Source organism: Alosa alosa, chromosome 19, assembly GCF_017589495.1.
Source record: "Alosa alosa isolate M-15738 ecotype Scorff River chromosome 19, AALO_Geno_1.1, whole genome shotgun sequence".
NCBI lineage: Eukaryota > Metazoa > Chordata > Actinopteri > Clupeiformes > Clupeidae > Alosa > Alosa alosa.
Window position 1 is genome coordinate 28,065,376 of NC_063207.1, and position 288,358 is coordinate 28,353,733.

The following is a 288,358-nucleotide window of genomic DNA, read 5'->3' on the forward strand; positions in this document are numbered from 1 at the left end:
CCTGCAAGAGCACAGGCTGGAGTTAATGGTTCTGAGGGTTGTATTTGCGGGTTCTCGGATACGTCTTACCTCTCGGCTTCGAGGTACTCGGGTCAGCCCTCTCCTGGAGTCTCCCTCCACAGTTGGTGAAAGGCTGGGCAGTCACAAGCCCAGTGGGACAGGAGCGGGTAGGGGAATCAGCCACACCCGCTGTCGTGAGGATGGTTCCCCTGGTGGTGGTCATCCTTGAGTTCAGTGGTGGGGTAGTCTCTGGTGTCTCCATGGACTGGGAGACCCGGGAGGACTTTCCTGGGGTCAGATACGATGAATCCACCAGATCCTTATGCACCAGGGTGACCGGCTGCGGAATCTAGCAGAGCCTCCACATCATGGTGATTCACCGTCACCCGGGCAGGTGGGGGGTGGATTCTTGAAGCCATCTGACTCCCCACGGCGAAGCAAAAAGGTGGGCGGGTGGTGAGCTGGAGGACTCAGCAGTGGGCATAGGCTCATCCGCTGGTTTCCCACACTGCCAGGAGATGTGTCCCATCTCCCCCACACGGTAACACTGGCGGGTTTCACTCTCGGTGTCCTCTTCCTGGTGCCGGCTGGTTTGGGCTCCCCTGGAGCCTGGACAGCTCCTGAAGTGGCTGGATTGGATCCCTTGGGGTTCTTTGGGCCGAGGCTCCTCCCGTCTGTGGCGGGAGCGCACTCTGGGGCTCCTTCCTGGAAGCCAGCATCTCTGCTGTGGCTTGGTACCTTTCCACGGCTTCCACGGTTAGGTCCGCTGTCGTCAAGGCCTGTTGACTAATGAGCCGTTTCGCCTCATAAGGCAGGGCCCGTAAGTATTTGTCCACCACCACAGCCTCCACTACTGCAGCTGTCGTACTCTTCTCCGGGTCCAGCCATTTCCTCGTGATCGGACAAGTTCATGCATCTGTGCGAGGGGCTGGTCTGGTTGGAAGGTCAGCTGTGGAACACGCTGGGCCATGCCAAACTTGGTGAGCCCACCTCTGCTGAGGATCTCTCCGCCTTCAGTGCCTGCGTGGTCGCCCTGTCAGAGGCCAGGTCCCGGACAGCATTCAGCGATTCCCCGACAGAAAGGGGGCTAACAGTCCAACCCACTGTACCAAAGGCGTGCAGGTACGCCTCAACGTCATCTGTGGCCCCATTTTGGTTATAAAATCACTTTCGCCCTTATTGGGCGGACATTCTGACCGGCCAACTGTCTCTGCAATTGCAGTTCCTCTGACTTCAGGAGGTTGGCTCTCTTTTGCTCCTCCAAGAGAACCCACGTTCGCTGCGTCTGGGCTTGCTGGCCAGCCACCAGGGCTTTCAAAATGGCCTCCATTTTGTTTGGCGGGAGGTCGGCCAATTTAGAAAAGTGGGATATCAAGTTCAGTGTCCTTCTCTGACATGCACTATTACATTATGAACTATGCCCGCATTCTCCACCATATGTGATATCATGAGAGGCTACACGGCTCTCGGCGGGACAGTTCAGCAGTGCAAGGACACAAATTTAGGGTATACTTGAAGGTTTTTAATCAAGTTCTGGGGAATTAACAAAAGGTAACTAAGGATAAGGTTGATTGTTCAACCGTCAAAATAAACAAGGTCTCTTCAAGCGAAAAGTCATAGTCGATTCCCTCAGGTAAATGTCTTTGTGAAAACTAGTCTTCAGCCTTACTTTGGAGCAGCACCACATTCGTGGCCAATCCGATTGGTAAGTATTCCAGTCTTCAGGTAAGTATTCCAGTCTTCAGGTAAGTATTCCAGTCTTCAGGTAGAAAGTGCCCTTGACCGTCTGTAGCTCCTCTGAGAGCACAACTTGAGCTTGTCTCTCAAATCCCCTCTACCACCAACTGTGTCTCTGGGCCTTAAAAAGCCCTTCAGCTCATCAGGCCCTGATGGGTCTCAGGTGTGTTGGGATATCGTGTGTTTGAGGGGTGGAGTTTCCAACTCCCCAGCAGATGGAGCCAAAGCTGTCCGTGACTGCAGCCATCTCAGGGGAACGTAGCGGCCCTCCAGAACGCAGCCTCTCGTGACATCACAATGTATATTTTCAAGTTCCTACTAGCTACTCTACATACCATTTTAGTCTTTTGAAAATGTCCAAACAACACAACCTTCCCTTGATTTATCCTTAATATCTCTGTGCCCATTACATGAAATACTCAAATATTTGCACATTAATACAATTACATAATATTAATACAGTATTCAAAGAATAATGATTGCCACTCTTTGCCCTTTTAATTATTTTTGGCCTTGTAGAAATTCAGTGAACATGCCATGCAAATGTCATGTCATGGTTCAGTCATACTGAGAACATGTTTGTCTGTGTGTAAGTATTCTGTGTATATGACTGTGGAAGTCTTACTCTTTTTCTTTGACTCTTCTCCTGCAGCTTTGGTGCAACACCGTGGAGTCAGAGGGTGAGGAGACGCCGGCCGATGGGCCAGTAAACATCTGCACACAACCCGAGGTAAGAGAGGAGGAACCACTCTAAGGTCACCTCAGGTCAAAACAGCACACATTTAATTATTTGTAACTAAGACTTTCACATCGCAAATATCAGTACACTAAATGTGTATCTTACTTTTTTGGAACATTGATTCTAAATTCTGGATAAGTTCCTCTATTTATGTTTTTGAGTTGTGTCTAATTAACATAGTAAAATGAATCTTCTTTATTGTTAGGATAATTGTTGTGCTCATGACATAGGAATGGCCACTAAAGTTACTCACCACTGGTCATTCTCCTTTGTAGTTCTTTGTGCTGAGCGGGGTGCTTGCCATGGTAACATGCGCCGTGTTTTTACGGCTAAGCTGCCTGTTAAAGTTAGTGGTGCTGCTGATGGTGATCGCTGTCTACACATACTTCATTGAAGTGACACTGCACGTCCTCTTCATCCGCCAACACCACAACGGCCAGCTCCAAAGGTACAGCTGTCTAAAGGCACACCGGGCACACTGACCTGTATTTTCCATTGGTATTGTAGGTCTCAGGTAGAATAAAGGCTATTCATTTATCTGTTCTCACTTTTCCCCAGGTCCCACTACCTCAGAAGACAGGGGATTTCAGTGTTGCTGATGACCATGTTTGTCATTGCTGTACTCTATAATAGTCGAAAGGTAGGTCCATAAATATATAACGGCCTACAGTATGTGCATTTGAGTTGTTGAATATGATGCCACAATAGTCTGATAATAGCGCAGTGTAATAATGTCAAACTGCAGCTTACATTAAAGGTGCTCTAAGCGATGCCACGCATTTTTAGGCTAAAACATTTTATATCACTTACTGCAAACATCACCTAACCAACCGTTAGCTGTCTGTGTCCTGAATACACTGTAAAAAAACGCGATCTCTGTGGACAGCCCAGGCTCCAAAAACGGCAACAAAAACAACCTGGGCAAACCTAGCCCATAAAAATTAACAAACTGTTCCAGCAAATCACAGACGAGATGCACGTTTAGGAGAGTAGGGGGAGGAAGTAGCGAGCTAGCTCTCTGTTTTGTTTGAAAGTCAACAGAAGTGACGTTACCCAGCATCGCTTAGAGCACCTTTAAATGATGCCTATGACTGCTTAGAAAAAGATCAATAGTGTAAACACTACACATTTTAAGGTACATTCAAAAATCTTTCAACATACTGCTCACTCAGCTGGAGACGACAGCACGGCTGGACTTCCTGTGGCGTCTGCAGGCTCGACAGGAAGTGCAGGACATGAAGGAGCAGCGGGAGCACAACGAGTGTCTGCTGTACAACATCCTGCCCACACACGTGGCACAGCACTTCCTGGCTAGGGAGCGCCACAATGAGGTAACCTTACCCCACTGAACAATCCAATGGAAGAAAAACAGATGAGCTATACCATTTGATACCAAAACTTGATGTCATGCTCACAAAGTGTATGTATGCTATATCAAAATATACCAATTATACCAATATACAGTCATGGCCAAAGTCCTTGTAACAGTCCCAGTTACATTGAAAAAAAAACCTTAAAACTTAATTTCTTCCTGAAATATGATCATTTAAAGGCAATTTTCTCATGTACAGCTGCATGTCTGGTAAAATGTGTTAGTATCCTTAAAGAAAAGATGATAGATAATTGGATTGTAGGGATGTTTCAAACTAACTGTTCCCCCCTAAATAGTGTAACTGATGTAGTTGATATTGTATTATTTAATTCAGCCTATTTAAATGGAGAAAAGTAGTCTGCAGTTTGGCATCACTGTGTGTACCACACTGGACATAGACCAGAGAAAGCAAAAAGAAAAGGTTACCTGAGGAGACCAGAAAGAAAATTATTAAATGCTTTGTTTTCATGCGGTAGCCTATTTGATAAGCGATGTCATGGGTAGGCTGACGTGATTAAGGAGGGCTTTCTGTTCCTGTTAGCCTATAGGTTTTAGCCTAAAGGTTTTACATACCACTCAGTTGGGATTAAGGCGCCTCCCGACGCCTTCAAAGACTAGTGCTAGCACGTTTGACTCCCAACAAACTCCCAACTGCCGTGAGTTGTGGGTTCAAGTTCAGGAAAGTGCAGGGCTGAGCCACGCGGTCAAAACAACGCAGCTACACTGACAGATGCACAAGTGTCAGAAAATGAACAGAAAATGTGTGTTGGCACTGAGAGCCTCTATACTTTGTGCAACACACTATTAGGTAAAGGGTACCATCGTTTTTGTCCATACCATGATCATTTGTTGAGTCAAAAGTAAAGTCTGGTTTGCATTAGACATGGGATAAAGACATAAATGCTAATTGCTTTTGTTAGTTTAAAATTAAATTATACACGAGACCAAGACCAGACTGGACACCTGTATATTTACAGGGACATGCTGTGGGCTTGTTAAATGTGATGATAAAGGAATCCCTTGCACTCTAGCCCCTCTGTCTGTGGAGATCGGCGCTCATAGAACAGGACAGTAAGAGCAACTAAATACAATGGGCCACTTCAGGCAGCTGAATCCAAAGAAGGCTCCATCCATCTTCTGCTCTTCTGCTCCTCAGGACCTGTACTCCCAGTCCTATGAGAGGGTCGGGGTGATGTTTGCCTCTATCCCAGGGTTCACCGACTACTACGAACAGAAGGAGCTCAACAACCAAGACATAGAGTGCCTGAGGCTCCTTAACGAAATCATAGCTGACTTTGATGAGGTGAGGCAAACAGCTACTGTGTACTCATTCTTCTCTCCTTGATGTCCTGACAAGCCCTTTTGGTACCACTGCAAATCACACACATTTTCATTGTTTATTGAGTTATTATTAGAGAGTGAAGGTTATTGTAAAATTGTTGAATGTCCACATACAGTACATCATAGAACATTTAGAATTAGGGGTAAATCATTTAATTTAATTCTTTTGAATTTTTCCACTTTCTGTCGTAGTTACTTGATGAGTCTTACTTTCAAGACATTGAAAAAATCAAGACTATTGGCAGCTGTTACATGGCTGCTTCTGGGTTGTCCCCCGATAGGCCGGTAAGTTTCCACCTTGGTGGTCATTTCGATACCACAGATGCATGAAGACCCAGTCAGGCAACGGGTGGAGTTTTACTTACAGTGATGCACACCAAGGAGAGACAGCATGACTTTGCATAAAGATCCACCAGCTGCTCTAACTAGACAAAGGAAATAAACAAGGAAATAAGTGTCTTTGCAGGCTGATGAGGGATGGCGTTGGTCATCCCATTTTACGTGGGACCTTAGGAACACAGATGATGACTTTTCACATCTCTGAAATTATACTGTAGATTGTATTTGTAGATTCTCTTATAGATTTCCCAAATCAAAAGTGCACTCCTTCTCCTCCACGCTCATGGGGAGTGTTGTCTTAATCCAGTGCCTGATGACTATGCTTCTTCCTCCTAGGCCAGTACAGATGAATGGGCACACCTAAGTGAACTAGTGCTTTTCGCTCTAGCCATGCAAGAGACGCTGAAAGAGATCAACAAAATCACCACCAACAACTTCCAGCTTCGAATTGGTGCGTATGCCAGCTGTGCTACTGACTAAGACATGTTATTGTTTACTTTTTTGGATTACAGTTCTGTGCAGGGTCTAGCTAACCAATGAGCCTCGCAGTTCTACATGAGACTAAGTAAATCAAGCTTATTAGATTTGATATTATCTGGTGGCCATGGTGACTTGAACTTATCCACCTCTGATTGAATTTATACCTTAGCAGAGGTACAGTTAATGCTACCAGACCAGTGCACTGGAAGTAGAGTAACAGTGTTAATTTGGGACAGTAATTTGATTTGAAGTTGAATCCAACAAAACAGTCTCAGAAACAAAACCAGAGAGGATTAACGTGGATGATGAATGTGACGTGAAGTGGTTTTAATATGAAAGAATCTATAACAAAACTGAAGCATATGCCATAGGAATACCATACTCATGGGAAGGAAACTGAATCACGTCATTCTGTTCCACAACAAAAGTTTACACTTGTTGCCTTCCAAGAATAGACCCCTAGATTTCCCTTTAAGGAAAAGCTAATTAAACAGCGTAGACTAGATTTCCCTTTAAGGAAAAGCTAATTAAACAGCGTAGACTAGATTTTCTAAATGGACCCTTTCAAGAGAGTTCCATTATCAGCATCATAGTTGGCCCCACAAGGCTTCCTTTTTAACATTCCATATGTTATCTTAATGCAGAGGAAGTAGATTGGGGCCCAAATAGAACGTTCAAGCATTGTTTTTGTTTTTATTGTTAAAAGGGCTATAGGCTTCCCTCGAGATGTGATTTGACATGATTTAAGACATGACTAACATTTAAGAAACTCGACAATACTGTCAAGAGTGGTTAATAAGATATAGTACACTTGCTCAATAATGTTATAAGCTCTTTCACTGTGTGGGATCTATTCATATAAGATCTGTAAGCAATTCTGAATGGGTACAGAAATGACCTTCAGTGTGAATGTGCATTGATTTTTAGGACACTCCTATTCCAATTAATCACTTTATACAGAGGTGATGGATGATTTAATTTCCCTGAGGTTAAAAAGCAAAATGTTTTGTACATTTGGAAAGGCTTAGATAGATGCAAGTACACAGGGAATGAGTATATGCTGTTACCATGTCTTAAACTTTTGAATCAGAGCTGCAAGACTATACTGGTCCTGATACCCAGTAGGCTGGAAACTGAAAGTGGAAACTGATAGGTTTAACAAGGCACATCAATTCAAGGAGATTAGATTTTTAATCAGGATGCAATGCATCAGCTTTTTGAACCCAAGTGACCTTGGTTCACCCATGTCCCACACAGTTCTATTTCATACTATTCCTGTTGTCTATATTTCCCAAACCCGTTGTTGCAAGTCTGTGACGCTTTGGATAAAAATGTCTGCTAATGACCAGTTACTGTACATGTAGGGATGGCACATGGCCCAGTTGTGGCAGGGGTTATTGGTGCCACCAAGCCCCAGTATGACATCTGGGGGATGACAGTGAACCTGGCCAGCCGGATGGACAGCACTGGGGTCAGTGGCCGCATCCAGGTCCCAGAGGGCACCAGCAAGCTCCTGGTGGACCGCGGCTTCAAACGTGAGTTCCGCGGTAACATCTACGTGAAGGGTGTGAGTGAGCGGCACGGCGCTGTCTGCACCTACTTCATCAGTAGCCGAGAGCAAAGGTTCGACTTCATCTTTAATGTTGACATGTACTCTCTCCACCCACCCCAATACAAATACATATATTATATACATATTATATATATATTTAATACATAACAATCTGAGACAATATGGTGGCGAAAAAGCATCCTAATAAAAATCCACTAATCATTATTATTATGATGATTATTAATGCTTGCTAATGTTACTTATAGTGTTGTTAATTTTGTTGGTTTTATAGTGATTTTTTTGTGCAAGTCACCTTGGCTAAAATTGTCTACTAAATAAATAATGTTGGCTTAAACTGTAGATCCAGCTATGCTGAGCGCCTGACCAACCGAGCAGGCCTGCATGGGCGCAACACACTGTCCGGAGTGGTGTTCACCCTGGTGCAGGCACGCAAGAAGGAGAAGCTGAGAGAGGCCAACGGAGGCTTCCATCTGCTGGACGTCTCCTAGTGTTTGATCTCTGGGGCCAAGGCAAGCCGGGCCCCTCATGCAAGAGCCACAGTTGACTGTTGACCAAAATACCTCCACAATGGATCCGCTGAGTGAGATTTCAGTGATCAGCTGACCACATGTCCTCAACTTTGACCTCACTGTAAACACAGAGCTCTGTAAAAACGTAATCAAGACTGATCATAAAAAAAAATTGTGAAGGGAAGTGTCAGTCAGTACTCAGTAATCTGCTATGATACCCAGGTAGCCTACCTTATTATGTACACACAAGTGTACAGATGAGGAATTTCATTTCCCAAAAACTTTATTTATAATCATAGGCTAGGTATAGGACTTTTTACTGTGACCAGCATACTGGCATGCCATATACTCTAGTGCCCTTCCTGGATTAGACTATTTATGCACTATTTTTATATCATGTTTTTGTAAGAATTCTTTCAACAGCGTACATTTTCCTCACATTTTTCTCAAAAATAATTATCATTAAAATGCTTATCAACAAAATCTTCTACCACTACCATGCATTGTTTTTGTATTATTGTGTTCAAATCAGAGATGGATTTGTTTTTCACTACTTTCTTCCTTTGATTTTAAAATCTTTATTTATAGGAACAACATCAAAGTACTTCATCTAGTACATGGGAAAGAGGTAGAGATCCATGGGGCTGAACAGACCCGCTTCTTCCTCACCCATTGGTGGTGGTGTCTCTGGCTACAGAATACTCAAGATGCTCTTTACCATCTTTCCCAATACACTTGACTTAATGATGAGACATACAAGGTCATGTGTTTTAATGAAATCTGGCACTGATCAAACTATGAATTCACGGTTGGTGGACTCTACTGTACCTTATCTGCAGGACTGAGACCATTCTAAATAAAACTTGGCTTCACTTCAGAGGATAAAGGTAGGCGAGTCATGTCAGGGTGTGAGATGAGTCAGCCAAGTGAAACACACAATGAAACCACACCAGGGACGTCGTTAGGCTTATTTTGATGGGGCTGAAGCCACCCGAAGATGATCAAAAGCCCCCCTAAAAAACATAGTAATAATATGCGTCCAAATTCACGTCCATTATTCTTTGTTGAATTGCTCATGGCAGGGCTGCCAACTTTTCAAAAAACCTTGAAGTGAGATTTGGTGGGGCCAACCAAAATTTTGCTGTGGAAATTTTTATTTGGCTCATACAGCATTATTACCATACAGTAAAAAAAAATGTACATCAGTGGTTCTCAGGTGTAGGGACCAGGGTCCCAGAGTTTAATTAACATTGGTATCAAAGGGATCTACTACTAGGACCTCGGCCTGAACCTGCGTTCATCTGATGCTGTGTCGTCCTAAGGGTGTTTTGTAAGAAATGTTTGTATATTTTAACTTTTAAATGCATCAATCAGGTGCACTTTCAAAATAAATTCAGAGGTCAGACTTGCTTATTTTTATGGAAATATTTGTGCTGTAGCCTAAACTATTTTGCACTTCAGAATTATAACCATGCACACACAGGTGGAATAGTTATGGTGATATTGCAATAAGTTCACAACCACAAAACATATGCTACATTTCACAGTTCAGAAATGTTCAAAAATGTGTGTACATTTCAGCACTCCATGAAATTATGCAGAAGTGGTCACCTGTGTTAGCTAGTTCATTTAAGATAAGATATTGGTCATTGTAATGGCCATCTAGCCTATAGCCTACATACTCTTCCTTTTTCAGGATGTACCCATTTCTGGGAACATATGATGTGAATGTTTGCATATGGCTTATGTCAGGCTTTATATCAATATTTGTGTTTCATTATTTGATTTTCTTTATATTTTTGCATTAATGTCACTAGGAAGCATGCCAATAGAAATATATTTATCTGTGTTAGTGGGATTGGCTGGAACCTGACAAGAACCATGATAGTGGGATAATCTATGGCTGAGCAATTTACAAAAATGTATGTACTGATAAATAGTTTACATTAGAATACATTATAATTTCGCCCTAATGAGACCATGTAGAAATTTGTTGCAATTTCAAAACCGGATTACTCAGGAACCACTTATTGCACAGAATATATCCCTGTATTCGGTACGGTTTGCTGTTTATTGTGATATTGGGTTTGCCATGTGTGTTGTGTGAAGGGTTAGTGAGATATTTAACCGAGAGTAATGGGTGTGCACTGTGTGCAAAATGCAAATATGATTAGTCTAAATTGCATGTCAGTTTCTCGCGAACCATTTATCACAGCAACTTGGCGCTAATATCATTGGAAAGCTTTGATGCCGCTCGTTCACATGATATGTATAGTTTAGTTTAGTTGAACCTCATCTGCCAGGTGTTTGACCTACCAGGTTGACACTTCAGCGTGAAAAATACTCAATAATACTAAAGCATACCTGAAGCCGGGGAAATACGCCTGGGATGGCTTCTGAAGTAGCATCGCAAATGAGAGAAAATTTAGAAAATTCCACAGGGGTGCTCTTGAACCCACTCACCGTCTCTGAAATCATAACTAGTCGATCAGTGGCTCAACAGGTAGATCTATAGATAGGCTAAACTCATTTTTCAGGCATCTGACTGACTGGGTTGACACTTCAGTGTGAGAAATCGGGGGTGTGGGGCGTATGAAACTAATCAAATGTGTGCGTCTCACGGTCAATGCGTGAGGAGTTGGCAGCTCTGTGACTCATGGATCCTTATCTCACATAAATCACACAGATAGGGTTGCCACCTGTCCAGGATTTTCCTGATTGTCCAGGATTTTCATCTGTCCAGGAAAATAAAAATAAAAATCCTGGCAACTGAATGTCCCGGATTTTTGTACATGATGTGCAAAATGTGTATTTCAGTTTAATTGAAGCGTGCCTACGTCCATAAACGTATGCACAGCCTTATTGGCTCTACAAAAATTACGTAGCATAACATGGGTGGTGGTGGTACGTAGTCTGTGGAGGTTAAGAAATGGCAATTAACTAAACAAATAACAGAGAAAATTGTTTATTCTACATAAGCAAAAAAGCAGAACCTAATTTTATTCCCCTATCAATTGCCCCCAGGTGTCCACAAGAAAAACTGAAAAATTTAACAAAATAAAAGGGCTATTAAATAAAAGCAATTAACTAAACAACTAACTAGAAATTGTCATTCCTAATTTTAGCTATACAAACTTAGAATGACTGTTTTAAAGGCACCATTGCTTACAAACAAAAAGGTCGATTGGATGGTCAAAATGTCCAGGATTTGTGTCAGACACAGGTGGCAACCCTACACACAGACAGGCTCGGACTGGTAATCTGTACAAATGCCCGGTCCACATGTGGGCCGGTGACCTCTGGGATTTTTATTTTTTTTTTTTTTTTTAAGTTATTTAGCCAGGGTTGCCAACTTTGGGATTTCGGCTGGAGTGAGACTCTGGAAAATACTAGTGGGTGTGTGCAAATTTTTGACGACCCTGAAGAATAGAATGTAGGATGGAAATGCTTTCAAAATGTACAATTCATTTATTGATTGCACAAAAGCCCCCAGAGCTACGTGTGTGTGTGTGTGTGTGTGTGTGTGTGTGTGTGTGTGTGTCAGCACAGGCAGAACACAGAACAGAGAAATTAGGCCTGTTGTACAATAAACCACTACTCACAAATTCGCACAGAAAAATCGCATTCACAAATTAGGCCTGTTGTATGCCACAGTGGCAGTTTTGGCCTGCTTCACAACATCTGCAGGAGGTTCATAAGTGAAGCACGGTTCAAGGCTGCTCATTTTCATTGTCATGATGATGACAGGGTGCCTTCAAGTGACAGTCTGTTTCTGGTGTCAGTCTTGTTTAGGCCAATCAATGAAAATGTTCGCTCAGCATCCGCATTTGAGTGTGGCATGCTAAACACAATCTGGGCCACCTTGGATAATTTGGGGAATTTAAGTGCCACTTGCCCGATTCTTCAGATTTCCAAGATCTATTTCCCATAGATGGTCCATCCTGTGGTACTCCCATCCGCATTTGTCCGGATGACCGCTTCCCCCCAGATGGATGCAGGTATATCCTTCTCCTCCGTCATTTGATACTCTAGGAACTCTTCACTCAGAAGGTCCTGCTCCCTTGGTTGGTTGTAGGGCAGGAGATGGTTGAATCTAAACAGAGATATATTGGTGTGAGAAAAGTATCTTTGTAGCAGATACAGAATGAACCAATATCACTCTACAGCCCAGATAGTTGCATACATACCTATGAACAAAGTAGAGCACGTCATCCAAGGTGCTATCCATTTTCTGTTTGAAGTCCACAAACCTTGAATGCTCCAGCACAGGGTCATGTAAAGGGAGCTTAGCTGTGGCCTACTTGACTGCTTTCACAAAAAAGCTCCTGGCTGCGAGATGGAAGTTTTTAGCCGAGTCCATGGAGACATCACCTGCTTCCACAAAACGTTGTCCTCGTTGTGAAGCCAACACCAAGCTGAGAATCTAAAACGTATGTATGGATAATTCAGTGCTTAGAGTAACAGAAGACCTGCATACAATGCAAACATTATATAAAACCTTTGTTTTTGTCACTCCTAATATTCACCTGGCAATTGGCTCTCCGAGGTCCACTGTGTCCACATTGACCCCTCTAAAAGCTCCTGGCTTCAGGAATTTGGACAGGAGTTTCTTGACAAAAGGCCTGATCTTGAATTCACAAATAGAAGTAAAAGTATGTTATCGTTAATACAGTCTCACACATTACCCTAAAAAACATACCCCCTTGTAAATGATCCCTATTTATACAATTACTTAAGACTCAAGGCTAAATTAACTCTAAATAGTAAAGTGAATACTAGCCTATAGTAGACAAATAACTTTATTTGTGAGTGCAACTACAAATAACAAAGTAAAAGCAACAATAAGTGGTATGTACTTGTTCATGAAGTAGATAGACACAAGGGTCTTGCCGCTGGAATAGCAGGTTGAAATGTGTGAATGTCATCAGTGTAGACTGGTAGAATAAGAGATGGATCTCCGTCATTGGGTCCTGGAAAGATTCACGCAGCCGGGCACACCTGGCTTGCTTCTCATCTGTGGAGTTAAAGAACAGGAACAGCAAAACAAATAAATAATCATTTTGAAACAGTCATCTTCCTATATCATATATCATTCATCAAATAGTCAAAATAATCTAAACTAGACTTATACTTACGGATGCTTTCAAAATAACGAGTGCATTATAGAGACGTAGAATCCGATTGACCACCATCTCCAAACTAAGCCATCTTGTGCTCACATGCAGCAGTGTCTCCATGTAGCTTGTATCACAAAACGTACAGAATTCTGTGATGAAAAATGTAGATTACAGCAAATAAGCAGTTCAATGATGTAAGAAAAATTATTAATTTATTATTAATAAAAAAAAAATGTATTAATATATCTGTATGTAAACTATATCTTGAGAAATTAAATGGGTGAATTACCATCCAATATGTTCTTACGCTTGGTGCTAGCCTTATACCAAAGCCCACATCTACTGCCAGGTCCTCAACATCGAACCCTGTGATCTGTAAAGGCTATAGGAACATTGTGGCTGACCAGGCTGCAACTTTGACCTCTGCCCTTCTAGCCTGTAAAAAAAAATGTTTACATCTGAAGTAGATTATGTGCAAATGCATAGCCAAAGCACACATATGAAGAGATTGGATTCAAATTTTCACCTGAGTGTCCAGATTCATCTCTTCAGCCCTCGAACAAACAAATCTATTTTGTTGGTACCATCAAGGATTTTTTGTTTTTTGATGCGACTCTCTGTTGATATGCCTCTGAACATCTAACCTGCCTTGATGCCTGCATTCTAACTCATGCCAGCAGACAAAAGTGAAACACAGTTGTGCCCTGTTTAATGAAAGGCCACTCTTTAGTCCAGGCGCTGTTAAATTTGGAATTGTAAGCAGCGGCCCCTGATTTTGCCTTTTTCTTCTGCCTGACTGTGGGCTCTGTGCTTGTATCTTTCTCCTCCTTCTCCTCCTCCACCTCCACCTCATCATCATCTTTCTCCACTCTTTCCTCTATCTAAAAGGTAGGCTGTGTTAAAAAAAAAAAAAAAAAAAAACCTGCGGCCTTATTGACAAGGTAGCCTAATCATAATGACATCTCCATTAAAATTATATGTAGGTCTAGACCTGTGCTAACATTGGTGAGAGTTGTTAGGCATCAGGTGGAGGGCACACTGTCCATCTTTTAATGAAAGGTAGCCTAGTTTAACATTTTCCTTTTTGCTAACAAACAACTGAACATAAATCATTACGTGACTAGGTTACCTGCTGAAGCTCTGATTGATTCTTCTCCTCTCCATGTCCATCATCCTTTTTTCTTTTGAAATATTTCAGCAAGCTCATATAACAAAACGTAATTTGCAATGAGCATTTTAGTTAGCAATTAAGCCTACCTAGCCCTCATAACGCACGCGAGACAACGTTTGTAACTAATTTAGTTTAACTCTGTACACAGTTAGACAAGGTTAAGTCTGTAGTGACAAAGCACACAATTGTATTCAACAGGTTATACGATTTCTTTGACTATTTTATCTGCTTACCTTGACTGATTCTCATCCAAACTTCCGAACGCGCATCAGTTGGCTTCAGTTCCGCCCGAACTCTCTGAACGTTTCACACGCAACTGTGACGTACCAGGTGCATAGTTTTCAGCGAGTCGACGATCAGATAATACTGCCGTTATCACGTTGTAGGCAGATTTTACAGCTGCTAATCATCAACAGAAATGAACGGGAGATTTTTTTTTATTTTGGCGTGACATTTCGTGCGTGTGCGTGACAGCGTGACATTGATAGTGAAAGCGTGAGTGTCACGCCAGGAGTGTGAGAGTTAGCAACCCTGATTTAGCCTATTTGCGGCCCGTCATGCAGACCTAGGCTTAGGCTTAGGCTACGGTGTCTGGCCATAACGCAGGGTCGTCTCTGATAACTGTAGCCTAGTGCAAAGTATTGTGTTAGGGCTACTCACGTACTGGTTTCGTTTGCACCCAAAGCTTCTGCTACTGAAATGGTGTCCGTAGCAGCACCAACAGCACCAGTGCGGACTTCGGCAGTGGTAGTGATCTTGTCCCTCACGACTGTTTCACTTAGATCAACATCATAATCATCACCATCATCAGTAGAAGAATATGTAGTACAAGTAGGCCTGAAGGCCCGTGAGCCAATACGCATGGTGTATGCTTAAACTTTAGCCTTGGAAAATAAAGGCTTTTTAGTATTTACAATCCTATCCAAAATAGCCTACTTTCTTTCTTTCGAAGAATTCTTCGACTGGAAGAATTTAGGCAATTTATTTCTAAATTCTTCCTCCTCGCTTTTTCTTTTTCTTTTATCACTTCCACTCTGGAAACGTTTCATGGCTGTCAATCGCTCAACTCCACTCCTCACCAAGACCTCGTTCATAGCTGCTGCTGCTATGGTGACAGAAAGCGGACCTGCAGTCATTTGATTTTATGATGAGTTTATGAGCAATCAAAATATTGTTTTCAATCTTTATTATGGATTAGAATATATTGTTTGGATGCGGTGATCATTTATTTAAAAAAAACGAAATAGGCTACGATACGGGGATGACGAGGCCCCCTGGTGGCCGAGGCCCCAGGCAATTGCCTGACCATGCCTAATGGCAGGTCCGCCCCTGGGATTTCCCCCCCTCTGGTCTTGATATCCTCCCCTCTGCTTAATTATTTTCATCGCCGGGGGGGACAACATGTATCCCCCTCTGCCCCTCATATTGATTAATGCTACTTCATATAAGTAAAGCGCTGCAACGTGAGAACAGTCTAGTAGGCTAGCCTACATAATAATCTGACATCAGAAACGCACCGTCATCGTCAGCACTCATGCTGCTGACACAGTGGCTGCGTAATAACTTAATTTGGCCTTGATCGTGCAGGACATTTCTGAATGTCGACTGTGTAATCCATCATAAATGGCTAATTTCAATGGAAAAGTTAGCTGGACAAATGAAAGAAAACGAGAATCATTCAGTGAAGCATATCGTCATATTTTAGAACCTTCAAAATGAGAAAACTGATGCAACTGAGATGGAGGACAACTCCACGTATAGAACGTACAGGAGATATTAGCTGAATGTCACAAAAAGTGTTACAGAAATTGCTTGGCATCGCTCTCTACCGAAACACATGTAGTTTGCGGAGGACGAACGAGAAAGCACTCGTTTGATAAATCAGCCAGTAGGCTATGCCTAGACAAATAACTTTCAGAAATAATCTGTACTGCAAAAACGAATGTTGGTGGGTATTTAAACTATCTAGCGGGTGTTTTAACAGCTGCAAGATATAGAAGCTTCATGGTCTTTATGTTCTGGTTCGTAAATTATTTTCATAAAACTTCAAGTTGCCCTATAACTTTACTCTCCAAACTTCACTGCACTGTAGCCAATTAACTGACAGTATGATAGTAGGCTATTTATTTTCTGCAGGCTACAATAAACAACACTGACAATAAACACTTTTTCAACTTTTGCAATATTACGCACTTGCCTACTGAACGCAAATCAGCAGGAGAGAGAATGCACGTAGCCTACAGTACGCAGCGTGTAGTGCAATGTGTGCTATTTGGTTACCAACTAACACTGTTAGCCAATTCACTAACTCAAGACTTCAGTGGCATCATATACAACATTTCTTTACATAACAAATACAGAAAGGATGGAGGCAGCAAAAGTAGAGGAGTCATTTCAGATGGGGCAAGAACAAGGTGAATTTGTATGCTTGTCAAAACGTAGTCCTACCCTGCATTAGAGGAGCTGATCATCATACCAAGCACACTCGCTGTTTAAAGTCATGCATCACGGTAAACTAAAACTAAGATAAAGGTAAATGCAAAATGAATTTGGCTATGAATCGTTCAGTTTGTTGCTACCCAGGCATGAGTTTGTTGTGTGATACTGTGTGTTTGTTATTTATGGGGGGGGATCAGGGGGGATTTTGGTATCGGTGGGCTTGTGTGTGTGTGTGGGGGAAGCCTGGCAGTTTTGTCGGTTCACTGCTGGCCTCGTGGCATAGAGGGTAAGAAAGTAGGCCTTTAATAGCAGCCAGTCTCTCTCATGTGCTCATAACTTCCGTTAGGTCACTTTAGGGCCTAGGCTATGCCTACTTGCTCATGATTTGCAGGTAGCAACTTTTAAATGAGGACATTATGGTAATAAAAAATATCTGAATAATTATGGCAGTAACAGTGGCGCAAAAAGTGGGTATGCGCTATATGCGGCTCATAGGGGCGCCAAAGCGATGGTAAAAAAAAAAAATAATAATAATATATTTGGTATTTTCTATATGTAGCTACTGCTGTCCGTTTCTAAATCATTTCAACATTTTCTCAATGTTCTATAACATTTTAGAGGACTAACAGGCTAGAGTAGGCGCCCTATCTCATAAGATTCCATCATAGAATTTTGACATAGAAGAGGGGTGGGGGCCCGTGAGCGCTAGGCGAGCAGATAGGCCTCACAGTAGTGAGTTGCCGTCTATGGAAAAAGATGGATACAGCAAAAAAAGCTGTTGACGACTAAAAAAAGAAAAAGAAAGAGGGAAAAGGATGGCATGTCAAGGGATGCAACAGCAGTTAAATAAGTGGTCGGTGAAAGGCAACAGGTAGGATTTAGATGACGTCTGTACTTGGAGGAAATATGAATGTTAACAGACTAACTAGCGTTTGTTAAGCAAAATGCCGATTGAAACATAGACTATTCCATTCAGATAGCTAGGTGGCTACCATGCTCATACTGCACTTTTAATGGCACACTCAGGGATGGATTACTGCACGGGCTTACCGGGCCCAGGCCCAGGGGCCCAAGGGGTCAGGGGGCCCTGAAGCCCAAGCCTTTGCATGGAATCATTGCCTCAATATCAACACATCAGAATGTAGGCTATGAATCTGATTGAATTAAAGTATTGGCATCCCCAAAATGCACCAGAATACAGGAAATCACATCATACAAATTTAACATTTTCTGGGGGAGGACCCCCAAACCCCCCTTCCCACATATGTGACAATTAGTGGGGGGCCCTTAATACAACTGGGTCCAGGGGCCCGAAAGTTCATAATCCGTCCATGGGCACACTGCAAACAGAAATGTCATGCTAGCAGCAACTCATTACAGGTTTCCATATCCTAACAATGAAGGCTCCTTGTAATAACTTAATATTGTGTTGTCAATGTGGTGCAAACAAACAAGATTTGATGCCTCAATATTATTTAAAGGAGGGTTGCTGCTTACTGTTAAGGCATTTCTGTCCCTCCCAAACTGCATTGAAATGTTTCAAAATGTTCAGGGGGAGAAACCACCTGAATCCACACCCCAGTCAGAAAACAATTGCAATGTCCTGATTGCCCCCCCCCCCCCAGAATTTTGGCTTGCATGACGCCCCTGCATCGCTCCATAAATAAATTGAATGCAATTTTATAGATTATCTGAAATGAAGTAATCCGACCTCCCTTAGAGCTTGTTGAGCTATTGTCTTTGGGTTGCACTCACTGTGCAGTAAATGCGCTATAGCCTACAAATAAAACCGACTTGACTATTTCCACAGTGATGAATGTGGTCCAAATCTTCATCGTGTTTTTTTTTTTCGATGGTTGTTTTTTTATAGACAGTTTATCCTAAATATATCCTATTTTTTCGATTTTTTTTCGAATTTGTTTAAATGTAACCAGTTGGTTGCAATATTTATCTGTCGGATTGCGCTCAATGGATTTGTAATGTCTAATTTTTCCATTTCATAACTTTAACCTTTTAGGCTATAGGTAGGCTTGTGATATGCCTTGTCACGTGCTAGACAGCCATCAGCTGAACACTGCTGTGAAATGATCATTCACTATCTGCAGAAACTGTCTGACATCAATCCATTCTCCGACAACAACGGCGCACAACTGCTACAAAAACGTGTTGAGTTCTGACAGGGAAAAACTTTATGCTATGGAACCATCTGGGGACGAACTTGTTTTCTTTGTAAATGGGAAAAAGGTTAGTAGTGGGGAAACCCTGAATATTCTCCAATTCGTTAGCTTATATGCAGAGAATGTAGAAGTCCGGCTTCAGAAAGTAAAATTCCTTTTATTGGTACCTGTTCGCACAGGTGGTTTCACTAGCTGATCTACCTACCTTAGGAGTTGTGCTAGAATCAGCTGCCTAAGTGAAGGGTTGAAACAAAAATATGAAAGGACTATTACTTTCTGAAGCCGAACTTTTACATCTCTGCTTGATATCCGTCTGCTGTCACCAGGCAAATTTCAGCTGTTATAACAAAATTGAACATAATCTTTGAACATCTATGTATCGTGTATTGCAGATTTTGGAGCGAAATGCAGAGCCAGAGATGACGCTTTTGACTTACCTCAGAAGAAAATGTATCCATGTAATAGTCTCTCCTTTGTGTGTGCACTTTGCTTGAATTTAAATACAATTTTGGTCATTTGATATGAAGGCTAACACAGCCCATAGGCTATAATGATCATAATGAAATATTCCAGAGATACCGGTGTTAATTTAAAGCACTTACATTTACAATTATTATTATTATTATTATTATTATTATTATTATTATTATTTAACAGATCCAAAGCCACTTACAAAATGAGGAATAACATTCAAGCTACATTCCAAAGGAGACCTTAGGTAACAGTAAATACTACATTAAATACCCAACATTTGGAAGGTAAATATTGATAAAATAAAAAAAAGGTATCATGCAGATACCATTAGGAATGCGAAAATTGAAGAAGGATTGCTTCAAATTCAATGCAAGCACTTTGACATTACTAGTATTGTTTTGATTTCCTACTAATTGGGTTTTGATAAGCCTCCTAACAGATGCATTCCTGCTGTTGTGTTTTTTCACAATGTTCTGTTTGTGCCATAATCAATACTTAACCTGAATATATGTTTAAAAAGCAATGAAACTCAGATGAAATGGTCTCATGTCAACTTAAAGATTGAAGAGCTTGAACTTTGTGACTTAAATCTAAACATGCATGTATTTCCATTCTCCCTTGTCGCTGCCTTATCTGCTCTTGCACTTTTTTGTCTCCTAATGGCCTTGAATTGCCTTATGTTATAAACAGCTGTATATATTCAGGTGCAGGACAGGTTTTTGCATTTGTTGATGCTGACTTTGATCCATTACTGGTGTGTACTGCTCCTTGACGGCTGTCTCTGTCAGTGGGTCTGACCGGTACCAAGCTGGGCTGTGCTGAGGGAGGCTGTGGGGCTTGCACTGTCATGGTCTCCAAGTTCCACCGGCATCAGGATCGCATTGTGTATCCTTTTCGGACAGCTTTTATTGCTCTCACACAATATGAAACATACACAGAGACACACACACACAAACACACACACACACAACACACACACACACACAGGCATTACTGCTTGCACAACTGACACATTTCCCACTGTCATCATGTTATGTATATGTGGCAAAACAAACACCCTTCATTCCAGGAATGAGGGTGTCATTGCTGGAATGAGAGACAGAGTTGACTGATTTTAAGGAGACAATCCCTGGCGTTCTGTGTCCTTAACTACCCCTCTTGTTAGGCACCATGCGGTGAATGCCTGCCTAGCCCCACTCTGCACTTTACACCACTGTGCGGTCACCACTGTGGAGGGCATCGGCAGCGTCGCAAGTAAACTCCATCCTGTTCAGGCAAGACTGCAAACATTTGCGTACATTCATGTCTAATTCAAGACATGATATTGTGAATCAGTGTCCCCTTTGGTACAGTACAACCTGTTGCAGCCAGCAATGTCCCTTGCAACACTGTGTCCACTTAGCTGTTGACCTGCTCAGTTTTCTCCACCCAGTATCTGACAGAATCATCTGAGGTGAAGTATGCAATAGTAAACATAAGCATACCCGTAATTTCCCAACTATTAACCAAGATTTATACATTGATTTTGCTAAACGTCTTCCGCTATGAGGTAAGTACCCTGGGATTGCATTTCTTTTCTCCATTCTTCTTTATGATTTAGCACGATCTGATTCTGATTCTGATTGGACTATCGTGCACTGTGGTTAATACACAGGTGCGATTAATACGTGTTTTTTATTTGTTTTTGATTTTTTTGCATAAAACACTGCCCTGCGCTTTATACACATTGCGGCTAATGCACAGGAAATTATTGTACCATTGTAGATCTCACAAATGTTGCTATTAGAATAAGATATATTTTATCAAACTGCTCAGTTTTCTCCATGTAGCATATGTCCCCTTTCTGTTGACCCTGATGGTCAATTTGATGACTGGCATAACACTGGCTTTGGTGTTGGGTGTTTTCTGCAGGAGAGGATCGCCAAAGCCCACGGTTCTCAGTGTGGCTTCTGTACCCCTGGCATCGTGATGTCCATGTACTCACTGCTCAGAAACAAGTCCCAGCCATCCATGCAGGATGTGGAGGAAGCTTTCCAAGGTGGGACATGACAGCATGTGTGCTGTATATCTAATGCATGGAGAACCTGACGGCAGTTGACAATGTGCTTCTGGTTTCGTTTGGATTGTGCCAGATATAGACTACACAAAAGTGTATTATTTTGATATTGTGTGTTTATTGATGAATATTGTTCATTGCCGGTAGACTGTATAAAGTGTTTACATATACCACATATACATATTTATATGTTGCCACAGGTAACCTTTGTCGATGCACTGGCTACAGACCGATTTTGGAAGGTTACAAGACATTTACAAAGGTATGGTTAAATATATCAGTGATCACCTTAGTGCTAATTCCTGAGCTTTACTGTCACAGGCTATAGGAAGTCAACTTTGAAATGATGAGATAAACCATGATAAAAATGTTCATATGGCTGGATAGATAGCCATCGGTTATCAGAAAAATTTGGTTTGGATGTTTAATATACTCTTTGTGGTAAAATAATGTAGATACGATGTGTCTGGATTTTTGTCCTATTTCTGTCCCGCATGGCTCCAGGAGGGGGGCTGCTGTGGGGGGAGAGGAAAGGAAAATGGCTGCTGTATGACTAATGGAAATCATTCTAATGGCGACTCAACCAATGGACACACCAACGTAAGTCAAGCCTGTTGACTTTGATGAATCATCTTTTTAAAAATTTGTGACAGATGCGAAATCATTGTAAATACACAGTGATGAAAAGTTATCCATTTGAAAAGTGAAGTCACTGAAGTTGACCATGTTTCGCTCTGCTAAGGTAGTTTCTCTCTGGTCTAGAGTATTCAGCGGATCGTTTGCGTTTATGTTATAATCAATGTGTCATGGCTGGCTTGCACTCCCAGAGCATACTAGGAATCTGATCACATGTTTGAACTGAGTCTTACTCGTGTTCTGAAGGTCAGGAGGACTACCACAGAAAAAAAGGAACACAGGGCAGGCAGGTCCAAAAGAATAATACTATTTCACAACCCTACAACTAGACATATTGATCGATCTATTCCCCATCAAACATCATTAACTAGGCAGCCATTGATAATTGTGTGTGTTCTATTGCAGGGGAATTCAACTATCTCTGTCCAACCACTTTATGATCCATCAGAGTTCAGGCCTCTGGATCCAACACAAGAAGTCATATTTCCACCAGAGCTGATGGTTAGTGGCACAACTGTTCTCAGGGCAGATTCTACACACACACACACACACACACACACACACACACACACACACACTCACACACACACACACACACACACTACTCTCTCTCTCTCTCTCTCTCTCTCTCTCTCTCTCTCTCTCTCTATCTCTGAGCCAGCTACAGAATATAGAAAACATACTATGCATATTCAGAGTTATTTGTTCATTTGCAGAACATAAGTAAGCAATCTCAGAAAGAGCTGAAATTCAAAGGAGAGAGGGTGCTGTGGATTCAGCCCAGTTCTCTCACAGAGCTCCTGGACCTCAAAGCTCGCTATCCAGAGGCCAAACTTGTGGTCGGGAACACAGAAGTAGGTGAGCATATTTCACCTGCCAAAGAACAGAGAAAGAAAAGAGACTCAAACGGATGGACGGAGCAGGGCAAGGTCCACACACACACTATACTGTATTTCAATAGCATTCATGCCTTGTGGTCAGGTATTGCTAAACCCACCATGGAAATTATTTACTGTTGTGAAAGAAGGAATCTGTTAACAAAGACTATGACCTCAGCGCTGGTTTTGCAATGCTATCTACTGTAGACGCTTACATTAGCATTTTGTCATGGATTCCTTTTTTCCTTATATGACCACTGTCCGTATTTGAATCTGTAGGCAACTCATTTTTCAAGATTTTCCACAGATTTCCAAGTCATAATAACTTCCATGTTATCATAGCTTGTTGAAATCAGTAGTAATTGAGGTAGTTTTTATTATGTGACACAGTTTTGTGTTTTAATGAATGTACTCGTTGATAGTAAACCCCCCTCATGAATGAATCCCACTATGTTGTAGGCATTGAGATGAAGTTTAAAAACCTGCTGTACCCAGTCATCCTTGCTCCTGCCTACATCCCAGAGCTCAACAGCATTGAACACACAAAGGATGGTAAGCATGTAGTGTTGTATTAGAGATGCCTGCTTTGGCTTCACAGAGTGTTGCATCATATCGGGAGTGAACACCACTTTTTTCATTCACAACCTCCCTGCCCTTCACACCCACTTTTGGTTGGTCTGGTTTCGCATTTTTGTTAAACTGTGTGAAATTATTGTTTTGGAGTAGCAATAGCCATAATCCCCTATTTGACCTCATGTTTGGGGATGTAGCCATGTTTTTGTTTGCCATGTCTGTGTTAGTACGCATGACTGCTGTGTACTGTTCGTTCAGATTTTCCTTCGTCTTTGCATTTCTGTGACACAGGGATCGTGTTCGGGGCCTCTTGCACACTGACAGTGCTGGGGGATGTTTTGCGCGCGGCAGTGTCCAAGCTGCCCGCGCACCAGACCGAGGTCTTCAAGGCCGTGCTGGAGCAGCTGCGCTGGTTCGCTGGTCAGCAGATCAGAAACGTTGCGGTACGTCACTGAAGCACTTCTCCAAACTAATTCAAACTAAATTCTTTATCACTTGATACATAGCACAACAGTTTAGTGTTATGTGGTCATATGTGCCCCGTCTCTCTCCAGGCCATTGGAGGAAACATTATGACAGCCAGCCCCATCTCTGACCTCAACCCTGTATTCATGGCTGCAGCGTGCAAGTTAACCTTCATGTCCAAAGGTGCGGTGAGCCGTGTTTTTGTGTTTTGTCTTAGCCCACACATGGCAGTGGGTGAGTAATCATTTATATGAACTGCACTGATAAGGTGGCGCACTGATATGCACAAGTGATAGGATAGGGCCAGAGAGTGGGCAGTCCTGCCTCATAAACTCTGCACTGCTCTCTGGGTCAGGAAATTAGCGGGACTGTGAACTGTAAATATTTCTAGACATTTATAGATATCTGACTAGATGTGTGCACACAGACTCTAAACTGTAGAAATGTCTAATGGTGGGGTGGAGGAGTGCTGAAGCATTGTGCCACATCCAATGTAATTGTTTGTTTTGAAGTCTGTCATGTGTTGCTGAATAAAGATAATGTTCTAGTGTTAACTATTCTAACTATATAGTCAACTATTCAAGAAAGTTAATTATTTACAACTTGGTGCATTATGACCTGCTTATGAACTGAACTCACTGTATGCCCAAACCTGCAAAACAACCCAGGTATACAACACTGATAATTTACAGTAATCCCTTTTACTGATATTGGGAGTGTGTTTATGTGAATGTGGTGATCTTTATGGCCAAGACAGACTGGCTCATTACATGCCAAAAGGCTTAGACATGTACAGTTAGTTAGTGACATGACCTCTCATAAACCAAAGAACTTCTTGTTGCAGGAGGAACACGTGTGGTTGAGATGGATGGTAGCTTCTTCCCAGGCTACAGGAAAACTGCCCTGAAGCCTGAAGAGATTCTGTTGTCAATTGAGATCCCATACACAAAAAAGGTTAAACATGCAAGCTCATGAAGAGGGCAAATACGCTTTTTTCCCACAAAGTTGGCATGTTTCAAACAAACCAATTCTCAAAACCAACTCAAAACTCAGAAACAAACCAACCTCAGCCTCACTACCAGGAGGAACGTGTCCAAACAATCTCTACCCCTACAAGTGTAATGCCAACTTGGTAGCACTTTACTTTAATCATGAATTAATTAATACATTTATTAATTCATGATAATTCATGCACCCTTACCGTAAAGTGTTACCTATAAGGCTGATCTCCCCTCAGTCCCTCAGATGTTTTACTTGATTTAATGTTTACTTGTGCATACAGTACATGGATTGTAGCATTACTAAATCAACCATGTAAGACATAGAATCAGCTGTGGGTGAAGGTTGCAATAATACACATAACATTGTGTATCTCACAAATGTTTCTGTTAGAATAAGACATTCTTTATCTCACTGTACAGTATGTGTAGTATGTGTACATAGTGACCTCAGATTGTAACTTATGTGTTTACTGTATGTGCTGCAGGGCCAGTACTTCTCTGCCTTCAAACAGTCTCCCCGTCGAGAGGATGACATCGCCATTGTCACCTGTGGGATGAATGTGGCATTTCAAGAGGGCTCCAACATCGTGAAAGATCTGCAGCTCAGCTATGGAGGAATGGCTCCTACCACTGTCCTTGCTAAAGCCACCAGCAACAAACTCATTGGAAGGTATGTCAACTTTACTTATGTCTGTTGACAGTGATGCTATACAAATGAACATATACATTTCTATGGGTCCTTTTGTTTTGATTTTTTTGGTGTTGTTAGCCATTCTGACTGCAGTTATGGTCTCTGGCTTATTTGATCATTACTATGGTCAGAACAGCAAGACCCAACTGTATTCATGACACAAATGTAGCCCTTATGAATGTGATCTGAGTCTGACCCCTGCTGTCCAGGCCTTGGAGTGAGGGGCTGCTGGAGGATGCCTGTATGTCCTTGGCTGAGGAAATGGCTCTGGCTCCGTCGGTCCCAGGAGGGATGGTGACCTACAGATGCACCCTGACCATCAGCCTCTTCTTCAAGTTCTACCTGACTGTCCAGCATAAATTGGCTCAGGATGTGAGTGCTCTGGTTTCAGGAGAGCTGAGAATGGCAATTTGCCCTTTTCCGCGTCATGCAGATGCATTCATAGGAGGGTCAAGGGAAAGTGGGAGTTTTGTGTAAAAAGATGGGAGGAGAAGCGTAACATGTGCCTAATTAGATATTCCCCTGTATGTACGAAAACTGCCCATGAAAGTGCCCATGAAAGTTTTGCGGTGAACATCTGGCCCTTATTGTATTGTCTGCCAGTCCGTCATTATTGGACCACTTCGTCAAACTTCTGTAGAAGAATTTTCATCAGAATTCTGAAGAACCATATAATATAATATATTACCTGATCTGTTATGTTATATCTGATATGTTATAGCATATATGTTATATGTTATATATCTGACACTGAAAATAACAGACCAAAAACAACTTTGGTTTGAAAGTAAAAGATCCTTTTTTAATATGTTAAAAATGTAGATCCTCATGTTGTGTTCATTTTTATACAGGGAGTGGTTGTGGAGGATGTGCGGCCAGATTACAGCAGTGCCACAGAGATCTTTCACCCAGAATCTCCCTCAAGTGTCCAACTCTACCAGGTAAAGCACTGGCTATGGAATATCTCGGTTTCATGGTTACAACAACAAGTGCATCTGTTTGGCCACCTGTTAAGCTTTTTTAGCACTAGTAATGTCTTAGTCCAGAAAAGAAGGTTGATAGCCAATGTTTAAACCTGGATGCACTTAATAATAACCAATGATTAAACCTAGATTCCACTTTAAAAAAATGATCCCCCATTTCTCACTGAACTTTTGAAAATGCCTTCTTCAGACAGTGCCTCCTGGACAGAGTGCCGACGATGTCATCGGACGGCCCATAATGCACCTCTCTGCCTTGAAGCAGGCCACTGGGGAGGCCATCTACTGTGATGACATCCCCTGCTATGAAAATGAGCTCCACCTTGCTCTGGTCACCAGCACTAAAGCATACGCACATATCAAGTGAGTTCAAGCATGTAGCCTAGTGTGTTTAAGCTGTCTCCGTTATGAGCTGAAACCCAAAGTGAAACCACAGTGTTATCAGGGCAGATGCTTATTATGTGTGTCAGATATCCACAACAAAACCCCACCCTTCCTCTCACTACCTAACAGTATGTTAAAAACTGAAAGCTATCAGAGGAATTGTCTGAGATAGAACAGAACAGAAATTCTGAATTGTGAAATTGTTGGTGGTGCAATGCCGGTGTTTGAAATACCATCAGCAAAACAAAGAAAACAAAAGCGGAAAATAGGAGTTGTGCATCCCATGACTTATTGAGAACCCTGTCTCTGTGTGGTCATCAGATCCATTGACACAGCAGAGGCCTTGGCCGTTCCTGGAGTAGTCACCTTTGTGTCCTTTGAGGATATTCGTGGCAGCAACATGACCGGGCCAGTGGTCTATGACGAGACCGTCCTAGCGAAGGACACGGTAACATCCCGGGCCGTTTCACACTACATTTTGCAAGCACCAGTGGTGGAAAGGGAGGGGGCATGTCGTGAAAATCACATGCTGTGAAAAAATCAATTTCTTTGTGTACACAAATGACTCAGTGATTTGAATGGCCAGCCGTTACACATGACACACATTCATATGAATGGCCCGCATTCATGAAACGTGACCAGAACTGTCATGAGCGAGACAAATGTGTGAGTTAAGCATTAGAGTACTTTCCTCCTAAACCTCAATGTTAACTGGTGATTTTACATATCTTCTATCTTGTATGGTCACAAAAACACTTATTGCCAATAATTAACTAATTGAATTAATACATTATATAAAAAGTCTCAGCTTCTTTTGTTGAGTGAGTGATGCTATTCTAAACACTGACACGTATGAAGACATGCTAGTATGCCATGTTCCTCACCTGACTTTGTTATTCCTGGCAAACAGTTAATCAAAGATTTAAACGGTCCTTTAGATACTTTATATTGCAATCAGTAGTGCAGTTATTCATCTTCTAAAATGTTCTATTTCCTTCATCAGTAAGATCTAAAGAAAGAAGATTCAAAAATTTACCTCGGGATGAATAAAGTATCTATCTATCTATCTATCTATCTATCTATCTATCTATCTATCTATCTATCTATCTATCTATCTATCTATATATATATATCAATCTTAACAATTGTGAATTTAGTGCAGTATTCTCTAAGTTATGGACTAACCTACTTATCGTAGAAGCAGAAGCGGGTTTTCTCTATAGGTTCACATAGTTGTATCTGCCAAGTCATTCTTACCAAATGTGACTATTGAGTAATAAAATGATGTGTTATAATGATGCTAGCATGGCTATCCCCCTTCTGTTTGTGTGTGTGTGTGTGTGTGTGTGTGTTTTAGGTCACATGTGTGGGTCACATAGTGGGAGCGGTGGTTGCTGACACACAAGCACACGCCCAGAGAGCAGCTAAAGCCGTGAAAATCTCCTATGAGGAGATGAAACCTGTTGTCACCATCCAGGTTGGTGCACACCCCCAACCCCCCCACCACCCCACCCCCCCTCCCACACACACACACACACATACAGTACACCACCATATGTATTGAGTGTCATTCTAATGATCCTTCTAATGTATGTTTGATGTTCTCTTCTGTAAGGCTCTGTTTGTTGCTGTGAAACTGCTAGTTTCCTACCATGCTGTGTCAGTGTTATGTAAACTGGTTTTCACTCGAAACATTTACTCAGATACTAAATTGATGGTATTCATCCAAATCAGGAGATGAGGTTAAATACATTTCCACATTTCAGATTTTCCACCCTCAGATTTTCATTTTTTCTACCCTCAAACAGGACGCCATTGAAAGCCAGTCATTCTACCAGCCAGTACGGACTATAAAAAAAGGAGATGTTTCTCAAGGATTCAAAGAGTCAGATCACATTCATCAAGGTACTGTGATATTTCACAAGGATTGCTCTGATAAAGTTGACTAAAACAGGTACAATTTTGTTATAATATAATATAATATAATATAATATAATATAATATAATATAATATCTATCTACCTATCTACAACTTACAGGAATTTCTTTCTGTCTGTTCTTCGCATATCTGTCAAACCGTTCGTCCGAAATACTTTAAACTTGCCAGGTGTCTTGCTACGGGCACAAGTAAGTGCAGTGCCAAGTTTGACGTTGTTTAGATACGAATATGAAAGATTGGGTAATGCTTTAGAATAACATGTGCTTATTAGGTATTAACAGTGCATAATAAGCAGTTAACAATTCATTACTAACAGTTAGTTAACTGTTGTTATCCTTTAATAACATTATCTAACGGTTAGCATGCAGCTTGTAAGTGTTGAAGCAGCGTTTTAAGTTACTTACAAGCATATTTGTTAACAGTTAACATGCAGCTTGTAAGTGTTAACAAGCAGCTTGTTAATGCTTGTTAATGGTGTTACACAAAGAGGTGGATAACTAATACGCTTATAAGACCTTTCTTACCTATTTGTAGTAAAATTTGCAGCCCCCCAATCTAAAGCGAGGACCATGTAACTTATAGTTCAACAAGCCCAACCTTCTATCTCTATATATCTACTAACTACATCTATCTATCTAGCTTGGGAGCTGTGAGAAATGCACCTTCAAAATTGCTGCAGTGTGCAGGAATTGAACCCAGGTCTTCTGTGTCTAAGAGTGAAGTGCTACTTACTGAGCTACAGACCTGTCTATACTGTAGATGAAATTGTTCATCTTGATTCTATATTCTGTTAATGTTCCATATCATACCAGTTATGCCTTTTACAAATATGTTTCTGATGGAAAAGTGGTGTTTAATTTCCATAATCTTTGTTCAGTGAACTCATAAAACCGTCAGTTTGTCAGCAGTATAAAGATATTAAGGTTTTGCACCTCCATTCTAATGTTACGTCACCGTTTGTTGACAACTAGAGTGGTTGGCAAGAATGGTAGGCAAGGCACTGCAGAGTGGGAGGCAAGCCTACAACAGTCGGGTTGCATAGGCTACACATAGTTACAAATAGCTTCAAAATTGAAATTTTAATATCAAATATTGACTGGGATGCCGACCACTTGTGTATGCCCTAATAGTTGGTTTTACAATAAGAAGCAAAAAGGCGACGAACGACCGTTTAGCCTACCTAAGTCTCAAGTCTCTTATTCTCAAGATGGCCTAATGGTGTAGCCTAATCCACTTTCAATGAAATTCAATAGCAATAAGCGAACGTACTTCAGAAGCACAGAACACGTTGCCCTTGACAGCGGTCATTATATACTTTAGAACGGTGATTATATAGATTTAACAGACCTTCGAACGTTGGGAAGGCCCATTCATGTGAATGGAACTTTCTGCAGCACTCTGAAGAGCTGTGTAATATTTAGAAGATATTTAACTGTCTACGTTTGTGGACACCATGCATCAAAGGGGTAAAATGGGATATAAGCCACCACTGACATTTAACTCATATATGTGTATTTTTTTATGTTACTGAATGCTAACAGAAAAAATCATAATTTAACAATGGCATTTGTATGTATAACTGTAGTAAGATGTATGTGGATGCCTTGTTACAGTGTAGTACATGTGAGAAAACATTCACTACTAATTAAGACACACAAAGTGAACAATGTTTGTGCTTAACTGCCTCCCAATATAAACTGTAGGCACTCGGATGAACATATACATTTACATTTATTCAATTAGCAGAGGCTTTTATCCAAAGTGACTCACTCATCTGTCAGTTATATTACGAGGACCAGTCTCCCCATAACAACTTGGGGTTAAATGCCTTGCTCAAGGGCAGGACGGTGGAAGCCGGCCATTGAACCCACACATTTTCAGGCTAGTACATCCTAGCCTAGTTCTTTAGCCACTGTGCTACCACCAGCCCATATTTACAGTTAAAACAATAATTAAACATTTCCAATCAACTGGTAATGTGACAAACTTGCTTCCTTCCCTTCAAGGTTGGAATTTTTCCTCATTGTTTGCATTGTGAGACCAAGATAAATCACCAAAAGATGATTTTGTTATACCTCTTTTTACTCAACTTTACCAGAATGCCAATAAATGTGAAAGGCACTCTCTCTGTGTGTGTGTGTGTGTGTGTGTGTGTGTGTGTGTGTGTGTGTGTGTGTGTGTGTGTGTGTGTGTGTGTGTGTGTGTGTGTGTGTGTGTGTGTGCAAACTAGTATGATAAGAACAACTGCCACAATTTCTTGGTGTTTGCAATCGTCCGTGTGCACATACCCAAGGGAGAATCGCTAAGGCCTAACGTATTGAATTGAACGTATTAACCTTGAATTTCCCCTTGAGCCTTGAATTTCCCCTTGAGGATCAATAAAGGATCTATCTATCTATTGCGTTTGGGCCACCACAGGGGAGATTCACATTGGAGGCCAAGAGCATTTCTACTTGGAGACCAACTGCACCCTGGCTGTTCCTCGGGGTGAGGACGGGGAGATGGAGCTTTTTGTGTCCACACAAGCCGCCACTAAAACACAGGTCAGCCATGACTGTCATAACATTAGAGCATTAGAGCATGTGTGTATGAAAACACATTTTCTCAAAAACTCATACCTCATGCGTCACATATTTACCTCATTTTGTCACTTTTATTCTGCATTATAATTATAGAGGAGAATACTGCTAATGTAGGTATTAGTTTAGAATATTTTAAATGGTGCTTTATTCCTTAGACCTTGGTTGCTAAGGCACTTGGGGTGCCAGCCAATCGGGTTGTGTGTCGTGTAAAGAGAATGGGCGGCGGCTTCGGTGGCAAGGAGAGTAGAAGTACAATCCTTTCAACAGTGGTGGCCATCGCAGCACAGAAGTACGCACTTTTGGATTGTGGTATAATGTCATGTCTGTATGTTTACAGATATTAACGTAAATTATGACATTGAATTGAGAAATTGAATTATATTGTTTTTTGATGTTTTCTACCTAGAGTCAAAAGACCTGTTCGCTGCATGTTGGACAGAGATGAGGATATGCTTGTTACTGGTGGTCGACACCCATTTTTTGGTCGCTACAAGGTTAGATGTTCTCGTTTTCATCATCAGTAGAATACTGCCTTTTATTTCATTTTACTTATATATACAGTGATACACACTGGCCTAGAAAATTAATCTGTTTTAGCAAGGATTCACTGTTAATCTAAATTTCCCAGACCATATCACTAATTTGAAATATCCATTTGCTTCCCAGGTTGGCTATATGAAGTCAGGAAAAGTCAGAGCTGTAGAGATGACATTTTACAGCAATGCTGGGAATTCCTTGGATCTCTCATTATCCGTACATATCACATCTTTTACTCAACACTCTTTCCTCCCTCCATCTAGGCCCTCTTATGCGGCTGCTTGCTGAGATAGTTTCAGATGTTAGCTAGTAGCTACCTTTATATTCATGCATAGCCTCCTGCATAGAAAGTCCTCCATGGAATTGCTTTCCATGATTTGTCTGTGCTGCATGCTTGTAAGTAGAAAAGATGAGATTGTCCTGTTCTGTGTAAGACCACTTCTGGGACAGTTTGGACTTTCTCCATGTTTTACCAAAGCTTGGCCACTTCCTTATAATACCTTATACCTACCTAGATTCTGATTTTGGGTGAATCTAGTCTAAGCCTTGCTGTCAAAGAAAAAAAAACTCTTTTTTATTGAAACAAGGAGGTAGTTTCTGAGGTATAAAAGTGCCCTTACTGTATGTGTCCTTATCCCTGTGTTTGTTTTAGATCATGGAACGGGCCCTGTTTCATATGGACAACTCTTACAACATCCCACACATGTGTGGCACAGGCTACATGTGTAAAACCAACCTGCCCTCCAACTCGGCCTTCAGAGGGTTTGGAGGACCCCAGGGCATGATGGTGGCAGAGAGCTGGATAAGTGACGTGGCACTAGCCTGTGGCTTGCCATCTGAAGAGGTGACTGCCAATGTTTATGAACATATTATGAATGCTCAACGGCCCATCTGAAAATGGTTTTGAAGAAGTCATCATAGCATCTCAAGAACAATATTGATATAGGATTATAACAAGAATTTATAACAGAGGTAAATTGGCATAGATGAAGTTCAGTGTTGACCATTTTTTTCTGCAGCGCTCCGAGTGCTGAAAGTTGAAATCTGTTCAATTTTAGAACAGCGTCAATGTTACTTATTTCTCGACGACAGTAACCTAGAAGCAATAAACACTTGACCGAAGCGCTCTGAAAATGCGGTTGAGGGCGCTATCATCGCAAAATACGTGATTAGTGGACACAGGCCCTAAAAAGACTTGTATTCTATTATTCTAATGAACTCTCCTTACAGTCATGGTTTGTGGGTAATAGTTTTTTATGTTACAGTTTGAAATTGTTGTTATTTTGTGAATCATAAACATAAAAAGCCTGCCTTGGAGAAACACAATAGGTAAATCTCCAGATCATAGTAAAAAAATATCACTCTGTGTTTTAGGTGTTAAACACTCTGTGTTTTAGGAGTGTTTTATGGTACTTTCAAACCAGCTTTACAACATCCTTATGTTTCCAAATCTAGCATGCAACAAGACTTGAATTATAAAGCTAATTTTATACATTTGACTAGCGTTGTGTAGTATGACAGTACAGAGATATTTTCCACACATCAGTTCTCATTGCAAACTCCAGATATATACTGTACCTTTCAAACAGGCATCAAGTAATTGTGTTAATTATTGTATTATAACAGGTGAGGAGGTTGAATCTCTATAAGCAGGGAGATCTGACTCCATTCAACCAGTGCTTGCAACAGTTCACCATTGACCGCTGTTGGGAAGAGTGTTTGGAAATATCAAACTATCACCAGCGGAAGGCAGATGTGGAAAAGTTTAATAAGTAAGTGGCGGAAGGCAGATGTGGAGAAGTTTAATAAGTAAGTGGCGGAAGGCAGATGTGGAGAAGTTTAATAAGTAAGTGGCGGAAGGCAGATGTGGAGAAGTTTAATAAGTAAGTGGCGGGGAACATTTAGTTACTCTGTGTGTTGGCACACACACGGGTCTGTTGGCCATGGTGATGATTGACAGAGAGACTGCACTTTATCTACATCAGCATTTTAACTACATTTTTAATTAAGAAACTGAATTAATTTTACTCATTTAGCTTCTGTTGCAGCCTTTCTATAAAAAATATTGCATCCAAAAGTTCCTGCCAGACCAGTTATACAAAGTGAATAATGTGTGTTACACCTCGTAAGACACAATGGACCTGGTCACTGCTTTTACACTGCTGAGCTCCCTCTTTCTGCTCGCAGGCAGCACCGCTGGACCAAAAGAGGTCTCTGCATCATCCCCACCAAGTTTGGCATCAGCTTCACTGCTGTCTTCCTCAACCAGGTCACTTAAAAAAACTTTTTAACACAAATGTTATGATGATTTATTGATTTTGATGTCAGGTTTTCTTGATCAGAGCCATGTGTGTGAGTTTGGTTTCCAGTCTGCATACTGCTAAAGACAAATAGTTTGTGATTTTGTGTTCTCATGTGTCCAACTGGTGCAATAACAGGCAGGAGCCTTGGTTCACATCTACACAGACGGATCAGTGCTGCTGACTCACGGAGGAACTGAGATGGGACAGGGTCTGCACACTAAGATGGTCCAGGTAACGACAGAAAACATACCTGCATTGTGAGACAGAATCCATACTAAAGTAGGTAAATACTAAAAGGTAGCTAAAGAAAGATTATGAGATGAAACTTTAACATTCCTGTTAGATGTGAGTACATTGAAGTTATGGCATTCAATGAGATACTGGGATTCCAATAAAAACATGTATTGCTATTGGACAACATATAATGTGAGATTCCAGATTATAAGAATATAACTACAGGATAGGGACTAGGATGGTCCAGGAAGATACAAGGATACAAGGATACAAGGATACAAGGAAGTTTATTGTCACATGCATATAGTTACTGGAAGTAAGAAATGCAGTGAAATTATGTCTGGTGTCAGCCTATTTGTGCAAAGTGGGGGGGGGTGGCACCAACAAGGAGCACCCAGGAAGAAAGCCTAGTGCAAACATGTTTGGAAATGACATAACAAGGGACACAGGATCATTTTGCAACTTTTGGTTTGCCTTGTCCTTTGCATGAACTCAGCACATGAGGTGACTCCTCAGCACTATAGGTCAAAGGAAATGGATCTCTCCCAGTGGCCCTGGTTGTTTCCTGCACTAATACTGGTGCATTTTTTGTGGCTGTTCAGGTTGCCAGCAGGACACTGGGAATCCCCAGCTCTAAGATCCACATCACAGAGACCAGTACGAGCACTGTGCCCAACACCAGCCCCACCGCAGCCTCCGCTTCATCTGACCTCAACGGCATGGCTGTTCACGTAAGGCATCCCATAATAATCACTTATTGTGAATATTGATATTTCAAGATAAGACGTCTACATATCATTGGTTTTAATAGTGACTCATTGTCTAGCTTTTGTGTAATATTATGATGCTCCCTCCTCTCTTCCAGAACGCATGCCAGACACTACTTCAGCGTATAGAGCCATACAAGGCCAAGAACCCCACAGGCACCTGGGAAGACTGGGTCAGTGACCCGTAATGAATATTTATCTCTGAGCCCGGATAGATGCACCTGCTTCAGCCAGGGGTTTACCTGCAATGGACTGGAGTCCCATCCAGTAGTCGATTATACTCATTTGCTTAGCATCACAAAAACTGGGCACAAGTACAGCACACTCTATTAGCCTCCATGGTGGATTAGCTAACATGGTAGATGTGGAGGTAGTCCTTATCTTGGCACCATGATATTACTGTTGCCATGTGCTGTATCTGGCATCGAATGGTCAGTAGTGTAATATTGGTGTAAAATGTGTTGGTAATTCTTGTTTTAATTACTATTAATTCATATGTATTAATTGATTGTGACTTACAGTATATAGCAGTTATAGGTGATGTTACAAGGAATCTTTTATGAGTTGTGTGCTATTATTGTATACTTTTCTACAGGTTAAATCTGCATACTTTGACAGGGTCAACCTGTCAGCAAACGGGTTTTACAAGTGAGTTATACATCTTGCATTGATTGTTCCACATGTGATCATCCCATTCTGCACATTCCAATGATGGTGTAATGTTGAATTCAGAACTTATGATGGAGTATTACTTTGCATTGCAGGACCCCTGACCTGGGCTATGACTTTGAGAGTAACTCAGGAAGACCCTTTAATTACTTCAGCTACGGTGTAGCCTGCTCAGAGGTGGAGATTGACTGTCTGACAGGAAGCCATAAGGTAACACACTGGTGCATGTCACCTTTGGTGACCGGAGACATGGCTGGGCATAAGGTGGTGGTCAGTTGTCTCGTTAACATGAACAGAATCCCTTATCAGTCCCTGATACAGTATATGAAGTGTTGTATCTCCCTGAAAATGTCCATGCTATTTACTGTAAGCATGGCGGAAAGTATAGGAGAAAACAAATATTCACAATATATTCACAATTCATGTGGGTTTAAATACCTAGCAAGGCTACTGTATCGTTTTACTGTTTTTGATTTCAGTCCTCTATCCCTTTGTCTCTTAGAATGTGCACACCTCTATAGTGATGGATGTTGGTAAAAGTCTCAACCCAGCCCTAGACATTGGACAGGTGCAGTTACAACATTATTATCCTTCAATAAACAAACTCTTGCTTCTTTACAATAACTTTACATGACTGATGATTAAAACCTGATGTTCATGTTCTCGTATCATCTTTCTCATATCCCATCTTTGAAATATCCTTATCTAATATATTAGCCTAATACGTATTTCATCAACACTTTGTCTGACTACACAAGTAAGCAGAGTTGAGCAGCAGTGGTTTACATGACTGATGTGGATGTTAACTGGCTTCTCCGCTGATCAGGTGGAGGGAGCGTTCATGCAGGGCGTGGGCCTGTTCACTCTGGAAGAGCTGCGCTACTCCCCCCAGGGCTACCTCTTCACCCGTGGCCCCGGCATGTACAAGATCCCTGCCTTCGGAGACATCCCCACCCAACTGAGCGTGTCTCTGCTGAGGGACGCCCCCAATGAGAGGGCCATCTTCTCCTCAAAGGTAGAGGGGTTGAAAAACTGAACTCGTATGGACCTCATTGATAGGATCATGGATGAAAGATAAATGTAATAGACATTTGATAATCATTAGGCAAAAATGAAAAACAAGGAAAGCCAGAATGTCAGGAAAGATCATTCAGGAATGCACACAATATCAGGGAGGATATATTGATGCCATAATAGTCAAGCATTAGTCAAGGAGAAAACCTTGCCATATTTGATCATTTAGCCCATTTTACTAAAAAAAAATAATTGTAGCAATACAATCTTTTGTATTTTCTAACACTCTCTGACTTTGATACTTTAATTTGGACAAATGAAAGCTGTTCTAGTTCTATAGTTCTTATATTTCGCCCTATTCCTGAACAGGCTGTGGGAGAGCCACCGCTCTTCCTGGCTGCTTCTGTGTTCTACGCCATCAAAGAGGCCGTTGCCGCGGCCCGGGCAGAGTCAGGGTTGTGTGGCCCATTCAGACTGGACAGCCCTGCCACCCCTGAGAGGATCCGCAATGCCTGTGAAGACCAATTCACAAAACTGGTACGTCTCTTACTGAGTAATAACTTTCACATGAATTATGTAATAGGTTACTAGAGTTTATTGTAAGAGCTAAGCTAATGGTTTGCTATAGCATTCATTGAAACATACTGTGCATTTTTTTATTGCTGTCTTTGATGAATGCTCTGATGATGTTTTGTATATGTCTATGGTGTGTTTCTGTTTCTGTTTCTGCTTCAGTGTCCTCATGCAAAGCCTGGTACCTTTACACCCTGGGCTGTCCAAGTTTAAACAACACGTGGTGGATTGAAGAGCTACAGCCGCTTCAAGATCTCGCACAGTGTGTGTGTGCTTGCGAGTGAGTGTGTGATGTCTGCCACAAACCAGGTGTGTGTGTGTGTGTGTGTGCTGGACACAGAGTTGAATTGGAAAAGAAGTGGATCATGCATGGTGCAGAAAGTCCCAGCCTTCTGCCATGTCCTTAGCACAAAAAAGACATACACCTTATATCCACCTTTGTACTTTGCTGTTTTGTTTGTCTTAACTAAATACAAGAGTTGCGTCAGTCCACCTGGATGTTATGTAATGTGCAATGATTCCATTGAGATAATACATTGAAACATTCAGAATGAAAATATTTTTATTCATTGTACATCAAAATGTCACATACTCCTACATGCAGTACTACATAGTTAAGTATTTACAGTAGTAGACAGCTTATTCACATTAGAACAGCGATTACTGAACAACACTGATTACTGAACTCTTTATTTAAAATAGATTTATTTGAGCACATATGGTAATATTTATTACACATATCAACCGGTTAACAATGCCAATTTTATCAGACATGAATTAATGAATTATTAAATAATCCTATTTGCAAAAATGATGTGTCTTTACAAATAAATATACAAAGTAAAATGTGACCTGTCATTAATATTCGTCTTGAAGTATTCTTCATGAAAGAATATACTTTTGGCAAACTCATTTTTTACAAATTGAATGTGTCCAAATCTTTTCGAATGAAACACTTTAAAAGGGATCTCTCCTCAGTAAGTCTTCATAACACATTTAAGCAGTGGTCTTTTTGGCTGTGTCTCCATTTCCTCTGCTACTCTCCGGGTTTGACAGTCGCTCTGCAGCTCCGGAACACGCTCTTGATGGTCTGGCGGTACGACTTCATCCTATAGGCGTAGAGGAGGGGGTTAAAGGCCGAGTTGGCATGGGAGAGGATGATGGCCATGAGCATGATGGGCACTGGCACAGTGCACCGTGGGCACAACAGGAGGAAGCAGTTGACCACGTGCATGGGCACCCAGCAGACCGTGAAGAGGAAGAGGAGCAGGAAGAGGGACGTGGCCTTCCTCACCTCACGGCGCACGCTGGCGGCTCGGCTCGCCGGGACTTCGCCAGCAGTCTGGAGCGTAGTGATGCGCCTCATCTGCCGCCGCACCGTGGCAAAGGAGCTCCACCAGGAGCACCAACACACAGCCAAAGAAGTTGAAGTACACCATATAGGTCAAGTCGATGAAGCAGTCGAAGAAGCAGTGGCTGGACTGAGGTGGGGTCTTGTGCCAGCCCATCAGAGGTATGGAGCCGGTCAGGAAAGCAAAGACCCAAGTGACCAGTATGATCAGTCTAGCATTACAGGGTCTCATAATCCTCTGGTAGTGGAGGGGTAGAAGAATGGCTATGTAGCGCTCCACTGCCACAGCCAGTAGGCTAAAGATGGATGTGTGGGTAAGCATGATGAGTACTGAGAGCATCAGGATGCAGAGATACAGGTTGTGGTAAGGCATGCCCAGGTTTGTTAGGATGGCACAGGGGATGGCCAGGGCTCCTACAAAGAAGTCAGCCACGGCAAGTGACACCAGGAAGTAATTGGTGACAGTTTGGAGCCTCTTGTTTAGCTTGACGGCAAGGCAGACCAGGAAATTCCCTGTTGTGGAGACAGTTGCAACGACCAGCTCTGCAGCAATGTAGGGTCCATCTAAGTAGAGCTTGGGAACTCTGGCTGAATAAATGTCCATACTGATGTTCTGGGTTTCATTCATTTTGAGTGCAATAATTCCCTGTAAATAAAGGGAGGTCAGTTTTTCAGTCACTTTCACTTCTTCACAGAAAGCCATTTGCTTTCTTCTTTGTTGCAGCTTTCATTAAGATTTATGTGATATCTGACATTTATATTTTATACATGAAGTTAAGTCAGTTTGCTATAATTACAAATACTACTGTAATAGTGCATTGTGCAACCCCAAACATGATTGTGATCAAATACCTGTTGTACAGTTTTTCACAGTCGCTTTGGTGCATTTCTTGAATCAAATTAATTTATTCCTAGAATCATTAATGTGTGCACAATATGTACATTTCTCAAAATAATTTGTACAAACTGCACCACAGTGGATTACCTACAAAAGCTTATAATTTGCTCAAAAGCCTTAGTTTATGACAATGTCAGTGCCATCAGAATGTACTATTTAATCTGCAATGTTTTGGTAAGGTTTTGATTACAAATAACTGCATGGATATGCAACATCATTTGCTGTTTCTTCAAAATAATGAGAAATTGATTTTTAATGTGCCCAAGTCAGATGATGTGCAGGATGAACATGAAGTTTTGAGAATTTCAGCTCTGAGAAATGCACCAAAGCGGCTGAGACAAACTCTGGTATAACACCACCTGGTGTTACAAAGGCAGTACTGCAGTAACATGCTTAACAGTAACAAAAAAATCTATAAATGTATGCTTTAATTCAATACAACAGTGATTGATGTTTCAAAATTGCATTAAAAAAATGTAGGTTTACACTAGTCACATTTTTAAAGAATCTTGCAATTCATGCAACTAAATGATTAACCTAAGATTGTGGCTTTCATGTCTGCTATCAGTTCATTATGCCCACTATTTATTAAAACAGACCCTGATGATAAACCATAGGCCACATAGTGCTACCTCCATGTCTGATCAATTAAAGATTATGAGTAGGTTTTATTCAAACAGGTTCCATGTTATGCAAGAAACATCTTCATTGTGCATTTGTGCACAGAAACATTATATTTGGTTAGGCTGAACAACTTGATTATTGTTTAAGCAACATCTTCACATTTGCATTAATAACATTACCAAAAACAGACATTAATTTTAAATTTAAGATTCAATGTTTTGAAAATGATTATCTTAAACTATTCTTCTGAACATTCTGTATGCGTTTCTACATACAGTTGTAAAATACATGTGATGTGAACAGCTCTCCTCTATAGCCTAGTGGTTTACATTGCAAAAATGCCTTATATAAATAAAGTTATCTTACCTTATCTTACATGTACATCACATATTTCTGTTGTATATGTTCTAAAAGAGGCAAACTATTCAAATGCAAATTACGTAAGTAAATATACAGTAAATAACCTACCAACAGATCCTGAAATCGTGACAGGCGATGCACAAAGCTGGAGGCACTGTGATAAAATACGGTTCTGTTCATTGAGAACAAGGTAAGGTAGTGACTATGTAAGCAAGCAAGTTTATAAAACGGTCTTAATCCCTGAAAATGGATAATGCATTGCAAATATGTGTTCAATATCAACAAAAACAATAAACGTTTTAAACCATGGGCGGTCTATAAGAAGGAGGGGATATTTCTTATGCGAAATGACGAAATTCACCTGAAAGGGGAGAGTGAAACAAATGTTTGCTTTTCTACTGAGATAGCATTGAGGAGCTGATCTTGATAACATTTGAACATATAACAATAGTCAAGGAGGATGTGTGTTTATTATTTATTGACACTAGAATACAGTGATGTGGAATTATCTAGAAAATTATTAACTTAAACATGTGAAATGTGATTTGATGTTACATCAGACATCATAAACAACATTATTTAGTGTAGAAAGACAGATCTGTCAGCCCTATCTCTCAAGAGTAGTTTATATTCAGTAGTAAACTCAACCCCCTCTACATTAATGGTGTCTGTGTAGAGAGGGTAAAAACCTTCAAGATTCCTGGCACCCACATCTCTGTGGACCTCTCCTGGTCAAGAACATTAGAGCAGTCACCAAGAAGGCCCAGCAGCGAACACTTCCTGAGGGGAAGAACACACTGGACAGCAAGCTGCTGGAGACCTACTATTGAGGGCCTGCATTGAGGGCCTGCTGACATGTAACAGACAGGAAAAGGCTGCACAGAGTGGTAAAGACTGCACAGAAACTGGCCGGCCGGCCCTTCCCCACCCTGACATCTAACTCTCGTTGCCTCAGAGCAGCAGAGCAAGAAACATCATCACAGACGTTGCACACCCATTCTCTGGAAGGCAGACTCAGACTCAGAAAAAGCTTCATCCCCAGGGCCATAACCATGTTGAACTCGAACAAGAACTAATCTTCTCCCCCAGTTTTTCAGACTGCTGCTGATAACATTAACGATTACACTGAGTATGTAATGGGCTACATATGCAAATGCATTGATTACATTAAGGGTGACTGTAAGAACTTTCCTTAACCAGAAGCCACAGCGACAGTAGGCCTACAGTACACACACAATACCCCCATACACACACAATATATCTTTGTAATTACTACTTTAATTTATTCTTTAAGGTTAAACTGGCTCTTGAGCACAAGAATTTCATTATAATTCCTTTTATGAGTAGCCTCAGTTTATGGGTAAATTACTTGAACTTCAACTGCCAGAGCAATATTTATTAGCATTCCATTCTGAGCACCTGTCTATTGTTTAACATTTGCATATTTATTCTGTTTTTACAACCATCTGTGGTGCAAAAATAAATGCATTAAGCACTTAGCCTCCACTCAGGTTACTGTGTGAATGTATGTCGGCTTCAAGCCTTGTTGTATGTCCTTTTTATGTTGCATATGCGCTTTAAAGCGCAGAGCTTTTAATTTCATTGGACTTGTCCAATGACAAATAAAATTCTGATTCTGATTCTGACATTGAATGGTGGTAATTCAGGTGTAGGCTTGTGTGTTTTTCTGTAAAATATTCATAAATTGAGGACACAGGGGATATAACTGCATCATAAAAGGCATGGCCTAAAAATAGTATAATTCTCTCTGCTTAGTAATTGTTGTACCCACCAACTTCTCACCCACATCTCTGTTCTGTTCATCTGTTACAGTAGCTCTGCACATCATGTGAATTCATGCAGAGACTTAAAGGAATTATCCAGAGTAAAATGCACTTTAGATCAATTTACGGATGATTGGAAGTACATACGTTGAGTTGACATCCAAATCATGTCATTCGGATGTGTTTTGAGAAAGTTCAATGTTACCATTTTTCGTTAGCCTGGAAGTGAAGCGGGCATGTCATTTCACCGCTACAAAACGCTATTTTTATACCTCTTCTACAGTTCCAAAAAACATTACACTTAGTGGTAGTGAGTAGAGGGTCCCTAAAGCCAAACCAAGTATCCGAGGGTCTTTGTGTGGTTGGTTAGAGAGTCCAGAATGAATTTCATCAAGCCAGTACCTTTCGGAAATGTTGCCATCTTTGCTGCCATCTTCATGTGGAGTAACTGCAGCTCTGGAAATTCACAATTTAAATTAGCCGTTTTTTTTTTTTTTTTTTTTTTTTAAAACATAGTCCAGTATTTTTTCGAAATTGAAATGAAGTTGTATGGACTGGACTTTTTTTAAAAGCGGCTGATTTAAATTGTGAATTTCCAGAGTGTGTTACTCCACACTCAGCAATCGACTCCTACGGACTTTCCCCTTAAGTTTCACGTGAGCACATGAAAGTTTTGTGTGCGCACGCAAAACCTTTTCACATGAAACTTTCGTAATGCGCCATGAAAATTTTCACGTGAGCACATGAAAGTTTCACATGCGCACATGAAAGTTTCACGTGAGCACATGAAACTAAACTTTAGATTTTGTTTTGCTCATGTCCCCTTAAGGGCTCGGTAGCCTGGGAAGGGTCACATTGGTAAATATTTTTAGACTGCACTATTGCGTTCCCTCGCAATAGTTTTGCAATCCTTCGCAATAGTTTTGCGTTCCCTCACAACAACTTTTGCGTTCCCTCGCAATACCTTTTTGTGTTCCTCAGGATCATTTTTTTTTGTTGCTTTGCAGTTTCAACTTGGGCTCCGTACATTTCAGTCCCCATTCAAGCAGCGCTGTCAGCGCGTTACTTGAATTCAGAATTTCTTTTAACCGAAATAGTAGTACGGAGCCCGGGAAGGGTCACAATGGTAAATATTTTGGTTTTGGGTTCTCTCGCAATACTTTTGCGTTCCCTTGCAACGACTTTTGCGTTCCCTCATAATACTTTTGCGTTCCTCAGGATCAGGCCCAGGTTAAAGTAAAACTTAAAGTCCAGGTTATCCATGATGGTGAATGCAATCCAAATCAACCGAAGGCTAATGTGAGAGGCTGGAAATACAGAGCCCTGTGTTTCAAGGGAGGTCAAAAGTCCGGAGTCCGGGAAGGGTCGCGTTGGTAAATATTTAGGACCGCACTATTGCGTTCCCTCGCAATAGTTTTATTCCCTTCACAATAGTTTTTGCTCCCTTGCAATAGTTTTTCGTTCCCACGCAACAGTTTTATGCCCTCACAATACTTTTGCGTTCCCTACTTAATACCTTTTCGTTCCTCGCAGTACTTTTCGTTCCTCGCAATACCTTTTGTGTTCCTCAGGATCATTTTTTTTGTTGCTTTGCAGTTTCAACTTGGGCTCCGTACATTTCAGTCCCCATTCAAGCAGCTGTCAAGCCGTTATTTGAATTCAGAATTTCTTTTTTAACGGAAATAGTAGTACGGAGACCGGGAAGGGTCACAATGGTAAATATTTTGGTTTTGGGTTCTCTTCATACTTTTCTTTTATCCCTTTGCAACGACTTTTGCGTTCCCTCATAATACTTTTGCGTTCCTCAGGATCAGGCCCAGGTTAAAGTAAAACTTAAAGTCCAGGTTATCCATGATGGTGAATGCAATCCAAATCAACCGAAGGCTAATGTGAGAGGCTGGAAATACAGAGCCCTGTGTTTCAAGGGAGGTCAAAAGTCCGGAGTTCGGGAAGGGTCACGTGGGTAAATATTTTTAGACCGCACTATTGCGTTCCCTCGCAATAGTTTTGCGTTCCCTCACAATAGTTTTGCGCTCCCTTGCAATAGTTTTGCGTTCCCCACGCAACAGTTTTGCGTTCCCTCACAATACTTTTGCGTTCCCTCGCAATACCTTTGCGTTCCCTCGCAGTACTTTCTGCGTTCCCTCGCAATACCTTTTTGTGTTCCTCAGGATATTTTTTTGTTGTTGCTTTGCAGTTTCAACTTGGGCTCCGTACATTTCAGTCCCCATTCACGCAGCGCTGTCAGCGCGTTACTTGAATTCAGAATTCATAACTGTAGAATACCTATTATATTAAGTTCATGGTCAGTGTCATATCAGAGTGCACAGTGAGTGAGTGGGATCTAGTGGGGAGAGAGCTGGGGAGAGGGTAGGCTAACTCAATGCACACACACACACACACACACACAGCAGACGGCAACATGGATTCACAAGAGAACGGGATCCGTGAGAGGAGAAATAGTTGCTGCAACTTGAACAGCCGTGAGGCTCCTTATGAACTGGCATAACTATTAGTTGCCAGCCTCACACAGTAACATTAAAGTGAGGATTTTGAAAGTATCATTTGTCCAATTCGACATGGGATGTGGTGCGGCTCGCTGAGGGAGCAGCTGTTGACTACTGACTGGGTGTTTCTCCAAATGTTAGCTCAGTTGTTGTTAAACATGGTGGAGCGACACAACGTTCCTCAAACTGCTGTCTGCAAAATGGCAAGCAATGTCGTTCAAAACACATTCACATGTTAATGACGTCAAGCACAATATTTCGGGGAGAGAACACAAAAAGTATAGCGAGGGAACTCAATATTTAGGGAGCAAAAAAGTATTTTGTGGGAATGAGGGACAAAGTCTAAAAATATTTACCAACGTGACCCTTCCGGGGCTCCGTATTTCCAGCCTCTCACATTAGCCTTCAGTTCATTTGGATTGCAGTCACCATCATGGATAACCTGGACTTTATTGAGTTTTACTTTAACCTGGGCCTGATCCTGAGGAACATAAAACAATATTTACGAGGGCATAAAAAGTATTACGAGGGAACGCAAAAACAATATTTACCAACGTGACCCTTCCTGGACTCCGTAATAATCTACGGAGCCCCCCTGGGGACAGGGTGGGCAATATTTTTAGACCGCACTTTTTGCGTTCCCCGCTCAATACTTTTTGCGTTCCCTCGCGATAGTTTTTGCATTCCCACGCAATACTTTTGCTTTCCCTCGCAATAGTTTGGAGTGGGCTATTGCAGGACTCTGTATTCCCAGTCTGGCGTAGGAGACACACAGGTCCGTTGGTTCGGACATCATGGATAACCTCAACTTGATTATGTTTTACTTTAACATGGGGTTCACATACATAAATATGGGTAACACTTTATAATAACTACACACAATTCATCATTTATTAAGCCTTTGTTACTTATTAGTTAATGGTTTGTTCATCATTAGTAATTTCTTGTTCATACATAATTTATCATCAGTAAAGCATTTGTTCACACAATTATAAATGGTTTGTTCATAGTAAATAAGCCTATCCAAAAAAATATGTTTGTAAGTACATGATTTATACTTAATAAGTAATTATAATAATTTATTATAAACCAGTTGCAAACTATTACAAAATGCTTTGTTCATCATTTGTAAAGCATTGTTCCTATGTTAATTATAATAAATAAAGTATTTGTACACACAGTTATAAATGGTTTGTTCATAGTAAATAAGCCTATATCTAAAATATGTTTATGAATTATTGTTAATACTTAATAAATTATGCAATATACACATGCACTAATGATTTGTTAGGGTGAGGATACATATTTTATAAACCACTTCCTAATACTATAATTCATGATTAACTCAGGGGTTACAAGTGGTTAGTTAATGATATTTTGTGAGCTTATCTAAAGTGAGGACTTTCTATGCCTTGCTACACATTTTCAAATGAGTTGTAAAGATTACATTCACATTCATTCATTTAGCAGACAAGTGACGTACACATGTCAATTAAATTGAAGGCCATTGACATAACAGTGAAAGCTGGGAATCAAACCTCCAACTTTTCAGGCTACTCACATGCTAGTCCAGCTCCTTATCCACTACACTACCTTGGCCCAAATAGAAACCCCTACAACTATGCAAGAGTTTCTGTTTTCTTGTACACACTGTTTTTAAACATCTGTAAACTATTTTTAAATGCTGTATTCTTCATTTGTAAAGCATTATTCCTACATTGATTCTCATCTGTAATTCATGTTTACACACAGTTAAAAATGGTTTGTTCATAGTAAACACGCATATCTATATTATATTTTTGAATTGACTGTTGTAATACTACTGGGCAGAGGTAGTGTAGTGGATAGGGAGCCAGGTTAACATGCTGTAACCCATACAGTTGGGGGTTCAAACCCCGGTGTCCACCAATGTGGCCTTGCCCTTAAATTTAATTGACATGTGTAAGTCGCTTTGGGTGAAAGTGTCGGCTAAATGAATAAATGCAAGTGTAAACTTTATAACTCATTTGTAAATGTGTTGCAAGGCATAAAACGTCCTCACTTTAGATGAGCTCACAAAATATCATTAACTAACCATTTATTATTAATTATAGTATTAGGAAGTGGTTTATAAAATATGTATCCTCACCCTAACTAATCATTAGTGCATGTATGTATCTAACAACTGTTAAATAATGGAAATATTACTTAATCAAAAACATATTATTGCATCATTTATTAAGTATTAACAATAATGTATAAACATATTTAAGATATAGGCTTATTTACTATGAACAAACTATTTATAACTGTGTGAACAAATGCTTTACTGATGATGAATAAGAAATTACTAATGAAGAACAAACCATTAACTAATAAGTAATAAAGGCTTAATAAATGATGAATTGTGTGTAGTTATTATAAAGTGTTACCAAAATATGCTGGAGGCTTTGGCGGTGAGACACAATGTGGTTATGTGCTTGAAGACTAACTTGAAGCGTATTTTAAAGAAAAAAACGTCTGTTTCGTTACAGCTAGAAGATGCCGTGTGCTTTATCCGGGACGAACTCCGAGGCTCTGGAGGCCTGCATGGCTACAAAGTTATGCACGCCAGATGCGTCGAAAAGGGCATGTCCATCCGAAAGGAGGATGTTCGGATGATATTGTCGACACTGGATCCAGAGAGTACAGAACTCAGGAGACGCCGGAGACTGTCTCGAAGGGCTTACTTTGCCAAGGGACCAAATTTTATTTGGCATGTAGACTCCTACGATAAGTTGAAGCCCTTTGGCATCTGTATCAACGGGGCTATTGATGGGTTTTCTAGACGAATGCTATGGTTGAATGCGTACAACACCAGTAGTGACCCTAAGGTTGTTGGTGGGTACTACTTAGAGATGGCCCAAGAGCTTGGGGGATGTCCACGCATTGTCAGGACTGACATGGGGACAGAAAACAGCTCCATCCGTGATATACAGTGCTACTTTCGCCGTAATGACACAGATGCTCATGGAGGTGAGCGAAGCTTCATATATGGGAAAAGCACAAGTAATCAAAGGATAGCTGGTGGGGCTTCCTTCGCAAACAGTGCGTGGACTTCTGGCTGGAACACTTTCACCGTTTAAAAGATGAGGGGGATTTTGTGGGCGATTTCCTGGACAAAAATCTAATGTTGTTTTGTTAAAAGTTTTCTACTTTCATTTCAGGCATAGCCTGCCAGACAGAACCTTGCTTAACCTCGCTCACCTCCATTACATGAGCATCCGTGTGAAGTGTAACTTTCTTCTAAGACTCAGGTCACAGGTAAGTATACTCAGGTAAGTATACTCAGGTAATTTAACTAATTCTTTAAGTAACAGGTACGTTGGTTGGTTGGTTGCAGGTACAGTAAACCAAGTAAAAGTGAATTCAGGTATGTGAGCACATTTTCAGGAAACAGGTAAGGTCACAGGTAGGTATACTCAGGTAGGTGAACTTATTTTTTCAAGTAACAGGTACAGTAAACCAGGTGGATTCAGGTAAGTGAACACATTTTCAGGTAACAGGTAAGTGATTATATTTCTTTTTTTTTTTTTTTTTAAGTAACAGGTACAGTAAACCAAGTGGATTTAGGTAAGTGAACACATTTTCAGGTAACAGGTAAGTGATTACATTTCTTTCTTTTTTTTTTTTAAATTTTAGGGCAGCGATCCACCTACACCCTTTACATTACAGGTCGAGAGTTGGCTTTGGTCTGGAGATACGTCCAGACCTTGTCATGTAACCAGGCTGCTGTTGGTCTGTGGGTCGCAGGTGGTTGGCAGGTGCAGGGTGTGGGGGCTGTGTGTTGTGCGTGTCTGCGTGTTGCATATCTGTATGCTGTGTGTCCCTTGTGTCTGGGGTGTCTCTGTCACCGAGGTGCCAGCGTTTTCGCCGCAGAGTCTGTCCGTCTCCTGTCTGTACGAGGTAGCTTCTGTGTGTGTGTGCATGTTTTGTTACCGTTGCGGGTCTCCATGATCCATACTTACCGGTAGTTCAGACAACTTGTCATATATGTATGTACATTACATTGTAATGGCTCGAGTAGCCTTCAGACAGTGGTCTGAGGAAGTTTGGAAAATATTCAGTTGCTTAAAATGCGTTTGATCTATTTTTCCACCTCTGCAGGATGAACTGGACTGCACATACCTGGAACAACCACCTGATTCGTCCTTCAAAGAATGTGCATGTTCCCCATGGTCGACCTGATGCTATGTACACTATTCCAGAGTTATATGGCACAGAGGACCATTTGTGCCCCGTGGAAGAGGAGGATCTGGCCAGGTGTGAGGAGTTTTGCACCCATTGCCGTGCCATTGCCTGTAACGATGATCTGTTCACCCTCTGTACCAGCATAATGGCAGAAAGAAACTTACAGGTTCCTGTGGATGCATACATGGCCATTGAGCTCTACCTTTCACTGAGATCAGAGCTCACCAGGTTCTTCAATCTTGATAGAGTGGCTTTTGGACATGACACATAGACTGCAACTACTCCCAAAAAGATGTGGTCCCATATGTGCAAACACTAACTTAACTACATTTCACAATACAACACAGTGTTCTGCATTGTTTATTTGCAGAGCTGCATGCACGTTGTCATGCAAATGTCATGCAAATGTCATCTAAAACTATTTTACATTTACATTATGTTTACATCTTTGTGTTTTTTTTTTCAAAACCATAATTTGGAACATTGTAGTGCTTGAAAAGGTGTGTTGATAAAGCAGTGCTCCCCTACAATACATACAAAATATTGCCTGGAATTAAAATGTATGTCTTGGCATAACATTTGTCATTTGTTTTTTCAACAACCTTTGTTGCAATGCACAATTTGATTTTACTATACAAATCCATGACAGCCCTCTACTGTACATCTATGAAGGAATACAGAATGAATGTGCATACTGCAGAAAAAGTGAAAAATGTTCCCAGTTTATTGAACTGATCAATGCACATGGAACAAAGTGCAAACAGCATTATAAAATCAGCCCTCCAGTAAAAATTAATACTTGCTAGGACACAACAGATCTCATTCAAGTAGTTAAAACTGTTGGAGTTAACTCATTAACATCTTAATGCATGAGCCTTAATGCAAGAGTCATCACGCAATGCAGAAACAGGAAATAATATTTTCTGAACAGTATGACATTCCTCAGTGGAAAAAAAACAAACCAACAAGCACACAAGTCCCTGTCATTAACAAACTGCATGGTAAGCTTACATCAGTCTCTAGAAAATGTAAAAAAATACAGGATATAACCTATGAACAAAACACAATTTATCAAATCATACCTAGATTTAATCCATTACCCAAACAGAGCTGGCAAGTATGTTATTAAAATCACAGCGCAGCTCTGGATAGTTGTGGTAACCTACAGGTAGTTTTAAAATGCAGCCACATGTGTGGGATTGTGGTCGTCTTTGAAATTCTGAGGTCTCAATCAACTCAACAGTGATTTTTCCCCAATCAAATTGGATCCAGTGCAGAAGCGGAGGAAAAGCTGAAGCGCCTTCACAGCTTTGGCAGTAGGTATTTTCTGACATAAAACACCATGCAGAACATCAGGTGGCATAGATGTTGCAAAGTGTTGCAAAATCGGACGCCAACTCTCTATGATAAACAATGGTGCCTGAAGGAGAGCCTTGTGTCCCAATTGTGACAGCAGTATGAGATTCTCTTCATTTGGCATTTGCAGGCAATCATGTGTCTCAAGAGCATCAAATAGACCATCCTTCTCCACAGAGTTGAAATCTTCCAAAGCCTTAAGAAGAACCTGTCTTTCGTTATCTGAGACATACTGTAAGAACGAGTCCTTCAAGCTGCTGGTGTTTGTACCATATAAAGCCATTTCAAGAAATGGAGGTGCCAGTTTAACTGGAAAGTAGCGTGCAAACCTCCAACCGACTACTAAAATTCTGGCAACTGCCTGCCATTCCTCAAACTGGTAATCATGCCTAATAAATGGGACTTTAACGTCCCCTCCCAAGGTGCACCTCTCATAAAAATCTGTCCAAAACTCTGTTAGGCAATCTCTTGAAACACCACTACCCTCTCCTTCCTCCAGTGCTCCATTTGGAAGGCGCATCTTGATGGAGACATCCATATTTAAAATATCTGGGTATTTGAAGGCTTGGATCAGATCACTGAGACAATGTCCTCTTCTAATAGTTAGTGTAATTGGTTCATCTGTTGTTTGCCCATCCAGTGTATCTGGAACATCTAGATAAATGGATAGTGATGTGGATAGAGGGAGAGAGAGAGAGATAAAGAGGGAACGCAAAAGTATTGCGAGGAGCATAAAAGTATGGGGGGAAGCATAAAAAGTATTGCGGTCTAAAAATATTGCCCACCCTGTCCCCAGGGGGGCTCCGTAATAATCACTGCTCACTGCCAACGAAAAAAAAAATGATCCTGAGGAACACAAAAAGGTATTGCGAGGGAACGCAAAAAGTATTGCGAGGGAACGCAAAAGTTGTTGCAAGGGAACGCAAAAGTATTGAGAGGGAACGCAAAACTATTGCGAAGGAATGCAAAACTATTGCGAGGGAACGCAATAGTGCAGTCTAAAAATATTTACCAATGTGACCCTTCCCGGGCTCCGTATGTTTCTAAGCCACTGGGAGCCACAAAATCCCTGTGACACACATAGGCCCTAGGTTAACATATGATTCTTAGCTTAGTAGTTTCGTCAGTTAAAAAATACAGAAATATACTGAAGATGGTGATAATAATAATATTAATAGTATTACTGGACTATTATCAATCTGAAACCGGCAATGTTTTCTATCAGGCCTAATCATTCAACATAGGTAGCCTAGCCCTATCTTAATTTAATTCTTTATTTCATCTTTTGATTTCTGTATTTTATGAAGCATTGATTACTTTCAAGAAAATTTCTTCCTGATATTAATCACATTTTAGCAACTCCCTAGGTAGGAATTGGCCTTTTGTGGAAAGAACCAACTTGGTAGTTTGCAGTGTGCACTCCTTTCGAATGGCCCTCTTCAGCCGTCTCCATCCCACAATGCACCCCGACCGGCAGCCTTTGAAAACGTAGCGCGGCTGATTCAAGATGGCGGAGATGGAACAGCTGCTGGACGAAAGTGAGTAACCAGCTAACGACGATACACTGGTGGATATTTTGTAGACGTACTATGTTTCAGCTTTAGACGACCGTGTACCAGCGTAATGGCCACTTGACAAGACGCTGTGTGCTTATTTACTCAACGTTACACAGTTTACAACCACTTAACGTTATTGTTGCAAAAATTGCTTTTCAGCTTAGGACCAGCTGCTGACTTTCGTCTACCAGTTGTTCTCACTTGCTCTGTTTTGACTTTTGCTTTTTGGTTAGTCAGCTAAATATTCGGATTTGTTTTATCCCGGTTTTGGCTTCTCGTGAACTATTTTAAGACCTATGTCAGTTGGCTTGTCTGTCTGTTAATTCGACTGTTTAATTTTAGCTACTGTGGCTAGCTGATGAGGGTCCTAGCTAAGATAGTTGGCTTGCTACTGGATACCTTCGTAGCTAGAGCTAGCTCCAAACTAGCCAACTAGCCTTTACCTGTATCTGACAGGCTGTCATTTCATAAATACTGCGTCTGGAGGCCTTGGTTAATGTTGTCGATTAATGATGGCTAGATTTCAAAGAAGCAGCTAGAGACATTGACATAGACTCCGACCCCCTGCGCTGCAGTTCGTATTGGCCGTAAATTATTATGTCGACACCAATTTCATAACAAATTAGGCCTTTTTCGTCTGAACATTTGTCACTAGCTAGGTGATGTTAGCTTGCTAATGTTAATAATTTAAACACAATTTATCTAAGAGGGTTTGCTTTAAATACAGTAAGTTAAAGAACACACTTGACATTCCATTTAACAGTTTACCTTTCTCCCGTCAGGTTCGTCAGCAAAAGCTCTTGTCAGTCTGAAAGGTAATGCCACCCACGGTGCAGCAACTGATGAGGCTAATAAACATTTAAATTTCCCACAAGAATTTGTATTAACCATAAAACAAATAATTTTAATGAGCCATAAAGCAATATTGGTCCTAACTCTATAATTGTTCGAAATCTTTCATCCATTCTTTTTGTGCACTATGTTTCTATCATCATGAAGTATTTGTTTCAAACCTTGATTTTCAGAAGGTTTATCAAACACTTGGAGTGAGAAACATGGCTCATCCAGATCTCCAAAGGGAAGAGCAGATTTTTCACCTGTGGAGAATGTAAGCCTGACCACTTTTCTGTAATTCTTATTGCGCCTTAGTCTTAGTAGTTAGTCTTATGGAGTAGCCTAATGATGCAGTAGTAATCTCTGCTTGGAGGCCATTTAGCCTTTGTCTTTCTGATATTAATTGCAGACCAGGGGCTCAAAGAGGAGCCGTGTTTTGTCTGAGGAGGATGAAGGGCCAGTCACCTCCAGATCGCCTAGGAGGAGTCATAGAGTGACAACTATGCCACAGGTTAGTCTATGTATTTATCTACACCAGTGAACATGATGTTATCGATTGTAATCATAAATGGACAACTTATTGCTAGAGACCTAGAAAAGATTGGGCTCTGCAAAAACAAAATTTATCCAGAATTTTGTTTCACCTTTGCTTTGTTTCATGTTATTGTATAGAATTGGGAATATAGTAAAGAAAGTCATTATGTTTGTGACATTTTTATTTATCTGCACAGATTGTGTTTATTTATAATAATGTATTGCTGTTTAGATAAATATCTCTAAATGACTAAAATGCCTCAACTAAGCCCTCCTAAGTCTGCAACTGTCCTCATGGGTTTATGGTCCCTGGAGATTAGGTTACATTACAAGTTATAGCAACATCATCACTCTCTACTTTTACCATCCTCCCTCCAGAAATTTGCTGATTTTGCAGTCCCAGACAAAAAGGCATCTCAGAAGATTGGACTGAGATTAAGGAATTTATTGAAATTGCCTAAAGCACACAAGTGGTGCATATATGAATGGTTTTATTCAAACATTGATGGGTATGTTACCCTGCACCTTTTTTGTTAATAGCTCTCTGCTATTTATGACATTTCTCTATGAACCACACACTGCCACTTAACTGCTTTTCCTACATTGTCTAGACCTTTATTTGAAGGAGACAATGACTTCTGCCTCTGCCTGAAAGAGTCATTCCCAGGGCTAAAAACAAGGAAGTTGACAAGAGTTGAATGGGCAACAATCAGAAGATTGATGGGGAAAACCTAGAAGGTGATGCAGCATATGTAACTCTGGTGTCTCTTGAGGTTTCAAATCAGCAGTGCATCACTGTATACTTCTAGTTTTATGCATTAACAATTATGTAAATAAGGATTTTTGAATAATAACTTAAAAAAAATACAGTGCAATCTCTGGTGTTTGTATCATTTTGACTTGTTGGTGCAGCCACAGCTTAATCCTGTTTGCTTCACCAGGCAACTGTTGGCCTCAGTCAGTGTTCATTGCACTGTTCATTGTAAATGTCATTTTTGATTGCAGTAGATTGACTGTAAACTGTGACTGTGTTGGGCAGGTGTTCATCTGGATTCTTTGCGGAGGAGCGGTCAGCCCTGGAGCAGAAGAGGCAGAAGATTCGACTTCTGCAGCAGCGCAAGCTCGCAGACTTGGCACAATGCAAAGACTTGCCCGAGGAGATCCCCTTGCCCTTGGTCATAGGAACCAAAGTCACAGGTAAGAATTAGTGGAAAGGTCTAGGTGGCAGGGGTTTACGTTGAGCATTTTTTAGCAAGCATTGGTGTTTTGTTTGGGTGGGTGGAGGACTAGAACTAATTCCAGCAGATGGCAGTGTTTATGTGTTTAGATATTTAAGGTCATCATCACTGCATGAGGACAATACAGATCCTGGCAGTTAGACACTTACAATTATTTTGTCTCAAATAGTATAAAATGTGTCCTACAGTTGATCACTGGGCCATGCTCAGGCTTACGCGTAAATAGCAGGAAGGCATGTCCATGTCATGTGTGAGTCATGTATTCTAGAGACCAAAAAATTCCCTTTGTCATAGTTTTTAGTGCTAGTTAGCAGAAATGACCAGCTAGCCTCGGTGATGAGTGTTGTATATCCTCCTAGACAATGTCGTTTCTTACCACACTTTTTGTGAAAATGTGGGAAACTTAAACACCCATCCCTTCTCCAGCTCGCCTGAGAGGTGTTCACGACGGCCTCTTCACGGGCCAAATCGACGCTGTGGACACTGGTGCAGCCACATACAGGGTCACGTTTGACAGAAAGGGTCTAGGGACACACACAGTTCCGGATTATGAAGTCCTTGTAAGTCTGTCGACCACTTGCTCGTACGTGACGTGATTTGCAGGCCTAGTGTCATTTTCATCATAGCTTGTTTGCATACTGTGTCGTAATATTATTTTAGATGAGAGAATTGAACTGTAACTGTTTAGGTCTAATCAGAAAACAACTGAGGTTATTCAGGTTTCAGCTTCAAACACAGCCATGGGGCAGCCGTGGCCTACTGGTTAGCGCTTCGGACTTGTAACCGGAGGGTTGCCAGTTCGAACCCCGACCAGTAGGCACGGCTGAAGTGCCCTTGAGCAAGGCACCTAACCCCTCACTGCTCCCCGAGCGCCGCTGTTGTAGCAGGCAGCTCACTGCGCCAGGATTAGTGTGTGCTTCACCTCACACTGTGCTCACTGTGTGCTGAGTGTGTTTCACTAATTCATGGATTGGGATAAATGCAGAGACCAAATTTCCCTCACGGGATCAAAATAAAAGAGTATATATACTTATACTTATACAATCAATAGTAACATGCTGCACAGTGACACTGCACTGTTTGTACTTTTCTTTTTAGATATCTGAACCATATTGTGCATGACTAGGCTTCCTAGGCCTATTTCTCCGTAGGCTACAGTAGGACATTTAATTAGTTGCTATCTGAAACCTTTTGTCTTGGTGTATACTATACTATATACTGTTATCCTCTGCTTCCAGAGCCATGATCCAGGTGAAACCATGCCACTTTCAGCCTTTGCTCAGAAGCAGCGTCCAGCCCGCCTCCACACCTTCCTGACGCCCACTCGAGAACCGTACCCCTCATCAGCCCCATCTGCACTAATGGTATCAGCCTTTCACGCCCAATAGAGGTTACACTAGACTTGTGTGTTAGGGTAACACATATGCTCAAATGTATATTCAAAAACAAATCTACATCTGTAAAAATGTCTTAAGTTAAATGCAGTGCTTCATCATGGTGCAGCTGTGTTGGTTTGTTTGTCACCAGGATGCAGAGCTAAAGTTCAGTAGGGTTACTGATAATACCCTTCTTTTTGCCCTTCTTCTACAAATGCTCATGCTTTTTTCTGCTGTTTGTTTATCTGCAGGATAATGATCCTTTGCTCGGTCAGTCTCCATGGAAGAGTACCCTGACCACATCAGAGGGAGATACACTTGGCGGCTTTCCAGTCAATTTTCTTGTACAAGTTGTGAGTCATCTCCAAAGATTACGTATTTCTAATTAATTAGGCCCTGATTTTGATTGTATTAAATTTTGTGCTGATTAATAATCAATTAACTTATGAACTTTGTTATTTCAGACACGGTTATCAAAGATCCTCATGGTTAAGAAGGAGCATATAAAACAGTTAAAAGAGATGAATGCAGAAGCTGAAAAACTGGTATGTGTGTGTTCTGAGAAGTAGATGTATTTGTGTATTGTATCTTTCTCAGTGTGTTGAGAAATGTTAACGCCATGATCTGTTTCTACAGAAATCATATGCAATGCCAATAGAATACGAGTTTCAAAGGAGATATGCTACCATTGTGTTGGACCTTGAGCAGCTTAACAAAGACCTCAATAAAGTGCTGCATGAAGTTCAGCAGTATTGCTATAAGGTGATGAGCCATCCTTTCAGACATATACACACAATGTAGGCTATGGATCATTTACCATTGGAAGCCTGTCCTCACATGCCACTTTATTAACCTGCCTGACTAGTTTTCATGTCAAACATGGTGTACTGTGTAACTGAACTTAAGTTAGTTAGGTTAGTAATATGAAGATCATGACTAACATTTAGATTGAGATTGTGTCTTTAGATCTTCATTTACTGGAAGAGACCTTTTTTACACCTTGTCAGGGATTTTGGACATTTGGGAGATGAACCTTTCAATTGTCTTAATTTAATTTTAGGAACTTCATATGACTCTTTGAATAGACTTAAAAGGAAAATTGAACACAAGGAACACTACTGTAAGACAAAATAACTCAATGGAAGAATTTGTATTTCTCGATTTTCAATGATGTTTAGCACTTTAGCTGTACTAGTGCATCTTTAACTGACAAATGGGGTCATGTTCCTGCTGTCATAACAACACTACATTGCAATACCAATGGTGTTCTGGGCACACATTGGCAATGCCCGAGATGTCACACTCCACACTAGAAGTTATTGTATGACTTTAAAGCCGTTACGTTGAGGTCAAAGAACTATTGCATTGCGTTAATCTCGGTAAGCTCCCCCACAGCTGGCTCCAGAGCAGGGCCTTCAGCCCGCGGAGGAGGCCATTGACGTGCGGCGGCGCTGCGAGGAAGAGGCTCAAAAGATGGTCAGGCAGGCCAACGCCCTCCCCAACGGTCAGCACTGCGTCCACAGCCCACGACTCACCCAACTCATCTCCAACCTCACCACACTGCTGCTGCAGATCAAGGCAAGGAGGCAGCACAGTATCCATGTCACAGAGAGCATTTGGAGATTGGGGATTAATGACATGAATGGGATTGTTTATTAATTGAATTTTAATTCATGCTTCAAATCTCCTTGTGGGATTAATTGATTTTGGATATTTAGTTAAGTTGTGTGTGTGTGTGTGTGTGTGTGTGTGTGTGGTTACGTGTCGTGGATATTTGAGTTCATCAGCCAAGTGCACCCCGTAACTTTCAGTGCTGTTTTGAAACACTGTTGATCGGCTGGGCCAGAGTTTTTCTTGTTCTGAATTTCACCTCAAAAGATGGCATACTTCTGATTAATTAGACCCTGTTTCGAATGTTTTAAATGTGTTGAATTTTGTGCTGGTCCAAATAAACACTTTATTTCAGACATTATCAAAGATCAACTGTTCTTGAAGGTTGATTTGATTAGATGCTTTGTCATTGAATTAGTCAGCTAGATTAAATGACATTATATTATAGCATGCAATAATTCTGGTGATATTGTGTGTTCATGCGAAATGAAATAATTACTTTCCATTTTTGTTTAGTGTTTGGCTGAGGGAGGTGATTTGAATTCCTTTGGGTTTAAATCATTGACCGATTCACTCAATGATATCAAAAAGTCAATTGATACTTCTAATGCCAGGTAAGAGCTTTCACTAATTGCATTCTATTACCATGTCATTTTCACCCAAACTTTTCATCCAGCTAACAGTAAAGTGATCATTCTTATTTTGCAAACTGGGTTTCTTGTAACTTCCCTTGTTTGTCTGACGATATAAAGTTGGCCAGTTAGCAACCTAATGATGCTACCATTGAATATAGCTTCTAGAGAAATGTGTCTTCAACATTGGGCAATCGAGGGTAAATTAAGTTGTTAGCATACACTGGGCAGTTAAGTAAACACAATTCCTTCAAATGATTGTGTTCAGAAACAAGCAGAACTCCACATGAATGTAAAACGAATGTATAAAGTCTAACTGTTAGCTAGTTCGCCCATTGACTTCCATTGTGTAAGGTTAGCATTCCCCCTCGTGTGGGGCGGTAACCTTTCCGAACGTCTTAACCGACTGTATGTATAGGCTACTATTATTATGCATGTTTGAAGTCTGACTGAATAAAATGAGTGCTGTAATTATTTACACGCTTTTAGCCTACAATCTCCCCAGATACTATTAAGTAAAGATACACACATCCCAAAACATTTTCATTGTTACGGGCTATCATAATTTCTGTGTCATTCTATTGTCTTTCTGAGTGCGTGCGTGTGCAGCCTACGTGTGTGTAACTGCCTGTATGCGCACAGAAATGTGATAGGTTTGCTTGTTGTACTGCGATTGACAACAATTTCAAACAATCATGACTGACTTAAGATCTCAAATTTGAGTGAATAAAACTTATTTTATTTTTTCTCCTCTCCGTGTCGACGACAATCGAATAGCGCAATGTAAAAGGCAGATGGCTTCTTTGCTACTGATGCATGTTGCAGAGAAACGCTCAAATGCATGTCAATCGAAAGCGGAGGAGCAGGTGGACACCCAGCCCTCCCTGCATGAAACGTCCCTCTTCATTCTGCTAACATTTACAGTAGCTATTCTGACCTCTTCCTCAATTTGTCCCTGCTGGGTAACGTCTCTCCTCCATAACGTCTTTCTCCACCTCCTCCGAATCCACCTGTACTTCTCCTTCCCTGTTTCACTACACTGCACATCAAACATAATGTCTGTCTATCTCCTCCGAATCCACCTGTACTTAGCCTTCCTCTGTGTTACTACAATGCACATCAAAGCTGTGTTCCACTCCTTTAGCCTGTGCACTCGATGTCGACGGCCCTGCACCCGCTGTAACAGTCGACCTTGGGGTGAACATTTCTGTGATTTTGACACATTTTGCTGCGTCCACTTGTAGTCTTTTTAGCCTTTTGTCTCGCAGCTTCTGTGCGCCCCCCTTGCGCTTTTGTGGTTTATTAGGCCTACTATCCATTTTCACAATTTCAGACGGAAACTCACTTCTCTCCGCGGTCAGACAGCTCAAATGGCAAAATTTGATAACCCTGGGAGGGCTGAGATGTCATTGGACTAGCCCGATGTCCGTCAAGAAAATTAACCAATGGGCCACGTTTCGTGTCTCAAATGGGCTACCGTCGCGGTGGATATTTGTTTAATTATTATTAAATAATAACAGCCCCGGCCCAAAATGTGCGTCGGCCCGCCCGGCATGCCCGATGGCCAGTCCATGCCTGGTTGAACAGCTTGCCCTAGGGCATTTGCTTAATCTTTTTGCATTAAATAATGGTCTTTGCTTCCATTGAGGATATATATATATATATATATATATATATATATATATAAATATATATATGGATGGATGGTGCTACAACCCATATTGCAGTGGTGTGTTGGACATCCACGGTTAAAACAAAAATATATATATATAAATGCAGAGTGACTGTGGGTAATCATGTTTTCAATATTGACCAACATAATCATGATTATGATTTTTGCCATGATCAAGCAGCCCTACCTTCCCTGCCTCAGTTTGTGACTGCATGCTTTTCTCCACTGCACAGCTGCTTCCAGAACAACGTGGAGATTCATGTGTCCCACATCCAGAGCGGCCTGAGTCAGCTGGGGAACCTCCACGCCTTCACCACCAACAACACCCACAGCGCTTAATTCCTCCAGCATTTAGTACATATCTAAAGATCACTCTGTACATATCCTCTGACATAATCTTAATATACCTCGGACAGCAAGAAGTGCAATTTCAAAACCTCCAGAGAACATTACTCTTGAAAGGCCAGAGAGTTGGAATGAGTGGAGTTTTATGCAAGAGATTTGTGAGATGGGTAACATTTTTGCATAGTGCACACACATAATCAGGGTTCACCTCCTAAACACATATGCACACACACGCACACGCACGCACACACTAGATTGCAAAGAAATGGACTGTTTCACCCTCTTCTCATACATCACTCGCTGTTCCCAGGACCAGCCCTGTTTCCATGCTGAGCTTTTCACATTGATCTGTTTTGATTGCTTCCCTTAAATGGAAGTAGAAACATTTTGATTGTCCATAGCTGCACTTCTGGCCTTCAACTCCCTTTTAAGGGTCTGTTTCACTTTGAACCTCATTCTCACTTGTATTTTTTAGCACATTTATGAAAGTTATTTGTTTCTTCTTCTACAGCTGCAAACTGTAATTGGGTCTGCTAATTTGTATCAGTAGATGACGTGGGGCTCTGAATTGACATTGCACAGTAATAGACTTGTTACACAAAATCTCTGCATACAAGGATGTAGAGAGCAGTGGTTTGTGTTTTGCTGAAGGGTTTTTGATGGTTTTTTTTTTTTTTTATTGCATGGGATGTTTGTTAAAAAGCAAAATGTCATAGCATTGCTATTCATCTTTCCAATTTTAATTTCTGTACATTTGTAGGTGAACACTCAAAATGAGTGATTTCACAGAAATGCATACCTGAAAAAAAATACTTTAACAATATTCTGTGCTATTTTTGTACTCCTGGTAGTGTGTTTATAAGTTCGAATAAGTATTTATAATCTCTGGAGTTCTGAGATGCCTGTAATGTTATGTGTAAATACTTCTAAATGATTTTTATCACAAGTCTTTGTACAGTTATTACCATAATTCTGGAAATGTATGTTAAAAGTAGATACTTTCCTCCAGTAGTTATTTTGCTTAAATTGCAATGATCTCCCAACATAAGATCTTATTTATAAGTATATTTTATTGCATTTATGGTGCGTCAATCTCTTAAACCAAAATGGTGCACATTTTCCCTATGCAAAACTGCCTTCGAAAATCTTGTTTCCCTTGATGTGTGAAATTAAAATGATTTCTCCCACTTTCATTGGTCTCCATGAACAAGCCAGGCCAACCTTTGTTCTCTTAGTTATTATCATCAAGGTTTCCTAGGCTCATTCAACTTCATGCAGTGCTGCGCAGATCTGGCTGTAGGAATACGTGAAGCCTACTGGATTTTTGCGTAACGCATCACGTTCAGCCAGATCTGCGCAGCGCCTGATGTGATAACGTAGTGACCGCGCCAGCACAAGTTTAAGTCAAGTGTCTAGTTACACCTGTTACCCTACTGGCCAGGTGCATACCTTGCTTAAGTCAATCGTATATACCGCCTTGTGAATGACACTTGTTATTACTATAGCCTAATCCTTGCTATTAGAACAGTGCTTTTCGTTGAAGCTAATGTGTTGACTTTTACGCACAAGGTTCTGTCATTAAACGTGTACGCGTAAAGAGTCGACAAATAAGAGCATTTCCGGGAGTGAGTACGGAAGGCAGTAGGCTACGTGGCCACCTTGTTTGACAGTTCGAAGTGGAGCTATGACTATGGAAGTGCCTAAAACAGAGGCTGACAGCGGTAGCCCCACTGCTCATCAGAATGGTTCTGACAACCCACAGACGACCTCGGAATTCGGTGCCCAGGTGGAACTTTCACAGTCCTTAGAAAGGACAGAGACTGATTTGCGCCCCGACGAAAATGTGGCACATTGGTATATAGACAACAACTGGGGTCTCTCGCTGGAGGAATTGTTTGATATGTCACTGATCTTTCTGAAAGGTAATAACCATGTATCATACACAGATTCATTTAGGCTATTGACAATATAGGCCTATAATAGCCAACAATGGATGAATGACTTAGCCAGTTGTCTCAGACGGCTGGAAATGTTTGTAAGTCTATACTTCTATCCCAACAGACATTTTGCTTCAACTTAAGTTGTGATTAGTGTTTGTGTAGGCTACAAACCTAAGACATGTCTTATTCTGCACATAATTTTGTTTTGACAATCAGTATTCTCAGGTAACAAATTGTGTTCAACACATTCATTACCTTATCTGAGTTTCAGTCAGTGTTTCACCAAATATGTCAACTCACCAGCATCATGTTCTCCAAGGTGATTCTAGTTGCTGACAGTACTTGTTTAACATTTAAAGAGAAAGATGGCAAAGCTTTCCAACCAACCTATGAGGAAAAACTGAAGCTGGTTGCCCTGCATAAACAGGCATGTCAAGGGCCATATGACCCTGATGCCTGTCCAGAAGTAGGTTTCTTCGATGTCTTAGGAAATGACAGAAGGTATGTCAACAGAAATGTACCAGTGTGAAGATATACAAGTGCAAATCTGGTCTTAAAATCACATGTTTATGTAGCTTAATACAAATACTTAATACAAATGTTCAATAATACAATACTATTTTCAACTATTTTATACACACATTTTCACAGTGATTAGGCCACATCTAAAAGCCAGGTTGCTTGTAATTCATCCCATTTTTCATATAATGTGCAATTTGATTCACTTCTGTTCATTGGTCTGACAGGAAAGTATGGGCAAGCCTTGGCAAAATGACAAAAGAAGATGCCATGGCAGAATTCATTAAGCTGCTGAACACCTGTTGTCCTTTATTCTCTCCTTATGTTACATCTCATAAGATAGAAAAAGAAGAACAGGAGAGAAAAAGGTAAGCCTCAGCTTCATTTCCAATCTTTTGCAGAGCCACAATTGTTTATTTTGGTTCCCACACATCTTAGTACTAATCTGGAACTGACTCTGTTTCAAGCGATCCCAGGCAGTCTCTCTATGGCCCAAATCAGTTTGTTTCTCCACATCTTGTTAGTGTGAAGACAGTAGGTCATGGAAACAGAAGGCAGCAGTCTCAGTCCAGGTGTAATGCATCTGGTTTTTCCCGTTTGGACTGAAATGCAAGTCTTAAAGAGTCATTAGGGAGTTGGATGAGAGGGCAGCAGATAACCCATTGATTTTTATTTGCCTTGATCACTTGGACTGCCCCAACTGGACCTGGTTTAAAGCTGAAGTGTGGTTATAATTAATGCTAAGCTCTTCCCTAATCTATTGTTCACAATCAGACAAACCATTGTATAGGATATGTTAGCATTACCTTTTGACCTTTCAAAAACCTCTTCCAAAGGCTAAGTGTAATGTCTTCTCTTTGCTGACTGCAGAAAGGAGGAGGAAGAGCGACTCAGGTTGGAGAGAGAGGAGATGGAGCGACGACGACAGGAAGAGGAACAGTGTCGCAGAGAGCAGCAGGAACAACAGCAGCGTGAGGAGGAGAAGAGGAGACGAGAGGAAGAGGAGCGACTACGGATGGAAGAGCAGAAGTAAGTGGGCTTGCTCAAGCTAAAAGTCCTGCCATCTAATATAACATTAGGTGGCAGCAAGGCATCAAGGCATGTCCAAATCAAATGTTTGTGTAAAATTCTGCCTTGTAAGATACCTTGATTTTGCTGAATTTTGAAGGCAGTGTACATAATGTGTACATGATGCCTTCAAGGGAAAATTCTTCAGAATGTCTCTGCTTCAACACTCACTAATTAAAGTCAGCTGTCCTGTGTCCTGCTATGTCCTGGCAACGGCGTTCTGTGTTGCTATCTTGCTAGGCCATCCAAAACAAAGTTCATAGCTGGCACATTAATTATTCCCCTTATTCAGGCAGTGGCCATTGTGAACCAAAATGAGGCTACAGGTACACAAACCATAGGAGGTGGCAAAAATGCATTAATTATATAGTCAGTGTACCCTGTAGTGTACAATGGCCGCCGCCTGAATAAGGCGAATGACAAGTGACTCGTTAGACAGTTGAAAGCAGCAAGGCAGTTGGCAGCTGCCTTCCATTTTGGACAAACCCTACAGTATGTCTGCTCTCTGGGTATTACAGTTGAAGTCATTGAGAGCTTAGTAAATTTACCTTCGGGCCAAGTTTTTGACCACAAACCTCAAACATATTGCTGCTGTCACATTTCTACAACAAAAACACTCACACTCAGTATTTAATTTACCCCCAGTTCCATGATATTGTATAAACAATGTGTGAAAATCATTAGAGTAAAATTAATCTTGCCATGACAGACAACAGATCATGGCAGCCCTGAATGCCCAGACATCAGTCCAGTTCCAGCAGTACGCTGCCCAGCAGTGCCCAGATGACCCAGAGCAGCAGCAATTCCTCATCCAACAGCTGCAAGAGCAACACTACCAGCAATACATACAGCAGGCATGGCAACTATCCCAGCAACAGGTACAGTGTTTCAAATTACTCAACAGCTGAACAAGAAGAATTGCTTAACTGTGGTTTGGAATGTATTCCAGACGCTCAAGTGGATTTAATGTCATAACTGAGTCTCTGTAGTTTGCCCCAGCTACAGTAACTAGACCTCCTGTAGAACTGAGCGTCATCGGTCTACAGCATATTAAAGACCCATGCCTTTTTATCCAGCAGACTACTTTGGAGACCCAACAGGTCGAGTCTCCAGATAACAGAGAGCAAAGTGAGGCCTGTGCGGCTCCTCACAGTGAGAGTGTGAATGATCATCTGGACACTAGCTCCCTTTCACAAGAAGAAAGAGACACTGCTACACCACCAGGTATGTTTGATTTATGCCTATTGCCTACAATGCACTCCATTGAGAACTTTGTAATAAGAGTGATGTCTTTAATAAACCTTCAGTACATGTTTAGGAAGCAACTCTTTGATGTGCTCAACACCACAGTACAGTGATATTGACCCAGCACAAAGATACTGACCCCCCAGCACAATGATACTGACCCTTGCAGCACAAAGATACTGACTCCCCAGCACAATGATACTGACCCTTGCAGCACAATGATACTGACCCCACAGCACAATGATACTGACCAAGTACAATGATACTGACCCCGCAGTACAATGATACTGACCCCGCAGCACAATGATACTGACCCAGTACAATGATACTGACCCTGCAGCACAATGATACTGACCTTTGCAGTACAGTGCTGCCGACATCTGCAAAAATGCATTATATCTTATGACTGAAAGGTCATAAGGTATGTATTGATTGATACAGTTCAGATACTCTTTTCCATTGAAGTTTTTAGAATCTCTTCAAAACGCTGACCTTGAGTCATTCTTTAGAGAGCTCTCAACAACATGCCTGTGCTGAACTTTTCCTTGTGTCCTTCATGTTTTAAGGGATCTCGGCCCCATCCATGTGGACAAGGCCACTTATCAAAGAGTTTAAGGAAAAGATGCACGATGATCCAGACTCTATAATCACAGTTGGTAGGGGTGAAGTGGTTACAATACGTGTTCCTACCAATGAAGATGGCAAGTATATGTTCTGGGAGTTTGCCACAGATCACTATGACATTGGTTTTGGGCTCTACTTTGAGTGGACAAATTTGGCTACTGGTTCCAGCAGTGTTAGCACCGGGATTGAACCTAGCGATGAGGACACAGGAAATGGTGAGCATGGACATCCACACATTCACTCATATGTTATGAAATCGTTGGGTATAGTATGTTTAATACAGTCATGGTAAATTACAACAATTAGAACCAGCCTACTGTGTCTCCAGTGTTTTATATAGGCACTGTGTTAGTCACAGTGTATTTACAATTTAAATGGATTTCCAGTGGGATAAGATAATAGGCAGCCTTATATGAGGCCTTGGCATTTTTCATGGAGCATACAGACGTTTTGTGACATTCAGATGTATATTACATCTTCCTCAGACTGTAGTCTTGTACACCTTTTTGAGTAAATATTTTCTTTTTTGAACTTCTGTGTGGTCCAGTTTTCACTTTAAAATTCAGTGATTTATAGTATTTGCTAGTATTTGCTAGATCAACTTTCTTCCTCTCACTATTTGTTTTTCAATTCAAAGGGGAGCCTCCAGAGACAGCAAAGGTCACTCAGACGCCTTTGACCGAGGAAGTCGTGCCCGTTAATCGGCGGGATAGCCACGAGGAAGTGTATGCTGGGAGCCACCAGTATCCAGGGCAGGGGACGTATCTGCTCAAGTTCGACAACTCCTACTCCCTCTGGAGGTCCAAGGTTGTCTACTACAGGGTCTACTACACCAGATAAGGCTGGGAGCTGACCTGTTGGAGCTCAACCATTGTTGCATTACAGCATTATTATTTTTTAAATATTAGAAGGCATTACAAAGATCTACGTCCATGTTTTTTACAAAATATTTTAACACGGTAACCTATTTCAGCTGTATCTGGTGCTGTGGACCTCATGTTGGTGGTTAGACTTAGAGATGACAGTTACAAAGATAGACTGTGCAATAGCATGTTTAGAATAGCTTCACAGCAGTTGTTCTCGTAATTTAAAATCACCTTTCAGCACAAACCTTCACTTTTACTGCTTCTCTTTAAAACAAGAGCCATTAGCTGGACTGATATATGGGGAGCACAGTGCATGGAGTTTGTTTTCCTAAACCTACTTCCCCACTAATGATTTTCAAACATTCTACTTGTATTATAGGCATAATTATAACTTCTTTTCTTTGGACTGATTTGGCTGCTAAGAAGTAAAGAAATGAATAGCCCTGAAGTACAATATATTTTCATAAGTGTGTAGAAGAAATATTTAATGTGTAACCAATTTAGTATCCACATCAGACACATGAAAACAAAACTAATTTAAAAAACTTAAATAAAAAATGTATGAAACAATTGCAATTCAATGTCTTCACTGAGAAATGAACACCAAAGAAAATGGAACTTGTTCTTAATGCACCAATCTAATGTGGTTAAAGAGAAGGTCCCATATGGGCCCTAATTTGAATGATGGGTGAAATGCAAAGTCTTAAATCTAACCAAAGTTAATTCAGTTAATTTAACTACACACATTTAAATGGCTAAATTAACACCATGCTGAAGACCCTTAACCACAAACACTGATGAATCAGTGCATTGCTCCCACATACCATATGATAGCTGTAGCATAGTTCATACAGGAAGACTTTGCTTTTTTGCACAATAACTTAACACTCATTGATAATCCTGACATTAAAGCTGCAGTTGGCAAGTCTGACAGATTGAGGGGACTTAGCCAAAATGTTGAATATTTACAACTCTCATGCCCCTCCCCCACTACCACCGAGCATCCTCTCATCGAGTTTGTGCTCGTCAGTGCTCACCAGACTGTGATTGACAGTCAGATCTCACACAGCCCTGCTCTGATTGGACCAGAAGAACCGGGAGCTGTGGATTTTGTAAAACAAATAACAGGATCTAGGTGGAGGTAGAAGTGCGTTTTTTTTTTCTAAAACCGGCTGATTTATGTTGTTCTGTCGGAGCATAGTGTCAGTTTCAGTGAATATGAATAAAAAAATCTTGCCAACTGCAGCTTTAACCACCACCTAAAAGCTTTGGTTGCACTCCAGGGCCTACAATAGCCCTGTAGGCCCTCAGTGAGGTTAATCACTGCCCTGTGACTGGCACAAACTTCTGAAGTTTTCTTTAGGTACCTAAACTTTACAATGGCCGCTAGGTGCTTAGGTACCTAAAATCCACCAGTTTTGTCCCCTCTTTTCCACTCATAGTTTTCACAATGCTGACATCATCATAGAACTCTCGGGTCTGCCCTAAAGCCTGTACATGGCTTAGCCTATACAACCCACTTATTGATCGTTTTTTAATTGTTTATACAGTACAACTGGAAAGTTTCCAGACCCTTTCAAGTTTTCCACATTTTGTTTTGCTTCAGACTCATCTTAAAATGGATTAAATTATTTTTTTTCCTCATCAGTCTACACATAATACCCCAACATTCCACAAAAAAGCAGGTGTTTGGAGTGTTTTGTAAATGTATAAAAAATATAAAAGAACATTTCATTCACATAAGTATTTCAGACCCTTTGTTATGATCAATGGTCCTTGAGATGGTTCTGCAATTTCATTGGAGTCCACCTGTGCCTGATCCACAAGCTATCAGAATCCTAAATGTCCCATGCCTATGAGCCATGAGGAATAATATGTGTGTGTCTGTGTGTTGTATAGCTGTATATGTGTGCAGTATGGATAGTTTGGCCATGTGTGGTACTGTACAGTCTCTCCTACAACTCCCTTTATTTATTAGGTGGCGAAAAATGCATTAATGATATAAGCTGCTTTCAGACACAACCTCCACTGGAGATGCTGTGATTCAGATATGGTTGTTTTTTATCATATGAACTCATAACTCATAAAGAGAGCCGGCTAAGTTCAGAATTCCAAATCATTTTCATCCAAAAATAGACCCTAGGTTGTTCATAGAATTGAGTTGTCCATCAATGCAAACATTGATCAGTCAGATTAATAAAGACACTCATTTTCATCCAAAAAATCCTACATGTCCCAACAAACAATCAGCAGATTAATTAGTAGCAGGAGAACTTTGCTTATTGACAGACTTAGCGCTGCCATTTTAAACTAGATGTACCGCAGAGTGGTACAAAATATGACCGCTGCCCAGTCCAGCACATGTTTTCCTCAAAAATAAGTCACGCTGAAAGGCATATATGATTCTAACTGTCTCACTGAATTGCATTTTGCACACTCAATTCTCACTGGTATCTGCTAGACAACAAGTACCAAAACATGATTAGTTCATAGATTTCACATGTAATATACATTTTATACAACCCCACCCCCAGGGGCGGAGCTAATGGTTCACTATAAGGGGTGCGACGATCTTTAGTGGGCCCCTATACTGTCGGTGTTTATCCCAAATTCATGTTTTTATTTAGTCCACTTCATATTGTGCTTATTAGAGGTTGAGGCATGTGGTTTATGTCCTGATGACCTAGCCTACCGTTTAGTCTGTGCATCGGGGCAGCTTAGGCCTGCGACGATGCGAACTGTAGTGATCAGGCGCGCCTGCAGGTGTAGGCCTACGGCCGTACGCACTGTACGTACCATCAGGTGCATACGTGAGAGAATTTTCCCTGTGTGTGTTGTGTTCACACAAAGTTAGCCCACCATAACTTCCCAACTGCTTCACAACTGTGCAGTATCCCATTAACTGCTCGACAATAGGCTATTTACAATTTTCTTTTAAATTTGTAAACACGTTGTCAAAATCAACTTTAATGTACACACCTTTTGTTTGGGCAGGAGAGGGAATAATAGCCTAACAAACGCACGCAGCAATTACAGCCGTTGTGGGCTAGGCTACTTGTTGCTTTCTTTTACTATGGTTGCCTGTTATCAACACACAATGTTAAGCTAATTCACTAACTCAAGATTTCAAGGCTATCATGGATATAAAACGTTTTTTGGAAACAATGAAAGGGTGGAGGTAGCAAAGGATGGAGGCAGCAAAACTAGAGGAGTTATTTCAGATGAAAAAGGTAGGCAAAATGCTTGTCAAAACGTTAGCATTACATCTGGATTATACTGAATAATGTTTACTGATGTTAAAGCACGAACGCTGTTTAAAGCCATACACAACGGTAAACTAGAACAAAACTAGGTAACTTTACGCTTTATAGGGCCGTATAAAGTTGTCCAAATGAATAGGTCGTTATTAGGCGTTGTTGTTGTATATTGCATATGGATTTTGTACTACAGTAGGCTACTTTTTAGGTGACCAATGCACTAAACGAAAACCGGAAACGGACAAATATTATTAAGCCTTTCAATGTTTTGTTGCGCGGAGGGGTAGATGGTGCGCTTTAGCATTCATTCCTGCTGGCCTGATGAGTGACTGCTGTTGTCGCGGCAAGTGCACAGTGTAGGCACAGACCTACATGCTATGTCGCTGATTTTCTGTAGGCTAATAAATGCAGCCTAGTAGCATAGGCTACTTCGGCAAACCCAGACCGGTTTGCGGTCGTGGGCCCGGAGCGACCGCCCCCTTGCCCCCTTGAATTGCTGCCCTCCCGCCTGTTTATGCCCACCCCCATCTTGCCTGTTCATAATTCTGAGAAATTCTTGAATTGTGTGCATGTGTGCGTGTACAGATCAAAACGAAAAGCGATGGTTCCATGCTATCCATGTGGGGTTACATGCCCACCAAGTTTCGTGTACCCCGGTCTTTCAGTGTCCCGGAAATCCTTGTTGGTGTACCGTCACTAAATGTACACATACATTATTTTATTGTAAGGCCCCCCATGAACGAAAGTCCACGAAACTTGGCATGCATTCGGAGGGTGTCATAATGATCCTACACTTTCAATTTCGTGCAGTTTTGACCATGTCAGCCAGAGATATTGTGAGGAAAACACCTAATGTTTTGCTTTTTAATTTTTAACTAGGTGGCGCTATACATGAAATAAGTGGTAATGGGATAGGTTGACATGCCCCCTTAAGACCAACATACAAAAAAAAAGGTGGACCTCCTAGGCCCTATGGTTCTCGAGATATTTACAGAAAACTGTCTCCGGCCACCTACAGGCCAGTTGGTGTATAGTAACATAAATTAATTTATTGTGTGGCCCCCCATGAACGGAATTCCACGAAACTTGGCGTGCATTCAGAGGGTGTCATAATGATCCTACACTTCCAATTTCGTGCAGTTTTGACTAGGTTAGGTCACAGATACTCCGCGATTACAACACCTCATTTTTACTTTTTGTGTTTAACTAGGTGGCTTATACATGAAATGAGTGGTTATGGAATGGGTTGGGACATGGCCCTTTGAGATCAACATACAAAAAAAAATGGTCCTCCTAAACCCTACGGTTCTCGAGATATTCACAGAAAACTGTGTCTGCCCTACCCTCTTTTCGGGGTAAAAGTCCAGCGGGGGGGCTACAGATCAAAACGAAAACAGGAGGTTCCATGCTATCCATGTGGGGTTACATGCCCACCAAGTTTCGTGTAGCCCGGTCTTACAGTGTCCCGGGAATCCTTGACGGAAATTTGGACATGTGAAAAAGAAAAAAAAAAACCTTTGCTGCGCGGCGGTCATAATAAGGTGGACCATGAAGATTTACTTTCCCTCCCCCAACATCTAAAAGCAACGGAGACAAATAAGGGGAGTTGGGAGAATGCCAGTGACTGTGATTCATGACTACAAATCAGTTTCCAAGAACATTTTGCAATTATTTCTTTATGCACTGGGCTCTTTCAGTTGAGAGTCCAGGATATACTGCTGCTTCCTCAAAGCACACTCTCACAGAGCATCATGGTGGCAGTGGCACAAACATGACAAAACAGGGCTTCTCTTTATGGAGTCTGTATGAAATCACATTGACTTGCTACAAGTCACTCATTGATCATTATTATTGAAAACATATGTGAAAAGAAATAGCCAAAATGGGACGAAATAAAACAAACAAATATTGATGCAATTCTTGTATCAGTTAATCATTTGGATGTTCATATTTTTACAAACGTTCATTATGGCATATATTGCAAGAAGCAAAGACGTTGTGGTTGTTCTTAGACCTATATGTGGTGAGATTAACCCCTGAGATTAAGTGTAAACACACTGAACATGCAAATGATAATACAAATAATGTGCAAATGCTGTGCTTCCATAAAGCAGCTGAAATTTCCAGAACAGTCATACAGAGGGTGGTTAACTTGTGCGTCATTTGGAATATAATAGTCTAAGAGGACTTTTATATTTTGTATTTTATCTTGCCTTCCCTTTCTCTCTCTCAGACAAACACATACTCAAATTATTTATCAAAAAAGTGAAGAAAGTGCTTCATTCAGGGATCTGTGATATCTGAAACTAACTGAACCAACAAAAGTAAGTTCCATCCTTTTAATTGTTCTTGAATGTCTTAATGAATTTACAAGCCTTAATACAGTTTACAGTATTTTTAATAAAACAATAATACAATATGCCCTTAAATAGTACAGATAAACATGAACATTAATGTTCAAATAAATGCTGTTTTTATTCATTTGCGATACTAACACAAAAGATCATGCCAATGAGAGACAGATTATGAAAGTATAGGCTACTGATACTTTTATTTCACACTTGTATGTGCCTTTAAGCCTGGAATTGCCCAAATGGAACCCGCCCACACAATTTGAGGAAATGATGGCTACACCAGACTATATATTTTTGTCTCTGCAGTAGGACATAAAAAGCAAAAGTGACATAGGCAATGGGTAAGTCTGCAACATGATATTCCACAAAAGTTCCCACTTCCTCCAGTGGAATGTTTTGCATATCAATGGCTATAAATGCCAAACAAAGTCTAAAGGTGGAACTGAGCCAAATATATTCTGTTGAAAATAGTTGTAGAAGAGTTATAATTAAAGGACAATTTTAGCTTTTTCACATAGCCTAGATCTCTGTTTCTTGAGGTCACCGAAAGTACTGTCGGTACAAAAAACCCCGAAACCAATCGGTTTTACCCCTAGCTCCAGTTGCTGCAGCCAGCAGCTAGAACTACCAGGAAGCGACGGTGCTGTACTGGGGTTATGTTCATGAGCCCCTATCTTCATGTGACCTTGAGAAACAGAGATGTGAAAAATCACTGGAATTCTCCTTTAAGGTGTTATGAATGCTCTACACAGTCCAAAAATTTAAACATGTCCTTTATTTATTTTTCTAGAAAATTCGTCAAGATATGAGATTTCATCAAGTTGTCCACTATGCAAATCATCTCTCTAGTAATTTACTGCGTCATTTTTGTGCTGGGTGTTATTGGCAATGGCCTTGTCATCTATGTGACAGGCTTCAAGATGAAGACCACAGTTAACTCTGTCTGGCTCCTGAATCTGGCGTTGGCTGATTTCTTTTTCACGCTGTTCCTCATTTTTAACATTGTCAGTCTTTCCCTCAATTATAGATGGCCCTTTGGAGCTCTCATGTGTAAGCTAAACGCTCTAGTCCAAATAATCACTATGTTTACAAGCATTTTTCTACTCACAGCCATGAGTTTGGAGCGTTGCTTGGCAACATGGGTTGTACACTGGACTCGAAAACAACTCTACACCAAAGTGGGCCAGGATCCTTTGCTTGTCCACATGGGTAATTTCACTGATGTGCAGCATTCCGTTTGTGGAGCCACGCACAGTTGTGAAAAACCAATGTGTACGAAATAAAGATCCACTGTCCATGAAGCACCTTGCCATGTTCCGATTTGTGATTGGCTTTCTGATCCCATTCCTTGTGATCACATGTTGCTATGTCGCCATTGCTGTGCGTGTCAGCAGGCTGAAGAGCACGAAGGTAAAGCCATTTAGTCTCATCCTGACAATCATCTTAGCATTCTTCATCTGCTGGCTACCTCTTCACATCAACGACTTGATCATGATTGAGCAAGAGTATGCCTTTCGTTATAATCATGAGCACTATAACCAATCTCTGCACCAGAGGGCCAGAATGATATCTCCAGTTGTGGTCAGCTTGGCCTTCTTCAACAGCTGTGTGAACCCCTTTCTGTACACATGCATGTGTGAGGACTTTCGGCACGAACTCAGGCTGAGGAACAACAATGTTAAATTCTCGGCCCCAGCCGTGGCGCAACTGGCTGGGGCACCTGCACGTACGCCGGCGACCTGGGTTCAATTTCCGCCCCGTGGTCCTTTCCAGATCCCACCCCGACTCTCTCTCCCACTCACTTCCTGTCATTCTCTACTATCCTGTCAATAGAAGGCTAAAAAACATTGTTAAATTCTCTGAAGTGAGACCAAATATGGACGAGGAAGAGGAATCATTGTGATTGCAAATGAGGCTTTCACTTTGCTGGGATAAGTATGCTAAGTTTCTAAGGCCACAGATTGGAGGCCGTTGAAGAAGGCCAAGCTGACCACAACTGGAGATATCATTCTGGCCCTCTGGTGCAGAGATTGGTTATAGTGCTCATGATTATAACGAAAGGCATACTCTTGCTCAATCATGATCAAGTCGTTGATGTGAAGAGGTAGCCAGCAGATGAAGAATGCTAAGATGATTGTCAGGATGAGACTAAATGGCTTTACCTTCGTGGTTTCAGCCTGCTTGACACGCACAGCAATGGCTTACATAGCAACATGTGATCACAAGGAATGGGATCAGAAAGCCAATCACAAATCGAACATGGCAAGGTGCTTCATGGACAGTGGATCTTTATTTCGTACACATTGGTTTTTCACAACTGTGCGTGGCTCCACAAACGGAATGCTGCACATCAGTGAAATTACCCATGTGGACAAGCAAAGGATCCTGGCCCACTTTGGTGTAGAGTTGTTTTCGAGTCCAGTGTACAACCCATGTTGCCAACAACGCCCAAACTCATGGCTGTGAGTAGAAAAAATGCTTGTAAACATAGTGATTATTTGACTAGAGCGTTTAGTTTACTACATGAGAGCTCCAAAGGGCCATCTATAATTGAGGGAAAGACTGACAATGTTAAAATGAGGAACAGCTTGAAAAGAAATCAGCCAACGCCAGATTCAGGAGCCAGACAGAGTTAACTGTGGTCTTCATCTTGAAGCCTGTCACATAGATGACAAGGCCATTGCCAATAACACCCAGCACAAAAATGACGCAGTAAATTACTAGAGAGATGATTTGCATAGTGGACAACTTGATGAAATCTCATATCTTGACGAATTTTCTAGAACCAATGGTGTATAGCCTTAGCATTTTGTTCTCTCAGATGTAATTTTTTTTTATTTTGCATGACATTTTGAAAATAAAGCTTGATAACAGATGCGTTTAGAACTGGTTTGGTTATTTAAAAACACAAGTTAGACTGTTCCATTGTTTTAATGCAACCACTTTGTTCTTATTTGCCATGTCTGAGTAGTGTAGTAAGAAATTTTGGCCTTAAAGGTGTTTCCATTTAAGTGCAGGCTATATTCAACCATTTGCTCTTTTGGTATGGTCTGTGTAAAGCTGAAGGGAAGAGTCGCTGCTGTAAGCAGAAAGTGAAGGAGAGATTTATGAGGTAACAACTGTGGAATTCTATGTTCAAGGTGTTTGCACAGCCATGCTGAGTGTGTAAGTGTGCAGTCCTGCTGTGTGTGTATGTGCCTTCATGCTGAGCGCGTGAGCGCAGCCTTGTTGTATGTGTGTGCGTATGCCATGCTGTCTGGATGTATGTGTGTGTGTCAATGCCGTGTAAGTGTGTAACATGGCTGAGTGTGTGTGTGTCCTCGAAGGAGGCTGGGTAGGCCTCTTCTCGACGGCTGGCGCCCTAAGACCTTATTTACTGTCTTGGGGTCAATCTTGACTGGATTCCATGGGCCTTGGTCGTTATGGGATACAGCCTTATAGATATGGTTGACTCTTTGGGTAACTATGTCGTAAACAAGTTTGCGTACCATTAATGGAGATGTCATGTCTTGTCTGACCTGTCAGCGAGGTATAAAAAGTGTTTCCCTGTTTGTAACATCAGACTGCGTCTGTTAGCAACACGACGTAGGTCTCCGGATTCGTGAATAAAGCTCTCTGAGATTTCTGACTTGACTCCTGGCTGACTGAGACTTCATTTCTGAAACAATCCCTAGACAATTTAAGTTCCTACAGTAGCACACATGCAAAAAGATTATATCAGAGTGGCCTCACAAGCCTCCATTTTAATGAATTTTCATTTTGTTTAATCAATTTACATTTTGTTCGAAGTAATTTCTCAACAAAACAACACAACTGCATTTTCATTGATATTACCTGAAATACACAATTAAATAACATGACTTATCAATGTTTTTAAAATGGAGATATAGCATTTTGGAACCAATCTCTTCACATACTTCTAATCACCTTTGGATTTTTAAAAGGCAAAACTGCATACGTTTGATCAGAACAGGCATATTGTGTTTGCAAGGTTTTGTATTTTGGTAGTCAACTCCGCAGCTTCAGACCAGAGGTCCCTCATTTGGACCTTTTTAACAGTTTAGTTGTTCTTTGGTTCATTTGTCCATTAATTATAACAATAATGCACAGTCCCTAAACACTCCTTGAAGCCTGTGTCTCTGACTGACCCGTGTAACATACTATGCATATGTTGTTGTGGAGGGTGTACATGTAGGAAATATACAATGTATTAACAGTGGCTGTAATGCAACATAGAGCTGTGTATGGAGTAACTGGGTGGTATTGGGGGGCGTTCTACAGCAGCCAGATCCAGAGCCGGACAGTAACGGAGTACATTTACTTGAGTACAGTACTTGAGTACAATTTTGAGGGTTCTGTATTTTTACTCAATGTTGTTATTTAGTATCATTTTGGGGGAATGCTCATGACTTTACTCAAGTACATTTGAGAGTCAAATATTGTACTCTTTACTCTGCTACATTTATATCTATAACCGTGGTACCGTTACTTCTAAAAAAAAAAAAAAAAAGAAAAAAGAAAAAAATCTCGGAAACCCTCAATTTGTTGTTTCCCTCTCAAATGTGATTGGATTGGGCAGGCACCACTGATTGCCAAAATTCTATTTTGTATTTTAAATACATGTATTAGAAATACTGCCCATCCCTGGTAACATGGTGAAAAGATGAAAATGACTTGATTTTACTTTCAATTCCTTTTACATTCTCCAAGGTATTAACATTAACATTTTTCCTAACGTTTCTATACATAAATGTAAGCACTGTGGCAGTAGTAATGCAATATTTAGAAAATATAGGCTACTCTTGTACTCTTGATACTCAAGTACTTCAATAAAAACAAGTACTTCAGTACTTTTACTTAAGTAGACATCTGACTGTTACTTGTACTTGAGTAAAATTTAGCAAAGGGTATCTGTACTTTTACTCAAGTAATGAAGCTGTGTACTCTGTCCGCCTCTGGCCAGATCTCACAGCATCGCATGCAAGTAACCATACCTAAGCTACCTTCCGGATCTAGTATAAGTGAATCATACCTAAGCTTCTTGATCTAGTAGGCAAGGATACAAGGATGTTTATCGTCACATGCATATAGTTACTGGAAGTAAGAAAGTGAAATTATGTCTAGTGTCAGCCCTATTTGTGCATTTATGGGGGTAAAATGTGCAGTAGAAGAGGGGTTTAGTAGATTAAGTGGCAAAGGGCTGCATAAGAAGGTGGGGGAGGATTGGGATTGGGGGCACCAACAAGGAGCACCCAAGAGCAACAGGGGGCAAGGAAAAACTCCCTTACTAAAGGAAGAAACCTTTGGGCAGATCCACAGCTCAAGGGGCTAACCCAACACCCAGGGTCTTGGTGTGTGTGTTGGGGGATGACAAGGAGATGGGATAGTGTGCTGTGTATGTGGGGGGAGAGGGCAGTGTGCAATATGTGTGTTGGAGAAGCTTCCTCATGAGACAATGTGCTGTGTATTGGGGGGGGGGGGGGGCTGCAAGTATGGTGAAGGGACTTACTATTGCAAGCAGATTACTGTATGTATGATGTATGTGAGTGATGACAGTGAAGATGTGTGTGTGGGTGGGAGGGGAGTGGAGTAGTGATGTGTAGTGTGTGTGTGGGTACAGTAGGTGGGGGCAGTGTGCTGTAAGTATGTAGAGGATGTGTGTTGGAGAAGATTGTGAAGACAATGTGCTGTGTATGTAGGGAGGGGGGGGGGCAGTGAGCAGCAAGTATGTAGAGGAGGCTTACTGTAGCAAGCAGTGTGCTGTATGTATGTGAGGTGATGACAGTGATGATGTAATTGTGTGTGTTTTTTGTGTGTGTGTTGGGGATGGGGGTGGGGGGTGCAGAAATATAAGTTAATCATACCTAAGCTACCTTCTGGATCTAGTATACAATAAGTTAATCATTAGGCTACCTTCTGGATCTAGTATACCATAGGTTAATCAAACCTAGGCTACCTTCAGGATCCACAACAAAATACTGAACGATAGCCTACTTAAAGGGACACCAGGCAACATTTTCGTGTTAATTACTCATCTTTGTCAGTTGGTATATGGTTAAATGACTCATTACAGGGCGAATGAAGACTCTCTCGCCCGCCCCTACTGCCTGTAGGAAGAATATCCCGCAAGAAGTATAGCAGCCAAGTGGTGATGTGGCAGAATCACCAGTAGGGGGAGGTGTTGCTATTGTGGTGATGGTAAAATGTGACCTAAAATGTGCCCAATGAAAATGGCAGGTCAATATATTGTACCGCTGCATACTCAATACTTTATCTTCTTAAATCTCATATATTAATTTCTGATTATATCTCATATAATTCCTCAATTAATGTAAATGTACTTGCAGACACAGATACATAATTGCATGACTAGAAACACACTTGCACTGTAGGCCTAATGCCAATTAAAGATTGCATCAGCGATTTCAGGCCCAAACATAAATGATCACATTCATCTAATCTTTCCGAATGATCCGCTAGCTGCCTGCCAGGCAGGCCATCAAAAAAACGCGTCTCTGTAGGTAGCCTCCGAGATCTGTACACAAAAACAATTGCTATCAACAAGGGTTGGCAACCACTCAAAGGCAAAATAAAGTGTTTCAACCAATAACCGACGAGATGCTCGTTTAGGAGAGTTTTAATTAGCTAGCTCTCTGTTTTGTTTGAACATGAACAGAAGTGACGTATCCCGCTATAGCTGATACAACTTTTAAAGTCATCTTGGAATGGATTATCTATTTTAGTAGGTAAAATGCAGCAAGTTTTATTTGAAAACAACAGACGTAACAGGGTATATTAAAGGTGACAGAAAAGCATGTAGCACACTGAATCAACAAATGCATTTTCGTTCAGGATGGATAAGAGTCCAGGCATGCTACTCATTTGGCTACTAAATATTGCAGCCTTTCATATGAAAACTTTCTATCAAACCTTATACATATGAAAAAAAGCATTTATGGAGAGTGAAAAGTAATTAAAATCGTAATTTTCTTAATTCCTGTCATATCGAAATAATTAGGAAAGTGGAGACTAGTTTCACACATTCAACTCATAACAGGAAGAAACAAGACTACCGCACAAATTCCAATAAACGGCCCAGGGTGAAATCCGCGGGATGTCCGAGGCAGATTTATTGAAACAGCCAAACCACAGGGCACAACCAGGGTGACAAAACGTGGGCATCCTGATGACTGGCAGCACGCCAGCAATGGGCAGGTCAATTCTCCCAATTATTTATTCCCTGCAAGCAGCTCTATTTATTTCATCTCATCTGCAGAGAGGTTTGCCTTGAGGTTGTATCCTTTCACTCCGCTACAGATGGTCTTGTTCCTGAGAAGGCTAACAGGGACCCCGGAGTTCCTTTTCTTTGGTTTGTCCCTGAGGACGCAGACTGGCGCAACGTGACCGACAACTGTAAGGAGAAATAGACCAGATGCTCCTCAGCAAAGGCGTGCTCCAGCACCACAAACACTGAGCGCTTCAGCTTCTGCAGAAACTCCTCACACATGAACATGTACAGAAAAGGGTTCATGCAGCTGTTCAGGAAGGCCAAGCTGGCTGCCACTGGAGAGATCTTTCGTGCCATGTAGTACACATCACCATTGAAAAGGTTTGGGTTAATGCTGTGAAGGTATAACTGATCTGTCATAATGAGGTCGACAATTTGAATGGGTAGCCAGCAGATGAAGAAGGCCAAGATGACTGCCAGGATGACGAGGAAAGGCCTCATCTTCTTCCTCCTGTTAGTTCGTCTGGCACGGACACCGATGGCCACGTAACAACATGTGATTATGAGGAACGGGATCAGAAATCCAACTACAAAACGGAACACTGCAAGCTGCTTGGTTGTCAGTTTGGCTTCAGACTTTGTACACCTGTTTTTTTCTACTCTGCGCGAGATTATGAAAGGAATGCTACATGCCAGGGCGAGGAGCCAGATAAACACACAAATGAGCCTGGCTTTGTTTGGAGTGCGTTTGTTGTGAGCCCAGACCACCACCCATATAGTCAAACAGCGGTCCAAACTGATGGCTGTCAGTAGAAAGACACTCGCAAACATATTGATAATTTGAATAAGACTGTTGAACTTGCACATGTATTCTCCAAAAGGCCATTCATGATTGAGGGAAAGACTGATGATGCTGAAAATGAGGAAAAGTGTGAAAAGGAAATCAGCCAACGCCAGATTCAAGAACCAGACGGAGTTAACAGAGGTCTTCATCCTGTACCCTGTCACATAGATGACAAGGCCATTGCCAATAACACCCAGCACAAAAATGACACAGTAAATTACTAGAGAAATTATTTGCAAAGGGGACAAAGAGTCCTCTTCTTTCGAAGTTGTGTTGTTTGACAGAGGGGAACTCGATGAAATCTCATGTCTTGATAAATTATCTAGAAAAATAAATATAGGACGTTTCAACTTTCGGAAACAGAGTAAAGCATTCATAACACCTTAATAATAACATCTGCAAATATGTACTAGTTACTTCAGTATGAGCAGATTATGTTTGTTTGTATGTGTGACTAGCTTGTGCAACACTTAATTCCAGTACAAGAAAAAGAGATAATCTCAAGCAATGGCATATAAAAGAAATACAATTACAGGTTATGAGAATGCTTTTTATCAACTATTGCTTTTGTTTATGTAAAGCACATTGAATGACCTCTGTATGAAATGCGCTAAATAAAAGTTGATTTGACTTGAAAAGGAAGCAGGAGCAAAATGTAGGGAAAACTTTTTTTTTTTAATATATGCTAATCTTACCCATGGCGTAATCAAGATTCTTGCTTTCAGCAGACGTTTCAGTAGAATGTCTAAAAAGTCTAAAGAGACACACAAGATCTCAATCTCTCATTGCACAAAATCAGATTGAATGTCACATTGTGAAGACAAGAACTATGACTACCCTTTCATCATTTACTTATGTCAAAGTTTTGATAAACAGATGGTTGTTTTCTCAGAAAACAATTTCAGGCCAGAAATTCAGCCAATTCAGTTGTTTAATGTTGGATATGTTTGTGTAAGGACACTGATACATGACAATAATAAGGCATGTTGTTTAAACTACTTAACTTTCTTCACTGAACACATACATAATACTTATTCTGTACAATACTAAATGTAGACATAGCACATTTTTCTGTTTCTTGTTAAGAAACTTTGTACAAGAGAAGAGACAGCACTTGCCTTTTGTGTCTTCTGAGTGACAAGAAGCCCAGTCATTTCTGTTCATGCAGCTGCAGCTGCCGGTGATGAATGAAAGTGTAGTTCTCCGACTAGCGAGTAATAGACCACCAGATGGAGATTGTTTCCTCAAAGAGATTGTCTCATGAGATACATTTCAGGGTGTAGCCTTTGAATGAACAACTGATAATTAAGTTACTGGGTCTTGGAGCTACAGTAGTCAGGAAAATTAATTTGCAGGGCAAAGTAAAGGACATTAGCTAAGCCAAAAAGATAATTAATCCAAACCCATCTCCATATACGTTGCAACCAACCCCATATACACCATTGATTGTTAGATCATTGTCGGCTATGTTACAACAATAAAAGTTATTTCCAAATAGCCTTGCAATTTTCTACATTTTTGGATAACACCCTAATAAATCAAGACGAGGCCAGACAAAGACTGAGGGGAGACTGGGGTTTAAGTAGGGAGTGAGGCTGATTGGGAACAGGTGCAGGTCATTAGTAGACTGGGGAGTGTGAACGAGTTAGGGGAGCTTCAGGAGAGTGAGCAGTGGGTGTGGCTGGAGGGGCTGGAGCAGCCTGGTGTGGCTGTGACATTACCCCCCCCTCCAGGAGCTGCTCCCCTGGACGAGGGGCGGCGCCGGGGTAGTCCCCGACTGCGAGGGGCAGGTCGACTGGGATGGGTCCGATGGAATTCAGCAAGCAATAAGGGGTCCAGAATATCACTACGGCTAACCCAGGAGCGGTCCTCAGGGCCATAACCCTCCCAGTCGACCAGGTATTCCAGTCGACCTTGGCGTCGTCGGGAGTCGAGGATGTCATGTATAGCATAGACTGGACCCTCGTCCAGGAGAAGGCGGAGGGGGCTCCACAGCAGTACCAGGCTCTGTAGAAAGGAGAGTGGGGGAGTGGGGTGATATATATATATATATATATATATATATATATATATATATATATATATATATTCACTCACCCATCACTCACCTATATATATATATATATATATATATATATATATATATATATATATATATATATATATATATTCACTCACCCATCACTCACCCCTATATATATATATATATATATATTTATTCACTGATCAGGGTATATATATATATATATATATATATATATATATATATATATATATATATTTATTCATACCCATCATATATATATATATATATATATATATATATATATTTATTCACTCACCCATCACTCACCCCTATATATATATATATATATACACACACTTTTGATCCCATGAGGGAAATTTGGTCTCTGCATTTAACCCAATCGGTGAATTAGTGAAACAAACGGCACACAGTGAACACAGTGAGGTGAAGCACACACTAATCCCGGCGCAGTGAGCTGCCTGCTACAACAGCGGCGCTCGGGGAGCAGTGAGGGGGTTAGGTGCCTTGCTCAAGGGCACTTCAGCCGCGGCCCACTGGTCGGGGCTCGAACCGGCAACCCTCCAGTTACAAGTCCAGAGTGCTAACCAGTGGGCCACGGCTGCCCTTGAGGAGTGATACATGGAAGGTGGGATGGATTTTGTAGTTTGAGGGGAGTAGGAGACGATATGTGACTGGGTTTATTTGATGTGTAATGGGAAAGGGACCGATGTATCGGGGACTTAGCTTTTTTGACAGGAGCCTCATCCGGATGTCTCGGGTGGAGAGCCACACCTTCTGGCCAATGGCAAACTCCAGGGCTGTGCATCGTCGAATGTTGGCCTGGTGGCTCTGGCGACGGATAGCTCGCTACAGCTGGTGGTAGGCGTCGTTCCAGACCCTCTCACTATCTCGGAACCAGGAGTCTACTGCAGGAACATCCGAGGGTTCTCCCGACCAGGGAAAGAGTGGCGGTTGGTGACCGAGCACACACTGGAAAGGGGTCAAGCCAGTGGAAGACTGGCGCAGGGAGTTCTGGGCATACTCAGCCCATGGCAGGAACTGGCTCCAGGTGTGTTGGTGACTCTGGCAGTAGGGCCGCAGGAATTGGCTGACCTCCTGAATCTTGCGCTCGGTCTGCCCATTTGTCTGGGGGTGGTACCCAGAAGACAGACTCACTGTCACACCCAGCAGTCGGAGGAAGGCTCGCCAGAACCAGGAGATGAATTGTGGTCCTCGATCCGAAACAATATCTTCTGGCAGGCCAAAGTTGCGGAACACGTGGGTGAATAGCGCTGCCGCCGTTTCCGCAGCTGATGGGAGTCCTTTCAGGGGAATCAACTTGCAGGCCTTGGAGAAGCGATCTATGATGACCAGTATGCATGTGTTGCCATGGGATGACGGGAGATCGTTAAAAAGTCCACTCCGAGGTGTGACCATGGCCGCTGGGGAATGGGCAGAGGTAGAAGTTTTCCTGCAGGTAGACGTCAAGGGGTCTTTGCCATGGCACAGTCAGCACACCCTGCAACGAACCTTCGAACATCCCTTGTCATACCAGGCCACCAGTAACATTCTTGGAGGAGTGAGCGGGTGCCACTTGTCCCAGGGTGTCCAGAGCCTGGTGTGGAATGTGGCGTGGTGAGTAGATTCATGCGGAGGGTCTTGGGCACATACGTGCGGCCACCCGGGATATTTGGAGGTGGAGGGTCTGTCTCTTGTGCAGCAGCTATTTGCTCCTCCAGAGTCCACTGAATGGGGCTCACCACCACACCAGCAGGCAAGATGGGTTCAGGTTGCTCACTGCATTCCTCGGGATTGAAGACACGGGAAAGGGCATCAGCTCGACAATTCCTAGAGCCCGGTCTGTACTTTATGGTAAAATGGAAACGAGTGAACAGGGCCCACCTAGCCTGTCGAGGGTTGAGTCTCTTTGCTTCCCGGAGGTACTGCAGGTTCTTGTGATCTGTGAGGACCATAAACGGATGTTTTGCCCCTTCCAACCAATGACGCCACTCCTCCAGGGCAAGCTTGATAGCCAGGAGCTCCCTGTTACCGATGTCATAGTTCTGTTCAGCTGGGCTCAGCTTCCTGGAGAAGTAGGCGCACGGATGGAGCCGGGGTGGATCACCATGGTATTGAGATAGAACAGCTCCCACTACTATGGTGGAGGCATCAACTTCAACCACGAAGTTCCGATCTGGGTCTGGATGGCGGAGGACAGGTGCTGTGGAGAATGCCTCTTGAAGTGTGTGGAAGGCTGTGGTGGCTTCGGAATTCCAGACTAGGCTCTTTGGTTTCTTGCAAAGGAGGGTAGTCAAGGGTGCAGCAAGACGACTGTAGTTGTTGATAAATCGTCTGTAAAAATTGGCAAAGCCAAGGAAGCATTGGAGTTCCTTTACAGTATTTGGGACTGACCAGGACAAGATGGCGTCTACCTTTTTGTCATCCATGCTCACACCATGGGGTCCAATGTTATAGCCCAGGAACTGAATGGAGGACTGGTGGAAGCTGCACTTCTCTGCCTTCAAGTACAAGTGGAACTGGCGCAGTTTATCTAGAACCAGAGACACGTGCTGGATATGGCTAGTTAGGTCAGTGGAATGAATTAGGACATCAATGTACACTATGATAAAGTGGAGGAGGTACTCACGGAGGATCTCATTCATGAAGCCCTGGAAGACGGAAGGGGCGTTCGAAAGCACATAGGGCATAACAAGGTATTCGTAGTGCCCTGTGGGTGTGACGAATGTGGTCTTCCACTCATCTCCTTGGCGTATGCAGACTAAGTTATAGGCGCTGCGCAGGTCTAACTTAGAGAAGATGGTGGCTCCTCGGAGCTGTTCCAGGGCTGAAGGAATGAGTGGAAGGGGATACCGGAACTTCACTGTGATCCGGTTGAGGGCACGGTAATCTATGCAGGGACGTAAACCCCCGTCTTTCTTGGCCACAAAGAAGAACGGTGAGGCTACTGGAGATGTTGATGGACGAATGTATCCTTGCTTCAGAGCTTCATTGAGGTACTCAGTCATTGCTTTCTGCTCGGGAAGGAAGAGTGGATAAATCTTACCATGAGGCAATGGTTGATCTGGGATGAGGTCTATGGCGCAGTCCCAAGGTCGATGGGGTGGAAGTTGGGAGGCTTGTTTCGAGCAGAACACATCGGAATAAGTAGCATAGATTGGAGGGATCGAGACTGGCTGATTCAAATCAGGGCTTTCAATGGAGGTTGCTTGCAGAGAAATCCTTGTCAGTCGCTGGCGGGAAAGTGGAAGTTAAGGGAAGCAGAATGATTGGCATGCGTCACCCCAGCGCAAAACTTCACTGGTGTGTCCCAGGAAATAAAGGGTGCATGTTTGACTAGCCAGGGACGTCCCAGGATAACATCTGCAGTGGAATTTTCAAGGACAAAAAGGGTGATAGTTTCCACATGGAGAATACCTACTCGCACCTCGAGCGGTGAGGTCTGAAAACGTATCAGTCCGTGGGTCAGGGGTTTGCCTACTATAGAGTGGAGTTCAGGAGACTGCTGTTGAGCAACGGACCCTCAGAATCTGGAGCTGTCGGCAGAGTTGGCCGGAGATGAAGTTCCCGGCCGCACCGGAGTCGATGAGGGCTGTGGCTGAATAGGTGGCCATGGAGACAGTAACCAGCACAGGAGTAGTCAAAGGCTTTAAATAAATAGGAGGCATTAGAACAGCACTCACCTGAGGCCGTGGAGGACGTGTAGGGCAGTGAGTGATGTGGCCCGAAGTATCACAATATAGGCAGAGGCCGAAGCTCATTCGATGACGACGCTCTGCAAGGGTGAGCCGTGTGGAGTCAATCTGCCTGGGCTCCTCTTGATCTCCCCTGGCGTCTTTATAAATTTGATGGGTACCTGCAGGGTGGTTGCGGAGCTCATGCACACAGTTCTCACGTCGGTGAGCCACTCTCGTGGCCAGCTGGATAAATTTCTCTAGGCCCAGGGCGTCATCATAGGTGGATAGTTGGAGACGGAGACATGGTTCCAGTCCCTGGCGGAAAGCTGTAATCAGGGCTGGCTCATTCCAGCCACTGGCAACAGCAAGAGTACGGAATCGCAGAGTGTATTCGCCAATAGGCATCTTGCATTGTCGTAAGGCGTATAGCTGTGCTTGCGTGGAGGTGTCGCCCTCCGGAAGACTGAAGACCTCTCTGAAGTGGGTCACAAAGGTTTTAACTGACTCGGTGAGTGGTCCTCCCTGGCTCCATATGCTCTCAGCCCATGTTAGAGCATGTCCAGCGAGCAGCGAAATTATGTAGGCTATACGAGAGCGCTCTGTGGGGAAGCGATGGGGTTGCATCTCCAGCGTGAGTGAACATTGCAGAAGGAATCCCCTACAGGCGTCTGGGTCACCCGAGTATGGAGCCGGACTCTACAGGAGGTGACCTACAGCAAAGAGTCCAAACAATACTCACAAAAGGCCCACAGGAATCAACAAGCTCTTGACAAAGTTTGCACGTAACACTCAGGAGAGCTTAGAGGTAGGAGTCTGCGTCTCTGGGGAAAACTTCTTCACGCCGAACAGGAATGAGGGGTTGCCAAAGACTGAGGGGAGACTGGGGTTTAAGTAGGGAGTGAGGCTGATTGGGAACAGGTGCAGGTCATTAGTAGACTGGGGAGTGTGAACGAGTTAGGGGAGCTTCAGGAGAGTGAGCAGTGGGTGTGGCTGGAGGGGAGCCTGGTGTGGCTGTGACAACCTGTTGAAATTTGGAGATGTGCGTGCACTCCACTCTTTAAGCAACCACTTTTTGTCATGACTCATTTCGTCACCACCACTTTTTGAAATCTCTCTCTTGAACTGCATATCAAAAGTGAAACAAATGAAAAAGTATATGTACTAGGCTACTCACATAGAATAGAATAGCAGTGCTAGATTAAGCATGTCCATCTGTTAATTGTGCTAAGAGAGGAGGTAGGGTACTCTTGGAAGAGTTGGGCCTTCAGGAGGTTTTTGAAATTAGAGAGGGATGCCCCTGCTCTGGTAGGAACTGGTAGCGCATTCCACCAAAAGGGAGCTACAGATGAGAAAAGTTTGGATTGGCCAAGGTGTGGAGCAGTATGTTGGTTTCTTTTGGAGTACTCCAGCTAGCATAACAATATTTCTCAAAATCGGAATAAGGGCTTATTCAGGGTTCTGAAATCGAGATATGATGTTTACATGTGCAAACACAAAACTAGAATACTTAAAATCCCCGATCATGCCCGTGATACTGATGTGCATGTAAACTCAATCTTTGTCAGGGACACCATCTTTCATTTATGATTATGGTTAGGGGTACTTAGTAGACACTTTCATCTAAAGTGCCTTACAACATAAAACAATACAATAGCATTACATTATCAACATTATATTACAATAGCATTAAAAAATAGCAGTAACAAAATAACAAACAATAAAATGATAATAAAAATGCTAATCATCATAGTAACAATAACCTTAAACATATTCAAAAATATGACACTTTAAAAAATAATTCATTAGACCTACAATATTATATAATTTAGGGCTCTAACTTCTACTTTGGCCCGTTTCTCTTCTGCCACCAGCTCCTTTCTCAACACACATGTATTGTAACATCATGAATTCAGCCACACAGGGCGTTATCTGATCCTACTGCAAGAGCAGGCAAGCTGTTGTGGATATCCTGTTTTTATTCTGAACTCAGTATGAGTTTTCTCTCTTCTACAGTATTTCATGCTTCTGGAGACACATGAGGAAAGAGGGGAAAAACTCAGTGGTAAGCACACCTTAAATTATTGTAAGCGAAGTATTGTCATTTTTCCTGAATACATTTTTCCATAACAGTATTGTAAAATTGCATTCAGATTTTTAAAAATACATGTTATACATAAGAGATGTCAGTTCATAATTTGCATACAGTAGATTTTATTATATTAGCCCACCCATTTACTTGTAACTAGATACTAGGGGACTGTAATTGTGGTTTATCTGTTTAAATAAATGTCTGTATATGCAGAAATATGTTTTAATTATAGAAATTCGATAATCAGATAATATCAGATGCTACCAGTGATATTACAATATCACTGTGTTTGTGATACAATATCTCTGTGTTTAAAATGTTGTGGGCCATTTTTGTCACTTCTTAGACATTTCTCTGGTACTCCTATTGTATGGTGTTGGATACATTGGATGACCTTAAGGCAACACTTCACTATGGGTAAGAATATCAGAGACATCACATCTAGAATGTGCAGACTGAATTCCTACCCTTCTGCCCCTCTGTGTTCTATGCATATAAGATGCTATTGGGCTGATAGATTTCTTTTTGTCCTTTTTCATTTTGTAGATAACTCCTCAAGTAATGGAACAACGTCAAACCAGAATCCAACATCTCTCAACTCCATTCAGATATTTTGTATGGTCACATTCAGTATAATTTTTGTGCTGGGTGTTATTGGCAATGGCCTTGTCATCTATGTGACAGGGTACAGGATGAAGACCTCTGTTAACTCCGTCTGGTTCTTGAATCTGGCGTTGGCTGATTTCCTTTTCACGCTTTTCCTCATTTTCAGCATCATCAGTCTTTCCCTCAATCATGAATGGCCTTTTGGAGAATACATGTGCAAGTTCAACAGTCTTATGCAAATTATCAATATGTTTGCGAGTGTCTTTCTACTGACAGCCATCAGTTTGGACCGCTGTTTGACTATATGGGTGGTGGTCTGGGCTCACAACAAACGCACTCCAAACAAAGCCAGGCTCATTTGTGTGTTTATCTGGCTCCTCGCCCTGGCATGTAGCATTCCTTTCATAATCTCGCGCAGAGTAGAAAATAACAGGTGTGCAAAGTCTGAAGCCAAACTGACAACCAAGCAGCTTGCAGTGTTCCGTTTTGTAGTTGGATTTCTGATCCCGTTCCTCATAATCACATGTTGTTACGTGGCCATCGGTGTCCGTGCCAGACGAACTAACAGGAGGAAGAAGATGAGGCCTTTCCTCGTCATCCTGGCAGTCATCTTGGCCTTCTTCATCTGCTGGCTACCCATTCAAATTGTCGACCTCATTATGACAGATCAGTTATACCTTCACAGCATTAACCCAAACCTTTTCAACGGTGATGTGTACTACATGGCACGAAAGATCTCTCCAGTGGCAGCCAGCTTGGCCTTCCTGAACAGCTGCATGAACCCTTTTCTGTACATGTTCATGTGTGAGGAGTTTCTGCAGAAGCTGAAGCGCTCAGTGTTTGTGGTGCTGGAGCACGCCTTTGCTGAGGAGCATCTGGTCTATTTCTCCTCACAGTTCTCGGTCACGTCGCGCCAGTCTGTGAGCTCTGGGACAAACCAAAGAAAAGGAACTCTGACCTCCCTGGTAGCCTTTGGGAGGACACCATCCGTAGGAGAATGAGCAGATGCTGTGGTGTAAATCCACTGCTGGGTAGAGAGAGTTGACTTCAAAAGCTTCATCCATGCTGTGTTTAGCACTCTCAAATTATATATTTTTTTCTTGCTTGTTTGATTTGGTTTGGTCTGCTTTGAAGCTATTCACTTTTGGAAATTATTTTTTAATATACTGTCATTTGGTGTTTATTGCATTTTGCTGTTTATGAGAAATAAAGTCTGAGAATAAAAAGTATTTTCTAGTAAACATTGCAGAAGTGTTCTGCCCTTCACAATAGGATCCAAAGCTTCATGACTATGACTTCTCTGTGTGTATATGCTGTGTAGTGGGTGCTGGTGAAATAATGTGTCTGTGTCCCATGTACAGTGTGTGCCTGTTAGACTTTTGTACTGATACATTTCCCATGTGGACAATAAAGATCGACCAGTATCTATTCTGGTGAAAATGTTTATGTAGACTCTTGAGTCTTTTTCTCACAAAGTGCCATAACATCTTTGTATGTTCATAGTGTCCAGATCAGAAATGTTTACCTATTGGACTGTATTTACTTGCCTCAGAAGGACTTGCATAATCTGATGTGCTGTTATTTCCTGATTTCATTTCACATTGTCTCAATTCTTTTCTCCTGTTCTCAATCAGCAGGTACACGCGACCCTCCACCCTCAGAAGAGTGTGTAGGCCTACATAAACAGGACATGATCACCTCTTCAAGGGGAAATGAAAAAGTTAGTTATCAGCAGAAATCTGATCATAATCTGCAAAAACCTTCTGCTTTGTCATTTCCACACAGCAACACAGTTGCACAATCTCACTTTGGCATCCACCCCTGAACATATTTTGAAATAATAGTTCACATAGTTTTCAATCACACATCACATTATTAAGTATGTTTTCTTACAGAACACGACAGCATTAGAATAGTCTGTTTTTGATACTCTAAGTATGAAAAGACAAATTAAGTACTGTATGATAAAGCGGACAACTACCTGTCACCAACTCTGAATAGTCAACCATTATTCTAGCCACCATTCTGACCTACATAGAATACAAGACCTACTTTTAATTCTACTAACAGCAATCCTTTCAATAATGTCCTAAATATCCAAAATGCAAGGAGAATGTAGAAATGCTGGTGACCAGATTCTGACATCTCACCCATCTCATGAGCAATTCTTTAAGATATTACAGTTGTTGTAGAATGGATGAACAGAGTAGTTTATCTTGTTCTCTGATAGATAGATAGATAGATAGATAGATAGATAGATAGATAGATAGCATACAGTAGCATACAGACATCACACACAACATGCACTTACAGCAGAAAAAGTAATATATATATATATATAAATATCCACTGCACAATAGAAACAATAGAAAACTAAATCAAATATCCACATAGTGTGCTTAAGGATGATCAAGTATGAGGCGCTTGCAGTAATAGGGCAGGGACTGAGCCTGTAGTTCCGTATGCATGGTAAGGTGCTCTATGAGAGTGAGTGTCATGGTGCTCGTGCAAATAAGCAAGTCCAACAGTGCAACAGTGCAAGAATAAAGTCTAGAGACCAGCATAAAATAAATATGGACATATAAGAGAATGATGTAGACAAGTAATATAAAAACTATATCAGTGCAAGAATAGGTTGAAGTAATAGGGTTACAGACATTGGTCAAGTATTAAAGGAACCGTATGTAAGAAAAATATTTCAATTAATCATAAAATGGCCCTGATATGTCACTAGACATTAAGAAATCATGTTCATTTCAAATACTTATATCACTGACAACAGTAGTCCTGCCAGGATATTGTCATTTAAAAAAAGTTGCAGCCCTCAACTGATGTTGATGTTGTGTTTTGTTATGTCATGTTGTGTTTTGGCCTGATGCGCCACCCTCCACCTATCTACTAATCACAAAGTCAGTAGTGTTTCGCCATCAGGGTTGGCAACCTCAAGTCAGGGGGGAGGGGGATGGGATACACCGCTCTTCCGTATTTTGAAAGTGATTGCAGTACCAGTTTTGGCCACAATCTTACATATGGTTCCTTTAAATAAAAAGTATTAAGTACAGCCACAATCCAGGCTGTGGGAGGGAGGGAGGAAATATGCATTATGTGCTAATATACTGTAGCATGTAAACAGTGTAACAGTAAAACAGTAGTGGACAGTACGTACACAATCATGGAGAAGGTGGAGAGGCAGACAGGCTATGCAGAGAAGTCTATCTCTCCTCTACCCTTAAAGGAGAATTCCGGTGTGATATTGACCTAAAGTGTATTGAAACATGATACCGAGTGTGAACGTATGTCTCATAGCCCATCTCGGCTTGTCCCCTGCACTCCAAAATCTGGCGCTAGTTAGCCGATGCTACCAACAGCTTTTTCAATAGTGGTGCTTTCGCATCGGCTAGCCATGCCAATAAATCACTGTTTTACACCCATTTACGAGGCTCAATGTATCTCCACACTTCATTGGTAGGCTTCTGAGGGGCCCTGACATTTAAAAACGAGACATTGAGAACTTTGAAAAGCACTGGTAGTTTACTTACAAGACGATTTATACAGACAGTATCTTCACGAAGTTTAGCGTTTACAGCCATCTTGAATTTAGTCACGATAAGTCGAGCAACGAGTAAGAACTAGAATGTAATGCCAAAGGAATTACAATAGTGGATGGAAAGCTGCTAAAGTTGGTGGGGAAATTCCTGAAAAAAAACCAACATTAAATCACTTAATCTTTGAGTTCATACAAACCCTCGTACCAAAAGACCTTGTGTGTCAAGGCGTTCTTGAGATATAACACTCAAGGTGTTTTTCACCTTGACATTTGACCTCCAACATCAATTCACTTCATCTTTGAATCCATACAAATACTCATACCAAATTTCAGGCATGTATGTCAAGGCATTCTTGAGATATCGCACTCAGAGTGTTCATTGACTTGACCATTGACCTTTGACCTCCAACATCAACTCACTTCATCTTTGAGTCATACAAACACTTGTACCAAATTTGAAGCACATCGTCAAACCGTTCTGGAGATATAATCATAAAAGCATGAGATATGGCTGTGACTTTTATTTTGACACACGGAAACACTTAAACAGGATGTGTAGTTTTAGGGAGCACCAGATTGTATGCATTAGAAGCTGAGACAGTTGATTTCACAGGTGACACCTGTGTCAGTGTTCTAATTAGCCCGGGAACTACTCTGGGAGCTTAAAGCCTGTGTTGCAGGTTAAACACCACTGTTGATTAATGGGTACATAAAGCACTCAATATATGTATATAATTTTAAAAATGTCTCCAAATGGTGTTAAATGCCAGTTTTTGTTGTTTTTAGCATTAGCTGGTTTTTTGCGCTAATTCGGTGATGACGCGTCACTTTGGGGACTACTTGATCTGCGCTTCATTCATTTCAATGCATTTCAATGGACATCAAAGGGTTACACTTTCAACATAAAGTTTGTATATTTACATTTCGTCACAGCATTTATATCACAGCTACCCTATGATCTACCAATGGTAATAATGGTGCCTGATATCAATTTAGTATTTTTTCTGAATTTCGGGAGGTCTCGTTTTGGAGGGTATATGTTTTACATTCATTCCTATGGGAAACGGTCGCGGTTACACGTTCAACATAAAGTTTGTATATTTACACTTCGAATTTCGTTACAGCATTTATATGACAACGACCCTATGGTCTAACAAAGATAACAATGTCTTCCGATTTTAGTTTAATGCAATTTTCTGAATTTGAGAGGCCTCGTTATGAGGCTATAATGCACCTATTCAGTTCAATGTATTATGCTTATGACATTACGACACTTTTTTTGTTACTGTCAGTGAACAGCACCGAATGAAAGTCAACATGTTCTTTATATCTAGTGATAGTGATCATGTCGTTAGTTCAGATAAGTAGGCTACCGGGCAAAGATCAGAATAGATCAGAATATGAAGCATCATGATAGCTAGCTGGGCTAACTTTTTAGTCCCACCTGTGAGCCACCCCAGTTACTTAGCTTCTAGCCACGATTAGGCTGGTCGTGTCTTCAGCATGAATATTTTCGATAACTACTGCTCGTGATTGATTGCCATTGACATCGTCAGGGTACGGCCTACCAAAGAGGGAGATAATATGGGCAAGTCGCAGTTTTGCAGGTGCTTGTGTGGGCTGTGCCCTCCCGATGGAAACTGTGGTGGAGAGCTGCAGTAACTAGGGAAGCGAGTGCATTTTGGCCGCTGGTCGAGGAGCTCCCCTGTGACCAGCATAATGACATGATCTATCTAGCTATCTATCTGTCTATATACATATCTAGGCTATCTATAGCCTATATATTTATCTATAATCTGCGCCATCTACTGCTGAACAATACCTTACTCGTCTCTCTTTACTCCCTCTCTCGTTATTCTCAAGGGTCTCAAGGTGGGCTTTGGTCTGTAGTCTCCCCAAGGTGACGAATGCAATGCATTGTGGGGAAAGGAGAATCACTTCAAATGCTGTGAAATATTACCTGCTTTTTCGTATTATATTCCGTTTTTGTGATACCCAACAACATCAAATACAATGGATAACAGTTTAAATGTTTATTATCAACAAGCAAATTGTGCAAATTCGTTGGAAAATGAACCCTGCAACACGGCCTTTAATAAGTGCAGCTGCCTTTAGGCCATTATGACATCACAGCCTATGAAGTCTAAGGGGGAAAATTGAGCTTTTTAACATTTTTAATCCCCTATTTCTCAAAAAAAGTATAAACTTTATAAAAAAATCTGAAATAATAACTCTCTTGCCCCACTCCAGACCTTCAGAACGGTTATTTCAACATGTCTGCAACGCTAAGCGGTTAGAGTCGCATTAATTCTTGAAAAGGTAAAAAGAAAAGGTTATAATAATAACTAGAAAAGCATTTCCTGAAGGAAATACAGTGCATGAAAATGCAAAAATATACAGAGTAAAAACAAACTATATTGGTTGCTAAGTAGATGAGGTTTAATATAGTTGGAATGACTGAACAGTTAAATAGGTGGATAGTTTAAATGGTTAAATTATTTAGGTAGACAGTTGACGATAACTGACAGTTGGAATGGCTCTAATGTTTGCTAGTAGTTATGCTAACTATGTTAACAAAGATAATAATATTAACAAAGTTACTATGCTAACTAGCATGCTAACACGCTAGTATGCAAACTATGCTAACCACGTTACTTAGCTAACTTAGCTAATCATTTTAAGCAGTTTTGCTTAAAATGCTAATTAGCATGCTAACATGCTAGCATGCTAACTATGCTAGCCATGTGACTTAGCTAACTTAGCTAATCATTTTAGCAGTTTTGCTAAAAATGCTAACTAACATGCTAGCATGCTAACTATGTTAACCATGTGACTTAGCTAACTTAGCTAACTAGCTACAGTGGGTAGGAGTCATAGTTGATGATAAGTAACAGTTACAATGGCTGAACAGTTAAAAGGTTCAGTAGTTTAAACGGTTAAATTGTTTAACAGTGAAATATTGTAGTGAGGACTTTTATTTTGAAACAGTATTTGGCAGAGGAAGCAGTTGAACAGGATGTGTAGTCTTAATAGGGCCAGTTTGTATGCTTAAAGCCTGAGACTGGCAGTTGGTCCAGGTGGCCCGAACACCTGCCATAGGATTCTAATTGCTTAACGGCTCTATTGTGATGTCATCAGCCCATGTTAAGTCTATGGGGAAATTTTGACTAGTTTTTAATTAATAGTTTAAAAAGTATAAAAGTTACACAGTTGAAAAATACAAAGCCCACATGTCCTAAGTAAGACCTAATTAACATAGTTTGAATGAAGTTTCTACTTAAACGGTTTAAGTTTTTGCATTAACTGCTTTTAGAAGAAGAATAATAATAACTAGAAAAGCATTTCCTGAAGGAAATACAGTGCATGAAAATGCAAAAATATGATGTAAAATATCATACAGAGTAAAAACAAACTATATTGGTTGCTAGGTAGATGAGGTTTAATATAGTTGGAATGACTGAACAGTTAAATAAGTGGATAGTTTAAATGGTTAAATTATTTAGGTAGATAGTTGACGATAACTGACACTTGGAATGGCTCTAATGTTTGCTAGCAGTTATGCTAACTATGTTAACAAAGATAATAATGTTAACCAAGTATGCTAACTAGCATGCTAACAATGTTAAAATGCTAAGTATGCTAACCATGTGACTTAGCTAACTTAGCTAATCATTTTTAGCAGTTTTGCTAAAAATGCTAACTAGCATGCTAACATGCTAGCATGCTAACTTTGCTAACCATGTGACTTAGCTAACTTAGCTAATCATTATAAGTAGTTTTGCTAAAAATGCTAACTAGCATGCTAACATGCTATCATGCTAACTTTACTAACCATGTGACTTAGCTAACTTAGCTAATAATTTTTAGCAGTTTTGCTAAAAATGCTAACTAGCATGCTAACATGCTAGCATGCTAACTATGCTAACCATGTTACTTAGCTAACTTAGCTAACTAGCTACAGTGGCAGGGAGTCATAGTTGATGACAAGTAACAGTTACAATGGCTGAACAGTTAAAAAGTTCAGTAGTTTAAAGCGTTAAATTGTTTAACAGTGAAATATTGTAGTGAGGACTTTTATTTTGAAACAGTTTTTGGCAGAGGAAGCAGTTGAACAGGATGTGTAGTCTTAATAGGGCCAGTTTGTATGCTTAAAGCCTGAGACTGGCAGTTGGTCCAGGTGGCCCGAACACCTGCCATAGGATTCTAATTGCCTAACGGCTCTATTGTGATGTCATCAGCCCATGTTAAGTCTATGGGGAAATTTTGACTAGTTTTTAATTAATAGTTTAAAAAGTATAAAAGTTACAAAGTTGAAAAATACAAAGCCCACATGTCCTAAGTAAGACCTACGTAACATAGTTTGAATGAAGTTTCTACGTTACACAGTTTAAGCTGCATTAACTGCGTTAGAAGAAGAAGAAGAAGAAGAAAAAGCCTTGGAATAACAGTACAGTGCATTTTCATGCACTGTAACTAGAAAAGCATTTCCTGAAGGAAATACAGTGCATGAAAATGCCAAAAATATGATGTCAAATATCATACAGAGTAAAAACAAACTATATTGGTTGCTAGGTAGATGAGGTTTAATATAGTTGGAATGACTCAACAGTTAAATAGGTGGATAGTTTATATAGGTAAATAATTTACTTGGTAGATAAGGTTTAATATAGTTGGAATGATTGAACGGTTAAATAAGTGGATAGTTTAAATGGTTAAATTATTTAGGTAGATAGTTGACTTATAACTGACACTTGGAATGGCTCTAATGTTTGCTAGCAGTTATGCTAACTATATTAACAAAGATAATAATGTTAACAAAGTTACTATGCTAACTAGCATGCTAACAATGTCAAAATGCAAAAGTATGCTAACCATGTGACTTAGTTAACTTAGCTAATTATTTTTAGCAGTTATGCTAACTAGCATGTTAACATGCTAATTATGCTAACTATGCTAACCATGTTACTTAGCTGACTTAGCTAATCATTTTAAGCAGTTTTGCTAAAAATGCTAACTAGCATGCTAACATGTTAGCATGCTAACTATGCTAACCATGTGACTTAGCTAATCGTTTTAAGCAGTTTTGTTAAAAATGCTAACTAGCATGCTAGCATGCTAACTATGCTAACCATGTGACTTAGCTAACTTAGCTAATCATTTTTAACAGTTTTCCTAAAAATTCTAACTAGCATGCTAACATGCTAGCATGCTAACTATGCTAACCATGTGACTTAGCTAACTTAGCTAATCATTTTAAGCAGTTTTGCTAAAAATGCTAATTAGCATGCTAACATGCTAGCATGCTAACTATGCTAACCATGTGACTTAGCTAACTTAGCTAACTAGCTACAGTGGGTAGGAGTCATAGTTGATGACAAGTAACAGTTACAATGGCTGAACAGTTAAAAAGTTCAGTAGTTTAAAGGGTTAAATTGTTTAACAGTGAAATATTGTAGTGAGGACTTTTATTTTGAAACAGTTTTTGGCAGAGGAAGCAGTTGAACAGGATGTGTAGTCTTAATAGGGCCAGTTTGTATGCTTAAAGCCTGAGACTGGCAGTTGGTCCAGGTGGCCCAAACACCTGCCATAGGATTCTAATTGCTTAACGGCTCTATTGTGATGTCATCAGCCCATGTTAAGTCTATGGGGAAATTTTGACTAGTTTTTAATTAATAGTTTAAAAAGTATAAAAGTTACAAAGTTGAAAAATACAAAGCCCACATGTCCTAAGTAAGACCCACGTAACATAGTTTGAATGAAGTTTCTACGCTAAACGGTTTAAGCTGCATTAACTGCGTTAGAAGAAGAAGAAGAAGAAGAAGAAAAAGCCTTGGAATAACAGTACAGTGCATTTTCATGCACTGTAATAAGAAAAAGCCTTGGAATAACAGTACAGTGCATTTTCATGCACTGTAATAAGAAGCAGCCAGGAGATTTCAAGATAGTGGATGGAATCCACTATAATGAACAGGTATGATAAGGGATCAGATTCCAAAAATAATTCAGTGGAAATGCATGGATTCCAGTTTCTTCCAGTAGCAGCAACTGGAATCCATGCATTTCCACTGAATTCTTTTTGGAATCTGATCCCTTATCATAGCTGATCAGTGTCAGAGAGACAGTTCTTTCAGTCTGACGAACTGTCAAATCAAATCAAATCAAATCAGTTTTATTTGTATAGCGCATTTAACATGCACAAAGTGCAACCCAAAGCGCTCCACATATAAGACATTGTCATTGACACATAGACTAACAAAGACAATAGCGGACGGAGCGGCGTAGTCGCCAGCATACCCTTGACACCAAGACATAGAACTACATTTAAGAAATAACAAACGCAAAAGATGCCGGAAGGAATGGCGTAATCGCCAGCGTACCCGTGACACCAAGACATACAAGACAGACAACAAACAAATGAATAAATAAAATAAATCAAAAATAAAAATAGAATTAGTCCAATTTCCAACCGGCTGAAAATGTCCAAGGGCAATGATGACTCGCGTGAAACTGCGCACAGCTGTGTCTCCACAACCGATGCAACGCCAACAAAGTTCTTTACACTCACTGGCAGTCTGGAGATAACGTGAACGTTAGGCCTTGTTAGTCTGGATATCACTGGAAGCATAGCTCTACCAGTCCGAAAGTCGTGGGCGATCTTGTAGATCAGCTACTCGGTGGACTTATAAAAGCGACAGTTTGTTGGTCCGTAATGCAGAGTTACTGGCCACTCGGTCAGGTAATCAGATAATAGAAGTCAGATAATAGAAGGTATGCAACATTAGTCTGTCAAATTCTGATAATAAGATGTTATTTTACAAGCCAATTTATAACCCTATAATTAGACTGGGGAATAAAACGGTCCATTATAGGAGATATCTAGTGCTCCCTTATGGTGTTTTGACATCCATATTAATTGCCAATGAATACACTCCAGCTTCTACCTGAATCTCTGACTCAAATTGGTAACATAACGTTATGCTGTGAGTTCCATGCAGCTATTCCGACATGCTGCTACTTAGACATTGGCGTCTAATTGTTGAAGTGGCGGCATTACTACTGCAACATTTTTTTTTCCATGACTTTTTTTTCAAACGTCCTGCTATTCCGACACGAAGTCATTAACAGGGCGTAGCCAGGATTTTTCAACGGAGTGGACTTTTGCAAAGTAGACCTAGGGTGGGCCTACTTCCCACCAGTATAGCCTAGGCCTACAGTAATCGTCCCAACTTTAAACAACACATGATTATCACAGCTCAGACGATTCATGGCAAAAAAAAAAAAAATAAAAGGCTACATTGATAAATAGCAGGGGAAACAACAGGATTGGATTCTATAATAGCCTACGCACAAGAACTTCAACCGAAAGGTTAGTCGCGTCTCAAGGAGTCCAAGAGTGCGCCTCACACACCAGCTCCGTTGAACAGTGTATTTTTCGTGTTTAAGAGCTAAAAAAGTTGATTAGAGAGTCATATTTGAAATGTCGGGTAGCCTAAATTATAGCCAGAGGAAGAGATTTTGGAGAGAGAGATAGGATTTAACCTACCGTAGGTAATGATTACTTGTGTCTGGTGGTAATTAGACTTGAGCATGGATACCTACGAATTGTTTTGAATAAAAAAAAGATAAGACAAAATTAAATGTGACCCTGCAAGGCAAAACCAGTCGTTTTGGTAAAATTTACAAAATTAAAAGTTATTGTACTCACACGAACGGCCATAAACCAAGCTTTCCAACAATATGTATATCGAGGGTATTGCAAATAGTATTGGGTATTGAATAGTCGCCGACCCTCATTAGATGTGGATATTTGGAGGTAAGGATAGCCTTCAAGAAACAAGGTTATCGCAGTTGCTGTGAGACATACGGCTCTTCTCCAGTCTCTCTCAAAATCAAAACACACCCAATTCACGCTTGGACTTTTCAATTATGTTTCTAAATGTTGGCACTGATGGACACTGAACTCTGGGGGTTATTTGAACGTTCGTTGTTGTCAGGGCACACAGACTCAGGAAACAAGGTTAGGATCAATCAAGTCGTTTTAATTTGTAAACATCAACCAAAGCAGGAAAATTTAAACAAGGTCTTGAAGTGAAGTTAACGCTCAGAAGATCATGACTTGACAAATAAGGCAGTCCAACATAAAGGCTCCAATCTTGCAAGAGTAAATCGTCCAACCGAAAGAGTCCAATAGAAAATCTCCAACATAAAAGTACTACAACCTGGGACGTAGCAGGAAATTCCGGAAACGAGGAGTTGGGTTTGGGAACAAGGAGCAGTCCGTGCGCTCTGGAGTAAGTGTCTACGTTGAAGAGGCCAGACGCAGAGAGCAGAGTGACAGGGGTTTATATAGGCAGTAGGAGATTGGCTACAGGTGCTGGGGAGTAGCAGACGGGAGATTGGCTGATTGGGTAATCAGTAGACAGGGGAATTAGATTGGGAGGTCGTTGGAGCAGAGTGACTAGGAGGAGAGACTGGTGGAGAACCTGGTGGTGTCGTGACAGTTGTGAAGTGGTTTAGCCTACACTGAAAAAAGTTTAACGTAAAATTTACAGCAACTTGCTGGCAGCAAATAACCAGCAAGTTGCTGTATTTCACTCTACAGTACACCTACTGTATATGAAATCACAGTACCTATGCCTGATACTGTAAATGCAAACTACAGTAGTACTACCAGTGCTGTAATGTATACAGTATTGAATTGTCTACCGTATTTTTAATCACAGTACTTATGGATCATACTGTAACTTAGTACAGTAGTAATACCAGTGCTGTAATATTATATACAGTAATTTTGGGAAATTCATATCCTGCTTTATCTACAGCCAGGATAAATTTGACTAGGCCTAGGTATGGTTTAGGCTACACAAACTTGCATAAATAACCATTGACAACTTGTTATCAGTTTGAAAAGCAAGTACATTTATTCACTTTTTTCCGTTTAGAAATTTTCGTGTGCTGCATCCTAACGTTAGACCAACGGTTGCAGTCAGCCTGATCCACCACCAGTAGCAGAGTGAAGCAGCACCTAGCAGAAATAGAAGAAAAAAAGATAAACAGTGTTAGATAACAATTTCAACTGAAACTGAAGGCTACTTACAAGTGAAACTTTAGAATAATCATTTATATATATACTGTGTGTTTTTTGAGTTTACTGTCAAAATGCCAGGCTGAAGATGGTGTTAGCATAACTCAGTTTCACAAGGTATATTTATTTAGCTGCTAACGTTAGCCAGCTGGGTGAGCTCATTGATGATGTTTGCTTGCAGCAACACATAGATATTAACGTTTTTCATGTGACGTATTCTAGGTTCTATAGCTTTGTTTACATCCAGCTGGTAGGCAAGGGACAAGTTGAACCCATTGAACATCGTTGTCTGCAGCTGCCTCTCAGTAGGCTACATCTCTGTATTTCAGCAATGTCAACATTTCAGGCATCAATGAAGGTGATGATGAAACGTTATCCCATTGTTCAATATTTGATAGCCTGTCACAGGAACGTTGTTTCGCTAAAATCGCCCTGAGTTGGTGCATTGATCTGTATCGGAGAACCTGCATGTAGCCTAATGGTAGCCTAACTTTTTTTCTCTGTTCAAAACTCGGTTTACACGAAGACGATAGCCTTTCTTAGAAGCTGTGAAATTTGACCAGAAAGGAACATGTCTTCCTTCTGAAAGCTGACACAAAATCAAACAATATTTGATCATTTAACTTCAACTGAACAGCGACAGGTTTTGGTAGGCAGTAGACTCAGCAGACTTTAAAACGGTAGCCTAGAAGCTACTGTTATAGCCAGCGTCAGTCAGCATCATAACATTAATGGCGTTAGTCATGAATCCTGTAACATATTATATCATATAACAGCGATGGCTTATTCCAAGACGATCTGCATGGATATATAACCACCCAGAAAAACTCAGAATGTGAGTGATAAAGTTCATTAATTGTGTGAAACTTTATTAGTTATCCATTGCAGCATCGCCTATATTAGGCTGTTATGCTAGCTCAGCCTTTAAATATGTTGTTATTTTGGTCATGTGGACTTGATTAAACGGGTAAAGATAATTCATAAACTGCTTATTTCTTACATGACTGAAGCAGTAGCCTAGGTTCAACAGTGGTGTTTGAGGTTGCTGTGTTAAGTTGTCGTGTGTGATCGCTAAACTATTAGGATCAAATCAGTTTATTTTGGCATACGGGAGTTAGCCTAAGTGACCTGTAACGTTAGTCTATAGCACAAAAGCCTATTCTGTTTTCATTTATTAGCATTTGTTGTGATTATATAATCAAATGACACACATGATAACTTGAAATAGAAGGACAGAAGATAGGTGATTGATGTCCACAAGCACGAATTTCACGAGACAAATTAGAACAAACTGTTCCGGTAAAAATAATCTTGCCATGTTTAAAATGCTGCACTTTTTCCCTTCATAGCCTGTCTGGCAATTCATTTTTGGATGACTGTAGATAGTTGTATTTTAGCCTACGTCTTCGTAGACAGTAGGCTACACCATTAGGCTATCTTGAGAATAAAAGACTTCACAGCTGCTAACGATCATCCTCCACAACCACGAGGATAGGTAGGCTAAACGGTCGTTCGTCGCCTTTTTGCTTCTTATTGTAAAACCAACTGTTAGGGCCTACACAAGTGGTCGGCATCGCGGTCAATATTTGATATTAAAATTTCAATTTTGAAGCTATTTGTAACTATGTGTAGCCTATGCAACCCGACTGTTGTAGGCTTGCCTACCACTCTCTGCAGTGCCTTGCCTACCATTCTTGCATAGACTGTAAAAAATATGGACAAAGCATCTTGCCTACCACTCTAGTTGTAAACAAACGGTCACATGACATTATGACGTAGGTGCAAAACCTTAATATGTACTGATTACAATGAGTTAACGTTACATAAGTTAGCTGGTAGCAGCTAAACCTCCACGTTAACCAGCAGCACATCATCTTCAGCCTAACATTGTGACAGTAACATACTAGGCCTAGCACTACTAGCGAATGTTTTATATAAATTATATGAATATAATAAACTGTAACTTACTGAGAACTAAGGTAGGCCTAATATAAATGAGACTGCCAAAACGTTAACGTAACATAAAACATTAACGTTAATGCCACCTTCACAGCAACAGCAACTATGATAGCTAGCCTAACGTTACTTACTTAGTTGATCCAACAAGCATGGATGAGTTTGTAAGTTAGACAGTACAACGTACATAGACTGTACACATGCCCGAATTTAATGTAGTACAATTTCACAATGAAACATTAACGTTACATAAATAAATGCTTGCTTACCATTAAGGTGGAGCTGCGAACTTGACAGAGTGCTGAACACCGTTGGTCTGACTGACTGAACTGTTGCTCAAAATGATCTCCCCCGCCCGGACAGTTCAAACGCCGTCGCTGGGTGCACGCTTCAATCACCACGTCAAAATTTCCCAGTAAACCATAAATCCATGACTTTTCAATATGATGATTTGGATGGAAAATCAACATAATATCAATGTCACCTTGCTATCTGGTAGCTTAACTTTGTATTTATGTGCAAAAAGAAAACAGAAAACGCCAACTGATTTTCCGCCATGTTTTTTCAAAATTTTCAAAAAGCTGACAAGTGAGGGAGGAGTCAGATTTATTACTGTGTTATGATTCGCAGCAAATTTTTATTACTGTAGTTTGACCATTTTTGACCATAATTCATAGCGAAACTACAACAACATACTGTATTCACAAATACAGTACACATTTTTCTCAAAAACAGCAGTGATGCTGTGAAAATCACAGAATCTTGTTACAGTGTACTGTAAAAGGAGCGTCGGATATCCTGCCTGTCTTTGCACAATTATAGGGTCATGATAATGCATGCGCTAGCCTACAGTCGAGAGAAAGAAGACTAAATAAATATGCAGACATGTTATGTGCAATTCAACAACTGCACGCATGACATAAAAGATATAGGCCTAGTAAATTCAGTTTATCCAACCTGCTGGCAAGCCAAAATGCGTTGCACGCTTTATTATTGTCCTCTAAAATGCAATATAAGCAACTTGAATATATCGCACATGCAGTTTGAACACCCTGATGGACACTGAACTCTGGGGGTTATTTGAACGTTCACTGAAGTGGTTTAGGCTACTGGAGCATAAGAATTCCGCCCGTCTTTGCGCAATTGGCCATTGATTGACGGCCGTTAATTAGGCTAATTCATTAATGGCCTGGACGCACAGAGTTTGTTTGATGCATGGAGTTTCCGACGGTTTTCCCCTGAGAGCTTAGAGAATAAAATGAGGAGAGCTACATGTGTTTTACATAATGTGTAACATTTATGCATGAACAGTTCAAAATCACCTAAGGTTTTGACTGAAATGTGTGCCGATATCAATTATTGGGAAAAACATTGTTTGGAGTGGATGGCGGGTGGATTGTTGATGTAGCTGCAGGTGCAGATGACATGACTACAGCTCATCCATGCATCTAGGATGTTGGAATTTGATAGGATACAGGAACTGCAGAGATAAATTGAAAATGAGGATTGGTAATGTCGGAATAGCGGTGTCACTCCCGATGTGAATCGCTACCGATGTGAGTCGCGGATGCGTCACTTTGCTACTTTGCGACTACCAGTACTGTAGCCTACACAGCAGTAATGTATTATTTAGCGTAAGGCATCACATTTTCACGCCATGATCTCTAATGTCAGTTCTAGATTAGAGGCTGAAGTAGCCTGCTAGCGAGAGACTTCTGTAATATCAATAAAAATTGACCTATAACGAAGTTTGTTCACTGCTGGCAAGTAAGTAAGCAATCAAGCACAACAAAGGCTGTCACTTGAATGGCGTTATTAACGCGTTAGCAATCAAACAATCTTAGATAGCTAAAACGTTTTTTGAAACAGAAAAGTTAACTATTTTATGGATTTCAGTCGGATCCCTTGGCGTTATGCCGTAAAACCTATCAATCTGAGCATGCGTGACTCACATCGGGTAGCGACTCACATCGGGGAGTGACAGCGGTACTAAAAAAAATCGGAGTAGGGGCATGTCTAAATAGAGGCATGTCGTAATAACCGTATGTTGTAATAGAGGGTTGTTGTAATAACGGGATGTCGTAATAAAGGGTGAACCCTGTGAGTGTCAAGCAACCCATTGCTATTTTGAAAGTTTCCTCTACTGTCATAATCATAGCACTTCAGCCTAGACACAAAGGGCTATATTTTAACGGTCTGAAATGGGAGTGATGTCTTTGCGCAAAACGCAAGTCACTTTGTGGGCGGATCTTGGGAGCTGATGCTATTTTACCGGCGGGATATTTGACTGTTGCGCCCGACGCAAATCTAAAATGGGGTGGTCTGAAGTAGCTACATTAATCATGAGTGTGGTTTGGGCGTAACGTGCAATAAACCAATCAGGGGGTCGTTTCTAGAAAGCGTCGTTTGCTAACTTGCTGCAACCTTTGTAGTTCGCTCCATCGTTCTTGGATTTGGCGTTTCTTGAAAGGGTAGTTCGAACTCTCAATCGCAAACAAGGACGCAAAGTTGAACTACTGCCCTAGGCAGTCGCGCACTTGTGTCGTTCCTTGGTAGTTCCTGTTGGTGTGGGAGCCTAACCAAAAATCACAACCGCCTCACAAAAATTACGAAGTGGATGTTTATCTCAGTGACTCAATGATTGATCTATCCTGTAGCTTTATTTTGATTAAGAGACTGACTCCCCTACTTGGCTCATTCTTGCTATTTATGTTAATTCGAGTATTGCCTTGCTTTTTGATAAGCTAGTAGGCCTATTATAATCTTCACAGACTCTTAAAATCAGCACAGTGATAAATGGTTTAGTGGCTAAAGCAGGTGACTTGTTACCCCAGCGTTGTAGGTTCGATTTTCTTATGATGTGAGATTTGCTTCTCGCTACCTGCAGGTGAGCTAGTGTGACACGTAGATTCAATTGTTTTTGACTGATGTCTTGTACCTATGGTCTCTCGATGTAGAGTAACTATATACATTAATATGTATGGTCAAAACCTATTGTTGTGTCTTGTAGGCCTACTCTTACTCAGAAGTGAAAAGAAGAGATAGGATGCGAACTCCGGCCGAACGCGTAGTGCACTGACGCACTGCCGTTAAACCACGAGACAATTAAAAACATATGCGATACCCAGACATATGTCCAGGCTATATATTTTTTCCAACATAGATATTTAACACAAATAATGACACATATTGGTCGGCTTCAGTAAAATGTTTTATATACTTAATAGGTTTAGGTTTTTTGCAGATGACTATGACAACAGCATTAATCACTCAGTTTAAATTAGAAAGATGTCAACATAGGCCGTGGCAGAGAATTTCTAGGGGGTGGGGTATTACACATTGCCACTGTTTCCACCAATGATATGTATTGCTGCATCATCAACAACGTTGTTGGAACTACAGTGTTCGAACGTCGGAGGTAGCGAATTGTGACACAGGTACGATGCTTTCTGGAAACAGTTGTAATGTCGTTGTTTGGTCGCAAGTTGCGTCGTACCATGGTGGTTGAGCAACGTCGTTGCTAACTTTTCTAGAAACGACCCCCTGAGCGTTATCACACATTCCCTTTAACAACAGGCACGCTCCATTGTTCCATAGCTGATTGCTATGGTTGGGCTGTGTGTGTGTGCTAGACTGCGTGTTTCAATGTATTTGACGTCGTGGCTGGCTAGGGCTGCGTGTTACAGTGTATTACAGACAGCGTGTTACAATGCATCATGATGTGGCTGTGTGCGTGCGCGCCAAACTCTAGGCTACAATGTTTCATGAGTTCAGAGTTCGGGAGTTGCACATTTTAGTCTGACCTGGGTACCACTGGCAGTTTTCAAGCCTGCCTTTCAAGCGCTGCCTTCCCGGAATGCTTTGCGGGGGCGTTAAAGTCGCTTGACGTCATCCATAGGACTAGAGTGGAATGCGACACGACAAAATGAAGTGTCGTGCAAGTGGATCGGTACCGTAACGGCGACTTTAACGCGCCCGCAAAGCATTCCGGGAAGGCAGTGCTGCATTTGAAAATATGTCGCGCATCAAAAAGCTGGGCGAAGCCCATCTTTATGCAAATTAATCCGTTGAACGCCAGGCGACTCTCCAATGAAAGGACGAGGTTGTAGGTCCTTTGTTCTACCACAACGGTGCCTGTGAAACTTTGGTTCCGCTTACAAGACAAATAATGTTTTAACGATCTCTTCCACGACCACCTAGTTGTCCATAAAACAAACGAAACTAGGATTTGGATGAATATATTGACTGTTGGTGTTTCTGGTAAGGATTTGAGATTGCATTGAGTAGTTTAAATAAAACAAGATTTCCAAATGGCTTGCATAGTTTGTTTAGGCTATTAATGTGTTGTATACTGTTAAGTACATGCCTAAAATTGTGGTCCATTTGTGGAAAAACACTTAAGATACGTTAAAATGAACTGAGTATGAGCTGGTAACTGACATTTTAAACAAAATGCCCACACACGACTGAACGTGGGGAGGCAGCGCGACATCTATGCGACACGACAAAATGAAGTGTCGTGCAAGTGGATCGGTACCGTAAAATCCTGGCGCGCCAGCAAGATCTACGTCATTTTGACATCACGGTGTCGCACTACCGGTCGGGTACGTCGAGTATTTAGAAGCCCTTACTGAGAACGCCTGGCTCTTTTTTCGAGATCCGCTTTCATATTTCCTAATTGTCTCATGCGAAGCCATTGTTGTCTGTGATAGCATGCATTGATACGGGCAAAGACAGGTGACGATAAGACACTTTTCTTTTTTAAATGTCCCGCCCTGGGGCCCCCTAGTGGCCAGGGCCCGGGGCAGCAGCCCCTTTGCCCAATGCCCAAACGCGGCCCTGGTTGCGCAGCACAGGCGGCCTGTGAGAAACAGTTTCCAAGTTGACCTAACTTTCAACTCTGCACAGTATCCCATTAACTGCATGACAGTAGGCTATTTACAATATTTTCTGTTAAGTAGAGTTTGTAAACACTTTATCTCCAACTTAATGCATGCACAACATTCGTTTGAGCAGGAGAGAGAATAACAATGAATGGGTGCAGCAACTACAGAAATTGTAGCCATACTTGCTGCTTTCTTGTACTATTTGCTGGTTAACAGCATATAAAAGCTGATTTAAGCTAATTCACTAACTCAAGACTTTAAGGCCATCATGGATATAAAACGTTTTTTGAAAATAACGAAAGGATGGAGGGAACATAACAAAGCTTGGAGTTATTTCAGATGGGTTACAACAAGGTAGGCAAAGTTGTGGTGCTTAAAACCTTAGCGCAGCTGGAATAATGCTTACGCCCCTGATCCACTAGCATGCGATGCGAATTCCCCAAATCGCGACGCTACCCTCCATGAGAGACACTTTGATGGGCGTTCCCTTTTGTAGATGTGGAAACGGCAGGGCAAGAGCAGGTAGCCTAGTAAACAACCAAACAAAATGTTTCCCTCCACTATTTTGAAATTACCGAGGGAAAGTCACAAATCTATAAATTAGTTTGCAAGTTTGGCGGTCATTTCAATCATGAAGTTGTCTCTGTAGGATTCTAGCCAAACATACAAACACGGAAATGTAGACACTGCTATGATTATTTTTTCTCATCTGACATGTTTCTGTACGTTGGCGGTAACCACACTACCGGAAAATAAGGTTTTGTTTAGGCTATGTGATGATGAACCTTCCCTGCGTTTTGCTCTACTATTGGATACTCGCCTCGCGATGGACGGATTCATTTGCATAAAGTTGGGGATTGCTGAACTTTTTGACGCACCGCAACCACAGCACTCGTCGCACCGCATACCCAGAATCCTATGCGGGTGCGGAATTCGCTTCTCATAGAAATGAATAGGGATACTGCGTTGCGTGTTCGCATCGCGTGCTAGTGGACTGATGTTAAAGCGCACGCGATGTTTAAAGCCATACACAACGGTAAATTGGAACAAAACTAAAGGTAACTTTAGCCTTTATGGGGCTGTATAAAGTTGTCCAAATGAATAGGTCATAATTAGGCGTTGTTGTTGTAAAGATATTGCATGTAGATGTTGTACTATATAGTCTACTAAATTTTTAGGTCACCAATGCACGAACAAAACCGGGAAATGGACAAATATTTTCAAGGCTTTGAATCTTTCAGTCTGTGCACGGGGGTGTCTGTAGATTGGTGTGCAACACATTCATTCATGCAGGCCTGTGGTCATGCATGCGCCCTTAAAATAGCATCTGCATTTGCGCCACAGACTTTAGACCAGGGAGTTCCTGGTCTGTGGCGGAAATGTTTTCTGAAACGGCAAAATATCAACAGTGAGCGTTTTGGCGAAACCGCCCGTCTTTTCGCTGAACCCCGGTGGTCGCAATCGAATTCCCCTAATTTACAGGCACGCATTACCTGTCGAGGGGAAAATTCCAATATGCGCTGACTGCAAAATAGGAAAGACAAAAGCGCGAGTATACAAAGTCAATTGCGCTGGGATGCACGATAGAGCCCAAAGTGTCAAAGTGTTAGGAAAGTCTTACGCATCACGACAGAAGTCTCAAGTGAACAATACATATCTGGTTTACAAAAGCAACACCATAAGCTGCATTATTCTGCACATTCTTGTCCGAACCAACAACAACAACTCGTTACCATTTGTCGGTTCCAGTGTTGACCACTGAGTTTGTGTCCCAGGTTTCAGTGGTCTTGTCATGGAAAGTAACATAAAGCATAAAGGAAGGATGAATCCTAATTTAATATTGTAATACAGTGTACAGTCGAGGTCACTGGAGAGTCCAGTCACTGGTTAATCAGTATTCCTGGTTACATTTACATTTGGCAAATGCTTTTTTCCAAAGCGACTTACAGCAATGGAATAACATTAAAGCTACATAGTTACAGCGACAGCAATAGAATAACATCTAAGCTACAGTGAAGAGACCATATCGAGGAATTACCACTGCATCTGTCAGCAGTACTAAAGGATAGAAGTGTCTGTATTTTAAGTACTACAGTAGTCAAAGTGTGAGGAGAAGTGGTAGAAGAGGAGGTAGGCCTAGAGGAGGGAAGAGAGGGAGTATGTGTTGGGTTAGGTATGGTCTGATTGCCCAGGTGAAAAAAAATCTATTAAAAATATACTTGTTAAGTATACTAAGTACAGTGCATACTTTTTTCGTCAAATCCAAGTGTAGTTAAGTGTATTCAATTATGTATTAAGTTCAACTTAAAATCTATTTTAAGTTGAACTTAATACATAAGTACTACACTTCAAGTGTAAATTGTATGCTAAAATGGAACAACTTTTTTCAAACTTTAAGTGTTCTTAAGTACATTATACAAAGAGATTCATGAGCATTCGGAACACAGTCGCAGTACAATTTTGTAACATTCCAAGTGTATTGGAAATGTACTTAAAAGGCATTACAGTATAACTAATAATAGTGTAGTGGTGTATTTTGAATACACTATTATCATCCTCATTTCTATTCATTTGGCATGCTTCTGTAATATTTTAAATTAACTTCAAATGTACTTCCTGACTACAATAAGTGCCTTGAAAGTTTGCAGTTATGTTAATAAAAGTATAGTCTTAAGATACTTTAAGCATTATAAAGGCATGCAATTTAAGTATAATATTAGTATGATTTAAAATTGTACTATTAGTACTCTCCTACCTATTCTGTTACATGACAAATTACACTTTGATTATGAGAAAAACATTTTATTTACATGAATGAAAACAAAACATAATATTCATCCATAACAAAAGTAAAAAAAAAATCTGAAAGTTATGGATCTCTTGAGCATATCTTTTCAAGATCTTTTTGCCACTATTGTGTCGCGATACTCTACAGCCTCACTGGTAGACCATCAATTCAAAATGCAGATTTCATGAAAAACAAAAGTTGTTTACCCTCCTAGGTGAGAGAATTTGCCCTCTAAGCTTGAAATTGTTTACTGGACACCCAGCCTACAAGCCACCAACTTAACTCTAACATGGCTAAATTTGTAATGCATGATCATTTATTGCTTATTTGTTTGCAAAGTCTTCTGGCCCAGAAAGAAAACCATGGTGTGGGTCCTCCCCAGAATCTCTTTTAATTTGTTTGAAGGTTTTTTGAGACTGTTTCGACCTAAAATGCCTGGATGGAAGTTGCAGTGTTTTTAGCTGTTTCTTGTGGAGAAATTGCGGAAGGGAAAATTGCAAAAATAGTTGCTATTTTTTTTTTTTTTTTAATTTAGGGCAATTAAGGTTAGTAAGACCAAAATCACACTGATAATCTTGATGCTTATTAAAAAAGGATAACCAAAGGTAAACAGTAAGGATTACAGAAAATCAAAGTAGGCCTACTTTATTTGTGAAAATGCTTTTGACTGAGGTAATTCACAAAGCAGTATAACCTTTAAGTAGAACTGTCAAAAAAAGACAGTCACCTAAAGAGATGGCATCATGTCATATGTTTCAATACATTCATTTATTTTGTAATTCATATTAGGTTCATATCTTTTTAATAATTCATAGTCTGTGGCCTGCATAATTACTAACAGCCAAGTAAGTATCTAGTAATTTCATATTGATGTAATTGACTGCCTGCCCCTTTTAGGAACGTGAGAGTAGCCTAATTACATTTCTGAGTGGATTGGAAGGCTTGCATCTCGCTGTGTTCGGCTACGAGTGTAAATCACTTTTTGCATAGTGTATTACGATATGTGGATGCAATTGGGAATGTCTTCTATGTCATTAGTTAAAATAAATGTAAAAAAAACAACTCGAATGAAATCATTCTTGGATCATAGAAGAGGTACTGTAAATGTCTTGCAATTTTATTAATTTCTATGATTTTGGTAGCACTACTCAAACTAAGCCCACAAGCTATCAAACATGACATAAGCTAAAAGGACATATCCAGGTAAACGTTTGCCAATGGGTTGCATAGCCTACTCAAATGTCAGTAAACCAAGTAGGCCTTAATTAACTTACTTTCATAGCCTAGGTAGGTTAGCAACACCAGGTTGGATCATTAACGTTAGCCTTCTATTTATTGTCATCAAAACTGCGAGGAACGAACAAGTTAGGGCAGTCTTTGGTGTCATATGCAGAAGGTGCAGAAGTAAGTGTGCCATCTGGCTCAATATTCTGCGCGAGGGACTGTTGTGGTAGGTGAAATTTCACGGTGAAACCATGATGATTGGTCAAATTTGCGAAAAAGTTGCGGTGTTTGGACAAAATTGCGAGTGCCTTGGTAAGTGACGAAAACAATCGTCTTCGTGAACAGCTGTGCATAGGCTACTTTGTAAAAGAGATAATACGCTCATCCCTTTACATAACGCAAGGGGTAATTAATGTAATTATAGTTCGCCTTTTATTTGTGGATTTATTTAATGTAGCCTAGACTATTTAGTGTTATTATTCAAGGCAAGGGCTTTATCTGTAGCCATCCACACAATGAACTAAGCAGTCCAGCACTACCACTGTCCTAGCGCTCCTTTAGGGCAGCACTGATGGCACTCTTCAAGGCAGACAGCCACGTGAGCTTGTTGTCCTCTTTCTCAGTTGCACAGATCCACTGACGCTTTGGGCCCTCCAGCACAAACGCGTTCTGAACATCTATGGAAGGAACACCAGAACGGAGTCAATGTATTTCAGCAGACTGAATGCAAAACATATTTGGTAGTAGCACCACATACAATAAAGATTGCAACACATGCAGTTTCATGTCAGCAGAAGAACAAACCAAAAGGACAGATGAAAAAGAACATGTACTATTGCCTGTACTGTACCAAGCACACAGACAGCTAGTTTGGCTCCATTTGCCAACCTGATCTACCTGCAGTTACACTGAAGAGTCAGAATTGATCAGATGTTCAAAAAATGATTAATATAACAATCGTTACCAGTGATAACAACGAATCACGCAAACGTCTCCAATTAGGCCTCTTTCTCATAAAATTCGTTACAAGAATGACCGTCATGGTGTAGCATTCCACCATGCGTAAAGGCATTAGAAAACTATGCAGCTCGTCATTCCGCGTTACCCTAAAGTAGCTAGAAAGTGGCTAGAGAACCATAGATTATACAACTGCCTGTATCCGAATCTAGCAGGCATCTTCATGGCCCACTGTTCCAATTCCTTCGTTTGTGTTTTGCAGAAGGCAGGTAGGCTAATCCAGTGGTCAAAATGAAACGATAACCATGTGTGAGTTATACGAGTGATTTTTATCGAGGGAGCTCCAATATAAGTGATAGACTATATAACCATAAGTAATGACCCAACGGTGAACCTGCGCACGAAACAACTTTAGGAAAAACTTTCGATTGGTGCAGCTACTTTCATCCAAACAAAAACTTTTCAAAGACAGCAATGACTGGCAATTGCCTGCCCAATGTTCTTTCTGTTATTTTTTTTGTTTTGTTTTATTGACTATGCACCTCTGCATTTTAATCATTTGCAATGACGTTGATATGATTCCCCTCAAATTGAGCTAATAATAAATAATAATAATAATAATAATAATATGTTTATTTTATATAGCGCCTTTCTCAAACCCAAGGTCGCTTTACATAGTAGGGAGGCAAGGAAACACAACAACAAACAAACAAAACAGTACAGCAAAGGCAGGTTATCTGTATGGAGCTACTGTATGTGTTGGGTGTGGAGGAGAAGTGATCATTAAACAGAAAGGTCTTGAGATGTGCTTTGAATAAAGAATGAGAAGGACAGGCACGAAGATGTTGGGGGAGGGAGTTCCAGAGTTTGGGGGCCAAGGCACTGAAGGACCTGCCACCCAGGGTGGGGAGTCTAGAGCGGGATAGCCAAGAGGTTTTGGTCAGAGGATCTGAGCGGGAAGGAGTGTAAGGGGTCAGGAGGTCGTGGATGTACTGTAGTGGGGAGCAAGGTTGTGAAGGGCTTTGAAGGTGAGTAGTAGTACTTTGTATTTGATCCAGGACGGAACTGGTAGCCATTGGAGTTGATGGAGAATGGGGGTGATGTGTGCTGATTGTCTGGTATGGGTGAGGAGCTTGGCTGTGCCAGAAACACCAATAGCAGACAGACAGGAGATTAGAACATTGTGGATGATGATATCGAAAGCAGCACTAAGGGGTCAAGGAGGATGAGAGCTACACTGCCCACAGCATGTTGAATGCGTGGGAATCCTGCATGTGCTATTGTTATTGCCATGGTTTACGTGTGGTATTGAATGAAGCCATGCCGCATGTGAGATTAGATTACGCTAGATTACCTAGGCTACTCTACATTTTGGTTTCTTGGTTTCTCTGTTTATTGTATGATACAACGAAATGAAAAGCGACAGACGATATTCATAGACTTTGGTGGAAAAGTGTAGTTTGGGTGAAGACATTACATTTTGAAGCTAATCAAAGTCATTTAATTGTTTTTTTCTGCTGGTAGCAGTGATTCCCACACCTTGGTTAAGATCAAATTCAAGGACCTTTGAAGGACTTTCCAGGCCCAATATCCTCAAATTCAACGACCTCATGTGTCGATAAATTTCAAGCGCGGGCATGGTTAAATCATGTTACCTTCAACAGACCAAGGATACCTTGTCGCAGTTTTCTTTTATTTTTGGTCATATGACAGATGGTAGGCCTATTCTATTTTTCATGTTTGTATTTTGCATAAAAATGAGCTGAAATAAATTTTTCTAAACAAGTTAAACTCGTTACCATGAACCTATTGGTTTATTCATCAATATGTTAAATGAAATATTTGGGCAACAAACACTACACGCGGGTAACACGCAGAAATCACGCTGGCCGTGTAGTTCTAACCAACGTAAATCAGGCATACGCATAGGATATAGACAGAAGTGGTGGTGAAATAATGGAAACATGTTAATAAGCGTATGGAATTTTTTCCTCAAAAAGAAATTCAAGGACTTTCAAGGACCTCTATTTATTTTATGTCTGTTTTCAAAAACTTTCAAGGGCCTTGATTTCCAGATTCACAAACTTTCAAGGATTTCAAGGACCCGTGGGAACCCTGTGGTAATTTGGCCTTGGCCTTACACACCGATGTATGTGGAGGTGCGAGTGGGACAGTTTTTGCAATGATGCCATTAAAATAGCGTACCCCCACTTTAAAAATCCCCACTACACCACTGCAGAGATATTGAGAAGTCATATAGTACACTTACATTTGGTGTCAGCTATGTCTCTGAGGACAAGACTATGGAGCGCCACAGAGGCCAAAAAGGTATGGGATGTCCTGAGAGCATGGCTGTATGGCTGGTAGGAAACGTGCCTCTCACTTAGCACCAGAGCGTCATTAAAAAGGAACAGTCCCAAGTCTCTGACCTGCTCGTACATCCTGACAAGAAGCACCATAGAGTAAAGAGAAAGGAATTAATAACAACAAACAAGTTGTCTATGATTCTTTGATGAAGTCATATGATTTCCTATCTTATTACAATGAAGATGTAATTGGCCAGTATGTGTGCGTCATGTACAACACATATCATCAAAATGATTGTTGTGCTGATCTGTAACAACTTCGGTATTATCTTAGGGGCTTGGTTAGTAATGCAATTAGTTTACCTTCTTTTCTTCTCATTCTCATTCATTTGATGATCGAACGTATTACAAATATTACATTTTGTTTCTGGCTTCGTCTTACCTGAGGGAGGCAATGATGTCCTCATTTGAGCACTTCAATAATGCCACATCTTGTGTTGTGATTAAATATCTGTCCCCCTCTTTTAAATTCTGAAATTACAAGTTTTGTATTAATTCCCACCATATTTAATAGAAACTGCAGAACTGTATATTGTTTTGCTTAATTGCAAGACCGAATACAGAAAAATAATCTTTGTATCTCAATTATGTTTGATCGGAATTTGATTCAAATGAATTGCACAGCCCTAGTGCACACTGAAGCAATGCTGTGCCAAACCTACCCCTGAACTGTCACAATATAACACACTTTGTTGTGGCAATAACAGGCTTATCTAAATATCTCTGTAACTTCCCTTGACACTTTATGTGTGTGGTCTATCTCTGCAACCCTGAGCATGACTCATACATCTTTGCTGAGTCTCTTCCTGTTAAGCTCTGTCAAAAATGGCGGCTGTCATGAATAATGTAGGTGTTTGACTTTGGGGAATATGTTACAGGGCAGCTCTGAATCATCCGCTGGGTCTCCTGCATTCGCACGTCACTGTCCACACTCCTCTTCAACTGAAACCAGATCATGGGGAACATGTGAAGGGAATTGGGCACGTTTTAGATGAGGAAGAGGAAGACAGAAATGAGATAACTGAATCAATACCTCACACTGTGATAAATTATTATATGTGCAGCATTTTCTTGAGGAAAGGACATTGGCAGGCATATTTCAGCATCTTGATTATGCAAACAAGCAAATGTACACACAGCTGTTAAAATAACTAATAATAAAAAATAATAATATAATAAAAAATATAACCACTGTCTTTATCATGCCATTTAAGAATTACACCAAAATGGTTGTGTAGGTGGTGCACCTTGCGTAAGAAGGACCTGTAGCTGGACATCGTGATCAGGGAAGACGTTAGGTGACCGTGCTCTTTGTGTTCAGGAGGGGAGTGCACAGAAAGGGCCTGCAGTAGAGTCACATACTCCTCAACACGAGCAGACGGAGCTAGCAGCAGCTCCTGGAGACTGCATGGTGAGGAACATTGGAAAACAAAAAGGAGGGAGATTAAACATACAGTGCATTACTTTAAGCTACACTAATGCTTCCAGGAACATCAAATAGAGCACTTAAGAAGAACCTCAATTCTGTGTCACCCATGGTCACAGAACTGAGTTTCTTCTTAAGAACTCTGCCTTGAAAGCCTGGCAAGACATAAATGGTGTTTTGTGGGTACAATTTGAGTTCCAGCACAAGTGTGCACTGGACACTTCTGACTGTAGTTTGATTAGGGGCTAGTTTGTGCTGTTCCGTAAAGTATGAGGAAAGCCTCTGATCTTGTGCCATGAAAATGGCACAGCCAAATGCGTCAGCCAAATGGAATGTGTCAGCCAAATGTAATGTAATGTAATGTAATCTTGCTTTTGAAAGACCATGATCAAATCATCAAGTGCCGATGTTCAAGTTGCCCCAAAAAAGGCAGATTTATTGCTTCAGCAAACTACACATTCGTTTTCAAATGCACCCCAACGTAGCTGCAAATGGGATTCTTGATGGTTATAGTGAATTATAAATGGCTTATATGTTAAAGTTATACTATGCAGATTTAGGTATTTTTGGCGAGTGTAGAGCTCCCTCTTGAGTCGTGATGTATTTATATGTTACTCTGCTATTGTAAATAGCAAACCTCTTGCGACTTAGCCCCCCTGTACACAATGCAAATGCTTTTGTTGTGGAGGTGAAGAATTAAGAACAGGCAAAAACTCTCTCCAAAGAGCTTTAAACTGACAAGGTAATGTTTCACGATTCTCATGAGATTTGGCGGGGCGCCTCTCTTGGAAGTCGCATGGCTGGTTTTCTCGGTAGGGACTATAGCTATGCTAGGTGAAGGATTCACCTATTACAAGTTTGTTTACCATCAAATTAGCTTCGTAAAGGTGAACATCTTGTATAGTGTGCCTTTAATTTAGGAATTGTTATCATAATGTGCCATTAAAACACAAGAGTGATGGTTGTAGAAAATGTAACTTTTATTCATTCATCTGATCATCCGATCATTTAGCCTACAACAAAATGATTCAAAACTTTTTAATGATACAGTACTAAAAACAGCGGAGTAGTTAAGTAACATGGGATTCTTCTTTTAGTAAATTAAGAACTACAATAGAAGTTGTCAGACCACTGCAAGCCACCATCTGATGATCCCAAGAATTTAACAAATGTTTTGTGTAAGTTGAATCCTGTAGCATTAATAAGCAACTAAAAAATGTCTCACATGGATTAATATGATCCGTACCTCAGCATGAATGTGTTGGGTGTTCTATCGTGTCTTTTCAAAAATGATCGAAATGCAGGTAGTATTTCTTTGCACTGTAAGTAAACAGCAACATCAACAAACATTAACACGTTCAGTATTTTTGTGTCATGTTTTGCACACCGTTTGCTTGGCAATATGATTAAGTCAACATGATAAGTGATAGTGAATGGCATCTGATATCCATCACTCATTATACACATCATCCCTCACTTACCACAGACTGCATTGTTACGAAAACATCACATTTTTAGTTCGCCAACATGTGCCAGCACGTTACCTTGTCTATGGTTTTGAGGATAGTCGGATAGTTATTGAAGAAATTGGTGTAGACCCACAGCTTGGTGCAGAGCTTTTTGAATATGTCACCAACACACTGCTGTGGATTCCATTCCTCTAGACGCTCAGTCAGGTCCCTGAGAAAGACACTTCACAGAAGACACTGTTATGAAAAGGGGGGTTTAGGTTCTTGAATTTCCCCTTGGGGATCAATAATGTATCTATCTGTACTATTTTTTCCAATATTCTATACTTTTGTCCAATATTCTTCTTGTCACAGTACTGACACATAATTTACATAAGTACTGTTTATCATTCAAAACTGGAATTTGACAGTGTTGTTGGAAACTACAACACTGGCTATAACTAGAATATACCCGCAGTACAGAGTTCAACTGCATCAAGCTGCTGACTTTTTAAAACCCAACCAAAGAAATTTCACACCCTACTTAACTGTACTCTACTCTACTTAACTGTACTCTACTACTCTACTCTACTTCATTTGACATCAGTCCTCTTTGTGCCTTGAGACACGTGGCTTCCACAGAAGGCTTCCACTTAGTGTCTATTTTTTCCAGATTGCCAGCCAGCATGTACCTTTTCTTTTTCTTTTCTTCTTCTACTTTCAGGACATAACTCTCCAAAAAAGACCAAACCCTTACCTGTTGACCTCCAGTATATCGAGGACAGGAGCGAAGACCATGAGAATGTTGGCAGAGCTGAGGAGGGCCCGGTTGGAGTCCAGGGCCGCCCTGAGAGGGGTGTAGTACTCTCTTCTCACACTCTGGAGGCGCTGGATGTATCGGCTCTCACTCCACTTCAGCTCTCTGACCACTGCCCAGCGCCTGTCCGCCTCACTGACAATGTCCTGCGGGGGAGATGGAGGGGGAGAGGTGAGGACGGGACAGGCATGCCGAGAAGAGACGATGGAGGAGGAGAGGATGAAGCAGAAGGAGAAGAAGAAAGAAATATTATACACAGTGTAGGACATGACCACGGACCTGTGGCAGCTCAGTGAGTGGACTGAGGACTCCTTTATTTGTGCTCTTGGTCTGGCCCACCGTGTCAGACTCCATGCCAGCAGTGCCCTCGGATCTTCTCTGCAAGAACCTCCCCAGAAATTCCACAGGCCTCTCCTGCACCACCACACATTTAGGAAGTTGATGGACAACCACTCACATGACCATGGCTTCACATCAGCCCCCCCTTAACTAACATCAGTAAATCTGTTGGATAACATAATCAAGATTTAGGGCCCTATTCTGATGCTCAGAAATGCAGCGCAAAAGCGTATTCTTATCACGACGCAAAGCATATTCCTATCTCAAATTTTTCGCCATGCGCTTCTCTTTTATTAAACAATGCACCCAGGGGTGTGGCAATTAACAACAACAATAAAATGTTTTTGATGGTAACCTATTGTCAGTCAATAGTGAAAGTAAAGTGTTTTGTCGTTGACTACGGTGAAGGTAGTTTCACTTTGCCTATGAGTTCAAATATTGACGAGTGCAGATGTCACAAACAGGTTTTAGTTAAACATGGTTTAGTGGAATACCTGTTTCATACGGTCTCACGTGCAAGCAGATTCCTTCAAATGTGCCGCTGACTATCAAAATACCGATGCGCTGTTTGAAGTTGCGCTGCTTGATGACAGATGTCATTTTCATTGGTTTAAAGGATGTTACACCCAAAACACACCCATGACTGATTAAGAAACATAAGAACCACCTTTTTGCATTAACCCGCCCGACGTTTGATAACAAAACCACCCTGAATGTGGACTGAACAAACCCCTAAATGTATTTTAGCTATACACCAGATGACCATGCGTTTTAGATCACCAAGATAGGGCCCATTAACTTCAGGATTAGTAAACATCAATAGATATTACTGTAAGTGCCGTCTTCAGTGTTTTATCCATGTTAAATACTTTATAATAAGGTAATGGTCAGTAAGTGTAAATAAAGCTATACTGATTTGTAATGGGTGAGAACACATGTAGAGTGTACAGTAATATTATTGTTATGATTATGGTTATGGTATTTGGCAGACACATTTGTCCAAAGCAACAGTATATGAACACTACTTACACTAACATTACTTAAAAATAATAGTTTTAAAATGGAAAATAATAGTAAAAGATAATAGTTTCAAATGATCTCACAGGTCTTTCTACACACAGTGCCATCAGGGCTTCAGTCAACGCTGCTGTGACCTCAGACTTGACAAGGGTGTCTGGTAGGTTCACTCTGTCACACAGAAACTGACCTGAAGAGATAATATGAGAGACAGAATCATAGGATTTATTTTAAAAGTGACTATTGAACCAGATCTTTTGAAACTCATGAACCCACATTGAACAACACATTAAATGAACCTGCTCAAAGCAACATGAAGCAAACAAGGGCTGTGTAAACATTGTCGTATCAATGATATACATTGCAGTATCTTTGACAGACTAGCAAAGTTATCCATACCAAAAGGAATGTCTCAAGCAGTTGGTATAAAACATGATTTAAAACACTTCAATAACTTAAAAAATGGGTGCTGAATCTTCCATGAAGTGAACATTAAAAAATTATAAGACAGCACTTCAAAAAGACTTTTTAATCGCCACACAGATTTTTAAGGCCAGGCACCCTTCTACTGGTACTGATGGTAAAATAGTGTTGTCCTACTCATTGTTATCCCCATTGTGTCCAGGGAAGTTCATTTAAAAATAATCCTTCAAAAGTCTTTGAATATGCCCAATTTAAGATAAGTGCGCCATTGTTCAAGTTCATCAAGGCATCCCAGATCTTCACCCAGAGAGAGACTCACCCAGCATGCGGCCCTGTGTCTCTCTACTCAGCCTGTGGAGCTGTGGCCCCATGTGCTCCCTGAGGCCCCCAAGGGCCTCCTCCAGCCACTCGGCCTGCCAGCACCAGCTCAGCAGGGGCCCCTCACTGAAATACGTCAGCGGAGGGAACTGGCCTGCCCCCCACCACTCACTGAGGACTGGAGATGGAGAGAATAAGGGTGATGTGGGTAAATCCATTTCTCATTCACATAGAATGGTCTATAGATTGAGCATACACTACAATCTTTCAGATTCTTTAATCCAACAATTTAACTCTAATAGAAAAGAATACTAGTCTAATCTGGTAGAGTGAGATATAGTGCATACTCTGAGTTCTGACCGAGTTTGCCTGAACTAAATATTGTAGAAAACTTTAAATATTTTACTCTTCTGAATAAACCAATGTTATGTTCTAATGTGTATTGGACAGCCACCAGGATGTAAAAGTGCAGTAGTAATTTGTTGGCGTTTCAGGACTTAACAGCCAGTGGGGACTTACTGAGCTGGTAGGAGCCAGTGCAGATGCCAGAGGGGACCCTAATGTCCAGCCCAGTTAGAGAGGCCAGCTTCCTCACCAGGTTGGCTCCCGAGGCTTTCCGTAGGTTGAGGAATAGACCAGAGAGTGTTATTAAGTCACCCCATACGCGAGGTTTAACACATTGACATTCAGAAAGATTAGTATAGTATCTTAGCCACATACTACAGCCATACAACTGCCGGTTAGAGGGTTCTTACATGCAGAATTCAAACCGTCCAATGTCATATAAAATAATGTTCTCTCGATGAGGGATTGGATTAATCAAAAAACATATTTTGACTCACTGGAGGCTGCCAGAGGTAGGAATATATCCATGCTTCCCCCCTCAGTCTGGGGAATAATCCAACCTGATATATTTTCCCAGAATTCCCTCACCTTGGGGTTAAGGACTGTGCTCTCACTAACCGTCAGTCCTGTAAATACATTTGACAGACATCCACCTTCATCAATTTTTGTAAAGATCACAGACCAGGCACTAGCAACACAGCAAAGTCATATGACTAGTGCAGAGCCCATACAAAGGATGGCCATGTGTAGGGAATTTTCCAGTAATTAGAATAACACTTTAGCTGTTAAATGTCTACTGGGGTGGTTGTTGTCTATTTGTCTACAGTACACTTTAAAGAAATGTAAACATTACAAGGATGATCTCAGTTCAGGGTTCCCACACCTTGGTTAAGATCAAGTTCAAGGACCTTTCAAGGACTTTCCAGGCCCAATATCCTCAAATTCAAGGACCTAATGTGTTGATAAATTTTAAGCGCGGGCATGGTCTTGGGCACGGACATGGGCTTGGTCAACAGACCAAGGATACCTTGTCTCAGTTTTCTTTTATTTGACAGATGGTAGGCCTATTCTATTTTTCATGTTTGTATTTTGCATAAAAATGAGCTGAAATAAACTTTTTAACTGAAAAGTTAAACTCGTTACCATGAACCTGTTGGTTTATTCATCAATATGTTAAATTAAATATTTGGACAACAAACACTACATGCGGGAAACATGCAGAAATCACACTGGCCGTGTAGTTCTAACCAACGTAAATCAGGCATAGGCCCTACGCATAGGATATCGACAGAAGTGGTGGCGAAATAATGGAAACATGTTAATTAGCAGACGGAATTGTATGGATTTTTTTCCTCAAAAAGAAATTCAACGACTTTCAAGGACCTCCATTGATTTATGTCTGTTTTCAAAAACTTTCAGATTCGCAAACTTTCAAGGATTTCAAAGACCCGTGAGAACCCTGTATTTTGTTTTTCTCTTAGCTGTGACCTCCACAGCTCCTCCTCTTGTCCATGACCTTTGAGGTCAACTGTCTTAGGGAGTCTGGAGTAATAACAGCCTTCTTATAATTAACTTTTTTATCATGACAGTTCTTTTTTACTTTTATTTTCAAGAATTCCCTGTCCTATAAATATCGGTAAGACTTTGTCTACGAAAGACTTGTTGTTCTAATGCTTGCCTAGGATGCTTGTGTGTTTGCAACCTGTCTCCGGCGTCGTGGATAAAGCTTTGTGATTGAGGGTGCAGTGTTGTGCCTGAGCGCGTTCATTGAACTAAAGTTCATGAACTCGTTCATATTTTGGGCGAACGTGAACTGAACGTACTGTTTTACTGCCTGATAAACTTTACTGTGAACTCGTTCATTCTGGTGTCTGTGAACTGCACACTCTCTCAGTTTAACTTCCTTCAATAGGGTGCCAGACAAAAGCTATTAATTAGTCTTAATTACTAAGATCTCCAGATCAGTGATTTAGGCCTCTCTGATCCGCCATTTACAATTCACAAAAGCTGGTATTGTGTTTCCTGGATCCTTACATTCAGGCATTCAAAGGAAATGTAATTAAATGGTATATTCTTTCTGCCTCCCAGATGCTTGCATGAGGGAACCATCCCAAAACAATGGTACCCATATAGTTGCTGTTGCTTTGAGAAGTATTTCTCATGCAAGCTTCATGCAACCATGCAAAAACAATGAAACTAATGTAATTAAATGTTACATTAGTAACATTTGTTAACAATCTTAGCACTTTAAACATTGACAGCTTTGAAGTGCATGTATAATAATATAGCATACCAATAATAATTGTGATATCATAATGATAATTTGATGGGGGGTGAGTTCATAGGTAGGCCCTATGACCCCAAAGTATGCCTTGACTGGGCCTCAGGTCAAAGAAGTTTGAGAAAGGCGTCGAATGATCATTTAAATGAGTTTGATAACAAGGTTGGTGAGGATGGGGGAAATCTTATATTTCTATGCAAACTTTGCTCGCCGGCTTTCAAAAGGAAAATCTGCACTTCAGTCACATCCACAGCAAACCTGAAACGGCACATTGAACTGAAGCACCCGGCTAGCCTTCCAAGGTATGTGCAAGCCAATAAAAAATCAAAAGACAGTCAAGATAGATCCTCGACCCTAATCCCATTAACTGCGTTCTATATGGGCTCTGGTAATAATTTTGAAAAATAATAGCTCGCAACAACATATGAAAAAAAGAACTATAAACTAGTTCATTCTTTGGAACTGTGAACTTAGTTCAAAATTTTGAATATTGAACTATGAACTGAACTAGTTCATTTTAAAATTTGTGAACTGAACTTTGAACTAGTTCACATAAAAAGTGAACTTTCCCAACACTGTGAGGATCTGTGTAAATGTGTATTACTGTATGATGTAATCACACCTTGTATGATATGAATCTCCTCAGTGCTCCCATCTGTGATGAGGCCTATGCTCTGGACCCTCCGGCCCTGTGTGAGCCTCTCAGCCTGAATCAGAAGCAGCTCCAGGGTGGCAGTGCTGTGGTCATACAGCAGCGGCTCCACTGAGACATGGGCGCCAGCCAGCAGCAGCTGCAACACAACCATTGTTGAGCAAGTCACTTGCTCTTGTATTTGCAATTGCGCAAACTTGTACAAGAGCAAGAAAAGACAAAAGAGGAAGAACTACTGACTAAACATTATTCTTTAAATACAGCAACTATTTATGTCAGCATTCTTCTGGCTTACCTCATATGCAGGTACTCTGGATGAGATCAGGACCAGGTTAACACAAGTTGGACCTGTACATGTTCTGAAACTTGACAGCTTAATATGTGACCTGTGTGGAAAAAAGGATGTGTTGTTGAGCATGTGTCATATTTTGGTAGGCCACAACACCAAATCAGCATTTCATTCTTACCAAGCAATGTCTCACTTTACAGCTGCAGACAGATTAAGATACCTCATTGATGTTGTAAGTGATGTCTGCTCCATGTTGGATCTTTTGCTTGGAAAAACCACATCTTCTTTATTTTGCAGTGACAACTGTGACCGGCACTTTTCCTAGACACAGAAGAAAACAGGGATGGGCAAAAACACATCAAAATGTATTTTAAAGGGACACCAGGCAAGTCTGATGCTTTTTCTCTACGAAACTCCCCCTCGCTCGGTCTGAAGCTCTTTTCATTTTCTTTGCATCTTCTGTCAAGGGTTTTCTCTGCTTCTTCGCCGGCTCTTGCCATTATACACACGTTTGCAACAATCGTTAGCGTTTCATTAGCCTGCCTCTGTGCTGTGGATGCAGGATGTAAACTGATCTGCTTCGGTCGGCGGGTACGATACACTGATCTTGAAAGCGGGATATTCTTCCTACAGGCAGTAGGGGCGGGCGAGAGAGTCTTCATTTGCCCTGTAATGAGTCATTTAACCATATACCGACTTACGAAGATGAGTAATTAACACAAAAACGTTGCCTGGTGTCCCTTTAAAATAAAAAATTAAATTCCCTAATTTTAAGTTAAAAATAAACTACAAAATATAGAAGCCACGCCATGTATCAAAATAAAATACTGTATGTTTGTATTTTGAAAATACTAAAAACACTCTTTACAGGGAGCATGAAATCACTTTGCATATCCATAATGTCATCTGTCTATTTAATATATTCCTTCACCAATACACTGACTATTGATTCAGTGGACAGTGTTAGAGAGCAGCAGCTTTTCTCTGCCTATGAGACATGCCATAAACCTGCAAACAGTCAACAGATCAATTATGCTGACCTGTCTGTTACATCTCATAGTCTAAATACTGTATCAGAGATGCACTCAAAAAGTCACGACTAAACTTGTCAACTGGTACAAAGTGGAGACAAGTCTCTGACATTGCCAATGCATGCCCAGATTGCTTGATGTAATGCTGTTCAGGAAGGATCATGATCCTTTTGTTGGTTTTTAACTAACTGGGTACTGTGTAAGCGCTAAATGGTGATATATTGACGCCAAGAGGTAGCCTAGAAATCTAGACGCACCCTAGCGGCAGCAAATTAATTTGCTCAGCCTGTACGTCTAGTAGCAAACCATAGGGATTTCTATTGGCTGACGCCGTGGACGTCATCCAATCACAGCGCTTTATTTTGTTAGAGAGTCTTAAGGCGGGCTTAACAGGATGACGACAGTCCTGCGACGGTGAACAACAAGGAAGGTGGCTATGGCAAACGAAGAGCGGTTGTTTGAATCGGCGTTGGCGTCAACTTTGGAGGAGTTGGACTTGTGCTTTTCTTTGAAAGTTGAATAACACAATGCACTTAAGTCATTCCTTTCGAAGAAGGATGTATTTGCTAGCTGTCATCCAGCTCTTTGTTCTGATTGGTCGTAGCGCTGGCCTAATGCATGCCTAGGCAGTTTGAAAGACAATTCTCTGCCTGCCCCTTGGATTAAGCGAGGTGAATGGGTCGATTCCAGACTATATATTTCAATGATATAGGATGGCCCGCCAGGCTAGCCAAGAGGCATAAATGTGAATTTTCCATCGTGTTGCTTTAGGTGGTACATGACGCAACTTTTTATATATGTTGTATATGTTATATATGTACAGTATGTGTTATATATATGTTTTCCAATTGAATGATTCAAGTTCTCAAGAAACTTGAGGTTGGTGTGAGAGGGAGTCTATTGTATGTGTGTGTGAGCAACCTACACGTTACTCATCTTGCACCAACCAGTGAGAGGCTCCAGTGATTTATTTTTTTGCAGTTTTATGTCACATCACCAAAAGTATTGATTTTACCAAACATAGTTGGCAATATTTTTAAAACTACAAAAACACACACTAATAAAGTAAGTATTTTGATACCAACCCATTAAAATACAACTGACAAAATACTATTTTGTAATAATAATGTATTTTAACATATACACCAAATTAATATCCACTAGAACTTAAATGTGAAGTCCTTGCCTTACCCCTAAAATGACCAGAGATGAGGTTAGTCCCATTCCTGATGGTTTCTGGTGGCCATGAACACTACTGGCCTGTGATCCAGCGGTCCAGCTGTTACTTAACCAGGCTCTTCTAGATTTCACTGAGCCTCCTATTGGAGAACACAAACCTGTAGGTCAGGGGTGTCAAATATACAGCCCTGGGGGTTAGATACAGCCCGTAAACAGGCCTTATACATCGACTATGTGTAATATAATAAGAATCGATATGATATGATCAATTAATTAAACCTAACACTACAAACCATCCTCAAGTAGGAAGATGCAGAACAGGAAAAATAAGGTTTGCTGCACTGACAATTATATTTTGTTGGCCTAGCCGGGGAAATAAGTATTGAACACATTTTCTTCAGTAAGTATACTTCCAGTGAGGCTATTTGCATGAAATTTTCACCAGACATTAGTATTAACTCAGGTAGTAGTTATGTGTAATTGTGAAATGACACAGGAAAAAAGTATTGAACGTGCCTCCTGAAATGTCTTAAATACTTTGTAAGTTATTTATTAAATAATTTATTAAATCACTTGTAAATTATTTGTAATGACGGCTTCAAGACATTTGCTGTATGACGAAACTAATCAGTCGCAGTATTCAGGTGTGATTTTGGCCCATTCTTCTAAACAAGTCTTTAAATCTTGAAGATTCCAGGGGTCCCTCTTGTGAATCCTGATAATTGTCAGAACTGTTCAATTGGACTTAAGTCAGGGCCTTGATTTCCTTTCTCTGAAACCAATTGAGAGTTTCCTTTGCTGCATGCTTTGAATCATTGTCCTGCTGGAAGGTCTAGCCATGTCTCATTCTCATCATCCTGGTGGATGGCAAGATGCTCCTGGAAAAACATGACTCCATTCATCATTCCTTCAACTGTATGAAATCTGCCAGTACGATGAGATAAAAACAGTCCCACACTATGATGCCTCCACCTCCAAACCTCGCTGTTGATATGGTATTTTAGGGTTATATGCAGTGCCATTTCTCCTCCAAACATGATGTGTAGTATGACATCCAAACGTTAAATTTTGCTCTCACCTAACCAGACTACATCCTCTCAGTATTCCATAAGCTTGTCCAACTTTTAGTTAACAAACTTTAAACAAGCTTCGACATGTTTTTCTTCAGTAATGGAAGATGCAGTGATGTTCTTTCCACTTGCAGATAATGGCCCTAATGCTGCTTACTGGAAGATTCTGAAGTTTTGAAATGTATTTGTGACCAGTTCTATTGATATGTTTTGCAATAAGGTTGCGAAGGTCTTGGGAGAGCTATTTGCTTGTACCCATCATTAAATCTTTCTTGTGTGACACCTTGGTAACGAAAAACCTTTTAATAGCCCATCAATATGTACTAACCCAGCTTATATTAATTTGCACAGATAGGAGGGATAATTACTCTCTAACTACTTATAGATTTCAGCTCATTCCTTGCCTTGGTGTACTGTTTTTTCTAAACGTATTTAATACTTTTTTCGTCATTCCACTTGACTTTATTACCGTAATTTCCCAACTATTAGCCACGGTTTATACGTTGATTTTGCAAAATTTCTTCAGCTATGAGGTTAATACACGAGGCAGTTAATATGGTTTTGTTTTTTTAACTTGCATAAACCACTGTCCTGCAGCTTAAACACAATGTCGCTAATACACAGGAAATTACTGTAGACATAACTCTACTTATGGTCATAAATCTACTTACTTTATTGTTTGATTTTTTTATATGTGTGGATTACTTGAGTTAATACTAATGTCTGGTATTCATGCGAATAGCCTCAATGGAAGTATACTTTTTATGCGTTCAATGCTTATTCCCCCTCTGTATTCTCTATGCTGGTAAAAGGCTGATATGGAAGCTACATGTAGGATATTTCAGGAAAGAAAGAGCAGTATGACAGCAGTACATGCAGTACATGATAAACCTATATGCCTTGACAGCTCATAAGTGGGTGTAGTAAACTACAATCTGATACCATTCAGGACAATTATAATGACCATGATAGCCTTCGTGAAGTCTCCTTCTATAAATCTGGCCCACTGCCTAATATGAGTCTGACATCCATGCTATAGGTCTAAGTTAACCCAACAACTGTGTGATTAAAGACATTTACAGACATTCACCATAGATCTTGGTTAATGTACATGAATAGTAAATCATATAATTATCTAGTTGACCCAAAAGTAAAAGTTGGTGGATTAGATTTAGTCATTTTTCCACACTTGATGGAAATATTCACATCCAGAATCAAAACTGCATATTGGGCTCACAGGTGGACCTTATCTGGAATATACGGTAGTACATACTCTTGAATTCTGCGGCCTTTTCCCTGATGGCCTTTCGTATCATGTGCTCTCTCAGTCTCTCCTTCTTCTCCTCGGTCTCGCCAACGGTCTCGTTCAGGGTGCCATACACCTCCGCAGCCTCCCGTGGTGTCAGGTAGTCTAAGCTTGAGGCACAGTTGATGTAGTGAGTTTTCCAAGCCCCAAACTCCCTGTTGGATGGTGTGTATGGCAGGAACCAGCCCCGTCGCACACACCTGTCCGACCATAAGCAATCCTAACAGATATCAAGTATTTTGAGAATAGCAACACACTGATTATTACAAATAATAATACAGAATACTATATAAGATTGCTTTAATTTATATTACACTAACAATATTACACAATTCACCTGTTCTGCCAGAAACTTCCAGTGCCAGGACACCTGCACAGCCTTGCAGAGCTCCATGGGATTAAGAAAGGTGAAGATGTAGAGAGAGAGGCAACGAGGTAGCACTGATGTGAAATCCATGTGTTTGATTGGCACCACTTCTATCAGCCAGTCTCTAGCAAACCTGTTTACATGATTAAGAATAGCCATAATTCAACACTCATGTAACTAACTGGTTTACAACCTAATCAAATAAACAGGCAAATAGGTCTATAATTATCAAAATATTATCAAATATAACAGATAGTCAGTTCTGGTCACGCAATTAGTTGACAAACAATAGTGTGATGGTCAACGTTTTAATTGGCTTTACTTCCGCTGTGAATGGGAGCATCTCAAAAGTAGGTCATCCATAAACTGTTTCCTCTGCTGGTCAGTCCACAGGTCAAACCAGTGAAATATTAGAGTTGTTCTCTCCTGAAAGAGCTAACAAAACAGGCAACAGCATTCGCAGCTTAATACTTCCATTGGATGGCAAATCAGGGAATATAAAAGGCTGTTTCTAGCTTACCTGCTGATTTGATGATTTATTAATGATTGGTGTCCAAGCACTAAATCTGACATCCGAAACATTTTCATTCAGTAATCCGTCGATTCCGTCCATTAATGGGGGTTGGTAGTCTCTGGACCTACGATGCCAAGGACGTTGCTTGCTGCTTGAATTTAGCGACTCAAATTCCATCTAGCCAGTCAAATTGACGGCACATAGGCCTAAAGATCCAGAGGCCTCTGCAATTGCTTCGCAGAACAAACTTTGGTGATTACCTAATGCAAATCATTGCAGTGTAACACAATTTGCGACGAAAGGGTTGGCGTCGACATCAAACAAACATAAAGGAAACTACATTTGAATAGAGAGCAATTTCTGAGGTTTTCAGACAATGTTTTACCATAAACCTATGAGCGAATCACTCCTGTATTTCCCACGAGCATTCTCCACATACCTATGGTTGTACCACATTACCCAGCTAGGTTTCCTTAGAAACATAATAACAAAGGAAGCAGGCTACTGGTCCAAACAATTGCGCCTCCATGGTCGGTGTTTACTATGGGTCGGACCCAACGAAGTGGAAATGCAAGGCTCAAATAATCACATTTTTTCTATCCATCCATTGAATAATGCAGACCATCTCTTCTTATTACAGCACATGCAAATGGAACGCATGCAGAGTCTTTCGAGAGAAGTGGACACATAATAAACAAATACGTTTTCTCTGAATTAGATTTTTATTGACATTCATAAACCTCTAAAAATAAAATTCAAACAAATCAGGAAAAATCAACCCGTTCCCATGCCAATAATGTCTATTAAAATTCACCTTAAATTAAAAGTAAACAAAATCTGAAATATACAATATTAGGAAAAAAATAAAATACACCTTACAATCACCTTAGTTTCAGAGTCTGTAATTAAAACATTAAACTATTTCATAAAATCGTAAAAGTAAGGCAAATAGTAAAATATTGTTGTATTTTGATACCTTTACTCAGTGCATTACATGTTATATGTTAATACCTTTCACCCATTGTGGACATTTTACCAAATGCACACTCTAGGGGGGAAAAAAAGTGTTTTTTCAGTTTGATCAAATGGAGGAACATTTAAAGACTACACTGGCAAGTTCTACAAGACTTAAAAGTTCTAGACAGAACTATTAAGGTGTCAGAACGTCTGCTTCTCTGAAGGCAAGCTGAGAAACCCTTGAAAGTTATATATGTAGGTAAAACATTTACTGTAAGAGTGTACATATGGTTTAAAAACACAATAACTCACCAGTATATTGGTACTGTAAGAGGTGAATGCTGGCATGATCACAACATCAAGAACATTACAGTGGTAATACAGACTAATTAGGAAAGTGCTTGATGTGACAAAAGCATAGATATGCATAAAGAAGTTTGACTGGACTCAAACTGCTCGTCTTAACACCCAAAGGCATGACATTACCACAGATCTTTTGGGAATCATTCCCAAATTGTGATCAGTTGGACAAAGTCCACATTTGATCAAAGCCAAATGAGCATTTGTCTCAGTGTGTCATCTAACACGACGCACACACATGGGGCAAGCAAAGCATGCCCCTGAAGCCACTCTCATTCACATAATACTGAATCCATGTGATAATGTGTCATATGTATTGCTGCTTCACCCTATTTTGATGCTTGATGGTGCAGGTAAAGAGATATGTACAGCAAATGGAGCTCTCCTTGGTAGGCATGGCACAGTCCTGGGACATTACATGCTGGATGTCCGGGGCACGTCTTGACTATCTGCAAGGTTGAGCTTCAGTCTACAGGCAAAATCAGTTAAGGATTTCCAATCTGCTGCTTAGCCATTACAGTTACCATGAACACAATAAAAACATTCTATGGTGAAATGTAGGATTCTCTCTTAAGCCCAATTCACACCAAAGATTCGCGACGAGACAAAACCATTGCAGAAAGGAGTTGCAGCGGTGTGAATTAAATGTTGCACGTCGTTGCCAGCTGTTGCAAGCAGTCACAAAGCATTCTCCATGTCTAGTCGCAGTTGCAAGGTTTTAGAACGTTGCAGCAAGTGGCTGGTTTATAGAATGTTGCAGCTCATCTCGTCGCGAATCTTTGGTGTGAATTGGGGTTTATGGTAAGCATACAGTACAGAGGATAAAGGATACATTGATGAACTGAGCTCTTCCAGCTGAAAAAGAAAACAGGGGAAATAACTTCAACCAGTAAAATTTATTTTTACTTATCACTTATCACAATATGTATAACATATTTGAGTAAAATACGTGACTCAAGTGGGTTGTGACTGCCTACATGCTTTACTCACATTCAATAGTAATTTATCCATGTTGGCGTCACAGGCCTGCTTGTGCTGGTCTTCTGGCTTCTCATCCATCTCTCCGTACAGATCAAAGTGCAGCCTGGCAAGTTTCTCCTGCATCTCTCTGACATGTTCCATTTGATCAATAGAGCACTCGTTACCTGAACCAATAGAGAAGGGGGACAGAATTACTGTGATGTTGAATAATGCTTTGGATGAAATCGCCTAAATATCAATGGGGTCCCAATAGACCCCAATACTCTAGCACTGATCACATGAAGTGGACCAGGAATTGTTTCTACATTGAGTAAATATATATATATAATTTTTTTTTTTTAAAATTTAAATACGCCAATGTTTTGTGAATGGTGGGTGCTTATTTTCTTACTTAGAAAGATTGAAATAAGCCCCCAAAGCTTGTTGTTAGATGACATCATATAAAAAGAAAAAGAAACAGTACACTTAATTTCAGTTTACACCAGGTGTTGTGTATGACTTACCAAAAGCTTGAAGTTTACCGGAGTGAAAATCATTCAGTAAACTGAGAAGGCCCTTTTCCATCTCCTGGACATCGGAGACATCTGTGAGGAAGGTGTGTTGGGTGGGGGCAGTCTGTCCGCTCTTGCCTGATTGGCTCTGTGGTCTTGGCTTGTCTCTCATTCCCCTAAAGCAGAATGTATCCATTGATCAAACACTTCAAGGCAGCACAACCCTATGAACTTATTATTTCAGTGCACATATGGCTATATGATTGTCACTACAGTATATTACACTATTCTATATGCTATTTCAGGAAAAGGGTGTTTGAAAAGTGTTGAGTGATAATCTAAACACAGTATTTTACATGCTTACTTGTTCCAAATCCATACCTTTTATACTTGTTCTTCTGACTAGAATGCGTACCCATGCCACTAAAGCCAAGGTTTTTACTTGATGCATTTTTCCTGGCTGTGCTGGGAGGACCAGATTGGGAGTTTGTGGCTGGCCTAGGGCTTTTACGTTTAATCTTCCTTTCCTCCATTGTGGAAACCTATGTGTACACACCTTGAAAATGTCAACGGAACAGCAAGCATAAACAAAACAGTGCCATACACCAATCACAGTTTTAGAAATGATAAGTGAAAATCGACTTCAATTGATCCTGTTGAATAGAAAACGGTCAAACGATTCCCCCCGCCATGCACTTATTCACACACATTGTAAATTGTGTGTGGATTAATCACTCTGCTGCATATGACATAACTAGTAAAATAACCTGTTCTCAATCGTTGTCTAGCTATTTGGTTCCAAGCTCTTCACTTTAGCTACAATGCTAATCAACGGCTGATCTTCCATGCGTCACCAAGTCACTTTGCTAAAACAATCCTTCAAACGGTGACAACCTAAATTAATTTACATATTTACATACACAGTTTAAGTTTAGCAGATTGTCACGACTGAAAGCCAATGGCTCTCATAAAAACATGAACCACTACCAACAGGTCTAGCTCAGGCTAAAAAACGAGTTGCATTAGTTAGTCTGGTTAGCTAATCCTGTATTTGGCTTGGCTGCACACAAACCACTAACTTTAGTATATCAATGAAAAGTAAACAAACCTAGAGTTAATGTTACTGTGTGTACGATGTTTCCACTACGCCTTAGCATAAAACAGACACTATTTTATCGCTGAAATATAACTTAAAAGTAACTACAGCTGCCGCATCCTCGCGAGTTGACATTCCACTTCCTGGTCTTTACGTGCTGTCATCACTACGTTCAGCTGTAGAAGATACGTCATCGCACACAGCACTACACTGGATGTAAACAATTTAGGCCTATTTGGCCTGCAAAATGCTTAGTATAACCTGTATGTTTAACAGTTAACACTAAAGTAGAACCGTGTAAATAGATACTGACAATGTCAAAGAATAATAACTGCATTCTATGCTATAGGCCTTAGCTGGCGTGTAGATAACCAGACTATTTCTAAATACTAAATATTTTGATCTATTTTAATAAATTAAAGTTTCAAGTTGTTTGGATCAATGAAACAACGTAACAGTGTTTTGTTTTTCACGATTGTCAGTAATTTCGGACTACTATGCTTACAATACAGGGACAATGATGCTTAACCTTTTGGCCAAGTTTTTGCTGTGCATGTGCATGTTCTGATTAGATAGAGGACCACGGCGCTTGTCAGGCTATCACCAATCACTAAGATGTCAACGTGGAGGCGACGGTCAAAATATAATTGCAAAGGTAACCACTTGAATCAAGTATAGCTTCATGAACTTACTAAACTTTGTGTATGCTTGAATGTTTGGGTGATCAATAAAGTATCTATCTATCTATCTGTATTCGTTTTGGATTAAAGGCATATTTCTCGCGCCTCAAGCACGTGCTACTGCTTCACATTCACCTGCACACGCCATTAATGATTGCTTTCATAGCAGTGTTCTGCCACTTTCTCTTTACAGCAAATCGAGAAGACAAACATGTCCACAGAGGCCCAGACAGAGTGGATATACTAACATTTAAATACAAGGTGGGGTTCTCCTTTATGGCCATTTAAAGTTGAAATGTCCACCCCAATGGCCTAATTCATGTTAACAAAATATGTGAATGAACTGTAAACTGCCACACGCCTAAAAATACATGTTTTTGCATTAGGAAATGTGTAAAATGGACTCAAGCTCTGATTCAGAGTCCGACGCGAGCCCTAGGTGGTCAGACACCAGCAGCAAGGTGGGGCTATAGATATATCAATGTCAGCAGCCAGCAACTATCTTCATGAATGTTTAATTTACACCTGACACTGATTTTAAAACCCTGATGATACATCACTGGACCTTCTCTTTCTCACCCAATGGCATGGAAATAACATTATATGCACAATGGAAAACAATTACAGTGTTATCTTTACCTGTCTGGATCTCTTTGGTGTCAGGGCAATGTCAGCAGTGCAGCAGAAAGAAAAGCTGCACAGAAACTGCCATCAATGACACACAAACCAACTGGATGGCATAATGTGGTGAGTTATGATGAACATTACTGAGCGTGTGAAACAGAGAGCACCTGACTTTGGAACCAGAGACCTCTTACAGTCAGCTGGTATCTGGGTTTCCAGTCTGTTCATTTATTTGTAGACATCAAGTCTAATGTCAATAGAAACAAATGAATAACAAACAGAAGATCAGCTATTGAAAATGTTCCAAATGGTACTGGCAAAATAAAAAAAGCAGTGGTCTGCAGGCCCCCATTTCAAGATTCAATACTTTATTGCCATATCAATGTGTTTGATAGGGATTTGGCTTAGTGTGCTCACAGAGAAGGCAAAACATGCATAACAGTTAACCACCCGCTCATAACTCAATCCATAAAACAATAAATTATACAAACCATCCCATAGAAAGTAAACACAAAACAAGATTAAAATAAAACAACATAAGTGGTACTAACCATAAGAGTATAATAGATAGATAGGTAAATAGGCAGACCACAATAAATGTGTGTTTATGTAACATTGCTGATACACCCCTTCAGTGTATAGATCCGTATGATGGAAGCTCAGAGGATTCCTGCACCTCCACGAATGATTCCAGACGGCCAAAGAAGGGCAGCTGCCGGTTTTGGGTAAAGTTCCGGAGAGGGTCAGCCATGCATGGCCCTCTCCCCAAGGAGGTGAAGAGGAGTGGCCCAGCTGATGGTGCAGGAGACATCCACATGTTAAGCGACCCAGAGATTGATATCACCAACCAGAAGGGACACTGGCCATCTAGCGATGTGAACGGTTCAGAGGCAAAGATGTTAGAAGATAGCGGCGTGTTCACCAAATCTCTTTCTGACTCACCTAGCCCCGTGCTGTTGACTGATGGAGGTGATTGTGTGCAGTCTTTGCATGGTCCATCCAATGAAAACAGTCAAGAGACAGGAACACAGCCACCTGACTATATCTCAGGTCATGATTCACTTTTCAAAAGGAAGCTGTTTCCTGCCCAGGGTGAAATGGGGTATTGGAACAGGAAAAGGCAATGTGTGACTAAAATGGGCAGAGAGAGCAACAGTCCTTAGGTAAGTACAGCTGGATGTAACTGGGAGAGGCAGTTATTTGAAAATAAAAGACTTTCATGAAGTTGTTTAAAGTATGTCATCTGTTCTCTCAACAGTGAAATGAAGGAGCCACAAGATCAAGCACTGAAACATTTTGAGTTACCTTATAGACTACTTACACTGTAAATAAAGCACTTGGTGGTACACTTATGTATTTTAGTTGTTAATACTATTAATGAAATGAGAACAATACATTAATTACTACTAAATATTTGTTTAAGTTGAGATCTTACAGAATAGTAGAGATAAGAAAATGTTGAGGTGTATTTTGAATCATGGTTCTGATCTCCATTGGGAAATTAAAACTGGTATGAATCACATTTGGTTGAATGATGGGAACATAAAAAATGTTCCAGGTTTTAGACTAGCTGGGACAGACAAAAAAGAAACAAAACCGAAACATGTTGTGAAGAAATTATTTTTAAATGCAGATTAGCAGTGTCAGATGTCTGCCACTGGTAAGATTCTGATCACAACTCTATGCAAGCAGGCAGTGGACATACACCGCTTTCTTTTGCACATGTTGTGAAATGATTGCACCATGTCCGCTATTATATGGTATTTGTTGAGTGTAGAACTGAAGGTTGGTTCTACTTATGAAGCTATTGAAAATATGCTTGACATCTGCCTATTAAAACCCAGTCAGGAAATACAATGCTGAATAAGCATTGTGGTAAGGGATTGTGAAACAACCCCGGACAAAACCCAAAAACAAATCATGAACCAGTGACTCCTAACGTTTCCCCTCAGGAATCCCAGCATATGGCATTAATGGTGCTATGAGATTTTTCTTTATAGTTTCAAATATTCAAACATGACCTAAAAATAGCAACTGAATGTGAACAAACAACCATTTTGACTTCCTGTCAAAAGCACTGTGCTAATGCTCCATTAAGTCTAGATATCCAATGGAGTTAGCATATAATGCCAGGGTGCTTCTCAGCAACACATGTAGTGCTGTATTAAACACTTTGCAAGTAATGTGAATGTCGGTGGCTGCATTAATGAATGACATGTACAGTCATTTCTTTAGGAATGTTCTTGCACTTATGTGGGGATTGTTCAACTACATGCATTGCGCACAGGCACACACACGACACACTTCAATTAGAAACACACCAGTCACAATTAATGAATACCACCTTTAATGTAAACAGACCTACAGACATGGGTTCTTTCTAAAAACACGTACAGACATCCTTCTTTAAAAACGTCATCTTTCCCTCCTCCCATCTTCCTTGATTTCAAACCTCCTCCTGCCTTCGTTCACAAACCTTTTGTCCCACTTTCCACATCCTTTCTTATCTCATTCCAAAAGACTGAATATTAATTGTGCTGACACATTGATTACTACTCTAATAAAAGCCATGTTTAATAGATGCAAGTGTATGTTTGAACCATGTTTATGCTAGCAAACTACTTGTAATACAGGCATGCTAGTTACTAGGAATTATTAACCACTTTGTTTTGGTGAGAAGCGCTCTCTACTCTGTGCAGAGAATGGCAACCCCGCGCTCATAGAAGTTGTGAGGGTCCTCCTTGGTGGCGATGTCGAAGTCGACGGTGAAAATAAGGTCGGCTCGAGTGAAGTTGAGGTACACGGGCAGAGTTACCTGCAATAAGAAATTGTGGGATAAGTAAGATGAAGAATGTGAGTAAAATATTATTATTTGCAACACTTGTGACATGAATGGCAGATGATATTGATCAGGAGGCACTGGACAAATATATTGAAAATAAAACATGGCACTTTTATCCAAAGGAACTTACAATTAGTTGTCATTTGTAAGTTCCTTTGGATAAAAGTGTCAGCTAAATGTGTATGACAATGTGTGTGAGGACATGAGTGAGTTTGAGTGATCTGAAATGACCTTTAATCACTCACCATCTCCACACTCAAAAGGATTTGTAATGAACTGCAACTACTTGACACTAGTGACTTGTTGCAATCAAAACTATAGGAATTACGGTACTATTTTTGCTCTGCTTGCAATCAAGTGTTCTAAAGTCAGGCTTCTTTGGGTGTTTTCACATAAATAGTACTGATCTTCGTCCACTAAAAGGGGACCAGAAAGTGGACCAAAACAAAAGGATATTCATTAACCCAACTTACAGTAGAACACACTTGTTTGGCTGTAGCCAAATTACAAATGTCTATCATGAGCCTAATGATAGTTTTTTCTTTTTACGTAATAAATGACATGCCTTCTCTTTTGTCAATGGCAAGTCAATTAGGACAAAATAGGCTAGTCTACATTGCAAAATGTGAACGAGAACCTAGGGCGTTTTTTGTTCACCATGCAAAGATTAGGCGAACCGCACCATGGACGTCAAAATCAACCGTGCCGAGACAACATCCCGAGGTGGTCTCAGTTCGAGGCGCTTTAGAGGGGTCTGATTTTGATTAGTGTTCACATGTGCACATAAAATGCAGTCATCAATCAGAGTTTGTTTGGAAGGCTGAAAGGGACAAAGTGGGAAAGCCTGGAACATCACCAACACCAAGGCCTTTGTAACAGCATTCCTTGAAACCAGATGTTAGTTGGCCAGCAAAGTTAGCCAACTAGATGTCAAAAAGCACATTCTAACAGATAATGGAGATCCTCAAATAAATCAAGTATTCCCCATCTCTCCTTTGACCAAAACTCCCTCCATACAATGTCTTGACAGTCACAAAAACTCAAACAGAGAAGTGTTGTAATAGTTCTAAAACCTTCTAACAACTCTTTTGCAGCTGTAGGTGGAACAATTAATACACACCACGGCAACTTGTCTCTGCAACTTCCAGAAACACTTGTATCTCATCGCATATCTGTTCATTTCCTTGAGTAGAGTGTGTGTGAGTGTGTCAGGCTTGCAGCATGAAAGTGTATGTGTGTACCATGTTCCTCTTTTCAGCATTGAACTGCTTGAGCCAGCGCAGCTGTGTGAGGGGCAGCTCTGTGGAGATAGACGTGGAGAGGGACAGCTTGTTGTTGCCACAAGTGGCACCTTGCAGCTTCAGACCTGTGGGGAAGCACGAGAGATGAGTGGAGTCAGTGCTAAATCAAGAAAGGAGCCTTTCAAATGCAGCAACCTTCATTTTTCTATAGGTTAAACTAGTACCCCACTCCCCCCAGTGCACTAGGATTTATCTGGCTCCCTTGGCCTCACCTTTGATGCCAAAGCTGCAGGCGTCCAGCTGTGCCCCCTGGAGGGAAGTTACGTTGACCTCCAGACACAGCTCCTCCAGGGACCAGCTGTTGGCCTGGGCCACGTACTGACGGGTGGCCGTGATGTAGGCCTCTGGCACAAACAGGCTGCCCAGACACACATGAATGTTCTAGGGAAGGGGGAGAGAAGATAAAATGAAATCAGTGTAACAAAAGTCTATCAAGTTGATACAGCTTAATGTGCCATAATAGAGCTTTTTCCCCCCTCTTTTTTTGTATTTATGGATTTTTGTTGAGGATCAATTTCCCTGTCTGCAGTTGTGAGCTGAACTGAGCCATTATGGGCTGCCCAAGTTCTAGAATGTTCTTCCTGGTTTGCTAAGTACCTTAAATACCACCAGAAAGAGCTTAATTTATAATCTCACGTTTACAGCCATCCTAAACACCACATTTAAATGAACACTAGGAAACACAATTGTAGCTTTTTTTTTTATCCAGAGTGCAGAAAAGTGAACATAGACATGTTGATTTTTACAGCAATGAATTGACGTGTTCACTATTGTGAAATCTGACGTCTGCGTGTGTACACTGACCTTCAGCTCTTTGGCGCCCCCGCTGGCAGCTGCCTGCGAGATCTGCTGGAGCTGCTTGATGCGCTCGCTGAAGTCGGCCACCCACTGGATCACAGTCAGCGAGGCTGGCACTGTGTAGCGGCACCAGCTGCGTGGCAGAATACCTGCCCACACAAACAGAAAAAGTTCATTTGAATGTCTATTTCACAAATATTACCTTACCACAAGTCACAATCAGTACACTTTCTGATGAATGCAGGAGTAGGATGTTTTTTTTTTTTTTTTTTTTTTTTTTTAAATCGGGTGTATACTGAGGGGACCACTGACATGTCCAATACATATTTGAATGAGTAAGATAGTGACCTTTGACCAGGTCGTTAATGAGGGTGCGGAGGTCGTTGGTCTGCTTCTTCTTGCCCTCGCACACCTGCACCACATCAGTCAGGTCCTGGCGCACGTCCTGCAGCATGCGTCCTCCCATCTTAACCTCGCGCTCGAAGAACCGGAACAATGGATCCTACACACACACAGCCATTAGCAAAGATGTAGCAAGCACATTATCTTTGGACAGAAATCCAGGTATCTTGGTGGTATAAAATGTGGAGAATTACAAGGCCTTGTGTATATAAGGTTTTAATTTAGACTCGTACTACTATTATTTGTCTTGTACCCAGACTATGAGGAATACTCACTGCCACACACACACACACACACACACACACACACGTTACCTTGATGTTCTCGACAGTGCGCTTGAGGGGGTTGACTGACTCGGGGATGAGCTGCAGCCAGTTGCAGGAGGTGGTGCGCAGGATGCGCATCCAGGCGGGCTGGGTGTCCGAGGAGCTGCTGGTGCGCTGCTTCTTCTCCGTCTCGTAGGCCAGGTCGTCCTCGTCCTCCAGCATCTGCATTTTCAGCATCTTACCCATCATGTCAGTGCCTGAGCAGCACAGTCCCGGGCCACGGCAGGAGTGGGGGACAGTGAGGAAGGAAGAGGAGGAGGGAGGGAGAGGGAGAACAAGCGCAAGAGGAAGAGGAGAGAGAGAAGGAGGGAGAAAGAGAGAGCAGGAGGAGGAAGAGCGTGAGGAGAGGAGAGAGGAGGAAGAGTAGGAAGTGTGGGAGGAGAGAAAAGAAGGATGTACAGAAGTGAAAGGAGGTTGGTGGGGGACAGAGGATGAGGAAGGATGCAGGAGGAAGGGCCGAGGCCATTGGTGATGCAGGAGAGTTGGGGTGGGGGGAGGAGGGAGACCAAATTAATAGTGGATGACAAACACTGCAGCGCTTCACAGGACTTTTATCAAATAGTTAATAGGGAAAAGGAGACAATAAACCAACTGATCCATGTTGTTATTATGGTTTTGAAATAAAACCAAGACAGTAAGGTAGTGAATTATAGTGGTCATGCATGTTTGTGGGATGGCAGGTTTAGGTTCAATAGCACAAACATGGAGCGCCGTGAGCAAAAGCATCAAACTCATGAGAACCAAAAATCAACCAAAAGGTTAGGGGAGTGCGTAAGCAGCTGCTGGAGCCGACACGACTGATGCTAAATACAGCTACTGGAGGGTGAGGACTCCACCCACCACCCCCCTGCCCCTGGCAGAGCATACCCTCCAGTGTGTATGCACACACACACACCTCTACAGTCTGAGCTAAGGTAGCTTACCAATTAAAGCGCCGGTTACTGTACAATTCAGTAATAATTCTGTATGTTAGCATGTAACCAGTGTCTTTAAAAGGTATACTAAGGCTATGCTATGCGACTATAATCTTATAGTTCAAGTATGCAACACTTCAGAATCTTATTATACTTGTACAAGTTTCAACATGAACCAATTCCATAAAAAGAACCTACATTCAAATCAAGAGTTAGTATAGTGAATGATACTTTTAGTTCTACAGCTGTTAAGTTCTACTGGAGTAGTGAACATATTTAGGCAAGCATATTATTAACATGGCAAGCAATGAGAAACAGTGAGTACTATATACACACTGGACAGAATGCTCTGTCAAAAGCAGACCGAAACTCTTAATTATGTGGTTACGCGCTGTAGGAGTTAAAATGGGGCAAGATGACAGCCTGTGAACACAACTGTGAGAAACACTGTTAGAGTAGACACATGTCAAGTCAAGTGGGCTATGAGGAAAGGACACCTATCCCCTTCTCATAGCCCGTTGTCACGGTGTCACCATGGTGAGTGACAACAGCGGCAGGTGGCCATACCCTGTGTGGTGAGCAGGACCCTCTCTGCGTTGCTAGGCAAGCCCAGCCAGGATGGTGTCTGGGTGTCCGGCAGCAACTCCACCCAGTGCATGAACTCCTCACGCCTGAAAGGCACACGGCATACAAGCGGATCAGATCAGGATCAAATCAACACAACACAGACAGGTCTCACAGTGACTACATTGTAAAAGGGCTACAAAACTTATAGAGCTTATAAAGCTTGAAGTTGGTGTCAGCAGGTTTGTGAATAGGTTAAGAGAACATCTAGATTTAAGAGTGTGATTTAGGAGTACTCTCAGCGGTAAGATCAAATGCTTTGTGAATACAGGCCCTGATGAACAGAGGAGGGACCCAGCACTAACCTGATACCATCGGGCATCTTGATGTCCTTGTGTCCGTCCACCTTGAAGGCGAGCTTGAACTCGCTGTCAAAGCTGCCGGTGGTGAAGAGGCGATCCAGGAAGGTGTTGAGCAGCCGCTGGTCAAACTCGTTGTCGATGCGCCCGCCGTAGATGGACTGAGCCATCAGTGTCTTCAGCGCTGCCCACGGAATCTTATCTGGAGAGATGTTCTGACGACCCTGGAGCAGAATGGCCATAGAAAGGGCTCAATATCAATCAACATCCGTCAACATCAACACAAACAAACACACCCACCTCATCACAACAATTAAATGATGTGTGAAATCAGTGGGCACTCAATATTATTTACTGTGTTCCATTTGTGGCAAAAAAAATGTTGAAACATTTTGTATGTACAAACTTTTCGGTTGCATCATAAAAGTGTATAATTGTCCGATGTGGGGCAAATACTGTACAAGTGGAGTTTTTGTGGGTTTTCTTTACAGGACGCCAAGTGTTTGTAAAAGAAAAAAGTGCTTGTGTCCAATGACATGATGCCACACCTTAGCAGTGTCGTCCAGCCAGGTGTCGATGGTGTCACAGGCAGAGCGCAGGTCAGACTCTCCGAACTCGTACTTCTTGGACCAGCCGAGTGGTGCGTAGCGCAGACGCTCCTGGATGACTGCGTGGAACCAGGCCAGCAGGAAGTAGAGACGGGCACGTTCGTTGGGAGCCTGCAGTTGTCCACACGCACCAGTTAGCACAACACAGAGAGCAACAACAGCTTGACAAGCAGAACAGTCTGGACACTGTCCAAAAAATACATTTAGTCAGAGTGACCAAGGCTGGAACTATTTTTGAGAGAGGTGGACAAACGGACAAAAAAACTAAATAAATAATAGAAAACACGATTTGGTGTCTTTAAACTCGATTAGTTGGATCTGTTGTTTAAAAGCAATATGGCATGAGAGAGTGGCGTTGGTAGCAGATATAGTCATGGCTGTGACGGCAATATCTGCTACCAATGCCACTCTCACTTGTGTCATATCGCTTAAGTACATGCATTTCAGAAGATAACCATGAAGAATTTGGAGTTGATGCAAAGATGGTCTAATGTGCCTTCCTCTGGTTAGCTGTGCTCTGCTGCAGTCTAAACCACATTGGGGTCAGACTCACACAGAAACTGAGCAAAGTGAAACCCTAACCCTCACTTTGATTCCTAGCTAATAAATAACCTATTCAAGCATGAGAAGATTCACTGTTGCCACCACAGTGGTTACCCTGGGTAGCTTGTCATATGTGAGAATGGAGGGAGTCAGTGCTTCCCACAGACTCGCACTCAATAGAGTGTCCCAGTGACGCCACTTCCATTTGCCTCCATGGGACCTATCTTTCAAAAAAATTTGAACGCCAGTCTATGGCAAAAAAAAAATTATTTTCTGGTCCCGGTTGACTTGTGCCTTGAATTACCCATATGATATTTGTCAATTTTAAAGAGAATTTTTCATGTAAAGACATTTGCAGTTTGTTTCGTAACTATTGAATTACAACATTGTGAAAGATCGTAATTCCCACGACTACAAACCCATCAGTCGCGCTAGTGACGTTAGCTCATTCACAGCCACACTAGATTGTACAAGCATACCAACAACAGGTCTTAATTGGGCTTTCCTTGCCGATGAAAATACCATGAGTCAGAGGATTAAACACATCAGGTAAGTTGTATTCGTCCATAGACTGTACATTAGATACTGTTAAGTGATATTGCAGGCAGCAAGATGCAACCGTTAACTAGCATAACAGCTAATCTTATCGTTAATTACGTTGGTGACGTACATCGTTCGAGACGAGAGATGTAGTCCACTGAGCGGATTCGCACAAAACCAACATAACTTTTGAAGTCTATCGAACAACAGTACTTTCTTGACGTGAAAATTTATCTTTTAAATTCACACACATCATATGTAAAATTCGTGGCACAATTCAAACTGGACCAAAAAATAATTGTTATCTCTCCATTAACTCCCGTTCATATTCTTTTGAAAGATAGGTCCCTTGTAGCGGAAGTAAAACGGAGAGTGGCATTGGTAGCAGACATCGCCATGACTGATTACCTGTGGCACCTCATGCCTGCGGTCAAATCAAAGCCATGGCAATTATCGGATTACACTGCTGTGCAACACAAGGACAGGGCAGATGATAATCCAGGGGCGGGCAAACTTTTTGGCTCAAGGGCCACATTGGGTTTTGAAAATTGCCCGGTGGGCCGCACAACAACCCCTCCCCACGACACACACATAAAAAAAAATACATTTTTTATAGCCTATAATTTAGTATGAAAAGTATTTGTTTTAAAATGTGAATTGCTTAGAAATACTGGTAATTTTATGCTGTTTAACAAATGTATAAATTGTGCAGTGTTGCTTTAAGACAGTCGCTTTAATTCACGTTTATTTCTCAATGATCTTCTGCCTGCTCCGCTATGGCTAGTGCTGTACCTACGGCTGGGCCCTCTCACAGTTTTTAAATGGTCAGTAGTGGGAACTACTGTTGCCTTCATGATTTCCTTTTAAAAGTTTTTTATAAGAAGGACATACACTTATCAACAATGACAAGCCAGAACCTGCGGCTCTCTCTCCCTCTCGTGAGTGCAGACGCGTTCCCAATTAAATGGATCGCATAATGTTCACGTTAGATCTGCTGCAAAGGAGATAACTAAGAGTTAACTTAGTTTAACATGATGTTTTGACATTGACATTGTAAACGTTCTCTAAGGAGAGTGAAAAGCAGTTTGCAGTAAAGCTAACCAACTATCGCAGGGGAAAAAAAATAGCGAGCAGCCTGATAACCAAATGAAATGCTCGGCGGGTCGGATGAAAGTGCTTGGCGGGCCGGATCCGCCCGCGGGCCGCAGTTTGCCCACCCCTGTGATAATCAGACTGTCACACAGATCAAAGCAAACCACACATTTACAAACTGGTCCATTTTTGCAGGCCTTTCAAGCCTTCAATAGAATCTCTTCCAGATCTCAGGTTTGAGGTGTGCAAATTTGTCCAGGTATTTTCCTAGCCCAATGTGTCAAATGAAACATTCGTGCTGATCTCACCTTGCACATGCGAGCCACTGGGATGTTGGAGAAGGTCCTCAGCATGTTGGCCTTGACACCTGGAGGCGGCTCGAACACAAAGATGCGACCGGCACGCAGCAGGTTCACTGGGACCTGTGGATGACGAGGACATCACTTAAGGTGAGCAGTTTGTCGATCATGTTTTGGTTAAGTTCTCAGATGGTTCTGGCATCTAATGATTATAGTCTAGCCATTATATTTGAAATGCTGTTTTTTAAAAAGGTAACAGAAAATACAGGAGTGGTTATGAATTGTTAACTCTACATACTTCTGTTCAAAATCAATAAACAAAAATGTAACATTCTTCATATGCATAGTCTTATACAGTACAGAACATGCTTCATGATTAAAAAAAAAAAAACTAAAAAAAAGGAGAGAGAAGCTTTTGATCATTGGGACAGACCTTGGGGTTGATCTCCATGGTGAGGAAGAGGCGGAAGCTGGCATGTGGCTGCATGGAGTGGAGCTTCTTCTCCAGCTGCATGAGCCAGCCGGGGGCCAGGTGCACGTTCTCCAGCATCACCCACCTGCAGAGGAGAGAACACACCTGGGCGTCACCTCAGCACACCTGTGCAAGCTCACGTCCTGAGGAAAGCCATTCAGCTGAAACATGGCGTTTCTTTTCTACTTTTTACCCTCTCTACACAACAGTGCCTTTGACTCAGCCCTGGACCACTCAATGACTGGGTAAGACTGTCTTTATGGCGTCCCATTTTTACACTCAGGGGGTAATCACAAGTGACCCAACTACAGTGGATTAAAAGTTACTGCTTACTGGTGAGTTGATTCTTCTATAATGAAATGACATCAAAGGATTTCAGTTCAACTCCAAGAAGAGACAAAGCGAACACATTTACAAACACCAACCTGCCAGACTTCACAGCAGTGTTGATATCACGGTCAGCTTTGTTGAAGCCCTCAGCAGAACCTGTGAGACAGGGAGAAACCAGAGTTCATCCCAGCATCAGATAAATCAACACTAGCGGTGAGTCAGTTTAACCATGCCGTCTTCCTTCAAAGTTCAGTGCAATCGGACAAATGGGTACCATCCTGAGGTGGACTTTCAGCATTGGCTTGACTGCTGACACTGTAGTCTTACCAATAGAGATGGAGGTGATGTGTTTGTTCTGCTCAGCAGCAAGGTCTCGGACCAGGCCGCTGGCATCGTATCCGGGCACAGAGCACATCAGCACAGGAGTTCCAGGCTTGACCTGAAACCAACCATTCAGTCTCATTAGCAGTGCTTATTCAAACCCATGCAGCATCTCTTAAACCAGCTCTATTACTTACTGGAAACATCAACCAAGCTAAATAACACCAACCATTTTCGTGAAAGCATTACTGTTCATTTTATTGACCAATTTATTCAGTCAAAAACTGATTTGGGGAAAACATTCTAAATTATCTATATTTTTTCTATTAATCAATTGCTACTTTAGCTGTTATTCACCAACCTCACTGTCCACAACGTTGGCCAGGTCGAGGGGCTGGTCGATGATGGCCATGAACGTGTCCCCGAGGACCTTAGCAACAAAGACGTGGGACATAGCCAGCATACGGTCGGGCCTGAAGGCCTGGATCAGCAGCAACTGGTGCACTGCCTGGCCAATGGAAGCTGAGAGAGGAACACAGGCATATGAGTGAGACCAGACATCCAATCAGAAGTGAGATATTTAAATCAGGAGGAAGCCATTTTGTCTCACTTTATGCGCTGTGTCAAGTCAAAAAGGACGAAGCGAGTCTATGGTCTACAGTGGATGGATGGCAATTGTATTCATGACTGGGACAGAACAAGCTGAATTAAACTTCACCTTAGAGTATAAAGCCCCCCCAGGTAAAGCAGCTCTCTACAAACAACACACTGAGGCTATGGCTGTGTAGTGTGTAGGTTTGTTGGAGTATGAGAGGGCTTAAGGACTTACTGGAAGCCTTCTCCTCAGCCCAGAGGTAGGGCACGGACAGTTCAGGAGAGTTGCTCTCCAGCCACATGAAGAACTGCTGCAGAAACAGAGACAAGAGCTTATGTTACATTTACTCTGCTGAACTACAGTTCAGTTTCAGCTGTTGGAGTACATTTCCCCTTGACAGGCAATCAAAAGGACAGATAAGTGGAAATGTTTGAGCAGTACAGAAAGTGTGTGTGTGTGTGTGTGTCTCAAGATGGTATCTTTCAGAAGGTTAGACACTTTGCTTGATGGACCATGTGAAAAGTATTTGATCAAAGAATATGTGCCCTCAGGGGTTCAGTGCACAACATCCTCTCACCTCGTCAGCCTGCACTTTGGTCACCAGGTCTTTGAAGGCGGGCAGGCGGCTGAGTCGGACCATGGCCTCGCTCTGATCCGTGGTCAAACCCTTAACCTTGGGGATGGCTGTGCCGGTCAGCACAATCTCTTTCCCACGCAGGAAGTGCTGGAACTCCACGTCAAAGGACAGCTCACTGCGCACACAATGGAAAAATCACATGGTCATTCAAGCAAGCATAGATGTAAATGTATGTATGCATCAACACATGTGAATATACGATTTTCACTTTAAAATCACATACATAGATGTAAACTGACAGCAAATACTCTTTCACATGTATGTGTATATGAAGGGTTCAGATGCAAAAGCCTCTAAATGCCACCTATGTCAAAAATGAGATAAAGATGGTGAGGGGATGCTCTCCACACATAGTATACACTAATCAAATAATTTAACTTCTAAACCCACTAAATACCACTCTCTTCCTGGTCTGAAATATCGATTTATAGGCAAAAACCTATAGGAGCCTGAACTTAAATGCTCATTTAAAAGAAAAGTGGTCAGACGGATTTAGAGGGTTTTGCATCTGAACTCTTCATATATAATTGAAGGCATGAAGGCATGTAAACATACACTGCCGTTCAAAAGTTTGGGGTCACTCAGAAATGTCCTTGTTTTCATCAAGATCATTGTTTCCATGGTCTTTAATGTAATATCTACAATGCCCATTATCAGCAACCATTTCATCCAATGTTCCAAAGGCACATTCTGTTTACTAATCTGATATCATTTCAAAAGGCTAACTGAGAAAACATTGGAGAACCCTTTTGCAATTAAGCACATAATGCAATCTGAAAACTGCTGCCCTGATTAAAAAAACAATGCAACTGATCTCAGCTGGTATTCTGTCTATAATGGAGTGGAATGGACATTTCTCAGTGACCCCAAACTTGTGAACGGTAGTGTATACCATAAATATTTATACAAAGCTATGTTTAAAATTCAGTAGAGCCGTCATAGGTACTGTATTGTTGATGTGTGGATTTGGTCACCTGGGCATGCCCTTCAGGTTGATCCTGGCCAACAGCATGGCAAACGTGATATGGTCCTGATGAAGCATACCCCTCGCCACACGGTTGAATGCAATCTGTTAAGATCAAGGAAATACACCATTGTTAAAGGAAGACCCCTTTAGTAGGTCAAACCGTTTAAGACAAGACAACAAGACCCTCCCAGAGCCAGCAACACTACACATTTCTAGTCCCATCTCTGATGATCTGAATTGGGTTATTCTACTCCTTTGAGTGGATCTCTTTCACAACCTCTGTGTTGGGGGAGGAGGGTGTACCTGGAACAGGTCTTTGGTGATGACTGTGAGACGCTGGGTGTGGTCACTGATGCCCTTCAGGTTGGCGTTCTCATACAGGACTGTGTGGTAGATGTCCAGGAATAGGTGAAGAGAGTACTGGTACAGGAAGTGAATCTGAGAAGAAAAACACGAGATGCTTTTCTGTGCTTACTGTAAAACATTTAAGAATTGTCCCATCATTAACTTCAGAGTGAGAATGGGTGAATGTGAGGCATGAAATTGTAAAGCGCTTTGAGGAGTGAGAAAGCTCTATATAAACTCAGTCCATTTAACATATACCATTCATCAGTCAGGCCACATTGACAGGGTAGATGGGCACTGTTCTTTGGGCCCTAACTCCAGTGTTCCCACCTGGTTGAGGGCTTCCATGGTGAAGTAGATGCTGCTGCAGGCAGTGGACAGAGACAGGTACTGCTGAGAGACCGTCTCCACCTCCTGCATCACTATGTCCGTCTCCTCCACCTTCCTGGTCACCTCCGCCGCCTCCTTCTTCAGGTTCTCCAGGGTGGTGATGATGGTGTCGTCGTCAAGGATACGACCCTTGACCTCGTTCAGGGCCTGCAAGAGGGACTTCTCGAGCTGACGCAGACGTAACTGGAACTCGCCTGGTAGGCAGTGGGGGGGGGGAACAGTAATTTTTAAGTTTACTAATGGATTTACATCTATAAAGAGTGTAGTGACAAGACCTGCAATCATTATGGGGACAGGGGAAGTAACGATGAAAACATGGAGGAAGAGAGAGACTGAGAAAGAAAATGGGAGTGTGTCAGAATGTGAGCGGCTGTGCTTAGCCGCGGCTCACCCTGCAGTTTGAGGAGGTCGGAGCGTTTCTCGTCGACGTCGGGCCTCTCTGCCTTCAGCACCTCGTTGAGGCACTGGCTCTGCAAGCTGCTGCGCGTCACCGTGAAGTTCACGAAGGTCACGCGAGAACACAGGTCTGGTGGGAACTCAACCTGGAACCCACACATTCAGAGGATGGAAAAATCAGGTCCACTGGTATATTAGCAGAGATCAATTGGACTGAAGTGCCCAACCTTGTGTGGGAAAACTTCAGATCATTCGACAATCATATATATAAAAAGGTGACAATCCTAACCACAAATGTTTTCTATGTTTTATAATTTGTTCATCAAATTGAAAATATTTCTTCGCATTTTCATGAAGTACATTAGACTGATCTGAAGTGAAGGTACTCATGTAAAGCTGAAGTGTTTCTGTGACTGTGCTCGTGAGGAGGACACTGACCGTGGGGTCGCGAGTGGAGAGGAAGATGACGAAGGATGGGGACAGATCGATGTCCTGGTCTCCCAGCGTGATGAGAACTCGGCCTCCGGTCCTGCGCACCTCCCTGTTAAGCACCGGGTTCAGGATGGGATCATAGCTCTCCACGTCCTGCCAATCAAAACCATTTATTAGTGCCACACAATCATTTCATAAAAGCACTGCTAAAATCAAAACAACTTCTGGAACTTTATGCATTTATGTAAAAACTGATCAAGATAAAAAATATTAATGAATCATGTATGAACACCAAAATTCTTCCAAACCCTTCTGCAGACCTCTACTTTTGTAAACACCAAAGAGGGCTCTGAGACTGCAGCATAGAGTACCTGCACAAGAAGAGGGTTTCCAAATCTCAGGGCGCTTTCCAGATTCTTCCTGAAGGCGTCGTCCAGGAAACTGGTCCTGGTGATCTTGCGGTCCTTATACTCGTTCATGATGAACTCTGTGGCCTGGCCTGATGGGTCAATGATCAGTGGGTACCTGGACAGATAAACACACAAGTTAAATAGGTCAACCCTTCAGTGAGCTTTCAAGTGAAAAGAAATCTCGGTATTTCTCAGGGCTTCATATTTTTGACAGTGCAAGACACAAACACAGTGTAATCAGCTGTGTTGAGGTTTAATAAAAGTGGCTCTTCATTACAAATTACATGTTTTGTTGTAACTCATCTCCTAAAAAACAATTTCTTGTTTTATGGTAATACCTGAAAAATGGCTATTGGCTTCGGTCAACTCTAGGTGTGATACATTAGGAGCGCTTTTATGATTAAAGGAGCAGCAAATGCTGGTCCAGGTGTTGTGGGCGCGGGGCGGATGCTCACCTGTTGAACCTCTTCAGCATGATTGCGTTCTCAGTGCACAGGTCATCAGCAGGCAGAGAGTTGGCCTGCCAGCGCAGCCGCTCGTCAGCGTTGGACAGATACTCAGTCCTGGCGATGTCTGTGCGGAACTGTGGAGAGACCAGAGCACAGGTCAGTCTGGTGCTGTTGTGTAGTACCAGAGCACAGGTCAGTCTGCTGTTGTGTAGTACCATAAGGGTGTTTACTAAACATGACTGGGTAAAGTGAGTAGTATTTAGCAGATTCTTTTATCCAAAGCACCACAGCAGAGACATGAATTCGAACCCGGTCAAACAGGCTGCAAAACTACCAGTGCTCTACGCCCAGGGTCAGGTCATCATGGACATACCTGAACGTTGGCCTGCTGCAGGTGGTGTGACCAGGTGGTGAAGAGGTTCTGCCTCATCTGCTGGTCGAAGTAGCCGGCGTAGGCAATGAAGGCCGCCGACAGGAGGCAGTCTCCGGCGATGGTGGACATCTGGTTCTTGAAGGTCTCGCTGGTCTTCTCCCAACGGTCCCTCTCGGCAGACAAGCTCTTCAGCAAGGCTGTGCTGCGGTTCACCTGAAAGGTAGTTAAGGCACATTTAGGTTGAAAAGCTTGATGTTGCAACACACATACACACAATGCTTTTACAAAAAAATGCCTGAAGCATCATCTTCATGAGTGTGACATTTGTCTTTTCTCAATTTTACACCATCAGATTTCAGGTGTCAATACATTGCATGTCAGTTATCAATCAAAAGAGGCTTCCGGAACCCCCGCGCTCACCTTGGCCTCCACGGCAGCCAGGTCGGCCTTGATGGCCTGGGCCTCTGAGATGAGGATGGCGTATTCCTCTTTGTAGCGGGAGATGCTGGACTCCAGGTCACGGATCATGCGTTCCACCTCCTCGCCCTTGGACTTGTTGTCGGTGGCGTCGTCCTCCAGCTTCTGCAACTCGTTCCTCAGCGGCTCCACGCGTTTGAGCATGTCCGCATAGTTCAGCTGTCACACACGCCGCAACACGGGTCACAGGTAAACCATGTGGCCTCTCTTTAAACACGCTCACATTTTGTTATATTCCACTTTGTATTGCAATGTTAGATGAACTGGGATGTACAAATAAAGTGTGGATTTCAGGAGGTCTGAATGTGCACCACTGGGCACTGGGCTCTACTACTGGATACTCAGGACACTAGTTTGCAATCATAGTCATGGACCCCTTGTACAAATGTACATGATGGCACACAACACTGAATGAATGGAGAGCCTACCTGAGCGATGGCCCATTTGACCATAGGGCCACAGGCCAGTGAGGCCCTGTTGACCTGCTCGTAGTTGTAGGATGGGTTGGACATGTAGTTCTTCTTCATCTTTTCACGGATGGAGTCACTGTTGCCCCAGTGAAGTCACCCAGAGATGATCAAAATGAAGAAATGTGTGTTAGCTCAGAGCGCCAAACGCCATCCAAGGTATTAAGGAATTAATGTTAGGAAGCACACAGGGGTATGGATTGGTATGAATGAAAGTGGAGAGAGAGAGAGATATTATGAATAAGAAGGGATAGAGAGGTGGAATTTTCAGGCAAGATTAAAAAGGACTTAATCATCATATCTTTTTATATTTGGTATTGATTTTCTACTACATTTACTGAGTTTTCTAGTATCGAATTTTGAATCTGCATCTGGGGGACTACTCTATCAGTGGCTAATTAAATTATCAATTTATTGTAATTAAGCAATATAATTAAATAATTAGGAGTGCACAGTCATTAAAAAAAGAAAAACACCCTGTGTGACCATTACCCCGTGTGCAAATTGCTTCAGCAGACCCAGTGAGTTGCACCAGGATTGTGCCCATAGACAGGAGACAGAGACAAAAGCATAAGAGACATGGTTCTTAATGACAATACCTCATGTCCTCAGAGACAAAGTTGACTATGCTGGAGATGAAATTGTCTCGGATAATAACTTGTCTGATCTTTTTCCAGTCATTAGTCTCCTCTCCCAGCAGGAGACAGATAGACTCTAAGGCCAGCTTTACGGCAGGGGGAGGGTTGGCCATGGAACGCACTTCGACAAGGTGCTGCTTCTTTATAGAGCTGACCGCTGAGGATGGGGAGGAAGGGGGGGAGAGAGAGAGAGAGAGAGAGAGAGAGAGAGAGAGAGAGAGAGAGAGATGGATGAAGGAGAAGTGGAGATGAGGGAGACAGAGAGAGAGGGATAGAAGGGGAGACAGAGGGATGCTGGTTTTAGACACATGCAGGACAGATGGGGTGGGTGGGGGGGAGGGTGCCTGGCAGCTGTGTGGCACTGAGGAGGGGGAGGTTGCTAAGGACTGAAAAAGCCCATCAATTAATGCTTTTGCCCTAACAAACTCATATGAAGGGTCAGAAGACCACAACACATATGGCAATGGGTGCAGTCCTTAAAATGTTCCTTTTGTCACTCGTACACTGTATATTTATTTGATTTCCAATGATGAGGAGCTACCACTAGCACTGGACTATGTCAGGATGTCCACCCCTGCCCTCTGCTGTGCCACACGGTCACCTGGTGCCCCACTCCGCACACTCCAGTCACCTGATCTCATCGGCAGAAAAGTTAACAATGGTGGGGATGAAGTTCTCCCGCATAATGATGGAGCGGATCTGCTTCCAGTCGGTGGTGCTCTCGCCCAGAAGCAGGCAGATGGACTCCAGGGCCAGCTTCACCGCCCCGGGCGGGTTGGCCATGGACCGCACCTCCACCAGGTGCTGCTTCTTAATTGACTTAACGGCTAATGACCACAAGAGGACGCAGTGGAGCAATGTAGGAGAGGAGGAAGAGAGGAGAGGAGGAAGGGAAAGAAAAAGCAGTCAAGTTAGCCGTGACACCAGGACATCAGTTTGAGCAAACACCCATGTGTATTCAAATCTCCCTCTCCCTCTCCCTCTCCCTCTCCCTCTCCCTCTCCCTCTCCCTCTCCTCACCTCCTCACCTCTCCTCTCCCCACCTCAACTCCTCACCCACTCACCTCTCCTCTCACCTCTATTCAAACACTCTCTCTCCTCACACTCACACTCACACTCACACTCACACTCACACTCACACTCACACAGACACCTCATTAACTCCTCACTCTCACTCTCACTCTCACTCTCTCTCTCTCTCCCTCTCCCTCTCCCTCTCCCTCTCCCTCTCACTCTCACTCTCACTCTCACTCTCACTCTCACTCTCACTCTCACTCTCACTCTCACTCTCCTCTCACTCTCACTCTCACTCTCACTCTCCTCTCACTCTCACTCTCACTCTCACTCTCCCTCTCACTCTCACTCTCACTCTCACTCTCACTCTCACTCTCACTCTCACTCTCCTCTCACTCTCACTCTCACTCTCACACTCACACTCACTCTCACTCTCCTCTCCTCTCCTCTCACTCTCCTCTCACTCCCTCACTCTCACTCTCCTCTCACTCTCTTCTCACTCTCACTCTCACTCTCACTCTCACTCTCACTCTCCTCTCACTCTCCCTCACTCTCCTCTCCCTCTCACTCTCTCTCCTCTCACTCTCCTCTCCTCTCACTCTCCCTCTCCACTCTCCTCTCCTCCTCTCACTCTCCCTCTCCCACTCATTAACACATGACAATGACACACAAACTGTGTCGCAATTGGAACTTTTCTGGCAGTTATTTAAACACAACAGTAAGCTTTGAATAAATTGTAGGACTATTCTGCCAGGATTTGAGGTTCCAATTGGGACTTGACAAAGAGCAGAGGAAGAATAAGAAACCCCAAAAGATGCCCAAGAGGGAAAACTAGGCAAGAGGCCAAAAGGAGAGAATTGCTCCAACACAAGAACGCGTCTCAATAATCCAAAGTCTACTTACTGCGATATGGAACAGGGGTATTCAGGAGAATGTTTTTTTTGCAGCACTCAGAGCTAGGCAATTCAACATCACTTTCACACAGTCAACAGATAGAAATCTACACACATCATATCTACTGAAGTTGTTCAGGAAATACACAGTGTGAATAAGACAGACGTGGAAAAATAAAGGGTAAGTAAACAGTCTTTTCCATTTTTTCATACCATTCTGAGCTTCAATGACGGCAGGCTCCACCTGATCCAGGTCATCTTTGACACTCAGTTGCTTGTCTTTGATGACTTCCTGTTGCTTGTAAATCGATTCCTGGATCTCTTGACTCATCACCTGTCATTATCCCATTTAAAAGTCCAGCGTTAAGTCAGTCAAATGAATACCACAACCACTAGTCATGAGCAATCACAGAATGAAACCCAACAAAACCAAATGCTGTGTGAATGAGATAAAGCCACTGATGGTCAGCTTGCCTTCTTCTTCTCGGCCTCCTGCTGGTCCTTCACCATCTTCTTCAGCTTGTCGTTGGCAGCCGCATTCTTGGCCTCCAGCTCCTGGCTCTTGATCCTCAGATCCCTACGTAGCTCCTCCACCTAGCCAAACAGCACAACGTGATTATTTGGTAGGAGGAAGACAGGCAACAGATGGATTTATTAACATGGTTTCTGTATCATTCCGTCTTTCACATCATTTTTGACTGTACTCCAGTGGTTGTTCTGCACAATGTACCCCCGCCCCCTCCTAATTTGCTACAGTTACAGTAGAGTAGAGTTATCAGCCAGGATTGGCCCGGAGGTGCTTCAGCAGACATCCATTACCTGGTCGACGGTCTCCTTGATCTTGCGCAGGCCGACGTTCAGATGCATCTGCTGCTCCTCCAGCTCACTGCGCTTCTCGTTGAACAGGTTGGCGTAGTGGTTGATGAAGTCCAGGTAGTGGCGCGGGGTGATGGCCATGGTGCGGCCGCCGCGCTTCGCCAAGCGGTTGTTAGCCTGAGGGGGAAAGGGACAGCAAGCGAAAAGTCAATAAGTGGAATTCAGCAACTGTTCAGAGATGGTCACTGGTACGGTACAAAACCAATATGAACTGGTCCCATTTACTTCATCTGCCCAATTCAAATATTTGTTTATAACCAGATTAGAAAATTAGAATGGCTGGCAATAGAAAAACAACAAAAAATGAGAAGGATCATCTTCACCATCAACTTCTGCATTCAACAGCACAGCTCCTGAACACTTCTGAATCAGAGGTAATGTGTGGAGTCTCACCTGGTGCAGGGTCTGGTGGACAAACACACAGCCGTTGACGATGGCCTCCCTGTGAGTGGGGGGCTGGGGCAGCTTGTCGTAAACGATGGGCATGTAGTCGGGCACTTTGTAGTTGGGCTTCTCCAGGTCCATCTTGCTGGTGAACTCTTTGCCAACCTGGTAGAGGGCATCAGTGGACCAGTCACCAAACCAGTTCAGCACACACCTGTGGGAGAGATGGATTTTCAAACATCCGTCATACACATAAATGAACAACTTTCAATAAGTCCTCATGGGTACCGGGTTTAGACCTACAAAAACTGCAAAGAATTCCGCCAATAAATCTACTCTGGCTGATCTAATCCGTGAAGCAAAGACTGCTTTCCCCCACAAAAATTTGGTACATCTTCATGGATTTATCATCTTTGTACCAGGTCGACTTAACTATGGGCACTTGGAGGTGTCTGAGGCTGCCTTGATGAGGCCACTCACCTGTTGAAGAGGGCAGGGGAGGTGGCGGCGCGGTCCTTGAGGCCCTCGGAGGATGGGTTCATGGTGAAGACCACGTGCAGGTTCCGGATGACCTGGCTGGTGAACCACTTGTAGAGCTCCTCATGGGTGTCCAGCATCAGGCCCTCCTTCTGGGCTCCCTCTTTGCACTGGGTCATGAGCGTGGCGTACTCGTCACCCTCAAACAGACCTGGCACCTACAGGAGCAACAGGGAACACACACAAGGCTCACGGTTAACACCTGCTCACACAGCATGCTGAAAAATATCCATATACTCAAATAATCATGCACGACAATAGCCACATTATCCCGGATAAACAAATGCATTATCCCACTTGAACAAATGCATTATCCCGCATAAACAAATGCATTATCCAACTTGAACAAATTTTTGGTCTGAAGAAGAAAGAGATCAAATTTGTGTACTTTTTTTCCTAAGTATTCTTCTACTAATCAAGTGATTAGTTCCCATGTCATAACACAAGGAATAAACTGTATAAGACTGTAAATGAATTGAAAACAGTGAATCACAGATACTGAAAGGCTTACTCACCTCTCCGTTGGCCAGCAGGGTGTTCATGCGCTCCAGGAAGCCAGAGTCCAGCACGTTGGACTCGTCCATAATGAAGGCGATCTTCTCGTTTTTACAGCCGGAACGACGCAGAACTGTACGCAGGTCCTCGTCGAAGTCCTCACCTGTGTACTTCCTGTGAACCTGTGTGTGGAAAGGAAAGGCTTCATTTAGAGCTCTGCTAACAAGCATGTTTGGCTTGGTACTGCAGCTTGGCTGTGGTCCTGGGGTGCCTGCAGCAGAGACCCTGTGTCAACAATGTCCACTGAGACCTATGGGTAAGGGGGAATGTGGGCCAGTGAAAAAGGGGAGAATGGAGAGGAGGTGGGACAGTTTACCAAGTTGGATTGTGTGATGTGATGGACAAGCAAGGAGAGATTAAAGATTCTAGAAACCAACAGCTGGATGAGTGACGGCTGCCAATCAAAGGTACTCCTACCAAACTTTGTTTTCAGCTTTACAGCATTAGGAACAGTTCAAAAACATTTTACACTCATGAGATGCAAAGTCCATAGGTTCAATCAATGCAGAGAGATCCTGGAAAAATGTGTGTGGATTCCAAAATGTCGAGTCTTGTCTTGTCTTATCAGTGCGCTGTACAAACCTTGATCTGATAGACACTGAGGCCGTTCATCCAGGCCACGAAGCGTGACAGAGTGGTCTTGCCAGCACCGCTGACGCCAATGAGCAGCAGATGTCCCTGAGGCTGACGGAAGATTCTGGAAACACAGGTGTGGACAAGGTCATTAAGTGCCCAGTTGGTAGTATGCACCCTTTGAACAGTTGTGGCAAAGGAAAAGACAACCCAGAGAGAAATACTTTGTGTTCAAAACATTCACTCATTCCCTACACAGAGCCCTTCAGTGAATAACTATGTTGGTAATTCACTACTATAAAAATGTACTTCTACCTATTGAATGATTGGATGTTCTGAACACAGGGGTGTCTAAAGAGTTCACTTTAGTCCTTTAATGGAGGTGAACCATTCAGCTGAGGACTGTAGAGCCTGAGGGAGTCCCTGAAGCATTTTTGTTCAGAATCACTTAGAGGACAGAGCCAATTTGACATGCTTGACTCAGCAGTTAAACAGTCTTTTGGAAGGATGAGTGTCCTAAAGCAATTGACTGGAGAGACTGGTGACTCTACAGCTGGGTGCTAGGACTTATGAAGTGGGTGAAGTAACTCTTGTCTTTACCGGTCAATTCTGAGGACGTGATCCAGGACCTCATTGAAGAGCACCAGGGGAACATCTAGCTCCTCCTCGTAGAACACCTTCAGACGGGCCTTCACGTAGTCCCTCAGCTCCTCCTGTTCCACTGGCACATAATCCTAGAGAGAGCATTGGGCATGTGTTAAAAAACAGCGTTTACAGAGAACCAACGTCCTCAGCGCAGATATCAGCTCAATCTTTGCACTTCATTAGATACAACAACCAGAGGCCAAGTTCAGAAATCAACTAATGCTGCAGAGCAGCTTATTTTTTTCTCTCAAGTGGCTGGTTGAAAACTCTTCAAAGCTATGAATACATAAGCAGGGAACAGGGGTGGTGATCATATCTGAACAGTCGCACACAATTACAGTGAACAACCACTTGAACTCCCTCACACAGAGTATACACAGTATCTATTTTTTACAAATAGCTGAGCCACTGGAGTGGTTCTATAGGTCAGTGGCAGGCACAAGGTCTGACCTTAGAGAGCCAGTTGCTGTAAAGGATGGGCCTGTTGAGTCCCTTGTCACGGTCAATGTTGGGGAAGTGCTTGAGGGCCACAATGTCGATGTTTTCATCTGTCCAGCGTCTCTCCTCATCCTCCACCAACCTGGATAACAAAGAACACAGATGTCAAAGCTGTGGCTTGACTGACCAATTTTTAATGCAACCTTCTCCACTGATAATCTTCTTATTGGCTTATTTACACAAACAAGCTAAATACAAGACTTTCTTTCGAAATTGCCATGACACACACACAAATAACAACCACCATATTTAAAATGACAGGTGATGAAAAGCATGATGTTGGCTTCATGCACATCTCCACCACAGCCCTTTCCCCCCACCTGTCTTGGAAGAGGCGCAGGGCCTCGTGGGCCCAGATGCGGATCAGTCCCTCCACGGGGAGAGTCTCCAGGGGCCGCAGGGCCTCGAAGATGCCCCTCACCCAGCGGGTCATCTCTCGGGGGGAGTAGATGTAGTGGGGCTGGGTGTCCTGGGTGAAGCGCTCCTGGAGGAGGCGGAGAGAGAGAGAGGCCACGAGACACATCAGCAACACACGGTGGAGGAGCCAATGAGAAAAGCTCTTTCCATGCACATAGAGTACATGATGATATGACCACCACAGGGTGTTGCCACCTACTACAAAAAATAAAGCCTGCCTGCCAAATCCCCCTTTTCCCCTACACTCTGCAACTGCATTTGCATTTAAGCAGTAGCCATCATACTATTTTTATTCGAACAATACTCTGTAGACCAGGGGTTCCAAGCTGTAGTGTACGCTAGACGCACAGAGTACCCTGGGCTGCAGAGCCCTGAGGCGTTTACCTGTGACATGGTGTAGAACTCCACCATGGCGGCGGTGAGAGGCTCTGCGTAGGTGCGCAGTGAGGGGATGAGGCGCAGCATGGCCCGGTTGAAGGTGCCGTAGATCTGGGTCAGGGAGGCCGGTCCAGGGTAGTCCACGTACACCACAGGAACGTGCCTCAGGAACCTGGGTTTGGGAGAGAGGGCCAGAGCACGGGTGAATGTTTGAAACATCCCTGCTTTTACTGTATCTATGACCATATAGCTTAACACAAGCTGTTTATGGGGCTGTGTATCTGATAAGAGTTCGGTAAAACCGGTATTTCAAGTACAAATTGAGTGACTCTTGTCAAAAAAAAGCATGATAAGAGTGATGGTATGGAAGGTGTTAAGTGAGGAAGGGCAGCTCACCTGTGAGTGAGGGGCTTTCTGCCAGGGTCGGTTGGGGGGTTGCAGGCGCCCACAAACTGGATCCTCTCCAGCTTGACCCAGGTCTGGTCCGAGGTGCGGTAGAAACCGCCGTGCTCCACCATCTGCAGCACACACCACAACACAAGCCAGGTGAGCCAGAGCACAACAAACAAATAACATGTTTACAGTACATGTTAATCTCACTCCGCTGCTATTTCCTAAATATAGTAAGTTTCCTAAGTATAATTACATTCCAACATCCTTTAAAACACACACACACACACACACACACACACAGTAAAGAATAAATCATACCTGTCTGATGAAGGAGATGACCCTTTGTGTGCCGTACTTGTCCATGTCCGGCAGGTTAATCTCGTCACAGAAGAGCACGAGCCACTTGCCAAGCTGCACAGGCGCCAGCACGACCCCGTTAGCGTGCGGCGGTACTCGCAGTAGTGGTCAAATGTCTTCAGCAGCAGCTCCGGGGTAGTTGCACTGGAGAAGTTCAGACCCACAACCTGAATGGGGAGAGAGGGAGAGGGAGAGGGAGAGAGAGGACGAAAAGAGTGAGGCTGTTTTTCAGTAGAGGTCTTTATTGAAGAACTAGGCTTAATCCATGTGCGAGAAACCCAGCTATGGACTAAAATAGTAAAAGACAAAGTGATCACTGTCGCATACATGATTTTTTTAACATTTAAAAGGCGATCTTTCGAGAATAACAGTGTAGCTATGCGATGGGCAGTCAGGTTGGTACCCACCTCCATGTCGGGCAGGGCTCGGAGGGCGCTGAACAGGGTCATGGTTTTACCAGAACCCGGAGGACCACACAGAACCAGGGGCTTGTGTTCGGCCAGCCAGGTGTAGAGCAGGGCCTCGTGGCGCACTGTGTCCAGGGTGGGCACCACCACCTCTGGGGAGGCCACTTTATGGGTCTCCACCTCAATCTGGGGCACCTTACCCTGCCAGGACTGCCACTCGCCACTGATGGAAACCTGGGGGACGGCAAGAGAAAAGGGTCACAAAGGAACATAACTTCATACGAACACTGGACAGACAATGCCTGTGCAATATTTGCACAGATGTTGAAATCAGCCTTTAATATGTACAGTTATATTCATATCCAGTATAAATGTATATATTAGGGCTGTCAAGTGACTAAAAAAAAAATCTAATTCATTACATACAGGTACAACAATTTTGGCAGATGAGTGAATCAATGAAGAGCCAAAGCAATATTATAGACTTCAACATCTCTCTCTTTTATTCTAACATTCCCTTTGGCGCAGGCATCAGCATTTTTAGCATGATTAAGGCAAATGACTGAAGTCATGGACATGTGCCGTAGCTCAACACCAAGGTAATGTGTGGTATACCCCACATGATTTGTCCTTTTTTTGGCCATTCAAACATGATGTAGACTTTTATTCACATAAATAAAGTTGTCTTTTCTCATACATCATTAGCAGGTTTTGCCAATTGCAATACACACTATTCGTTAGCAAAGTCAATGATACTACCTGACACAAACTAATACTACTCTTAGCACTTTTTTAACCAAGTTTACACAGGAGTGACCACCCACCTCATAGTCGATGATTGGCACATTGGGAGCAGATGGGAGGGGCACAGTGGTGATGCGGCGGATGTACTCTCCAAGCTCCGCCCGGATTTTCAGTCTGCCATCTCCAGAGAAGGACCAGAGCACGGCGTAGATCAGGTACCTCTGCAGGAGCAAGCACAAGCACAAGCAACGTTGGGGGTTTAGGATGGATTTCAAGGTAGCCACCTGGATAGACCAAGCTAAGTAGGGTTTTTAGACTTACAAAAACATGAAACAGAACTTAAAAAAAAAAAAAAAAAAAAAAAAAAAACCCCACACACACACACACACACACACACACACACACACACTCACTCTCCGATTCTAGGCTCCATTAAAAAAAAAAAAATTAAACACATAATACATATATTTACAAGTCTCTTGCAGGAGAGAAGCCACAATAAAATACTTTCAAATCCCCTCTGATTAATACAAAACCGCATTAGCAAAGCCACCATAATTGTTGAAAGTGAAAACACATCAAGCTTCAATCTCCTCATCAGTTGCTCATTCACACCCAGGCATGCACACACACACACACGGTGCTGACCTGCATGTATCTCTCGAGCTGGTCAACAGGCATGGGGAAGTCAGGGTGGTTGTTGTTGTACTGCGCCACGTTGCGGCAGGCCTGGTGCAGCATGGAGAAGAGCGAGCCCATGCAGCGCATGCGCGTGAAGTCCATGATGTGCTCCAGCTTGGACGCGTGCTCCAGCGCCTTGATGACCAGCCCCGTGGAGGTGAAGTAGGGCTGCAGCACTGCCGCCGCGTCCCTCTGAATCTGAGGGGAGAGGAGAGGTCAGAGGGGGACGGTTAGTGTGTCCAGTTCATAGGAACACCGGACTCGAGTGTGGGGAAGTGGGAGAAGACTGATACAATTTCACTCCAGAGGGGCAGCCAGGCTAGGCAGGCAGCCATGGGCGTGTGGAGGTACCTGCAGCATGGGGGAGGCAGCCTCGTCGCCCTCGTCCTCCATGCCCACGCGCTTCCGCAGAGCCTCATCCTCTCCCTCGTCCAATGGGATGCTGCGCAGGCGGTCCAGGAAGTTGAAGAAGATCATGTCCGTGCTGAGCACGTCCTCGCTGAACCACACCATCCCGCAGCGGGACACGGTGGCCAGGGTGGCGTACTTCAGGTCCTGCACCTCAAACATGATGCGCACCTGCAGGGGGGTACAGGAAGGCAGTGGTTATGTAGTCAGGAAGTTGGCAAATCACAAATGATTAAAAAGCACAGGATGACTGCCAATAACTGACTGCAAACACTATTCTTAGATCAGAATATCCTATACAGTAGATGTCATGATTCCGGCAATACAATTAACAGAACATATTGGTCTAGTAGATAAGCTAGACCAATAGGTCTAGAACATATTGGTCTAGCTTATCTACTAGAATTAAATTGAGTGGTAATGGTGACCTAAACAGTTACATTTCCAACAAAACTGATGTGCATGTGTGTCCTGCCCATCTGTTTACTTACGTTGGGAGGCAAGCTGAGACGCTCTCCGTTGGGCAGAGTCAGAAGCTTGTTGTCGTCCAGCACAGAGTTCAAGTTCTCCACCCACTCTGGGTCCACATCACCATCAAAGATGATCCACTGCCTCTTCTGAAGTTCCCCACGCACGTTGTCAATGATCCTGAGATACACATGAACAGTTAACGCTCTTGGTACAACCTTGCATACTGGATCACAGATTCAGCAGACGACAAAACTGTAGGAAGTGACCATTTAAGAGTCTGCAGAACTTCCGCTCTGTAAAATGTGTGATGTGCAGACAATACACAGAATCATCAAGGTAGTTATTTTACTATCCTTTAATGAATCATATATTCAACAGAGCAGAGCACAATTACGCTGCCAACTAAACACAAGCATGCCCATTCTGACATCAGTGTTTCCCATACATTGACTTATTTGTGGCGGCCCACCACAATATCAACATTGACCACCACACATAGATTTTCCAGGTTGTACTAAATTGTGCTTAAATCTAGTTAGCATCATAACCACGCTGCGCTAATTTGTTGCAAACCTACCACCACAAATAAAATGTAATTCTGTGGGAAACACTGCTGACATCCTACAATAATCAAGTCTACCCTCCCTAATCTCTCCCTAAAAAAAATGCTACTTACTTCCTAAGTACGTGTGTGAACAACCCGTCGGTCCACTCGCGGGTGTTGGGGTCCAGGGTTCCGTACAGGTGGTCTTTGCTGATGGCTTTGGGGTCGATGATGTGTGCCACCCCCTCAACGCCCTCGAGCCGCTCCAGGGCCTTCAGCAGGACCCTCCAGGCCATGGTCTTGCCACTGCCCGACGGACCCACCATCATCAGCCCGTGGTTGATCTGGGTGATCTGGTAAAGCTGGAGGACCTGGGAGAGCACAAAGACATACAGTACGTGGGTGTTAGACCATTTGCATCTCTTAGTTAGATTCAGAGGCAGATATTGGTTGAAATGAGTTTATAGAGGAGTATGTTCAAGTACCATGAGCAATACAATAAATAGCCTAGAAATGGAAATATTATGAGTGTTCAGCGTCTCCTTACCTTCTCCACCCACATGCTCCCCACGTCGTCTCCGTCTCCGTAGGTGAGGTACATCTCGGAGCAGACCTTTTTGAGCTCCTCGCGGAGAGCGGTCATCTCCCCACGCATGTACTGGATGCCAGGGAACACATCAGACAGCAGGCTGAAGAGCAGAGGAATGTCCTCGGCCACCAGCTTGGGCACCATGGTCTCACACACACTCTGGATAAGAATCTGAGGAAGGAGAGAGGAGGAAGAGTACGGTCAGGACGCCATTTCAGTGAAAGAGCTCTTATTGTGGCATTCAGAATACAATATGATGGGGGAATAAAAACACTTAATGCAATACTAAATTTAAAATAATAATAATAAAAAAATGATACTGACCTCTTGTTCTGGAAGGTTTTCTGCGATATCGTTCTCATCTACAACCTCTCCGCGCTCACCCTTCTCCCGTTTGATCCTCTGGATGCGCTCACGCTTCACATTACCAGCGCTGATCAGCACACTCTTCAGGGCGCGCAGGCCAAAATCATAATGAGACTGAGACGACAACTGTTCATCACACAGCCTGGGAGACAGACACACACACACACACACACACACACACACACACACACACTTTGGTAAAGGAACGTACCCTACTGAAAGCCCTGCAAAATTACATTTGTTTTACATAGCTTCATCTATTAGTGTCAAAATAGTCTCAAAATCTAACAATCAGACCAAAGTTGTGGATGCAACTTGGCAAGAGAGGTAGCAGTTAAACAGTGTTCACTACTACTGTAGCTAATGTGGCAAAACAGAAGCACTGGAGGTGGTGTGGAGGGGGCACGTACTTAAAGAATGGTACAATCTTCTTGGCCAGGACCTCAGCAGTACGGAAGCCTTGAGAATACAACATGACCTGGGCGATGAGCTGGCGGTCAGGCTTGGTCATAGCCAAACTCCTGAACAGCTTCTTCAGGTTATCAGGTAGGTTGGAGCGTCCAGCATAGCCAGGGTTCATGGTGATGAAAATGGCCATTTCTGGACTTACTTTAACTTGTTTATTTAACAACTCGGTCATTACCGGAACACCTAAGAACAAAATATCACATCCGACTCATTCACACCATGACCTTCACATCATTCCCATCCAACTTTGCTGCACAAATATACTGAGTCAGTCTAGTCAAATTCTTTTTTAAGAGTTTTAAAGAGACAAAGTGTTACTGTCAGTTACTGTGCCAAATGAACAAATATTTTTGTTTAAGAACGTTGTAACATAAAACAAAAAGGTGTGGGCAGTGGACTTGCAGGCAGTGGACTTGTGGGATACGTACTGCGGTCTCTGTTGGGGTTGCTGTGCTCCCTCAGGGCCACCTGGATGTACTGCACCTGCTGGGAGACGGCGGACAGCATCCTCTCCTCCAGACGGTTGAACTCGTCGAAGCAGCCCCACGCTCCCACCTGACACAGACCCACAAAGATACGACCCATAGCCTGGAGGACAGAGCAGAACAAATGGTTAATACCGGAGTTAGACAAAAACAATGGTACGTTTAAGGAGATGATATTGTGAACCACTTTTAAGAAATACGTGATCGAAAATCCAGATGTGTGGACAATAGACCTTGTAATAATAGACTGTTAAAAATACTGTTTTTACAGCAGGCATACCTGGAAGTCAAAAGTCTCGTCACAGTTGAAGACCAACACAAAGCGGCCGAGCTGATGACCCAGAGCCTTCACAGACTCTGTCTTTCCAGTTCCAGCAGGGCCTGAAAGATAACAGGAGAAACGTCCATGTCATCCTTTTAACACTTTTAACAGCAAAACTGCCTGCATATGTATATCTAATACGCTTTGGATTTTTAGTGACTAGTTTTTTCAATATTATTTAATTTGTTTAGCATGAAAATGGATTAATTTCAAAACTTGATCGAGCTGAAAAGCACTTGGCTACAACAAAACACTTAGCTATAACATGGTATACACAAAAATGTGCCTTATCACGCTCAACTGACCGAACGGGGAGCCTCCGAGCCTGGCCTCCAGTGCCTGTGTCATGGTGAGGTAGCAGCGGTCAGTCAGGGGGGTCTGCACCAGTTTCTCCTGCACGCCCAGGTACTCAAAGCCGTAGTTGAACTTGGCGTTGGCCATCTGGATGGAGAGCTGCTGCAGCACGTCTGTCTGCTTGGGGTCGAAGTAGAAGCGCATCTGGCACAGCCACTCGAAGGACTTGGGGTTGTCGATCTTGTTCTTGATCAGGGTCCTGGTGACATCCCTCTGGTGCACCAACTCCGTGATCTGTGGAAACAATGGTAAACAAGCACAATTAAAAACGAACAGAATAAACTAGAATTATGATAACCTGCATAAAAAGGTTAAGGTAAGAAACAGTTTATGATTAGTCAGATGGAATACCAGTAGTTGTATGATGGATAGTCACCCTGTAGTATTTGGTAAAGGTATCATTAAAATGGAAAACCCAAAGTGCAGTCTGGCATTGACCAAACAAAAGCCATTGTGTAGCATATAAGACTGCCTTCATCCATGTTTATTCATGGAATTAAATATATTAGACCAAACTAGCTCATAGTTCATTTTTGTTTACTGTCAGTTATTTAAATTGGGGCCCAGAGCCTCGGGTGCATAATGGGGCCTCTACTCACCAGCTGTTCCAGCTTCCTCCTGCGCAGGATCGGCTGCTCCATGAGCACAGTGTCGGCCAGCAGGTTGAGGGTGGCCTCCACATTGGACAGGACCCCCTGCAGGGGCGCAAGGTTGCCCCCGCCTGAGATGGTGTTCAGGGCATTCTCCACGTTCTCAGACCAGTCAATCTGGGCAGAGAGCACCACCAGCTGGGCCTAACGGGCGACAGACACATACACATTAAAACATCCTGAGCTTTTCTCATCAGGACATATTACATCTAGTTAATATTCAACAATTATACTTTATACAAAAACAACAAGCTCATTATCATTATGTGAGCCTAGGATTAATGTTTCAATGGTAAATGTTTCACTTGTATGTATAGGAGAAACTAATCATAAACATCAGCAGTTAATTGAGTTGAAAAGCTAATGTGATTCGTTGATGTACCTGATAGCGGTCGATCCAGTCGATGTAGGTGTTGAGGTCGATAGCGGTGCCCTTGTTGAAGGCGCCCACTTCAGTGACTGACTCTGCGAGCAGCTTAGCCAGAGTGACCCTCATCTCCTTCTCCACCAGGGTGAGCCACTCATTGATCTTAGGGTGCTCAGTGATCGACACTGGTGTTTTATACAGGATCTGAAAGTACACACACAGATAGGTAAACAAATTCATTAGCATCAAAAAGGAAAAATAGGAAGAAACCAACTTGGCATCTTACCTCCTCGCCCTCCCTGGAGGAGATACCCAGCACTTCTGTGTTGTCTTCATTCAGTAGGATGCTGGACACGCCTGCAAACATCTTCTTGAAATGCTTCTGCAGTTTGGCCACATTCTTGCTGTTACCAATGATCTCAAGCAGATCTTCATCACCAACAAAGTAGAACCTGATGGACAAATAGGTCATCAATGAACCACATTACGACCACAGCCAAAACTACAATCACAGCTGGATCTCTTTTTAAATGGCCATTATGAGAAAAACAGGCTTTTATTAGCTTTTATTCGAATTCCAATACTAGCAACCTTGCAGTCCAATTCAATATTCTTCTATTTAATTTAATTCATTCATCTGGGGCAATATAAGGTGCAAGACACTAGAGGTCTGCAGGACAAGTTTTGCAAGCTCTATGCGGGAGCGGGCGGGATGAGTGAGGTGCATTTGCGGGTGCGGGACAAACCGATGATTGACTGGACTCCTGAAAATTAAATATGTGCGGAAATAGTGTAAATAATTATAGTTACTATAGTTAGGCAGCATTAAAAACAGAGTTTAACCAGCCTAATTGACGGATATTGTCATTTATACCTACGTGGGTTCAATTTTTGGGTTCAATTCCTGCTGCCCTGTTGTTGAATCTCGAATCTCGAAATCGAAACCATGAAAGAGGAGGACACCACTAGGCTACTTCAGATGTTTGTGCCTTTCTAAAGAACGGATGCCAGCTAGCATAGCTGTGTTACAGTAGCCTACATTCAGAATCTGGCAGTCAGTTGTGTGTCAAGTGCTCCTTTTGTGAGACAGAAGGCAAAACTGAATATTCTTCCTGCATATCCTGAGGGATTTTGCAGGCATGACTAAAAATGACACATTATTGCGGGAGCGGGACAGAATGTTGCAGGAGCGGGCCAGCGTGGGGCTGAAAAAATCTGTCCCATGCAGACCTCTACAAGACACATTATAGGGCCAGCAGGAACTGACATAGGAGTAGCAGCATATTGTGTTCCACCAAAGAAAACACTGACACAATCTGCACTTCCTCAATAGCTCTAAAGAGTTGCCCTGGCTTAGAGTTTGAGAGACCTAAAACCCAATCCCACCTGGGGAAGGACGAACGCTCCCTCTCCAGATACTCTCCAAGGGCCTTCTGGATCTTTCCAAGCAGGTCAGCCAGCCTCTCGAGCGAGCGCTGCACACCCTGGATGTTGAGCACGTCCATCACCAGTGGGGACTTGGTCACCTTCTTCATCAGGGCCAGGAATTCTGTGCTGATGCTGAGGGATGAAAGAAGGTTACCAAGTTAATGAAAAAAACATCTATGCAATGATCCACAGTATGGTACTGTACAGTAAGTCATATACAGTAAATCACAGCTTATTTTGTAACACTGTACAGTTGCTGTTCCTTTCCAGCATACTCCCAAACACCAATTCTGTGCATCATGACTAAAATCATTTGATTTTCTATGGTACATTATCTATATTTTATCAATGGAAACATAAAATGCCTGACGGATCAATACCCCCATCAAACTCGTGACCCTGAACCTTTACTTGTAGAACTCACCTCTGGAACCTCTGGGTTTCCACTGGCAGCAGGTGCTTGATGTCAGCGCTGCCAGTAAAGATGCCCTCCAGGTAGACCCAGCGACGCTGGACATCAATCCACACATCGAACAGCGCCATGATGCGGTTCAGCTTGTCCTCCCAGCTCAGCGCATCCTCCTCAAACACCTGTACAAAACAAAAGGATCAGCATTAGAAACTAAAAAGGTCAGGCATTTCAGATGACTTCAGATGATGTTCCCCCCACTCATTCTCATGACTTATTTATTTTCTGTATGATACAATATATACTACAGCTTATAAACAGGCACTACATGGAAATTGTACAGTCAAACCCATAGTGACTGGTAGAGGTGAAACTACCATTGTCCGTTGTCTTGATTGATCAGGACACTTGCCTTGTAGTAGGGCGAGAGCTTCATGGCTGACACGCTGTTGATGTGCTCCTTGACCTTGTTGAAGAGGTCATCCCATCCTCGGATGAGGCGGCACTTGTTCTGATAGTTGACCAGGTCCAGCTCGTAGGAGTTCCAGACCTCACGAATCTATGCAGAATACACGAGAATGTAAACAATTTGACTGGGGGTCACGATAACAATTAACTTTACGCTAAACATTTGACATAATCTGGAAATTCATCATGACAAACACAGCTCTGACGGTCCTGCGGCTGACCTGTTTGAGGAACTCCTCCAGGGCCATCTCTCCCTGGGCCACCAGCAGCACGTCCTTAACCACCATCTCGTTCTTCTGCAGGTCCACGTCCCAGATCTGACCCAGGGTCAGCTCCGACAGCACCCAGTTCACATGCAGACGCTTCATCAGCTGTTTCCAGTGGCGGTCCTTCAGCGCCTCTGACTTCAGCTCAATCACCAGCATGTTAATCTAGGAGAGGACGGCCATTAGATGCAGTGAGTCATGTAGTATAGATAGGTATGGGGGAAAAAAAGCGCTGGTAGAAGTCATTCAGAGAGACTTATAATTAAAGAATTGTGCACAGAAAATGCAACTGAAAAACAATAGCATTCTGATTCAACATAAAACCAGGCAAATGATAATGTGCAATACATCACATTATCTGTTAAATAAACAAGTCATCAAATACCTTACTAATTTGCTGTTAAACATGTGATTCAGAGTGGCATTAAAGTATAGATTTAAACTTCATTTTTAAAAATAAATAATTTTACTCCTAATAAATTATCTGCCTTCAACTGATGAAACTCAAAATCATCAGTGGTGGTTAAGTCAGAGATGATTCTGGATGTCCGTGTGGAGTTGCTCACCTTCATGTAGCCCTTGAGGAGCCTCTGCACGTACTCATAGGAGGCGTACTGGCGCAGACGGGCCGGGAAGTTCTTCAGCTGGTTGAGGAGAGCGTCCAGACTCTGGCGGAGCTTGCGAGGCTGCACAGACACCCACGGCTGCTCCTTCATCTGGTCAATCTGCTCCCACACCTTGGACAGTTCTGACCACACACCCTTCAGATCCTGAAGCTCCTCCAAGGCCACCTGCAAACACAAAGAACACAAACTGTGACTACTCGATCATTTTATACAGTTACATTCCAAACAATGTTCAGGAGGCAAGATTCCGTCCTTCAACAAACATCAATATGTGGTAAAAAGACAATTTCTCATCAACAGTATTTTGTAACGTAAGAGAGTAAACACTCAAAATATTGTGTAACAGATACACAGGACACAAACTTTGCCTACTGAGTTACAGTTTTAAATACCTTTTAGAGGAAAGAAAAGTTCCTAGAGCTTACTAGAAAGTCTTTAAAAGTTAACCTGTAGTCATAATGGTTCAGATAATAACACTCCCTCATGTGAAATAGATTTAATTTCACAGTCCAGGGCACACTGTGGGTACTATGTGACAATATGAGACGGAGTATTGATGTGTATTGAGTATTGGATGTATTGGAGCAGGCGTGGGCATACCTGCACCCTCTCCTCGCTGCCACTCAGGAGGCCGGTGTCCGTGAGCTCCAGAGCCTCCTTGGCCTTGGCACACTTCTCCCGGTCATCCTTTAGACGGCCAAACTTGCCCTCGTAGATGGTGAGTGACTGCAGGGCTTCTTCAGGACGCAGGCTGCCCTGTGGTCAAAACGAAAGAGCAAATACAGACTTTTAAGGGACTTTCTAAGTTATGAATAGGACTTATTAATAGCTGTTGAAACGTGTTAACGACAACAAACTTAATTCAAGCAACTGCTTTTAATTACAATAAATCATTAAGACCTAGCTCAAAAGAATGCATTTTTAAAAATGAATAGGATTTAGAAATGTAGTGGGTGGCATTTGTGATGGCAAATTCTTGACCATCAGCTCAGAGCATAGTACAATCCTGCTGCACCACCATGGTTCATCTGAAGCCACAATCCCAGTCTGGTCAACCCATCGCCCTACGTACGGCCACGGGTTTGGTCTTCTCCCAGTCAGCGAGCAGGTCGGTGGTGCGGTTCTCCACGGCGCGGTCCTCCTGCACGATCTTCATCTGCAGGTTGGCCACCTGCTGCTGGATGGCTGTGTCCTTGCGCTTCATGATGTCGCTGAAGGCGCCCCACTCGCCCTCGATGTTGTCGATGTAGAGCCACGAGGGAGGGAACTGGAAGCGTTGCTTCTCCAGCAGACGCTGGCCATTACGGAAAAGCTGAGGGAGAGACCGGACAATAGAACCATTACATTTACACCCAACACCGTTTCTCATCTTCAAAGCCCTCCAAAACCTGGTTCCCTCCTTCTCAGTGAACTGCTAAACCTACACTTCCTATCCCACTTTTTTTAGGTCTTCTAGCAACCTGCTTGCTGTTCCACACATACAATTATACAACCACATTATACAGCCTGCTGCTGTGTAATACACTGCAAACAAAACACTGAACGATAGTTTAATTTAATACTATGGGTGACCTCTAATGTTAGCATATGATGTTCATGATCTATTGCTGAGTGAATAAGGTTAAGATCTACTGAAATTATGCTATTGCTATTAGCATTGAGTGTTGTTTTGGAAAAGCGGTCATCTCATCCACAAATCTGTGTCTAGACTTGCCAATTAGGCTAAAAGGGTGAAGGGAGAAAACCACCAGAGCAAAAGCGGGTAAAGAGTGACTTTCTGCGGCTGGACTTTTCCATCCCTGAAAAATTAAGCAGGCGAACGGGTTCACTTTCACTCACATCCACTTGCTTCTCGAATGCCTTGATCTTGCGCTTGAGCGCCTGCACATAGGTGATGAAGGTCACAGCGTCGGAGGTGCTGGCCGTGTCCACAGAGTGCTGCTCCAGCTCTTGCCGAGACTATGATGGACAATATCAAAACAAACAACAATAATTAACATCAATATTAAGGTGAGAAAACAAGTTAAGTTATCACTACTCTTTCCATCCTGGCTTTGCTAGTACTGACAATCTCACCTTGGAGATCTGGGAGTGGAAGTCCTGCATGTTGTTGCCCAGCATCTGTCCAAACCTGCTGAGGACTTCTTTATGCCAGGAGTCATACTTAAGATTCACCTTGGATTGGACCTGTGTTTTCAAAAGTTACAACATTTTTAATTACCTCATTTACTTAAAAACAGGACAAAAACTAACAAATCAAGAGTTGAGTTGAAAATAAGGACTTGTCATTTTGAGAAATTGAGCACATTACAATGAAGTGCATAACAAACAGAAATAGTCCATATCTCCATTAACCATGTTCAGTCCAGTTAACAACATGTAACAGTGTGGGAGTGTAAACAATGCTTAGATCGTAGATAATAGCTTAAACCAGAAGTGCTTCGGTCATATTTTAATTTCATGTCTACTGAGCTGACCGGGAGTTTTTTTTTTTTTTTTTTTTAAGTAAAAGTTCAGCCGACCAGGAGTGCCATTCACAACGGCGTTGCTATTTATCATCTCCATGACTACAGCAAAAGCCTACAAGGAAGTGTCTAAAGAGAAATGTTGGTGGTCTCCGTCAGTTTGAGGACAAGAAACGGTGCATCAAGGGTGCATTAAAGAGAATTTAGCAACCAAAGAGAATTGAGGATGATAGCACAAGTGATGGTGTACCTTGCCATAGTCAATGACCACAGGGCCAAACTCCTTCCTGGTCTCAGCGTTGTCGAATGTGCCCCTGGCCTTGCGGATTTGCACCAGCAGGGCCTGCCACTTGTTGAGGTCTTCACCCAGGCGGTTGTAGATATTCTCAGCCTGCATGTCCCACAGGCACTGGTACTGGAGCCACACCTGGGGGAGCGAGCAGAGAAGAAAGGCGTAAACTCAACGCTTGTAGTAGAATGCAAATCTGATGACTGATCGTCTGACTTTGTGGTTTGACCATCTCACATCTGATCTTTTCTCAACTCCACATTTCAACAGTACCACTATTCTCAACCCACAAACCACCACGCACATCTAGGAGCTCTCACACAAATAAGAACAAAAACACAACCATAACAGCTGTGGCTCACCTTGACGTACTGCTCCACCTCCTGGACGTTCTCCTTGACAGCATTGTAAGCCTCCTCCAGTGCCGCTGGCCCGTCTGGCATTCTGGTCAGGGCATTCCGGTAGAACTTCTCCTCCTCAGACAGCTCATAGTGCACACCAACCTGCTCAACATAGCACAGAATCAGAGTACCATCAAAAAGTGCTGTTTGTTCATCTTGGTTTCCATCATTTTATTGTTTTCTAACGATGCCATTCATTTAAGAAAACACCATGGCTACTAAATGTTGAAATGCTTAGAGCAGCTACAGACCTGGTATCTCTGGCTCTGGATCCTGGGTAGGGCCAAGATGACCATCTTCCAGGCAAACAGCTCCTGATACAGCTTGTAGCGGCAGTCCTCAATGGGAGGATTCAGGTAGATCACCTGGTTGGTGATCCTCAGCTCATGGATAATGTTCTGCAGGGTGAAAACAAGGAGACAATGAATGTTATAGTTATGGCTCTGGCTCTTAGAGTTTTGACGGTGACCCCTACAGACAAATTGTGATCAAGGCACTTTCAGGTTAAATATTACACTGTGCAGTTTATATATTGTCTCATGTCATACAAATGTCTTAAGGCTGTAGCACTATTGCATAAACTTTTGTCTACCATGTGCAATATATGTCTTTAATGCCCCTTGCATTAAAAATTGAAGTGCCTTTTCTATAAATGATGATTTATTCTATGGTTCAAGGGAAGAGTAGCTTAAAACAAATGGCTTGGGTATAGTACTATAATGTTCCACACATACCTTAATCTTAGGGTCTCCTCCAGGCTTGTGGCTGACTTGCGGAGCCTCGGTGTCCATGTCCACATCGGCTTTGTCTTCCATCTGTCCCCTCAGAGTCTGAGTCCAGGCCCTGAGTCCAGCCTGCAGACGCACTCCCAGGATCCTCTCAATCTGCAAAAGCATTACATTTATTCATTTACAAACTCGACTGACATTCAAGCTACAGTATAAAACCGTGAAAAGTAAAACAACGAAAGCTGTGCCATATGCCAAAGGGAGAGTTGAACAGTTCAAAGACATGAACACTGCCTTTACTTTAAAACTTAATAATAAATCCATCCAATAAATCCAAATATAAATCCATATTTACAATACCTGTGCTTGTTATGGCACTATGATGTAGCACCAAGCTCCAAGTCAAAGATTAACCTTCAAAATCAACCATAACCTATTAATACTGACCTCAATGTCCAGTTTGTTGACCCAGATAGGCAGGTTGGAGTAGGAGTGGAGATTGAGGTCATCTACGGCCTTCTGCACACGGTTGAGGATCTCACTGAAGGTCTTCATCTCGTACATGCAGGTCTCCAGAGAACGCACCTCAAGGTCAATCTTCTCCTCGATCAGGAGCAGGTCATCAACCTGAGGTCAGGAGGAGGTAAGGGAAACAAATAGAGGAATCCAATTTATGAAACATTTCAAATTCATGTTAATCACGCTTCTGCTGTAATTGGTATCTTTATATGTTGGGACACCATATCTAAAAAGATATTTGGAGCATTTGTCAATCTACTGCCAAATTACATCAGTTGGTTTTTATGACCAAAATGCTTTCAGAACATTATGGAGAACAAACCTTCTCTTGGAAATTGAAGACTGTTTCGGCCAAGCGCTGGACATATGGGTCCAGCTTGTAGGACTCCCACACGAGAGCGATACCTTCAGTGACCAAGGCCTGCACTTCCTTCTTCAGTCCTGCAACCAGCAGGGAGATGGAGGAGCGCTCCTCCACCTTCTCACACGTGCGCTCGTAGGTGCGGACGCTCTCGATGAGCGAGATGGCAAACGGGTAGAGCTGATTGGCTTGGTGGGCCTTGTTGACGATGGCCAGTGGCACGCGGAAGCTGAGCCACTTCAGGTTGCGCACCTCCTTGGACAGGGTGATGATCTCAGGCAGAAAGTTGACTTTGAGCTTGAGGATGTTGCCCGTGCGCCCTCGCGCACGGGTGCTCTCGATGGTGAAGATGCGTCCCGACACGCCCAAGTTGCGCTGCTGCACCTTGCGCGCCCAGTCGTCGAAGATCTCCTGCGTGTTGAGCTTGGCGCGGAAGCTGTCGCCGTCCTGCTTCAGCTTGAGGCCCTCCACGTGGTTCTCCCAGCCCTTCCCCAGCACGTCCTCCACGCGCTTCATGTAGGCCGTCAGCTGCCGGTCGATCTGCTTAGCCCAGATGATGGAGCCCGAGACGGGCGGCAGGTCGCGCACGTGGCTCATCTTGCACGACTGGCTCTGTGGGTACTGCACCTTGAACTTGTCGTGGAGTGACTCGATGTCGTCTTTGACACGCTGGATGAGCTGTGTCTGGTACTCGCGGATGGCACCGCGGATGTGCGGGCGCACAAACAGCGCGTTGAAGCGCGAGAAGATCCGGAACATCTCGTTGGCGTTCTTGGCGGTGCCCAGCTGGTCGCGGAGGCGAGCGGTGATGCGTGTCTCCACGCGGTCGATGCGCTCGTCATAGCGCTTCATGGCCGCCTCCCAGGCCTCCATGCCCTCCTTCGACACGTCTAGGCCGTCCACCTCCTTCACGTTCTCGTAGGCCAGGTTCACCTCCTCAATGGCATTGGCGTCGGCGGCGTCGAAGAGAACCTCGGCCACCTTCATGTCGGGAGGATCTACCGCTTCACCCTGAGCGTGCTGGGGCACAGTGGACACCTGAGGCCAGGAGGAGACATAAGGGTTAAAGAGCGCAGGCCTGGGAAGACCGCTGAAATGAAGAGGCATTATTCAACTGAAAATAACAATATTTATCTTCACATGACCAATGTAGTGGTAAAACAGATGCAATGAATGCATGAAACAAGCTTGTATTATAAGCATTTCATTTATTACTTTAAATTAAATGTAATTAAAAGTTTACAAAATATATATGCATCAGACTTATTTCTTGGTGACCAGTACCCTTTTGTGTTTAACCAAGCCATTTTAAGACATCTTCAGGGCTTCAAAGAAAATGTCCTTGTCTGAAGTCATCAGAAATGTTTCAGGCTGTCTATATATTCCACACCTAAACTTAATGGCTGAGAACTTTAAGCCCTGCATCTTTCTCCAGTGGAATCATAAAAACCTAAAGACTTCTCTCCCCTACATCCTCTACCTGTGGTCTCAGTACGCGCACGATGACAGCCCTCAGCTGCTCGTGCTGACGTCGGAAGCGCCTCATGTGGTCCAGACGGGACTGAAGCTTGCGGTGAGCCGGGCTCAGGCGCCACACCATCTTCAGGTTCTCCTCACGCTTGCGCTTCACAATGTCCCTCAGCAGCACCTGCAGCTTCTCATACTCATCCTCCCAGGTCTGGAACACCTCGAAGCAGGCTACCATGACCTGCAAGCACACAAGAATGACTTCCACGTCAGAAATGGTATGGTAATGTGTGTAAATATACAGTAGTTAGAAACCCTTTAAAAAAAGGTGGGCAGGTCAAAGTACTCTGTGCATTCAGAAAGGATGCCTGTAATGGACATATTTGAGTATGTTATAAACTGTTGCAATGGTGGTCAGAAAAGAAAAAAAAAAAAAAAAAAACATATGCTTGCTTGATGTATACCGTAAAGATGTCTACATCAGACATGTATTTTAGTAAACTGACAGCAAACAAAAGCACACCCACCTTCTCAAACTCCTCATAGGCCACATGCATCAGCTTCCTGGTGCCCAAGACTTTGAGGAGCTGGGAGCTAAGGTCACGTGAGATGGCCTCAACCAATCGCAGGGCCCGCTGGATGGGGTACTTGGTGTTGCGGATCTTGCGCAAGTGGGTGAAGATGGCCACCAGTGCCTGGCGGATCTTGTCAAGCTCGGTGGCCGAGAGCAGATCATTGAGCGGGAAGTCCTTCATCAGGGGGTTGTAGTCGTTCACCGTCTCCACGGCCTGCTTCAGACCTGATGTTCAAAGAGATGTTCAAATCAATTTCATAAAGTTTATTATACCTTCTCATTGTTTAAGTGAAAACAGAAACCCTTGGATGGATGGTTGACAGTGTGAGAGATAATTGATTGAATTTGAATCAATTACATTCACAGAAACTGAAATTCTTTTTCTTTTTTTTCCCCTTTTTAAAATATGGTGTTGCTAGTTGCTAATTACTTGTTATGGCTTTGTTTGCCTGAGGAAAACTCTTTGTGAAACTCTTGAAACACATTTTGCAATCACCACCCCCTCATTTTCATACCACAACAGAGAGGAGAACATTGGGGGGTGGGACTGGGGACAAGGGGTCGGATGGTGCCTTACAAAAAGAACCTCTTACCAGTGTCAGTGTCGAAGCTGACGGTGGCATGGAAGCGTTTGCCGTGCTTCAGGACGTCCAGAGTGAGCAGGACCTCAGGACTCTCACGCTTCTCCTGGATGCGGTTGAGCGCGCGCTCCAGGTTCAACCAGAAGCTGATCTCCTGCAGGGCTGTACCAGAGGCCGGGTCACGGTCCAGTTTGGTTACCTGGCGGAAGGGAAGAGAACAGGGAAATGTTCAGATACCAAAGGCAAAAAGTTGTGTAGAATGTGTAGTCTAAATCTGAAACCTTGTCCCCATTCCCCCCTTCAAGTAATCAGCCTAGCTGGAATGGTCTTTAGACACTACTCAAAATCCTCACCTTCTGGATTTCCCTGATCCAGCGGTTGACACCAGCCTGCAGCTGGTTGAGGAAGGTGGGGTCCTCAACCTTGTCGCCGAAGTCTGTGACCTTGGGCTTCTCACCACGCTCGTAGCACTGCTTGGCGATGTTGGTAATGACTGGGTGGATGAGGAGGCTGATCTCCGGGATCTCGATGTTCTGCTGGAGGTGCAGGAGACCCATCTCCAGCTCTGCAATCTTCTTCTCCACGGAGGGCGCCATCTTGTCACCATCCCTTAAGAAGGAGATTTAGAGGGTTTCATAAATATGCTTTACTCTGCATTGCTTTCAAAGGTTCACATGCTACTATTTAACATTTAGAGAGGTTATTAAAGAACACCATGCAGACTTCAGACTGCTGGAAAGCATTGCATTTTCATACTTAATGCAGTACATCAAAATATAAATCATGAAATATGTCTTGTTTTCATTACAAACCACACTTACCCATAACTCAAACAATATCCATATAAACATAATCATTATATAGATAATACATAATCTACATAATCATTATATAGATAATATTTCTTGCTATTAAAAAGTCCCTTCATATCCTGCTGGCTTACCTGTCTGCCTTGCCAGACTCGCGGATGTAGGACTTGAAGAAGGGGGACACTGCATTGCTGATGAAGGAATGGAGTGTTTCATAGGGGGAGTCCTCACTCAGAGTGAGCACACGCACCTGTGTAGAGATGGGCTTATCTGCATCCACCACTCCAGTCCTCTTAATGAAGGCCAGACTGGAACACAAAACATCAAAGTTAAAGGTCAAGACACAATTGGGGCAGTCAGAAGGCTATGGCCTGGCATTATTCAGAAAAGTGTATAGGAAGACAGACAAACATACATTTAGTCATACAAGAGAGAATGGTACAAAGGCAGAAAGGAGGAAACACAGACTGAATGAAAGGCTGACCAAAAACAGACAAAATGAAAGGAAAACATGAAGACCGAGCAAAGGGAAACTAAATGAAAAAGGACATGGCAATATGGAAGGTGCAGCCTTCAACATGACTGAAGGATGCGTCACTATTAATTAATGATGTGGTGAATACGGAACACAGGCTGGCAAGCACACTGGCATACCTGTTGGACTTCAGGCCATAATGAATGTCGATGCTGACATTATAGGAGATGCACTCCCTCTCCTCCTCGCCCTCATCCCCCACATCCTCTGATGGAGCAAGACAAACATTAAATATGCAGGTCAGTACACTTGGTAAGGTAACTGATCATGATCCAAGATTCAGTGTCCTATACAGTTATATGAAATACATATGAAACTTAAACTTGTGTAGAGCCCAAATAAGCAGTGATGACCATTGAGAGAAGAGCCTTGCCCAGATTTACAAATAGCACAAGTGTTCCAGTTTCCTAAAGTGGAAGAGATGAGAAATAACTGGCCTACATATTGCAGACTGTTACAAAAATAAACAAATACACAAAACAAATAAAAATAAAACACTGTCCAAAGAGGACAGGCTCAATTTACTGGTATACCACTGATCCAGAGTCATTGATTTGACCACAGAAATATGAGAACCCACAGACCAGACCACCGCAAATAAAAAAGTGTTTAGTCACTGTAGCCTTGGGTTAGGCTGGAGACAGGCTGGTCTTGTGTTCTGCTGCCTCCCTGTCACATGCTGTGCCCCAGATAAAGTCAGAGCAACAAAGCAGAGCGGAGGCTCTGATCTGCATTGCAGCAGGGGTTGCTACTAATACTCAACACGCCATGAACTTGAACGGACTTTAGTATTTTTGCCATACGCACAGCAAAACTAGACAATGGAGGTTCTATATGTTAACGTATCTAGTCGTGCAACGTTAGATGCAGCTGAAACTTTACTGTCAATGGGCATCACCATAGGGCGTGGTAGGCTATGATACATGATTCATCAAAATCACATTCGTGAAGCTAGCTAGTGAGCAATCACCCAGTGTATCTTCATCTTAAACAGTGGCAATGACACATGTTCGTGCACATGGAAGATTGTGGAAAACGACAGTAACTTAACTACTCACTAACTAGCTAGTAAGTGTTGGTTTGAGTCCATTTAACGTTAGATGCAGAAATCTCTAAAAGGACGTTTGCAGCGAGCGAACAACTCAATTTAAATCAATACATCAAGCTAAATTGCCTGGAAATGTCCCATCAGTTACAAACGTAGCTACGCAGCGAAGACTTTGGCAGACAGCGCTGCTTTGGCTAACGCTGTCAATCCGAGCTAACGTTAGCGAGACATCAGTAACAGAGCTGCTAGCTGCTAGCTATCAAAAACAGACTGAATTGCTTTGTTATGCTAACGACCATCTATGAAAATGAGCAAGGGTTTTAAGACTGAAAATCAAACTAACCTTTTAGGGTGCTCCTTTCCACAAGAACGGTATGGATTTGAGGGTCAGAGAGAAATTTTTCATTTGCTCAATGGAGCTTTTTTCCTCTAGGGCGGTTTCCAAGGCGGCCGGTACCTCGCCGCCATCTTCTAGAAGCAAGGGAACAAGTTTGCGAATATGTTTCTGCAAAACAGATATATCGGCAACTGTCTGCACAGCGGCAGACACTTCCATAGTGCCGCCGTCATCACCACCCCCGCCGTCAGACATTTTCACAGATTCCGAAACGCCAGAGACTGTAGACTTATCAGACCGGACTACTCAGCAAGAACTACTACGTTCACTGCATCAACCGAACCGACTGATGTGTCAACTCGCAGCAGGAGAGAACGCGGATACAGGACAGCGTTGTGAGATTTATGGATGCATGCCATTCTGGGGATTGTAGTTTTTCATGGTGAATTAATTGTGGTGAGAAACTGCAAAACACTACAATACCCACAAAGCAAAGGAAGTGTTCTGGGTCTGACGTTTCCCCATGACAAGGTGCTTTGTTGCCCTCATAGAAACAATGTCAGAAAATGTATAAGGGACTTTGACTTTCAGTAGGCCTATAGCCCATTGTAAAAGCCATTTAAAACGCGAAACTGTTTCATTCTTAATTGCAATCAACACCAGGATATACATTGACCTTGTGTTGCTTAGGCGTAATTAGTCTAGGCCTAGGCTACTCCACTTATGAATTTACTGATCACACACAACAAAACTTTATGCAGTCTTCCTAGGAGATAGACAACTAAAACAACTTTGTGAAAAATACTGTGTTTATTTCATGACATATTTTACCGTTGGGGGGCGATAATGTACATCTTTGATTCGGTCTTTACCTGTCTCACATGCTAGCAAATTGCAATTTCCATGAGGCAGACAAGTTTGTAAAATCAGTTTACATTCAAACAATGAAATACAACAGACTACATAGAATTTCCTCAGATATGTGTGCTACATTTTATTCTTGTGAATTTGTTGGATTACTGTTCATTCTCATGGACATGTACAATCGTGCGTTATTGTCATGCCAGTGGTGGTTGAAGCGCTAAATGTAGCATACTGTAAAGTCACATGTTGGTCAACAACGAATCAAGTTGTAGGAGTGTGTCTGTGCGTGCGTGTGTGTGTGTGTGTGGGTGTAGGTGTGTGGTGTGTGTGGTGTGGGTGGGTGTTTGTGTAGTGCTGTGTTTGTGATTGTGCGCACTCTGTGTTTGCGCGCATACGTATCAGGCTATGCGCGCGTGTGTGAGGGACGGAACAGCACTATCAGCTAGTAAAAGTGAAGGTGGAAGACCGTGTGTCCCGGGGGTATATCCGTGGAGGGCACGGGAGGAGCTCTCAGAAAAAAAATGCCTAACAAGTCCAAAAAAGATAAGGTAAGAACAATATCAATAGAAGAATTGCATCTAATCTATAGCCTATCTATCTAGTCTATTTATCTATCACCATGTCCGCAGGACATTGCAGGGTAAAGGGAAAAATGTAATGCAACTCATTTTATTTTAGGAATCCTCAAAGACTGGGAGGTCAAGCAAAAGTGGGAGTAAAAACGACAATCACAACTCTGAAAATGAGGTAGGTTAATGGATTTTGATTGTTAAAATATGGTTCATAGGCCTAAATGGCAATTGAGCAGTGCACTTCATTATCATTATATGTTAACCTTGCACATGTATATATGATTCTTATAAAAATGCAAATGCAAGAAACAGGGTGTCATTTGTTTGTGGTTCCTGTATTTGTTTTGTGAGGGTTCTTCACGTGTATTAGGCTATATTAGTATGATGGAAATATAGAAGTTGCATGTAGGCTAAGTGCCTCACCAATGGTTCTGCAGGCTTCTGACTAAAGAGACAGACCATTAGAGGTTAGGTAACAAGGGTTGAAGACACTCAGAAATAGGCTGGGGAAGTTGTCAGAAAATCCTTTCGTCCCTCAGATCCGATCTATATTCAGACACACTTATAAATAGAATGAGGAAAAAGCTGCATCCCGTTGTGAAAGCTGTTGAGTTTTTATCAAAGTTATCCTCATTGAAAACCATGACCAAAATGCCTCCTCGTGTTCAGATGTGTAGTTTGTGTTTGTTGTGGCAATGGTTGACTGATGAATTGTAAAGGCTCAAAAGAACACACCCTGAGTTGTTTTGCTGGTGTGGCTGTTTTCCCTTTGCCTTCCATTTTCCCTCTGCTTACTTCTTGATGTTGCTGTTGTTCAAGGATTTTCTGCTTGCTTAGATGTTTCAGAAAAAAAAACTGTGTGTGGTGTGAAATGTCATTCCAGATAGTGCTAATGTGCATGCAGGCAGCACTACAAGCACAATGACAGCATAACACAAAGCTCAACACAGTTTGAAATGTTTTTGTTTATTTTGTGGATTTGGTTTGTTGTAATGGTATTACTTTTAAACCAGTCACTTTTAATACTTTTAAAGCATTCAATTATAATGTGATAAAAAAAAAAAACACGTGGAAATATTGTAGTGTTTTCTTTTTCTTGCAATCACAGCAGGCTGGCATATTGTCATTATGCTGTACTTAAAACAGCTTAAGTTATTGAAACAAAATGAAACAGTGTATCATATACTGAAATTATACGTAAGTATTATGTCTTTGTTACACTCTACCATCCCCAATATGAACATCATGACATCACCCGTGCAAGGCCTTATTTAATCAGAGGAGCTGTTCCGGCCATTGGTTGCCTGAGGAATCAGGCTTTTGACATGTTAGGATTAGGGACACCTCAGTTGATCTGATGGTCCACGTCGTCTATCACCATCCACAACAGCAGCAGCACAAAGCCGGTGCTCAGATTGCATAAACAGGGGAAACACCTGATCTTGCTCGAACAGGGGCAACATGACCCCTGCAGCCAGTCATGGCTCCTGATGGCCCTTGGCCCATGGTTTGATAAACCCCTCCTGGTAACAGTGATCCACAACTTCCTCAGACAGGAACTCGGGGTGGTAATGGGAACCCTATCCCCCTCTCTCTCTCTCCTCTCTCTCTCTCTCTCTCTCTCTCTCTCTCCCTCTCCCTCTCTCTATCTCTGTCATATATATATATATATATATATATATATATATATATATATATATATATATATGTATATATATATATGACTCTTGTTGTTTTTATGCAGGGCACCACCATGAGGGGTAGCAGTGCCGCCCCTCCTACTGCCCAGCTTCTGCGGGTGAAGCAGCCATTGTCATCATCGCAAGCCACACTCAAGAAGGAGCGTCGCCTGAGCAACTCGTGCTTCCCCATCAGCAACAACCGAGAGCTGCAAAGACTGCCGGCCTTCAAAGGTTAAGACACAGAGACACACACAGACACAGAGAAAGAGAGTGTGGGGGGCACAACATGCCACAGAACTGACGGCACTATGATGGCTCTAATCAGAACATTCCCACTGCACATACAGTATGTGCAGTCACATTCAAACCCTCCAAGGTTATAAGGTCACTGTTGGTTCACAGTGGGAGAAGGCCGCCCCATTTTTCTCCTCTCAAGCATTGCATGTAGTACACAGGCACAGCCATTCACTCAAGGCTGATTGCAAGTAATGGCTCAGAGCCTACCTTGCACTGACCCACTGTGTGGAAATCCAGGCCTTGTATTAAGTATTCATGGGCCATGTGGATTCACGTCCAGAGGATAGCTTTCTGCATAATTTATGGCGTAGCGGATGCCAGTGAATGTTTACCTTGAATCATGATGACAAGCACCCTAAGCCCTTATCTTGAAGACACACTGGATCCCCGTGATAACAGAGGGCTTGCATGGATTGAAAAGAGGTGGTCTGTTCCTCTGGCCGTGGCCTGCAGGTAGAAAATAAGTCAGCTATATTCAGATAAGCAAACAAATGAAACTCCTCTGATGCTTATAACCGTAATATTATGAAACTGTGTATACCAAAATGTATACCATTTTAAAATAATTGGTCCAGGTCCAGCTTAACCAATCACATTGATCCAGGATTCCTAACGTTACTTCCTACTGTACTTCGGCTAAACTTTACAAACTGGTGTAGGCCTACCTTTGCTGTAAATAAATGTACACATCCTTCCAACAACAATTTGAGGGGCAGCCGTGGCCTACTGGTTAGCACTTCGGACCTATAACCGGAGGGTTGCCGGTTAGAACCAGTAGGCACGGCTGAAGTGCCCATGAGCAAGGCACCTAACCCCTCACTGCTCCCCGAGCGGCGCTGTTGATGCAGGCAGCTCACTGCGCCGGGATTAGTGTGTGCTGTGTGTGTGTCACTAATTCACGGATTGGGATAAATGCAGAGACCAAATTTCCCTCACGGGATCAAAAGAGTATATATACTTATACTTATACAATTTCTGATGTTTGCAGGCGATGCTGCTATTCTTTACAGCCAATTTATATTTTGAAACTATAGCGTCATCCCCTCTTGGATGATTGGTCCTACCTTTGTGGGGTCTGATGGAAATATTAGTGAATTATGCTGTTCCAGACAAGTATCTCTCTGAAAGGCGATCTAGGTGGGCATGCAAAGCAGCAAGAACATCAACAGCATCAACAAAGCAACAAGTATAGGTTTTTTAGCAAGTACTCATTTACAGTTAATGTAGCCCAACCGAAGAATTTAAAAAAAAATCACCAACAGAGAATCCATCATGAGCATTTCTCTGCAGTTTTCAAGCAGGCACCTTTCTTCATCTGTGTTTTGGTGAATTAAGCCCACAACACCTCCAAAAAACAGTGTTGTCTGCCTTTCTCGGATAAACACCTCTCCACACATGATGGGTTAGGACACATTACCAACAGAGATACCAAAACGTATCACCCCGGAAACATACAGTAGTGACAAGATTTTACTTACCCCCAGTCAGTTCAGGTCATAAGATGACCCTAAGTAGTCTGTGCCTCAGCCCTAACTCTTGGTTTGCCTTTTCAGCAGCCTCAGTCAACTCCTTTAAAATTCCTTTCAGTGACTGTTCTCAGAAATAAAACAAATCCAGTAAAAGGGTTGTGGCTGTCATTGCTAAAAAGCCTCTAGTATCTCTACTGGTCTTGTATGTGCTTGCCAGCCTTGTTCCCTTGCTTCTGCTACCAGTTCTGCATCCTTTAACTTCCTTTCAAAGGCTTGCTCCATTGCATCTTCAAAGGGAATAGTTAGTTCATTAAAGTAGGTGATGCGTTCACACTCAGAATACAACATCATGTCTGTGTCTCAAAATAGTCACAGCAATACACTGTGGGACTTGCTATGACCTTCCAACATCACCCTCCTCTATTGCTTGTATTTGCCTGATGTTCACTTCTCTGGCCTTCTCACACAACATTAATTGTACTGTACCTGTCATTAACCGGTCAAAGAGTTAATCTCAACCCTCTTGTTTTCAAGCAAACACGCCAGTGATTTTAAAACCATAGTGCAGCAGATCTTCCTCCTCTCAACATCAAGCCAGTTTATCCATTGCCCTGGTTTCACTTGAGACACCGCTATTGATCGTCTAGCTTCCTCTTGTTGTTCACAAACAAGCTGTTATCATCTGCCTCTTCTCCTGTGCTGTAGCACCCCATGCTTTTCAGTTGGCATGATGACCAAACTCTGCACCTGCCCAAACAAAATCCCTGTGCTGCAGCTGTGCACCTTTAGCATGATTAACTGCTCTCCCACAATTTCATATTTATGACATGAATTTTTCATGAACTTCAATCATTCATGACATTCACATACTACTATGTGTTGTTTTGCTGTACCTGATTGGTCTACCATTATAACTCAGGTCATACTAGTAAGAGTTTCAAGGTGTCACCAATGACCCATGACCATGTTGTTCAGGGCCTGCGGTTGACTGCTGTTGACAGTGTGAGTGAAGCTTCAGCTTAACATTACTATCATGTAACTACACACAGAATCTACTGAGACCCAGTGTGGGAAAACATTGGTCATCCCTCGGTGATTCCCCCCAATATCGCCACTCACTGATATTCTTAGGAGGGGTTAGTCTTGTGCAGTGGTCAGGTCCCTGGCCTGGCCCCCTCCTCAGTCTATGATCTTGTTTAGACAGCTACCTGGAAGAGGTGGGAGCCTCCTGAGCATGTCTGAACTTGAAAAGGTTGGAGTGGCCAAACACATTAACACAGCATATCTGAGGACTAAAAGTAGGTCAGGGCCAATGAGATGTTTGTACAACATGAAGAAGATTCGGACAGTTGGCCCGTATGGGACTCCCTAAATGTACACGCTGCACAAACAAACTGCTCTTTTATCTATACAGCCAAAGCATTCAATCAGACCAAAGCAGAGAAATCTCAACATGCCTTCGACCTTGGTTGAGCTGGTGTAGCTTCCTTTTAAATCTGTCAATCTATGTGTCATTAATATTTAATGGGCATGAGTTGTATCCTGAATCAGCTCAGATGTGCTCAATGGGGGTTGTCTGCGCCCAGAGTCAGGTTAAGGGATTTCTCAATGAAGTCGAAATAAGCACTGGGATCTCAGCTCCCAGCACTGATAAAGGGATTGGTTATTTTAGGAAGTCTTAATTACATTCAGCTTCTTCTATTTAAAGACAACCCTACCAAGGCAACCTAAATGCTTAGGTCTCATAAAATCTTTATTATGAACAAATACTCATATCAGTCTTTGCCAACACCAGAACTGTACGACAGGTGATAGTGAAGAACCCTGTATAATAGTCTATTTGTAAGGAAAAACAGTATGTCTCCCTTTTGAAGAGATGATCTTGTTATCTTCTTAAGGCATTGGAAATGTTATAAACCTTCTTCTGGACTAGAGAGGCACATTAATCTCCATTTTCCAGGTAGTGCTCTTTGCACAACCACTTCCCTCAGATAGTATTATTAGACTCTGGAGGAGCTTGCCAGTCTGCCATTCTCCTCGGGCAGAAACGTCAGAGACCCATTCCTGCAAAGTCATGTTGCAGTATTTGGGTTGTGACTGACCGTGGGCAGCTGTGATGTAGCTTTTAAGAGGCGGTTCCCAGTATACACCAGTTTCATAAGTAGTGTTTGGTGTTCTTGTTAGCATAGTGTGAAAACGGAGCGCACACAGCACGATCATTCTTACATGCAATAACAATCAAAACAAAACATGGGCAAGTTCCCTTTGATATTTGCTGTACAACGGAACCCCTACTATATAATGTATCGAATTAGCCCTTTGTTATCAGTTAAATTGTGGATCAAATGAATTCACCAAAACGTTTGTGGCACATAAAGTGGTTTGCACTTCAGAAAAGTAAGAAAAGCTAAAGGACACACACATTTTATTTGTTTAGATATTCAAATCATGAAAAATGTGTTTGTTTCTTATCACATTATGTCTAAATTGTGAAGAGTGAAATTCACAATGCATTTGTATTTGTATACTTCGCTCACTGCCTTGCACAACTGACTGACTGAGAAAGTCATTTGTCCCCAGGGCCATTGAACTGTTCAATGCCTCACTTAAGGGAAGAGGAGAGATAGACTTCTCTGCATAGTCTGTCTGCCTCTTCACCCCCTCCATGTTTGGTACTGTCTGCCCACTAGCCACTTGTACCACTGTCTTTATGCCTCACTGTTTGCGTGCTATATTAGCACATCAGCACATATGCATAACCCCCCCCCCCTCTCCATGCCACAGTTTAACTGTGGCCACACTTATACATTTTCTTAAATAGTTAAATATATAGATATATAGACTTTACTTTATTTCTGCATTGTTGCACTGTTGACTTACTCATTTGCACTATCACCATGACCACTATCACCATTGCACTACCACCATGACACTCATTCACACAGAGCACCTTAGAGCACCTTAACATACCTTACTATGCACAGAGAATCACAGGCTCAGTCCCCTGCCTCAGTCATTGCAAAGCCTCTGATTTATTAATCACCACTATGTGGATACTGTTTTTAGAATTGATTTAGATTAAGTGTTAGTATAATTTGTATTTTTGTAATTTGTATTTTAGTATATTTTTATATATTGTATTAAGTGTTAGTATAATTTGTATTTTAGTATATTTAGCATATTCTTTATCTTCTACTGTCCTTACTGCTTAGTTGTGTTTTTATATTATATACTTTAATTACTCTTTCTGCTGTTAAAGAATGTGTTTGTGTTGTATGTATGCTGCTGCTGAGACCTTGAATTTCCCCTGGGGATCAATAAAGTATCTATCTATCTCTATCTATCTGTATTTCCATAAAAGGTGAACTGCTGCCATCTATTGGCGGCAGTTTATCTGACAGTTTGTCAAGTGAAAATTCAAGAGAGGCCCCAATCTGGTTAAATGCTCTTGACTCTTAATGGGGAGGGAAGATAGATACTGTTAACATTGTGCATTGAGGTTCATTTGCAGTAGTTTGACTTTTTTTTTTTTTTTAATAAACTACATTTATCTGACAATGACATTACATATGGAATTGCATAGTCTTAGTTGTGCAGTGTTGTGACTTACATGTCACATAGAGGAACCTCTCTCTGGCTAACTGGCAGAATGACGTCATGACTGACCTTATGCTTGAAGTTTAAATTGCACAAATTATCTTCCTGGAAGCATGAAAGATGAGTTTGTACTCTGAGGAAGACTTGTGTTAGTCTTGGGAATTAGATTACAGTAATGTTGAGACCATGGGCAAACAACCAAACAAGCAAGTACATGTGAAAACACAGTGCAAAGACAAAAGCATAATACTAACATTCATACCTCTATTCCACAAGACAAATGCTATGATGCTATGAAGACACATGTTATACTATAGGAACAGTCCTGTTATTTACTAAATTTGAACTAAAACCCAGAGGTAAGACTGATGCAAAATAGATGTACAGTATATTTGTGGTGGTAGTAATGTGACAGTTGAGTCTGAGGAACTCAACCTCACACATGTATACCCTCCTGAGGCCACAGTTGCCATTCCCTTCAGAACTCTGCTAACCTTCCAGGATGCTTCTGTGGTTGCCATAGATATTGCATGCTTTGGCAGTGCTCTGAGAGTGCCTGGTCTCTCGGAGGCCTGAGCGCAGAGGTCTATGTCCTGGTTGGGTGTGAAATATAAAGCCTTGAGGGTAACAGAATGAGAGAAGGGGGTTAGTGGTTATATGCTGTGCACTCAAATACTTCTAAACTGTTCTCAGATGACAGGTTCTTTAAAAGAAAGGTGCTGGTCGGTGCCATAAAAAGATCCATTTGGTAATGAATGAGCTACAATCTGAGAATTTTCTATGAAAAGTGACTCGCATTTTTGGGCAGGGCTTGTTTACAAAGAAAAGTGACTAGCAGTTGTATGTTGTGCAATTTGCTTTTAACAGTTCTCAGATGATATGTTCTTATAGGAAGCAAATCAGGACTACTCTTCACTGAGCTTCAATCTGGGAACTCTGTGAGAAAAGTGACTTGAAGTGCTTGTTTACTTGAGGAACTTGATGACATTACCCCACACACCAAAGGGGAAGGGGAAAAGGAACTGGAGAGAGTTTCATGTAGACAGGCACAGTATTCACACCCTGTTAGGACATGGCACTGTGGAGATGCGTATGAACACAACACTATAAAGTTTAAAAATAGACATACAGCAGGAATAGTTGTCATGCTTGTTCCTCTCTCAGATTTAAACCTTGCTACTACATAATAGCTTCCCATCAGTGGGCGTTGGTGGTCGATTGGTTTTGAAGTTCTGCTCTTATTTTGCGGATGCAGATTGTTTTGTTCTATTCACCGGTGTTACCTTACTTTCAGATGAGCAGATACATACAGAACTTTGGCTTGAGATATTATCAGATAATAAAATATTTTTACATTAATTTTGTCCAATATAGCACGTTTTGTAGTTATCTGACCAGTCTTAACTATTAAAGAATACAAAATAAATAATCATGGAAATCAAAATAATATCAATTGCCTTCTTCATCTGTTTAATTAGCTACAACAGAGTTGTGCCACAGTAACTACTTCTGAGGTGTGCTTAAGAGTAGCATGTTTTACCCTAAAGGGTAAACTGTGCACCCAACCATGGGCCAGTTTTAGGCATGTAAAAAAGAAGAGCATTTGAGTGTGAGGGAAGAAAAGAAGGCAATGCTTCTGAGAAATGCTCAGCTGAAGCTTGAGCTCGGAAAGCGAGCTGTTTGCCTGTGAGTGCGGTTATCCTTGTCAGTCAGCTGAGAGGCAACTCCCTGAGCATGCAGCTCTCACCTCTCGCCTTTTTCATTTCCTGTGTGCACGGTGCATGCAGTGGCAGCAAGACGAGGCGCTCGCTTATTTCTCGTGTACTTACTGACTTAATTACTCAGGGCAGAGTGTCCGGAAGGGAGGGAGAATTAACTCAGAAATTAGTTTTTATTTATTTATTTATTTGTGTACATTTTTACCACCAGCTCTGAAAGTCTTGGCAGGATAAAGTTTTTGTGTCAAACATGTTTTTTTTATTATTATTATTTATTTATTCAAATTCATTACTGATTTATTGCTCTTATTTCTTTCATCTAACAAAAAAAAATCTCACTCAGATTGTCTTGTTTGATCTGTGTTATTAACAATGTTTCTCATACATAATATAAAATTATATTTTGCCTGGGGTGATATGTAAAAGCTTATCAAGTGTTTGTGTTAGTTACAGGTTAGAACCACAGATGGCTTGAGAGTGCACTAAATACTCTTATGCTATCATGGGGTTTCTGCCCTTTGGGAAAAGGCGCAATATCTTGACAGCCACAAATGAATGGAGGAAGAGACTAAAGGGAGCAGCGGTCCCGCCTCTGTCCTCTCCCTGGCCAATGGATTCCCAGCTCCGTGTGCAGCTCTATTACATCATTCTCACTGGCTGCCCTGAGCCAATCACTGTCAACCTTCCCACTGACATCACTAACTAGCCAGTTCCCTCCAGCAGCCAGAGCTTCATTTTCTGATCTGCTTTTGTGCTAAAATGGAGGCTGCTTCCTTGCCTTAAGTGGATTGCCTGGTTGAGTATAGATGTTGACATGCAATAAAGCTGGAGGCAGGATGGTTGTAGATACACCAAACTCCAACGGGCCTTTTCAGCCAGTGGCCCTAATGCACTTCAGAGGTAGGCTGAACACTTTTATTGTCATTTGTTTGATTCTGAGAAAGGAGATCACCCTTCTCTCATTTCCTTACTCTGCCTTGTGTGTGCTGCTTTAAAGCTATCTGTTTTGAGATTTGATTTGTCTGCTCGCTGTGTGTATTTTCAGTTTAGAGAGACCACAGGCTTTGTTGTTGTGAGGAGGGCGGTGTGCTAGCTGGCTAATGCTGCTAGTTGGTAACAGAGTAGCCTAATGTATCGCTCAAGCGTTGCATGCAGAGCTCAGAGGGGAGAGTCGGCTGAAAAAAAAAAGCTAGTTTTACTACCCTCTGCCCATCCCCCAGCCTGCCTGCTGATGTCAAAGGAAGTGAGATCACAGCTCTGGATAGGCGTGTGTGTGTGTGTGTGTGTGTGTGTGTGTGTGTGTGTGTGTGTGTGTGTGTGTGTGTGTGTCTGTGTGTTTATGTTGGAGTTATCCAGTAGAAGAATCTGTATTTTATTTCTTATAATGTAACAAATCACAGGCCATTCAAAATGGGAAACATCAGGCATTGCCCTTGCTGTCCTCTATTACAGTCTCTATCCCCCCCCTCTCTCTCGCTCTCTCTTTCTCCCCCCCCCCCCCACATACACTCATAGTGTCTCTCTCTCTCTCTCTCCCTCTCCCTCTCTTTCTAGTCTCTCCTCTCTTCACTTGTGCTCCTGTCCGTTGACTGTGATTTGCGTTACACTCCAGTTCATCTGGTCACAAATTGGCCTGAGGGTGTAGACGGCCTCTGCAGCAACGGCATCCTCTCCCTCCCTCCCCACCCTTGTCCTCCTCTCCTTCCCAGGCAAGAAGGAGAGAACAGTGCAGGAGAGGTCGCTGGCTTGGCCAGTACACAGGAGACCAAAACTCACTGATACCTGACAGCCGTAGTGAAAGAGAGCATTCAAATTAAGCAATGGCATCATCCAAAGCTGTCTGAATGAGCAGCTATACAGAACGAATCTCGGAAGCAACACAGCTCAGGCCAACAGTTATTTACCCGCTACACTGTATTGACAAATGTATTGACTGGCAGTGATTAACCCCCAACCCCCACCCCATGTCAGATTGTATTTCTTCATGTGGAGGAAGGGACAGTTGTTTTTGTTTCAGTGGGGCTGACCGGCTCCCAAATACGCTTTCTGTGTCTGTCCCAACGGCCAGGCATGAATGTTGAACAGTTTTAGCTTTTGCTCTCACGTGTTTTGCATACGTTGCGTTGCAGAGGACGTCTGGTCCTGACAGGACTCTGGCTCAGTGTGTACTTTACAGTTTCTCACCCTGTGTGGATTTGGAGTCCTCAGGCCATGACCAGTGGAGCAAAGCAGAGCAGAGCAGTCATCCATCCAGCGTGCCTTTACAATCTACACTGGGACGCTTGAGTACAGTACATTCCAGAATGTAAATACATGGCAGCATAACACACTTCTGTTACACCCCCCGCGACCCTGTCACCCTTCCCACCTTAACTGGGGTATTTTAGGCATGTGGCGAAACATTATCAGCGTTATGCAATCCGAGCCATCTACCCGACTGACACACAGTCAAGGTGGTCAGGCCAAGGGGTGCGTGAGAACTGATACCGAAAAAACACACGTCCACACCACGTCGCAACAAGCCTGCCCCTGAGAGCAGTGGGCCGGCCCTGCGCTGTGAAGAAGCAGCAGTGGACCAGCAGCACGGCCCCACTCTGTGGTGGACTATATGTTCCGACCTCAATCATTCACGGTCAAGACCACCGCTATTTCCAACATATTAACAGAATATAAAGGCTGTTCTCTGTATAGAAGATTTCTAATCTGTGTAATCGTGTAATCTATCCATGTGGAGTATCTAATTTTATTTATTGTATTAAAAAAGGCATTTCATTGTTGGCAAAAATGAATTGAAGTCTTGGGAATCTCGTGTCCAAGGAATAAGTGCAACTGGAATGGTGGCCTCTGTCAAATGCCCTTTGTCAGCAATTTAGGTCAGCGGGTACATATGTGTATGGCCAAACCTCGAGCCATCCTCCTGCTCCCCTCTCCTTTTCTCTGATTCCCCTTAAACTAGAAGTGCGTTCCTCTCAGCTGGGATGAGGTGTGTGTGTGTGTGTGTTTGATATGTCCTCTGGCGTTTACTGGCCTTTGTGTAAATCTACCAAAATTAGGGCAAGTTCTTTACTAGTTTCACTGCCTGAGTTTAGGGACGTCCTTAAAAGGCATGGGCTGGCCGTGTTACCCCTACACACTTGTCCAGTTGTTTGAGTGCTCCGGTGATGTGCTCTGTGCAGCCCTGCGGTTCTGTTTGGATACAGGAGGACTGGCAACCCAGTGAAATTGTTCTGTACAAGTTTGAAATGAAACATTAACTTGAACAGATGATATCCATCGACATATATAAATTGGGTGTCTTTAAATGTAACCTCCAGCTATTTGGTGGTGGTATAAATTTAGCATTTGCAAAAGATCATGGGGTTTTTGTCCTTTGTTATCATGGAATGTCGACTCCTCTTCATAGAGGGCATGTTGAGTAGCATAGCTTGGTATCTTAAAACATTCAGGTGAACTGTAAATGCAATAGAAAATCCTGATGTGTTTGCAGTCAAAAGATGACAGCTGATTAGGGAACTCCCAAAATGTAATTGCTAAATCACAAATCACATAAGGAGAAGCTTGAGGACAGACCAGTATATACAATATATCATCATTATTAGATTTTTAGGTGCTCAGAATTCCCCCATGATGTGTTGCCTCTGTACATATTTCAACAGGCTTTTAAAAGCTAATCTTTTAAATAAACCAACAGAGGGCTGTGTATTGGATAGTGTTGGTAATTGGTGGTTTAATTCATCTTTCTACACTACAGTATGTTGATCCAGAAAGGGTTGTATTGTTTCATTCAACAAAGGCAGTCAGCAGTGGCAAGCACACCCTACTTTATTCACATATATTTAAAAAATTGCCATAGTTACATTATTCATTTGAATCACATACCTCAGACAATTCAGATATAAGGTAAACATACAATAAATAAGAACAAAGTTCTTGGTCTTTGGGATTGTGGAACATGGATTCCACGTGGAAGTACCTGGTGTACTGTTGAGCTTTGTAAATGAACGGCACAATTCATAGTTAAATGGCCTATGCACATTGTCAGTGTAACTCCTTTTGTTACTCTCTGCAGCATGTTTGATATTGCTCATAGTTTTGGGAAAGCCTTCAGTAAGGGTGGGAAGGATTAAACGTTTAATGACGTGAATTTTCTAACCCACTCTAAATGCCTCCTCAAGGCAGGGCTCCAGGCAGGAGGAAATGTACATGTGGAAGTTGTGGGTGGGTCTTAATGGGAAGACCTTAAGGCGTAACTTTGCCGTTGTTCGTTTTTGACGGCCTGCAAAGCCACAGTTTCAACAAGTTCTCATCACAAAGTACTGAAATCATGGCTGGCCCCACAAGGCTAGGGAATCCCCAAATGGCCTTTTAATGTAGCTACATTCAAAAGATGTAACAGGGGGGAAACTATTTAACTGTTATATATGATTGCTTCTTTATAAGTACTATTCGCTGTCAGATTGATACTTTCTCAGGGATTGAGCAATTTTCCTTTAAGAAAGACTTGTAAAGGAGTATGTGAAATACTCAAGGGAAACATAAGGAGGATGCTTTCAAAGTAGATCAGCTTAATTGGTGTATTTCCCCAAACCTTCCACATTTAATTTTTATTTGTGTTGTTTCGCTTGCCTCAACGGGTTTAATGAGCTATGAAAAGCGTATCTTGCATTAAGTACAAAGATATTGCCACTGTCACCAAAATAAATTTAGATTGTCTGAGTGGCAATTCAAAGTGTATTTTACAGTATTGCAATACAAAAGCAACCTAACCTATTGCAGGACAATGCAGCACATCAAACCTCATTTTTAAACTGTAGCCTACAAATCTTCTTACAAGAAAATACTGAACATGCCAGTAAGTGTGAAGGACTCCTTTCATCATGCTTTCCTCCAGTGTCTGATGTCTTTGATGGCTGTGATTCCAACCCACTCACAGCAACCTACTTCAGCCCCAGGCTGTGTGATGATGATGATGGTGGTGATGATGACTGATGATGGTGATGACGATGCAAGGCCTTGTCTGACAGCAGCGAGTCCCGAGATGCAGCATGCAGATTTGCTCCAGCGGTACCCGTGATGGATGTGCCATGGCCAGGCATGCGCCGCTCTCATGTGCGCTCGTCAATACCATCTCGCGGCACAAAGTGGCCAGCACCCGGAGCGTGGCATCAGCGCTGCAGATGGCTTATGGGTTATGGTTGACGGACTGGCATGCGGGCCAGGAGAATATTGACGGGAGGGCTGGGACGGTTCGTCAGAACTTACTCATCAATTGGATTTTAACAAAGAGGAATGGGGGTGGGGGGCATTGCAGAGGTCATATCCCTATCGCATTCACATTGATTGGTCCAGGCTTACTCACTGGTGTTGTTGTTTGAACAAAACATATCTTGGTTGATGCACCTTCACTGGCATAGAAAGCTCATCGGATAAACACAATTTGTTATTGCCCTGCTCACTTTCCCTGTCCTGAATTACTGCATTACCTCATGTGCTGTTTGTGTAGCGGTTTCGTCTCTGTTATTGTTAGAAATCACAAAAAAACGCAGGGCCCATAATACACCTGCTTGGTGTATAATAAGAAACCAGTGGTCAGATGGGGGGGCAGTGACTCATCACTGGTCATTTTTATTTTTATCCGTCTGTTTGTGGCTCTTTTCGTTTCTAGCCGTGGCCTGATAAGTGTCCATTTTTGCTCCCTTGTGATGAGCGTCATGTGTCTCCTCTGTTGCCTCTGTGTTTGTCCTTCCTGCTTGCTCAAGTTGATTTTATGGAGAGTGCCAGAGGTAGGAGAGGCGATGAGAATACTCAGGCCCAGGCTGATATATTTAGACCTGTTCTTATTTGGTCAACCGCAGGGGGGGAAAAAAGCACAAAAAACACTCAGAGACCAGTGATGTTCCATTAAGGTTAGATTGTGGTTAGGTTGAACCATGACGCAGTGTGGCCTAAAAGAGAAATGAAGATTGACACTAAATTGTATGCACTGCCACAGTAAAGATGTGTTTGCATTAAAGGTTCCTAATTGAATGAATAGTGAGTTGAACTCTTTTTTTAGGCTCCTTAATACCTTTTTTGTATGCAAAAGATTTAAGAAATGTAATGTTGGTGTGCTATTCTGCTTCTAAGACCCATACAGTTTCCTCTCCTTGTATAGAATCTAAACATACTCTATTCAGGAATCCTTATGCCCTAGGTTACTTGGAAGAAATGTGTTTACTTGTTTAACACAGGCTAAGCTTGCTCGCTAATGACTTCCTTACACATATATACTTTACCCCCTTTGCATTATTTGTGTGTGCACACATGTGTTTCTGTGTAAGTTGAACTGCCGCTAAAGAAACCTGAACTTGACAAGTTCGGTATACAATCTCACAGACGGTTCTAGCAGTCCCCACACTCTGCCACTCAGCTAAATTGTGTGGTGGATAGCAGCTAGTTGGCACATATTTGTTGAGGTGTTCTTCATATGCAAAATGATATTGGGAAGCTTATCTCTATTATGTGCTGCGAGGCACAGTTTGTGTTTTGTCCTGTGAGCACAAACCTCTTTAGTCCACCCCACCACCACCACCCTGCCGGCCCTCTCCCCCTTCTCCTGTCAACACAACCTTACCTGACAAATAGGTCTGTGCTGCTGTGGAAGACTGTTGCCTAGTTACAGATATGGCCAGCCCTGTGTGTCTGAATAGTCAGTCTCTCTCTCTCTCTCTCTCTCTCTCTCTCTCTCTCTCTCTCTCTCTCTCTCTCTCTCTCTTCTCTCTCTCTCTCTCTCTCAGGGGCTTGCTCTACCTTTCGTTGCACGCTCTATAGTTCTGTCATATCCTCTTTATCACTCTCTCACTCTCTCACTCTCTCTGGCTTTCTCCTCGTCCCCCACCTCTTACTCATCAGGTAGCCACAGTGTACTCTGCTGTAATGTACCCAGTGCCTCCAAGTGACACACAAGAACATTGTATATGTTGGGTGCACGCTGCGTACAGTGTCTCTAATATACCACGTTATGCCAATTTACATGCTGCTGCTGGTGTCTCCTCATTTGAAAGCTTTGCCAAGCTCTTGGACCATAGCTTTCATGAAAGCTTTGGCAACGTCCCCCCCGTGATGAAACGGAATAATGTTGAAAGGGATCTGGCCTGGCTGTTTTGATGTTTATGTTCTTCAAGTATGCCTGTCATGTGGTGTGGTGAAAGCAAGAGGGCTCTACTGCTTCCACTCATTTCAATCTGAACAGCGGTCCGGATCAGTGCTAGTTTAGGGCCAGAGATGACTGCTTATAACCACACACACTCTCACACCTCTGTATCACTCATCATATCATCATATCACTCATATGCTGTTATTAGCTTAAAGGTGTAGTCTGAGACTCTATTTCTCTCTCATAGATGCTCTCTGCAATTGAGCTTATTGCTCCTCTGGCTGTCCATTCACTGTGTGAACTTCAAAAAACAACAGCCCTGGCTCTGTAAATAGGAAACAAACATGGTTGTGTGGACTGAGCCACAAACAGTTCCAGCCTATCAACACATTGCTTTAGGGGCATGAAGACAGGGGTGTGATTTGATAGTCTGTTGAGCTGAAATATCAACCACTTTTCTCCAGAATTAAAGACCCAACCTTTAACGCTGCCTTTGCTTTGTCTGTCAAACGAAAAGTGACTGATGGTGGTACAATGTTGTATTAATACACAGCATAATATGACAAATATTCTGTAAAAGAATGTCATTTGGCAGCCACATTAGAACCATCACCAGTCACTTCTTCCCACTGAAATTACACATTACTGGTCATCATCATTATTCATCTGCACAGACACACTGCATAGTCTAGGTATATCAATCCAGTGTTCTGTATTTGCAAGCAATGAGAAAAGATGCCATACAACATTGGCTGTAATATGCATCCTGTCCTGGCCCTTTAATCTAAATTGATGTTTATGTTTCTTTGTTTAAATCACTGTCAGGTCATTTGGTTTGATTATAGTTTAAAAATGCATCCAGTTCTTGCACCCAACTGCCTTAAACCTCTGACCCCCTGGCTCTCTGACCTGGCCCTTCACAGATGTAGCCCCGGCGGAGCAGGAGAAGCTGTTTATCCAGAAGCTGCGGCAGTGCTGTGTGCTGTTTGACTTTCTGTCCGACCCCCTAAGTGACCTGAAATGGAAGGAGGTGAAGCGGGCGGCGCTGAGCGAGATGGTGGAGTACATCACCCACAACCGCAACGTCATCACCGAGCCCATCTACCCAGAGGTGGTGCACATGGTGAGTCACACCAACCGTCGCCCTGGCAGCACCTCTCTCCTCTCCTCGCTCTCTACCTTCTCTCTCTTTTTCTCACTCCCTCTCCTCCTCTCTGTCTTTCTCTCTCTGTCTTGGTCTCACTCTAACTCTGTCTCTCTCAATATTTCATTCTCTCTCTCTCTCTCTCTCTCTCTCTGTATTTGTCTGTTACTTTTTTGTTCTTTCTCCATATTTTCTGTCTCACTGTCACTGTCTCACCTTTTCTCTCTGTCTCCCTCTCTGTGTCTCCTCTGTCTGTCTGTCTGTCTCTCTCTTGCTCTCTTCTCACTCTGTTCATCCTCGCCCCCTCTCCCTTTCCCTCGCTAGCCGCCCTCCTTCCTTTGATCTTTCCCCTCTACCCAGGAGCATAGAGAGCAGCCCAAAGACCTATTCCTTTCTCTCCTTTCTTTCTCCACCTCTCTTTTTCTCCCTGTCTCTCTCCCTCTCTTTGTCTTGTTTGTCTGCACAGCTGTTTTCCTATCTCTTTATCGCTCCCTTTATCTCTCCTCTCTCACTCTATCTCTTTTTTCTCTCTCTCCTCTCTCACATGAGTGTCCTGTGCTCCTGTGTTGAAGTAGGCTGGCATAGCCTGGCCTGTAAGCGTCTCTCTCTCTCTGAGTTTCTTGTGTTCTCTCTCTCATTCCCCTTTTCCTCCCTTCTTCTCTGTGGTAGATGGATGGAATTTGCCAGAAGTGGATAGCATTGTATAGCCCACACACACACACACACACACACCCTTGAGCGGTCATACATGTTGGCGCTTAGAATGTGATGGTGTCCCCTCGGCTGTTTTTGCAGCCCAGTGTGGTTTTTGTTGTTTGGATGGCAGATGGCAGAAGATGTTCTGCAGCGCAGCACACCGCTCAGGCCTTTGGCACAGCTCTGTGTGCACTTAGAGCTGAAGCTGAAGCGCCTCATCTTACCTCCCACAAACCCCTTGTGCTGCTCATGGAAGTCCTTATTCAGTGAGCCCCCCCCCCCCCCCAACAGGACAAATAAAATGATCTAATTGGTTGTTGCTCAAGGTGGGCAATTTATTTTATGCAGTGTGTTGAAATTCAAATGTGTCAAATTGTCAGAGACACGATTATAGTCCAAACAACACAACCCCCCCCCCCCAAAATCCTCCTTTAGGCACAGGCTGACTTTGATGTGCTCGGCTTTAATCATCAAAGGCTGAGAATGGAGATGCTAATGGATTATGGGTAGAGCGAGGTGCGTTTGGCTCGATCAGACTAGATGAGCACTTGTGTCCTCTCTTCTGTCATGCGTGCATGTCTTCCTTTTTTAACATGACCATCTTTGATTGTCATGTTCCGCTTGACTGCTTTTGATTGTGATTACCCCCTTTCAGCTGGCTGGTCTATCTCTGTGAATGGCTATTATATTATTGTGTTATTCTGTTAAATAAAGAGTTTCCTTATTATTATCCAACACTAAACATTTATGCTCACAGGGCAAGGAAAGGCATGTGTTTAATCAGTGCTTGTGCTCCTGCTAAAATGAACAGTCCTTAGGATAAGTGAAACTTAATATTGTTAACGTGATGCCCTTTATTGTAATGTGTACTTGTACACTGAAGGCGATGGAAGATTGATGTTAGTGCCACACTGTAGAGTTTAATCATGCTCGCTGTTTTCAGGACAAATAGTTTACTTTTTTTTGTAAGACTACATACGTCTCAAACTCACATGCACACACACACACACACACACACACACACACACAGAGAGAGAGAGAGAGAGAGAGAGAGAGAGAGAGAGAATCTAATGCTCTTGGGTTGATCCATTGCAGTTTGCTGTGAACATGTTCCGTACGCTGCCCCCCTCATCAAACCCCACAGGGGCCGAGTTTGACCCGGAGGAGGACGAGCCCACTCTTGAAGCAGCATGGCCGCACCTCCAGGTATGTTGTGTGTGTATGTCCAGACGCCATGTTTAAGGGGGGTGAGCAGTGGTGTTCTGCAGAGACTATGGCTCAGGGTGGGATAGTTTTAGGCATGACCGCTAATATAACTTGCATTGGAATCTTCGCTCACTCACTACAGATTTGTAGATTGCATGCCGGGGTGATTCCCCTTTGCCTCTTTGATGTTTGTTGTTCTGCATTGCTGTTGTCAGCTGTTGTTGACATATCATCTGATGCTCTCCCTAATTGTGTTTTCCTTTTTCTCTCCTCTCTTCTTATCTATTCTTTTCTCTTTCCGCAGCTTGTCTATGAATTTTTCCTTAGGTTTTTAGAATCTCCTGACTTTCAACCCAATATAGCTAAGAAATACATTGACCAGAAATTTGTCATGCAGGTAAGATCAACCTCATTTCTTTCCACTCCGTTGCCATCATGTTATGTCGTGCCATCTCAGATGTTTTGAGGCCCCTGGTGACATTTCTATTTGATTTACCCTGCAGCTTTTAGATTTGTTTGACAGTGAAGACCCACGAGAAAGGGACTTCCTGAAAACCACCCTACACCGGATCTATGGCAAGTTTCTCGGCCTGAGAGCATACATCCGGAAACAAATCAATAATATATTTTATAGGTGAGTGAAGGCTGGCGTGAAAAACGCTTTCCTGTCACCTACATTCATCTTGACGGTATTGCTATTTGTTTTGTTTGGTAAGTCTTTTTGTACCAAGCAAAACCTCAACAAAACTAATCAAGCTTTTTTGTTATTCTTTTATAGATTCATTTATGAGACAGAGCACCATAACGGAATAGCTGAATTGCTGGAAATACTTGGAAGGTAAAGTATATAAATTAAAGCCAAGTTAAAACTTTATGATTTTTGTTGAAATGTGAATATAAAAAGACTGTTATTGATATGTTAACAGTTTGGTTTAAAATATTCTTGAAAATGTAATCAAATAGGATTTCCTAAACAATGAGTTTTGTTCAGCAGCTGTCTCTGCCATGTACATCGATACACAAGAATAAGCTATTGTATCTTCAATATCTGCTGCTGTAGAAATGTCCTCTTTGTACTTTTGCGTTCTCATTGTGGCTCTGTGGTTTCAGTAACTGGCTCCATATAAATGTCTTTGCTGTGCTGTTGTTATTTCACAGTATAATCAATGGTTTTGCCTTACCGTTAAAAGAGGAGCACAAGATTTTTCTGTTGAAGGTGCTACTGCCTTTGCACAAAGTGAAGTCACTCAGTGTCTACCACCCACAGGTATGTCTGACTGACACTCTCTCACCCACAGGCGGATATGACTCCATCTTGGGCTTAATGTTACTGTTGTCCCATCCCCAATGCCAATTAAGAGATATTCATAGCATGAGTCATTCTCAAATCTTTACATTATTATTCAAACAGTCTTTTTTGGCAGCACTAATACAAAGGTGTTCTGAAAAAGTTATTTTATATTTAGTTTTTATTTTAAAGTTTACTTTCATGTGTCATTGAGGAGAACACATCTCAGCATGGCAGAGTGAAAACAAACATTAATTTGCAGTTTTGTTGTGGAAGAAACACTATTCACACTTTTCACAACTTTTTGTACTCTTACAGTTGGCATATTGTGTGGTGCAATTTCTGGAGAAGGACAGCACACTTACTGAGCCAGTGAGTTGTTTTGTCTTGTCTGTGTGCATGTGTGTGTGCACGTGCACGTGTGTGTGTGTGTGTGTGTGTGTGTGTCTGCCTGCTTGCTTGCTTGCTTGCTCACATTAAAATGTACTGAGGAGGGTGACCATGTCTTGTTCCTCCTATGCAATGATCCAGATTAAAATGGAGGATTTTCATTTCTTTACTGATCAGATATAGGGTAGAGGATCACTAAGTCACTTAATTGCTTGTTCTTATTGTTGCTGAAGTATTCACATTTGCATGTATGTTCATTAATGTCATAGACGGGCCGTATTTACAAAAGGCATCAACTGTTGACAAGTAAGCATGCTATGAAAAGGTCTAATGATGTACTACTGTGATGGCAGTTATTTAGAAATGTTGCAGTGCCTTCAGACTTAGAAACTGACACTCACAACATATCTGTGAAAACAAAGCAGGCAGGTATGTGATGCTGTTCTAGAGTGTTACTCATGTTTATGTAAGATTTGTTCACAAAGTCTATTTCATGTTGTACATGAGTAACTCACAAGAGGTTGCATACACCATAAGCTCCTTCCTAGTATCCAGTGTTTTAGAGTCACTACATGGTATAAGAAAGCACATTGGTAATGAATCAGGTACACTTTGTGGTCTGTAGGCAGGATGCAGTTGCTTATTCATTGTTTGTCCCCAAAGGAGGATCCTGCAGGTGTATCCTTGTATCCGACATACAACCATGACTTTTTGTTGCTAGGTTGTGATGGCCCTTCTCAAATACTGGCCAAAGACCCACAGCCCAAAGGAGGTGATGTTCCTCAACGAGCTGGAGGAGATCTTGGACGTCATCGAGCCCTCGGAGTTCGTCAAGGTCATGGAGCCCTTGTTCCGACAGCTGGCCAAGTGTGTATCGAGTCCGCACTTTCAGGTGAGTGTGTCATGCTCTTCGTCCCATTGTGTAACTGATAGAAAATGAGGTATTTTACAGTACAAATTTTGAATTTAGATGGTTTCTTCGCAGCTAATGAGTAGAAAATGCATCGTTTTGTCATGTAAGGACTCTGTTCATATTGTACAGACCTTTTAATGACATTTTGAGTCTGTTAAGAGGCAAAAAAGGCACGTTTAGATGATGCCCCCAGACCTAGCATTGTAGCTTTATGGGAGTACTGGCCATTAGCTGCAGCTACTCCAGTGTGTTAGCACCGATTTTGGTCATTGTTTTTCCTATCGACAGTACTTTGTGACGTGTTGCAATCAAGATCCATGTAAAAATCGGCTGGAATGCTAATTAGCTCATTGAATTTGTGGTCATAATAAAACCAAAATATGATTCGATTTTTTTTTTTTATAATTATAATTAAGGGTTTGGATCTTTTATTTGATTAATGAACGTAATTGTAAATATGATGGAAAATATGATTGATTATTAATGATTCATTGTATTTTATTATTATAGAATATTAGTGAAAACATTAACCCCAGAAGCTGGCCACCCACCACACCATACTGTTTTCTTGCACCCACTGACAGATCTTTCTTTAGAAGTGGTATTGTTTGTGAATCAAAAGTGCATCTGTACAGTTTTAAGGTCACCCTCTGCCTATCTGGTGCATCAGGCTAGCACCCCGCTGTTGAGCAGAGCGGCTCTTGGTGACCGCTCGGTGTGTTATGAAAGCTTCGCTCTGTAGGGGCTCGCGTTCTGTGTTCTCTCTCTCTCTCTCTCGGCGTCAGAGATGACTCGTGTGTCATGAGGAATCTCACTGACTCATACTGAGATGAGCTTTGCTGTGCTGTGCTAAGCTATGCTAACACTAAGCTAAATTGTGCTGTGCTGTGCTGAGCTATGCTGAGATGCTACAGTACACTAATACTAAGCTGAATTGTGTTGGGCCTGCAGGTCGCAGAGAGAGCGCTCTACTACTGGAACAACGAATACATCATGAGTCTGATCAGCGACAATGCCGCCAAGATCCTCCCCATCATGTTCCCTGCCCTCTATCGCAACTCCAAGACCCACTGGAACAAGTAAACTCAACCGCCATCACAACTCCCCACAACCCCCACCCCCCTGTGTCGCAGTGACTCATTCCCCCAAGGTCATTTGAATGTCAATTGCATGCTCCCCCTCCGCCCTCCCTCATCCTTTGTGTCCAGTCTCTGCCTCCTACACACCATCTCTGCTCACGAGATCTATAATTAAACTATTGGATATGACTCAAGCGTGTTACAGCTCGAACGCTGAGGCTCTGTCCTCAGCACATTGTGGGAAGAGAGCAATGTCACTTGGGTGTTTGGATTTGGATATACCAGGAAATAAGGATTAGGAATTCTTTTGAATGCAGTTTAAATGCAAAAAGTACAATTGCTCAATTTTAGTGTGCCCTCTCTTTTTAAAAAATATACTTCTTCTCAATGACAGGTTTTGCTTGTAGTATCTTAGTCTTGATTTGTCTTTAGTACACATCGGACTGCTCTTTTCCTTGACCTTCATTTACATTGTGATGTTATTTGTCATTAAGTTGAGCCTGATGCTCTTATTCAGTGTGACTTGAATTAACTAAAGGGCCAGTTCCCCTGGAGCTACTTGGGGATAAATGTCTTGCTCAGTGGTGCTGGACTTGAACTCACAAGGAAGGTCCGATCCCTAACCACTAGACCACCACAATTAATGTATTTTTGTTGTCTTATTCTCAGGACCATCCATGGCTTAATTTACAACGCTCTGAAGCTCTTCATGGAGATGAACCAGAAACTCTTTGATGACTGCACGCAGCAATTCAGGGCAGAGAAAAACAAGTGAGCAAAGCAAAGCCACAGATTGTTCAACCTTTTGAAATCATAGTTTTTATCACCGTATATGTGTTTTCTGAGGTCAGAGAAGAAAATATTGCTTCACATGATATCTTTGCATTCTGTGTATGTTGTTTCTCTGTTTGTGGTATTTATTTATTTTGTCTGAGCATTGTAAACAAATGAGATAAAAGACCTGAAGCAACAAATTGTTTAAATGTCTAGACGACAAAAACAAAGGGGGGGCATCTCCAGGCCACATCTAAAAATGTACATATGTGTTTTGTGCCTGCGCAGGGAAAAGTTAAAGTTGAAAGAGAGGGAGGAAGCCTGGATCAAGATTGAGAATCTTGCCAAATCAAACCCACAGGTGAGTTTGTCTCAGAGTAAGGTGATATTTGACCTGTGTCACTGGCATGGAATGATTTGATCTTGGACATTTATCAGCAGACTCTACAGCAGACTGGAATAATGTATCGTATTTCATGCAGTGCCACCTGGGTCTATGTTTAATAAACAGTTAAGGGTGCTGAAGCTGAATGACAAGCTAATGCCTGGCCATGCTTGACACTGACCCTGCCCAACAGAAGGTTAATAGAAATTATGACCCTGATACAGCATGGCTGTACTTCCAAAATGAGTGTCGGCCTTGTTCCTTTGCTTTAGCATACGCTAAAGTCAACCATCAACGGAGCTTGCTTAGTTTATTGACCTTCAGTGAAATGGCTGACATTACTTCACTTTCCCATGTTGCTAATCATTTATATCAGGTGTCGGCCACAGAATGACATTTGCTATGCCATGGCACAAACTTCTACTGAAACCTGACTGAAATGCTACTAGTCATGTTTGTTTCAAGATGCATGTATGGAATGACGCTTTCTTTTGTTTTGCTTCAGAAAATGTACTCAGTCTATTTCTCTACATCACTCAATCACTTTCAGGAATGCCAATCTCCTTAACCTCCACCATTTGTTTGTCTAACTCATCTCCTCCTTTGCCTGCAAAGCTGACTTATCTTTTTAAAATTCATCCTTTTTTTTCTTCTTTTGTTTTTCCTTGCAATAGTTCCTTATGTATGTTGATTCCTCTGGCCACAGTAGTCCCGTAGAAATGGAGACTGATGGTCCTTTAATAGAAGATGTTCAGATGTTAAAAAAGACTGTAGCGGATGAAGCCATTCAGGTAAATGTTGGTTTTGTCTGTTCCTCTACAGTTGAGCATAAGGTAGCTCTTTCTCTTTCTCTTTCTCTCTCTTTTGAAAGGTATTGTAAGCCAAGACTAGATCACCGGAATCAATGAGGTAGCTTTAGCCGTGCTCTTACTCATCTACTTGTTGTGTGTCCTATTTATTTGCATGTTTTTAATGAAAAAACATATCTTGTAGATTAGGTTTTTATAACTTGTGTGTTCATCAAGCATGGCTGCATGTCCCTTTAAGATGACAACCTCTTTAAAACTAATCTATTTTCATTAGTGCTGTCAAAATCAACATGTTAATCATCACGATTAATTAAAAAGAATGGATGATATGAAAATAACTAGTCACCAAAACATAGGCCTACCCATTGGTATCACTCTTGACATGCAAGCAAGAGGAGAAGAACACTCCAACATTAGTCATTTTCAAAAAAGGTCTCTCCATTTTCTCTCTCTCTCTCTCTCTCTCTCTCAGCCTCTTTCCCTCTCTCTGTCTTCTATATGACTGCTGATTGTTTCTCTCTCTCCCTCAGTCTTCTTTTTCATATTTACATGGAGGATTATTGACCTTATTGAAATGTAACTGGAGCAATTAATTAGATTAATCTTTTGATCATTTGACAGCCCTAATTTTCATACATTCCATGGACTGATTCAAGTAGCCTATGTCTACCTGGGAGTATTTCTTGATGGTCTCGCAAATCAAAATGATATCATCTCAATCTCCAGCACTAAGAAAAGACTGAAGTGACCGTTCAATATAACGATTAGCCCTGTCTTATTCCAAGTCTTGTAGCCATCGAAAGTGAACCAATACTTTTCAGAGCTAGTGATGAATTTATGGAATGGAATAATGCTTGTTTTAATGTCTACAATTTGTTTCACATAAAGGTTATACACATTTCATGTGTTAAGTCATGTGTGTCAACTATTTATTGCCTTTGCTGTATACTCTCATTAGGCAAGAGAGTTTGAGCTGCCTTCATTCTGTCTGCATTATCATTTTATTCAGACAGAAAAAAGTCAGGAAACAATGATCGAGGAAGTTAAGACATTTTTGTAATATTAATTACAGGTGTCCATAAATTCACAAAGTCACAATATGTTTGACAGACAACAATTTAATTGTCTGTTAATTGTCTCTAACCAGTGGTTGTCACAGTAGGCCATTACAATATAAAGTAATGCTATGGACAGAAACAGCACATTACTGATGATGTAGCACAATAAGTGAGATTCACTGCGATTCTCCCGTCCTCCAACACCGGAGTTTACTTCACTGTCAGCTACTCAGCTGTTATGTGAAGTCCCAGAGGTCGCATACAGTCCTTGAAAACCTGACAGTCCAATTGACAGTTAATTAGAGGAAGCGCTAAAGAATTAAACTGGCTAACAGCTTGCGCAGTTAAAAAAAGAAAAAACAACTTGGCAGCAGTGAGACAGGCTAGTGCTGAGCTGCCAAGGTTTGATGTGGCATTTGGAGTCTCCCACGGTGTAACCTTTACACACACTTAGATCTGTTTGGCTGGGCAATTTGAAAAAAGGACCTTAGCATTTGATTGTGTTGATTTGTTGACAAGTGGATCTATACTTCTAAATCTTGTTTTGTTTTTTACTTTTTTTCTAACGATTATTATTGGTCTGGCACGGTGTTGCCTGGAACAGATGAATATTATTAATAGCATGTAGTGTTTTATCCTCCCTTTTCCTCAGAAAAAACAATACTTCTCTTTTTTGGCCTTGTTACTGTAGGTGTAGCACATAATGATTTAGCTCAGCTACAGTCTGTTAATGGTGTTACTCTGAGGATCAGTGAAGGGAAAAATATTAAGACTCACTTTTGTAGTCTGCTCAGGGCAATTAATTGGCCCTCAACAGAGTCTGTTATGGAAGGAAATAGAGTAACATTAAAGGAAATTATATATCCAAGCTGTAGTTCCGCTACAGAAGAAGCTAACCCCTTCCCATTACTGCTCCGTCCAGATCCAGAGAGACCAGCGAAAAGACCGGCCACTGGTGCGCCGCAAGTCCGATCTGCCTCAGGATATGTTCACCACGAAAGCCTTGGAGTCCCATCGCCGTGCTGATGAAATGCTGACCGCTCACGACGGCCAGTAACTGTCCAGCCCTGTCTCTCCCATCTCTTCTCCCAGTCCACATCCATGTGCCCCCACCCCCAATCCTCCCCGTCCTACCCCGGAGCCAGCTCCTCCCCCGCCCTTGCCCAGCGACGCTGGCGTTCAGCATTGGAACATAAGCAGCACAACGTCCCTGCCCCCTTTGCCCTGCACCTAAAGAAAAAACTAGTTTGTCTTTCTCAGGTTTTTATTTTGTTTTTAAGTTTAGGAAAGGACTGGGCTGCATCTCTCACTCACCCCCCCTCTCTCTCTCTCTCATGACTTCTCTCTTTCTTTCTCTCTTTCTCTCACTCTCTCTTGCTCTGTGACCTCACGGTTTCCCCTTTCATCTTCTTCTTCACCCTATCAGTTCATCCAGCTCCATTCTAGTTTCCTCCCTCTGAGCATCACCTGGCGTACATGGCATATTTTCCTCCCCTTCCCTCCGTCCTTCCCTGTGAGTACATCTGAGAAACACGATGACAGAAGCTCCCGCCGGTAGCATCTCCTCTCTCTCTCGGCGGGACGCAAGGAGGGGCCAGAATGCAGATCGAGCGGACTCCAACCTGTTTCCTCGTTCTCAGCCCAAAGGGAACAAAGCAGGGACTTGGGACTGTTTGGAGAGGGAATTCTGTTTATTGTTTCTATTTGGTTTTCTCTTTATTTTTCTCTCTTTCTTTCTCAATCCCAGAAATGTTGCCAGTGCCAACACCTTTTATTTTCGAGACCATTCTGTCACTATGTAAATGTTTGTGTGTTCGTGTGCGCGTGTGTGCGTGTGTGTGTCTGTGTGTGTGTCTGTCTTTGTCTTTGTGGATTTCTATGCTGTCAATCAGGTGTGGCTCTGGGGGGGTATAGGGGTGAAGTGTGGTCTGCCTTGTGTCTCTCGCCATTAATATCTTTTATTTTAAAATGTGTTAAAGGTCTGGTCTGATAGGAGCGGGATATAAGGGCTGGAAGGATTTCTTTCTCTCTCTGAGAAAGGGGGGATGGATGCGATATGCTGTGGAGTTTCTTTTTTTTTTTGGTGGTGCCATGACAGAAAAAAAGCTCACAACTTTTATGTACCCATTCTTTTTTCCAGGGTTGTTTTTCCTTTTGCCCTCTTTGGCAATATGCTCACCGTGACATGGTGGGATATTGACGGTTCAAACAATGGTACTCTTCTTTCAAATGTAGACACAGGACTTCTGTCAGGTGGCAAAGTGGCACAGCAGCACCGCCCATAGTGCTTTAGCCGACATGGCATGCTGCGTACCGAGCAGAACTCCCAGCGGCCCACCTCGCTCTTCTGTGCTGTACCCATCTCCAATATTGCTGCTGTGTAGCCTACTCTACATTCCCTCATCTTTGCACTTTTCTCTTTCCTACACACACACACACACACACACACACACCTGCTGTCCTCATCTGTCTTTAGCAGACCGCTATCTGCACATGTTGGCTTCAGGCCACATCAGAGGACTATGCTGTAGTAGACACCTGCAAATCAAGGTGGAAGAGATGGATATCTGGCCTTCATGTGGGTGGAAGTCATTAGACGGTTACCCTTGTAATGTGTAAACTAGAACAGCTCAAAAAAAGGCCGAGCTCTCGGTGCATGCATATTGCAGATTGCCCTGACCAGCAAAAATCTCAACAAGTTGTGTCATGTATTATTGTGTAATAGTGACAGTGAAAGGTGACATTAGCTATCAGCTTGGCGACATATGATGCCAGTTGGACACAGTGGTCATTTACATGTAGGATGTCAGGCATTCAGGAACACACCACATCAATTAGCAACAACCCAACAAAAAACAAACACTTGACCAGTGAGCTGTCTCATTTTCTTTCTCCAGTCAAAAGCCTGGACTTAGGACTGGCTGTCCAACCAGAGAAGGCCCAACCGTGCATTGATTTTAAAATCTTGTATCGTTCACCCCCAGCTTGGCCCAGGTGACCTCTCTCTCCCATGGCTTCTGTATCTCTCTCTCTCTCTCTGTCTCTGTCTCTTGATCCTTCTCACTCAGCACTTTGCTGTGGAACGGAAAGGACTGTTATTTTGTTACATAAAAAATGAGAGGCGCAAAAAAAGCGCCCCTCTCCATTTTCAAAGATATGTTAGTGCCTTTCTATTACCAATGTAGATGTAAGAGAATTTAAACACATGAAATCCATCAGCTGGATAGAGGAGAGAACAGGAGAGTTTGGCAAACAAGGCACTATTTGCTCTTCCCTATACAATATCATTCTCTGTTCTCTTGCACAGGTATTTATGGCAAATAAGCATTATTGAGACATGGGCATGTTCACCTACAAATATACTAGTGAGGCTGACAAATTGATTGTCGCTATATTTTAATCTCTCTCAAGAAATAGAAATAGAAAAGATGATAAATACATGACCGTTCATGAGATCTCCCCAGATGAAACAGTCTATTGAACTACCTAGAAGCACTTCCTGAAAACTTGAACGATTTTAACGTTTTTCTTTTTTGTTTTTGGTCAAATAGGCAGTTTTTGTCGTCAGTCGTGAATCTATGTATGTATCCTCCCAGCATGAATACATGAGTATAAAACCCTAAACTTATGAGGACGATGTTAATATATCTTTTTTTCCAGTGAAAGTGTCTTTCCGTACCATTGTTTGAACTTCCACACATGAGGATGTTCAGTATGCTTCTTATGGCCTCTATCTCTCTCTCTTTCTCTCTCTCTCTCTCTCTCTCTCTCTCTCTCTCTCTCTCTCTCTCTCTCTCTCTCTCGTGTAAGAGTTGTGTTAATATTTGCTCGGATGTTATCAATGTAATGGTGACTACTACTAACCCCCCTCAACCCCCTTGAAAAAAAGAGCAAAGACTGAAGGAAAAACTTTCACCAAATTGTTATTTTACAATAATAACCCCTAAAGAATGCCATGGTGGTGTCGTATGGTGATTTTGATTATGTGGGAAAATGTTGGTTTTCATTTTGTTTATGTGTTCAAAATCTGTTCTGCTAACTTTAGCTCCTCAGATAAGACTGAAATAATATATTGTTTGAATTATAGAAAGAAGAAATAACATTTTGGCGACTTTTTTTTCTGCAGTCACTGGTTCTTCACTGTAATAATTGCAGGTTTTCATTTCTGCATAAGCTTTCCAAAATATTATAACATGACAAGTGTCCTTTCATATTACCTGTATTATACAACTTCATTTATTATTGTATATATTAAATACTTTGTTTTACGTAGTGTTATATATCTAGATTAATTTGTACAAATGGTCTCATGTACAGACATAAATAGCAACTGCAGAACACTTGGAATGTGGCACAAACCTTTTTTCCATTTCTCTGTAACTGTCTACATCAGGAAAATGACTATAATATTTTTAAATCAGTTTGTAACTCTACAAAAAATGTTTGTTTGACCATTCTTATGTCTGTGGCAAGATTTTATTCATTAGCCTTTCATTGTGTGCTTTCTCCAACCTAAAGTGGTGTACTATATAGAATGAATAAAGAGAGTATGTGGATTTATATTTTCATCCAAAAGCACTATTGGAGTCTCGTCCCTTTTGTCTCATTGCCATGAAGAGATGAGTTTGGCATATTCACAGTTCATTGGATATGAAGGCCTATCTATTGTTCATAGATCAATTTATGAAAAACTAGATGTACCGCAGGGCGGTAGAAAATATGACCGCCCAGTCTGGCACATTTTTTCCACAAAAATAAGTCACGCTTGTCAAATTGTGTTCATTTCCTACTTTGTTCCTGCTTAGCTTCAGTAATTCAGCAAAGCCAGGGTATCTGCTGGTCTGGCTGCTAGCTAAAAACAAAAGGTGAAAGGCATATGTGATTCTAACTGTCTCACTGAATTGCATTATGCACACTCAATTCTCACTGGTATCTGCTAGACAAGTAGGCTACCAAAACATGATTAGTTCATAGATTTCACATGTAAAATACATTTTATACAACCCCACCCCCATCTTGCCTGTTCATAATTCTGAGAAATTGTTGAATTGTGTGCATGTGTGCGTGTGTGCATGTGGGTGTGCCTGTGTGTGTGCATGTGCATGCATGCGTACATATATCTACTGTGTGTGTGTGTGTGCCATATGTATGATTACTGTGAATGTATGTGTGTGTGTGTGAATATCTGTTGATGCACATGTGTGCATATGGAATTGGTTAACATGACCCCTGGAGGCAAACATATGCAAAAAATTGGTCATCCTAGGCCCTACTATTCTCAAGATATTCACAGAAAACTCTGTTGGTGTATGGTCACTAAATGTACACATTTAAGTCAACCAAAGTTACCAAAAGTAACAAGCCTCGGTGTCATCTTAGATGCAGAGTTAAGTTTTAAGCCTCATATCAGTAAAGTTACTCAGACAGCCTATTTCCACTTGAGAAACATTGCCAAAGTGCGGCCCTTTTTAACTCAACAAGATGCAGAAAAACTAATTCATGCCTTTATCACTAGCAGGTTAGACTACTGCAATGCACTTTTCACTGGTCTTCCCAAAAAACATCTAAAGAAATTGGCACTCATACAGAACTCTGCGGCTAGACTTTTAACTAAGACTAAGAAGAGAGAACACATCACCCCTGTGTTGGCTGAACTGCACTGGCTCCCTATTTCCTATAGAATTGATTTTAAGGTTATGTTAATTACTTACAAAGCTCTGAATGGCATAGCACCTTCATATATCTCAGAGCTTTTAATATCTTATCAACCACAAAGGAAACTTAGATCATCCAATTCTAATCTTTTAATCGTACCCAAAGTGCTCCACAAACAAAGTGGAGAAGCTGCTTTTATCAAGCAGGCGAGTTCAGTAAATATTTTTAAAAAAGATCTGAAAACATACCTGTACAGGAAAGCTTTTAGTTAACTCATCTTATCCTGTAGACTACTTTTTTCAGATTATTCTACATCTGCTACTATTGGAGGCAGCCAGCCAGAAGCAGATGGGCTCCCCTATTAAGTCAGGTTCTGCTCAAGGTTTCTTCCTGGAATATGGGAGTTTTTCCTTGCCACAGTTGCCATATGGCGTGCTTGTGGGGGGTAAGAGGGTTAAGGCTGCCAGTCTTATGACGTCATTTTCTATATTTTTGATATGTTGCTGAGTGGATCATAAACAGCCCCAGCAATGAAGAAAAGTGATTGATAATAACTGACTGACCATTATTGTGTTACATGCTTCAAATGTAAAGCACTTTGAGCTGCATTCTGTGTATGAAAGGTGCTATACAAATAAAGCTTATTTTTATTATTATTATTATTATTATTATTCCACACTGTCATAGATGTTGGGTTTCGAACTGAGCAAACAAGTTGGATAGGTTGGAGACTTGGATAGGCCCTATCCTCTTTAGCCCATATTGGAGGTGGGGAATTTTCAAGCCCCACTTGACCCCATCAACCAGGCAAAATAGTAATTCAAATATATATATTTTTTTGCATTTCGGTTCCAAGTTACATTTCCCGTCTCAGTCTGCTGGATCGGATGTTATTTTAATTCATATATTGGTCTGTTTATGACTCTTAGGCAGGGCTCTACACTAAAAAAAAAAATTTCCAGGAGCACTTGTGTGCCCAAGGTAAAAAATTTAGGAGCACAGACAAAAATGTGGGCGCACAGTCAGTTCTGTACTTAACTTAAACATAATCTAACATTACACTGCAGCTAACACTTAAACATGTCAGTGCATCAATTGCGAATATTAAGAATGACTGACAACATTTAGGCTACAGGAAATAGGATTTTAAAGATCAGTGCCTACTTTATTTTCAGTCTGTTCTATTTTCCTACATTTTGTTAATGTAAAATAGTATAATACATTGCCATATTTGCATTTAGCCTGTATATCAAGTATCCTGCCAAATGTAGGCTAATTTATTTATTTGTGAATCCATCTGTAGCTAATACAAATATGCCATGGTGACCTATCTGACTGCATACTGCCTAATACTACTACTAAAACAGTCAATTTTCTCTTCCACAAAACCCAACATAGGCTAATCAAGGATATATATATTTTTTATAATTTTACTTTTTATTTGAAATATCTGCATTGATGGGGTCAGTAGGCAAACGTTAGGCCTACTTTCGTTTTGCACTTCAGCTTGTAGCCTATTCGGTGTTTAAACAAGCATGCGTGGAAGCCTGTAGTTGTCAGTAGCGTTCTACCTTTGAATAAAATGGGAGTATTACTGGAAGCTCCTTTTGTGCCTGTTCGCTACAGCTATATTTTGCATATTGCAGCAAATACGTCAACTGGGCTAAAAGGCATGTTAGGTTACCTTTCCTTCTCTCACTGCATTCTCAGAATCTCATCCTGTTCCTACGATATCCGATGAATTCGGTGGATAGAAGAACTAATTTCTTCAATCTTTTCATCTTGGCTGGCTAGTCTAACTTTCCACTTTTTCTGCGTGCTCTTGGATTTGATAGAAGCGACTTCTAGCGAGTCACAAAGCGAAACTGCTAACGTTGATGGGAGGTGTAGTTTTTATGCTGCATTCGCGACGTGATTCTATGGTTTGCACCAGTAATTGGGGGCCAAGCAGCGAAGCTGCAGGGCAACCCTTAGTGATTCTATCTTTTCTTCCCTATTATTATTACGCTTCCGCCATTGAAGTCTATGGCAGCCTATAGAAACGACTGGTGAAAAGTTGTGAAATTTGGTACACTGATTGGGGACAGGCCAATAATTAATTGCACCAAGTTTCATGCCGGCACCTCCAGCGCTCTAGCGCCACCAACAGGCCAAATTTGGACGTGCGTTCACGCGACGTAACTTTTGACTTCGTATGCCCAATTGCCAAAATGAGGTATCTTTGGAATCCTTGGACCAAGCCGAGTTCAACGCACCCCTATGACGTCAATTTCCGCCATGATGGATTTTCCGCCATTTTGGATTTTGTCAAAACCTTTAAAAGTTTCCGCCTCACATAGTTTGTCCCGATTTTCCTAAACTTAGCACATAACACCTTCAGACCAAGCCGCACAAAAGATATCGATTTTCTTCTTGAACTAAAACAGTTTGCCCGTAACAGCCAACTTTAAATATGCGTGAAGCACGTAAACAGGAAGTGAGCTCATATCTCAGCAACCCTTTCATCTGTCATAACCAAACTTAGTACATGAACTTATATCCCCATCAGTAGGGCACTCAAAAAATCTGGTGACCTTTGACCTCTAGGGGGCGCTGTAATTAAGAAATATGCCTATTGGCCTGTAGCTGCTGTTTTGCTTAGAATTAAAACGCACTAGTGGTGTCTGACAATACTGTGGAAGGTCCTTAGGCCGACCCAAGCCAACTTGAGATGTCATCGTAATTGATTCGGCCGCCATATTGGATTTAATCAAAAACATGAATAAGTATTCGCAAGTCACAAATTTCAGCTGATCCTCACCAAAATTGGCAGAGACCATTTTCAGCCCATGCCGTATCAGTGTATTTTTTTCTGGAACAATTGACAGAAGCGTTTGCCTGTAACAGCCAATCAAAATTTGTGGCGAAGCCGCCAAACAGGAAGTGAGCTCATATCTCAGCAATGCTTTCATGTATCAAAACCAAACATAGTACATGGTCCTCAGGACCCACCAGGAGGACGCTCAAGAAATTTGGTGACCTTTGACCTCTAGGGGGCTCTGTAATTAGCAAAAATGAATTTTGGCCTGTAGTTGCTGCATTCTTCTGCAATGGAGGTCAATGGCAGCCCATAGAACCGTCTGGTTCATCCTGATGATGCACAAATAAGTTGGTGAACTTTGACATCTATGGGGGCATTGAAATTACAGCAAGCATGATCATATCTCAATCGATCTTTTATTTTTTATGTGAAACTGATGACAGCGAAGTTCCATCCAGTTCATTCTAATGCGTCGTGCAAGGGTGGGGTGGGGCCGGGTGGGGGCCGGGCAGGGGCTTGGCGGCGGTGGGTTGGCTGGGTGAGGGGCGGCGACACTCAGCCCTGGTTCAGCCCCACAAAATCAGTTATGTTTTGATGAAACTTGACCTAGTAACTCAGCCAATCTTGGGTTGTTTGACATGGAACTTGCTGTGACTGCTTAATGCTATATGCCTGATGCCACGGGCATTGAGTTTCATGCCAAATCTGGACTGCTGGACTGCTGAACTGCCTGCTTGGCCCCCACATTGCTGCTTGCAGCTATATTTGGGGGCCAAGCAGCGAAGCTGCAGGGCAACCCTTAGTGATTCTATCTTTTCTTCCCTATTATTATTACGCCTCCGCCATTGAAGTCTATGGCAGCCTATAGAACCGACTGGTGAAAAGTTGTGAAATTTGGTACACTGATTGGGGACAGGCCAATAATTAATGGCACCAAGTTTCATGCCGGCACCTCCAGCGCTCTAGCGCCACCAACAGGCCAAAGTTGGACGCAAGCGTTCACGCACGTAACTTTGACTCGTATGCCCAATTGCCAAAAAAATGAGGTATCTTTGGAATCCTTGGACCAAGCCGAGTTCAACGCACCCTATGACGTCAATTTCCGCCATGATGGATTTTCCGCCATTTTGGATTTTGTCAAAAACCTTAAAAAAGTTTCACGCCTCACATAGTTTGTCCGATTTTCAATAAACTTAGCACATAACACCTTCATACCAAGCCGCACAAAAGATATCGATTTTCTTCTTCGGAACTAAAACAGTTTGCCCGTAACAGCCAAACGAAATATATGTGGCTAAGAAGCCAAAACAGGAAGTGAGCTCATATCTCAGCAACCCTTTCATCTGTCATAACCAAACTTAGTCCATGAACTTATATCCCCATCAGTAGGGCGCTCAAAAATCTGGTGACCTTTGACCTCTAGGGGCGCTGTAATTAAGAAATATGCCTATTGGCCTGTAGCTGCTGTTTTGCTTAGAATTAAAACGCACTAGTGGTGTCTGACAATACTGTTGATGGTCCTTAGGCTGACCCAGGCCAACTTGAGATGTCATCGTAATTGATTCGGCCGCCATATTGGATTTAATCAAAAAACATGAATAAGTATTCGCAAGTTCACAAATTTCAGCTGATCCTCACCAAAATTGGCAGAGACCATTTTCAGCCCATGCCGTATCAGTGTATTTTTTTCTGGAACAATTGACAGAAGCGTTTGCCTGTAACAGCCAATCAAAATTTGTGGCGAAGCCGCCAAACAGGAAGTGAGCTCATATCTCAGCAATGCTTTCATGTATCAAAACCAAACTTAGTACATGGTCCTCAGGACCCACCAGGAGGACGCTCAAGAAATTTGGTGACCTTTGACCTCTAGGGGGCTCTGTAATTAGCAAAAATGTATTTTGGCCTGTAGTTGCTGCATTCTTCTGCAATGGAGGTCAATGGCAGCCCATAGAACCGTCTGGTTCATCCTGATGATGCACAAATAAGTTGGTGAACTTTGACATCTATGGGGGCATTGAAATTACAGCAAGCATGATCATATCTCAATCGATCTTTTATTTTTTATGTGAAACTGATGACAGCGAGTTCCATCCAGTTCATTCTAATGCGTGCGTGCAAGGGTGGAGTGGGGCGGGGTGGGACGGGCAGGGGCGATTGCGGCGGTGGGTTGGCTGGGTGAGGGGGCGGCGACACTCAGCCCTGGTTCAGCCCCACAAAATCAGTTATGTTTTGATGTGAAACTTGACCTAGTAACTCAGCCAATCTTGGGTTGTTTGACATGGAACTTGCTGTGACTGCTTAATGCTATATGCCTGATGCCACGGCATTGAGTTTCATGCCAAATCTGGACTGCTGGACTGCTGAACTGCCTGCTTGGCCCCCACATTGCTGCTTGCAGCTATATTTGGGGGCCAAGCAGCGAAGCTGCAGGGCAACCCTTAGTGATTCTATCTTTTCTTCCCTATTATTATTACGCTTCCGCCATTGAAGTCTATGGCAGCCTATAGAACCGACTGGTGAAAAGTTGTGAAATTTGGCACACTGATTGGGGACAGGCCAATAATTAATGGCACCAAGTTTCATGCCGGCACCTCCAGCGCTCTAGCGCCACCAACAGGCCAAAGTTGGACGTGCGTTCACGCACGTAACTTTTGACTCGTATGCCCAATTGCCAAAAATGAGGTACCTTTGGAATCCTTGGACCAAGCCGAGTTCAACGCACCCTATGACGTCAATTTCCGCCATGATGGATTTTCCGCCATTTTGGATTTTGTCAAAATCCTTTAAAAAGTTTCACGCCTCACATAGTTTGTCCGATTTTCACGAAACTTAGCACATAACACCTTCATACCAAGCCGCACAAAAGTTATCGATTTTCATCTTCGGAACTAAAACTGTTTGCCCGTAACAGCCAAACGAAATATGTGGCGAAGCCGCCAAAAAGGAAGTGAGCTCATATCTCAGCAACCCATTCATCTATCATAACCAAACTTAGTCCATGGACTCAGGACCCAATCAGGGGGACGCTCAAGAAATCTGGTGACCTTTGACCTCTAGGGGGCGCTGTAATTAAGAAACATGCCTTTTGGCCTGTAGCATCAGTTGTGCTTAGAATTAAAACGCACTAGTGGTGTCTGGTACTACTGTTGATGGTCCTTAGGCTGACCCAGGCCAACTTGTGATGTCATCGTAATTGATTCGGCCGCCATATTGGATTTAATCAAAAACACGAACAAGTTTTCACAGTTCACAAATTTCATCTGATTTTCACCAAAATTGGCACAGACCATCCTCAGACCATGGCGTATGACTGCCTAATTTTCTGGAATTATTGACAGAAGCATTGGCCCGTAACGGGCAATCGAAATTTGCGGTGAAGCCGCCAAACAGGAAGTGAGCTCATATCTCAGCAACGCTTTCATGTATCAAAACCAATCGTAGTACATGCACCTTTGAGCCCATCTGGAGGACACTCAAGAAATCTGGGGACCTTTGACCTCTAGGGGGCTCTGTAATTGACAAAAATGCATTTTGGCCAGTAGTTGCTAATGTGCATTATTCTGCAATGGAAGTCAATGGCAGCCCATAGAACCGTCTGGTAAAAAGTTGTACAATTTTGCACACTGATTGGGGACAGCCCAATAATTAATTTCACCAAGTTTCATGCCGGCACCTCAAACGCAGTAGCGCCACCAACAGGCCAAAGTTGGACGTGTGTTCACAGACGTAACTTTTGACCCGTTGACCCGAATGTCAGAATGAGATCATTGGAATCCTTGGGCCAAACCGAGTTCAACACACCCAATGACATTAATTTTTGACCACTATGTTTAAATCACAGCAAGTGTGATCATATCTCAGTCAATCTTTTATTTTTGATGAGAAACTGATGACAGCAAGTTCCATCCAGTTCATTCTAATGCGTGCGTGCAAGAGTGGGGCGGGTGGGATGGGCAGGGGCGGTTGTGGCGGTGGGCTGGCTGGGGGAGGGGGCGGCGACACTCAGCCCTGGTTCAGCTCCACAAAATCAGTTATGTTTTGATGTAAAACTTGACCTTGTAACTCAGCCAATCTTGAGTTGTTTGGCATGGAACTTGCTGTGACTGCTTAAGGCTATATGTCTGATGCAACGGCATTGACTTACATGGCAAATCTGGCCTGCTGAACTCTCTGCTTGGCCCCCTCATTGCTGCTTGCAGCTATATTGTTTCTTGATGTTGCGGTGTATTTTGTAGACAAACATTGACATGGTTAGAAGTCATTCGCACCAGTGCGCCTAAATATTTTTTTGCACTCGCACGCCATCATTTGAAATGAGCGCACTGTAGAGCCCTGCTCTTAGGTATGCGTGCGGCTGTTTTGTTTTGAATCTACGATCCTTGTCAAAAAAGAAAGGCACATTAAAGATAGGCACATTTTTTATTTTATTATTTCCTCCTGTTCCTCGCGCCCCACCTGTCATGTCTCTATTCCCCACTAGTGGGGCCCGCCCCACACTTTGAGAACCACTGGTCTAACCACAGGACCTTTTTCCACGTTACCTCAGTCCATTTTAAACAAGCTCAGGTATGCCCAGATAAAAAGGTAGTATTTCTGTATCATGTTTAAATACAATTTTGACTGTTGCATGATAACGTTTACACTAGCATTTCTGAATTGAGTATCAAACTGTATAGACAATGGTTATCCGAGGTTTTCCTGAGCCAATACAATGATTTTCTTTACAGAAACAGGTCTGGTTTTACAGTTTTTCTCGATCGTTTTGATGCCTGTGTCAACTCTGACATCACGTTCTCAAAACAGTTAACTCCCATGTCTGAACAAAAGCACTCTGGCCACAATGACACATTTTGCTTGCGAAAAGCTGTTACTCTCTCAAAACACTTAAAACATGCAGCAAAAGCAAATCTTGCCTTCAAAAAACACATCCTGTCATCAAATCACTGTGTGATTTCAATCAATCATTACACACTGGACAACAAAATGCAAAATATAGTTCTCAAAATGAGCATTTTTACTATGTCTGTTCCATTCTGGTATCAGAAAAAAATGTGAAAAGACTAAATGTATTGCATAAAAAATTATTTATTCATTCCTCCCAAGATGTAACTGTCATTGACCTACCTACAGTAAACACCTAGGCAAGACAAATGTCATTTTTCAGCGAAATAGACCTACAGTAAACACCTTTTGTATTGTTTTCTCCACCAAATAGGCAATACAGCACTTTGTCTTTGCAAATAGCAACACAGAACAGACATGGCCTCTCTTATGGATAATGAATGATTGCTGATTGAAGAATTGTGCAAAGGAGTTTCACACAGGTGTATCAGAGATTCAAACTTATGCAAAGAATCTATACCACCTGTGAAAAGATGTTTTCCTTTTGTTTAGCACGGGGGAAACCAATAGAGTTTGGAGTTTTTGAATGGCACCTGTGTTAACTGTTTTGCAAAAGGGTGTGAGAAATGTGTGAACCCAATGAAAATGTGTGAACACATTCACAAGAGATGTGCAAAGAAAGTGTTCATGAAGACCAAGTGGATCCCAGTTTCCTTAAGCAGGTCAAAGCAATCGAGAAAAACTTTAATGGAGTGCCACCTGAGGTCCAAATGACCACGGCCATCCAATATTGTTTTCAGCTCTATCCTTAGTTTGCAAACATTTCTCTGGATTCTCTGAATATTTCAATGATATTATGTACTGTAGATGGTGAACACCTCAAATACTTAACACAATTTCATGTTAAGATGCATTAAAATGACATTGTTTCATCATTTGTCCACACAGGTTTACACAGTGATGAATACCCCTACATCTTTACTTCTAAGAGACTATGCCTCTCTGGGATGCCCTTTTTCATACCCAATTATGTTGCCAGCTACCCTAATTCGTTGTGAAACATTCTTCCTTTTGTTTTCTTTATCATTACACAACTTTTCCAGCATTTTGGTACCCGTGTCCCAACTTTTTTTGAAACGTGTTGCTGGTATCAAATTCAAAATGAACATATATTTTCCATGAAATAGTCAAATTCGTCGTTTACAACATTACAACATTATATTATATCTCATTATCATTAGTAATGAGATATAGTACCTTTCTGTTACCGATAATTTAAACCAATCAGCAATCTATCAGCTGGGGAGAGGGAACAGGAGGGCTTGGCACTATTTGATGTTCCTTATATGCTATTAGATATTCTCTGTTCTCTTGCACAGGTAATTATCCTTTAAATTGGAAACAGCATCCTTTACTCTCTCATAGATCTGTTGGTGAAAGTTAAATCTAACTATTTGTCCCTGAAACCATGCATACATCTATTCAATGCACCTAAAGCCATCCTTACACCAGAAGACTTTGACAAGATTTTGGAAGGATTCTTGAAAGATTGTAGTCTTTTAAGTAAAGGTTGAATGGGGGGCATTAGTTAAAAGACTCAAATCTTTCCAAAATCAAAGTCTTCTGAACTGAAAACTTGATAGTGTCTCAGTTTCTGTAACTTCTTAATGAATGCTCTGGTTTATCAAGGCCTTTCCTTTTACACAACACACTGATCATAACATCCCACATAGAAAGATTATTTGTTATTGTACAGTAAAAATATTTAGAAGGAAGCATTGACATTGGAATTAGAACAGACTGCCCTGGCTGTTAGTTGTGTTTGTAACCACTAGAGGGCACTGTATGTCCTTTGAAGCAACAGCTAGGGAACTTGTATTGGATAGTGTCTGTCAATTCATAATGCATGATGTTTGTACAACCATCTCTCCAGATTATTTTTTATAGTGCAGTATGAAAAGGAGGAAGTATTTTTCCGATCACATTAAGTATAGTGTCACAAACACTCGATGGTGTTTTATGCCCCCAACGTCGTTTTCCAGGCAGTGCTGCCACCGCTGACTTTAAGGCACCTAATCCTAAACCTAACCATAACCTTAACCCATGCCTAACCCTAGTGCCTTCCAGGCAGCGTTGCCTTCAAGACAACGTTGGGGGCATAAAACACCAAGACTGTCACAAACACTGTACCCACTAAATATAATCAGTGAGCTAGAGGAGACATTTTCCAACTCACATTGCACTAGGAAGGAAATTTGTGCACAGGAAGACAACCTGAAATGCCATTGTAAAAAAACAAATAGGTCCCTTGATTCAAAATATGTCCAGTCACCATTTGCTGCCTCAATTAGGAAGAAGGCGATTTCAGCTATATCATACACTGCTTCTCACCTTCATTTAAAAACGGAATCATAGCTCAACCAGAAAGACTCAAGAAGCAATAAAGAAGGTTAGAACAATATAACTAGAATATAGGACCATATAGGTATAAGACCATAATGTTAAAAAAATGTGTACAAAGCCTTAGAGGAAATGTTTCTGAAATGGTAAAAATCTATAGCTTTTTGTTGTCCATTTCCTGCTATGGACACACACAATGAGCTGTGATGAGTGAGGCTTTACCGGGCCTTTTGAGAATGAGCAAATATACAGTAAGTGTTTTACCGTCTGCATGTTTCATGGATTACTTCCTGTCTGAGTTTAAATGACATGTGCTCTCTCTCTCCCTCTCTCCTTATTCTGTCCTCCAGCGTGCGTGTCTATTTTGCACGATTTGACAGATAGTTAAACAGTCAGTAGTGTTGAATGAAAACCCAGACGTGGAAGTAAAGTTGACTCTTTACTTGTATATACTGTAAGGGCATTGATACAGGTAACCACTAAATCTGTGAAACTAAATACAAAATAATATTTAGCATTAAGCTAGTACAGCCTGTTCAAATAAAATCACTTTACAATCAGACTGTCTGACACTGTAAATAGGAATGAACTGGAGGAATTGGAATGAACTACAGCCTCTGCTGCATTACATAGCTAGTGACTGAGCTAAAAGACTGCATAGTAAAAGCATAGGGTGAGCTGCTTATGTTACACAGCATCACAGTGTAAGAATTCACAAAATACACACGCATATACGATCATGAAATATACATTAACAACATTACTTACAAGCAAAGCTTCTCCAAGGCTTTAAACACATAGATGAAACAGATTGCAGAAAGAAAAATCAACAATGCTTTCTACTGTAAATGCTGGTCATAAAATGGCTGAAACCTGGGAACCTAGCAACCACCAAACTGTTTACAATCAAAAAAGGAGTGACATCACACAGACCAGAAACTAGCTATCCTGCTATATCAGAAATGGCCAGTGTGTGTCGCTAAAACACAGATTTGTTAATACATAACATGACACTCCCCGTTTGATATTAAACACAATATCACTAAACATTTTTAAAGGAGTTAAAAGTAACAATGTCAAATTAATGCGGAGGTATCTAGAGAGACATAAGGAGTATTACTTCCACGATAGGCCTTAGGAATGTTTTTGCAATGCCTCCTTTTGTTACTCTCAGTTCCAACTTCCTGACTTTCCCATCAGCGTCAGGGATGGCTTTAGTGACAAGAGCCATAGGCCACTCGTTTCTCTTCACTTGGTTTTAACATTTAACAGGACCAGGTCACCTTCTTTAATGTTAGGCCTACTTTCTTGCCATTTGCTACGAGTTTGAGAGTCTCCATCTCTCCCAGAACATGTTGGCAAGATGCTGTTTTTTTTTTCATTGCTGTCTGGAAAGGTCTGTGTTCTCAAAGGATTCAGGAGGAGGATTGGGAATGGACATTTTCTGTGTGAGGATCATCGCTGGTGTTAAGAGGTAAGGAGATTCTGGATCAGTAGAGATGGGTGCCAGAGGCCTTGCATTAATGATGGCGCACACTTCAGCCATGAAGGTAGACACACAGGTGTGGACACATCCCAGGGTCCAAACACATCCAGGCCCATGTTTGTAAAGGGTGGCTCTGTGCTGACACGGTCAGAGGGAAGATCTGACATTTTCTGCTCTGCTGTTTTTCCTCTGAGCTTGGAACATATGACAAATTTATGGAGATTGCTGTTGATGCATCTCTTTTTTTTTTGACATTGTATTTTTATTGTCTTGAGTACAGTTTTATCACAATGCAGTATTACAGTTCTTTAAAGACACTGCAACCCCCACTGCCGAGGAAAGGGAAAGAAAAGAAAACAACAAAACAAAAAACAAAGAAAAGGGAAAAAAAGGGAAAGGAGGCTCTATAAATGAAAGACCCCAAATATAGCTGTTATGGGACTAGGTTGCAAATCTAAATCAAAGGCTTCATTTAGGATTCTAAACACTGATTCCCCAAGCCTCGGACACGACCAAAACATATGAGGAAGGTTCGCTTGGTCCTGTCCACAGCGATCACATATGTCATCTATATTTGGGTATATTTTGGCTAGTTTAGCCTTACTATAGTGCATATGGTGTAGAACTTTAATTCAATTGGGAGCATGCACTGACTCAGAAAATCACCTGGTCAGAACTTTGGAGGTCAGAGCCAGCAAGAATAAAGTTCCTGATCCAGTCAGTGTATGACGTCCTACCGAGTCCAGCCAATCTGCATTGCTGGGGGCTAGCTGAAGCACCATCCTGTGCCCTGCAAGAGGATCGCTGGAGCACATCTTGAGCTGCTGCCCGAAAGCACTGGGAGAGGGGAGGTACAATTGGCGCCATGACCAGGTGCTGAAGGCAGTAGCGGACACCATCCGTGCGGGAATCCAGCAAAGCAAGCACCAGCCCTTAGCAAGGCCACACATTGCTTTCGTCAGGGCCGGCGAGAAGCCTCAGTCACAGCCAAAGGTCCCAGCTGGGCTGCTATCCACAGCAGGAGATTGGCAGCTGGAGAGAGCCTCTAGGTGGCTATGGATCAAAAGGGGCGACACATGGCTTAATGCGCTGCTTGGACACAAGTCGGGGTCTGATCAGCCCTGGCTGGGTCGCCCAGGTGAGTGTGTCTGATGATCTGAGACCCGAAACACCCTGTGACCCTGGGTTCATCACTGAGGATGTGTCCAAGCTGCACCACTAAGGTGTTTCTTATAACTTGGTGTGATAAGCACTCACAGTTGTAGGTTTGTGAGCATCGCCTAAGCAGACCTTACCAACCACGACCCAGCCAAGGTCAAGCTGCGTATGGTGCATTGTGCTGTTCTCTCACTTTGTGAACCTGTAGGATGTCACGTCCAAGTAAGAAGAGGATCTGTGCATCTGGATCAAAAGGGGGAATAAGATGTGCAATAGACTTGAGGTGTGAATGGTGTTTTGCTGCCTCAGGAGTCGGTATCTCTGACCTGTCATCTGGCATGTGATTGCACTCAATGAGAGTGGGAAGCGACACACTGCAAGTTCCATCCAGTGACTGTGCGATGAAGCCTGTAGCTCTCCTTCCAGACATCTCTGTGACATGTACGAAGAGTGTATGGAGACTCTGTGCTTTTGAGGCAGAAGAAATCAAAGAATTCTGATCTGGCTAATGACCGGTTGCTTTGGTCATCGAGTATTGCGTTAGCTTTCACAGCTTTACTTGGCTGGCCTTTATGATGGACCTCAATGAGACAGATTTTAGAGCAAGATCGGGAACTTAGTGGATCTCCACAAACATCAGTGCATTTAGAGTTAACGGCAAGGGAGGTTCTCTCCTCTTTCTCCCCGCTATGCTCTGCATTGCTGGGATTAAATGTCTATGAGGGCGGCCCTGGATGGAGGGCTGTTACATGTGCAACACTATTACACTAAGCACTGTACAGCTGCTTTGCAGTCCTTTGCTAGGTGTCTGTTTGAAGAGCAGCATCTGAAACAGACATCATTCTCTTTTAAGAATGTCTTGCATTCCTCGATGCTTTTAGCCCGAAAGCTTCTAAAACGCTTGAGGGGGTGGGGCTTTTGGTGAATAGGGCAGTGTCTGTCTATGTCTGGCCTGCTGAAACAAGGCTTTTAGACTGTCCATTAGCCGGTTGCACAAAGCGCCTTAAGTTTTTTCCCTTAAGGATGACCCTTAAGACTTAATTTCTCCTCAGGTAAGGGATTTACTTAAGGGTGTTGCACAGAATACCTTAAAATGTTTCCTTAGTTAAGTAGAAACGTCAAGGGATTTACTGCACTGAAAGGGATTTTCCGGCATGAAAATTCTATAGTTTCCACGGAGATTGTTCAACAGCTGTAGCCTACAGCTAACTGCCTTTGTCTGATGCGTTAACCCACGAACACAGTGCTTATATCTTATCATTCATCTTACCTTAATAATATTAGCGGAAATTATCCAGGTAGCAAGTAAAACATGTTATATACATGAACTGAACAATACTAGTTGGCAAGTTAGAAATGATCCTGACTGTCATCAGTGCACCAATGTTTTGCCTAGCGAACCGAACCGAAGCTCATAGGCTAACAAGAAATCCACATGAATTGTTAACGTTAGCCTATGTAAACCAAACAATAACAATACGGCATGTTTCTGATAGGCCTATCTATTTGACAGAGGAAGCATATTAAGAGAGAGGTTTTATTTTGAATGGTCAAAAGTAGTTAATAAACTTCATTTATCAGCATCAATTCAGTTAATAATATGGTCAAGGTAGAGTCAGATGTCCCTTAGGGTTTTCCCCTTAGTTAGACTACTAAGGTCTTTTGTGCAACAGTTTAAGGGATTTCTTACACGATAAGGACAAACCCTTAAATACTAAGGGAAAATGTTAAGGAACCCTTAAGGAGAAAACTTAAGGGTGTTTGTGCAACCGTTTTTATTTTAAGGGACCCTTAAATCAGATTTTAAGTGAAAAACTTAACTTAAGGTGCTTTGTGCAACCGGCCACATAACCTTTTACAGTGCTCTCTGGCTTCACAGCATTGACCGCAGAAGGGCTCAGAGCAAAGCTAGGGTCATTACAGGTATAGGCTTCGCGACACACAAAGTCAGCAAAAAATGAGTAAGGTGGGAATGCTACCTGCTGATGAAGCCTATACTGGGAACCTTGAGACATCCATTTCTCTTGGAGGTTGTGAGGGAGTTTATTGACAATGGGTGTCACACCTCGTGCCGTGTCCAGGTAAGTGAGCCCAGGTAGGTAGCCCTCTAGCTTTGAAGACTTAATTTCTTTCAACAGGTCTCCAAGTTCTCTAAGCTTTAGAGGTTCTCTAATGTTAATTTTTATGGCAAGCCGATTGAGCATTTATTCAGATATCTTGATATCAGGCATAATTTTCATGTACATGCAAGCCATTTCTGTCCACTAGTTAAATAGTGAGCCATTTCTGTGTGAACTAGTTAACTAGTGACAGCCAAAATGCTCACTAGTTAACTAGTAAGGCCCAAATTATCTCTAGCTAACTAGTTCATATGTTTCATATGTATCTTACTAGTTAACTAGTAATGCTCAGCATGTTCACTAGTTAACTAGTGGACACTGAAATGTGCACTAGTTAACTAGTTTAAAGACTTTTATATTTTACTAGTCAACTAGTAAGGTACAAAAATGTTTACTAGCTGACTACTGAATGTCAAATTCCCACTTGTTCCGCAACTCAACTGGAAGTCAGGAAATATTTAAAATACAAAACACTGATTTGGCCCAAACCTGTGATACGGATATGAGCGAAGGACCATTTTTTTCACAGCAGACCCAGGTGGTAATGATATTAATTAAGGTGCTGATTCTGCTAAATTGACTGTCCTTTCCCTACTTCATTGTCAACTGGCTGCTAAAGAAAAAAAAAGGTATTTTGGAATGGCACAAATTTAGAAACCATGGGGGTGCACTATGTTCCCATGGCCACTTCATTTCTACAGTAAGGCAGATATAGTTGAAGATATAGTTGGCTCAATATTGATCATATGCTCGTTTCATTATTTTTATTATTACCTAGCAGTGGTAAAATTAGTGTTGTTTGTGTCAGATCAAACAGTGCTATGAGACAACCCCATATTCGTGCCACGCATGCAGAAGTCCAAGCAGTAACGTTAATCAAGGATCTTTGGTTTGCTCACATCTTTTGACATTATTTGCCAGCCTGCGGTTGGAGTAGGACACAGCCCAACTTTTCAAGGTAGGCTATCTGCTTTTTATCTCTGTTGGTTTATTCAAAGACAACAACAAGCAGCCGAGCGATTGATAACTTTAGGCTACTGTAAGTTTATACTATTATTTTCCAGCAATATAGGCTACTGTACTAGCTTAGCTTGAGCAAAACAGCCATCACAATAACTAGCCTATTTTGAAAAAAAACAAGTGTAATTGTGACTTAGCCTATTTTCAAAAAGGAATAAATGGCTAACTGTTAATGTTTATTTTGTGTTGTTTCAGATTGACCATAGAGATGACTGAGGAAGACAGCCTGAATATCGATGGGAACACGATGGAATTAACACGACTTAAACTTTGTCTGGGATTGCACTTCTACAGCTTGTTGAATAAAAAAAATAATAAGACACTTATGTGTAAAATTGTGTTTGTAGCCTAGCTTACGTTTATTAGTTGAGCTGTTGGGAAAACGTTACGAACTTTAGCCTGGGTGAACCTATAACGAACCTGTTAGCAAATGTGTAGCAAACGGATTTTTCAGGATAATTAATTACCAATCACATTTCACATGTCAAATAAAGCCAGCTGATATCTGATAAACGGGTCCGTATTGCATATGATAAGCAGATCTGGAACATGTCAGTAACACAGACTATCATACGGAACTGGGCCAGTCTTAGCCCTTATTGGAACCAGATCCGTCAAACGGATCCAGACCAGTTTTGGACCGATGTGCGTTTGGACGCCGGATCAGGTCCATTATGCAGATCCGTGCCGGACGTTGTGGTAGTTGTGGCCCAGTTTCGTCCAAGGGGGCAGGCGAATTCCCGGAAGTAGAAGAATCGACGTAGGCTGGATGGACCACCTCTCTGCTAACTCCCATAGAAGCCCATTCATTCTAGGATTTTTTTGAAATACCATAATTTCATATAACATATATCCTGTGCTGATATTGTAGCTTCTGTCTAATCCACATAAACACTACAAAGGCAAAACAGACTCCACTACCTCGTCCGTAACGTTGGTTACCTGTAAGAAGAATGGTTAGCTTGTTCGATTGGAGGGAAGCTAGCTTTGATGTAATCTCTTTCGCTACCGTAGGGGGAGATAACCGTATTGTTTGGATAAGAAGCTCAGTCCACCTTACTGTCTATGACGGTAACTCATAAGCAAAACCTAGCATACACGACCGTATGTTAAGGTAAAGCATTACACAGAGGCAACCTAATAATAATAAAAAAAAAGTAAACCTTTTTTTTAAAAAAACGGCACTAATCATTTCAGAGGTTTTCGATGGATTGACCGCAGGTCGGAAAAATGGAAAGAAGATTAGCTTCAAGGCTATAACTTTTTTGTTTTGTTTTAGCATGACTGTTTTTGAAGATGATCATGTATGGTAGCTTCAACATTAACACGACTTGGTGAGAATGATATTAATAATAATACATAAATAAATGTTTAACTTTGATGACTTTGAAGGCGAAGGAAGTGTGAGAAGAATTTCTGTGTATCTATCATATGAGTTACAAGATTCAGTTCCATGGCTAACATCACGAAGTTAAGTGTGAGTCTGCGCAGTACTGGGGGGACCAACTGAAAAATCGTTTCTATTTGATTCCGTGCCCTCCCATAGAAAACGACGGAGTCTGTTCGTCCATTTCTTTTACTGTCTATGGTTCCGTCCCAGTGTATGTTTGCTATCTGGGTAACTAGTAAGATGCCAAAATGGTCACTTGTTAACATGTAAAGGCCAAAATACCCTCTAGTTTACTAGTGAGGGTGTTGTGGGCCTTACTAGTTAACTAGTGGCATGTATATTTTGTTCACTAGTTAACTAGTTACACCTAAAAACACAAACAAGCTGACCGTTTTTGTCCACTAGTTAACTAGTGGAACAATTGAAGTCTCACTAGTTTGCATGTGTGGCAGTGAAGCAGCTCACTAGTTAAAGGAATTATCCGGAGTAAAATGCACTTTAGATCGATTTACGGATGATTGGGGGTACATACGTTGAGTTGACATCAAAATCATGTCATTCGGATGTGTTTTGAGAAAGTTCGATTGTACCGTTTTCAGTCAAAACTCGTAGCCTGGAAGTTAGCAGGGCATATCAATTTCGCCTCTACAAAACGCTATTTTTATACCTCTTCTACAGTTCCAAACAACATAACACTTACGTGGTAGTGAGTAGAGTAGAGTGAGTAGAGTCAGTTTTGACTGAAAACGGTACAATCGAACTTTCTCAAAACACATCCGAATGACATGATTTTGATGTCAACTCAATGTATGTACCCCCAATCATCCGTAAATCGATCTAAAGTGCCTGAAACGGCTATTATGCAAATTCTAATGAGAGGGTGGGTAGAAGATATTGGGTATTATGTAAGAATCCCATCCAGTCTAAATGTAAATTTACTGTTCATAGCCTCGCGATCAGGTCCTGATGGGTGCCCCTAGTGGCTAAAGTGACACACTGCTCTGCAACGGTACTTCAGTATAGATAGTAAAGCAGAGCAAATCTCATATTCTGTCAAAATGTTTTTTAACTAGATGTACCGCATAGCGGTACAAAATATGACCGCCGCTCAGTCCTGTACATCCGTTCCGCGAAAAGAAATCACACTTCAATTTGTCTCCATATTGTACTCCATCCCCCACTCTTGAAACTTTTGTGTATGCTTGTTTGGCATGCCTGAGTGTGTGTGTGCGGCTGCACAGAAAGTAGCCTACTGGTGCTGAAAAGGTGAATAGATTGTAGAATAGCCAAAGAAGATGTAGCATTGTTATAAAACCTTTAAAATCTCTAAACAATCACAAGTAGGGAAGTTCATCACAGTTCATCCATGCAACTGGATTGATGAAAGGTCACTTACACCTGTAGGCTACATTATATTTGGGAAAAGCAAAAGGTATCAGCATAATGTTAGTTATTTATTTATTTATAAACAAAAACATCTCTGTCAGTTCCATGCCATTTTCAACAGCTATCAAAAACAAAGGTCATTTTTGGATGGATGGATTTTTTGTGAATGTTTCTTCCTCTACATAAGATTTTAGTCATCTTTAGTTCATGTGATACTTTATTGTCAATGCACAAATTAAGTAACAGTAGTCGGAAACAAAATGCTGTTTTACATCTAACCAGTGGTGCAAATAACTGACATGTCCAAATGGGCCTTGATGAAATGCGTCGCTAGACTGTTCATACACATTTTAACGGGCCAAAGTTGAAGAGCTGTTGTCCGTTATTGTTTGTGCAAATATAGGCTGATTCATGTTCCCTTGCACTGTGTAACTGAGGTCCATGGCTAGTCTGGCTTTCACCAGACCAAGCTCAATTTTTTAAGAAATCAAAAAATAAATAGCGGGCAGATCAGGCTGGGTTCACCCAAGTCCATAGGCACCCGAAATTGTTTAATTTTCCGATTGAGATATCCACGCTCTGGCTATTCTAAATGCAAAAATGCATCAGGGAGTTATGACAAAACTGTAACTAACAAACTAGATCCTAATAGAAAGCTGTTAGCTTCCCTAAGCTACAGGTAGGCTTGTAAGGTAGGCCTATTTACAACATAAATTGTCAATAGGCTATGCTGGCGACACAAATAAAATCTCCTTTGGAAACCAATGGCTCACACCTTACAGTATCAAGCGGACTTAAACTGCCATATCGTGGCGAAAAGTTGTAATAAAATGCACGCAGCTCCATGAGTCAAGGAAAGTGCGAATGAAGTAGCCACTTCTAAATGGGACCCACTACACAGTAGCTTAAGGTGTGTTGCTAAAGCAGCCATAATGAAATGAAGGTGTCATTGTTACTTTTTGATACTTCACACACACATGCTTTTTAATTTCAGACTACAACTACCAAGCTGGAATCAAAGCACATCGATTCCCCTCTCACACCCTGAACGCAACAAAATAAACAGGCGTCTCAGTCTCACGCATGTATAGGCAAAACTGTATCAGACCGGTGTAACGTTGGTAAATCTTCCATTGCACAGAATGATTTTTGTAGCACGTGCAACAAATGACAGTCGAAAGATACAATTACAGTGCTGCTATCAATTTGCTTGGTACCGCATTTATAGTTTTCTACAAATGCAATCAATCAAATTGGCCTCCATCACTCAACCAACGCTTAACGGTAACATTACCTAGGTCCTTATTGATATTATAAGATTAACGCATCTGCAGTAAAACCAAGCATGTCCGATAAACATCCTCAGATTTATTTCGGCTTCAAGAAGAAATGGGAATTACATTTCATGTGAACATCGCCCTATCCTTATTAGACGTTCTCTGCGGTAAACTACAGTCCTTGTAGGAAGCGCCCATTGTTTTTCCAACCTACTTTTAACTTCCAACAAAATTACGCCTCACTGAAACGATGCGCCATCTAGTGGACAAACAACTACTTATCGCCAATACTGGAAATGCAGCCATGATGATGAATATTTATTTTGGCTTTCTTTTAATCCTACTGAATTTGTAATTATGTATCGGCCGCTCTAATACCGATAGTATGTGGGTGCCTGTGTGTGTGTGCATGTGTATATGTGTGCACCGCCATCTACAGGCCAATGAGTGTACAGTGACTAAATGTACACATAACCTAATTTTTAGACCCCCATGGATGAAATTCTATTTTAAACTTGGCATACCCCCAGAGAATGCCAGGTCAATCATACACATAAAATGTGGTGCAGTTCTGAACATCTTAACTGAAGATAGGGACGATTAAAGCAGAATAATATTGCATTTTCATTTTTTACCGGGGGGATGCAAATCACAAATGAGGGATTATGGGCCAGGTTGATGTGGGCCCTTGAGACCAACATACCATAAAAGATTCTTCATCCTCAGTGCCACGGTTCAGGTAGTTATTTAGGAAAAACTGTTTTGCGGTTCGGGGGGCCCAGCACAGGGGGGGAGTGGCCCCCGGGGACGAAACAAAATTTTTCCGTAAAAGTCTAGTGGGGCTACATACCCACCAAATTTCATGTGCCCCGGTGGTTCGGTGTCCCGGGTATCGTTGACCAAAAATTCAGGAAGTAGATGACGGGTAAAAAAAAAAAAAAAAACTTTGACAATCTCTATATGATGATCGCTAGCTTAAGCTGAAGGGCGGTCATAATAATAACAGGGAAACCCCATGCTTTAACAAGCGAGTGAGCTCTTAGTGATCCACACACATTGTACACATTAACTGCACATGGTTTCAAAAGTAATTAAAAGCTCAAAGATCAAGAAAAAAAACATCATACTTTTCTAAGGAATTGAACCCTGGTCCCCCACATAACCTCCTGCTGCTTAACCACTTGAGCTAGTCTTGCCACATCAGTAATGCTATCATCAGCGTTCATGTTACTGGAACGTTTTGTTGCTAGGCAACCATATACAAACGCCTCCAGTTCTATCGTGATTTTCAGACTAATAACTGAAAAACTAAAGATTGTAGACATTAACTGAATGAAGATTACAGCAATACATGTTATGAAAACATATTTTTATGCTCAAACGATCTTAGTTTATAAAAGTCTGCTCTTAGAACAGCCTGGACGAAGTCAGCCATGACCAGTCAAAATCCTTGTTCCGCCTTCTTCATTTGCATGCAAGTGCGACATTGCACACTAGTTAACTAGTGGCCAATGTTACGTCCCACTAGTTAACTAGTTGCACAAAATGCCAGTGTATTTATTCAAATTCCACTAGTTTACTAGTGTGAGGGGCATTTTTCTCCTGCTAGTTCATTATGGACAGTGTTTTGTCCTCAATAGCTAACATGTAAGGCTCAAAATGCCCTCTATAAGCTAGTGAAATAATAAATAAATTAATAATGCAGATATACTCACTAGTTAACTAGTAAGCATGTCCTGTTCCATTACTAGTAAACTAAGGCCAAACATGTCAACTAGTTAACTAGTGAAGGCCAATGTGTCACTAGTTAACTAGTAAAAGTACCTTTTGCATTACTAGTGAACTATATAGCTCCAAAAACAGCCACTGGTGTGTGTCTTGTGCACACTAGTTAACTAGTGAGCTGCTTCACTGCCACACATGCAAACTAGTGAGACTTAAATTGTTCCACTAGTTAACTAGTAGACAAAAATGGTCAGCTTGTTTGTGTTTTTAGGTGTAACTAGTTAACTAGTGAACAAAATATGCATGCCACTAGTTAACTAGTAAGGCCCACAACACCCTCACTAGTAAACTAGTGGGTATTTTGGCCTTTACATGTTAACAAGTGAACATTTTGCCATCTCACTAGTTAACTAGTGGGGCTGAAATGGCCTTCACTAGTTAACTAGTGGGCGTTTTGGGGCACACTAGTAAACTACACTGACACTTTTTGCACCTCACTAGTTAACTAGTCGAATGGAAATTGCCATCACTAGTTCACTAGTGAGCAGTTCTGCCTTCACTAGTTTACATGTAAGTGTCACACTGAAGCCACTAGTTTACTAGCTAGAGTACCTTTGGCCAGCATGTTAACTTGTGTGGCACATGCAAATGTTGTGGGTGGGATTTTGTGAAATTCTGCACTGTGATTGGTTGTCATGTTCTATTTGGACATAGGGAGCCAAAGCCTCAATTTCCAGAATTCTCCGCCTCCTAATTTAAATTCTGCGCCACTAGTTGACTAGTGTGAATTTTGTCTTGAACTAGTTTACTAGTATACATTTATGACCTCACTAGTTAACTAGTTTGGACAAATGATGCATCAACTAGTTAACTAGTGAGCCTACTGCCATTACCTAGCTAGCTAGTAAGCCATTTATGGTTCACTAGTTAACTAGTGACATTGATCTACTGCAACTAGTTAACTAGTGAGGTGTTTTGCCTTCACTAGTAAACATGTGCACATTTCTTGGCTGTCACTAGTTAACTAGTGAGACCCAAAAGCCTTCAACTAGCTGACTGGTATACATTTTGGCCTTTACTAGTTAACTAGTAGACATATCTGGCTCTCACTAGTTAACTAGTGAAGCTAAAATGTGTTAACTAGTGAGCCTTTTGGCTCCCACTAGTTAACTAGTGTGCATATTTTGGCCCTCACTAGTTAACTAGTTCACACAAACATGGCTCACTAGTTAACTAGTTGTCAAAAATGGCTTACATGTACATGACAATTATGCCTGATATCAAGATATCAGAATAAATGCTCAATCGGCTTGCCATACATTTTGGGAAAGTTTTCCAGCTTATCAAAAAGAGCTTTTTCAATTATCTCTGGACAGCCATAGCAGTCTTCAAGACGTAGCCAGGCCATTCTTAGTCCTGCAGTGGGGTCAGTATTGTGAACAGCTCTTAGCCTCTTGACCTGCTCTGAAGACTTGGGCCCTAACCATTTAACTAGAAGATCAAGCTCTTCGCTGGCTGTCAGCTTTAGCCCCTCTATGGCACTGGAGAATGAGGACTTCCAGGCCCAGTAGTTTTCAGGGTGATCGTCAAACTTGCTAAGCCCTGAATTAACAAGCTCACGGCGTACAAGGTACCTGGCTATGTCACTCATTCCTGTATGGTCAGCAGTGCATGGCTGATGCACTGGTTTTATGGGAGGGGGAGTGTGTGGCTGTGGAGCTGTACTTTGAGCGTAGGACTTACCATTAGTTGGCTGGTAAGGAAGAGAGGAGTGTCGCTGCATACCTGTATGTGTGGTGGCATATGGCTGGTGCGTTGCTCTGACTGGAGGGGGAGAGTGTGGCTGATATGCTTTACTTTGAGCACATGGCTGACCATGAACTGGCTTGTGAAGAGGAGCAGGGTTTGAGTGCATGCCTGTATGCATTTCAGTGTATGGCTGGTACACTGCTCTGGTAGGAGGGGGAGAGTACAACCGGGACTTAAAGCAACACCAAAGAACTTTTCCTCTGTCACACGCACTATTTGTTTATCCAGCACCGGCTTTGCAAATAACAATGTCCACAGACAAGGTAGAATATGTTGCATGATTTTATGAAAGTACGATGTATTGTGACATCAGATGCAAGTCAAATTTGTAGTTTCTCATGTCACAGATCCGCTACCTGATCCGCAAAACATAGTGCGGTCATAGCTGATAGAAGGCCGCGAAGTGAATGCAGAAAGTGCCGTTCACCCTGTTACGAGTTGATGAACCACTGAAAAGATTTTGGAAACATTATTTTAAGGTACAAAAAACTCTTTGGTGTTGCTTTAAAGGGAGAGAGCTGGCTATGGCAGAGTGACAGTCGACATAGTAACTGGTGCGCTTTCCAGTAGGTTTATGAGGTAATGCTATGATGTCCCCTCTCCTTTCATCTAAGTCTAGCTCTGCTGCCATTGGCTCTAGGATTTCAGCTTCTGCTGTGGCTGCTGCCACTTCCTTTTCATGCTGGAGTGTGCAGTTCTGCTTCCAATCTAGCTTTTTCTAATAGAACTTCTTTCTCTCTCTTTACAAATGTGGTGCGTGCTCTTGCACCTTCTGCTTTTGCACGTGCTTTGGCTGCTGCCATGCTCGCAGAGGATTTTCTTGAACTAGTTGTGGAACTAGATACCACTGACCTGGTTTCCTGGTTGACTAGAGGAGTTGATGGGTCTCTCTTCTGTATTCTCTTCCATCTTGTATTTGTCGTGCAGGAAGTGGCGTGACAGGCTAAAGATGAATGAGGATGAAGAATAGCTGCCTTCTTTTGGACCTGTTGTGTTCCGCCTGCTGTGATGCTGCTTTTTCACTATTCTGTCCTCCAGGGTGCGTGTCTATTTTGCACGATTTGACAGATAGCTAAACAGTCAGTAGTGTTGAATGAAAGCCCAGACGTGGAAGTAAAGTTGACTCTTTACTTATACTGTAAGGGCATTGATAGAAGACACGCACCATGACTTATAATGCTGGGCTTATTTCAGGGGATATGACGGATTACAAAGCAGCATCTTATAGTTTACGTAGAGCTATTAAAGATGCTAAGTGGCGCTATAGAGACAGAGTTGAAGTTGATTTCTTGGAGGGTGATCCAGCACTAGTGTGGAAAGGACTCAACCATCACTGGCTTTGAAAGAAAGTCCCCTCCTATGATGAATGTGAGTAAAGCCCTCCCTGATGAACTTAATGCTTTTATGCTCGCTTTGACATGAAAAAACACAGACTATATTGGACTAGCTGCAGCATGTGAAGCAAATGAGGATGCACCTTTCTGTGTCTCTGAGGTCGATGTGAGCAATGCCTTTAGAAGGGTTAATTGTAGAAAAGCTTAACAGGGTTTTGAAATCCTGCGCTGCTCAGTTAGCTCCTGTGTTTACTTATATCTTTAACACATCATTGGCTCAAGAGACAGTTCCTACTTGCCTCAAGCAGTCTGTTATTGTTCCAGTACCGAAAAACAAAAGTCCATCATGTCTGAATGACTACGGCCCAGTAGCCCTGAGAAAAACATTATCTGCTCATCCCTCCCTGCCTCCTTCGACCCCCTCCAATTTGCTTACAGAGCCAACAGGTCTACAGAGGATGCCATCTCAAACCTCATGCACACCACCTTAACTCACCTGGAGGAGGGGAATGGGAATTATGTGAGGATGCTGTTCATTGACTTTAGTTCAGCATTCAACACGATAGTACCTCTCACCTTGGTCACAAAGATGAAGGCCTTAGGACTGAACACCACCCTGTGTCACTGGATATTTGACTTCCTCACCAACCGTTCACAAGTGGTTAGAGTGGGGGGTCTGACATCTGACTCATTAACCATCAGCACTGGTGCTCCCCAAGGCTGTGTTTTGAGTCCACTGCTGTACAAAATATACACACATGACTGCAAAGCCAACAGTAGTCATACCTCCATCATCAAGTTTGCAGATGACACAGTGATCTTGGGCCTGATTAGTAACAACAATGAACAGCTCTACTTGGATCAGGTTGATGAGGTGGCACAGTGGTGTCAATCTAACAGCTTGACACTGAATATCAATAAAACCAAGGAAATGGTAGTGGATTACAGAAGGCAGCAGCAGAACTACAGTTACACCCCACTAATGATCAGCGGGCAACCTGTAGAGAGAGTCACAAGTTTTAAATACCTTGGTGTCCACATTACTGAAGACTTAACATGGACTGTTAACACTCAATATGTTCTGAAAAAGTCCAGACAACCACTCTACTTCCTTCCGGCCAGCTAAGGAAATTCAAAGTTTCTACATCCATCATGAAGGCCTTCTACACTTCAGCGGTTGAGAGTGTTCTAACTGGTAGCATCATCACCTGGTATGGGAACTCCACAGTTAGAGATTGTAGTACTCTGCAGAGAGTAGCGCTCAGCTGAACCTACTATAAGAACTCAACTCCCCTGCTCTACAAGATATCTATTCCAGAAGAGTACTCCTAAGAGCCCAAAAGATTCTGGAAGGACTCTTCTCATCCTAACAATGGATTATTCCTACCGCTGAAATCAAGAAGACGCTTATATGTAGTCACAAAGCCAGAACTGAGAGACTCAGGAGAAGTTTTTATCCCCAGGCCATCCTAACTCTGAACTCACACTATACTGACTTTGCACACATTCACTCCTCAGCACTCTCAAACATTTCCCAACTCTGAACTCACACTATACTGACTTTGCACTCATTCACTACTCAGCACTCATGACTTCCCCACACACACACACACACACACACACACACCTACAAGACTTTTTAGCACTTTTTACATCCCTCTCCCTATGCTACAGACCTTTTATTTATTTTCTTATTTCATCACACGCCAAAAACACACACACACACACATATCTGACTTTCTCCAACTTTTTGCACATCTCCATAGAACTTTTTATTTATTATTTTTGATTTCTCCTCCATCTACCCATGTCCTTGATTGCCTAGCCTTTCTGCCCCCCCCACCCCACCCCCATCCCCAACACACACACTTACATCATCACTGTCATCACTTCACATACATACAGCACACTGCTTGCTACAGTAAGCCTCCTCTACATACTTGCTGCACACTGCCCCCCCCCCTACATACACAGCACATTGTCTTCAGGATCTTCTCCAACACACATCCTCTACATACTTACAGCACACTGCCCCCACCTACACACTACATACACACACACACAGTCACTGCTCCACTCACCTCCACTCCACACACACACATCTTCACTGTCATCACTCACATACATCATACATACAGTACTCTGCTTGCAATATAGTAAGTCCCTGCCCCCCCTACATACACAGCACATTATTTCATCAGGAAGCTTCTCCAACACACATCCCCAACATACTTACAGCACACTGCCCACACACACACTACACACACACACACACACACAGTCACTGCTCCACTCCCTCCCTCCCCCACACACACATCTTCACTGTCATCACTACATACATCATACATACAGTACTCTGCTTTGCAATAGTAAGTCCCTGCCCCTACATACACAGCACATTATTTCATCAGGAAGCTTCTCCAACACACATCCCCAACATACTTACAGCACACTGCCCCCAATACACAGCACATTGTCTCATGAGGAAGCTTCTCCAACACACATATTGCACACTGCCCCCTCTCCCCACATACACAGCACACCATCCCATCTCCCCTGTCATCCCCCCAACACACACACCAAGACCCCTGGCAGTTGGGTTAGCCCCTTGAGCCGTGGATCTGCCAAAGGTTTCTTCCTTGGTAAGGGAGTTTTTCCTTGCCCCTGTTGCTCTTAGGTGCTCCTTGTTGTTGCCCCCCACCCAATCCCAATCCTCCCCCACCTTTTTTATGCAGCCCTTGCCACTTACAGTTTTTCTCAGTCGCTTTGGTGCTTTTTTCAGATCAGAATGAAAATTCTCATAACTATTAGTTCAACCTCCACAACATTTAGTCATTTGTGCACATCATAGTAGCAATTTCTCCTTCCTCTGAACAAATTGCAAATACTTTTGGACATGTATCAGTTGATTTCATACAATTCTCTGCTGTTTTTTAACATTATCATTTGCTTATGTCATGTCAGTCAAAATTAACTATACTTATGAATGCTGAATAGTCGTTCCCAATAAAACTAATAGTCTTCATTTCATTGCTTGAGTCATTACATACAAAATTGTTGAACTAGTTATCAAATTCTGTCACAGTGCTGTAGAATTGCAAAGAGCATACAGTAAAAATGTATGCATTCAGTGTCTTGTACTCACTTACTCACCTAACCACAGCAATGTGTAACTTTACTGTAGTTTTCAAATGGCTGTACAAGTACTGTATAGTGCTGTCTTGAGCATGTTCAGGTAGTGTCACCGAAGTTCTGACCTTTTTTGCATTGGAAAACACTGAGAGAACTGTCATAATGAAAACATGACAAAGCCATTTGACTATCTTGTTCATAAACGATGGTGTCAAGACTTCTACAAGATTTTGATGACACTGACAGTTTCATTGACATGAATACCTGCTTTTGAGGAATGGACTATCCATTTTGAGCAAGTGACGTGCTTTTGCAGGTCATCCACTAGGTTTTGCAGTTTGCACTAATTGTTTTGAGAATTGCACTAACTTCTGTGCAAATGTTAATAGTGATGTGAGAAAAGCACCAAAGCGACTGAGAAAAACTGTAATCTACTAAACCCCTCTTCTACTGCACACTTTTTACCCCCAACCCCACACACACACACACAAATGCACAAATAGGCTGACACCAGACATAATTTCACTGCATTTCTTACTTCCAGTAACTATATGCATGTGACAATAAACTTCCTTGTATCCTTGTATCCTTGATACAGGTAACCACTGAATCTGTGAAACTAAATACAAAATAATATTTAGCATTAAGCTAGTACAGCCTGTTCAAATAAAATCACTTTACAATCAGACTGTCTGACACTGTAAATATTGTAAATACAAAGTATGAAAATACCAATTGGAATGAACTACAACCTCTGCTGCATTACATAGCTAGTGACTGAGCTAAAAGACTGCATAGTAAAAGCATTGGGTGAGCTGCTTATGTTACACAGCATCACAGTGTAAGAATTCACAAAATACACACGCATATACGATCATGAAATATACGTTAACAACATTACTTCTTCTCCAAGGCTTTAAACACAGATGAAACAGATTGCAGAAAGATTTCTACTTGCTTTCTACTGTAAATGCTGGTCATAAAATGCAAAGATTCTAGAGCGCTCCGCTCCAGGATCTTTGATAAAATGGCTGAATCCTGGGAACCTAGCAACCAACCACCAAACTGTTTACAATAAAAAAAGGAGTGACATCACACAGACCAGAAACTAGCTATCCTGCTATATCAGAAATGGCCAGTGTGTGTCGCTAAAACACAGATTTGTTAATACATAACATGACACTCCTCCTCTTTTTAATTTTAGCTTTTACGCCCCCGTGGCATCTGTGCTGTGCATCAGACTCTTATTCAGCTAATGCTCACTGGAGGAGCTAAGGCCGAGGCTGAGGGCCAGCGTGAGTCACCGCTCACATGTGCCCGTGTGGGCCAGTGTCTGAAGAGCGCTCATTCACACAAGGAGATCAGAAAAAGTAATCAAGTGGCTAGAGAAAAATTATTAGTGTGGATAGTCAGGGAACATCTTTTAAACATGAGGACATGATGATGGATGGATGGATGGATGAATAGGTGGAAAGATAGATAGATAGCTAGATAGATAGAGAGAGAGAAAGAGAGTTTGTAAAATATTTCATTAAAAGTAGACAAAGGAGAACTGGAGCGCTGCTGATATCCCTTGTAGCCCCTGTCACACTTGGTAGGATTGTAAATGTTAAAAAGCCTTTAGTTTTTGGGCTAAAGTTTTAACATCCCACCGGCCTTCATCAGGGTCTTTGAGAGTATTTGAGTAAAAGTATTTGAGTGTCAGTTAGTTACCGCATTTCCCTGAGGTTGAAGCTTTCAGAAAGACACCACACAGCATAATACCAAAGCAATCCCTTTCCCAGCATAAATATGGCCTACTCTCCGCACTACAATCATAATCTGTGGTCACCCCAGCAAATCCTGAAAAGACTGGAGTTTAGAGAGGATAAAGCATTTACGCACTCACACATGACAGCCAATCCCCCATACACACACAACAAGACCAGACTGTGGAGGGAAGTGGTGTAAGGATTTATGATGACATTATGCTCTCAACATGATAGCATTTGTCCCTCACAGGATATCATAATAACATGGTGGAACATTAACAGATGAAAATGTTATATTAGTGTTGTTTTTTCCTCTTGCCTGGGTGTCATTCTCTCCTCTGACGGAGGAGGCAGAGCAGGGTGGGGTGGTGGGGGCCGGCTGGAGAGAGGGAGTGCTGCATATGGTGTGCTTGTTTTAATGTGGCCTGACCTGGTGTGGCCGAAAGTTGTGGATTAGTTACAACTTATCCCTCTCACTTGCTCCCACGCACCTGCTGTGCTCTGACCCTGCTCAGTTCCATGCACTCTAGACAACGCAATACATATGTGTCTGGGGTGTTTGTGTTGGCTGATGCAATGCAATATTCAATGCAATGCGATGCAATAGTCAACCACCTCATCCTACTATCCATACTCTCAAACATGGAAATTACAGGCAAAGTGCTCTCCTGGTTTGAATCCTACTTCACCGGGCGTTCGTTCAATGTGTCATGGCTAGGAGACAAGTCTGCATCTCATTGCCTTGCCATAGGGGTGCCCCAAGGCTCAGTGCTGGGGACCCTTCTTGCTGTGTGCACTACCTCATTGGGCCCAATCATCCACTCACACGCCTTCTCATATCACTGCTACTCAGATGATCTATGATCTATATCTATCCTGTTGATGCCACAGTCTCAGTGTGGATCTCGAACTGTCTGTCTTATACAGTATATCTTTATGAAAGAACACCACCTCCAGCTAAACCTCTCTAAGACTAAACTACTGGTCCTCCCAGCCAAACAAACCATACATCTCAACATCAACAAAAAATATGGATATTCTACATCTACAGGTAATCGTCTTCAAAATAAGGGGTAATTTATTAAAGTTGGTGTAGCCACTCCAAATAAATTAGCAAAACTATGTAAGCTACATGTATCATTTTAGCAAAAAATCATGTTTAAAATAAATTAACTGTGAACTTTGTGATGTGTAATTTGAAATGAATGTATAGCAACTGATAAGCTTAAGGTCTGCCATTCATTGAAACTTTGAAAAGATAACTGCATGAATAACATCAAAGAATCAGTTCCATGAGGCAGTCACATCAGGAGCGTCAGTGTGCTGTACTAGCCAATGAGAGCCCCTGTGAGCGCATTTGAATTTGCTCTGCAGATCCATCTGGCCACCCTCCAAGATGTTTTCCGAATCACCAAAAACCCACAAAACCAATCACAATTGCTATCTGGCATAGGAGGGGCTTTTTACAGTGACAGCTAGGATTATGAACTTTCGGGCCCCTGGGCCCAAATGTCTTTAGGGCCCCCCACTTATTGTCGTATATGTGGGAGGGGGGGTTTGGGGGTCCTCCCCCAGAAAATGTTTTATTTGTTTGATGTGATTTCCTGTATTCTGGTGCATTTTGGGGATGGTCAATACTAAATTCAATCAGATTCATAGCCTACATCCTGATTTGTTGATACTGAGGCAATGATTCCATGCAAAGGCTTGGGCTTCAGGGCCCCCTGACCCCCTGAGCCTGGGCCCGGTAGGCCCATGCAGTAATCCATCCCTGGTGACAGACAGAGTAGGACAGTTGACACAGCTTTGTACACAACCAATGGCTGCACTGATTAGCGTCAGCATTAAATGTCAACTGCATTAAACCTTCATTTACCAAAAAGATGTGTATTGTGCTTCCAATATGATTCATTAAGAGTTTAATGTACATCTTAAATTTGAATTCCCCACTGGTTAAATTCCATGGAAATTGAGAATGAACTGAGAATGTCCAGACCATGTCTCCATTGAGAATCAGCCAGCCAAGCTAGTCCTGTACCATATGGGCGGATATCGTGCAGAGAGCTCCTATATGCAAACTGGCTTGTACTCAAAGCACAGTGGGTGAAAATGGGAATCGTTTCAGAAAGTGGCTTAAAGGACTTCATATGTATCATACGTGCAATGCAACAAGAGCTTCACAACTAAACAGAAAAAAACACAACTTCAGTTCTAAGCTTGTATCAGTAAAGTGTATTATGTGCCAAAATAATCCATAATAGTAAGTCGTTTCATGATAAATCTTCTGTGTTCAATGCACAAACTAGTTTGTCTGATTTAGGATCAGGTCAGTGATTTGTCATTTTGAATCAACTGTGAACTATGAAAACGCGGTGGAATAATCTTAAGGAAGAACAAATAGGAATTGAAATAACACAAGGTACTATCAAAATGTGACAGTGAACACTAGGAAACAAAAAGGCCTAAAAATCCCTTAAATGCACTCCTATTAATCTTATGTATGCCGTGAGACCCGCAACACTTCTCAGAAACAAGGGTGTCTTTTTTCATTATGCAACCGAGAGCACATAAGGTAAATTATTCCCATGAAGTGCACCCCCATATGCATTGGAAGCTTTACATTTAAAATTCCTTAATATGTTGGGTAACCAACAGGTCTGCTTTACATGATGCAAACGTTTGTTTTTTGAGAATAATGTAAAATGTAAAAAAGACCTAATAGCTTTCTTCCTGTGTGCAAGATTTGTTTAACTACATAAACAAATGGTTATGCACATAAGCACAGTCTTGGGTTACGTTAAAAAAAAGTTGTTAGCCTATATCAGGAGATTTTAAGGTTAGGCTATTTGCGTTGCATACTGTGGCTACCTTTATTCTGTCTATAAGGTCGTCTTGTTCAACTGAATGAGGATTTCCTCGAGTTGCCCCAATTAACGTCGATGCTGCATATGGATCAGTGACAGAGGCACTGTAGTTTCAAAGACTGTTGCAGTTCATTTCAAGACTTTTCGTCAATGGTAAGACAATAATTCTATTTCAATAGGCTATGCTTGCTTGGGCCTCTTGTATTAATGTGCGCTGTGTGTGACCTGGGTGCGTGCACGCTCATCTGATTCTGTAGACAATTTGTTGTGTGTTCCGTTTAATGGGCTAAAAAGACAGGCTATCCACAAACGTGAACGTTTAATCACTAGCATGGGAATAACTGCGTCATCATCTGCGTCGGGCTCGGGTCGGGTTCGGACATAAAAAGGAAAATGCCTGTCGGGTTCGGACGCAACTCTGTCGGATGCGGGCCGGGTTCGGACAGAAATTTGCGACCCGATCCGCACTCTAAACACACACACACACACACACACACACACACAGACATATACATTCACACACGCGCGCGCGCGCGCACACACACACACACACACACACACACACACACACACACTCCATAAGCATGTGCCAATAGGAGGATGATGGAAGATTTGGATTATTTTTTTGTGAGTCCCAGGCATGTTTTTGCAGGAGAGCCATTCCCATTCAGCATCGGCTGGCTCTTCTTTCATGCTCTCTCCCTGTATGCCCTGGGGGTCAGAAATGCAAGAGGCCCCTTCTCTCTCTATTCCAAGCTTCTGCTTTCTCTCCCTCTCTCCATCGCTCTCCACTTCCACTATTCCTCTCTCTCTCTCCCTCTCTCAAACTCTCTCTGTTCCATTATTTCTTTTCTTTCCCAATTCCACCATTTCTCTCTCTATCTCCCAATTCTACACCCCTCCACCTCTCCCCACCTCTCTCCCTCTCTTTCACCTCTCTCTCTTTTCTCTCTCTTCTCCCTCCCTTGCTCTCTGTTGTGCTTCCTTTTTTTTAAAGTCAAATCAAGTTTATTTATGAAGTGCATTTAATACACAGAGGTCATTCAATGCGCTTTACATACAGTAAACAAAAGCAAACAGTAATAGCAAATAAAAGCATAAAGGGGCAATAGTCAAAGAATAGTTTAAAAAGTAAAGATCATAATAAAAACATAAAATGCAGGTAAAAAAAATATTTTAAAAAATAAAGAATAATTAAAAAGACAACATAAAAGACAAGGTAGAATAATTAAAAGACAGATTCAGAATTTGTTACTCAGTGCAGTTAGCAGAAGGCATCTGAGAACAGTTTGGTCTTAAGTCTAGATTTAAAACTGGCTACTTGGGGCCTTTTTGATGTCATCCGAAAGTTAGTTCTAGAGCTGAACCGCTAAAAGCTGCTTCACCATGTTTAACAGCAGGTTTTACTAACAGGTTTTTCTCCTGTGAGACCTGAGAGGACGAGAGGGTGTGTACTGCTGAAGCATGTCTGATAGGTATTTAGGTCCTGCTCCATCTACTGATTTATAAACAAGCAGTAGTGCTTTAAAGTCAATTCTGTGACTTACTGGAAGCCAGTGCCAGGGACTTAAGAATTTGAGTAATGTGGTCAGTTCTTTTAGTTTGCGTGAGAACCCTAGCTGCTGGGTTTTGTATCACCTGAAGCTGTTTGAAAAGCCCATTGCAGTAATCAACCCTGCTGGAGATAAATGCATGAATGAGTTTTTCGAAATCATGTTTTGACATCAGCCCTCTTGGTTTGGCAATGTTTTTGAGGTGGTAAAAAGCTGATTTAGTTATTGTTTTCATGTGGCTGTTGAAATTTAGATCATTGTCAATTAATACACCAATATTTTTAACAGTATCCTTTGCTTTCAACCCTTTTGTGTCAAGGAGAGTGGCAACCCTAAGACTTTCCTCCTTTTTACCAAATTACTTTAGTTTTTTCTTTGTTCAGCTGAAGACAATTTTTCACTCTTTCCCTCCCTGATTCCCAACCCTTTTTTTCTCTCCTTCTCTTTCTCTCTCCATTTCCTACCCCCTCTGTCTCAAGCTTCCGCTCTGTTTCTATTCTCTTTTTCATTTCAGCTCTTTCACTCTCACTTTCTCCCACTTCTCTCTCTCTTTCTATCCCCTCTCCCCATCAGCCTCACACTATATTCCCTCCATCCTCCACTGAGGTCTGGAAAAAAGGGGCCCCTCTCTCCCAAGCTGCCACTCCAGCTCCCAGCACAGATGAAATTTCAGCCGCCGTAACGTCATGGCCGTCACGCCTGCTAAGAGACACAAAGTCCTCGAAATCCCCCCTCCAATGTACTTCGGCTCATCTTAACCCCCAAAACCATGAAACACTCCTTAATGTGCACCAAGGGGGCCCTTAATATGGAATCGAACTCTGTTCATTTATTTCTTAATTTGTGGGTATGTGGTAGTCGAAATTCCTTGTTTACCTTGAATGCCACGCACAAATCAATTTAATATTCCTTCAAAGATAACATTGATTTGAAGTATTGGGCCTCAAAGTACACACCAGCAGGCCTGTCATCGGTATAGGGGTTGAGGGGGCCCCATTCTCTTGTGAAAGGCAGGCCTGTCTGGGCCCATTGTGTGTGTTATAGCTACACTGTTCAGTGCAGCCCTCAGGGTTCATTTCCTGCAGACTGATGCAATTCAACAGTGTTGCCTGTATGTGTGTGTGTGTGTCTGTGTGTGTGTGTGTGTGTGTGCGCGTGTGTGTGTGTGTGTGTGTGTGCGTGTGTACACATGTTTGTGTCTATACTGTACATGTATGTGCATGCTGTTTAGGGGGAAAGCATACAGACCTTCTCTCCACTGCTTGAGACCGAGAGATCCACATGCATCCTGTGTGTGGGCGTGCACACACAGTATGTGTGAAAGCGCTCCAAGTTGTGGGCTGGCATTTCCACACACAGAGCTTTATCTGTGTGAGCGAGAGGCCCAGTGAAGCACCCTATAAGGCCACTCCTGGATGAGCTCCATCTCCCCAGTGGCCGAGCCCTCCTTTGCTCCCTGATGGCTGGGCCCGCGCCTGGAGGTTTTCCGGCTGGTAAAGGTGCGCTGTGTGACCAGCTGGTCCTCCTCGCCCAACACTCTCAACAGGACCTCTCTCCATATAGGATCCCACCATCAGGAACCAAACCACACTCAGCCTCGAGCAGATAGTACTTCACTAGCAGATCCAATACCTAGCAGGACAGATAGCCTAGTCTACAGCTTGGCAAAATATATTTCATCATGACAAGCTGATGAGAGAGAGAGAGTTGTGAATGATCTCAAATGTGTACAGTAAAACTGTATTTCACCCTTTGTCTGATTGTTACAGGATTAGATGTTGATGAGTGAATGACTTTATTTTTTTTAAACAGCAAACATTTTTTTATGCAAAAAGGATGTCTAATTTAGGTATCCATTTTCATCAACATGTGTTTCCTATGAATTAAACCCATGACCTTGGTTTGTCAAGAGGAATTGCAGGGACATAAACAAACATCACACTCAAATGAAATGTTGGTCCTGTAATCTAGTGTGGGTGAGTGAGTTACTAAATAATACTGTGTTTACATCTGCACCGACAGCACTGTGACATTTGGCATTCCCTCATTATAATCATCAACACTGTGTTCCCCTGAGTTGACCCGTGCCACCCGAACATGGACATGACCAGAGAGTTTGGGGGCTACGGCAGTCCGGGCTGCCGCTTGGGAACGCACTCCTTCCTCCGGGCGCGCTGCCATGTGTCCCTCGGGGATCTCTCACCTCTGACATGAAAAACCCACTGTACTGGGTCGCCGCTGGGGTAATTGACTTACAAGGATTGTCCGGATGAAATAAAGCGAAGCTAACTCAATTGGAAGCCGCTTATTTAGCAAGCAAGTACCCGAAGTGAAGGAAAAAAACGTATTATCTCCTCATCCTTCTCACCCGCCCCCCCTTCTCTCTATCTCTCTGTCTCTCTCTCTTGCTGCCCCTTATTTGCATTTGTCCACGCTGGCATGAAACGAAAGCATTTGGAGGTTTTGAAGAAAACTGTGCTCAGAATAATTAGAGGATATCACCAAATCAATGGGTGGACTCTTATTCCCGGAGGACCGTTTCATCATGATGTCACTGTACAAACTGTTCCCGCTATCCTGTACGTCCAGAGCCATCAGGATCAAGTGGCCATTTCTCTCACAGGCCATCGACGCTAATCAAGATCATTTGTGAAACTGAGACCCTGAGCGCTGTGGTTAATGTGTGATTCTCTTTCATCACTGACCTTGAATGCTCTTCACAGACTGACAAAATCAAGGTACCACCAGGTCACCAATTCAAAGGAACGACAACAACAATCAACAGCTGCAGCCAAACAAATTATGTGTTCTGTGGTCTATTAGAATGCTGACCTGACCAAATGTACACAGTCTATTCTGTTCTCTTATGACAGTCTCCTTAAAGTGCCCATATTATGGAAAAATCACTTTTTCTGGGATTTGGGGTGTTATTGTGTGTCTCTGGTGCTTCCACACGCATACAAACTTGGAAGAAAAACCATCCATGCTGTTTTGAGTGAGATACGGGTTTCTGAATTGATCCCGCCTTCAGCCTCTGGGTGAGCTGTTCAAAATCGCCAAGGCTTCACACGCCACAAGCCGAAATATTTGAATATTCCCACCCCCTCAGAGCATACGTACAGTGTCTCCACCCACCAGGCACAGCAGTCAGACTTCTCAGATAGCAGCCATTTTGTTACCGATTTGGAAGCACTGGTTCAGATTAGAAGACACCATGCCGCAGGACCACACAAAATGCTATGTTGTTGGCTGTACAAAAGAGCACAAAACACTTCATCGTGGCCCAGCCGAAGAGGACAGAAGAGCGGCAATATCCCTGCTACAGTTGGCAAGAAACTGTCGGTGTATGCCAATTATTTCGAGACTGACTGTTTCAAACTACGGTCAGTACAAGGCAGGATTAGCCGGGAAACTCATCTTAAACGACGGCACAGTTCCAACTTTGCGCGAAATACCTGCAGACGAGGAGCATCTAAGTAGTTTTATACAATTTAATTTGTAAATTATGGTGAACTCGTGTGTGTTGTAGAGCAGTGTTTTGCCACTGACACCGAGGTGGCTAACCGCTAGCGCTAGCTTCTAATATTAGTTAGTTTACAAGTCTGCTTGGTTTCTCCTGCAAAGCCATTGTCCAGCGACAGAAACTTTCGAAAGTTGTGCATTTGTAAAAGATTTCTATGCTGTAATGGGTTGCGCAACAAACAGTCAGTTTAAAACAAGTGTGTGTGTGGGCGAGATTACAAGTTTGGTCGTCAATCTACAGTAGATTTTTGCCCACCACATCAGAAGATACAGTAGCTAGGCCTACTAGCTCGCCCCTAATCCAAACATGTTTCTGATTTTTTTTAGCAGCTAATTCATGTACAAAGGAGATGACAAATTGTGCACGTATTTACCTGTGTTTATTTAGCAATTCTACACAAACTAACCAAGCAGTGTTTTGCTAAACTAACCAACTAACTAGCTAACCGCTAGCTTCTAGCAATCAGCATTGTCTCGACATTCAAACCCTGTGACCAAAATCGGTCATGCAGTACACATTCCTGGCGGTTTCGGGAATTTGCTAAAATAATGCGTTTGGAAATGTTTTCTGAACTGGAATATGGTAGTGTTGTCCAGGGTAGAACGAGTGCATAGTTGAAATTGCTACATCACTGGACAATTTACACTCAAAGCCAACCATTATTTGTAATTAGTTTCTTCTCTTGTATAGTATTTATTAGTGATCTCTTTTTTTACTTGATGTAGCTGTTGACATACATGTAAGATGAACTGGCCTATATAAAAAGAGAAATGACATCAACTTCAGCATTAACATTACAAACAGAAGAAAGACCAGCTACAAAAGATATTGGTTGCCAGACTGAACCCCCTGAAAGAAAGAGTGTTGGCACGCAACTGTCTTTTAGGACTCTGCAATTATGGTCATTACCAAAAATATGATATGTACTATATATATATATATATATATATATATATATATTGTCTTGCAGGAACTCCTGGATTCTACAATCTAGAAAAAGGAGCAGACCAGTGAAGACAGACGCTACGTTCCATAAGTTTTTTTTATTTACACAAAAACAAACACTTATATTGTACATGACAAAGTACTGCTACAGTGCTTTCAGCACAATAAATAAAACCAAACAAACTTACTTAAATACCTGAGAAACTACACAATTTCACATGCAAAATGTCAATATGAACAGTTGTTGAATAATGTAGTAAATTATACTAGTGATTCACTTTTTTGTGTGTATGTGTATTGCACAGGGTATGTTGAAGATTTGATGGACATGATCATGGAGAAAGTGTTGACCCATCATCGTATGGAGACGAGATTCTGAAGATAAACATCCCGCCGGACCGGTCTTCACAATATGAGCATCCAGACAAGGAGGAGGTCATCGCCAGCTATGTCTCAAGATTCGATCAAGGGGTGGGAGTTTGAATCCTACATATCTTCCCTGGGCGTCAGGAAACTCCCGTCACGACACATGAGGGGATCACTACCCGTATCTTTCTACCAAGGAAGCCCCAGCACCAGCTCACAAAACTTCTGTAGGCTAAATACCTGTAACGACTGAGAAAAATGAAACATTGCTAGTCAACAGGTTTTATAATGTATGTATAATCTGGTTTCAGTGAATCCTTCAATACTGTATTTTTATGTACAATAACAACAGTAAATAAATGTTTATTGTATGTGTAAAATGCTTCATGTGAATTTATGTGTAATATACAGTTTGCTAAGGAAATACTTGGCCATAAGTTCAAGAAAAAATTCTGAAATAGAGGCTTTGGCAGACTATATTTGCTTTTATGTTGTATGAACAGTGAATGGAAGTAGGTTATTACAGATAACTCACTGCTCTATTCCCCATAACTGTAAAGGACCGTAGTCAGCCCTGTAAATGTTCCATGCATTCTGCCGTGAGAACACATTTAGGCAAACAGGTTCTAAGCCTGGATGGTCTATCATACATGGAGGCCTTTCATTCAGCTGCTGCAGCCGTCTTGTAACCTATTATGTATAACATAAGGTAAGTATCTGCAGTGGCATCTTATCTGCAATCATATTGCTGACATAAGATCATGTCACCTGTGGTACCTCCTGGCAGCATAAGTTCTCAGGCTCTGAAGGCATTGTTGCACAATTTCCACATGTGCACCTAAACAAACAAATACAAAAGGAGTCATGCATGAATAAAGCTAAAGAAATAATAAACCTGGTAATTTTTATCCAATAATAGCACCCACGATTTCATTTGAACGAGCGTGCTCCAGCTAGCTAGTACTTTTTCTCAGCCTGACGTAAGTAGGTGAATGGTAAGTAGTGCTAGTGCTAGGCTAGACTTTCTGAAGTCTATAAAAAGTAAAAAGTTTCACTAACCATTCAGAAGCATCTTGCTGAATTCTCTGAGTCTTGGGTAGTGCAGGAGACTCCTAACCTGACCCTAGCCAGATGAATTTCGTTCCGCTTAGCTCCGCCTAGCTTCACTCACATCCATCTGGGACCTCTTCCATTGAGAGTGATTTCTGCAACCGATTTTATGGTACAGCCAATCAGGACGCAGGGCGGGAGTTTCATAGATGTGACATAGCGTAGAAGCGACTGTGAGACTGTTATTAGCATCACGGGTTGGCTTCGATGTGAGTGGTTGAAGTAGCACGTCAATAGATGACGGACAAGTGGCTTATTCAATCATATGCAAGCATTTTTTGATTAGGCCCAGCCTTCTGAAGCAACACTTCAATGGATCGGTTCCAGATGGATGAGTGGAGCTAGGCGGAGCGAAATTCATCTGGCTAGGGTCAGGTTAGGAGACTCCCTCCTTCAGGATCAGATTCTGGCTCGAACATGTATGGTTGAACTACTGCTGCCATGTCCGTGTGAAAGTTAACGTAGTAGTAGTGGTAAGAGTCAGTGGGGCGTGGGCAAAGATTCTAGAAGCTTTAGGCGTGGCCAAATTAGTTGCAGATCATGAATATGTAATAAGCAGCAGAAAACAGCACACTCTGAAAGGGGCTGAAACAGAGGGTAATAGAGGTAGGTAACAATTGTTTCCTACATGCTATTTCCACCAAACAACTTCAGAAACATGTTTTCTGGAACTCAAAGACCTATTTTAACTTGTTGAAAAATAGTCATAATATGGGCACTTTAAACAAACATTCTGAGGTGATTTTAGGTGAGGTAACATTTAGGTAAGCAATATAGTATGGTTTAGTAGTATAGCATTTTAAATGATCTGATCTCATATGATTACATAGTAAATCCTCCGCCATAGATCTCTAGAAGCCTTCTAGAATCTGTTTGGTCAGGGTGGACATCTTCAACAAAGGCGTCATTGACCCCTTCAAATAAACTCACCATACACACACAGAGTCCCTCTCTGTCTGTCTTCATGTGGGGAAAAATATATGAAAGCAAAGATGATGAAAAGGATTTTTCTTTCTTTTTTTCCCTTTGCTTGTTCTTTTTCTGTCCTCCCTTGGTTCTTGGTTCATTTAGTGCACACATGACTATAGACATGTTCCTTTATTAATGCTTGTTGACTTCCTCGCAGTCACGTCGGCATGCTTTAAAAAAAAAAAAAGATTCCCTGAAAGGGCACCACATTCCTTGAAAACAGAGGGAAGTGGTGGAGGGGGGTGTGGGTGATACACAGAGGCGGGTTTGTCTGGTGGTGATGATAAAAGCAGAGGCTCGCACACCAGGCTGGAGCACTAAAAAAGCGTGAGCACAGCAGAGACACACCACACCACAGCAGCGTCACATGGACCAGCTGATGCCGGGAACAGGCCAGCCCTGAGCTGAACCGCATCTGGGCCTGAGCTGAACCGCATCTGGGCCAGAACAGAGTCATCGGTTCACTGGAGTGATGGGACACCACAGGAGTTCTAAGAACCACTGTAAAATGGCGTCACATGCCTTTGAGATCAATGGAGTTGTACGATGACGGTAACCCTTGGGGGAGGCACAGGGGATGTGAGGAACAAACAAATTGTCAGTACTTGACAGAGAGGGTGAATTACTGGTGGGGATCTTGCCACACTATCCAATGTAGTTTAGGCCAAATCGGGTTGAATCTTTTAAGAGGACGACAGTGAAATGCTTTGATTGTTTCCGTACAAGTTCTGTACACTTTATCTGGAGTCATTCCAGGCAAATGACGAAAATAGCATCTTTGCGGACACTGGGACTATACAATCAAACACACATTTGCTCAAGATAAACCCTCTGCTCTCCCCTAGAGGACTTCTTCTGTGTCATCTTTGTGTCAGCTTCTTGGAGAAGCGTATGTGCAGTGGACTCTGCATTCTACAGACCCTTTGGCAGGAAAGTCATCGAGTTTTGTTGGCCATCTCATACTGAACACACACAAGCACAAACAAGCACATACACACACAACAGAGAGAGAGAGAGAGAGAGAGAGAGAGAGAGAGAGAGAGAGAGAGAGACACTCACACATACACAAACACACACACAAACCAAGCCCCAAGCCATCCAGCAATCATGCAGAGCACACACAGAGACAAGCCTGTTTGTTGTGTAAGATGAAGGCTAGTCGGGTGGGTGTGGAGATGGAGGCATTTACACAAACACAACTTGATTAATTAATAAAAGGGCAAGAGGGACCTCTTGGACATTCATTCAGTTGGCTCCATTTATTTGCCTTACGAGGGTCAGTTGTACACAGCGCTTTGGAGCAGTTTACTACACACCACCTGCAGGCCAAGTCTTAGCTGGAATCAGATTCAGCTGATGTCTGTTGTGGGAGGTGTGTGTGTGTGTGTCTGTGTTTGTGTGTGTGTGTGTGTGTGTGGTTGAGATTGATGAGAGATGGGAAAAGAAACAGTGTGTGTGTGTGTGTGTGCACGCACACTGATTGTATAGTGGGCAGGTTAGAGAGTGTGTGTGTGAAGTGGTTGTGTGTCAGGGGTTACTATTTAATTATTAATTCATTTGAACGTGTGCCTATGGATGTGTGTATTTATGTTGCAGTGTGTGTGTGTGTGTGTGTGTGTGTGTGTGTGTGTGTGCATGCCAGACCAGGCCGTCAGATAAGGTTGAGCTGTTTGTTAAGTGTCTGTGGCTCCAATTGATGTGAGGCTTGGAGACACCATCAGCTTGGAGACACTATCAGCTTGTTTGAGACACCATCAGCTTGGAGATACCATAAGCTTGTTTGAGACACCATCAGCTTGTTTGAGACACCATCAGCTGGGAGACACCATCACCATCAGCTTGTTTAAGACACCATCAGCTTGGAGACACCATCACCATCAGCTTGTTTGAGACACCATCAGCTTGTTTGCAGCCGATTCAACATGTTCGGAGCCTTTGGGGAAAAGGGTTGTTCTGATTGGCTGTTTAGCTAATCCACCTGTTGCTAAAACACACAGGGCCAGATGTACTAACGCTTTTGTGCCCACTTCAGACGTATTTGTTTTGCAATGAAAATCATTGCGAGGTATGTACAAACAGGCCGCAATGATGTAAAAGCACAAACTGCCTGTCGCAGGAGCTGAAAGTGGCAGATTGCGTTTGTCATGTCATGCATATGCATTCATGGGAGGATCCAGGGGAAAGTGGGAGTTTAGCGTAAAAAGATGGGAGGGGAAGAGTAAAGAGCGCCTAATTATGTATTCTGCGGTATGTACAAAGACTGCTCCTGAAAGCGCACGTCTATTCTGCGCCTAAATACTTCCGCCTTGTAAAAGCAGGTGTTAATCCAAATTGTAGTTCAATGCTCTCAGCAGGGCCAGCCCCACTAATCTAATCAGCCAGTGTAGTGTGCTTTCCCCAGCCTGCAGCTACGCTTCTCTGCCGCCAATACATGAGCGCACGCACACACATACACAAACACACACACACACACACACACACACAAACTAACACATAGAGAAACACACTCTCTCACACACACTAACACATACAGTATAGAAATACACTCTCACACACACACAAACACACACACACACACACAAACACATAGAGAAACACACTCTCACACACACACACTAACACGTATAGAAACACACTCACACACACACACACACACACACTCACTCACACACACACCTACACACACAGATAGAATCACACACACATACTGTACAGTATGCATACACTCTCATACATGCGCATGTACAGTACACACACACACACACACACAAGCAGAGAAACACACACATATACACATACACTCTCACACATACATGTGCACACTCGGACACACACATAAAACCACAGCCAGTGCCATCACCATAACTACCACACCTTACCTATCCTACCTCTCCTTACATCTCTCTCTTTGAATTAGTCCCCGTCCATTTTCTTTCATTCTTCCTCTCGTCTTTCTCCATCTCTCCCACTTTGACAAGAGTTGTGTGCATGCCTCTCTCTCTCTCTCTCTCTCTCTCTCTCCTTGTTTTGGTACTGCTTGTGATGTGAGGTGAGAGACCCACACAAATGAATGGACTCCTGGTAGTGCTTATGAAAAGGATGACTAGATGCTTTTATGTGTGTGCTGTTTTGGCTCCCTTCACTTTATGGTTCCTTTCTGTGCTTTCACATCTCCAAAATGCTCCCAAGAGATTTTCTGTGCCCACGTCTTTCTATGTGCCTGTTTGAACCAGCAGAGTGTTTTAACTATATTAGTCAGGACAGAAAACATGTTCAATGAAATTGAATGTAATATGTATCTATGTTATAAAACCAAAGAGAGGTCTGTTCGATTGTACGTCATCCTTGCTGATTACACATTCAGTTCAATTCCATTCAATTCAATTCAGTTCACAGGAATAACTAAGCTCAGGGAATAAGCCAGTGAGGAGAAAAAACTACTTAAAAAAAACTCCAGTTTATGCAAAGCAATCAGAACACTTTTCAGTTTTAAATCCCCCCCAAATCATATTATTTCAACTCAAACGCAATTGAGTTGGCAGTCAATAAACAATAGAATGTGCATTACCCTTTTGAACTATGGCAAGCCCTCGGTTTGAACTGCCATCCAAGCGCTATTAAAGTTTTTTGAGCCCTTTCTAATTTGTTGTTCTCAGGGATATGCTGGTTATGAATGCGTCACTGGCAATGACGCTAGAGAGAAGCGAAGCTTAGTCTTCCTGCTAATTCGCCGAAGAGCCACGTAATGGGAATAATGTTTTTCAAACACTCCACCAGGCTCCCTGGGCACGGCCTGTGCAAACAATGCAACATCTATTAATTGGATGGATTTGGTGGTGGTGGCGGGGTGAGGAGGGTGATGGGGGTATATATCCAGTATCTTCCAGATGGTAAAAAAAAATCATGTCAGGACTGACGGCAAGAGATGATGTCTTTTGTAGAAAAGGGAGATTATCCTCTTGAGTTCTCGGAGCAGGAATGAAACACAATGTGCAACACAAGCACATGCATGGATCAAATATTGCCAAGACTGAGCTGGATGTCTGTGGGACTACAGCCAGCATAGCAAAAGCAACTAACTGGATTTCTTTGCATTAACGTGGACTATTGAAACGTATAGTGTTAAACATATAGTTCAACACTTGTTTTAAAATGTTATATGTGGTTAGGAATGTGCATATCAATCAGAAAGGCAGACCCTGAATCCCTGTTGTTTAAAAAGACTCCTTTCTTTTCTCAGATTAAATGTCTTCTAGAAGACAGGAGAAGGAGAAGACAGGACCTGAATTGATTTGATTGTTTGACAATAGCAAAATGTGTGTGTCAGCCACTGAAGATGAAACCATTGGCTGGAACTTCAGGTCGAGGTACTGTGACAGACTGCAACGAAGAATTTGATTCTTTTCTCCAAAATGTTACCATGGTAACTTCTAGGCCCATTCTGCAGGCAAAGAGCAAGTGGAAAGCCTTTTCAGATATCAGAGAAATTGAGGAAGGGAATGATGTAACTTTAGATGGCAAAATCAAATTTGACAATCACACAAATAGTTGTTTTCATCCAATATGAAAAAATAAACATTTATGATCTGAGTTCACTTTGCCATGAGTGAATCAGGACACCAATAAATGACAAAAATCAGTGGAGCAACTGAACCCCATCTCCCTAGTCATAAGGCCAGTGGTTATGGAGGGACTGAAAAGATGACCAAGACCTTTACATTTCAAAAGTACCATTTCACATTTCCTTCGTATTTAGCAAAATATTTTAGTTGGCAGCTGACAAGGTTGATTTTTTAAAGTCTGAAGAAAACCAAAGATATCCAGAGTTTGGTTATTCTATCTCCGTCAGGGATAAGGACACATTCATAAGGCCACTCAGTCGCAACAGAGACAGAAAAAAAAAACAGTAACTAAGCAACCGACAGCAGGATGGTATCAGAGGTTGCCAACAAATATAGAAGTCCCTCTATAATCTCCTTTGTACCTAACCCATGGAAAACGTTCTAGACAATGCAGAGATCAGAATTAATCAATCAAAGGATTATCTGGACTCTTCAATCTCTATATGGTCTAATATGCTTGATCAGACATACACAGGGAGTATTACAGGGTATTCAAGGTGATTGATTCATAGCTTTCTGCATAACTTTGTTGTATTCATGTTTGGATAAAAATGAATATTTGCTTTTCATTTGTGCAAATAATTTCATAACACAATTGTTTACTCTTTCTTTTATCTACTTTGAATGACATGATGTGAAGTGTTTAGAAATTATATTTGACCTTATCTATAAGATTTGACTGTCTGGGACATATTGCCCTACATGTTATGTCAACAAGCTATTGTCAGTATGTCATTGAATGCTAGTAACCAAGCAGACAGTGATTCTCAGCACATCTCACAAGTCCTCTATAAAGAGAACATAAAGAAGTATTAAAATGACACACACTGACTTCAAAATGTGAAGTCAAGCAAACAGAATTATTAGCAAAATAATTATATTCTAAATAAGTGCAACAAATTAAAATATCATGGAAAAGGATATCTCTCCTTTTTTGTCAATTTTGGTTTGACAATCTAAACAGTCTCAGTGAACTGTTTTTATTGCTTTTTGTTTTTGTTATGTGGTTTGGAAGGAGAAATCATTCAAAAATGTTAAAAGTAGGCTTAGTATGACTAACATATTATGACTATTTTTTTATGTGCCTCAGATCTTTGCAACATATTTGAGCTCTTCTTTTGACTATGTTTCTATCCTGTATGGAACAACATATTGAGCATTACCATAGCATATACTATTACTAGAAAGCATACTTTATAGAGCATTGCCTGTGTTCACAGAGGTCTGTCAATCTAGCAGACACATTTGTCCAAAGCATGATGATAGGCATAAGTTAGCCATATATAGGCCATTTTATGTTTGTCAGAATGCCATCTCAGGCAATCAAGGCTATGACCTTGAGATTTAGACCATGAGTGGAGATATCGGAGATACAAGGGCATGGACTGTATGCCCTCATAACCCTGATACCAGGTTCTTTTCAATTTTCTTTTCAGGTGACACTAAGGAGCGTCTCCATGGAACACAGGGGCTTATGGCATAAATGAAACCTTATCAAACAGAAACCTTTTCAAACTTTTTCACTCGGTGTCAGAGAGTTCACCTCCCAAGTGAACACTAAAGGCTTGTTTCCTCCTCTACTTTTTTTGGAAGCCAGACTGGTTTTGGAGCTTACGACTATGTCTTGTATTCAGTGTTGCGACTGGAGATGGGGAGGCGGGTGTGTGAAAATAGCATCTAGAAAGACTCTTTTGTGTGCAGAAAATTGAAGGTAATCAGTGCAACTGAAAGGAGAAGTGATGCTAAATAGGCAACAGGGGGCAATCAGAGCCGAGCTGAGCCCACCGGCAGATTGGCAAATGATGGATACAAATGACTCAAGCCAGAACAACCCAAATTTCCTTCCTCATCATCACACTGCGAAAGACGACAAGCAAGGATGTGTGCATGATGTTTCCTCTTTTTTTTTTTACTTTAACTTGGCAATAGACTAGAGGAGTCACCTCAACAGTCCCCAGGTAGCCTACTGTGCAGCTGCAACAGACTGTACTTTAAAGCTGAGCAACAAGAGTTGGGCTAAAACTAGCGGATGTGAAGCAAGCATCAGATTTATGTTTTAATCCCGTATGGCACGAGTCACGTTCGATGTGCTTAAGTCTGAGCACAGTGGATTGTGACATGCACAGAAGGTGCAGCAGTTTTAACAATACTTGACAAATAATTAAACAAGGGGCACTGAAATGAAAAGAGTAATATTTTGGGCCGGGGCAGAAACAATTGAGAGAATCTTGCTTATCTTTTGGGTTAAAATGTTTATCATCATCTCTCTCTCTCACCCACACACACACACACACACACACTTGTATGACTCTTGAATTGTAATGTTAACAATGTCCCAATGGCGTGTGTAGGAGCAGGATTTGAAAGTTATCCATTTAAAAGGAAAAATGTTTGTATTGACATGAAGGGCTGGACAGAACACACCGAGTCACACACAAAAGTGTGTAAACGGTGCGCTATTCCTCTCTATCCCTGTTTAAACGGAGTTAAATGCGCTCGTTAAGAGCTTGTACCATACGGCACCAATTACCAAAATGTCTATCTTGTAATGTAAAAGAGGACCTATTTCTTTACTTTATAAACATAGTTTCTCACAGAACACCATTTAAATTACAAGTTTGTTTATTTACAAAATATATTCAATAAAAAGGATGTATCATTTACAAAACATACTCGATAAAAAAGGGCAATGCACACGCACATGCACACCAGTATTAAGACATCAGTATCGATTTTCTGGTGACGCACCTTTTAAAAACCGAACTTCACAACAATACTGGGGTGTATGTCAATGAGCATTACGCAGTCAGGAGAATCCCCTTAACCATTCACACAGTACGAAGCAGAACAGGGAGATAAGGGCATAACAAATGCAGCAACAATATAATTCGAATATACAAATATGCGATTGATAACTAACAAGTAAACAACATAATTGATTGAATACCTAACGATGTTCATATGCCCAAGTTTAAAATAAACTAACGAGTTATAGGACACAACTTCTTGTCTTGTAATAAAATACACTTTTCCGCCTTCACAAACAATTTCATTGGTTTGAGTCCTATCATGAGAAAGGGAACAACACTAGTGGGATTGCAGTCTGTCAATGATGGCTCAATTTTCTAAACGTGGGTGAAACAGAAAGTTTAAATTATATATGAATGACAACATTCCTGGAATTTTCAATACTGTGTCTGTACTGATCAAGCCAGTTTCTCAGTTCAGATATTCGGTATCCCTCCGGTCCCCTGCCTCCTTGGTACACAACCTTGTTGTCCTGGAGTATATAAAGTCTATCGAAATACGCTCCGTACGCGGCATTTGACGAATTCTCCATACTGTCTGCGACCACAAGACAACCCGGCACTTCTTGGTTCATCAACTCTGCCGCTCTCAGTCTGTCCTCAAGACAACGGTGTTGGGGGATTTGGTATGGCGCATCGGAGCTCACCCATCCATCTGACGGATGCGCCTCCTCTATATACACAACAACGGAGTCTGCTATATCAGCGTATTGGTTTATAACCCGCTGGAACGCCTTCAGGCGTGTCATAAATGGTGGTCAGGTACAACTACCAAAGTTTAGAATTAGTGGTCTCTTGCCTTTCGCATAGTCAAGAATCCGGGTTGGTTTTCGGTCTCCAAGCTGCACAACTTCGGTGTTGGGTGCTTCGTGTCCCAGGTGCGCCGATTTAAAGAAGTCCAGTTTATGCCCGTGCCAGACCGCTTTCAGCGACTCCAGGCTGAACATCCGATTAGAATCAGAGATACACAGAGGTGGATCATCCGCGTTTCCCTCGGTCTCCCGCATTTTGAACAGCATTTTCCTTACGCACAGAAAATCGAGGAACCAGAGCATGACCGCAGCCACCAGGAAGCGAGGCAGCAAAATAAGACAAATGACTGCATTTTTAAGTGCCTTGATGGTTTTCATGCCGAACGGGGGTGGCGCGACCACCGTGTTTAGGCCTGGCTACAGGAGACTTGAGTGGCTGTGTTATCATCTGTTCTGATCCTCTGCACTTAAGTTCTTGACTGCACACAAGTTCCCTTTTTATAGGACTGGGATGAGGATTTGAATGAAACACACTCCGCCTCCAACCTTGACCGACCCCTCACATGGTGGGGATTACCTCCCATTAACTTGTGTTGGTGATGTAAGGGATAGGGAAATGTAACCTAACTAGTTTCTGAAGACTAATTTATGAGAAATACATAGGAAACACTTCGGAACAACATAACACATTCATTAATATCGAACACCCGATAATATCTTACCTGTTGAGCTTACAGGCTATATGTATGCCACTGGCACGTTTAGGTTAATTGATTGCGCATAGGTTTTACACATTTCTCGCATAAATAGAATTTAATCAATACAATAACACTTCTAATAACGGGCCCCAATAACATAATCTGAATTTAAGGATGCTGCCATGAAAATAACTCGTATCATATTAATATATAATAAACCAATATTTTTAATCCCGCACAGATAATACTGCACAGAATAATGTATAGCCTACACTGGATCAACAAGGCCTACTTGCCAAAGCATAGGCTATTCGTTGCACTGTGACACTCTATATAAGACAAAATAAGCGTGAAGACAAACAACTAGCATTGCACATCGCAGACCTGTCCTGATGTATTATGTGAATGTTTAGCCTTTAGCATAGGTTAGTTGTGGTTATTCTGCTTTGTATTGTCCTGCTTTGTTGCTGTCTAGGAGCAGGTGCTTTATTTTCACCAAGCGCATAGGAAAATCACTAGACGGCGCTGGTGATTGCCACAAGAACAGGGAGACTATTCAGAGGGGTGCGGAAAACACTTAGAGCAAACATATTCGCTTTACTTGATAGCGAAAAAAACTATTGTAAAGAGAAAGTTAATGTGACCGTGATGTAGCCTACGAAAGGGTGCACAATAGACGATGATCATCTTCGTTGGAGAGTTACATGCACTCAATGATCAGTGGTAATAAATTCAAACTTCTTTATGGATGAGATAATATTTAATAACAAACTATTTATTTCGGTATATTAAAATGTAATTGTTATTAACAATCTGTCTAGCAGTATTTTTCCCAAATATATAATAAACCCAATGAAATAAAGCCAGTTTACGCTCCAAATTACGCGCGGGATCTAAGAGATAGAAAGTGGATGAATCGTCTCTGAAGTCTTCCAGTACATATTAAGTGTGTGATGTCCTTGAAGCTAAAACAGGTAGCCTTCTCAAAACGTCAAAGCCTTCTGAGCAGCGATGGTTTTCAGTGTGGATAGACTAGTGTTTTAGCTAAGATGCAAAAATGACACAATGCGGAGGATCGGCTAAAGGAACAAACATTAAAACGGAGGCATATTGTGAATATTTAAAACAATCACAGGATTTGATTGCAGCAAAGTGTATGACCACACTCTTGAATGAGTTAACAGTGGAAACGAATCAATCAATCAATTAGAATACTGTTGAGAGTAGGATTTAGTTCTAACTCTCTTTCAATTGCTAAACTAATCAATGGATAGACTATAGTTGGGTTAAGATCAGCCTTTATTAAAACAGTCGGGTTTAATTTAACTGCGACCCCACACAAATATGGTGAACGTGTAGGGACTATCCACACCACAGTGCAGCCTACACCTGAAATGTATTACGTAATAAGATTTAATAAGAAAACGCATTTCAATAACCTGACATGTAATGATACAATTTGTACATGTTATTTAATTATTTAAGAGGTGATTTCTGAGGACGTAGATGTATCCCAAGATTGTCATTAAGTTGTCTTGTGTAGAGAGAGAGAGACAGAGAGAGAGAGAGAGACTGTTAACACTTGAGTACTGCATGGAAAAAACGTTGAGATTGAACTCCTATTCACCTATTATCTATGTACTTGGCAAATGTATTATTTAATCACATTTTGATGACATAACCACTCTTGACAATGTGAAGGTCAAGGTAAAGGTATAAAGTACTACTCTATACCCCCCATCTTTGCACATAGTATAGCAGCTTCTAGTACAGTAAGTAGATGGTGAGTTCAATGTATTTGATTTTTCACAATTTAATCAATTAATTATTATATTAATGATAAAACATCTTTCACAACATTGTGTTTCAAGTAATTGAATTTCCCCTTGGGGATCAATAAAGTATCCATCTATCTATCTTCACAACACTTTGCATGTATCAAAATTATATTGCATACTGTAACTCTTCATACGTCTGAGGTTATACACTACCGGTCAAAAGTTTGGGGTCACTTAGAAATTTCCATTCCACTCCATTATAGAATACCAGCTGAGATCAGTTGCATTGTTTTTTTTTAATCAGGCCAGCAGTTTTCAGATTACATTATGTGCTTACAAAAGGGTTCTCGGCTGTTGGCTGATCTTTAATGCAATATCTACATCGCCCATTAACAGTAACCATTTATCCAATGTTCCAAGCCACGTTCTGTTTACTAATCTGATGTGATTTTAAAAGACTAACTGCGAAAACATTGGAGAACCCTTTTGCAATTTCTAAGTGACAAACTTTTGACCGGTAGGTAGAACCAATAGTATCCCAATATACACCATGGATGCCATGGATGATATTTATGACAACATTCACCTAATATGTGACTGTGAGATGTGTCTAAAAAGGACAATATCAGATTTCGGTGATCCATAAATGACCTTAGTGCTTAGTTAGCATATGAGAACATCTGCAGTGTCCCTTGAGAGGCACACACTACAATAATTCATGTATGATCCATGTGAGGTATCACTCAAGTTAAAACATCTGTCAGGAGCTAATCTTTAAATGCTCATAAGTGCATGTTTATTGCAGTTGCTAATTATCTGGCATCACTTCACTCTGGAGTTTTGTCAGTTCCAAACCTGTTGCTCAGTTGTGGGTAGGTTGCTTCTGTTGCCTTTGGCGAGCTAATCGACTGTGTTCTTTCATTCCATGCCAATGTACAACCACAGAGAACAAATAGCTCAAATGATCTTTGTTGTCAACTTAAGTGTCAAATGATGTCTGTTGTGACAATCCCTCATGGGCAGCATTGATAACTGTGTTTCTCTTGCCTGATGCTTTCCTACCATCCAGCCAATTTCTTTAGTGTTGCAACATCTACCCAATGCCACTAGTCTACTACATTTGTGCAGCAGTGAAATTAAACTTAAATTGGTGCCTTAAACTCTTCAAATCGTCTCAGAAGTGCAGCAATCAAATCTTTCTTGAAAACAAAGGTTTTAAATGCAGTTGTTTACTCAATTCCAAAGAAAACACATGTCCATATCTGTTTAATCTTGTCGCCATCAGGGCAGCCATTGGTTTTGTTGAATGCACTGCTCTATCTGTCATCAAGCCCGCCCCATGCCAGATGCCAGATACGAGATGGTGATTGCTGGGTTTTTGGAACACTGGAAAGAAGTATTAATGGCTTCCTTGCCAGACTGACCTAGAGAGCAAATTGAAATTTGCTAACAGGTATGCCTAGGTTCTCCCAGGCTAGATGTTTTTGGTTTTCAGTTGAAAAATTCTAAAAGGCGAAATGGTCCAAATTCGAAAGCAATGTGTGCAGCTTATTTGGATGTCAGAATGCTCCAGTCAAATTTCAAAGAAAAACAATTTTGCCACAAAACTTTGATTGAAGCCCAATGCTTTTCCATAAAGACACTGTAGAAAAGACTGTTTGTTTCTGTAGGCTTAAGTGTTTGTTTTACTTTCTGTCTGTGGAACATGACTGTAAACAATAATTACAGCTGAGGCAAACAAGTATCTCTGTAAGGGTCATTTCCATGACGACACTGGTTAATTTGCTCTCCCCATAAGGTAACAGGAATTCTTTATGCCAGTTTAGCATTCTAACCTTCAGTACTGGAACACAGAGGGGAGGGGACTCAAGTCACATGACTTGACTCAAATCACAAACTGTATGATTTGAGACTTGCTCGACCAACATAACATACAAAATACTCAAGTTCAGATACAAAGATGATGTATCTGACCAGGCTAACAAGATAAGAACAGCAGTGTGCAATGTCTGCAATACAAAAATAAGTTTGACACTTAAATTCCCCAAAAAAGGTAAGTGTGACAAAGCCAGTCCAAAATATTAAGCTAACACTAAAGTCTTGTCTGGTCAAAAATTAGTTGTGATGACCTGACCACCACTGCTGCCTCTACGACGTCCATTACGGACAAAAACACTGTATGCTTAGTGGACATTGTCGTGCAAATCCAATGACGCACCGCCATGCTAAGACGCACCGTGACTGATCAATGTCAATAGTCGATCGATCGTCAAGTCAGATCAGAATCACCGAATAACAGATCCAAGACTTCATTACACGTAACGTTTGTAGATTAATTTCTGCTTCAATTTACTCATACATATATATATATATATATATATATATATATATATATATATATATATATATATATATGGACAGAATCACTTGAACACTTGAATAGGAAGATGACATGATTTTGGGCTCGAATTGAAGATCTGGATGTCTGCCATCTAGTAGTGGAGAGTACCAATGACATTATGTGCACTGTACTTGGATTGTTTTTTTTTTTTTTTGCAATTTTGCGACTTTGGCGTTTAGAGAGTTAACGTTTAGCCACTTGTTAGCATATAGCTAACCACTTACATATGTTAGCTAGCTAGCTCAAATCATGAACACGTTAACTATTCATTTCATGTCCGAAAGAGTGATTCATTGTCATCATGTACAATTATAGACAGTAATACAGTAAACGGTCATGAACATGTCATAAACAAGTCATAGACGTTTATGACACAACACTTTTATTATTAAGTGTCATTCGTTTTTTTTGTCATGACAAGTTAGGGTTAGGATTATGGTTAGAGGTTAGGATTAGGGTTAGAGTTCATGTGTCATGACAGTGTCATGTGTTCATGACAGTGTCATGTCACTCTTATGTCGATACTGTCAAGTAAAGCGTTACCCTTCTTTCATTGCTTGTTAAGCAATTTATTTAATTCTCAGTTTCTTCCAGCAAAGCGCTGTGTTTTATTTAGACTTTTGTTTTGACATTTGTGACCCTTCAAGGCGAAACCAGTTGTCTTGCGCACAGTACTACTTTGAGAAAAGCCACGATAAACGAACGTACGGTTTAAAATGTCGAATTTCACGTTTTTGCATAATTCGACAGTATACAGTCTACACTTTCATATTGTGAACAAATTTCACGGATAAACATACGTTTTGACTGTTAAACAATGACTTTATTTAGGTGAAGATTAAACACATTAGCAGTCATTCCATTTGTCCATGCCGCTATAAGGTTTTACGGTAGAGCTAAAATGTAGCCTCATTAGGCTACTCGTTACTCAATGTGTAAGCTCTCTATCGTTCTTGGCAGATGTAACCGAATATGAAAGACTTGCCTTTCAGGACACGAATGGTCAAAAGCACGAACTTTTAGAAATATCCTGGCGTCATTTTACTGACCAGGAGAAGTTTTCCATTGACGTAGCAGTAGCACATTTTAAAAGTGGGCCTATAGCCTACACAATCTGTGTACATAGAACTTCTTCTCCCCTTAATTCCCCCGAAATACATTAATTATATTTTATAGTGACACCTTATGACCGTCCCTGGTACTAACTAGGGGGCAGAAAAAGACACTCACTCGGTTGATAAAACTGGACATAGTCAGTCATCCACTTCAAAGTGACGCTACCGTAAGGCTAATAATTGCTGTGTCCTCACACTATCGCACGTGACAATTTACTTAAAAAGGTGATTTTCTCCTCTTCTGGCGTATCGTGACAGGAGAACCACGGCAACTTTGGATGCGGTTATCTTAGCAATACTTTTTGCAATACCCTCGATATACATATAGTTGGAAAGCTTAGTAAATGGCCGTTCATGTGATAACATTATCTTAATTTTGTAAATTTTGACAAAACGACTGGTTTCGCCTTGCAGGGTCACATTTCTGTTTGCACATTCTCCTCAGGGAATGCCTTGTAGTGTGGTGTGCAATTGTGCATCATGACAGGTGTCTCTTGTAGTAGGCACAGTGATGGGCAGTAGCTTTGGGCAGCAGCCAGGGGCGCAGCTACCCATTTTTTGAAGGGTATGCAACAACCGCACAAAAAAAAAATTATTATTTTTTTTACCATCGCTTTGGCGCCCCTATGCGCCGCATATAGCGCATACCCACTTTTTTGCGCCACTGCTTGTAGCAAAGCTACTAGCTTAACTACATTTCTCAGTAGCTTGGTGGTAGTGGGGGAGAGTGGGGACAGTTGCAACGTGTGGCAGTTGCAACACTGCAGATTTCTCCAATCAGAAACAAGCTAGAGTGATGACACTCATTTTGCACATGCTCAGTTGGACCTTCCTTCTTTCTGCAAGATTGCCGTCAGTTTTGATCATCCATAGGTGCCAACTCTCACGCATTGGTCGTGAGACACACGCATTTGATTAGTTTCACACACTCACACGCCACACCCCCGATTTCTCACGCTGTGTCAGTGTCAATACCTGGCAGATAAGGTTCAACTAAACTAAACCTATACATATGATATCACACATCATATGAACGTGCGGAATCTAGGCTTTCCAATGATATTAGCGCCAAGTTGCTGTGATAAATGGTTCGCAAAAATTACCATTGAACTGACGTGCAATTTAGGCTAATCATATTTGCATTTTGCACACAGTGCACACCCATTACTCTCGGTTTAATATTTCACTAACTCTTCACACAACACGTGGCAAACCCAATTTCACAATAAACAGCAAACCGTGCGAATCACGAGGGATATAAAGCATGCCTCTGTGCAATAAGTGGTTCCTGAGTAGACTAATCCGGTTTTGAAATTGCAACACATTTCTACATAGCCTCTTTGGGGCGAAATTATAATGTAGGCCTATTCTAATGTAAACTATTTGTCAGTAGGCCTACATACATTTTTGTAAATTGCTCAGCCATAGATTATCCCACTATCATGGTTCTTATATTGTGAGGTTCCAGCCAATCCCATTACAGATAAATGAATATGGCATGCTTCCTAGTGACATTAATGCAAAAATATGAAGAAAATCAAATAACGAGACACATATTGATATAAAGCCTGACATAAGCCATATGCAAACATTCACATCATGCAAATATGGGTACATCCTGAAAAAGGAATAGCATGTAGGCTATAGGCTATGGCCATTACAATGACCATTACAACTAGCTGAATAACACAGGTGACCACTTCTGCATAATTTTATGGAGTGCTGAAATGTACACACATTTTTGAACATTTCTGAACTGTGAAATGTAGCATATGTTTTTGTGGTTGTGAACTTATTGCAATATCACCATAACTATTCCACCTGTGTGTGCATGGTTATAATTCTGAAGTGCAAAATAGCTTAGGCTACAGCACAATGCACCTGATTGATGCATTTAAAAGTTAAAATATACAAACATTTCTTAAATTCTTACAAAACACCCACCCACTTTTTAAAATGGTTAAGTTTGGACCACCTCCCCCCCCCACACACACACTTTTGCTGTGCGAAATACCAGTGCTTCATTGTCATTTTCATTGGACTCTCCCATTTGCGTGTAATTCGCTCATAAACTTTTTTTTGTTACACGCATTCTCCCATTCCGCTTCTGTCACACACACAGTGTTGGATATCTGAAGCCAGTTTGTCTACTTAGATACTGTAAATCCTCAAATTATGGCCAGGGTCTTAAGACAAAGTACAGGCCTTTAGGGGCAGGATTGTATATAAGTATAAGTATAGTATAAGTATATATACTTTTTTGATCCCGTGAGGGAAATTTGGTCTCTGCATTTTAACCCAATCGGTGAATTAGTGAAACACAAACAGCATACAGTGAACACACAGTGAGGTGAAGCACACACTAATCCCGGTGCAGTGAGCTGCCTGCTTCAACGGCGGCGCTCGGGGAACAATGAGGGGTTAGGTGCCTTGCTCAAGGGCACTTCAGCCGCTGCCCACTGGTCGGGGCTCGAACCGGCAACCCTCCGGTTACAAGTCCAGAGTGGTAACCAGTGGGCCACGGCTGCCCACAATTCGAGACAGCCCTTTATTTCTTATGCGAGTTTTATTTTGAGACATGCGTTTCTTGGAGCAGCATACTGGTAGGCCTTCAAAAGCATGACATTTTCGGTTTAGTTTGATATTCCCTGGTCCCAGGGATGGATTACTGCACGGGCCTTCCGGGCCCAGGCCCAGGGGCCCAAGGTGTCAGGGGGCCCTGAAGCCCAAGCCTTTGCATGGAATCATTGCCTCAATATCAACACATCAGGATGTATGCTATGAATCTGATTGAATTTAGTATGCCCATCCCCAAAATGCACCAGAATACAGGAAATCACATTAAACAAATTAAAAAAATTCTGGGGGAGAACCCCCAAACCCCCCTTCCACATATGCGACAATTAGTGGGGAGCCCTTAATACATCTGGGCCCAGGGGCCCGAAAGTTCATAATCCGTCCATGCCTGGTTCCTACACCTGAGAACAACTGATGTAGGTTTTTTTTACTGTAGGTATAATGCTGAATGAGCCAAACAAAAATTTCCGCAGCAAAATTTTGGTTGGCCCCACCAAATCTCACTCCAAAGTTTTTTGAAAAGTTGGCAGCCCTGATCATCTCTTCTGGGAGAACCAAAAAGCAAGGTAAAAAAGTAAAAAAATGTATGATCAGAATTGTTCTCATAGTGTCTAAACTGTTTGCAGAGTATTGTAAAGTTGTATCATTTAAATCAGCAGTTTCTTAGCTTTTAATAGGCATAGCTACCATGTGTCAAAGCTAATGTGCTAAGCTAGTATGGCTAGTTTTAAAATGGCTGACCCTGTGGGGATGGTTGCAACGCTAGAGTTTCCGCAGGAAGTAGAGGCGGCGCTGAGCTTTCTTCGCCAGTGATGCAGTGTTGGTGGCCCAGGAGAGGTCTTCACTGATGTGCACCCCCAGGAATTTGGTGCTGCTCACTCTTTCCACCACAGCACCGTCGATGGTCAGTGACAGGTGTTGGGTGTGACCTCTCCGGAAGTCAACAACAATCTCCTTGGTCTTGCTGACGTTCAGCAGGAGGTTGTTGTCCCTGCACCACGTGGTCAGAAGGTCGACCTCCAACCTGTATTGAGTCTTGTCGCCCTTGGTGATGAGACCCACCAGAGTTGTGTCGTCAGGCCAGTGCAGTCATGCGTCAGCAGGGTAAAGAGCAGCAGACTGAGCACGCAGCCTTGGGGGGCCCCCGTGCTCAGTGTGATGCTGCTTGAGATATTGTTGCCAACACGTACTACTTGAGGCCTATGACAGAGGAAGTCCAGTAGCCAGTTGCAGAGGTAGGTACTGAGTCCCAGTTTGTCAAGTTTGCAGATGAGTTGTTGTGGTATTATGGTGTTGAATGCAGAACTGAAGTCTATAAACAGCAATCTCACATATAAGTCTCTTTTTTCCAGGTGGGTGAGGGCTGGGTGGAGGGCAGAGCAGATTGCATCCTCTGTGGACCGTTTGGTTCGGTATGCAAACTGGAAGGGGTCCAGGGTGGGGGGGAGAATGGATTTGATGTGTGACATGACAAGCCACTGGCATTTCAACTTGCGGTCCATTACAAATCCAAATACCCCGAAACCTGGAATGAGTCATGCTTGGCTGGCCGTGACTGGTTCTTGGGATTTATAAAAAGACAACCAAGTCTTTCCATACGGCGCCCCTCGCAAATAGCCTCGCAAGAAACATTCATTTCAACAGGCACAATGTCACAATGTTTTTTGACAACCTTGAGAAGGTCCTTACTAGACACCAATTTGAAGCAAAGGACATTTGGAACATGGACGAAACAGGCATCACGACAGTCCAAGAGCCGGAGCGTGTTGTTGCCAGGCGTGGTGACAGACAGGTGGGGTCAGCCACATCAGGTGAGAGGGGGACCCTTGTGACCCTTGCATGCGCTGGAAATGCTTTGGGGAACATGATTCCTCCTATGTTTATTTTCCCGAGAGTGCACTTTAAAGACCACTTCATCAAGGATGGCCCACCAGGCTGCATCGGTACAGCCAACTCCTCAGGCTGGATGGTGGAGGAACATTTCATCCAATTCCTGCATCATTTTCAGCGGCACACAAAAGCATCAGTGGACGCTAAGGTCCTACTAATCTTGACAACCACTCCTCGCACCTCTCTATCAGAGGAATCGATTTTGCCCGAGCTAATGGCATTATAATGCTGTCTTTCCCACCCCACTGCTCACACAGGCTGCAGCCACAAAATGAATGCCTTTTGTGACTTTTGGATGAGATCCCACCCAGGCCTGCCGATGACTATCTATGACATACCTGGCATTATTAGACTGGCCCTCCCAGTGGCAGGAACACCAGTCAACGTTTCAGCTGGTTTCAGCTGCACTGGAATTTGGCCTTTTGATAGTCAGAAATTCAATGATTCTGACTTCGCTCCGTCTCTGGTTACGGACCAGCCAGCTCCTCCAGTGCCACTAGGTCAGTCTGGTTCCTTCTCCGCAGCTCCTCCAGGGCAAGTTGGTCCGTCCTCCTCTTCTGCAGTTCTGTCCTCCTCCGCAGCTCCTCCAGTACAAGCTGGTCCGTCCTTTCCTTCCTCTGTAGCCCCTCCACTACAAGCTGGCCAGTCCTCCCATCTACTCATGTCTCCTCTGCCAGACCTGTCTCCCTCTGCAGGTCAACAAGGACACGGGTTTTCACCTGATACCATCAGACCTCACCCCAAAGCTGGACCACGCAAAACCAGAGAAAACGGGAGGAGAAAACGTAAGTCAGACACCCCTAAAAAGGAGGCATTGGAACAGGAAAAGCTGGCCCAGAACACAAACCAGCCAACAGAAAAAATAAGCCAAAAGAAAGGAAAGAAAAAGCAAAAGAGAAAGCCATTGAAAAGGAAAGCGACTCAGAGGGAGATGATGCATTTTGTATCGTTTGTTTGGAGAGTTACTCCAAACCAAAAGAGGTGTGGTTGCAATGCCTTCTCTGCAAGCAGTGGGCCCGAAGCCTGCACTGATGGCAGGTCCATTTATGTATGCCACAACTGTGAATCAGACAGTGCATAATTTTCTGTCTGATGTTTATAAAGTCAAGATGGCTGTGTTTTGTTAGGTCTGTTTCTTTAACTAATTCATTAATACTGAGCAGTACAAATTAACTGTAATAATTAATACAAGGTTCTGTTACATTCTGTTGTCATTGTCATGTTTATTACTGGAAAAATGCAAATCCTGCCAAAGTTTTTTTTTCCTCCCCACACTCTTCAAAGGGTCAAGATGGCCTCAAATTCAAAATGTCTCATTAAAACAGTTCTGAGTGTTTTGTTAGGTCTGTTTCTCACTGTTTAAAAAAATAAAATAAAATAAATGATAATCATGAGTGATTTTTGTCATTTTAAGTAATTTTAATAAGTGTTGCAACTGTCCCTCAAGACTGTTGCAACCGTCACCTTGTGTGGGGGCAGTTGCAACGTTTCACTCTCTCAATTAAAATGTAATTTAGTTCAATATTATAATATTTACACATGTTGCATAATTATACATGGATAGGTGACAGATGTGGGCTAAAGATATACAAATTTGGCCTTTCTATTGAGATATACAAGGAAAGGTACAAAGTAGAGCAACTGTCCCCACTCTCCCCTAGCTATTTTCTGAAGCAGATAGCTTTTCAATAGCTTAGCTGTTTTTTGACCATGTAGTGCAGTAGCTTTTACAGAAGCTACATTTTCCAGAGCCTTTGTGGAGCTCACAAATAGAGCTTCTTTCTGGCTATATTCTGTATAAACTTGAAAGACAAACTAATTTTCCATGCCAGAGATGAAGCAACACAATTGTGCTTGCAAAGATGTTGGTGGTAGTCTACTGTGTGGTTTTATTGAGCAATGTCTAAAATAGGCTGTCAAAATTGTTTGTATTAGTTTTAACTTGTACATGGTAAAGATTAAGTGGAATGAAACTGGGATAATCAAGTGGTCAGTGCCGGCCCGAGCCTTTTGGGGGCCCTAAGCAGAATTTGATTTGGGGGCCCCCTCCCACAACGTGGAGTCACCTGTGCTTGAAGATAATTGACAACTTCACACTATAATGTTATATCATAAATTAATACAGTGAGGTTATGTATTAATACAGTGATGGACTATGAACTACTGCCCCCTAGGCACAGATGAATAAGGACCCTCTTCCACTACCCTATTTGTGCAAAAGTGGGTACAAATGGATAGGGGGTCTGGGGGTACTCCCCCATAAAATTCTGAATTTGGTAGATGTGAATTCCTGTATTCTGGTGCATTTTTGGGATGGTCAGCTAGAGAAGGGCAATACCTACATTTGTTCAGATTCATAGCCTTTTGCTTTTTGACTTATGGAGGTAGTGACTTCACGCAACTACTTGGGGTTCAGGGCCCCTTAACCTCTTGGACTCAGAAGGCTATTTCAGTAATCTATCCCTGCTCACATGGCAAAAATGTTTTGGGGCTCCGCTCTAGGCTTCTGGCCCCCTGGGCTTGGTAAACCAATGTATCAATATAGTTGTTATTTACACCAACCCTGTCACCTTTTAATCTTAGAGGGTACTAAAATCACTGATTTATTTTAAACTTTCATATTCAAAGTGAAGCACTAAGTGTGGTTTACTTAACATGGTGATCTACTGTCTGTTTTCATCACAGAAGTCTCCCCACCCAACATGGTATATTTTCTCATAAACACCAATACCATCTCTCACCAAAGATCTTAGAGGAGAGCGTAGTGTTCCATGTGAGCCTATGAAGCTGGAACATTACCGATGCCCAGAATCGCGCTAGTCAGTGGGTTGGGACTGGGAGCCTGGGCTTAGCCTGCTGTTGCTATCAGACTTACCACTATGTCACATATAGAACAGTAATAAACTATCAACACTTTCAGGTCCGAAATCTGAAACAATCCCTCTGTGGTAAATTTGCCTTCAGGTACGTTTTCATGAAGCTAATATCCACTTCAGTCAGCTAGCTAATTTTAGTTTACAACATAAGCCCACCTAGAGCTAGTAATGTTAGGGTACATGCTTGATTGAACATCATAAACAATCACAATATCCTTGACATCTGAAATACTAATAACGGGAGACATTTCTCTGTTGATGGCGGGGACTTAGCTCTGGTGATCATGACAGCTAGCTAGCTACCTCAAGCACAAAACATACTGTAAATCATCATGCAAAAATACCTTGATCTTGCTTGTTTTTCTCCTCTATCCTTTTCTTCTTTCTGTTTTCGGCACCAGAGGGATACGCCCTTTATTGTGACTTGTCTTAACATTAGCTGCTACTATCTCTTCCGATTTTTGAACTTGATGCAGTGTCTGCAGAAATTGTCTATGCACGCCGAGGTGTCTAGTTCATGCGCATGACTCAAAGGCTGGCTGACACAGTAGCAGTAGGCAGGTATATTGATCATGAACTCGTTTCATTTATTCATTCATTTATGTCACTTGCTCACGTTATTTAATATGTAAAAAAAGAACTCGATCGGGGGCCCCCTGGTGGCCCCAAGCAGCCGCTTAGTTCGCTTATGCCTCGGGCCGGCCCTGCAAGTGGTGAAGCTTTTACAGGTGAAAATCCACCTAACAATGAAGACGCAAACATGCATGCACACACAGTTACATAGTGTATGCCTTTGCTACTCTACGTTAGTGTTAGAGTTGAGAGCTTGAGATAGAGTAAAAAGTTAGCTTGCAGTTTATCCTGCAAACTTAAGAAATGGCTAAATCTAAATTGGGACACATATATGCACACTCTGTCAATAGGCCCTACCTTCCTTTCGCTATTAAGTGGAGCCTGTTTTTCTCAAATTGATTTTGTTTATCGTTTTTGAACTGAACACATGTACAGTACATAGCCTACATGTGTAAAGGTAATTAAGTTCCTGTATCTGTTATGACGGCGTTATGTGGCTAGGTCCTTGCAATAGCACTGACATGGCATGAAGCTGGTTCACTTTATTAGTTTATGTGAATTTTGTTGTAAATTACAAAGTAGCTTCTGATGTACTGTAGTAAACTACTTTTGCAAAATTTCTGCGACTTAGCTTGCTACATTTTGTCTTGAGGAAGCTTTTGTGTAGTTAAGCTTCATTTAATATAGAGTAACTGGTAGCTTAGCTCACTACATTTTCTAAGCTTGCCCATCACTGAGTAGGCATGCCTCACGGTGGGCGTGTCTTGTAGTCTTGCTGAATGCAGATTGATACTGTTGAAAATGTCTGTAGTCCCAGGGTTAACATTAACCATAATGTTATTGATCTAACTTTAATTTCCAGAAGATTATGATCAGAGGTGTCATGAGAAATTTCTGAGAAAGCCCAATCAGACAAGAAGACTAATTAATGATAATACCGGTATCGGAACTCCCCCTATTACCGTCGGTCCCGTATTTCCACCGTCTTGCGTGTATGTGTCACTTAATATCCATTTCTATACAAACCAAGACAGCGGACTCCTAAATAAACGCAACCACCAACACCATAGGTGTATCTAAATTAGCTATGTACCAAAAATGACATTTTACCGTGACTCGAAGAGTTGTAAACAGTGTTGTAAGGCACTAAGGTACACAACCACTTGGAACTCCAGTGGAATTTTAATTTCATGACGAGAATTCTCAGTCTAACCGTTCATGTGCCGTTGAAACGGTGTAAATAGGCGACCCATCAGGCCAGCACTATAACTCTGAGCGTGGTAAACAAAATCGGATATTTCAGGCAGTAAATGCTCCCGTTAAGAACCAAACCAGATTTTGTTCAAATCTACACACCAAAATTAAAGGAACCGTATGTAAGAAATTTATTTCAATTAATCCTAAAATGGCCCTGATATGTCACTATAAGAAATCATGTTCATTTCAAATACTTATATCACAGTAGTCAGTCAGACAACAGTAGTCCGGCCAGGATATTGACATTTAAAAAGTGAAGTTGCAGCCCTCAACTGATGTTGATTTTGTCATGTTGTGTTTTGGCCTGATGCGCCACCCTCCACCTATCTACTAATCACAAAGTCAGTAGTGTTTCGGCATCCGGGTTGCCAGCTCTGCCAGTCAGGGGGGAGGGGGAGGGGATACACCGCTCTACAGTAATTTGAAGTGATTGCAGTACCAGTTTTGGCCACAATCTTACATACGGTTCCTTTAAGTAAGCTAAGAGCCTGTGAGCCTCTCTCTGTCTCCCTGTCCCAATATTTCTTGGACTAAAAAGGCTGCCAACTCACTCAAACTGGGTTCCCCTAGAGATGGCAGGTGTAATACTGTGTTTCACCATATATTCACCATATAACATTAAGAGGGGGGTGCTGTTTCACTCTTTGCAAATTCTAAATTAGAAACGAGAGAGATGACAAAACAATACAGAATGAACAAAACTGTTAAATAATTGAAATTAAATGTTTTCATTAAAATGACGGGAGCGTACCTATGTTTCCCGGGTCCTATGTTCCCCGCTTTGTATGGGACCAGTTGAACATAGGGCCCTAACCCTAAACCTAACCCTAACCCCGAGCGGCTAACATAGGACCCGGGGAACATAGTGATGACCCCCCTGGGGGAAATACCTCTACAAACTTCGGCCCTAAAACACAGGCATGCAAATGCAATCACTAATCTGGCATAGACGAGCATTTCTTTGGAATTGAATTTAAACAACTACATTTAAAACCTTCATTTACAAGATTACTACACTTCTGAAACGATTTGGTAAGAGTTTAATGCAATTTAAGTTTAATTTCACTGTTAGTTACGGCCCTGCTGGAAGTCAAGTCAATTAACCTTTTCCAGACTCACTCTCAATTGAGTAGGGTCTGGTGTCAAGGGTACCTGGCATCTGTTATTCAGTTGTAAACGCTGCCATCACGTGCTATTGTAATTATGGACATACAAAATGCACATGAATGCCCCCTCATGTCGTGATTTCGAATGGGAAATTGGGAGATCATTTTGATACAAGTTCCCGAGATGAGATAACATTTGACATTTCAACATGGCGGAGAGTAATGCAGGATTCGTCACGTATGTGTAGCAAGGCGGGGGTAGAGTTCCAGATTTTAGTTGTGGACTACGCCACCTAGAGGAGTTATGCTTCCCTAGGAATGAAATGGTGAGGTGGTGTGCTTAAATGCAGCCTGGGCACACACTTCCTAGCTATCAGATTTGCAGACACACAGGTTCGTTGCAATTATGAGACAGAGACGGAATTCTATAAATCAATCACTACTTGTTTTTATTGTATTTCAAGAACACATCAACCTGAAGAGAATGGCATTTAGAGGATACGCCATACGGTCATTTTATTTTGGACAAGACAAAAACAATTCACATTAGGGATACTCCCATAGACAGGACAAAACAAATACTTAAACACATGGAGTGGGGCTTACCCCGGGGAGGCAGGCTATCTGGACTGGGGTCAACAGGACCACACGTGGAACTCTGGATACACCACAACCACACAGGGGCACGCTACACTGGAAATGCACACAGTGAAACACACACATGAAAAATAGGACACCCACCACAAGGTGACAAGCCTCCCTGCAGTAAAGCCCCAACTTCTGTAACAAAAAGGAAACAATGAAACACAGACACAATCACACCAATGGGTCAAGAAACAGGTCTAAATCATGAGGAGCCAACAGACGCTCTCACCGTCTGAGGGGCAGTAAAACAAAGGTGTAAGTAAGCTTACAGTTAGAGTAAACACAGCATGCACAACTGCAACAGAACCAAAAACCCAACAGGGGTATACAAAAAAGCCTTAACCACTCACAGCAGACTTTGTGACAAATACAGACACATGCCCATGCAATGAAGCGACACTGGCCACTGGTGAGACATATAATGGACAAGATAACAAAGAAATAAACAAACTAAACACAACGCCAATGACACGCTGACATTTTCCCACAACAGACAAGGACAGAAATAAACCAATACAGTTAACACATACACAGGCCCGCATGCACACACAAGCGGAGGGTTACCATAAGAAGCCTGTGCCAGCAAGCACAGTAGGCTCGCCTAGATTAGGCCTACTGCTAATGGCATCACGTTGCGGGCAGACGGCATGCGAAATAAATAAAACAAAATCAGAGAGACAAAACAGCAGCACAAGTATTAGCTGGTGAAATAGAGATCCACTCCAATGGATGTAGCCAGCGTACAACCACAACAGCTGATGAAATGCGATTTCCCTGCGATAATGGACGCGTATTGAACTGGGTGGCCAATCTGACCATGAAACCAGCAGATGACAACAAAACCCACACACTCCTTAGCTCACGAATCGCTAACTGAGTCGCAACGATCAATCGCTCGACTCCCAACTCCTGCAGCACCACTCCCAACAATGGGTCCCTTCTGCAGAAGACCACGGATATCCACGAGCTGCTAACCACAGGAGCACAGAATGAGAAGGAGCAAACAAGGGCACAAAACTAGAGACAAACAATCCCAACCTAGTCCTGCCGCTTCCCAGGCCATGTCTGACACCACACTTATAGAGCAAGCATCAGCCTCTTTGATAATTACTACACATCCGGTATTCGGTGTGGCACCGATGTGGTGGGTTGGCTTAAAGGCACAGGCACTCCATTTCAACCTATTACATATGGTAAATCATTTCTTTGTTAACCGCTACTGTTATACTGTTAATGCTATAGCAGTTGATTGTGTACACATTTTTATTTAACATTTTTATGTGTTCTTTACTTACACTTGTTGTTGTTACACGTTATCAGAAACAGTAGCAGGTAAATTAACAATAACTGTTTTACCAACGTACTGTAGCAGGTAAGGATGAACCGTGTGTCCGCCATTTTTCAACAAAAGCAATTGAACATAAAACACTCCTATAGTTCTGAATTCACAAATTGGATGTATCATCTTCGGCATTATGCCTTGATGCATAATTATGCATTATGCCACTATCCATTTGGCTCGGACTTGTGAGTTGTGTGCGCGAACGTGACGTAATTGCCTTGCTTGGGGTTCACCCGTTATTACGACATCCTGTTATTACGACAGCCCTCTATTACAACATACCGTTATTGCGACATGCCTCTATTTAGACATGCCCCTACTCCGATTTTTTTAGTATCACTATTGCGACATGACCTATCCTCATTTTCAATTTATTTCTGCAGTTCCTGTATCCTATCAAATTCCAACATTATAGCGGCATGGATGAGCTGTAGTCATGTCATTTGCACCTGCAGCTACATCAACAATCCACCCGCCATCCACTCCAAACAATGTTTTCCCCAATAATTGATATCGGCACACATTTCAGTCAAAACCTTAGGTGATTTTGAACTGGCCATGTGAATAAATGTTACACATTATGTAAAACACAAGTAGCTCTCCTCACTTTATTCTCTAAGCTCTCAGGGGAAAACGGTCGGAAACTCCATGCATCAAACAAACTCTGTGCGTGCAGGCCAGTAGTCCTATATTAATTAATTATAGGATTAATGGCGGTTAATCAATGGCCAATTGCGCAAAGACGGCGGAATTCTTACGCTCCAGTAGCCTAAACCACTTCAGTGAACGTTCAAATAACCCCCAGAGTTCAGTGTCCATTAGGGTGTTCAAACTGGGTGTGCGATATATTCAAGTTGCTTATAGGGCCTATAGGCTATTGCATTTTAGAGGACAATGATAAAGCCATGTGCAACGCATTTTGGCTTGCCAGCAGGTTGGATAAACTCAATTTACTACACAATAATGTAGGGCCTATATCTTTTACATGTCATGCGTGCAGTTGTTGAATTGCACATAACATGTCTGCATATTTATTTAGTCTTTTATCTCTCAACTTAAGGCTAGCGCATGCATTATCATGGCCCTATAATGCGCCAAAAACAGGCGGGATATCCAACGCTCCTTTTACAGTAAACCACTTCACAACGAACGTTCAAATAACCCCCAGAGTTCAGTGTCCATCAGTCCCAACATTTAGAAACATAATCCATAAGTCCAAGCGTGAATTGGGTGTGTTTTGATTTTGAGAGAGACTGGAGAAGGGCCGTATGTCTCACAGCAACTGCGATAACCTTGTAACTTGAAGGCTATCCTTACCTCCAAATATCCACATCTAATGAGGGTCGGTGACTATCCAATAGCCTATTTGCAATACCCTCGATATACATATTGTTGGAAAGCTTAGTTTATGGCCATTCGTGTGAGTACAATAACTCAATTTTATAAATTTTACCAAAACGACTGGTTGTGCCTTGCAGGGTCAGGGTTTTTTTCAAAACAATTCGTAGATATCCATACTCAAGTCTAATTACCACCAGACACAAATAATCATCACCTAGGTTAAATCCTCTCTCTCTCTCCAAAATCTCTTCCTCTGAGATGCACGCGCTATAGCCTAGGCTATAATTTAGGCTACCCGACATTTGAAATGTGACTCTCTAATCAACTCTCTTGGACTCTTCATGAAATCATGTGTTGTTTAAAGTTGGGACGATTACTGCAGGCCTAGGCTACTGCCCATATTGGAATAAAAAAATAAAGGCCCATCCTAGGCCTACTTCGCAAAAGTCCACTCCGTTGAAAAATCCTGGCTACGCCACTGTTAATGACCTCATGTCGGAATGGCAGGACGTTTGAAAAAAAGGTCAAGTGCCGCTACTCCGCCAATGGAAAAAAAAAATTCACGCTTGAAAATTAATGTTAATGCCGCCACTTTGACAATTAGACGCCAATGTCTAAGTAGCGGCATGTCGGAATAGCAGCATGTAACCGCCTGGCTTGTAGCGTTCCAGTTTGTCTTTGTGGGAAAGAACATGGATGCCACCAGGGCAGCAGCTGCCTCGGTAGTGCTGGGCACTTGCCTAGAACACGAGAGTAAGCTTGTGGCTCATCTAGACAAGCTACGGGATGATTTACACTTGCATTCATATTCAAGCTTCATCACAGTTACAATTTAATTTCAACAAGTGCTTTCGTGTTTTTTTTCGAGCCATGAGGGGCAGTCGGCTAGCAGTAGTAGGCTTGATATTGTTAGCTATATTAGCCTCTTTAGCAAATTAGCAAAAAAAAAACGTTACATTATATTGCACGCACAGCAAGACTGGGCAATGCATTTAAATGGTGACTGGATTAAAGCAGTAATGTAATCAAGTGTGTAAGAACATTTAAAATCAACATTAAATCGACCAACGTTGTGCAAATACAAAGAAAATACATCTCAACTTCAGCAATTATGGGCGCAGCCATCTTTGTTTTCAACTCGCACGTTCAGCTCGGTGCACAGTCAGGAGCCCCGAGGTGGACAGTCGGAATTCCGACCAAAAGGGGGGCTGTCTCGGTGAAATAGCCAGGCAGGGGATTTCCGATACAAATGGATAGACCCATTAGTCCCAAGCAGTGGTGGAGGAAGTACTGAATCTCAGTACTTAAGTAAATACACAGAGAAATATTTACTTTAGTAAAAGTACCACAATGACAACCCTACTTAAGTAAAAGTAAAAAGTACCTGCTTTACTTTAAGTATTAAAAGTAAAAGTATTTGCATAATGATTTATTCTCTTAATATCTATATTCTAAAAGAAAAATTAGTATGGGCTGTGGCATTTTAATTAAGCTAGTTTTAGGTTATACTCGACTAGATAGTTTTAAGCTAATGCAATTGTGCTTACCATCTGTGGCCCAATTTACAATTCTTTTACTCTCCCAGTTTACAATTATAGAGACTGTAATTCTGGCTATCTACTAGGGTGATCTGCTGAGTAAAAATATCATTCAGCAAAACACGAGAGCCTGAAGTTTAACGGGGTAGACAAGGGAAACGTCGGGTGGATCGTAATGCCAATTCTGCTGATTGAACAGAAAAGTTGCTGAGAAAGGGGTCTTTTATGATTAGGTTCAGTTTCACTTGCGCAGACGCAATAGACATTGAATGAGCGCTCACATTTCTACCCCCCAATTGTAGGCTATGCCTCTTTATTTGATCACACACAATTAAGAAATATTTCCTAATCTGGAAAATGCTACATTTTTTTCGGCCAGCGGTTCTATAATAGTCTACCATTCATTTGTGCCGCAAATGATCAGACGTGTGACAGAAGCATGGGCATAGCCTGTAACTTCGCTGATCCGCGGAGAGGAGGCCCTAACGCTGCAGATAACATAGAGAAAGGCACAGAACACAGTTGCATGTCCAGTGTAGCGATGGGTCTGGTGAATATAGCCTACCGAATGCAGATGGCTACAAGCTCACGCTTTGCCTGGTCTAGACTAGAAGCTTATGTTTCAAAGATTTAGAAGCTGGGCACGTAGCGCTCCAGAATCTTATCGCAACCCCGCCCCCTGGTAAAACAAACGTGTTTGTCAGAGAAAAAAAATATCTGATCATAAAATGTATCGTAAAAAGGGACAATGGTGTTGTAGAAATAGTAAAAGTACAGATAATTGCTGTAAAATGTAACGAAGTAAAAGTCAAAAGTATACACCAGTGGTCCCCAAACTTTTTCTTCCGAGGGCCAGCTCACTATGCCTGGCTCCAAGAGAGGGCCAGAGACTCGGAGTAGTTCTATATCAGTAATCATATATAGCTTAGTGCTGTGAACAACACCAGTCTACCTTAGTTGAATATTCAATTACATTTAATCATAGGCTATTGCAATTTAATACCATTGTTAGCTGTGTTTATATTGTCATCATGCCATATCAGTGTAAAATTAAATAATACTAATAAAAAAAGTTTGCATTCCCAAAAGTATATTTTATTAAAAAATGTGTGAACTCTGAATTCTGTGTCTTTGCATACACAGCTCAAGTTGTGAATATCCTACAAATAATTTAAAGTTCTCAAACTATGAGAATTTTATGAAGTGCTGAAGTGGTCTGAAATGACCACCATTCTAACTTTCAGTCACCTGATGAGAACTTTGTGAACTCTTTGTATGAACATTTGAACGAGTGAATAAAAAATAGAAATAATTATCCCAGAAAGTCCCAGAAATATGACTTGAATAGAAGTTAGTTAGTTATTAACAATTAATTGATACATTTTTAAAATACTTTGAGCACTGATGCAGTCAGCATAGCCCTCTTACATAGGGAGGGAAAGTAATCTCATCGCCATCTAGTGGTTGCGTTCCTAGAGTTTAGCGGAGTGGATGGGGTTTTTTTTAGAAAAAATATATCTCGGTGCACATTGGGATCTTAATTTAATGCCTTCCATATGTTAGGCACTGGGGTCACCTCTATTGCTTCAAGTGGTCATACCTTATTTTTAGGATCAGTTGAATTGTTTTTGTCGTAACACGGTGATAAGGAACTACAGCTGCATGTGACGTCACATGTTTGGGCGCTTAATCTCTAACTGATCGATACGCAATTAGCTTAACTGGCTTAACATATTTTTTGTAATAACGAATGTGATGTAAACCGCTGGTGATAACCTTTATGTCAGGACAACTGGTGTTGTGCTTCTACTCACATGAAGAGCTAGCTGTAAATGTTAAATAAATAAACCATGCTACCGTGAGTACGTTGAAGGGTAAACGTAAACGTGACTTCTTTTGTAGTTCGTTTATGAAACAAATGGAGCAATTTCGATTTTCTTAAATAAGGCAAAATAGGGTCTGACATTTTCACAGTTAGAATATTATTACTGTATAGACACTGAAAAATATTTTTGGTGGATAACATCGCTGATTTGGCTTCACAATATTTTTTTTAAATAGGTCTATGGGACTTAACATTGGAGCTGCTCTTCGATAGGAACGCAACCACTTGGGGCGCTGGTTTTCACTTTCCCTCCCTATTCTTTGCAGGTAGGCATTCCAAAAATAATTCAGTGGAAATGCATGGATTCCAGTTGCTGCTACTGGAAGAAACTGGAATCCATGCATTTCCACTGAATTATTTTTGGAATCTGATCCCTTATCATACCTGTTCATTCTTACTCGTTGCTCGACTTATCGTGACTAAATTCAAGATGGCTGCAAACGCTAAACTTTGTGAAGATACTGTCTGTATAAATCGTCTTGTAAGTAAACGACCAGTGCTTTTTCAAAGTTCTCAATGTCTCGTTTTAAATGTCAGGGCCCTCAGAAGTCTACCAATGAAGTGTGGAGATACATTGAGCCTCGTAAATGGGTGTAAAACAGTGATTTATTTGCATGGCTAGCCCGATGCGAAGCACCACTATTGAAAAAAGCTGTTGGTAGCATCGGCTAACTAGTGCCAGATTTTGGAGTGCAGGGGACAAGCCGAGATGGGCTATGAGACATACGTTCACACTCGGTATCATGTTTCAATACACTTTAGGTCAATATCACACCGGAATTCTCCTTTAAGTAGCCTACAGTAACGAAGTATTTGTACTTCGTTACATTCCACCACTGGTCCCAAGGGCGTAGGCGAACGTTGGGAGAGCATTGATCCCCATTCATTTTGACGTCACTTTGACATCAAATAGAGCTGCACAGTCCCACCCACAGCCGATGCCGGAAGTAAAAAATCAATGCAATTTCTCCATTGGTATAAGCCATAAAAACTTAACTGCACGTGGTAGACTTAAAACCAGCTACGGCGATTGTATATGCTCATATAGACGCCAAGAGTTCATGGGGCACTAACCTTGTTTTGAGATAAATGCCTTTTATTCGTGATCTCTTGGATAAGTACTTCATTACCCACAATCCTGAACAATCCCACAATCCCACAGTGATGCCTCTGATTGGTGGAAAGGCCGTTATGGTCATAGTTTGAAACTTTCTCAGCGAAAAATATTGACAAAGTCTTACTGCCTATGGGGAAAATCTTAATGTGATTAAAAACTTTCTTGACGAATATTGGTACTTGTATCAACAAGGATTGTGGTTTATACATCACACGAACTTAGTCAGGGCCAATACACTATCAAATAGACCATTGTAAATGTTAGTTTAAACACTCAAACTTTTCAGGTAGACGACAGGCTAACCTTTAGCATTTCCGACATTGTATGTCACTACATAATGCAGCTAACATTAGCCTACATGCTGCAACACAGGTATGAAATATATTATGTTTTAGTGAGTGTCCAAAGGGGTGAAAGCCACTTTAAATCGGGTCACATTATTGACTGTTGTGTGTCCGAGAGTCAGTTTGTGGGTTTTTTGTAAGGGCCAGCATGAGGGACAAGACCTACAAAGTTGTGGTGAGTTAAGCAGGGAGTTTGGTAACGTTAATGCTG

At 42.0% G+C, this 288,358-nt stretch overlaps 12 protein-coding genes, 2 long non-coding RNA genes and 3 pseudogenes across 20 annotated transcripts in view; 8 read left to right on the plus strand and 9 right to left on the minus strand.

Annotated features, from left to right (window-relative positions):
- Nucleotides 1–8,567, plus strand: part of si:ch211-132f19.7 (adenylate cyclase type 8) — a 32,822-nt gene extending 24,255 nt beyond the window's left edge. Inside the window, 9 exon segments of the mRNA XM_048228564.1 lie at nt 2,390–2,467; nt 2,752–2,924; nt 3,035–3,116; nt 3,649–3,807; nt 5,005–5,151; nt 5,382–5,474; nt 5,865–5,979; nt 7,373–7,631; nt 7,922–8,567. Coding sequence (XP_048084521.1) covers nt 2,390–2,467; nt 2,752–2,924; nt 3,035–3,116; nt 3,649–3,807; nt 5,005–5,151; nt 5,382–5,474; nt 5,865–5,979; nt 7,373–7,631; nt 7,922–8,069 — 1,254 coding nt within the window. The 3' untranslated portion in view covers nt 8,070–8,567.
- A 3,043-nt stretch (nt 8,568–11,610) lies between these two features.
- LOC125284487 lies at nt 11,611–13,581 on the minus strand. The gene is made up of 6 exons (XR_007191873.1): nt 13,497–13,581; nt 13,226–13,356; nt 12,947–13,104; nt 12,617–12,717; nt 12,278–12,513; nt 11,611–12,183 (listed from the first exon to the last, which is right to left on the minus strand). It is a non-coding gene; the product is annotated as an uncharacterized LOC125284487 (long non-coding RNA).
- Nucleotides 13,582–18,922: 5,341 nt separating this feature from the next.
- Nucleotides 18,923–38,596, plus strand: xdh (xanthine dehydrogenase). The gene is made up of 36 exons (XM_048228560.1): nt 18,923–19,061; nt 19,387–19,444; nt 20,257–20,353; nt 20,634–20,742; nt 21,380–21,506; nt 21,725–21,786; nt 22,029–22,124; nt 22,566–22,661; nt 22,877–23,018; nt 23,498–23,590; nt 23,903–24,054; nt 24,166–24,259; nt 24,921–25,030; nt 25,563–25,747; nt 25,978–26,140; nt 26,620–26,709; nt 26,942–27,111; nt 27,454–27,580; nt 28,490–28,609; nt 28,941–29,037; nt 31,490–31,614; nt 31,809–31,942; nt 32,060–32,147; nt 32,320–32,406; nt 32,843–33,034; nt 33,817–33,962; nt 34,378–34,459; nt 34,629–34,724; nt 35,330–35,458; nt 35,593–35,667; nt 36,090–36,142; nt 36,259–36,373; nt 36,666–36,731; nt 36,990–37,178; nt 37,547–37,714; nt 37,913–38,596. Exons 1-36 carry the CDS (start codon nt 19,014–19,016, stop codon nt 37,961–37,963), a joined length of 4,032 nt encoding a protein of 1,343 aa, XP_048084517.1. The 5' UTR covers nt 18,923–19,013; the 3' UTR covers nt 37,964–38,596.
- A 190-nt stretch (nt 38,597–38,786) lies between these two features.
- Nucleotides 38,787–39,729, minus strand: LOC125312373 (annotated as a pseudogene).
- A 12,529-nt stretch (nt 39,730–52,258) lies between these two features.
- LOC125283907 (protein lin-9 homolog) lies at nt 52,259–61,816 on the plus strand. The gene is given in 16 exon segments (XM_048227454.1): nt 52,259–52,377; nt 53,178–53,210; nt 53,421–53,503; nt 53,639–53,740; nt 54,142–54,272; nt 54,375–54,486; nt 54,488–54,501; nt 54,803–54,960; nt 55,428–55,561; nt 56,240–56,365; nt 56,629–56,730; nt 56,842–56,922; nt 57,014–57,139; nt 57,773–57,955; nt 58,505–58,602; nt 60,526–61,816. Coding segments are annotated over 16 exon segments (1,620 nt in total). The 5' UTR covers nt 52,259–52,346; the 3' UTR covers nt 60,632–61,816.
- A 217-nt stretch (nt 61,817–62,033) lies between these two features.
- Nucleotides 62,034–67,469, plus strand: zgc:162964 (uncharacterized protein LOC560569 homolog). Its single transcript, XM_048227455.1, has 8 exons — nt 62,034–62,559; nt 62,937–63,078; nt 63,324–63,464; nt 63,967–64,125; nt 64,874–65,042; nt 65,244–65,388; nt 65,976–66,248; nt 66,671–67,469. The coding sequence occupies exons 1-8, from the start codon at nt 62,322–62,324 to the stop codon at nt 66,871–66,873; spliced, it is 1,470 nt and encodes a 489-aa protein (XP_048083412.1). The 5' UTR covers nt 62,034–62,321; the 3' UTR covers nt 66,874–67,469.
- A 5,329-nt stretch (nt 67,470–72,798) lies between these two features.
- Nucleotides 72,799–90,442, plus strand: LOC125283909 (C3a anaphylatoxin chemotactic receptor-like). The gene is made up of 4 exons (XM_048227456.1): nt 72,799–72,851; nt 88,317–88,365; nt 88,739–88,809; nt 88,939–90,442. The coding sequence occupies exons 3-4, from the start codon at nt 88,782–88,784 to the stop codon at nt 89,997–89,999; spliced, it is 1,089 nt and encodes a 362-aa protein (XP_048083413.1). The 5' UTR covers nt 72,799–72,851; nt 88,317–88,365; nt 88,739–88,781; the 3' UTR covers nt 90,000–90,442.
- LOC125283910 lies at nt 72,845–74,470 on the plus strand (annotated as a pseudogene).
- LOC125312374 lies at nt 74,451–75,283 on the minus strand (annotated as a pseudogene).
- On the minus strand, nt 79,196–81,732 carry LOC125283911 (C3a anaphylatoxin chemotactic receptor-like). Its single transcript, XM_048227457.1, has 3 exons — nt 81,701–81,732; nt 81,278–81,336; nt 79,196–80,904 (listed from the first exon to the last, which is right to left on the minus strand). The coding sequence occupies exons 2-3, from the start codon at nt 81,279–81,281 to the stop codon at nt 79,814–79,816; spliced, it is 1,095 nt and encodes a 364-aa protein (XP_048083414.1). The 5' UTR covers nt 81,282–81,336; nt 81,701–81,732; the 3' UTR covers nt 79,196–79,813.
- A 22,174-nt stretch (nt 90,443–112,616) lies between the features above and the next one.
- Nucleotides 112,617–131,158, minus strand: LOC125284122 (epithelial cell-transforming sequence 2 oncogene-like). Its single transcript, XM_048227901.1, has 21 exons — nt 130,636–131,158; nt 130,438–130,550; nt 130,086–130,248; nt 129,716–129,968; nt 127,385–127,512; nt 125,383–125,483; nt 125,169–125,259; nt 124,844–125,012; nt 122,438–122,566; nt 122,115–122,207; nt 121,597–121,773; nt 120,941–121,044; nt 119,778–119,912; nt 119,439–119,644; nt 118,778–118,925; nt 118,480–118,553; nt 117,055–117,211; nt 116,684–116,749; nt 116,190–116,278; nt 115,711–115,883; nt 112,617–113,161 (listed from the first exon to the last, which is right to left on the minus strand). The coding sequence occupies exons 1-21, from the start codon at nt 130,804–130,806 to the stop codon at nt 113,031–113,033; spliced, it is 2,871 nt and encodes a 956-aa protein (XP_048083858.1). The 5' UTR covers nt 130,807–131,158; the 3' UTR covers nt 112,617–113,030.
- Nucleotides 131,159–131,343: 185 nt separating this feature from the next.
- On the minus strand, nt 131,344–134,677 carry ccdc28a (coiled-coil domain containing 28A). 2 transcript variants are annotated; one of them, XM_048227826.1, is made up of 6 exons: nt 134,527–134,677; nt 133,800–133,960; nt 133,431–133,594; nt 132,937–133,091; nt 132,779–132,801; nt 131,344–132,415 (listed from the first exon to the last, which is right to left on the minus strand). In XM_048227826.1, exons 2-6 carry the CDS (start codon nt 133,949–133,951, stop codon nt 132,361–132,363), a joined length of 549 nt encoding a protein of 182 aa, XP_048083783.1. In that variant the 5' UTR covers nt 133,952–133,960; nt 134,527–134,677; the 3' UTR covers nt 131,344–132,360. The 2 variants fall into 2 exon arrangements, with proteins under 2 accessions (XP_048083783.1, XP_048083784.1); XM_048227827.1 differs by having other exon boundaries at nt 133,800–133,974.
- Nucleotides 134,678–135,081: 404 nt separating this feature from the next.
- LOC125284575 lies at nt 135,082–137,392 on the plus strand. 2 transcript variants are annotated; one of them, XM_048228568.1, is made up of 6 exons: nt 135,082–135,169; nt 135,388–135,455; nt 135,581–135,655; nt 135,858–135,941; nt 136,454–136,981; nt 137,077–137,392. In XM_048228568.1, the coding sequence occupies exons 1-5, from the start codon at nt 135,130–135,132 to the stop codon at nt 136,979–136,981; spliced, it is 795 nt and encodes a 264-aa protein (XP_048084525.1). In that variant the 5' UTR covers nt 135,082–135,129; the 3' UTR covers nt 137,077–137,392. The 2 variants fall into 2 exon arrangements, with proteins under 2 accessions (XP_048084525.1, XP_048084524.1); XM_048228567.1 differs by having other exon boundaries at nt 135,126–135,169; nt 135,364–135,455.
- A 756-nt stretch (nt 137,393–138,148) lies between these two features.
- dync1h1 (dynein, cytoplasmic 1, heavy chain 1) lies at nt 138,149–182,158 on the minus strand. Its single transcript, XM_048227492.1, is given in 79 exon segments — nt 138,149–138,633; nt 139,902–140,026; nt 140,174–140,342; nt 140,766–140,908; nt 141,108–141,261; nt 141,476–141,684; nt 142,969–143,072; nt 143,331–143,548; nt 143,873–144,043; nt 146,416–146,529; nt 146,840–146,963; nt 147,304–147,364; nt 147,536–147,647; nt 147,891–148,051; nt 148,359–148,434; nt 148,702–148,876; nt 149,736–149,830; nt 150,032–150,166; nt 150,404–150,657; nt 150,855–151,005; nt 151,298–151,444; nt 151,663–151,816; nt 152,157–152,284; nt 152,524–152,736; nt 152,944–153,159; nt 153,429–153,546; nt 154,737–154,932; nt 156,226–156,346; nt 156,487–156,606; nt 156,832–157,005; nt 157,282–157,486; nt 157,753–157,967; nt 158,325–158,486; nt 158,947–159,061; nt 159,538–159,671; nt 160,033–160,162; nt 160,401–160,564; nt 160,882–161,047; nt 161,272–161,393; nt 161,587–161,708; nt 161,711–161,792; nt 162,033–162,266; nt 162,857–162,997; nt 163,425–163,655; nt 163,809–164,036; nt 164,357–164,513; nt 165,013–165,251; nt 165,428–165,640; nt 165,794–165,977; nt 166,246–166,486; nt 166,732–166,891; nt 167,069–167,169; nt 167,416–167,698; nt 168,064–168,258; nt 168,497–168,685; nt 168,768–168,933; nt 169,868–170,041; nt 170,334–170,500; nt 170,731–170,877; nt 171,008–171,217; nt 171,619–171,843; nt 172,279–172,434; nt 172,751–172,990; nt 173,518–173,637; nt 173,755–173,865; nt 174,394–174,570; nt 174,795–174,935; nt 175,085–175,231; nt 175,568–175,717; nt 176,009–176,188; nt 176,403–177,479; nt 177,922–178,149; nt 178,436–178,707; nt 179,076–179,262; nt 179,417–179,672; nt 180,007–180,180; nt 180,527–180,614; nt 181,799–181,858; nt 181,861–182,158. Coding segments are annotated over 79 exon segments (13,920 nt in total). The 5' UTR covers nt 182,048–182,158; the 3' UTR covers nt 138,149–138,504.
- Nucleotides 182,159–183,071: 913 nt separating this feature from the next.
- ppp2r5ca (protein phosphatase 2, regulatory subunit B', gamma a) lies at nt 183,072–213,446 on the plus strand. 5 transcript variants are annotated; one of them, XM_048227493.1, is made up of 16 exons: nt 183,072–183,204; nt 183,335–183,403; nt 184,973–185,141; nt 200,050–200,249; nt 202,062–202,172; nt 202,477–202,569; nt 202,676–202,806; nt 202,951–203,010; nt 203,331–203,439; nt 203,779–203,832; nt 204,572–204,742; nt 205,715–205,842; nt 206,512–206,613; nt 206,905–206,977; nt 207,676–207,792; nt 209,791–213,446. In XM_048227493.1, exons 1-16 carry the CDS (start codon nt 183,178–183,180, stop codon nt 209,923–209,925), a joined length of 1,749 nt encoding a protein of 582 aa, XP_048083450.1. In that variant the 5' UTR covers nt 183,072–183,177; the 3' UTR covers nt 209,926–213,446. The 5 variants fall into 5 exon arrangements, with proteins under 5 accessions (XP_048083450.1, XP_048083451.1, XP_048083453.1 ...); XM_048227496.1 differs by lacking the exon at nt 207,676–207,792 and adding an exon at nt 207,873–207,910 and having other exon boundaries at nt 183,084–183,204; nt 209,791–209,853; XM_048227494.1 differs by lacking the exon at nt 207,676–207,792 and having other exon boundaries at nt 183,077–183,204.
- A 39,629-nt stretch (nt 213,447–253,075) lies between these two features.
- On the minus strand, nt 253,076–254,575 carry LOC125312314. Its single transcript, XR_007196600.1, has 3 exons — nt 254,464–254,575; nt 254,173–254,242; nt 253,076–254,094 (listed from the first exon to the last, which is right to left on the minus strand). It is a non-coding gene; the product is annotated as an uncharacterized LOC125312314 (long non-coding RNA).
- Nucleotides 254,576–262,709: 8,134 nt separating this feature from the next.
- On the minus strand, nt 262,710–265,135 carry dio3a (iodothyronine deiodinase 3a). Its single transcript, XM_048270778.1, has one exon. The coding sequence runs from the start codon at nt 264,040–264,042 to the stop codon at nt 263,260–263,262; it is 783 nt and encodes a 260-aa protein (XP_048126735.1). The 5' UTR covers nt 264,043–265,135; the 3' UTR covers nt 262,710–263,259.
- Nucleotides 265,136–288,358: the final 23,223 nt, after the last annotated feature.

What these genes read in the sequence shown, in the direction of transcription:
- LOC125284575 (XM_048228567.1), top strand. Translation starts at nt 135,130, where the DNA reads ATGTCAACGTGGAGGCGACGGTCAAAATATAATTGCAAAG. An exon ending in GTCAAAATATAATTGCAAAG is followed by an intron (nt 135,170 to 135,363) that starts GTAACCACTTGA and finishes CTTTCATAGCAG; the next exon opens with TGTTCTGCCACTTTCTCTTT. An exon ending in CAACTGGATGGCATAATGTG is followed by an intron (nt 135,942 to 136,453) that starts GTGAGTTATGAT and finishes ACACCCCTTCAG; the next exon opens with TGTATAGATCCGTATGATGG.
- xdh (XM_048228560.1), top strand. Translation starts at nt 19,014, where the DNA reads ATGGAACCATCTGGGGACGAACTTGTTTTCTTTGTAAATGGGAAAAAG. An exon ending in CGGCATCAGGATCGCATTGT is followed by an intron (nt 20,354 to 20,633) that starts GTATCCTTTTCG and finishes CCCTCTTGTTAG; the next exon opens with GCACCATGCGGTGAATGCCT. An exon ending in GTAAACTCCATCCTGTTCAG is followed by an intron (nt 20,743 to 21,379) that starts GCAAGACTGCAA and finishes TGTTTTCTGCAG; the next exon opens with GAGAGGATCGCCAAAGCCCA.
- LOC125284122 (XM_048227901.1), bottom strand. Translation starts at nt 130,806, where the DNA reads ATGGAATTTGAGTCGCTAAATTCAAGCAGCAAGCAACGTCCTTGGCAT. An exon ending in CCTACCTCTGGCAGCCTCCA is followed by an intron (nt 122,208 to 122,437) that starts GTGAGTCAAAAT and finishes ACCTACGGAAAG; the next exon opens with CCTCGGGAGCCAACCTGGTG. An exon ending in AGACATAGCTGACACCAAAT is followed by an intron (nt 113,162 to 115,710) that starts GTAAGTGTACTA and finishes TTCCTTCCATAG; the next exon opens with ATGTTCAGAACGCGTTTGTG.
- ppp2r5ca (XM_048227493.1), top strand. Translation starts at nt 183,178, where the DNA reads ATGCCTAACAAGTCCAAAAAAGATAAG. An exon ending in ATCAATAATATATTTTATAG is followed by an intron (nt 202,807 to 202,950) that starts GTGAGTGAAGGC and finishes ATTCTTTTATAG; the next exon opens with ATTCATTTATGAGACAGAGC. An exon ending in TCAGTGTCTACCACCCACAG is followed by an intron (nt 203,440 to 203,778) that starts GTATGTCTGACT and finishes GTACTCTTACAG; the next exon opens with TTGGCATATTGTGTGGTGCA.
- zgc:162964 (XM_048227455.1), top strand. Translation starts at nt 62,322, where the DNA reads ATGACTATGGAAGTGCCTAAAACAGAGGCTGACAGCGGTAGCCCCACT. An exon ending in GTCTTAGGAAATGACAGAAG is followed by an intron (nt 63,079 to 63,323) that starts GTATGTCAACAG and finishes TTGGTCTGACAG; the next exon opens with GAAAGTATGGGCAAGCCTTG. An exon ending in AGACACTGCTACACCACCAG is followed by an intron (nt 65,389 to 65,975) that starts GTATGTTTGATT and finishes TCATGTTTTAAG; the next exon opens with GGATCTCGGCCCCATCCATG.
- LOC125283909 (XM_048227456.1), top strand. Translation starts at nt 88,782, where the DNA reads ATGACCTTAAGGCAACACTTCACTATGG. An exon ending in AAGGCAACACTTCACTATGG is followed by an intron (nt 88,810 to 88,938) that starts GTAAGAATATCA and finishes TTCATTTTGTAG; the next exon opens with ATAACTCCTCAAGTAATGGA.
- ccdc28a (XM_048227826.1), bottom strand. Translation starts at nt 133,951, where the DNA reads ATGGAGGAAAGGAAGATTAAACGTAAAAGCCCTAGGCCAGCCACAAAC. An exon ending in CAGAAGAACAAGTATAAAAG is followed by an intron (nt 133,595 to 133,799) that starts GTATGGATTTGG and finishes ATTCTGCTTTAG; the next exon opens with GGGAATGAGAGACAAGCCAA. An exon ending in TGGATAAATTACTATTGAAT is followed by an intron (nt 132,802 to 132,936) that starts GTGAGTAAAGCA and finishes TTTCTTTTTCAG; the next exon opens with CTGGAAGAGCTCAGTTCATC.